Source organism: Acanthopagrus latus, chromosome 22, assembly GCF_904848185.1.
Source record: "Acanthopagrus latus isolate v.2019 chromosome 22, fAcaLat1.1, whole genome shotgun sequence".
NCBI lineage: Eukaryota > Metazoa > Chordata > Actinopteri > Spariformes > Sparidae > Acanthopagrus > Acanthopagrus latus.
Genome location: NC_051060.1, coordinates 17,457,140 through 17,676,651, shown reverse-complemented (window position 1 = coordinate 17,676,651; position 219,512 = coordinate 17,457,140). Strand labels below are relative to the sequence as shown.

At 42.3% G+C, this 219,512-nt stretch overlaps 9 protein-coding genes and 3 long non-coding RNA genes across 38 annotated transcripts; 6 read left to right on the top strand and 6 right to left on the bottom strand.

Annotated features, from left to right (window-relative positions):
• Positions 1 to 11,566: 11,566 nt before the first annotated feature.
• LOC119013025 (serine-rich adhesin for platelets-like) lies at positions 11,567 to 13,860 on the bottom strand. The gene is made up of 2 exons (XM_037087330.1): positions 12,720 to 13,860; positions 11,567 to 12,614 (listed from the first exon to the last, which is right to left on the bottom strand). Exons 1-2 carry the CDS (start codon positions 13,721 to 13,723, stop codon positions 11,711 to 11,713), a joined length of 1,908 nt encoding a protein of 635 aa, XP_036943225.1. The 5' UTR covers positions 13,724 to 13,860; the 3' UTR covers positions 11,567 to 11,710.
• A 7,782-nt stretch (positions 13,861 to 21,642) lies between these two features.
• On the top strand, positions 21,643 to 31,741 carry blk (BLK proto-oncogene, Src family tyrosine kinase). The gene is made up of 14 exons (XM_037087331.1): positions 21,643 to 21,757; positions 23,305 to 23,394; positions 23,585 to 23,675; positions 23,785 to 23,815; positions 24,190 to 24,283; positions 24,395 to 24,493; positions 24,611 to 24,714; positions 25,574 to 25,723; positions 26,181 to 26,333; positions 26,430 to 26,609; positions 28,237 to 28,313; positions 29,087 to 29,237; positions 30,656 to 30,787; positions 30,929 to 31,741. The coding sequence occupies exons 3-14, from the start codon at positions 23,586 to 23,588 to the stop codon at positions 31,129 to 31,131; spliced, it is 1,464 nt and encodes a 487-aa protein (XP_036943226.1). The 5' UTR covers positions 21,643 to 21,757; positions 23,305 to 23,394; position 23,585; the 3' UTR covers positions 31,132 to 31,741.
• An 84-nt stretch (positions 31,742 to 31,825) lies between these two features.
• si:dkey-71h2.2 (low density lipoprotein receptor adapter protein 1) lies at positions 31,826 to 125,881 on the bottom strand. Of its 17 annotated transcripts, none has more exons than XM_037087337.1 (10): positions 124,989 to 125,881; positions 101,064 to 101,206; positions 97,927 to 98,039; positions 89,817 to 89,931; positions 88,447 to 88,519; positions 88,040 to 88,129; positions 85,456 to 85,583; positions 84,342 to 84,379; positions 79,770 to 79,798; positions 74,294 to 78,525 (listed from the first exon to the last, which is right to left on the bottom strand). In XM_037087337.1, the coding sequence occupies exons 1-10, from the start codon at positions 125,392 to 125,394 to the stop codon at positions 78,479 to 78,481; spliced, it is 1,182 nt and encodes a 393-aa protein (XP_036943232.1). In that variant the 5' UTR covers positions 125,395 to 125,881; the 3' UTR covers positions 74,294 to 78,478. The 17 variants fall into 17 exon arrangements, with proteins under 17 accessions (XP_036943238.1, XP_036943234.1, XP_036943235.1 ...); XM_037087338.1 differs by having other exon boundaries at positions 84,342 to 84,376; XM_037087339.1 differs by lacking the exons at positions 74,294 to 78,525; positions 79,770 to 79,798 and adding an exon at positions 31,830 to 32,528.
• On the top strand, positions 42,621 to 69,562 carry fndc4a (fibronectin type III domain containing 4a). Of its 2 annotated transcripts, none has more exons than XM_037087349.1 (6): positions 42,621 to 43,328; positions 54,403 to 54,518; positions 55,977 to 56,181; positions 63,930 to 64,019; positions 66,672 to 66,805; positions 68,518 to 69,562. In XM_037087349.1, exons 1-6 carry the CDS (start codon positions 43,253 to 43,255, stop codon positions 68,557 to 68,559), a joined length of 663 nt encoding a protein of 220 aa, XP_036943244.1. In that variant the 5' UTR covers positions 42,621 to 43,252; the 3' UTR covers positions 68,560 to 69,562. The 2 variants fall into 2 exon arrangements, with proteins under 2 accessions (XP_036943244.1, XP_036943245.1); XM_037087350.1 differs by lacking the exon at positions 42,621 to 43,328 and adding an exon at positions 52,765 to 52,951.
• Positions 125,882 to 127,440: 1,559 nt separating the features above from the next.
• Positions 127,441 to 154,267, bottom strand: si:ch211-278j3.3 (E3 ubiquitin-protein ligase RNF19B). 5 transcript variants are annotated; one of them, XM_037086727.1, is made up of 10 exons: positions 154,187 to 154,267; positions 144,224 to 144,845; positions 142,952 to 143,436; positions 138,340 to 138,545; positions 138,042 to 138,189; positions 134,445 to 134,607; positions 134,020 to 134,134; positions 130,813 to 130,944; positions 130,216 to 130,486; positions 127,441 to 129,242 (listed from the first exon to the last, which is right to left on the bottom strand). In XM_037086727.1, the coding sequence occupies exons 2-10, from the start codon at positions 144,374 to 144,376 to the stop codon at positions 128,954 to 128,956; spliced, it is 1,962 nt and encodes a 653-aa protein (XP_036942622.1). In that variant the 5' UTR covers positions 144,377 to 144,845; positions 154,187 to 154,267; the 3' UTR covers positions 127,441 to 128,953. The 5 variants fall into 5 exon arrangements, with proteins under 5 accessions (XP_036942622.1, XP_036942627.1, XP_036942626.1 ...); XM_037086732.1 differs by having other exon boundaries at positions 130,216 to 130,465; XM_037086731.1 differs by having other exon boundaries at positions 138,042 to 138,183.
• Positions 129,198 to 134,179, top strand: LOC119012694. Of its 3 annotated transcripts, none has more exons than XR_005072570.1 (3): positions 129,198 to 129,334; positions 130,852 to 130,962; positions 134,026 to 134,179. It is a non-coding gene; the product is annotated as an uncharacterized LOC119012694 (long non-coding RNA). The 3 variants fall into 3 exon arrangements; XR_005072569.1 differs by lacking the exon at positions 134,026 to 134,179 and adding an exon at positions 132,042 to 133,372; XR_005072568.1 differs by lacking the exon at positions 134,026 to 134,179 and adding an exon at positions 131,396 to 133,372.
• Positions 154,268 to 157,135: 2,868 nt separating the features above from the next.
• znf513a (zinc finger protein 513a) lies at positions 157,136 to 168,761 on the top strand. 3 transcript variants are annotated; one of them, XR_005072364.1, is made up of 6 exons: positions 157,136 to 157,362; positions 158,279 to 158,415; positions 160,349 to 160,483; positions 164,018 to 164,812; positions 165,331 to 167,270; positions 167,322 to 168,761. XR_005072364.1 is itself a non-coding variant. In XM_037085565.1 (5 exons), the coding sequence occupies exons 2-5, from the start codon at positions 158,376 to 158,378 to the stop codon at positions 166,287 to 166,289; spliced, it is 1,929 nt and encodes a 642-aa protein (XP_036941460.1). In that variant the 5' UTR covers positions 157,136 to 157,362; positions 158,279 to 158,375; the 3' UTR covers positions 166,290 to 168,761. The 3 variants fall into 3 exon arrangements, 2 of the variants coding, with proteins under 2 accessions (XP_036941460.1, XP_036941461.1); XM_037085565.1 differs by having other exon boundaries at positions 165,331 to 168,761; XM_037085566.1 differs by lacking the exon at positions 157,136 to 157,362 and adding an exon at positions 157,467 to 157,703 and having other exon boundaries at positions 165,331 to 168,761.
• A 258-nt stretch (positions 168,762 to 169,019) lies between these two features.
• On the bottom strand, positions 169,020 to 198,080 carry snx17 (sorting nexin 17). Its single transcript, XM_037085567.1, has 15 exons — positions 197,953 to 198,080; positions 192,207 to 192,281; positions 190,321 to 190,438; positions 188,605 to 188,669; positions 186,515 to 186,625; positions 184,417 to 184,507; positions 181,085 to 181,172; positions 177,214 to 177,283; positions 176,492 to 176,584; positions 176,035 to 176,238; positions 172,321 to 172,449; positions 172,076 to 172,153; positions 171,710 to 171,784; positions 171,585 to 171,626; positions 169,020 to 171,187 (listed from the first exon to the last, which is right to left on the bottom strand). The coding sequence occupies exons 1-15, from the start codon at positions 198,010 to 198,012 to the stop codon at positions 171,068 to 171,070; spliced, it is 1,419 nt and encodes a 472-aa protein (XP_036941462.1). The 5' UTR covers positions 198,013 to 198,080; the 3' UTR covers positions 169,020 to 171,067.
• Positions 197,973 to 202,587, top strand: atraid (all-trans retinoic acid-induced differentiation factor). 2 transcript variants are annotated; one of them, XM_037085568.1, is made up of 7 exons: positions 197,973 to 198,192; positions 199,823 to 199,956; positions 200,658 to 200,726; positions 201,181 to 201,252; positions 201,358 to 201,479; positions 201,584 to 201,684; positions 201,805 to 202,587. In XM_037085568.1, exons 1-7 carry the CDS (start codon positions 198,007 to 198,009, stop codon positions 201,907 to 201,909), a joined length of 789 nt encoding a protein of 262 aa, XP_036941463.1. In that variant the 5' UTR covers positions 197,973 to 198,006; the 3' UTR covers positions 201,910 to 202,587. The 2 variants fall into 2 exon arrangements, with proteins under 2 accessions (XP_036941463.1, XP_036941464.1); XM_037085569.1 differs by lacking the exon at positions 197,973 to 198,192 and adding an exon at positions 199,446 to 199,618.
• Positions 202,588 to 203,271: 684 nt separating this feature from the next.
• On the bottom strand, positions 203,272 to 208,292 carry eif2b4 (eukaryotic translation initiation factor 2B, subunit 4 delta). Its single transcript, XM_037087426.1, has 13 exons — positions 208,187 to 208,292; positions 207,609 to 207,646; positions 207,330 to 207,510; positions 206,997 to 207,203; positions 206,824 to 206,906; positions 205,760 to 205,851; positions 205,546 to 205,660; positions 204,924 to 205,000; positions 204,647 to 204,749; positions 204,422 to 204,549; positions 204,002 to 204,179; positions 203,722 to 203,902; positions 203,272 to 203,616 (listed from the first exon to the last, which is right to left on the bottom strand). The coding sequence occupies exons 1-13, from the start codon at positions 208,206 to 208,208 to the stop codon at positions 203,417 to 203,419; spliced, it is 1,605 nt and encodes a 534-aa protein (XP_036943321.1). The 5' UTR covers positions 208,209 to 208,292; the 3' UTR covers positions 203,272 to 203,416.
• On the top strand, positions 208,234 to 211,423 carry LOC119013075. The gene is made up of 2 exons (XR_005072683.1): positions 208,234 to 208,539; positions 210,769 to 211,423. It is a non-coding gene; the product is annotated as an uncharacterized LOC119013075 (long non-coding RNA).
• Positions 209,735 to 212,181, bottom strand: LOC119013074. Its single transcript, XR_005072682.1, has 3 exons — positions 211,458 to 212,181; positions 211,171 to 211,354; positions 209,735 to 210,164 (listed from the first exon to the last, which is right to left on the bottom strand). It is a non-coding gene; the product is annotated as an uncharacterized LOC119013074 (long non-coding RNA).
• Between the last annotated feature and the right edge of the window lie 7,331 nt (positions 212,182 to 219,512).

The following is a 219,512-nucleotide window of genomic DNA, read 5'->3' as shown; positions in this document are numbered from 1 at the left end:
TGTGTGCCGTCAAAACTGCTCAAACACCAGAAGCAGAAGAGCCAACAGGATCTGATGCTGGTGCTTCCTCTGTGGTATTAACAGACCACGATGAGGGGGCTGATGTCCCACCGAGAGCTGCAAGTGCAGTGTCAGATACCGCATCACCTGTGCAAAACTTATCCCTGAGCCCTACAGATGGAGCGTCCAATGCTTCAGGGAGCTCAAGCAGGTCAAGAAAATCAAAAAAATCCTACACTTGTAATTGTGGTGTGTCTAATGATCCTGAGGATGATACAAAAGGACAACTCAAGGCCCAAGCTGAAAAAGAAGGTGATATACAAAGAGATCAATCAAGTGCCATGTCTGTAAAATCAAATGCCTCTGGCAGATCAAATAAGTCCGAAGGTGTAAAGGAGAAAAGATCCCGAAGTGCCATGTCAGTTCATTCAATTGACTCAACAAAATTGAAATCTGATGTTGCATATGTTACAGCAAAAGAAATACAAACACAGGATGACAACAAACCACAAGAAAGACCCTTAAGTGGAATCTCTGTGAAATCCTCTAAGTCTGAAAAATCAGTGAAGTCAGAAATGGCAGCTGAACAACAAAAATCAGAGGAAGATGTTGAAGATGATGAACAAGAGCGAGCATTAAGTTCCATGTCATCAAAATCCAAAGCCTCTATTAAATCAAAGGGATCAAGAGTCTCTGTTCCCGTAGATAAAGAAGAAGCTGAGCAAGAAACTGAACAAAGGACACCAAGGGCCATGTCAGCTTTGTCAAATGCCTCGGCAGAATCTAAACCAGGAGCATCTGAAGCACATGAATCAGAGAGTATTCAAATCCCAGCTGAAGAAAATGTGGATGAAACTGGACAGAGAGCCCAAAGTGCAATGTCAGTCAAGTCAAATGTTTCTGCAAAATCTAGAAAGTCAAGAAGTTCTGAAGCTCCACCCAAAGAAAATTCAGAGGACAAATCTGAGGAAGCTGAAGAAGCAGGAGAGGATCAAGAGAGAGTACCAAGTGTCATGTCATCCAAATCACATGCCTCTGCAGTATCTGCAAATTCAAAAGCATCTCAACTTCATGATGAAAATGCTGTGGAAGATACTCAGGAGAGAGCATCAAGCACCATATCAACAAGATCAGCAAAGTCTAAAACCTCTAATGTTGACGTTCAACAAACTTCTGAGGAAGTGCAGGAAACAGATAAAGCTGACAGTGAGGAGGAAGTGGAAACTGGGATGAGAGCTCCAAGTATCATGTCAGTAAAATCAACAAAGTCAAATACATCTGCAAGGTCCAGAAAATCTGAGCAATTAAACTCTGAAAGTAAAGAAAGTGAAAGAGCATCTAGTGTACTGTCAGCTAGGTCTATCAAGTCAGATGTTTCTGCAACATCTGCAAAATCTAGAAAATCTAAATCATCTGAGGTTGCAAAGAAAGAAAGTGAAGAGAATCATGAGGATGTTAATGACGGAGAGCAAAGTGAAGACAGAGCACCAAGCTGCAGTGATGAGGCTGAGGAAACATTAAGCTCCTCCTGTGTTTCAGCTGAGGAACATTCAGTCACACATGATGAAGCTGGAGTTAGAGCATCTAGTGCCATGTCGGTAACATCAGTCAAGTCGAAATCATCTGCAATATCAAGGAAGTCAAATGCCTCCAACAATGCTGAAGGGGAGATTGCAGAAAGAGCACTAAGTGCAATGTCAGCAAAGTCTGCAAAGTCAAATGCTTCTGGATTGTCTACAAAATCATCTCAAGTTCTTCTCAAACATGATGATGGTATTTGTGATGAAGAAGATGCTGAACAGGAGACTAGTGAGAGACCCCTCAGCTGCATGTCAGATAAATCCTGCAGGTCAGCAAGCTCAAGCAGGTCCAAATGCTGCGATGGTTCAGACGGAGAAAGTATTACTGAACACGATGCAGAGAGGGGACCCAGTGCACTGTCAGTGAAATCAGCACATTCAAACCTGTCAGCGAAATCAGTCAAATCAACACACTCAAATATTTCTGTCAAATCTCATATGTCAAAGCACAGTAATGTTGATGCTGAAGAAAATACTGCAGCTCATACGGATGATAGAGAAAGAGCTCCTAGTAATATGTCAACTACGTCTGTTAAATCTGCTAAGTCAAATGCCTCAGCAATATCTAAGAAATCCAGGGGTTCTGCAGTTCCTTCTGAAAACCGTGGTGATGGTCCTGAAGACATTGGTATTGAAGGGGAGACTGAAGGCAGATCAGTGAGCTCTATGTCAGTTGAGTCAAAGAAGTCCAAATGTTCTGCTCATGTTCCAGCTGAAGAAAGTTTTGAGAGCCCTGATGAAGAAAATGAAGAACAAACTGAAGAAAGAGCACCAAGCTGCATGTCAGCCAAATCAGTCGAGTCACATGTTTCTGAAATATCTATTAAGTCTGGAGAGAGAGCACCAAGTGCTTTGTCAGTTAAGTCAACAAAATCCCATGTTTCTACAAAATCTGTCAAATCAAATGCTTCTGACAGAAAAACTGCTGGAACTCTTGTTGAAAATGATGGTGATAAAACCCAGGAGAGAGCACAGAGTGCCATGTCAGCCAAAACAGCAAAGTCGTCTGTTTCTGCCAAATCTACGAAGTCAAAGGAACTCAATGATCCAACTGAAGAAAATATATCTGATCATGAGGAACATGTAGAGAGAGCTCCAAGCAATTTGTCTGTCAGATCAGGAAAATCAGCAAAGTCAGATGTTTCTAGAATATCACAAAGATCAAAAGTTTCTGAAGTTCCCTTGGAGAATACTATTGACAATCCTGAGGAAAGAATTGTTGAAGGAGAGAGTGAAGGTAGAGCAGTGAGCTCAATGTCATCCCAGTCGGATGAGTCAAATATGTCTACAAGATCAAATAAGTCCAAATGTTCTGCTCATGTTCCAGCTGAAGAAAGCTTTGAGAGCCCTGATGAAGAAAATGGTGAAGAACAAACTGAAGAAAGAGCACCAAGCTGCATGTCAGCCAAATCAGTCGAGTCACATGTTTCTGAAATATCTATTAAGTCTGCAGAGAGAGCACCAAGTGCTTTGTCAGCTAAATCAGCAAAATCCAATGTTTCTGCAAAATCTATTAAATCAAATGTGTCTGAGGCTTGTTCTGGGAAAGTTGATGGCGTTCCTGATGAAGATGAATCTCAAGATAGAACACCGAGTGCCATGTCAGCTAAAACTGCAAAGTCAACTATTTCTGCCAAATCTACAAAGTCAAAAGGACTTGATGGCCCAGCTGAAGAAAATGTATCTGATCCTGAGGAACATGTAGACAGAGCTCCAAGCAATTTGTCAGTCAAATCGGGAAAATCAACAAAGTCAAACATTTCTAAAACATCGAGAGCACCAAAAATTTCTGAGGCTCCCTTGGACGATGCTGTTGACAAACCTGAGGAAAGAATTGTTGAAGGGGAGAGTGAAGGAAGAGCGTTAAGCTCAATGTCAGCAAAGTCAGACAAGTCAAAGGTTTCTACAAGATCAGATAAGTCCAAATGTTCTGCTCATGTTCCAGCTGAAGAAAGCTTTGAGAGCCCTGATGAAGAAAATGAAGAACAAACTGAAGAAAGAGCACCAAGCTGCATGTCAGCCAGATCAGTCGAGTCACATGTTTCTGAAATATCTACTAAGTCTGCAGAGAGAGCACCGAGTGCCATGTCAGCTAAATCAACAAAGTCTCATGTTTCTTCAAAATCTATTAAATCAAATGCTTCTGAGGCTTGTTCTGGGAAAAGTAATGGCGCTCCTGATGAAGGAGATGGTGAAGATGAATCTCAAGATAGAGCACAGAGTGCCATGTCAGCTAAAACTGCAAAGTCGACTATTTCAGTCAAATCTACAAAGTCAAAAGGACTTGATGGCCCAGCTGAAGAAAATGTATCTGATCATGAGGAACATGTAGACAGAGCTTCAAGCAATTTGTCTGTCAGATCGGGAAAATCAGCAAAGTCAAACGTTTCTAAAACATCAAGAGCATCAAAAATTTCTGAGGCTCCCTTGGACGATGCTGTTGACAAACCTGAGGAAAGAATTCTTGAAGGGGAGAGTGAAGGAAGAGTATTAAGCTCAATGTCAGCAAAGTCAGACAAGTCAAAGGTTTCTACAAGATCAGATAAGTCCAAATGTTCTGCTTATGTTCCAGCTGAAGAAAGCTTTGAGAGCCCTGATGAAGAAAATGGTGAAGAACAAACTGAAGAAAGAGCACCAAGCTGCATGTCAGCCAAATCAGTCCAGTCACATGTTTCTGAAATATCTACTAAGTCTGCAGAGAGAGCACCGAGTGCTTTGTCAGCTAAATCAACAAAGTCTCATGTTTCTTCAAAATCTATTAAATCAAATGCTTCTGAGGCTTGTTCTGGGAAAAGTAATGGCGCTCCTGATGAAGGAGATGGTGAAGATGAATCTCAAGATAGAGCACAGAGTGCCATGTCAGCTAAAACTGCAAAGTCGACTATTTCAGTCAAATCTACAAAGTCAAAAGGACTTGATGGCCCAGCTGAAGAAAATGTATCTGATCATGAGGAACATGTAGACAGAGCTTCAAGCAATTTGTCTGTCAGATCAGGAAAATCAGCAAAGTCAAACGTTTCTAAAACATCAAGAGCATCAAAAATTTCTGAGGCTCCCTTGGACGATGCTGTTGACAAACCTGAGGAAAGAATTCTTGAAGGGGAGAGTGAAGGAAGAGCATTAAGCTCAATGTCAGCAAAGTCAGACAAGTCAAAGGTTTCTACAAGATCAGATAAGTCCAAATGTTCTGCTCATGTTCCAGCTGAAGAAAGCTTTGAGAGCCCTGATGAAGAAAATGGTGAAGAACAAACTGAAGAAAGAGCACCAAGCTGCATGTCATCCAAATCAGTCCAGTCACATGTTTCTGAAATATCTATTAAGTCTGCAGAGAGAGCACCGAGTGCTTTGTCAGCTAAATCAGCAAAGTCCAACATTTCTAAAAAATCTATTAAATCAAATGCTTCTGAGGCTTGTTCTGGGAAAAGTAATGGCGCTCCTGATGAAGGAGATGGTGAAGATGAATCTCAAGATAGAACACCGAGTGCCATGTCAGCTAAAACTGCAAAGTCGACTATTTCTGCCAAATCTACAAAGTCAAAAGGACTTGATGGCCCAGCTGAAGAAAATGTATCTGATCCTGAGGAACATGTAGACAGAGCTTCAAGCAATTTGTCCATCAGATCGGGAAAATCAGCAAAGTCAAATGTTTCTAAAACATCGAGAGCATCAAAAATTTCTGAGGCTCCCTTGGAAGATGCTGTTGACAGTCTTGAGGAAAGAATTGTTGAAGGGGAGAGTGAAGGAAGAGCATTAAGCTCAATGTCAGCAAAGTCAGACAAGTCAAAGGTTTCTACAAGATCAGATAAGTCCAAATGTTCTGCTCATGTTCCAGCTGAAGAAAGCTTTGAGAGCCCTGATGAAGAAAATGAAGAACAAACTGAAGAAAGAGCACCAAGCTGCATGTCAGCCAGATCAGTCGAGTCACATGTTTCTGAAATATCTATTAAGTCCGCAGAGAGAGCACCGAGTGCTTTGTCAGCTAAATCAGCAAAGTCCCACGTTTCTACAAAATCTGTCAAATCGAATGCGTCTGAGGTTCATTCACGCAAAACTACTGGCAATCCTGATAAAGGGGATGGTGAAGATGAATCTGAAGCTAGAGCACAGAGTGCCATGTCAGCTAAAACGGCAAAGTCGACTATTTCAGTCAAATCTACAAAGTCAAAAGGACTTGATGGCCCAGCTGTAGAAAATATATCTGATCATGAGGAACATGTAGACAGAGCTCCAAGCAATGTGTCAGTCAGATCATCAAAATCAGCAAGGTCAAATGTTTCAGCAGTATCTAAGAAATCAAAGGCTCCTGACATTCCTACTGATCACATTGCTGACTATCCTGAAGAGGCAAATGAAGAGGAGCCCAATGAATGTAGGTCAGTAAGTTCAATGTCAGTCCATTCAGTAAAGTCAAATGTTTCTGCGAGATCGAGTAGGTCAAAATGTTCAGCTGATGTTCCAGTCGAGGAAAGCAGGGCCAGTCCAAAGTCACATGCCTCTGCAGTATCTATGAAATCAAATGTTTCTAATATTCATCCTGATACTGATGCTGAAGACAGAGCAGATAGTGCAGTGTCTGAAAAGTCATCAGCAAAATCAAATAAATCAGAAGTCTCGGCTGCACCAGGGGAAGAAAATGCTGATCATGTGGAAAGAGCATCAAGCAACATGTCAGTCAAATCAGCAAAGTCAAATATTTCTCAAAGATCTGTTAAATCAAAAGCTTCTGCCAGCCCCTCTGAACACAATACTGAAACTGCTGAGGCAGAGAATGAAGGGAGGGTGAGCTCAATGTCAGCTCATTCAGTCAAGTCAAATACTTCTGCTCGATCAAAAAGGTCAAAATGTTCTGATGTTCCAGCTGAAGAGGGTTTTGAGAGCCCCAGTCAAGAAAAAGGCAGCGATCAAACTGAAGAACGAGCCGCAAGCTGCATATCAGTCAAATCTGCTCAGTCTCATGTTTCTGAACAATCTCGTAAGTCAAAAGCCTCTGGTGTTACCACTGATGATGTGGCTGAACATGAAAAAACAGGAAGAGCACCAAGCGTCTTTTCAACTAAATCAGCAAAGTCACATGCTTCAGCAAAGTCTACAAAATCAGACACATTTGAAGTTTGTCAGGGTGAAACTACTGCCATTTGTGAGGATGGGAAAGATGTAGAAGAATCTCAAGAGAGAGCACAGAGTGCAATGTCAGCCAAATCCACACATTCGGCCATGTCTGTGAAATCAAGCAAGTCAAACATCTCAGCTGCTCCAGCAGAGGAATGTAATACAGAACATGACAAAAGTGAAGAGAGAGCACCAAGTACCATGTCCACTAAATCAGCTAGATCTACTAAATCTGGTGGCAATGATGGTGAGGAGAATGCAGACGCAGATGCTGAAGAGAGATCACCAAGCACCCTGTCAGCTAAATCAGCCATAACTGACAAATCAACACAGTCAAAAATTTCAGCTAAGTCAAGAGCCTCTAATGCTCCAGGGGAAGAAAATCATGAGGAGACTCCAGAGCGAGCACCAAGCAGTACCTCCATCAAATCAACAAAGTCAAGAAAGTCACATGTTTCAGCAGTATCAAAGAAATCAAAAGCCTCTGAGTTTCCTGCTGAAGAAGACATTACTGACAAAAACACTGAAGACGACACTGAGAAGAGAGCAATGAGCTCCATGTCTGCTAAATCAGTAAGGTCAAATGTAACATCAGTTTCTACAAAATCAAAGGCTTCTCGTGGTCCTCAAAATGAAGAAGCTGCTGAAGAAGATGTGATTGATGGTGACGAAACTGAAGAGAGACCACAAAGTACCATGTCAATTAAATCATTAAAGTCAGATAAGTCTCTGAGGTCAAGGAAATCAAAAGTCTGCGATCAAGCAGCTGAAACTGAAGAGGTAGATCAAACAGAGAGGACTCCAAGTGTTTTGTCTTTGAAATCAAATGTTTCCTCGAGAACCATGAAGTCCAACATATCTGGAATTGCTCCAAGTGAAAGGACTGAGCGTAATGAAGAAAATGTTGAGGAAAAATCTGAGAGAGCCCTGAGTGCCATGTCAGCCAAGTCAAAAATGTCAGTGAGCTCAAAGAAATCAAAAATATCGGGTGTTCCTGCTGATGAAAATACTCACGAAGAGGGGGAGAGAACACTTAGCCCCGTGTCAGCAAAATCCAGACGATCCGAAATATCAGGCAGGTCAGAAGTCCCTGCAGTGACAGTTGAGGAAAGTGAAGACAGAGCACCTACCAACATGTCATCGAAGAGTAAAGTTTCAGCACGTTCAAAGAAGTCAACAACATCTGAGGGTAAAGAAAAGAAAAGCGAAACACGACCACAAAGTTCTTTGTCTGTCAAGTCAAATCTGTCTGTGAAATCTCGGAAAGCCAAAGCACTTGATATTTTAACAGATGTAGAAAATAAAGAGTTGTCCGCAACCCTTGATGTTCCTACCAAGGAGAAAGCCAGTAACTCTCCAAATAATGCAGAGAAAGTTGTGAATCTTGAAGACAGGAGTAATCCCACATCCAGCTTACAAGAGGAAGAGAAACCAGAAGATACAGTTGATAAGAGGAGTTTTCACTCCAAGACAACCAAGTCAAGCAGGCCAAGCACAAAAAATGCAAATTCTAAAGTTATTCCCAAACCAAGGTCTGTTGCCAATTCTACTGTGTCAGAATCCTGTCAGAATGCACAACAGCTAAAAGAAAATAAACATAGAGGGATTTGTCACACAGAGTCCACCGAGAGTGATATGTCACAAACTCTGTCCAGTTCAGATTTTGTTAAAGAGCCGTGTGAGACTCCAGCCGACGGAGAATCAAAATCCATCGGGTCTAAGAGGAGAACAAATGGTACACTGGAAGTGACAGACAATCGTAGGAGCGTCACTGATAACAACAGTGACAAAAGCAGCAAACGCAGCCAGAAGAACACAAGTGCTGATGATTTTGAGTTGGTCCCATCCAGCTTACCAAATGCGTCCCCTACTGAGGTTGTGAATGAATGGCTAAAAACGATTCAAGCAGACGGTGATGCGTGTGACATGGAGGAGTTTGATGAAAATTGTGGACAAAAAAATGGACAAAAAACAGAAGAAGTTAATATAATGGAGGTTAATGAAAACGAAGATGAGAATACCAAAAACCAGAATGAAGGAGTTGCAATGAACAGTAACAATGACTGCCAAACAAGCACAGAGGCACCAAATGAAAATAATACTGATAGACATGATTCCTCAAAAATATTTGACTCGTCCATACAGGTGATGAAGGTACTTTTAAATCCTAAGCTTGACAGATGTAACAGTCTGCCAGAAATTTCTCCAGTATATGGACGTAAACTGAGCACTTCAGCCAGAGGCCTTCTGGATTGCCTCGTGAAGTTGCAATTAATCGACAATAATCCTAAAAATGCAAATGAAAAGGATGAAAGATACAAAGAGCTAATGAATATACTGCAGTCTCTTTGGCTTTCTGTTCCTACGGAAAAAGAACATGCATGCAAGAACGATGTGGATGATGAATTCAATCGTACGTCATCCTCTGGTGTGGATGTCAACAGTGGCTCCACAGGCTCTGGGAAGAGCAGCGATGGTGTGAATGGTGATGCATCTCAACCACATACCGGAGCAGATACATTAATGAAAGTACAAGAAGTCTGTGAAGATGAAGCAGAAGCTGATGCTCAGTGGACATGTGAAAAGGTAGAAGGAGTGAATGCAGAAAAAGAAGATGGTCCAGCAACAGATGAGACAATAAGAAGCAATGATAGTCCAAGAGAGCTACCTGAAACCCCACCCTCCTCACAAAAGAGCTCAGAAAATGACAGCAATGGGCAAAAACTTCCAGAGGAAGTTGAAACAGAATGTCAAGAAACCTCCAGTTCTGAGAGTCCCCCCTACGTTCAGGGATCTCAGTTAGTCAAAAGGATTTCTCAAGATCCTGACCCGGTTTGGGTCTTAACCTTATTAACCAAAATAGAAAAGCAATTCATGACGCATTATATCAATGCAATGAATGAGTTCAAAGTCCGATGGAACTTAGATGATAATGAGCAGCTTGACATGATGATAAATGAACTTAAAAGTGAGGTCCACCAAAGAATCCAAAAAAGTATAGACAGAGAACGAAGGAAAATTCAAAGTCGAGCAGGCCTACCTAGACCCCCCAAAGAGGCCATGTCTCGTACTTCAACAACACAAACGGAAGAGAGAAGAAGGAGGCTGAAGATTATGCTTAAGCAATCAGTTGAGCCCCAGGCAGACAAAAGTGATGATTCAGCCACAGGCACATCCTACAGTGACCAGCGCAGTGAAAATGATGATGAATACTGTCCATGTGAAACATGTGCTAAGAAAAGATTGACATCTAGGCCGCCACTTCATGCAGAAGTTAGGAATACTGCACCTGTTGTCATGCACTTTGACCTAAAGAGGATTCTAGAGATGAAGAACGCTGATGCTGGCAAAATACAGGCATCTCACTCTGAAAATGATACTGAAACAAATGCAGCAGAAACACTTGTTGAAAATGTCCTTGTCAATGCTTTAAGAGAAGTGAAATGTGATGCAGTACACTGTGAGTCTGAAAATGACCTGACTGCAGCGGCAGCAGATGAAGAGGAAGCAAATTATGTGTGTCTGGAGGACGTGTCTGAAGACAATAAAGCCAAAGACAAGGACACAACTATGTGTCTTCATGATACAGAGGAAATAACTAAAACAGAGGATGAAAAGGTAGACATAGGTGGAGTTGAAGAGGAAGAGACAGAAGCAGACATAACTGGAGATATATTAGAGGAGGAGGGTGCTGAATCCACCAGAGATGAGGAGGACAATGCAGCAGAAGAGACTGCTTTGGTTGAATCAACAGATGACCAGCCCGAGGAAGAGGAGGCTGTGGAAGTGGCAACAGCAGAAGAGAAAGCAACAGATGAGGAATTGTCAGAGGAACCAGCAGAAGAAGCAGAAACTGATGATGAGATTGTCGCAGAAAGAGAGATTTCTGTCACAAGTGAGGATGAGTTAAAGGAAGACACTGCTGAAGCCACCATAGCGGAAGATAACAATGCAGATGAAGAGCGTGATGTGGCAGCTACAAATGATGATGAAGCTGACCAAGATGAGTCTGTGGAAGCAGAAAATGAAGAGGAGATTCCTGCCACCGAGGCAGATGACTCTATAGATGAGGATGGCACAGCCACACTTGATGAATCGAAGGAACCAACTGAGTTTGCAACAACTGAAGATGAACTTGAAGCTTCTAAAGCCACCACAGCCGAAGATGAAAACGCAGCAGAAGAGACAACTATGGCAGCTACAAGTGAACATGAATCTGACAAAGTAGAAGCTGTGGAAGCAGAGACAGTTGATGAAGAAGACGAGATTGCTGCTACCAGTGAAGATGAGCTGAAGGAAGAGGCTGCCGAGGTCATGACAGCCGAAGATGAAAACGCAGCAGAAGAGACAACTATGGCAGCTACAAGTGAACATGAATCTGACAAAGAAGAGGCTGTGGAAGAAGGAACAATTGATGATGAGGACATTGCCGCAACTAGTGCATATGAGTCTGCAGATGAGAGCGATGATATAATAACAGCTGATGAATCATCAAAAGAACCAGACGATGAGATGGCTGTAGAAGATGAATCAAATGATGAGACTGCTGAAGATGAAATTGCAGCAGAAGAGACATCTGTTGCAGACTTAACTGAGCATGAATTAGGCAAGGAAGATGCTGTGGAAGCAGAGACATTTGATGATGAAGAGATTGATGCTACCAGTGAAGATGAAATGACGGAAGAGGCTTCTGAAGCCAACCCGGCTGAAGATGAAAATGCAACAGTAGAGACCACTATGGCAGCCAAAAGTGAATGTGAATCTGACAAAGAAGAGGCTGTGGAAGAAGGGGCGGTCAATGATGATGAGGAGATTGCTGCCACCAGTGCAGATGAGAGCGATGGCACAATCACAGCTGATGAATCATCTAAGGAACCAGCTGAGGAAACAGCACCTGAAGATGAGATGACGTTAGAAAATGAGATTGCTGTCACAAGTGAAGATGAAGGAAAGGAAGAGACTGCTGTGGCAGACACAACTGAAAATGAATCTGAGAATGAGGAAGCTGTGGAAGAAGAGATTCAGGCCACCACTGCAGATGAGTCTGCAGATGACAATGAAGGCACAACCACAGTTGATGAATCGTCAAAAGAAACAGCTGGAAAGGCAGAAACTGAAGATGAGATTGATGGCGAAGAAGAGAGTGCTGTCACAGGTGAAGATGAATTGAAAGAAGAAGCTGCTGAAGCCACACCAGCTGAAGATGAAAACACATCAGAAAATGTGGCAGACATGACTGAACATGAATCTGAACAGGATGAGGAAGAGGAGGTTGTGGTAGAAGGGGCAGCTGAAGATATGGAAGAGACTGCTGCCACCAGTGGTGATGATTCTGCAGATAGCTTAAATGCCACCCAAGATGAAGAAGACAGTGCAGGAGAAAATGATGCTACTGGCAATGAACTGTCAAAGGAACCAGCTGAAGACGCAACAACTGAAGATGAGCTTGTCGTAGAAAATGAGATCGCTGCTACAAGTGAGGATGAACTTAAGGAAGAGACTGCTGAGGATGAAGATGCAGAAGAGACCACTATGGCAGCCACAAGTGAACATGAATCTGATGAGGCTGTGGAAGAAGGGACAAGCAACGATGAAGAAAAGCTTGAGTCTGCAGATGACAACAACGCAGCTGATGAATCATCAAAAGATCCGGCTGAAAAAGCAGAAACTGAAGATGAGATGGCTGCAGAGAAAGAGAGCAATAGTGAAGATGAACCAAAGGAGGAGGCTGCTGAAGATGAAACTGCAGATGAAGAGACTGCTGAGGCAGCCACAGCTGAAAATGAATCTGACAAAGAAGAAGCTGTGGAAGCAGCAATGGCTGACAATGAAGAAGAGACTGCTGCAACTAGTGATGAAGATTCAGCAGAAGATGCCACCACCAATGATGAGACTGCAGAGGAGAATAATGCCACTGGTGATGAACTGTCAAATGAGCCAGCTGAAGCACCAACAACGGAAGATGAGACTGCTGCAGAAAAAGAGACAGATGCTGTAAGTGAGGATGAATCAAACGAAGAGGCTGCAGAAGCCACCAGAGTTGAGGATGAAAATACTGCAGAAGAGTCTGATGTGCCAGCCATGACTGAAGATGAATCAGAGAAGGATGAGGCTGTTGAAGCAGGGATGGTTGAAGATGGAGAGCAGACCGTTGCAACAGATGATGAAGATGACACTGCAGATATGATAAATGATAAAGCAATGACAGCTGAAGATGAAAGTGATGTGGGAAAAACTGAAGATGAATCTGACAAAGATGCAGCTGTGGAAGCAACCGGTGCAGATGAGTCTGAATCAGATGAAAAGGGCACAACTGAAGATGAGATCATTGAAGAAAAGGAAATTGCTGGCACAAGTGAAGATGAAATGAAGGAAAAAGCAGCTGAAGCCACAGCGGCTGAAGAAGAAGATGTGTCAGAAGATGTGGCGGACACCACTGAACATGAATCTGACAAAGAGGAGGCTGTGGATGCAAGTGAAGATGTGGAGGACACGGCAGCTAGCAGTGAAGATGATTCTGCAGAAGGCATGGATACCACCACAAATGACGATGAAACCACAGAGGACAATGATAACACAGCCAAAGCTGACAAACTGTCAAAAGAGCCATCCGAAGAGGCTGTTCCCACGGATGATGATGTCACCAAGGAAGATACTGTTGAGGTAGCCTCCGCCACAGAAAAAGAAAATTCATGTGAAGAGGAAACCACTGAAGCTGGTAATGAATCAAACGAAGAGGAGATGGAAGAAACTACAGATGGAGAAGTACTCGAGCTACTTGAATCTACAAGAGAAGAAAGCTCCAAAGCTGTGACTGAAAATGAATCAAACGAAGAGAGTGATGAATCAGCCACTGGTGAAAATGAATCAGCAAATAATGCAACAACAGATGTAAATGAGAGTGCAGAAGAAGAGGATTCATCTAAGGTTACAAATGATGATGAATCTGGAGAAGAGCTTTCAGAAACAAAGCCTGAGAAAGAGACTGTCGATGAAAGTGCAGCAGAAGATGAAAATGCAGAAGAGGGAAACATGGCTACTGATGAAAAGGAGACTGAACATGATGACGTGGCATCAGAGACAGAATCACCTGAAAGAGCTGAAGAAAGCAGTGCTGCTGAGGATTTTGTCAAAGAAGATGCACAAGGTGAAGATGAGGATCATAATCAAGAATCAGAGGCTGAAAATGATGGGGAGGAATCTGCTGAAAATGAAAGTGCAAGTGCAACAGGTGAAGACTGCACAGGAGATGAGATTGAAGAAACAGCAGAAGGAGAATCTGAAGAGCCTGAAGTGACAGGAAATGAGATCACTGAAAGGGAAGAATCTGATGAAAATTCAGAAGATGATTCTGCAGAAGAAAACATACAGCAACTTGCCGAAGGAGCAGGCGAAGAGGTTGTCTGTGAATCTAATCCTGACAAAGACAGAGAAACGTGCAAAGAAAGTGACGCTGAAGATAATGAGGAAGATGTTTTAACTGCGAGGCACAATGAAACAGAAGGGCCTGATGATGTGGTGGTGCTGAAGCCAGACAACGATGAGGATGAAGAAGAGGAAGAAAAAGAACCAGTGGACTGTGAAGATAATAATGAACAGACTGTAACAAAAAGCAAATGCATTAGCATCCCAAATGGAAGCCATGATAATGATGAAGACAATGTCGAAGTGTCCAATAAGGAGGAGGAAGAAACTGAGACAGGCAATGAAGACTGCAGTGGAAACCAGGGAGAATCAGCTGATGGTGAAGACGAGGCAGAGGAAGATTCAGATGAACCAGAGGATGAAACTGACAAAGATTTTGTTCCAAGCAAGACGGATAAACAAGAGGCAGCTAGAGGAGCACCTCCGGAGAAGACATTAATCCCAATAGATACTTTGATCAAAATGAGTGCAGAATCTGAGGAAGGTGCTTATGCTGATGTTGAAGATTCTGAGCCTGAAACAAACAGCCAAGAAGTTACAAGGCCTTAGTCAAATACTTTGAAAAAGATTTCATCACAAGTTGACTATGTGACTTTTGAAAGGCTCAGGGGAACCGCAGGTAGATGAGGAGCTGAAGATAAGAAGAAGACAGCTAATGATATTGTTAAGTGGTTAAAGTCAGGTCTGCCGCAGGAGACCTAACTAGAACTTGAAGAAAAGAATTGATCTGGATTGTTCTCATTTCTAACACGCACAAAAGAAATGCAAGCACCTTTTTCAGAATAAACAAATGCACAACTGCTGATCATACAGTTCTATGATAAGGGAATCTTGAAAACTTGAATGTATATACTGTTAGTAGGTGGTTTGCAAACTTTGTACGCAAATCTAACAGATACTTATTTCCTTGCACTATAAGTATTGAGAGTATAACATTCTACTTACTGCAACCCTGAGCCTCAGTCAGAACATGACACTAATTATAGACTATGTTTTATGGTATATTAATAGATATGACTGTTACATTAATTGAAAATGTCACATATGCTATTACATTTTTTGCAGGATTAAGTAAGACTGAATGTATTTTATCTAATCAGGTATTCTTTTGAGAGTCTTGGTTTCAAAGTAAAAGACTAAAATACTACAATATATATTTTTCTAGTTATTGTATTTTTCTGGAGAGCCAGAAAATGCAGATAATATTAATTTTTAATGTTTAACTTAATATTGTGCAGATACAGTCCTGTTCATGGCAGTACTGAATAAACAGGGTGGTGGTTAACATCAGTGTGAGCATCTGTGCAATTCCATTAGATAAACTGAATTAATGCTTTAACTGATTCCTAAAAACAGGTGAACTTTGGAAAGTAGAACAAGTAATGTCAAGGTTTTATGCATCATGACAGACTCTCCTATTCCTCTGTGTTTTAGACGATTCAACAGTGTTTATCAGTAAGAAATTACATCCCTCTCTGTGTTACAGAGCTACCTTTGCTGAATGTACTGTACTTATTATCTCTGAAATTAAATGATTTAAAGTCATTATTTGTGTTATTTGTTTGTAAGACATAATGTTGAAATTCAAAACAAAAATCAAATGGATGATTGATAGATATATAAGTCACTTTCCTTTTAAGGATCTTGGCTAGTTGTGCATTAAAACACTGCTAAGTAGCATGTAGGTGTGTTTTTTTTGTAAATGTATGCAATATCGGATCAGTGCATAGACTTATGTACTTAAGGATTTTTGGCAGTATTGATTCTGGTATAAACCTTTAAAAAGATCTTTTAAAATGCAAATTATCAGCCTGCTACAGAGATGACACACTACTGATGCAGATTCACAGCATCACCCGGAGAGACTTTGTCCAGCCAACAGTAATGAAAATCAAACTGAAGTGTGTGTTTTGATGGGTTATTTTTCGGCAGGGCTGTAATAACATTTCATGCAAATCCATCAGTGCAAAAGCGACTACAAGTAGTCTGAACAATTTACTTAGTTGTCCAAGACTACTGAAAACACATGTAATAGATATCCCATAAATGTAATCAACTTTTTAAGGGGAGATATGGTGAACAAGTGCGTGAGATTGTCTATTGAGACTTCATTCATTCCCCTTCTTCTGTGAGCCCCATTAGACAAAGCTGATGGATGTGCCGCTCTCAGAGTTTTCCATTTGCAGTCTCTTGTGGTCATGTGACATACATAATTGGTGTCACTCTGATTGACTGCATAACACCACAGTGAGGGCCAGGGGCCACTCTCCTCCAGCTTTCTTATGAGACGAGAACATGGCGCGCTGCCTCTGAAGTCCTTTTTGCTCGCATGTGCTTCCTGCATGCAACAGCTATGGAGAACTCTGGGAGGTATACTTGCTGTCACACCGACATTTTAGAGTGGGGAAAAAATCAATAAGATAGACTGACTATTGGACTTACATTCATCCTCTTCCAGAAGCTCCAGTGGGATGTTGCTCCATAGCTGCTGGTTGTATCTGTATGCTAACGTGCTAGCTTGACAGCCTGAACCAGCTAGTAACTTGTATGGGCTTTTTCTTCAGCTTCTCAGGGTTTCTACTGCTCCACTGTGCCAAGAGAGGAATACACCTTGAAGAATCTTCTTTTTTTTTTTTTTTTTTTTTTTTCCAGTTGTGTACTGTTCGCCTGGTGCTATACCTTCTGAGAGATTCAGAGGATTCAGAGAGTGAGGATGTCAATGGACAAAACAAAAAAATAATGAACTTTAAATCCTTGCTCATGGCATTTCTTCCTGAGCCGGCTAGATAGATTTTTCATTGGCAATGGAGGCTGTTTAACAATGAAGACGACTCCCATGATCCCATATTACTTGTGTCTTTTGATCGAGAGACCCCTAGTGGCATAAGATACATACTGACTAGTGTGTTTTTTAAGGTTGGCACACCTGCTCAGGTGTTTTCAATTAACAACTCTGGCTAATTAGAACTCAAGGTGGTTCAAGGTTCAAGGTGAGTGGAGCCATTTTCAGAATCAACCATTTTTAAAGCGATGTCAGTGATATTTTTTGTTAAATCAAGCATCAGAACCTTAATTACATTATTTTTTAAAGTTTTTTTTTCTTTTGATATTTGGGGTGATCTCACTTTTTCTATACTTATATATGCTAAATTATTATTTTCAAATATACTGGCTGACCACAGTCATGGGATCTGCTTTTAGTCTAACGTGGCATTGCTCCTCAAGGGGCAATTGTTAAAATTGTACTTAATAAGACACACAAACCTGTTTTGAAGTATACGATGATAAACACTTTAGTTTCTAATTGAAATACAATGATACTATCCCTCTACCTGATATTAAGCATTCCTTATTCCATTTTATTGCTGCGCTTTTGTTTGATCGAGATGAATTCAGTCCTCAAATCTTCTGGAAAAGCGACGAGTTTCTGAGGAAGCACCTGCTCGCGGGCACAGAGCTATTTCCACGGTAAACACTGGAAGAGTGAGGAACGTCATCCGGAGCACAATAATAAGGGGCTTTCCCGCAGCCATGTTTACCTCAGAGCTACTTGCCTCTGGAACAGCTGCACTGACCTGCTCCCACCTACATTCCTGCAGTCTTTTAAACAAAGAGTCTGACAGGACAGGTGCCCTTTAACTGCAAACAAAATACAGGTTTTTTTATACTTAAGTTACACTTTCTTTAAACAATGATGGATATAAAAAGCTGAACATTAAGCCAATTAAGAGTATAAAGGCTAGCATCTTACTATACATGCACTAAAATGCATTTAAATATGCAGAAAATGCTACCGTTACAGTTAACCCCAAAAAGAAAACTACAATACAGTTTCACTCGTGGACTTCGCGTCTGCTGTCAAGCGGAGGGAAAGTGAAGCTCTCCTGAAACTCATGCACATCCCGGTATTCCGGAGGTAAAGCAGGAGTGCCTGTTGAATGCACGAGAGAGTTCAATTGTTCCTTGTTTATTGACAATCACTTTGTCTTTCAAAAGGCGAATGCAGGAGCGAGACCTTCTCTCACTCCATGTGTGACAGAGGATAGAAAAGAGTTCCCACACAGACAGGAAGTCTAAGAGGGGCCTCTTGTGATGTGGAGGGGGATCAAAATTGAGGAAAGCGTGTGCCTGTGTGTTGATACATGCGTTTTGTCTGAATAAAACAAAGCTTTGGAACAATGCTGAATGAGCACTTACAGTTCCATCTCTAATATATGTTTTTGTGTAATGAATGTCCTGTTTGGCTACACACACTCACACACAAAAATCCAGAGCATGCTCTTCAGCCCATGTGCAGAGGCTTTTTTTTTTTTTTTTTTTTTTTTTTTTGCCACATGCAGTGCACACTCACATTGATAAAGGGAATTGAAAGCGCTCATTGGCAGCATGTGCGCTTTTGGCGCAGAGGTGGCCAGGAGCGCATTAGCAAAGGGGACCCACGCTCCCGGCCTTTCCCACCGTTGTTCAGGTTATCCTGTGGGGCCACTTATGACCCTTCTGCAGGCAGGATGCAATGTCTGGGGACCCCAACAGAGCTGTACACAAGCATCCGCCAAGGCCCTGGGAAGAAAACAAGGGCTGATGGAAAACCAGAAGAAGGGGAGTATAAAGAGAAACAGCAGTTAGTAACCAGGACGCACTCAATAACACTCACTGTGCACCTGCAGCCTCTATATATGTGTGTGTGTGTGTGTGTGTGTGTGTGTGTGTGTGTACAGTGGAGAGAGGTTGTTCCTTCAGAGAACTACAGCACAGCACAGTCCCCACACACAGCACAGGTGGTCCAAACAAAAACCTGTGAAGTGTTGCCCAGAGAGTAATATCCCCGCGTTGCGTGTTGTATAAAACCCCCCCATAGGAAACAAACACTTCCGGTGCCGTAAGATTTATTGTTCCCCCGCACTTACAGGTTACAACATTCTCTGAATGATATCTTCCTCACATTGGTTCTTTGATTCCTAATAATAATAATCCTAATCTTGCAGTGACTTAGCACTGCAAACCAGAAACAAAAGGGTCATAATTGCTGCTAGATAACTCAAGGACACATTGTTTTGTGTTTATTGTTCCCATCGCTGAAGAAGAGGGGTGAATTCCCTCTCCAGCGCATTGTGTGGTGAGAATAGGAAAGACCTGGTTAACTCTGCCGCATGGTGTGAAAAACCAATGCATTGTTATACTTTGATAGATTGACCGCACATCAGCCTCACAACATCATCATCATCCCCCCCAGCCTAATGTGACAGACTTTGCATCTGCATTCACATCCGCACGCCGTCCTCCTGCACTAGCAATATAGATATGCAAGTATTACGCAAGAGAAATCCCCAAAGTTTAACCCTTTCATCACTTCTATACAGCAGGTCAATGTAAGGGTTGGGTATTAATAGAAATGGCATGTGTTTAGGAAAAAGCTTGGTATTAAATGGACAAACTGTAGGAGAGTCACAGTTTAAAACATGACTTTCTACGCCCTCTAGTGTCAAAACAGGGGGGACGCCAACAAGCAGACAATCTGCAAGTAACAGGAAACAATTTGCACATGGACTGTGACTACATTTCCAATCAGCAGTGTATCAAAAATATCAAAATAATTGTGTAATAAACTTTATAAGAGCCATCATGCCTAAACCATATAATCTGTCTCACTTTATGAACAGTTTGTACTTTCTTACGCTTCCGACATCTCAAACTGACCCCAGCAATTTGAACCTACGGAAAAAAGAGAAGCCACCCACAGAAAATGGAAACTCCAGAAAACGTACAGGACCCACAGAATCCACGTTATCACTGACTTGTTAAATGTGCATAAAAGACACAGATCCTGGATTTTCCCTTTACATGTCTACTTTAAATATTAGGAACACATTTGTCAAGGAACAAAAAAAAAAAAAAAAAAAAGTTAAATAAACACATTTCAAAAATCCCTTTCCCCTCAAAATATGATGAACAAAATAAGCAAGGCCATGTCTTCACTACACTGCACTGTTTGCACTGAACCCTGATGGCTTCAGGCGCCCTTTGCAACCCAACCATCTGCATGTAGCAAGAAACAGGTCCAGAAAGATGTGAATAAGCCTTAGGAACAATAATTTGGTGCTCAAAAAAAATGTACACCTTCACCAAATAATGTCTCTATATGATAGTACACCAGCTTTTCTTAAAGACATATGTAACATTTCTGCATTAGAATGTCTAGAAATGACTTGTGTACTTTATATTTACGTCATCCTCAATGTTCCCAACAGTGTCAAACTTAGAGGAACCCTTATTCTAATTTAAGGTAATGGCGCGTTTCATTAGGAGGCCAGTCACCATAACTTCCAGGAAAGAGACAGAGAACGAGGAAGTTTGTCAGAGACTAAGCGAGACTGTAATGCATTAGCTCATTGGTCAACATTTCTGCCTGAGTCATGCCACATAGATTTTCATCAGCAGTGGTGGTTGTTTTAACCATGAAGATGACAAATCCCATGATGCCACGCTACGCACATCTTTGTTTTTGATTAAGAGCAGTAGGCCATCCATGTCAATTTTGGCGACTCCCGTTGCTGTATTACTTGGTATAGGATCAAAACAGAATGCGTGACATACAGTCCTATTTATACTGTTATCCTGTTTCCGGTCATCAGGAAATGAAGGACTGTTGCGGGCAGAGAAGGATACAGAAGTAAAGGCAGCATCCTTTTGCAAAAAAATGCACTGTAAATATATTTTACGGAGAACAAGAAGGATTTCGTAGACATTAAAGGTACATGAAACAGTTTACTATTTGAAGATTTTCTTAAGATTCAATCTGACCTTTGACTTTGCACAGGCGTATGAGAGACATGCTCCAGCTCTCGAGCCATGTGTGCAAATGGTTCAACAGCGTTTTCTCAATCAGAGGATTTTCACCGGTCTATCTGGTAGCAGCAATCTGTAGTGTTTATTCTAAACATGTACCAGGGTTTGCCGAGCTGCGCAGATAAACTGTTGACGCGACTGAGAGGGGCTTAAACCGCCAGAGGAACTGAGAAATATGTCATGGAAACCACACTCTCTCTTGTGCAAGTGAGCACCCAGCACTCCACCACACCTATACTAAACATTTATCACACATACTGCACAGTACTGCTGCTTTTCCACTGCAGATGCCATCTGATAGGCGAAGACATTTGCAATTTAAAGAGTAATTTACCGTTAAATATTAACACACATGATGGACTGTCCTTCCACACATGCTGAAGTACAGCCGTCCGTAAAAGAAAACGCTGTTTGGCTGATCAAGCTGACCTCGGTTGTGATTAAAGACTGACACATTTAATTCAACTGAACTAAAGTTTAGCCAGCAGGTGAGGTGGTCTTGGTGTGGTTTTGCAAGACACAGAAGCAACAGAGAGATTCACCAGAAAAAAAATAAATAGAGAAACTGTTATCTATTTACAGTAAACTCAATGTGGTTCCCCCCAGGGGAGGCACTGGTCTTCTCTGTGAGAGAGAGAGACCAGAGAGAGAGAGAGAGAGAGAGAGAGAGAGAGACCAGTGAGAAAATGAGCGAGTGACAGTGACACACTGACGCACAGTTGGCTTTCAATAAGGAAACTGAAGACATTTTGCTTCTAGAGGACCTTTGAGGGCACAAGCTGGGGGACAAGAGCAAGGTATTTATCTGCTGTATGTTTGTCTCACACCACAGACTGCTAACAGAGGTGTTGTTATTATGATGGTAAATCATATTGAAATGTTTTAAAAGCAGTAAGCCGAGCGAGGTAACAGTTTGTTGACATGCCGTAAAGGCCCATAGTTTATGATGATCGTAACAGAATATTTACAGCAATTATTCGGTGACCAAAACATCCATTTACATAAAGTAAGACACAGATCCGGTAACATGACATCACACATGAAAATACATTCAATCATTTAAAATTTCCTTAAGCGATACATAATGAGTTCTGTATGATACTGATGTAATACTGAAAAGGTGAGGTTACAAAAAGTCAGTGAATAAAAAGCCAATTTTGCTTTAAATAATCATTTTCTCTGCATTAAAACAGATACGGGATGTACAACTGAGCTTATGAAGCTGCATTTGAATACAAATTATGATTAAAGAAAGTTTGACTGTGCTGTGCTGTATGACACCCACCAAAAATGTTACCGCCACAGTTGCAGTGAAACATATCTAAATACACTTACATCAGTTGCTGTCAGACAGGCTGAAAGTGAGTTTGAAATAACTTAAAATACGTACATATATATATTTTTTGCAATATTTTTGTTGCAAAACACGTTACAAATAATGTGTGACAGATAGTGTTGTAAAAAGTACCAAAAAAAGCATTTGATTTAAAAAAAAAAAGATGTGTTAAAATATGTTACTTTTGTAAAAGCTAAAGTCACCCTTACGAAGAGTACTAGTGTGAAAGTCTTTACATATATCAACCTGAATGTATTTATTCAGCATTTTTCAGAATCTGTGTTTTTTATCTGATGGCCAATAAAATCAGCTGATTGAAAAACACACTACTGTGGCTCTGATGCATCACGAAACCTGCAAACTAGTAACTACAGTTATCAAAAAAGTAGAGTGATTAAAAATTACAACATTTGCCAACAAAACGTATTGGAAGGGAAGAATAAAGTAGCCGAAAATGGAAATACTAAATAAACTAAATTGTTCTCAAGTACAGTTCATGGGTAAATGTAATCAGTTAATTCCACCACTGAGTCCATGCCTCATACACCCTGAGGTTTGGGTTGTGTAGGACATTGTGACTGTGTTGACATTATGATTTGCATTTACACCCATGAACTTCAACTTCCGCGATAAACATTAATCCGTTCAGCTGTGAGAGTTACAATTATTCTTAAGTTACACCCTAAACTGTCTCTTCAAACAGATTCAGATTCAGTATTCATGAGGGCGTCATAACTGAAGAGCGCTGACACTGACACAAGTGTGCACTGCGAATTTCTGCTTCTTTTTAGCTATTTTCAGCACTTCATTTTTTACCAGATTTTTAACTCAATATAGCTGCGTCTTAAATAGTAAATGCAAATGACGCCATATAAAGATGAGAGCACATTTTCCACTTCCTCTTTATCAGAAGCAGTGCATTGTTTGTTTGCTTGCTCGTAACCAAAAAAAGGGACTCCACTGATGATTGAGCAAAGCTTTTTAGCAAGTTTAATTCATTTTTCTCAGCACCGGGCATGAACTCACAGACTGGCGGGCCCTGCAGTGGGAGGAGTGGAGACTAACACACACTTCAGTGAAGCTCATCTGCTTTATCAGGTAAGAGCGCAGAAAATAAACTTGCTGTAACTATCTGAGGCTCTGAGCAGGAACTAAGCACGGGTGGTCGGATTTGATAATGTAAAATTAACTGCGCGGCGTACTGCAGTGTGTCCTGAGCCATTTCCACTGTTAAAATCGTGTTAGTAGGATGCAGTGTTACTCAAGAGGATTTCCATTTTCCATGCAGGATGGGCTGCAGTTGCAGTGGTCAGAAAGAAGTAAAAGATGACACACGCCACAAAGGAAAGAACAACTCTCATCTCTCGTCAAACCACATAGTGAGTAGACTAAAGATCTAACTAAATGCAAAATTAATCTATACTAACTTAAAAAAAAAAAAGTGTGTTGTTGCACATTTTATAATAATAAATGTCTCTGTTTCCTCAGGCACGAAGTGGAAACACCTATACAGATAACGGTAATCACTGACCACAGCACATGTAGCAAGATTTCTCCTAAAAATAACAGGCCTGTGTCTATGCAGGCAACTTCTGCTGAGTGAAAATACATTAGTGACAGAAGGCCACATTTAGTGATTGAAATCTCAGTTGGATTTCCTCTGTTCTCTTCTGGGGACAAGATGAGATCATTAACTAAAGACAGTGACGGACAGTATGAAAACGACAGAAATCCCCCTTCCTTTGAGGAGAGCGGCTTTCGTAATGCCGTTCTTGAAAAACTGTATGATTCCTACACTATATTAGCTTTAACGTTCAGCGTAGCGGGAAAAAAAACTATTTAACTCTGTTTGTATTTGCTTTTAAAATAACTCTTTGCTCTACTTGTTCCTAGACGACATCCTGTTTGTGGCACTTCATGACTTTAAAGCTACCAACGACAATGATCTGCCTTTCAAAAAGGGGGACAGGCTCAAGGTCTTACAGGAGTAAGTAGCCCCCCTAGTCTCCAGATGATCTATTCAGCTGAAGCGCAATAACAAGACTATACTTCTCACTTGAAGGAATATAAATGGTGCGCCGTGCTTGTCTGTTTGCAGAAATGGGGAGTGGTGGGTAGCTAAATCGCTGCTGACTGGACAGGAGGGCTTCATACCGTGTAATTATGTAGCCAGGGCAGATACCCTGGAGGTGGAAAAGTAAGATACTATTTTATGCATATTATCAAACAACGCAACCGACACAATTCAGCAATCTTTTTTTTTTTTTTTTTAAAAGATTGCATGAATTATATCTCGTGGGTTTCTCCTCTGCAGGTGGTTTTACAAGGACTTGAGTAGGAGAGAGACTGAACGACTGCTTTTAGCTCCTGGAAATAAACCGGGTGCCTTTCTGGTCCGAGAGAGCGAGACCTCACCAGGTGACCATCAGTCTCTTTTTTTTGTGACTTTTGCATAGTGCCATTACATCTAAGGGGAGCCCATTCCTACCCGACCCCCTGAATAAATGTTGGCAATGTCTTTTGCACACCATGGACATGTTGAAACTGTGTTTATGCGGCAACTTTATGCTTCTTTATGCTCAATTGTCAGTTCTTAAGTTGTGACAGCACTGCACCTTTACTCTATTTACCTGGTTATGGTTGGGGTTTAGACACGGCTGCGAATTCCCCTTGTGAGATACATATTGGGTTTCATGGCCGCTAACACAGATCTGAAAATGCACTGATGTCGTATTAAAAATATCCAACGTTCTTGCGCTTTCAAACGTATGAAAGTCTGTCTCAAGCGTTTGTCTCGGGGCGCCCTAGTAGCTCAGTTGGTAAAGCGTGTGTGCCTCATGCACAAACGCTGGGTCCTCACCGAAGCTGCCCGGGTTCAAAATCTGACTTGTAGCCACCGTGCTGCATGTCAGCTCACTCTCTCATCGAGTTTCCTGCCTCGCTACAGCTACACTATCAAATGACGGTATTTCAAAAAAAAAAAAAAAAAAAAAGGAACATTAGTCTCTTGCTCGGCAGCCATCTCACGTTGCTATCACGCCGACATCCCCTCTGCCTCCTGACATGAAAGTCACCTCATACCCATTTAATCTGAATGTGTTTTGATGTGAATCGAGCAATTATTGTCCAGATACGTACAAATTTAAACACATCCGTGGTTTGCGGAAATCAAAACTGACAACAATTTATTGTAGAGTTGGGGCTCCACCCTCAATAGAAATGCAAAGAAGTCCACTTTTTACATGCAACTTTGTCATCTATATCTTCTCCCGCTCAGGTTCCTACTCACTGTCCGTCAGAGATCATGTCCCGGAACAAGGAGATGTGGTAAAACACTACAAGATCCGTTGTCTGGACAAAGGTGGCTTCTACATCTCCCCCTCCAACACATTCGCAACTCTACAGGAGCTGGTTAAATACTACAGTCGTAAGTAATAAACACAACACGTTTGAAAGATCTTCAAAGTCGTATTTGAGAGCTTCATCATTTAACAGGGTCTGTATTTAGGTCTTGAAATGTTTCCTAACCAAAAATAAACCACGAGTTGATTTGGATTCAGATTGGGTTCACTGCTGTGAGTTTAACGCCGCCTGCTCTGACTTTGAATTGAAGGGGGAAGTTAGACCCTTGTGAAGCGTTTTGTACTTCCTGTTTGAGAGGAGTGATAGTCTTTCCACTCCTGTGACTAAACCACAAGATAACAAGGCCAAATCGCTAGAATGGCTGCCAACGCACAGCACACAGAGGAGCGTCTTGAGAATTATTGAAGGAAACAAGAGTTCATCAGACCTGTGCCGTTTCGGCAACTAAATTTAGCACGACAGAAAATAAAGTAGGAAAAAATGATTGTTGATTGCCATGATAACCCTAACCCTAACCCCAGGTACGTCAGACGGTTTGTGTCAGCGTCTGTATGCCCCCTGTAAGCCAAAGGCACCCCAGCAGCCTTGGGCCCAGGATGAATGGGAGATTCCCAGAGAGACCCTGAAGATGGTGAAGAAACTGGGGGCCGGCCAGTTTGGAGAAGTGTGGATGGGTGAGAGAAGCAATTCAACCCCGTCAGTGGCACGTTCAACAACTCAGCACGGGAGATAACAATGAATTAAGCACCTTGTTTTAATTCCTGCTGCAGGTTTCTACAAGAACACCCAGAAGGTCGCCATCAAGACCTTGAAGGAGGGAACGATGGAGCCCGAGGCGTTTCTCGCGGAGGCCAACCTGATGAAGCAGCTGCAGCACGAGCGATTGGTGCGCCTCCACGCTGTGGTCACCAAGGAGCCCATTCTCATTGTCACTGAGTTCATGGTCAATGGTAAGACAGAGAGGAAGACTTTTGATGGCTGGTCTCGTCATTGAGGGATGATAATTTGTGCTACAAACAGAGCTGCAACTAATTAATGTTTTCATGACCGATACAGAAAAGTGATTATATTGTGTTGTGTTTATATTGAACCAGCAGTTCAATATAAATGATAATTGAATTTACAGTGATATGAAAAAGAGAAAAATGTCCTCAAATTTGAGAGGCTACAAACCAACAATCTTTGGCGTCTTTGCTTGGAAAATGACTATCAAATTATCTAACGATTATCAAAACGGTTACATTAATTTTCCATCGGATTTATTCATTGATTCCAAAGCAATTCAAAAATGTGGGCAAACAAACTATTTCCTGTTTATTAACTTTTCCATTTTCTGCTACTTAACACTTCCACTTGACTACATTCTGGAGGCAGGTGATCTACTTTTTACTTCACCACATTTATTCAGTAACACAAGTTATGAGTTACTCTGCAGACTGCACGGCACAAAATTATCTATTTTATGTGCAAGAAACCCCCAACAGACTGATTTGATCTATAGAAAAAAAGCTCAACTCTGATCCCATGATCACCCGGGCTGATAATACTGTAGGTCTACTCACAAGTATATATGCAGTTGCGGCCAAACATTTACATACACTTGTAAAGCAAATGTACGCCATGGCAGTCTTGAGTTCCAATGATTACTACAGCTCTCATTTTTTCTGTGTTGCATGGCCTCTTAACTTCCTCTGAGTATTAATGATTCCCATTGGGAAAGTCTAAAGAGCTCAGCATTGATCTGAAAGGTCACATTATTGATTTGAACATATCCGGAAAGTCACTTGGAGCCATTTCAAAGCAGTTAGAGGCCCCAAGAGTCACTGTGCAAACAAGTTTTTGTACATATACAGTACATGGGACAGTCACTGCCATGATCAGGAAGGAAACGCAAACTCTCCTGCTGCTGAGAGAATATTGGTCAGGACAGGTGACAGTGTCCACAGTCACGTGTGGTTTGCATCAGCGTGAGCCCTCGCTCCAGACGCGGCACCTTAAAGTTCAACTGAAGGTTGCTGCTCATCATGTGGACAAAAAGCCTTTTGGAGGAAAACTCACACTATAGGGCTGGTGTGCTGCCAGTGGATCTGCTGCTCTAAAGAAAGTAAATGGAATAATGACAAAGGAAAAACTTATCTCATCAGGAAAACCTGGTCTTGGGTGCAGTTGGGTGATCCAATAGAACAATATTCTCAAAACACACATCAAAGGTGGTAAAGGAGAGGCTTTATCAGGCTAGAATTGAGATTTTGGAATGGCCTTCCTTCACTGATGCTGTCAAGACAAGTGGTTAAAAAATGTTATGCCAGCAGCCCTTCAGAAAGCTTGTAGACGGCTATCAAAAGCACCTAACTGAGGTGTATATTGATATTAAATGAGCAGGAGATTTGGTCATATTTGCAATATGGTGTTTAAATGCCAGAGCCTTAAAAGCAATGAGTGTACTCAGCAAAAGAATGCTTCGTACGTCTTTCTGCGTAACAAGTTGTAGGAAGTTTCCACGAAACAACAATACGCCTGTTAAAATGTTATCCGTCACTACTCATGGTGATAGAGTTCTCCTGTTCTCGTTCGCAGGGTGTCTTCTGGACTTTCTGAAAACAGACGAAGGAAAGAAGCTGAAGCTGAATAAGCTGATAGACATGTCAGCACAGGTTGGAAACTTTGAATCCTTATCGCAGTGTTTTCAACAACATGATCTCTGTGAAGGTTCATGACTTATGCGTGACATTTTCATCTTCAACACCTCAGTAAAATAATGAAAGCTTTATCTCTGAATATCAATCAAATACAGATGACTGTGTTTGTCACTTCCGTAATGCTTGTTACTTTGAACGTTCGTTCTAATATGACGTTGACATTTAATCCAATGAATTGTGCATCCCTTTGACAAAAATGAAAACAAGCTTTCTCCCTGACCTCAAAGTCTATTTATACACACAAACTGCTTTACAGTGAGGCTCTGAGCGTCTGTTGTAGTATGTGCTTTGACACCAGCCATGATGTGAGTACACATGGAAACTGTCAGCAGTAGCTGTGTGGTTTCTGTGGTGGGGCTTTTGCTCGTCTGGCTTGAAAGCCTCGCCCTACGTCAATTATTAACATCCGGACAGGAAGTCATGCTATTTTCCATCCGCAGTGAGCTCCCCCAGAACTCTTTTGCCCCTCCAAAAAAAGCATTTTTACTGCCTGAGAGTTGGCACACACACACACATAAACTGGAGTATACACACATACTGCACAATTGCATATGCAAAACGGAGGCTGCCGTAAACATTGACCAGAGCAAACAGACACACACCACACACAGTTTTTACTCTTTGGATTCATTGTTCCGTCAGCGGGCTGTCTGACCTCTTTGGATAAATTATTGAATTAACAGCGACGTTTGATCTGATAACTCCCTTGTTTCGTTCCCATGTGGCAGGTAGCTGAAGGCATGGCGTACATCGAGAGGAAGAACTACATCCACCGAGACGTGCGTGCAGCCAACATTTTGGTCAGTGACACCCTGCACTGCAAGATAGCAGACTTTGGCCTGGCAAGGATCATCGAGTCAGAGTACACGGCTCAAGAAGGTGCAGTATGTGCAATGTTTCCCCACACTGAATGATAAATGACAGGGCTTTAGAAATACTCTTGCGCTCAAGTGCCCCGATGGACTTTCCACCCATCTACATTTTGAACAGACAACATGAGTGTCCAAATGACACTGCGTCCATTTGGCAGAAGGTTTTATCAAAACTGACTTATAATAAGTCAGTTCAAATGGAGTCACCTGTATGTTCCCAGGTCCTGTGTTCCCCAGCTCAAAGGTTAAGGTTATTTGATCCCAAAACAATTGGAATGTCTGTTAATGTCTGTTTCTAAACTGGGGGAAATTTGATCCTTGAAACATAGGGTTGTAGGAATATAAGGCCCTGGGAAATTGAAGTACATGCCCTCGGAATGTGTACGACCCTCGGATTTTTGGACGCTTGGAGATTATAACTATAGGAACATAGAACCCTGGGAACATACTTACGTTGCTCATTCAAACTAAAAAGGAGAAATGGATATTTATCAGCAGTGCAGCCCCCCAAATATAAACTTAAAAGCATGTTAGTTTCGTTGTCAGTGCTGACAAAGTGAAAGAGATAGAATGGGGCGTGGAGGTGAAATACTTTTATGCTGTTTCAGACACTTCTCTAGCCTTCCTGGAATAATAGTCTAAAAACACTGCAATCAGCCTACAAACCATCCACCATGTGTTGTTTTTGACGTTATCATATAAACTCTCACCAGGTTGCTAAAACCCCGAATTACCAGAAACAACACTGATAACATGAACTCACTGGTGGCATTGAATGCATCATTCCAATCCTCACAGTTAGATGCACTTTGTCCCAACCAGTGTTGGCAACATGCTGCGCTTTGCATGCAAAGAACTTCTCATCCATATTCTTGTTATTGTTTTTAAAAAAATACCTATTTCCCCTAAGTTCATATTGGCCCTCTCTTAATTTCAAACATATCATTATTTTGTGCTTTGTATATTGTCTGTGCAGCTTTAAGATCAGCTAAATCACAAAATGTAACTGTGTAATAGGCACTGAGATCAGTGCTGCCTCTGTGTGTGTTTCCACATACCTCCACACAGGTCACACATCATACTGTGATATACTTATCTTCAGAGCAAGTCAGTTGAGAAACCATTTTGTATATACAGTGACGATGGATGGATGAATGTCTGTTTCCCGCTAATCCGGTGAATTTAATATCCTACAAATAAATCACATTGGTGCAAAATTCCAGTAAAAAAAAGAAAAAAAAAGAAAGAAAAGCACAAGTATAAATGGCATGATAAAATCGCTATCATCTCCACTTAAGAATAGACACACACACACACACACACACACACACACACACACACACACACTGACACGCCCAGATGTTCACACACAGCCAGATGAACTTCATTTCCTGTGGCTTTTCTCACCATCTTTCTGATAATTAGGTGCCAAATTTCCCATCAAATGGACGGCTCCAGAGGCCATCAATTTTGGCACATTCAGCATCAAATCGGATGTATGGTCGTTTGGGATCCTCCTCACGGAGATAGTCACCTATGGAAGGATACCCTACCCAGGTATGAGAGAAACATGTACTTAAATGACATTTTATGATATAAGCAAATGCTGTACTGTCACTTTGCAGCAAAAACAATGATTGAAAAAAAATAGATAAATCATTATACTCACAGTGGCTGTATTTTCTTCTGCATAATCAGGGATGACCAACCCAGAAGTGATCAGGTGCCTGGACAGGTCGTACAGGATGCCATGTCCGGACGGCTGCCCTGTGGAACTCTATGACATCATGATGATGTGCTGGAGGCAGAGGCCTGATGACCGGCCAACGTTTGAATTTCTGCAAAACACTCTTAACGACTTCTTTATCGCCACGGAGGGACAATATGAGATGCAGCCGTGATTGCAGAAAAAAAGGGAACTGTTTTTCAACCTAGAGACGACAAAATGTCTGCCGGAGAGATGCAAGACTTGAATGGATCGAGGACCAACTGAACATTTTCCCTTTGAACTTTTTTTTCAAATGGACACATTTGTTTTACACCTACATTATACTGAGTGAATGTAAAAGCTATTTATGGCTTGTTCTCTCTCCAGCAGCTAAGAGACGCCCGAAAAAGATGTTAACGTGATGTTCAGAACTTTTTATCAGTTTTATAAGTTTTATCATACTGACCGTACAGCCACGGAGTACGAGGACACACAATCAAGACTGATCTATGACGGTTGAAAGGACTATGGAAAAACCAATACAATACATGCATGATGTAAAAAGGGCTCTGGACCAGTGAGAGTCGGCACAGGTAAAAATGACAGATTGAACATTTGCATGGTACAGAAACAAGCAGCCTGAGATTACAATGCACAATACTTTGCACTTTTAAAAAAATAATAATTCCTTCAGTCATTCAGTGGACTCATAAAAAACGCAAAGGGCTTTTTTTTTTTTAGAAAAAAAAAGAGAATCTATACTTGCATACATATTGCTTTTCTAAATAAAAATATTTGCATTATTTATAAGTTTGGTTTGCTCTTATATTTAATTCCAACTGGTTTCTTTACACACATTCTGAATCAAGATTGTCGTTTATATGTTGCTGTTGTAATAATGATTGGAGTATTTGTTGTTAAACGTAAATCAATTCAATGAGAAGCTGAACTACTTAATGTGCTTCACATAAAACTTTACAAGGAGAGGGATTTTATTAGCACTTGACATTAAACAGACATCGGCACTCTGAATGAAGCGAGAATAAGGTGGGACACGAAGGCCCATACAAACATGATAATCACAAAGTCACCTTTAAACGCCAAATAAAAGTCTGAGATTTTAAGTGTTATTTGTTTTTAATTATGGGTGAAAAATAAAAACAGTACTGAGTTTACAGATGATCGTAACGGAGATGAAAATACATGGGGACAGACAATGAAAGAAACAAACACGGCGATATAAAGAACTTGATGTGGTACATTCATAAACAAGGGTAAAATACTACTAATAATTGTAATAATAAAGCATGCAGCTACACAATTCAAATGTAATTTCAGTTAGTAGTAAGTAGAGGAAAATGTGAGAGCGTTGAGTGCTGACGACAAAAAGATAAAGTACTATCTTTACAAAATAAAAGTTACACAACAGCAACCTACAGGAAGCCCTCAAACGCCACCGACCTCTACTAAATTACACTGTTTTTGATCGTTTAACTATAACCATCCCAGGGGGTCCCGGAGAGTAATCTTCAACCTCGAGATAAGAAAGTGGAACGGCCGCGGCAGCCAGGGGTTAAACCCTGCTGCTTCCTGAATGGACAGGAAACAGGAAGTGTGAGTCAGCATTCCTCAAATGCCACACAGCTCGATCGCCCCCACACACGCCAAGACAGGTTGAGGACTTCACATTTTTTGAAAAAAAAAAAATATATATATATCGTTTTGGTGTTTGGTGGTTGAGAGACATTCTGAGGGACGTGTGTTTCTCTGCGATGGTCAATAGAGCGCCGCTGAATTCAAACTGTGAGAGACGCTTTGACTTTCATAAAACACAAGAATGTGAAAAAGATAACAGAAACAAACTAAAACTGCATTAACATTTAGAATTTAGAATATTTCTATGATAATATCATTCATCAATCATCACACCCATGCACATGTCGAGTAGCAAACTTTGAGTGTAATAAGTGACTTCATGTTTATGTGCCACTGGCCATTTTTCCTGTTGTATCATCAAAACAGCCTGCAGTAGTGATTGAAGAGGTTTAATTATGAATGAGCTCAGGGCTTTTTTTTTTTTTTTTTATAAAGAGATATATGTAGATTTTGGAGACTTTCCATCTCACAACAATAGCAGAGACTTTCATCAACAGCATCATCAGCATTAACTAAATTTAATTTATCCCAGCATCAGGTGCCATGTTGGCAATCTGTGTAACGGCAATATTTCTTATGATGCAAGCAAAGACAGTTTAATGGCATTTTAGACTCTTTTTACTGCCTGTGGTGTCTAAGATGTTTACACCCAGCAATTATGGAAATGAACGATTTTCCAAAAGTCATGGGGCTCTGTTTCCTTACCTAACAATACGAATCACAAAACATATATGTTCACATGCCCGTGAAGAAAAGTTTGACATTTCAAATGCAGAAAACTGAAAGAGGAAAAAGTGCAACAATCAGTGCTATACTCTTGTCCTCCTGCAGAGGTCAATGTCACACAGTTTTACAATGTTACTCTGCTGATAACTGGAATGATACATACAAGTATGTCATGCAAAACAATCCATAAAAGATACTTAAAATTATATAATACCGCAGGGGCAATATTGTCTTTTATTCTATTTATTTTTTCTAACCTATTTTTTGGGGCATTTTGTGCCGTTTAATGGCAGGAAACGAAGATAGAGTTGGTGAATGACAATTTATTGTGATTTTATCACAGCTAGCATCACAACCCAACTGTGTGCAACCACACATATCCTTTCCTGCATGGTGGTCTGAGTCATTACAGCCGTGGCCGCCAACTACTAGACCTAGTCACGCACTGATGTTATCATGGTTATTTGTATTCATCTGGGCTTTATCTGTCTAAATGTCTGCCTTACTTTGCATTCACAAGCATCTGAAAGTGATTTGTGTGTGTGTGTGTGTGTGTGTGTGTGTGGTGTCTGTCTGTCTGTCTATCACAATTTTATTAATGTATGTATTTTCTTTTGCCAATCCTGCTGTTTGCCCCTGGCATTGATGTGGTAGGTGCAAAAAGCATAGTTAACTAGTATCGAGTAAATAATAAAGCATCTATTACCCTAACCATGCATTGTTCTTGGTTTAGATCCAGTATCTTCAAAAAACATAACTGTTAATAATTGTGTCCTTAACTGCTCATAAATGCATAATAACGTATGAATTCATCTTAATGAAGTAAGTAATAAAGGTTACTAAAGGTTTAATGATGATATAGGTTCACTTAGTTCATTTCTATTTCTTTTTCTTAGTCTATAAACTATTTATTAGTCACTTAAAATGGTCTATAATGAAACAACCTAAAGTGTCATGATGCTATTATTAACACTCATGTCTCTTATTAACAGATAATGATGTTAAGATTCATCTTCAATGAAATTATAAAGGCCTAACCACCTATTAATTAATACTTATTACAAGGACCAATTAAAGTGTTAATAACTCGTATATATTTATCCAGTGAAAGATCCCTTTGATGTTACACGATGCAGCTAATGTGTGCTCACAGTTTTCAGTAGCTCTCCCCACAGGCTCAGATCATAACAGCATCAGTCTGTCAGCTGATAAATGGAGACAACTACCATTAAGTCTCGCGCTGCAGCGTGATTGATAAGCAGCCTCACCTTCAAAAAAGAGCCGTGATGTTAACACGAGATGACAAGACATGTGGGGTAAAGGTTGAGAGGCCTAATCGCCCTCTCCCCTCCTTCTGTTCATCACTGCCGCCTTCCAGGAATAATGACGGGAAACGGCGGCTCGCACACAGATTGATGACTGATCCCCGCAGAAGGCAACACATCATTAGCATCTTGTGAGGATAACCCTGCGCTGTCCTCTGGGATGACAAAATAAATAAATAAATAAATAAAAAGAGGAGATCACCCCAGATGAAAAGAGCTGTCCTTTCATCTTCCAATAATGTTGCTGTTTTACAGCGGCGGTCAATCGAGATTATGCTGCTCATAAACATGTTTTCTCGCCTGGGCTTTGATGTCATTAAATTAATGGAGTCCATCAATCAAGAGTGTTTGTTCCAGTAGATGTGAGGGCTCTTGAAAAAGAAAATGACAGAAAAAAAGTCTACAAGGCATTTTGCAAAAACGAGCAATTGCACCATAGATACGCCGAGAGCAGAGATTGCAGAGTTTGGAGAGGGAAGCTGACTGGCTTGGTAAAACTAAGTTTCACATGATTCATAGATTTAGATGCTCAATTAAACAGTCAATTCATGAATCTGTTTTCTGTGTTTGAGGGGAAAAAAGGGCAAAACAAATAACTGTTGTCACCCACTCTGTAAAAAATATGTTATTTCATGGGCTTCTGTATAATAAAGCTTTATTTTTTTTTATATAAAATCAATAAACAGTCAAAAGCATCTGCTCAGATCCGATCTCTGGAGGAGAGAGTCAGGTGCAGCGCCAATTTGTATGGAGGAGTAAACACCCAAAGTCAGCACTGGGTTTTGCTCTGATCTGAAGGACGAGAGCCTAGAAATCACATTTTATATAGGATTTGCCATTACTCCTGTTTATCAACCTGACTGCAGCGGGGAGCTGCACATTGTAGAGCGTTTATGTTCAACTGGACTTGAACTGGAACCGGAGCTTCACTTCATAAATGCAACATTACACAGTAGGAGTTTACTGTGAGGCTCAGCTAGATTCAAACAGGCAGGCAACCACACCCTCAGTGCATGCTTTTGCATGCTAGCTACCGACCAACATACAGCAAAGTAATCTAGCACTGCAAATAAACTCTGAATTTACTACCGTGATCAAAACAATTTCATATATTGAAGTACGTTCATCAGTATTTTCAGGCGCAAAAGCTTTTTCTGCTAAAGGCTCTGATCAAGGCAGAGTGTGCAGACTATCCAACTCCAAATACCTGACGGGCAAAGTTAGCGGGTAAAGTGAGAAAACCCTGTAGCAAGTCGAGAAACATGTCTTTCCTGGTAAGGAGTTGGTGGAGACCAAAGAAAGCGCTTAAAAGAAAGTGCATTGGACTTTTGGTGTATTTATCATTTAAATGGAAAGATGACTACCGAAAAGGAAAGATGGAAAGATGACTACCAAAAGTAGCTAACGTAGCTAACGTAGCTCTGTGTCTGCTGGATGTGTAAATAGGTAACTGTTCGCTAACACAATTTGCAAGTTTGCGAAACTTTTTGTACAATACACATTTGCCAAATCATTGTTATAACTACTGTCCACCCCCAACAGTTTCATGTGCATGTTAATACATCCTCATTACCAGGAGCAGAAATCTCTCTCTCTCTCTCTCTCTCTCTCTCTCTCTCTCTCTCTCTCTCTCTCTGGTCAGTCTTGGGCACTTAAGGGCTGAACATAAAACAAAAGAACAATGAAGACAAAACAGAAGAAGAGCGAAATGTTTATGGCTTGTGTTGTATTGATCTATACAGGAAGCTGATTATATTCTCCTTTTTTCTGACCAATATTAAGTCTCATGCGGAGGCCATTCTTGCTAATGGAATTTTCTTAGATGAAGCCAATACAAAAGCAATCTGCACACGGGAGCACAATTTACAGAGGGCCTGTTTCCTTTCCTCAAGCTGATTGGGAAGGGTTTAGGGAACCATCTGCTAGATTGATATTTTCTGTTGATATATGAGTCCCTGTCAGTTCATTTACTGGAGGAAACCTTACAGCCGTGAGGTAGGAAGAACCCCACCAACCCCCACAAACATATCTAGTGATTGACCACCGTGGTTGAGGCTCAATGATGAGTCAAGGGCACCGGTAACTACAGGGAAATTTAATTATATGTGCACTGGTGCAGTAAAAAGTACTGAAGGATACTGCTGGCCTACGCAATGTGAACTGAAATGTGACCATTAATTGTTCTCGTAGACCTTCTGTCGCCGCCGTGAAGAGTTAAAGGACGAAATGATCGGATTAGTTTTAAGAAAATGGCCACTAATGAAGAATCAGACGAGTTAATGAATTTTGGCTTCTCTCAGCTAAATTAACTCAATACAATCACATAAAACATTTCACTGGACACTAAGGTTCATTACACTTACATCTCACGGACTTATGCCACACATGACATCTTGTGTCAGGGACATTTGAGCCTTTTGTTAGCTCACCAATGAGACAGCTCATCATCCCTGATCAGTATGCAGCGCTGCGCTCCTGCCTCACTTTAAGATCCCTGCTGTCACCATCTCTTTCCTCCCGGTGGTCTGTGCAACAAACGTCAACGTAATTATTCATATATGTGACTTTGACCTTGGACGGCTGTCTCTTCCACCATTCTTTCAAGGAAAAAAAATGTATACGTTCACCACAAAAGGATGAAAAATAATGTACGAGTAGAGGCTTTTTGTCATTTGCATTAACATTTTTCTTTAATGTGAGATATTTGTAGTACATCATCAGTTGTTTACATGCTGCTTTTATCCCATCTTGCTATATTATGTAATGTTGACTGACCAACTGCTTTATCCCAAGCCGCAAAACTCTTAAGACTTGGAAACTGTCATCCAGTTTCTAAACTTAGACTTTAAGTACCTGAGAGTCATCAGGAGGATGGACAAAATGAACTATAAACAGTCTCTGTCTGCAGTCACTTATTAAATCCCTGCCATCTTACCGCCTTTTCATTACTTATAAAGTTCTTTTACTGGGCGCTGAACACCAAGCAATTAACATTTTGAGTCTTTCCTCCTGTCAGGTGAAGTTATTTTTGGTGTTTTTAACTCCGTCCCTGCGAGATCTTATTCAGAACTTTTCAAATTAGACAATGACTGAGTGCAGAGAAGGGGTGAATGGGGTTCAGAACCCGGAAGAGGTATGAAGGTGACCTTTTGTCATTTAAAAAGGTCCTCAGCACTTTTACCTGCTTAATTTATTCATTAAAAACAAGCTCTTTAAGACGCCACCTGCATTATATTATTTCTGTGTTAAAAAGTTTGAGCATAATCGCAACAGTCCAGCGAGGTGAAGGTGACACATTCCCTAATGTAAAGCGGAAAAAGGACCGTGCCCAAACATGTTTCCACACAGATGGTGTCCATGAAGGGGCACCTGAGTTCATCTGATAAAGCTGAGGGGACGTGTCAGACAAAAGAGGTGGGGAACCACTCCCATAGAGGAAATAAAAGCTAAACATTTGAGGATCTAATTAAATACCCTCTCAGTCATACAGCACAATAACTGGCTTTGGATCATGATAGAAAAAAAACGAGTAACCCAATCACCAGATTAAATGTTAGCAAAGTACGTCCCTGCAAACCTAACATTTCTTTAGGTTCAATTTCCAGTAGTATGTTAATAACATGGATGTGTTTATGATTTGGTGAGGTTAAGGCACAAATACCACTCGGTTAAAGGTTAGGGAAAGATCATCTCCTGTCTTACCTAGTTCAATCACCACAAACACAGAGAGAAATTGCGCACAACAAAGGTCTCTTGTGTGGCAGCCATCTTCCACCGCTGTCTGCCTCCCCACACAAAAGTTAGATCATGCACAGGTAGCAAGACCAACACATCCTCATACCTAAACGACAAGGTTGATTGCCAGTGAGCCAAAAAATTGCATGACTGTTGGGTCCTTCGTCGTATGCTCCCAGTTTCGTTAAATGAGCTAATCTACTTGGTTAGGATTTAGGAAAACTTTGTGATAACTAAAGTTACAAATACCTAGTGCATATGCATGTATGTTATGTGCATAATTATGTCCTTGAATCTTTCTTCATACTACTTCACCTGACTTCCTCCTTTGCAGACGTAATAGTTACTATGGCCACAAGAGGTCGCCACCTAACATTAAATATAACATTACGTATGGGTTGTAGTAAGCTGCTTTCACAGAAGACCTTTATGGTTGTTATTTCTGGTGAGGATGTGATATAAGACATGTTCTAGATATATTAAATGATACATATGACACATACAAATTTGATCGCATCCGTGGTTTGCAGAGAAGTAGGTAAGTAAAATGGTCATTTGAATTTATAATAGCTACTGGACTGCAAACAAGATATATGTTGACACTTCATGCACAACACAACATTTTCTGAGAAGACAGGAAGTTGGCATCTGACTGCGTTTTCTATTCTGAGTCAGCAAAACCTTTGGTGCAAATTTTGTCAGCGCTACAGCCAGTCCAGCCCTGAATGTCTTGATTTTAAATCATATATAACCACACTCTGTCACTGCCAGTCGCTTAGAAAGAAATCATCTGTTTCAATAATCCAGAACCTGCGGGAGCGTACGTGTTTCCTCACACAGTATCACACAGGTCATCAGTCATAAATGGTGCTCCCCACACCGAGGGTGAACGTCCATCCATTATGGTAAACTGTGCACAGAGCTTGAATTCATTTCGCTGGACTCAGTGTTTCACCCAGGCTACACACAAAATAAAAGACCGCTCTCTGTCATGCAGCTGGGCAACAGAGGCCACCAGTGCAGTCAAGCAATTATGTTGAAAACAAACAACTCAGTCCAAAATTAGAACGAAGCAGAAGTGACACATGTTGAGTGCTCCTATGCAAAATTAAAAAGCCATAAGCTTGAGTGCAGCTTGTATAGATAGTTTCAGTTCCGTTTTAAGCTGTTCATTTTGTTCCTTATCGCACACTTTCTAGTGTGACTGAAACTTTTGTTCCTGCCCAACGTGCTCTTTAACGCTGCAATAACATCCCCATTGTATTTTCCTTTTTTGTTTGTATTTTCCTCTCTTAGTTACTTTCAAAGGATTTTCTGAAAACTTGGAATAATATTGAGCCCTCAAATTCGCTCTTACTTCTGTTGACCATAGCAGCTATGATGACAACATTTGACTGTTGCCTTCACTGACTGCATTTTATCCAAAGTGGACTCTGGTGTAACTGCAGAGAAAGTCATCTCATGGCAGAAAAATATGTACACAAAGATGTTCTTTCCTCCTTGCTCCTGATTTTCTGTGCTTGTTGATTCATATGGAATTATCTAAAATTAAGAGTCTGTTGCCTCAATTCACAGAAGCAGATGCTCTGTGCTGACTTTGCTGTTTTTTTCTTTGAGCCCGAGAGGATTGATACCAACTTATCTAATACATTTTAAACCATGTTGTATTCCAGAAAGTCAGAAACTTGCTGTTGCGACAGATTCATGCCCTTTAATACTTACTACTTCACACATGAACCAATGAAAGAAAGGGGAAGCCAGTAATGCTGCCAAGACTTTCCCATAATTCTGGCTCGTGTTACTGCTAAAGTCTGCAGGGCTAGCACTACATCATTCTGAGGTATTTTCTCTTTAATGTGGGATCCAAGAATGCCTAACATCTTACTGCACTTGAAAGGGACTGCAAGAGGATTTTTTTTTTTTTTGGTAGGGGCAAAGAATATAAATCCCCTGCATAGTAGAGCCTGGGGAATAGTGCTGTGTGTTGAGCCAACAACTCTCTCTGTCCTCTTGAAGTCATAATTTACTGGAAAGAGTGTAGTTAGAATTAAGCTCCTCGTTCACAAATCACACATGACTGCAAAATCATTTCATCCTGATACTAAGTATCACACTCGGGATTAAAACCGCCAATTATTTTGCAGTAAGTTACTGTGTAACTGACTGAAAGCACTGAAACCGGAAGAGGAAAATCCGATTTGATTTTTGCACAGATGAGCTCAATACATAGCTGGAGGGAAATAAAGTTTGATACACAAGTTGAAAATAAAATAGTTCAGCAGAATCTCAATTTCACAACTGAGCCTCTGTTATATACTGACTTTGCGTCTCGGTGGAAAAAAACACAGTCAGTGCAGTTAGCGCTCACCACAACAAACCCACGTTTCACTGCCTCTGTTGTGTAAGAATGAAAGCTTCTTATTGAGCTAAATGCCACAGAAATGTCAGCTACAAACAGTCAGCTGTCATGGAAACTCCAAAATCTAATACCTAACTTAAAGAGGTCATATTATGCTTTGAGTTTTTGCCTTTCCTATGCTGTGCTATGTTGCATTGTTGTGCATGTAAAAGGTCTGCAAGGTGAAAAAAACAATGGCAGAGTCACTCTCTCCCACAGAAAACACTGTGGCTGAAGCGCCTGGTTTTGATTTGAGCCTTTACTTCCGTAACTTATGCGTGTCACTATGTAACAGGCATTATATAAATATGTGTTTTCAGAAATGTATGATAAAATATATACACTCCAGTCAGTCAGCAGACATACTGCTGTACCAGCGTTATTTTGGATCACACTACCTTGCTCGCCATGATCTGTCATACTCTGCCTCTGATTGGCTACATCCTGCCCGTTAAGTAATGCAGATGTGCAACTCTCACCAGAGACTGAACAGAGGAAAGATGTCTCACTCTGTAGCTATATTTATTCATTATTATTAGTCTACTAGGACTCCTAAATAAAAGTATAAACCTGAAAATGTGCACAATATAACCTCATTAAAGGTGCAATATGTAAAAATTGTCCACTTGTCCTTCACATTAAAAACAAATAGGGGGCAGCATATCATCAAATGAACCCCTAACGGCTACTAACAGTAGCTGCTGTTAGCTTATAAGCTCAGTTGACCGTGCAGCTAGCAGTCATATTAGCTGACTCTGCCCGGACTGGGAGCTCGGAGCACCGGGGGCTGTTGCTGTAGTTTACAATCAGACTATCACCCCTTGAAGCACAAAGTGAAGTGGGGCTAGCTGGTTAGCATGCCAACTTCAGCGGATATCTTTGCAATACGTGACACAGATGTCACTGACATTAGGTCAAAACTGTGATTTCTTCACACTCGTTAATTTTTGAATGTTTTAACTTAAAATTCTTACATGTTGCACCCTTTACTGTGTCTACATCATGTCCGCCCTGGCTCATAAAAGACTGATGAGCACACAGAAACCATGGCAACACCTTAGAAGTGTGTGTGTGTGTGTGTGAGGGGGACAATCTTTACTCGACCACAAAATGCTTTGAGCGGTTCATTGAACAGAAAAGGAAGGAAAGTTTTGGGAGGGGGAGGTGGGCAAACAGGAGTTATTTTTGCTCTTTTGCTGTGGATATAAACTCATATTTCGACATGCACTCATCCTCTGATTCATAACTAGAAGCCTATTCGATAATTAGTCTCCCACATATCTGATGCCTCCCTCGCAAACTGCAGTGTGTGCGGGCAGATCCCCTGCGTAAGACAAGCGATCTGCCATGGAAAGCTTGTCCCATGAGGCAATGCACTCAGCTTATCAACGTGATGCATCTCCCCTGATAAGACGTGGGGAAGGGGCCGAGGGGCCGCGCGGTGTATGACGGGTGAGAGGTGGCGTCGATCTGCTGCTGCTGTGTGGAGCAGACAGAGGGCAAGAGTTAAATACAGCACACCTTTCAGTGCTAGTTTGGGGAGCAAAGTAGAGCGGCGTCATTGAACGCAACACTGACATCAGACAGTTCCAACTCACCTTAAATGTGACACATGTGAGCTGCTGAAATATTAAAGCAGGTGGAGGAGGAGGAGGTGCAGCGTGAGTGGTGGCTGTGGCTCCATCTCATGGCATGTGGGAAGATTAATGATGCTACACTAAAAAAAAAAAAAGCTAAGTGCTGCACAGGGTCCTTATAGGCTACTTCAGGGGCGTGCTGCCGGAAAAGGACTGCAGGATGACCAATCCCCCCCCTCCATGTTTGAATAAACACCAGTCGGCTCTGAGCCGGTGAGCAGTGAGCTCCAGTGTGAGAACTTCAAAAAAAAGAGAGAGAGAGAGAGAGAGAGAGAGAGAGAGAGAGAGAGAGAGAAAAGGCGCTGCCCATGGTGCTGAAACGCCCCACGGTGTCCCCTCAGTCTGTGAGGGGACGGACACCGACGAGCCTGTGAGCAAGCGTCGCCTTCTTTCTTTCCTCATGTGAGCCCAGCAGGCGCGATGGGAAGTCACCAGTTCCAGCCGCCAGACGCGTGAGAAGAAGAAGAAGAAGAAAAAAACAAAAAAACAAAAACACAAAACCATACGGGACATGGAAGGACTTGTGGATTTAAAACCCCCTAAATGACCGTCTGGACATCGACAGAAAAAGAAGGAAAAAAAATGTTTCCCGTCGTTTTTGCCGCGTACTTTACCTGCTCGTCTCTCAATTGACCGGCTCGAGTCAGCGATTCGTTCAGTTCATTTCGTTCATTCATGAAAAAGGATCCCCCCCCCCGCCCCCCAACTCAATACGTTCAAAGATGAACTGCTGTGATTTAGTTGCCCTTCAAGCGTAGGACGTCTGCGTGTTTTGTTTGTGTTTGTTTTTTTGTTTTTTTTTTTAACCCGAAGAAGAGCAGCCACAGACAGACAGACATGGCTCGCCTGCTTGTTTTGGTCAACTCCGTGGTCCTGTTGCTTTTTGGCAGCGACGTGTTCCTGGTGGGAGCGAGTAAGTACGAGTCGAAATCAATCAGTCAATCTACTGTGCGCTTTTGCAGCCCCGTTAAAAAACGCTTCTGTGCACCCTGGCGATGCGTTTATGGTCACCCCTTTGTGCACTCACTCACGGTCTTATGGATCACATTATTAGCATGTGCCAACGTGATTAGAGGACTGATCGATTATTCGGTAGAAAGGAAATAGTCCCCCAAATGTTTTGATGATGCTTTCATTGTTTCGGTCGTATTTCAGCTTCTCAAGTTAAACATTTGCTGGTTTTCTTTCTAAATTCTAATTCTAATCATGTATTTTAATTCTAAAGGTGTCACTTCAGGCTCTTGCAAACTGTGATGAGCATTTTTGTTCATGATCTTCTGACATTTTATACACTTAAAGGATGAATCAGTAATGAAACTGAATGTTGCTGCAGCCCTTGTGTATGTACAAAATAGGTTGTCATAGCTGTCTTTACAATCTTCTATAAGAGCAAGACAGTGTCTATTTAAAACATCTTTCGTCTTAAAGATTTAAATTCATATTTATATAATAGCCTTAACAATAACCTTGACAGGTTTCCCCTAGTTGTGCATTTGATTTAGCAAATTCTACAGCATCAATTTAAAGAGCTGCCCTACAGCCACATCCTGAGCCTTTTCCCCCCTGTTTGTCATCTCTCTTGGAAGGCACTTCTTTTGCAATCATGGCACTGTGTGACTTATCTTAATAAAAACAACTCTCACTGGATGCCAAAATACACATTCTGCCGCTCGCTCGTCTAAATTAATGTGCCACACGAGCCCCAGCTGCAGAGCCAACTGCTGCCTTCAGTCAGATTAGATGTGAGTGAAATCACCTGTGGTTGTAAGGTCTCGTTTGAATGATCATTTTTACACTCTTTCCACTGCAACTTTAAGACTTCAATTTATGAATCTTAACAGTTTCTCTAATAGATATCTCCTCCATCTCCCCCCCACCTGCGTGCATCTTAAAATATCTCTGCCTCTTTATCTACCTTTCTACGTCTATCACTTCCTCCCCTCGCTCGCCTCTCCCGGGAACCGAGTCCTACATGCGATAGAGCCTCGAGAAGAATCAGATTGGCACTCCACCGTCTCCATGGGGGTGTGTGTGTGTGTGTGTGTGTGTGTGTGTGTGTGTGCTTGCGTGCCTGATACAGATATTCAGAGCTTTTTGTCATGCTCTCGCGCTGACATGTGAAACGCAAGAGCGGCTCTGATCTCGGCGGAGTTGTGAACTGTCAGCGGCGGTGGTGGTTGGGGGGGAGGGAGGAGGAGAAGCTACTGTTGGAATAATGAACATGGCACTCATAAATATAAATTTGGCTGTTGCAATGAGCTTCAAAGTAAATGAAAATAAATGTTGGGTTCATTACCACCAGCAACCTATGCACGCCATGGGACTGACTGTGGGATACGCTTTGACTCGTCATCCGGAGGAAAGGTCTGATCGGATTAAGTCTCATTTGGTTCGTGTTGAGGTTGTCCATGAAAATTTCAACGACCCAACAAAAGAATGGGCTGTTCAGCCAACAGTCTCTCAAAGGTAATAGAATTAATGGCATTGCCTTAGACTAAAGACAGCGAGGGCGGATGGGGAATGCTAGCACGTAACGCAGCACGTGTTTCTTTCATCTCACACGCTGAAATCAGCTCTCGAAGCTTTTCACTCGTCCATTGAGCGAGCTTCTCATCGTGAGTCATGACTACACAATAGAGCTGCACAATATGGTAAGAAAAAACCCAGCAGACATGATTCACAATTAATGAGAATAGGCATAATTGCATTTCCTCCACTGAAAGAACTACTACTATTTGTGATTGTGTGACATTTGTAGGAGTCTGTACCAAACAAACAAACATCATTGTCTCCTCACATCTGGAGAACAAGATCTGTAGGCCAGGGCACATCTGCAGCACTACATTATGATGCCGTTTTGGCACATATTTCAACTTTTACCACAATATTGCAGTTTCTGTGATTCGGAAGCTGTCCATGTTGTGATTTTGATAATATTTTGATTAATTGTGCAGCCCAATTACACAATGATCAACACAGTGCCCCCTCAGTGCAGTGGTATGAGGAGCAACAGAAGTCAGTGGGTATACGTGACAAACAAGTTTTATTTTGAAGGTCTAACAGGTCGCTGCATATTTCAGATTACTGCTGACGTGACCACAGAGTCCTCACTAGAGTGGTCACCATTTGAAGCTTAAGGCCGCTGACCAATCCGCCATGTGTGGCGAGTTGGGAGTGAGAACATGCTGAACTGGCACAGGACTTAAAGCTGGGTTTTGTGAGGTTGTAGAAAGAAGTAAAAAGCAGAGATGACATTTTGAACCAGATTAAGTCAAATCAGCACTGGGGTTTCAATATCAAATTGTCATTGAGACAAAAAAAAAAAAAAATCCAGTATTGAGCAGCCTTTCCAAGTCAAACAGAACATGTTTTTCTTCGGTCCAAACAGACAGGCAGCACTCAGATGTGCGGCCATATTTACATTCAGACGGTCTGAAAACAAACGTGCTAGAAAAACTAATCCTGCATTAGGCCTCGCCATCTCTTCAGGCAAGTAAGCAGACGTGTAATTCATTGGATTGATTTGGATGGCCAGGCTCATATCATTCTTCAAATTGGCAATCTGCTGTTCGTAAACCTGGTGACACATTCTTGACAAATAACCGTTATGTATTAGAGCTGAATCCATCAGGCTGAGGAGCCAGTGTTTGCTCGTGGCGTCATAATTTAATCGGCTGTCGCATGGCAGACAGTTTGCAGATACACAGGTGGGGAAGCGGGAAGAACTTTTACATCAGGGTTTCGGGGTATCGTACAGCAGCTCACACTTGTTGGTGTCTTGTTGAGACGTCTGTAGAAGCCAGTCAACACCCAGTGGAGCCAATGAGATTAATGCAACAACCTGCTCATAAATCTGCTCCTACGCGTCAGCGCATGCCAGCCTTCACAGATCTGGGATGATGAAGTCATGTTAGCTGGTGGCTGAAAAGCTTCGGGGTTTGGCCGGTGATTACATTAACCTTAGCCTTGCACCCGGTCCCATCTGGTCCCACTGCTGTATCGCAGCCTCTCAGTCTGTGAGAGAGAAGACAGAGTGTACCGACAGGAAGAGACAGTAAGTGCTCCCACTGTAGGGAGGCTTTAAAATGTATAGGAAAGAGCCGAGGATTTAGCCACACGTGGCTGGACAAGTCCTTCCATCTGTGTCCAGATGCACTGCTCTTGCTGCACTGCATATACACGGGTGGCAAAGATAAGATAAGATGAAATCACTTCTCCTGTGTAGCATCAAACGTGAAAGACAGGCCGGATCTCAGTTCCATGATGAAACAAGAAAACAGTCTTCAAAAGGTAATATGGGGGCAGTGAGCGAGTGCTGCGACTGAGTTAAACCAGCATGACATTGCTTAAGAGCTCCACTACCAGGCAATTTGCAACACGGAGGCCGGCGAGCAGCTGTGTGACAACCTCCTGCTGGGCACAGGAGAACATTTAGACTTCCCACGACTGGGTTTGAAACACATCCAGACCCAAACCGTTTGAACATTGCCTGGGCGACATGTCGAAATTCGAGCCGCCAGTTATGAGTTACTGCCTTTATGTAAAAGACGTCGGTGAATGCATTATCTGTATCACAGGGGACTGAGGCATTATTAGCATTAGGGAGGGATTACACTACAAGCAGCCCTTCAAACTGTCACGAGCTTCAAGGTAATTGGGAGTGAAGTATGATCGATAGCGCGGGAGCACGGAGCCTCAGTGCACCACGGCGTTCTGCCTCTTAAATGTTTGATGCAATTTGGATTATGCACCTTCGGGAGTGTTATTGTGTTGTTGGTGAACTGATCAATCATTCGCAATATTTTACAACTGAACAATGAGCACGGCACTCATTTATGCCAACACACAAATTGCTTGTACGGCCAAGAAGCAGCAGCTGTCTGTCCCTGTCAGACATTTACTGAGTCATAGAGCACTGAGTCATAGAGATGTGTCACTTTGTCGCACCGTTAACTGCATAGAAGTGCACAGGGTTTCAAACTGATACCATTTTGTGAAATGATTAAAAAGAAAAGAGACAGGCAAAAAAGTGTTTAAATAAGTTACAAGGAGACGTTAATCTGCAGAGGATTTCTGATTCTAACACGAGCCTGTTAGAATAGTTCTGACAGAATTACATTGTCTCCTTGGCCTCTGGATACAGTATCTTTCCCTTCTGTCAAAAATGTGTTTCTTATCTTGTTCTTACAGCTGGATGCTTCACTGCGTAGAACGATGTATGATGAGTTTGACACAGATTCTTCAGAGACAGGCCTGTCCGAGCGTGATTTGTGACGTCACAAATAGTTTGAGAAGCCAATCCTGGTCCAGACATCAGCCAGACACAGGTGTGATGTGGAAACTTGAGACCCTCCCGTGTACGTACACTGACAATGGAATTCATAGTGAACAAGCAGACATCTTCAGACCAGCAGGAAAACTTGTGAAAGAAAAAATATTTGCATGCTCATATATTCCAGATTTTTAATGAGAAGGAATAGGAGGCAATTTAGGGATTATTACCTCCAAAGAACAGGTTATGTTTTCACCTGTGGTCATTTGTCCTGTTGTTGGCTTTTGCGTTATAACAGACAATGCACATTAATACATATGGGCACTAGAGTCTATCAGACAAATGTGCCAGGTTTAGCCATACCGGCTAATTTTCAGCTGCAGTCCCTGGCAGGTTGAGGGCATTAAGAAAACATATAAAAGCACAAACATGTAGAATTACACAGCCACCACTCCGGACCACGACAGCTGTCCCTGGCAGGTTGATGGCACAGGAACACACAACACATACGGCAGCGCGTAAGCATATTAAAACACATACGCATTTGAATACAGACAAAAGCGTCAAGCACATAAGCACAGACAAAACAGCACATGTGCAGACAATAGCACTTGGATACAGGACATTAGTAAGACAAAGACATAATCACATTATCCCAGGTTGGATATTCCTCAGTTCTGTGGGTGTGGTGTTCCAGGTATGTGCTGCTCAGTGAGAAAAGTCTGACTCTTGTAGCTGCTCTGGAAAATTAATTTAGATTTTTGCTTAATGAATTAATTGAGCTGAGGGGGCGGCCACAGTGTGAAAGTTGGTTGGTTTGTCAGCAGAATTGCACAAAAACTACTTAAAGGATTTGCATAAAACTTGGATGGATGACGGGTCTCAGCCCAGAATAGACTTTTGGTGTGGATCCGGATAAAGGGACATATCCAGGAGTTTTTTAATCAATGTCTTAAACATTGCAAGGGTGTATTTTTGACGTATTTATTAATTACCCAGGGAATAATGCATGGATCAGTTATATTTAGATGGCTGGTATTTAAGAGTGAGTACGATTTAATCGGATTTAGTAGTTACGGGGGCTCTGAAATTTTGAGCGATGCAGGTCTATTGAGTTTGATATTGGATTAGACTTGATTGAATTAAATGGGGGCTTAACGGAAGTATGCGCTCGACTGAGTTACATTCTGGTTCATGTGGCAAAAATCATGCCAGGCGCCTGAGTAAGGTGCCATCTTTTGTATATGCGTGGAGGGGATCCTTAGGGGCCTTTAAACTGTAACTTACATTGGAGCTCCTGGGTGCAGAGATGACATTTACTTGAGCGTGCAGTCGTTAAATAACCCACATCAGGTGCAGCCAAGAAACACAAAAAAAGGCAGCTTTGTTGCATTTTTACATTGGCTACGCATTTCAATCTCTCAATCGCATTTCTTCATGCAGCATCAAACTAAACACCGAAAAGGAAATGGTAAAAATGGACATGACATGTCATCTGTCATACTGAGGTTGTAAATCTGACAGCTGATGTGATGATTTTCCACTCCAGCTCAAATTTCTTTTTCCCGTTTAATCAGTGTGTCACGGTTATCCAAGGTTGCACGGGCTATTTTATCGTGATAAATAAAATCTTGATGTTGGACCATAAAACACATCTCCGGTGAATCTCCTCTCTTATGCTACAAATATACAGCAACCATTAAACAAACTGTACATAAATCAGGACACATTGCAAAATTGTGCCACGCAAGCAAATATGGAGGACAAAATATATGATGCCACGGACGCACCTCGCTCAGACAAATTCAAACTGGGCTCCTTTCCACGTGGCTCACCTTCCATTCAGACATCCACCTGCACTTTCACTATCTCTCCGTGCACTTCGGTTAGATACGGAGTAGCTAATGTGCAGGGCTTTGGCTGCATTCGCTATGATTCATCCTGGCAGTGCGCCCACATCCCAAGAGGGTCTTACCATTTGTTTGCACTGACACACGCCTCGGGCCGCTTTGACCTATTGCTGTTTGATTTCAGATCTTATGTAACCCATTCTGCAGAGTGGGGCTTACACAGGACACGTGGCCGGCAACAAATATTGAAGTATTCACAATGACACCTACTACTGCAGAGGGGAACATCATACAAGCTGGAAGGGAACACCGGGAAGAGGATTGGACTATTGGACTCCATATCAATGCAAATATTTTGCATTGGAAAATCACCTCATCTGTTGACTAGCCAACATGTCTGAGACAAGAGTCATTTTATATACATTTATCATGACCTTTTTATATTAAATGACGGAATACAGTAATGTTAGTAGTTTCCATTCCTGTTCTGCAGTCCAGAAAGGCACCTTACTCAGAAGCCTCAAGTAGAAAACATACTTGTCCTGCTCAACCGTGTGCAATAAAAACATCACATAGGAAGAGGGCACTTATACATTAGTGATGATTCATGGCCCGCTTCTACTGAACCGTCACTCGCTCCATCACCAGTAAATGACCCGCGGAAAGTGCATCGCGGTTGCTGGCTGCTTTTTGAAGCCCACGTGTGGCTGTCTGTAACCCCCATTACCTAAAGGACAACGAGCTCCAAGAGAAATGAACGTGTCACGTCGCGGATAAACGTTGCAGAGTCTGAAGAGTGTACAGCGCAGTACGGCACGCGCTGATGGCAATTTAGGCTTGATAGTGTTAGTGCCATCATCACGAAAACAAATGAAGATCCCTGTTGTTGTTTTGGCACAGTGTGCGGGAGCAATAATGGAAGCTTCGATGTGGATTGTGAAATGTGAGCTGCTCATTGTGAGAGCTTCAGAATGAGATATAAAGGGAAGAAATTAAACTGTGGTATTTCAAGGCCAAATGCAACATCTGAAGAGGGATTTCAGCTAGTTAAGCAGAGTTTCCACTGCAGGAACCTTCCCTAGGTACTTGGAACCTTTGGGGGATCTCGACGTGTTTCCACTGCAGGGACACGGGTCTAAATTAAGTTTTAGGGACATTACTTGACCCCCTAAAAAGTCCCTGCCCAGAGGTAGTGCCAAAGTCCTTTTAGCCATGTCGTGGTACTTGGCAGCCTACTTTGCGACACCCCCAGGCAGTTGCTTCGGGCTAACAAGACCAGGCCTCCATTTAAATGCATGGGAGCCAGAACTTATCTTTCAGTGGTCACGTGGACATTAATCACCATTACATTGGTGACTTTGCGCCCTATCTCACAACACCAACTTCTTTCATGGATCAGTCCTGAATGCCTAGACGTCATCAGCCTATCCCAACAGGGCACTTAAATAAATGTGAGTTTAATGTCTTATTTTTGAATAACCTCATCGTTCTTAGTTATCCCGTGCATTAACACCATCCTTGTTGGGAAGTCCATCTGCACCATTGCCTTTAAACTACCATGAATCTCAACTGTGCACTCACATCAGTAGAACATGATTGGCTAATGCTGATGAAGGTTCTCAGTCGTCCGGGTGATGGTAGTTCTAAGTGCTGTATCGTAGGCAACCGGACGTGTTTCAGTTTCTTGAAGACGCTTCACCTCTCATCCACAAAGCTCCTTGACTTCTAACTAACTGGAAGGGAGCAGATTTTTTAAATGGTGTGTGGGAGTGTCCTTACAGAGGCAGTAAGAGCTCGCGAGTGTCCTTAAGGACTCTGTAAGGACACTCCCACACACCATTTAAAATACCTGCATCTCTCCTCCAGTTAGTTAGAACTGAAGGAGCTTCTTGGATGAGATGATTGGCTAATATGAATTTAATCAGGCGCTAACAGACCTGTAACAACAGCCATCGCTCGGCATTCGAAGATGGATTCATTTGCCTAATATTCACAGCTCTTGTGTGACTCATTCCCCATCCAATCAAGATCAAGGACAGTGTATACTTTATGTGACTTGCCCTCCCTTTTAACCTATTGTACCTCTACCTTAACACATTGCAGCACCTGCTTCCATATATAAGCTCCTCATTAAGTGGATAGAATGAGACAGCCGTAACCTCCTGACCTCTTGATACCAGTGATACCAACGACCAAGCCTACTCTCTTCCACGCTCTCTCTACGCAATTGGAACCTTAATTTCCTCTCTATCACAGGCTAAGCATTTGTCTGGCCTCTTGTTCATCTTGTATGCTGCCCCCCGCAAAACCAATCTCAGAGCGTGTCATGAGCCCGGGGAACCGAGCGCCGTGCCTGCATTCGACCTTGACCCTCCCGCCTCCCCCCCTGTGGTTCATAATGCCGCGAGAGGGAGACTGATAGCCTCCCCTGACCCGAGGGTCTTGAGATCTGCCTCAATGTCACCCTTTGCACCGAACACAGAGGCCATCAGTGATCGTCTCCGCGATAAAACAAGCAGAAGTGCAAGAAGCGAACGCGACAGCAAGAGAGGGAGAGATAAAAGGGCAGACGCGGGGAGATAAGAGCAGAGAGATGTGAGGGACCGATATAGAAAGGGGCAAATCATTTGAAATAGCTCCCAATTTCATCATTTTGTCTTTCATCTTTCTCTCTCAAGTGCACTTTTTGGATGAATTATTGTCCTTGTAGAGCACAGCGGGCTGTCATTTCATGACAACTGTGTTATGGGTTATTATGACTGTGCCCCATGAGTTAATAACAGCTTTTGAAATACAAATTGACTGTGCAACCACCAATTAATACTCACTTTGCAGTGGACTGCTACAGAAAGAATTCTTAATACTGATACTTAAAGAGCAGCTGTGATACTGTAGATACAACTCATATTAGACAACATATGTTATTCACTCATCTCATATACAGTATATCTATTATCTTCTCTTCACCCATTATTTCTCACATATCTGACAGCCCAAGATATTTCCACTCACTTGTGCCTTTCAACATTGCACCGGTTACTTTCCGTGACAACACACAAAGTCCATCAGACCCCATGGTAACCACAAAAGCCCTGAGGGTTGGCCTCCAGGTCCGCATCTGCTCGACCAATCCCATCTATCCGTCTGACCTAAGCGATCGGTTCGGAGACTGTGAAGCCGTACGGCGCCCTCTATTAGATCTGTCACCCTCCGCTTCTCCTGGCTTTTTGCTTTCCCAGGCTTTTGTCCCACTTCGCAATCAATGTGTCCACCAGCAACCAAATCATGATAGATGGCTGCAGTGTGACTGGGTGAAGAAAGGTTACCGTGTCTGAGGGAGGTGGACATGAAGCGGCCACCGTGGTTACTCTAAAAAGCCCAGTCTGTCAGGGTGATGGACAAGGCTGCATAAAAGTAAGGAGAAAATATGTGACAGTTTAAACATATGGGATTTTTAGTAATTCTGCACGTTTATTAATAAACTGCAAAAATGTGGTTTATTAAAAACAGCTGGTTGACGAGTTAATGGAGGGATAACAAGAACAGAATGCAGTCATTTGCAAATTGCGATTACTGACAACGGTCTAACATAGTGTTCCTGAGTCCATGTAGTAAAATGTGTTTGTACTGTTTTCAGTTGAGTTTATGTGTCACAAAGGACCAGCAAATGATCATGTTATGTTTTATTTATGTTTGAAACAGAGCCCCAGCTCTTGGCACAGGGTTCCACTTTGAAATCTATGTGGGCCTCGATTTAAAAATAGACATTACAAATGTTGAACTAACGCCAGAAAGTTTTAATAACCTAATTTTCACTGCTGCAGCTGTAGTCTTGACAGTATGTCCTGTATGTATTCTATTTGCCCGGGGACACCAAACAAACGTCCCAGTTTTGACAGAAGAGTTTGCCTAAATGTGATGAAGAAATAGGACGCTGCGAGAATGAGTCCCAAAACTGTTTAGCATTTTTGCTCTTCCGACTCCTCGGCGAGATGCCTGAAATAAGGTCCGTGGTTAACACAGGCTCAGTACGGTACAACAGACAGAAGTATTACTTGTTGTGGAAGAGGGGGTTGCTAACAAGTGGCTAAAAGAGACTGCAGAGGTTGTCTGGGACATAAAATGTCGCTGAGACAAAAACTCAACTCACGTACTCATCAATCTGTCTTTACAGGTAGACTTTGGTTGCAAACACACTCTTAAATGTGTAGTCAAGTGTAGCAGGACACTTAGTGTTGGTATAATGTAGGTAATTTGACTGTTCATCGCCTCATATTTGCCTTTTTACTTCTGGAGATTGAATTTATGTTTTACATAAGTGGTATTCACTTGTGAAGATTATCTTGCTGAACAAAATGAGTGAGTATTGCAAACTTGTCTTTGCCTCATAGCATTTTCTGCAATAATCCAAAATCCAATTGAAAAATCCCACAGCAACACTGCTGCAGTTGTGTGACACAGCAGCTGAGACTGCAGCCTGGTGGTTTATTGGTCTGAGCGGCTCAGAAAAAAAGCAAACGGGAATGTACCAGTGAAACTAAACTCCAAATCAATCCAAAATCCACATAAGGCAGGTGTTCCAAAACTACAGAAAGGTGAACACAGAAAAAAAGGCACTTTCAGTTCATTCCACTGCTTGTCCACATGAGACTAAACCGGTTAATGTACCATGATGATGATGGTGCTGCTGAATTTTGAGTGTACAACTCAGTTATTCACTTTTAATTAAAAAAAACAAACACCTGCTGTGTGTTCTGAGTGCTGACTTACCAGATGAGGTGTGAACACAGATGGCATGAATAATATAATATGTGAAGAAGTGGGTGGATTAACAGGCCCCTCTGTTCCTGTTTCATTTCCTCCAGACCGGCCACCAGCTCCCGTCAACGTGTCCGTCATGCACCTGCGGGCCGACTCTGCAACTGTATCCTGGGAGGTTCCAGAAGGAGACATAATAATCGGCTTCTCCATCTCGCAACAGGTAAGTCCATAACTCGTAATGTAAATCAGGGAGGACGTGGACGGGTTAGCAGATTGGCCACAAAAGGATAAAAACTGCCTTGCTTTTATTCATGGCCGGGGCCATTTGTGGTTTGGCATTGAGCCTTCAATTTTGTTGGCACACTGGCAAACCGGTAGGCACAATGAATGAATCCATTTTCATCCATGTTGCATTTCTTGACAGCCCGTGGAACATATTGAGCTATAATGGCTACTGGTGACAGCAGAAATATGTTACAGACAAATAAATTATAAAATGTTTAATGACCGAAGTCCACGGAGGAGCTTTTGTGGGCAAACACCCTCACTACGTTTCTTGAGTGGGTCCAGCATACTGAGTAAGAGTCCCGGTAGAATAAAGATGTGTTTACGTCTGGATGCATATGCCGAGGAACGCCTCAAAGTTCGCTTAGCATGCAGGGAGGCTGACTAAACCTTGCCTTCAAGCCTCGAGTTAAGAGTAAAACTTGGCATGGTCGATTTGTCAAGAGAAAATAAGGGGATGCAGCGGGAATGCACAAGAGTATGTGGAGCTGCCAAACTGCATTTTTTTTAGGATGAAAAGATCTGTTAGGGGCTTAAAATAGGAGAGCCGATGAATGCAAACACTGGGTGACTGAATGCCATATGCTGCTGTAATCACATATATCGAAACATTATGCAGCCGTGTGAGTTTTTGCGCTTCGCTCACACAACCGATGGGCTGCATACAACAGCCGAACGTCTCTGCTTAGGACTCTTCATCATGTTATGCGGCTGATTTTGAACACGTTCGGTTATTGCCTTGAGTGTATACGGCGGTTTAATCATGGCATTATTCACTGTTTATGGAGAGTAACAGGCTTTTTTGTAGTCAGATCTTTCAGTCAAGAAGGACCGTAAAAACACATAAAAAGAAGACATCTGGCCCGAAGCCACTTGAAGTGCAGATGGGCTAGAGAGCACACGAAGTAGGGAGCCCTGCCCGGGAGCAATTCTCACAGCTTCAGGACTCGAAAAACACTCTGAAAGGTCAAAGACAAAGACTTTGAGAGCTTGTGAGTGAGGGAAACTAAGCAGTCTAAGTTAATCAGAACATCCACAGCTTTTTAAATTTCAAGTCAGGACTCCATATGGTGAAAATGAAGCGCCAACTGTTAACATAATAAAAGGACTCAGCATGTCGTTATCCCGCACCTTGAAATTTTTTCTGGTTGGCCACCTCCGTTTCACATTGTTGTCGCACACATAGAGCTTCATGATTGTTTTTGTCACGCTGGAAGGGGAAGACTTTATTAAGGCAAAAATTGTCCTCTCTCTCACGGAAGAGAGCGTCTTCCTAAGGGACATATTTACAGGACAGGTGTTTTCTGTGTCACCACCTTAATCAACTCGTCGCCCACCGTAGTGATTATTGTATCGACTCACTGGATCAATCTTTCACTCTTTCCATTCTTAGAGGCAGGAGGGACACATGCAGAGATTCATTCGTGAGGTCAACACCACCAGCCGGTCGTGTGTTCTCTGGGACCTGGAGGAGGAGACGGACTACATAATCCAGGTCCAGTCGATCGGCCTGTACGGGGAAAGCCAAGCCAGCAAGAAGGTCCATTTTCGCACCCTCAAGAAGACAGACCGCTTCCCCTCCAATAGCTCGAATCAAGGTAAGAAGCTCTGAGATATAGGTACTGATAAACACTATCAAACTGTTGAAAAATCCTTTAAAATTACAGATATGATTGTCATTATGCCTATTGTTATTGTCATCGTTAAATCATTTAATCACAATCCACAATCTAAATTTGGAAATGCTCTGTAGACTGTAGCCAGACTTGAATTGGCCCATGACTTCTCCACTTGCACCATTCAAAACACAATATCACATTAATGACATTTACTTTTTGGCAGGAGCTCCTCATCTGCCATGCCAATGCTATAACTCACACTGCATTGTTTTGAATACCTCACTTAAGGAGGAGCCAAGTCGTCCAATCAGCATAACCATCTGGTCAGCTACAGCACTCTATTGGTTTTGTTCACATTGTGTAAAATCTGCAAGTCAGTAGTGTTATATGAAGTTAACAGAGTTAACGGGACACTGTGATCTCTATGATTCACCTGAAAAGTAGAAAAGATCAAACATGATTTTAAATTGTCAGATTACCCAGCCACGTGTTAGCATGCCAACACCACTAAACCTCAAGTAAAGCTGAGGCTGACGGGAATTTCATTAGTTTTGAGGGTATTCGGTAACTACCTAAGTATTAGGGCTATAAAAACTTTGACTCACTGTGGTCATTCTGTTTCATCCTCTGGGGACCATGAATGCTGCATCAGTTTCATGGTAATCCAACCAATAGTTGTTGAGATAATTCAGTCTAGACCAAAATGTTAAACCCATTGACAGACAGACAAACATAACCAACCTTAGATCTGCAGTGGGTGACACATTCCTTCATTAGCTGGACATGATCAGTGAAGAAACACAAGCAAATAGAGTCAACAAGGAACAAATGGATTATTCACTACCCACTGAAGCGATGCGGCTCTGTTGTGTGGTTTTACAGGGGCTGTATAAGTTATAAGAGGTGTTGGATACGCAGGCTGTTTGTTCTTGTGTCCTCATTTTGTTAATATAACATGATTAGTAATTTAATCGCCAGGAATTCAGTGAGCTCAGAATCTCTTTTCAAGTTAACAGACTGTTAGAAAGTTTGTCAAAATCCAGTTTAATTGACGAGGTCACAACAGTTCTCTGCAGCACTTTCTCTCGCTGTGTTTAATCTCCGCCTGTTATGCAACATAATGCTTTGCTTTTAATTCTACGGTACACAGTACAGCCAAAGGCCTCTTTCCCCGAGGCACAGTGAGGAGCAACCCATTATGGGTGCTTTCCCTGCCGTTGCGCTAAAGCCTCTCTTGGCTGTTGTTGAATGCTTTTAAGCACCCCGACATTGAAAATGAGGCACAGTAAAGGCTAGTGCTGGTGTAAGTGCAGGTAACCTGAATCCTCCTCTCATGGCGTCCCTCTGAGGGGGGCTCTATGTGCTCTCTCTGCAGGTTTATTTTCTCCGAGACACCAATTCATTATTGACAGACTCCTCAAGCGTGGCTTCAGGCGAGCTCTTCTGAATTTATGCAACTCTATATCACTCCGGGGCGCCTAATCAGGATTCTGACACACACTCTAAAACACTTTCGGATTCAGCGTCTGGCCTCAGCGTATGGGCTGTGGGAAATATGAAGACCGTGACCAATAGAGAATATGTTCAGTGACTCTCAATTTCTTACAGCACAGATGAGGAAAGAGGGAGAAAAAATAAAATGGCCCTTCTATTATAGGAGTTTTGGGTAGAGTCTCCATTTCAGAGGAAAGTCCTTCGCTAATCTGCATTAGTTCAGCCACGATTATGGGATGAGCCAAACACATTTGACATTGGTCTAAACCCCAGGCCCGACACTTCAAACCTTTTTTTTCCCTATCATCCTATGGCCTGGTTGAGGTTGCAAATACAGGAAGTGCTGATGCAAGTGGCTCATAAATGCTGCTCTTTAGCTGACTCAGGTTTGGTACCATTAGTTAAGCTGGCAAGATCGGGGGGGAAAGAGGAGGAAACAAATTCAGGCTCAAGTTCAACACAGGCGCTCTCCATTAAGTTAATTCAGGAACTGGCATTACACCGCTTCCTTGCTGCTTGACATCAAACACTCAGGAAATGATTTTCTGCACTTATTTTTCTAAGTTAAAAGCAATGGATTTTAGAATGCTAACAATATCTGAACAAAGTGCTGATCATAAAAAAAGACTTAGGGCTGGTGCCGCACCACTTTTTGAAGAAAAAGTCCACTTGCACCATTAATCAGGATTTGTAGCCTCCCCATGAGTCATCCAAGTGGGTCAGAAAAACAGCCCATTCAGTGGATGAGCTTCATTTGTGGGAGTTTGTTTTTGTAAGTGTAGAAGCAATCAGTGTCAGCTTTCCATAAATCCAATGCCCGCACTGCTGACTCTTAGTGCCCCAGATTCAAAGTCCAATCTCTTCAAATGTATTTCATGTAACTCTTGTCAAGTATATTGCTCAGCTTCTCTTTTCATGTCTGGCTGTATATTGTGTATCTTTTTGCCTTTTGACTCTGGTATTGTTGGCAGATTTATTGTAGACGTGGTGCACGGATCACCTGGGACAAATCCACGCACAGCAGCTATGACTAATGCTCCTTTAATAGACAGCCTATTAATATTGTAATAATTTTATCCCAGTTTCAGACAAAGACCCCGGCTGAATGATTACAGAGACAAACAGAGCAACCCAATTAAATCCTCTAGTGTGATGGAATATTACACCACTGATGTGATCAGTACAACAACATAAAACAGGGTGTAAATTTTACAGAAACTAATAAAACACCACAAAGATAAGGTACATAAGCTCCTTTCCAAATTGAACACTTCTTTGCATAAGCCAGCTAATGTGGCTAACCTGCCTAACTAGAATGGCACTCAGTTGCTTTTTGTAACTCGTTCATAGATACGGATACATAGTCAGATTTTTTTTTCCCCCTCAAGCATGCAATATTTCCTGAGAATTTAATGACCTAGTTGAAAATGTCCTGACTCATAATGTTAAAGAAAGCAAAAAAAAAAAATCCTGCATCCCTCCTTTTATCCAGATCCACACCAGGAGTTGATAGGGTCTAAAGATTTGTGGAAATATTTTCTATAGTTTTTGTGTAATCATTCTGACAAACCAACCAACAAACAAGTGAAAACATAACCTTTTTGGCGGCACTAAGAATGTTTTTTTTTTTGTCTAATTCAGTATTGGAAATCAAGGCCATTGGTGGTCGGCAACACAGGGAACTAGACTTTTCTACTGCTTTGAAGCATCAATATTGATTCCTACCAGCACTGAAGATGAATTACCTTCATTTTCCCTTAACAAGCTTTTACCTGCTCTGAAGGGATGTTTACAATGTTTTTCCTCCTACAAAAACAACACATGTATTCCCCATAAACCTTACTGCATCTTAATTTTAATATGACATTTTCTTTGTTCAGGATCGTGCCGCTGACCATTGTTCCCTTAAAAGCCTTTTTAATCTAGCCGGCTACGGCATCACTGGGCCATTTCAGAGATCCTTTGTCACAGCCAAGTGCCCTCCTATCGAAAACTAAATTGATTTGCAGTACGTCCCAGGCATTCTGGAGAGCTAGAGGGATGACGCTCATGAATCAATAATGCTTTTATTTTTCTGCTCAGCGCAATTCTCTTTAATAATGTGATTACACATTAGTGCGTACGCTGCTGAATCTATACCTGGCCAGATTCAGAATCCATCTATTTCATATAAAAGCCTTTCCTGGCAAGATACAACCACCATGTGTTGCTGGAGAGTTTGAATTTAAACAGGCTAGCGTGGTTATTTTCTTTCCCCTCAGGATCAATATGTCAATTCCAATTCCATTAGTTTCATGGAAAGCTTTGAATCAGAGTATATATTTCTGTGTTCTGCCTGCCCTTCAACAGCACATGTTGTCCTGTGGTTGGAGGAGCAGGGTTCTGGCGCTGAGACTGTATTATTGATCTATAATTACAGCAACATTTGAGTACGTGTATTTGCAAAATAAACATGTTTCTGAAGAAGTGAAACTGAATTAATTTCACAGGGGTATCATCCCAGAATGAAGAAGGGAGCTTTCTAAATATAAGAATACAATACTTTTTTGATATTTGCGATAAAAGTGGGACAATTATGATGTTTTTTAATATATATATTTATTTATTTATTTATGTTACCATGGATCGTGATGTCGATACGAAAACATTATATAAATCGCTCGTGAAACTGCTTAAAATGTCACCCAGCTGCCACCGAGCTGTCAAGCTGCTTCACACGGGAGAGCAGAAAGAGAATATTTTTCAAAGGATGAATGCCTTGAGCAGTCAGAGCTAACCAGGTAGGAGGTCCCCTTAGACACAATTACTGTGTGATACTTCAAAGAGATGCCAAACTGTCTGTGCTGAGTCAGAAGCTACACCGAGGCTCCCCATTAACACACGAGACAAAAGGCATCCCACACGCCGTTTGCTCTCCGCAAAATATTACTTTTGACTTCAATTCCACAACTTCCCATAATGATGTTAGAAGTGAAAACAACTTATTTCAGATCTGTCTAGCATTCACCACATTAAAATGTATAAAAACGACTCAGCCTTTGCTATATATTTTGTTGATTTGTGGTCTTGAATTATCCCAGACTTTTCCAGCAAACGTTCAAATAAAGAAATCCGTGCTTTTGTTCACTTAAAAGGAGGCTGTAGATTCTTATATGACTTTTGGGGAAACATCAGATGATAAGTCAGACAGTGAGGAAGGAACTGAGCAAATGTGAAATAAACATTTTTCAACATCATTTTTGATAGACTGATGGACCCCACGCTACTTCAGGATGTCATCAAACCACATCTTTTGTTTTTATTGTGTTGATTGAGAGACGCCTTACGGCAGGAATGTTATGAGCATTTAATTTATCGGTAGATAACAATAAAACAATCTACAACTTTTTTGACAGTTGATGCATCCCTTAAATTGTAACATAGTACCTAAGTAACTCTCTTTAGCTGTGATGATTTACTGCTTTGTGTTGAAGGTTAGTATTCAGTCTCTGTCTCCGGTATACTTACAGAAAAATTTGATTTTTTTCAAGGAGATTTCTTGTGTAATTTCTGTGATCAAAGTGAAGACCTGCCTCTTCAAACTGAGAAAACTAATTTGGGGTCCTTGTCAGTGTGACTGAACACTTGTTGACTCAACTTGATAACTCAAATTTGCTCTCATTTATTCTGATCCTCACTAATTTGCTCAAGTTCAGTGGTAGGTCATCTGGTCATCCAATGAACACTGTGTTTCTGAACGAAATTACATTTTGTGTTACTTATAAATGTCTAGTCATTGCTGTATTATTTTATCGTTGCTGTGGTAAAAGAGGTGTAGGAAAAGACTGAGGACAGCAATGTTTAAAGTGTTTTCACCTGCTCTACTTGTATTGTCTCGGTCAGACATGCACATTTCAACTGAGCTTCGCCACAGGAGTTAATAATCATATCTAATGAATCAAAGTTTCTTCGTTTCACATGTATTTATATAGAAAAATTACAATCACTCCGATAGAAAGCAAGCTCACGCTGGCTGAATTCACCGTACATCATAAAACAGAAAATCAGAGGAATAGGCCGCGTTTGTTTGCCATGTTCTGAATCTGCAGACGTCCACAGTTTTGCGCTATTTAATTTGAAAAAGTAAGAACATACATCCAATTGCTGTCAGAAGAAGTTGGATAGCTGAAAATGCTCCCAGCACTGGTATTAACCCACCTAAAAAAAACTCAATTGCTCAACCTCATGCTCACATAATACAAGAATAAATCACATGGCGCGTCACTGTGACAGCGGCGCAGCACCCCTGGCGCGTTGTTACACCGTTTCCCCGACACAGTTCGCAGCCACAAACAACGTCCGGCGGGATTCGGAGTGAGCGGAAGGGAGGTTGAATAATTATCTCAGCACAGTCTCTTTGGTGTGCAACCAGAGGCACCGCAATCTCCACCAGCAGAGCATCACACGGCATATTGTGTGAAATATGTATGACATGTTATTCAGGCCATCTGGAAACTCTCCTCACTCTCTCCGCGGTATGAAACATCAAATATGAGCACATACATGATGTATCAGTGTGCCGCGTGTACCGAAGCACTTTTGAAGTGAACATCGGGTTGTTAAATCCACAACTACAAACGATGTAAACAGGAACAAGAGGTTCAGCAGGAAAGGCTTGCAGGTTACGAAAGCCTCATTACTGAAAAGCTTCTGATGTACCGTCATACATTCCACGAGCAACTCGACACAACATGCAGAAGAGCTTTATGACTGGGATTGGTTTCGGACAGATAGAGGACATGCAGCTTTAATAAACCGAAGAACTTGATGATGCACTGATCCGAGTCCTGATGTGGCATTTAAGTGTAATATGAAGGCTGGATATGAACTCTGGAGCTCTCTGTGCAGTGGGAACGTACAGAAGCCGGAAAAACCTCCATGCTTGAAATTACTTATTTTCAATCCTGTGAGATCGTGTGTTAAATACGTGAGGAATGTGTGCATTTCATGCCGCACTCTCATGAATCTTATGAAGTTGTGTTGCTTGTGATATCTCGAGAAGTCGGCCTTTTGTTTTCTATCAAGATGATTAAAAACCAGCTTTGTTTACTTGAGAAAACGTAAAAATGAACTTTTGATCTCGGGGAGCACGAACCTGCTATGCTTCCGTAAAATTTTGCAACTAGTTTTTTTTGTTTTTAATAAATATGGAAACAGAACCTAAAACCTCAGTTTTTACTCTTAATTGTATCAGGGATTTACAAACTATGATGATTAGAAAAAAAAACATGGCTTCTATTTTCTTTCATGCTCTGACAAAGGCCAAGCAGGTGGAGATGGCCGGGGTAGATAAGTGAAATTTTGATTCGTCAACTCTGTCCTGAAGATTTGAAGATCAGCTGGAACATATGACTTTGATTTAGCCGCACAAAATGACACACTGGGAAGGTGAATCCTCTGAAAGATGAACTTGTTTTGCTGGAGTCTGTGCTTCTTTAATCGTCACAACATAGAAAATAAGAAAACTACTGTGTGGTGAATATAGTTCCTTTCACTCGTTGAGTTTATGCTTTGCCCCAGTTTGGCAGGTTTAATTACATATTGATACATCAGCGTCAAACACTCCTCCTGTGATTTGTGGTCATTTATAATTGCTGCTGTGACGTCCCCCCCCCTCCCCCGCCGCTCCTCTCACATGCCCAGACTACCAGCTTGAAAGCGTGGCGGTGTGGTTGACCCCGCTCCCCGAATAGCTATCATGTGAAGAGCTGGCGGCCCGGCATCCGGGGGCCAGTTTCTTGACAACTTGATTCACTAAAAAGAGGCAATTGGGAAGAGTGGCGCTCTGGAAGAGTTCCATCCATGCGGGTAAAGAGATAGTTTGGGGGGGGTGGGTGGAAATAGGCTCATAGTCAATCCACTTAAAGGAGGATTAATGCTTCAGGAATGACATGTGCTAATGCCCGCCACATTTTCTGACTACTACAGTTTTTCGTTAAACGGTAATAACAGTCATGAGGGATAAACAGTCCCCGTTCTCGCCCGTCATCTTACGTGTCTCATCTCTGCACGCTACACTGCCTACAATATGTTAAGGTTGATGGTTCAGGTTCAGCTCTCACTGAGACACACTGGTGCTTCAGTTCTCATATTTTGTCCCACTTCATGCAAGGACAACTTATTCAGCAAAAACTTGTATTCAGTATACTGCGTTCAGTAGTCTGTATTTACTGTCTGTCCTCTTCTCCTCCTAGATGACCCCACTGTGCAGGGCCTGGACAAGTCCCGGCATCTACAAACGGGAGAGATGATCATAATCGTGGTGGTGTTGGTCATGTGGGCAGGTGAGAGTGAAGTGTGTGTGTGTGTGTGTGTGTGTGTGTGTGTGTGTGTGTGTGTGTGTGTGTGTGTGTGTGTATGTATGGTTGGTATCCAAGTCAGAAAAGAAAAAAACTGATTGCACTCCTGAGGGTACGGAAGGCTACAATACAGTGAGTTTTAATGACGATGTAATGACATTTAAGTCACAGTTACCAGGTTGCTTGTGTTGCCAGGCCAACAACTGTCTTATCTGACCTTACTGGACCAGTTAAAACCAATTACTCTAGTTTCTGTGTGTAAAAATCTGAATAATTAATAACTCAGGATATTATTTTCTCAAGACTCCACATTTGAAAAACCAAGCCTTCAGGCACTTTTACTACCACAAATAACAACAGATGTACAGAATTCTGACTTAATATCAGGATCAGTACTGCAGCTGATCAATGTTTGATCTGTATCGAGTTTTTTAGGGCGATACAGTCACACATGAGTCTTACTCTTTGACCTTTTGAAGGTTATTAATCGGACGATTTTAAATCCAATAAGATGTAATATCTATAAATCCAGTGCCAAGCATCAGAGGTTATTGATCGGTTTTTACCAATAGTGAAATTACATTAAAATCACGCTTAATAAGCTAAAAGTTAATTGGACTTCTCTGCAAATTGTCAACATTTGTCAGCTTCAGTGATGGAGACTAATGACGCACATCAGAGACAGGTTTCCCACTGTAGATCAGCTCGTAGCCACATCAATACGTTCACACACCGATCAATAAACAAATAACCAGACAAGTCATTAAAACAGGACCTATAGGATCCCTTACAAGTGGAAGTTAGAGTCCAAAAAAGTAAAGCACCACGCACTGAGGAGCAAATGTAGCTGCTCTGAACATCCCGTCTCTTTAAGGCTTTTTTCCCGTCAGCGATGTCAAAAAACACATCACGCTCTCCTGAGCATCCTCTGCATCCGAGCTCTCTCCGTCCCAGTCAGGCTTTCTCCTCCTTTGAGGAAATGTGTGCTGATTAATGAAGTGTTGAGGCACAATGAGAAGTGGCATATCTGACAGGCTGCCAGGAGCAGGGTTTCCCGCCCCCGAGCACCAGAGTGAGATGTTAAATAATACTAATGAGAGAAACCACAGTAACACTGTGGAGGCTGTGGAGAGTGGGAGTGAAAGAACAAAAACACCTCGTGTGGTGGCGTATTCATAATGGACTGCTCATTTGCAGCCAGGACAGTTTGAAGTCAGATCTACCTTGTCCCCTCACAATCTTCTGATGCATCAAACAGCAAATTCATCATCGGCATAACATAGTTTGTTTATTTACGTGGTTATTTGTTCTTTTCTGTTGTTTTTCTCCATCGTTATCTTTTATCTTTCTCATCTCTGGTACCTCCCGCTGCTCGGTCTAGCTCTGGGGAAAAAAAAGAGAGAATGTAATTATAAGCTACTCAGGTAACTGCTTTGATTCGATGCAATCTCATCTGCTGCATAGTAATATGTTCCTATGTAGTAAGCGGTAGCTGCTTAATGCTTAAAATGATTCAACTTTGCAATGTTTGTTTTTTTTTCTTTTTACTTGGTGTTCAGGTTAGTTTCTGATTGAGCTTTAAATTATATGTAATGCAACATGTCAATTTTGGCCACATGTTGAATGTATTCTCCAATCACACAGGTTGCAGCATGTCAACAGTGTCACCACCAACTCCTACGAACTGTAGCTGCCGTTAGCTAATTAGCTTAGTTAGCGGTGCAGCTAGCAGTCTGGACCGGGAGAGCTTGTTGCTTGCACAGCAGCTTTGGACCACAATATTTTGCACCTTTATATATCAATATTTTACCTAACAGAATAATTATGTTTAATCATTTCCAATTTTCAACTAAAATCACCAAGAGAATGTGTAATTGGATAAGTTTGAAATAAATGTTGAGTGGCCACTAATGGTACACAAACTTGCAACTTACAGTCAAAAGAAAAAGTGCACCTGATCTTCCTCCTCTTCTTTACAAAATCTACATAACGTTCAGTGTGATTGTTCAGTGTTAAACAGGTTGTTTATAGTTGCAGTGATTTTGTAAAATACCATCATAAAGGCAGACATATGACTCAACCAACTACACAAACGCAGCTGCAGTTTAACCGTGAAACAAACCAAAGTAAATGACTTGACGCTTACCGTGAATGTATGAGATGAATAATCATTTCGTAATTAAATTAATTATGCTATGCTACTCACAGTTTTCATTACCAGAACTGTATATCAGTATCTGAATATTTAATGGACCTTCAGCCGAGCAACGAAGTTAATCGCCCCTCGGATATAAATACATTTTTCTTAATTTTTTTTTATTGAATTAAATTGATGAATTGTGGCCATGCGGTGCTCATCCAAAACTGGAGGCAGAACTGCATCTGGCAGACTGCAGAATGTGAGAAAAACAAAAAAAACCTACTGAGAATTACTGTCTTCCAAGCTCTCAGATAAAGACGCGGACATCGCCTCGTCCCTCGGGAGCAGAATTCCATTATCCGCATGGCCTTTCAACGTGCTCCGCTAGAGGAAGTGGTGACATGTCTGTGAGTGACAGTTGCCGCCTCATGACTGAATTCCTTTCCTCTTTCCTCCTCTGTGTGTGTGTGTGTGCTTGTGTGTGCTTGTGTGTGCAGCTGTTATTGCCCTCTTCTGCCGGCAGTATGACATCATCAAGGACAACGACTCCAGCAACAATAAGGAGAAGGCCAAGCCGTCGTCCGAGAGGAGCACGCCGGAGCACCACAGCGGAGGGCTGCTGAGGAGCAAGGTGAGCACGACTCCTCTGAATGAATGCAGATCGGTTATCACAGTCACAATCATTGAATTTCCTGCACACTAAAAAACCTGCACACCCATCCCTCTTCACAGCAGGCACTTGTGCTTTATCCTACTGGAACATACCAAAATGTGTTTTTCTGCTGATGATGTGCACATGCAATGTTTTTGTTTTCGTGTCGCACCATGCTGCAGAAGCACTTCCCCCCCCCGGTGAATAATAAAATGAACGTAATCTAATCTGCGAGCTCAGCCAACTGCCATCAAGTGCCCCAGCACCTCTTTTGGCACTTCACAGCGGCAAACTTGTTTACGCCGGATATTAACGTGATTACTGTAGGTTTGTAGAATACAGGAGCATCTGGCTCTCCTGCACAAGGCTGGGAAACAAAAACAAAAAAAAAAGCTCCAATATGACATGATTAGGGACGGATTCACTGTGAGATGATGCTGGGCGAATGACATCAGTGAAAACATGTTCCGGTAAAGGTTTATCTCGCTCCTGAGAGGTGTGAGCTATGAAGCAAACACGAGTGGGTGAGCGAGGTGTGTTGAGCCTAAAGCCACTGTCATAACAACCAGAGTTTAGGCTTGAAATTGGCTGAAAAGCGGCTTTCTTATCAACTGCTTTGGAAATGGCATCATGCTATAATAAAGTCACGAGCCATACACGAGAGCGTGTTACATAATGCAAACTTGTTGAGCCATACTGTTACATTAACGCGACCAAATGGATCACTGTAATCACAGTTGCACGTATGGCGTTGCAGGTTGTTTTCCAATGGAGAAAATCTGTGCAAAAATATGCTTTTTATTCTATGTGCAAAGGTGTTTTTCCTCTCACTGACGACTGAGTGCCTTTGCTGTGCTCCCTGGTAGAAGGAGTCTGTAAACAAGTTGATAACCTCCGTCCTGACACTCATCATCTCTGGCTGAAGTTTTAGGTTTCTGTCGAGCCTGCTCACCCAAAGAAAGCTTGGCTATGTCAAACTTGCTCTCGCAGTAAAGGGCCCTGGGCGCTTCTCCTCTGCACATTCTAATGTCAATCGCTGGCAATGTGTTGTCTCATCTCTCCGTCCAGTCCTCATTAGGTGGTGTTGATCTGATGCTCCTGTCAGAAAGGTTCTGATCAAGACTTCAGTGAGTCTCTCTGGTGTCAGTTAAGAGTGCAGTTGGTTCAGTTTCATGAAAGCAAAAGTCCTTCAGGGAACTAACACACACTCGCCAATGGCTGATGCAAGAGAGAGGAAGCATGGAGGCAGAGCAGGGCCAAAACTTTGTCAACTAAAACTATGTGTTGATTAAGAAAAAAAAAAACCTATACATTAATAGTGTATTGATCTTTAACACTTTAATACAAAATATATAGGTCTTTATTTTTAACATTCCTCAATTCTTACGGAACCAATTTATTTAATTTTTAACTAACTGAGAAAATAATTTGCCACTTGACATTTATTGCTACAGCTTGCCAGCATTAGCTTGCAGCGCACAAATGAAAAATGGTGTGAGATGCGACAATTACTTACTTTTTACAGCAGTGGCATGCAGATTATTAATAACTTCCAGCATTAGAATAATACGACCTGGGTTCTTAGATCCGGTTTCTTCATCCATAGAGTATTAGATCATTATTTGTCTCTCCGTGATCAAAGTCTTTGAAGAGACATTAATCGTGATTCTTATCTCGCCTGTCTGTTGCAGTTTCATCCTTCTGTGCCGTCCATCAACATCATCGAAGTCTGAGAAGAAGGAACCCTCGACCCGTTAGAATCCTCTCTCTCTTCCACCATCGATGCATTCCCGACCTTTCTCACTGATGAGGGGAAAAAGCTGACAGAAATGTTTCTGTGGGTCATCATCAGTGAATAAAGGTTGGCCAAGGCTGTCTTGCAAAAGACGCACATGCATGCACAGAGTATTTGTTGGGAAACGATAACCTACAGACACACACACACACACACACACACACACACACCCCATCTACCACCGTACAGTACGTTAGCTAACAGAAACCTCCTCCTGCAGGTTTGATAGAACTTAAAGTAATGTTAACCGACGGTGCAGTTAACACTGATGTCTTTGCCAGGTGCTTGGTATGTTATTGCAATACAAAACACACAATATGACGTATCATCTCTGGGAGGCCTGTCTTCGTGACTTTAAACACGCAGTGTATTTTTGATATCGGCATGTGCGATTAGACCCCGCGTCCATCCGCTACGGGCAACTCAGCTTTAAATAAACCAACATTCCCCATCACATGCAGAGTGAATATATCGTCCGATCACATGTGTATATTATCCGGGTAGATTGTGAATATGGAGAGAGCGCGAATATATCCGAGATCCATTTGTAAGAGCCACCACAACAACATGTAATATTTTCTAATTATTGAGATGAAAACTTACCATTTCCTGGTTGGCATTGTATTTTTTCATATTTCATGCATAACAAACATGATGTCTGTGCATATCTCATTCATTTACTAAAAATGAAGTTGCATGCAGGTCAATTCGCCTGTAGAATAGCGTTTCGATGTGCATTCTGAGTTAGGTGCCATAAACGGAGAAATAAAACACGACTGCAGTTCTGTGACGCTGTTGATGTTTCCTTCTATTTCACCTGCTTTTAGGAACAGGACGCCATCTTTTATCATCCAGTAAATCTTGTACATTTTTCCTGACAATTGTATTTCCTGAAGTGTAAAATAAACCTTTTGAATGTCCCATTACTACGTTGCAGCTAATGTAATGGAGTCTGTCTCACTGAAATGCATAAATCACTTCCACTGTGCGCAGACTGCTCATCAGCTGTTTAAATGTGCATTAACTGCTGGCCGAGGCTTACGGTTCATTAGAAAAACGGCACTGTGCACAAAATGTGTGCCAAGTCGCTTCTCAAGACGTGTTTTGACGCGGGCAATAATTTCAAAGCGCATCAAATTAATGATACAGTTAAAAATTATTGTAAACTACTGAACACATATAGTCTATTAAAAGTGATGCAATAAATCGTGATGTGTACAGTATTTTGTGCACACCGCTAGCATTTTCTCGCTGCGGCTGTATTTTTTTTTTTTTGGGGGGGGGGGGGGAGGGGGGATAGGACACCAGGTGCATGGCATCTTAGACAGCACTTTTAAATTGGTTGTAATAATTTTCAATTTGTGTTCCCCTTAAAGTACTTTAACAGAACACAGTTAATCTGTCATGTTTAGCCTTATGGTGCAAAAATACCTAGACGGTAGACAAAACGATAAAACGATAAAACCACAGCCCAGGCCGGCAGTAGCTAACTCATGATTGGGTGGAAATCCGCCAGCCTGCCGCCGATGTTTTACTAAACTCTAGGCAAGTAAATGAGACTTTTTTTGGATACACTGATCGCCACTTTTTAGTGAATAAAGTGACGTCCGTGTATCAGTGCAGTGGGAGTAACACCGTGAGTGTCACAGTGACGGGCTTGTGAATTTGAGATTTACGTAGCAGCAGTTGAGATTTACAGGGAGATTGAAGTTTATACCAGACGTACTAAACTGGTGGCTTGGAGACCAAATGTGGCCCTTTAACGGCCTCATTCTGGCCCTTTGACTATATTGTTCACTTACTGGACCGTTCATGAGTTTTGTCTGTTGTATAAGTATAAAAATTCAAAACATTTTAACCCGGGCTGTCTGAGCAGAGGGAATTCACAAGAATCGAAATGAAAACCTATTTCTAAGATTTAAAAGGTGCATTGTTTTTTTCCTGTGCTTTAATAGATATGTTGTTTCTTTCTCAGTAATGAAAACTAATAAACAAAGCAGAGAAAAAGGAAGTGAATTGTTTGGGGCATATTTACAGGTCAGACATGGAATGGCCCTTTGGTGGTTGACGCTACCGTATCCATCTGATCTCTTCACTCCATTGTAAGAACTGCACTTACCTCACCAACATATGCCACAATTATCCACAATCAACCAGAAGTTCTACGACAGGTCGGTCTGCTGCAGTACTTAACAGCATTCAATAAGCCATTTCACCTGGCCTTTAAACCAGAATGCTCCTAATCACAAAAGTAATTACACAGAAGTATCTGAGGATACAGCTCGGCTTAAAAATAGAAAGTGATTACAGCGTCCCAGGGATTAATAACTAATATTCTCCGCCCTCCATCTTTTCTCCCTCTCTCTCTCTCTCTCTCTCTCTCTCTTTTCACATAACTCTCTCTCTCAGCGCTGCAGGCTTCTTCCTTCCATTACTTGTTTGGGTGATTTATGGGCCGTCGTTATGGCCCGAGATAAGCTTTTGGCGAGATTTTTCGATGTGAGTCACAGATCCCGATGTATGCCGTGTCTATAAATAAATAGATGTGTTTCAATGCAGGGATTGCATAGGAGTCTGCTTTTCATTATTGCAGCCCACCCTCGGTTCCCATGTGCGGCAATATTAGCAACCTCCTCCTCCCAGCTCTCCGTCTTTGCTTCCATGTATTTCTGCCTGGGTAACAGAGCAGAAAATAGACGGACGAGAGGGATGGAAGTGAGGATGTACGTCTTTTGAAACTTAAAAACCCCACAGGTACAACTGGTCATGTTTAATGAGGCTTCCTCGGTATGCTGTCAGTAAGTTTTTAATATATTTTTCTATAAATCCGGCAATTCATCCCCTTCCTGTTGCACACGAAGAACGTTTCATAGCACTTCGTCTCTGCAAATGCATCAATACAAATAACACAAACTGGACATCAGATGGCTCACGGCGGTGATCTGCACAGTCATACCTCCGACTGCAAAGGGAAATATTCGCAGCAGTTACTGCCCTCCGGACGCCCCTTTTTTCTCTGTTGCAGCAGTTAAATAAAACATTAGCATATCTGACCTTCACCAGCCGATCTCAGTGGATTCTCAATATCAAACGGTCCGGCCATTACCAACACAACATAAAGCCATTAGCACAGCGTGGAAGCGCCTTATCAGTGGCTAATTAGCCGTTTCAAAATTGCGTTAAATGGCCAATTAGCAATTAATTACACAGTCATGAGTGCTAAAGGAGTTGCTCGCCGGCAGATCCCAGGACACGAATCAGACCTGTCGGTTAATGAACACATCGCCCCCAAAAGTTAAACAAGAATTTCTGAATTAAAAGCTAGTCAGTTGCAATCCTTGGAAATGGTATTGTGTTTTGTGATAGTTTGTAACAGATCTTATTTTTGTTTCCTTCGACTCATTCAATAGAAATGTAAAGCTAAATGCAAAAATGCTGTTCTGACAGAGGAAATGTATAGCCAGCCAATCCATTATTCTCTTTACGTCACCATGACACCACCTAAACATAAAAATATTGTCTAAATCAGCCAGATCAGACCCGCCAGAGATTCACAGCACAGCAGAGCAGAAAGCAGACGGGCTCCCTGTCACTGACTCAGCGCCCTCGGTCAGTTGCATGCACAACTGATCAAAATAAAGCCATTATCATTTTAAAAGCAAACTGCTGAGAGCTTTTGTCACCATTTCCCACAGACAGACGCAGTGTGCAAGCAGCTGCGGTTTGTTGATCGCACAGAATAACACAGAGTAACCCGCTCAGTGTCCGGTGGGATCTCTGAGAAATATCAAAGTGCAGTTTTTGATCTCCTTTTCCGAAGACAGGTATGTAACTACGGAGAGTCCTTCAGAGGCTCCAACTCACCACCTTCCTCCATGCAGGCAGACCAGAGTGGACAGGCTGATGAAAGTGAAATAAAAGGATGTATTCGTATGTCTTTTTTTTATCTGTCTGACCGAGGGATGCGTCGAACGTTCTGAAGCCTCGTTCTTAACAATACGACAAATCAGTGCAAATCAGTCTGGGAAAAGAAAAAAAGATGTCCTTGCTCTGAAAGTTCACAACAAGTTTTCATTTATCAAAATATTCTGCTTCATTCCATACTTGTTGCCGTCGAGCCTTTTCAAAAGCAACTGTTGTTCACTGTCATAAAAAAAACCTTCAATGTGTGTTTTTTCTTAAACACACATTGAAGGTCGACAAAGCAACAAAACCAACAAAGTCTTGGTTTTACTTTCATCTTTGGTTTTGTCGCAATAAATACTCAATTCACAGAGTAAGATGTGAAAATATTCCAGCTCTACATGCTACTTGTTTTAGCCCGCTGCTGATGCCCGACTTCCTGCCGCCCTTTCAGTCCCCGCCTGCGATGTCCACTCGTCCTGCGGCCAAATGAGCCGTGAGATAATTAGCTAGCTACAGCAAGCGATCAAATAACTGCAGTTGTCGGTCACCCTGCCCTCATATTTTAGAGCTAGCTTTTAGTTCGGATTATATTTGACTAATTACACGTTTATCCAGGCGGTCGACCACCATAAATTACATTAATATAACCATAAAAAGCAAAAATTGTCAATAACACATCAGTTCGAGTCCTGAGTGCTGTATCATAGGCAGCTCGACTTGTTTCAGTTTCTTAAAGACGTTTCACCTCACGTCCAACAGTCTTCTTCAGTTCTAACCATCTGGAGGGGGGTTGCAGGCTTTTAAACCCTGCGTGGGTTTTAGTCAGAACTGAAGAAGTCTTTAATGTAAAAAAAATAATAAAAATGGTGAGCGAAACCTTGAGTGATCTCCAAGAATCCCTCTGTCGGCCCTGCACAGTGTGGTGATGGGACCGGAGGCACCACGTCTCCAGTAATTAAAAAGATTTGCATACTTCTGTAAGCAGTCATCAGACTGAACAAACACTCAGGTGGCGCTGTCATCTCACGGAAACACACACACCTCAGAACAGGCCGACAGTTTTATACCAGCAGAGCACGGAGGGAAAACAGCTCTCATCTGAACTTCAGACACCTTCTCTTTCCATCGTGCTTACTGAATTCTTCACCTTGCAGTGTGAGAAGTCATGACATATAAATTGTACCTGGAATTGAATTTTCTTGGTTATAGAATGTATTCCTAACCACAAGCTGCCGGTTTGATTCACTTAATCATACGGTGCACAAATATGTAAACTCCCATCAAAGCTCATATTGACATTTCTGCCTGCACCTGGTGTTCATCCTTTCAGGTGTTGCTGAGCGAACAGGGGCGTCGATGTGATTGCGTCAATCAGACGAGCAGACAAGAGAATCGTCCTTGGTTCGGATCGACCGAAGTCGGCTCGAGAATGTTGTGAGAGAGAGAAAGAGACAGAGAGAGAGACATAATTAATTCAATTTCATGTTTAAACTGGAGAGCTCTGTGAGGACCGCTGTGAATCAAAACCTCACACTCGCAGATGTTTGAGTTTTGCAGACCGAGCTTGTGGTTATTTAACGTGCCGAAGCTCGTTATTGATCGAGTCGGAGAGACATTCCTGGAAAATCAAATTGATTTGCTAGGGAAAAAAAAAAAACACACACACATTGTAGTCGTACTGTCTAGTGCAAGTGAAGGCCGAACTGCATCTTTGAGAGACAGAGGAAGCGAGCGGCCTCGAGTGAAAGAATTGCCCCTGAGTGCAGTGACAGTTTTGTACAAAGTCTTTTATTAAGCATAAATATGTAACAAACCATAACAGTTTCCAAATTCTGTACATGTTTTTACACAGCTCAGGACGACTGCTCGCGGTGTTCACACAAATTCCTATTATCATAATATCACAACACAGCTGGAAACCCACTAATTGCATAGATAGAAAATAAGCACCTTCTTTGAAAGAGTAAACCGATACTGTAAACGTCAGTGGTTAATTTGGGTAGTAAATAGCTTATCAGACGATTCTCCTCTTTCCCCATTTTTTGTTTTTTTTTACAAGCCTCAAATGATTCCTGGCCTCGAACCGCCACAGGCTGATTTGTATTCAGTTCACTCCAGACTCAAAAATTGGCTGGTTACACCTCCGAGTGCCCCCTCCTGCATGGGAAACAAAAAGTCTCGCCCGCGCCAAAAGATTTGCGAGATTTTGCTGGGAATCTGGCCACATCAGCGCGCTGTACAACATCATCCTGGCTACGGCGGAACAAAACTCTTGGGTGCCTGTACAGTGCAGCAGATCAATTCCATCCCCATAACATAACTCATACAAGGGATCCATCAGTTCTAAATAAGGACGAGGGATTGCTTGAAAATCGATCAGGGAAGGGCAACACTAGGCGATCCAAGTGTGATATATCGACCGGCGCTGCCTCGTGGTGAAACCGTGCAGAAACAGACAGAAACAATCACAACCGGCTTCTGGTTTGCTGTTATTGAAAACCGATTCAGGGTCTGAGAGCTCCTGGACCCATCTCCAGATATCACTCCATAGCACTGAATCAGCGGATATACTGAAGCATGAATCAATCAGTTCGGTCAATGACGGAGCAGATAAAGGTTGGAAAACGCGGCAAAAATCGCTTCTGCTTGTGAGAAAGAAGGTGAGGCAAAATGACGCCGCCGCATTCTGACCTTCAACTTCACAGTCGATGCTGAGGTGCGAACACAGACGTGCTGGAGGGCTATTTTTGATATCCTCTCCCTTCCCTTTTATTTTTTTTCGAATATGCAGTGTCGGCCGCCGTTTCTGCCAGTCAGGAACGAAACAATGCAATTAAGCTTCGTGGCGTAACCCGATAAGCCATCCAATTATTCGGCAGCGGGTGTCATGACAACACCACCGAGTCCCCCGCCACCCTCCCACCTCCCCCCCCCCCCCGTGCCGTCACAATGATTCTCAGCCCCGATGCCATGAATACAGAGAGAAAAGACCACTTCAGCCAGACTGAGGCGCAATATAATATCCTCTTGACAGCGAACATCTTCCGAGCGGGCGGATAAAAATAATTTGCGGAGGGCGAAGGGGACGGAGGGCGTGTTGTGTGGCACAGAGTGGGAAATGTGTGAAAAAAAGGCGATTAGCGACTTGAGAACAGGATAATTCATGTGTTGTATACGGCACGTGGGTTGCTAATGGATATTTCGAAGCAAAAAAAAAAAAGATAAAGCGAATCCCTGTTGAATCAAAAATCACATTATATTTGTACAAATCATCTAACCTAATGCGAAACACACAGGCATCTACACACTCACATCTCAACAAGAGCAATAATCATTTGAAAAAGAAAAAAAAAAAAAAAACCCTGATTCTATTCGTCCTATGTCGTTTACAGTGATACAGTGCGCGTACATAAATGACACAGCTCTGACGTTGAAAAAATACAGCGTACGGAAATATGTTTCTTTACTCTAATAAGTTTGGCCTCGCCATACAGTTGACCTCTCGACCTTAACACCATCACTATTCTGCGACATTGACGTAATCCTTATGTACAGCCGGCTGAGCGGAAACTGGTCTTGACATTTTGGTTACGTGTTGAAGTGAGACGGCGCTGGACTCGACTGTCACAGGGGCGTCAGTCCGCCTCTGCAAGAGACATGTTTGCGGTTGTGTTTTCGCAAAAATTGACTCTCTATTGACATTGTTTACATGAGGCAAGGGTGAACAATGGATGAGTGGTGTTGACTGCTGAATCAACAACAGTGAGGCTCGTCTTGTTTGTTTTTTGAATGGATCTTTAAAACCTGGTTAAGGTTTGTTTACCTTTTCCTTTTTCTTCTCTCGTTCTACTGATTAAGGAGGCTGGCCCAGACTAGGGACTGCAGGTGAGGATATCTTGGCCTCTGTTGCTTCAAATTCTTCCTTACATAATCGGTCTCTTTTGAGTCCCTCAACTGAATGAATTTGCGGCGCTAAACCACTGGAGTACCCCTTTAAACGTGAAGAGCATCGCTGATGGTCCCTAAACTCTCGTTTACTGCGCTGCCGCTCCAATAATCGGACAGACTGAACAGAGTAGCTGTAAATGTCTTACACCACGGAATAACCACAGAGAGCTTCAAGGTCCAAAGCATCTCAAGGCCTACCTCAGCAGGAAATGTTGCTCAGTTGCCATGGTGATGGTTTGGTTTGTTATCACATGTCCAGAATGAGACTAAACTAAATTCTGCCTCGACGTGATTAATTAATATTGATGAGTTTCGATCATCTTTATGACCTGATGCCACTTCACCACCTGCTATACCGCCCAGTCGCCAGGAGAAAACGACGGCAGTTTACAGTTCTGCAAACCACACGTTTGTACACGTCACAGGCATGTTGACATTTTTCCGCAAAATGTATGATATCAAGTTCACATTGCGTGTTAATGACCTGACTTTCATATCCGGAGGTGGAGGGAATGGTAGCAGACTGCCAGTTTGAGACCGTGTTTCAACATTTCAAAGTGTGAAATGGTACATTTGGGGCTCAGTATCTTGCTCAAGGACACTTCGACATGTGGCTAGGGGGAGCCAGGATTCGAACCATTGACCTTCAGATTACTAGACGACCCGCTCGTGAGCAACGGCCGCCCCAAGGACAACATGGAACAATTTCCAGCTGTGTTTTTGGCGACCAAAACAGGTACTCTGAGCCAAAACATGATCTTTTCCTAAACCTAACCAAGTGGTTTTAGTGCCTAAACCCTAGGCAGACCATGAGCACAGCCTTGTCAGTGATATAAGACTAAAACAGTTGCCAACAGTTGCAACTTAAACAAATGTATCAACATATCCTTGGTTTGCAGAGATATACACCGCCAACACTGACTCCAGTGATTGGGTTGCAGTCTAACACCCTTCACCTGCATGAAAACTGAATAAATCTGTCGGCTGAGGAAGGCCATGAGATGAGGTTTTAAAAAAGCAAGCATTCCTTGGGTTTTGTTTCGTTTTTTAACGGCTGAAAAATAAAAATAAAACAACTGAGCTTATGTTTGATTTGACACTGTGCGACTCTTTCAGCCACATTTCCTCATTTGCCAACGCTGATTCTGTCCTTTCGTGACAACAACAATTATTTTGCAATCGACAAAAAGATGACCCACGAGTACAGTGTGTCTGTATGCTTATAACACGGTTGAATCACAGCAAACTAAATGGTGAACGTCTAAATCATCCGACATCACAGCTGAAGATTTGCACCGTGTTTTGCTGAAGTCGTCTAACGCTGGACTTCTTCCAGTGGCTGCTGAGACCGACGGCTGCTATTCTATCAATCAAAACGCCAAGATCAGAGAGGAGGCGACAGCCTTATATACACACACATTTCTGGACTTTTTGACGCAGAGGAAATCTTCAAATGAATTTACAAGCGGAATGCCACATGTGAAAGTACTTTTTCTTTTTTAGATTAAAAAGGAGACAGCGTTCATCCCACGATCTTCTGCAAGAACTTCCTTGGAGTGGAGATGTGTCGTCCTCGCTCGCCTCGCAGTGTTGTGTGCTCCGTCTTTCATCTGGCAGTTTGTTAGAATTTGAATATGTCTGGAGATGGCCGTTTACACTGAGGGGAGTGCGTGTGTGTTGACTGGCAGGCATTCACAGAAATAGCAGTTTATGATATCAGGGTTTTCATTCTGGCCTCTCTGCAGCAGCCGCCAGATATCAAACAGAGCCTCTTTGATTCAGGTTGTGCACCGGGGAAGCGTGACGTGTTTTTTTTCTCTGTTTGTCCAAGTGATGAATGCTGTTTTGCGTCGTTTGTTGGTCTCCTTGTTGGGGCCCGTGGTTCTGATTTCTGCCTAATTTTCTGTGGTGCTGCGAGTTTGGCAGCTCCGGACCGTGCGCGTGTTATTCAAACCCGTTGTTGCGGATAGAAAACAGATTCTCCTCGGAGACTTCCTGCCGACTCAGAGCTGCATCGTCAGTGACGGGTTTGGAGCGGGACTCGGCCAGTCTGACAGAGACAGAGAGGAGGAGAGAAGAGTGATACTGCTAAATATTTACTAGTCGGAAAGGGTTTACAGGAGATGCAGGCTGACAAAAGAATCAAATGTATGCAGGACATGAAGAGGACGTTGGAACGACGGTGAATGAAGTGTACAGTGTATTATGAACACATATAATTGTTTGTATTAATTTCTGTGGTAATTACCAAGAAACATATATTTACATTTTCTTGTATTTACCCACAAATATCCACAATAGCCTCAAAATGTATTGAGCATTACACCAAAATGGTTTTATAACAATACTCTAGGAAATTTTCCGACTAGTCTCTAGTAACCAGTAACATCCTCTCAGCTGGCCACTAAATTAAAGTGAGTTGTGACTTGATTTTCAAGTTACCGCACTCAGTGTCCTGTAAGAGATAGATCCGACTGGATTTTCCCTGGAGGGGAATGAAGTCACTCTTGCGTCTGATGATGCCATCGGTAGCGAGTGACTCATGCATTTTAGGGACAGAGCAGCATATTCTTAATGGCCACAAGGTGGTGCTGTTGGTACCATGCTCAAATGCTCATGAAGAAATTTTGCACCATCTTCTTTAAGGCAACAGAATTTCAGAAATGTCATGTTATGTTGTTACTGCAGCGCCCCCTGGGGTTGGAACCTTACAAAATTTTACACATTTGTGCATTGATGATCCAGTTCTGGACTGGACTTTGCATTAAAGCGTGACAGGCTATGACAAAGTTTGACAACCAATTCCAAACCAACGTTAAGTAACATCAAAAAACAAACACATACGTTTAATTCAGGGTCATTTAAACATGATACGTACGAAATTTGGTGAAGATAGGATAAACAAAATGTGTCACACAGCTGGTTTCTCCTAGACGTACATTTTTTTAAACATCGATACTCTCAGAAATTTAACAATCACCAATCAGACTTTCCGTCTGTACTTTCCACAACTACAGAATCAGGCCATTATTGTTTATATCCCAGATGTATTCAATGGGCTAAATTACTTGAATATGTCTTTGTGTGTGCTCCCTTCTCATACAGATGTGTTCACAAATGTGCAGATGGTTGATGGTTTCCCTCGTGGAACGGATCCTTGAGGCGTGTCGGCTCATTAAAAGAGAACGACGACTGATGACAGATGATTTGTACGGACAATGCAAACAATGAAACGGTGGCATTTAGAATGTAAGGCCTCGTGAAGCATGCGTAACCAAGCGTGCGGATACGTACCGGTGTCCATCTCCTCTACTTCCATGTTGCTGCGTGTCAGGCGGGAGACAGAGAAAAGTCGTGACAATGTGACTCGACAGGAGATGATTAATATGTTTCAAACACAGAAAAGAACACGACCGCTCTGACAGGTGTACAACAGCTCGCCCCTGCTTCACCACGTACGATATAGAGAAACACTCAAAGAGGCTTAAAGTGAAAAATAAAGAAATATCTCATCACATTAAGACAAGGTTAAATTATTCAAGCACTTCAGCAGTTGCATAATATTCATCTCAACCCCAAGGTCAACATTCATTTCAGAAAAATCTCGAGTCAAACCATTAAATCAAACCCGTCTGAACTGAAGCTGATATTAATAGTTGTCAGTGCCAATTGCCCCGAGCCTCCACTTGAATAACTATGTACGATTCCAACAATTAGATCCTTTACGGAGGCCTGAACCCTGACCTGTGCAGTTAATTAAAAAGGATTTGACTGAAGCGGGCTTGGCCGCCTCAGTCACAGCTAAAATTACGAGACCGCGGAGCGTTGCTGTCGACCCCGAGAGGCTGATCTGCTGCTCACGCTTGAAATGAGGTGATTTAAAGTGAGCCACCAACATACACATGCAAAAGAAAACTGACCCCAAAATGTCATCCTTATATTCACACATTCTCTAAAAAGGAAAACGAGGTCAAGAGGCCTCTGGATAGCAGAGACAGCCTCGAGGAGGATAAGAACAATGCCTCTTCAATTATTTTGAGCAACCAATTCCTGATCAGACATATACATTTTACAGGCTGCGACAAACTGAGATAAACAAGTTCCCATGATGCCCTCAGAGTCTGCAAGTCCGTAAAACACTGATATACTGTCGGAGCAGTGGCGGTTAGAGAAGCGAGCTTGTGACCGGAGGGTTCAAATCCCTGGACCGGCAAGATGAATCTGGTCGGGGGGGCTGCGCTTGCTTCACCCTCATTATCACCACAGGGGTGCCCTTGAGCAAGGCCCTCAAGACCAGGTGAAAATTAATGCTTCACCACCACATGAAGTCGAGGTTACCACATTTTTTTTCCCCCCGTCAGTGCCCCTGCTTCACAACCAAATACAGGACAGTGCAAGTCGCAGTACCGGAACTCAAACGTTTATTCTCACCTGGCAGTGTTTCATTCTAAATTTTCTGCATGTGTTGTTTTGATGATTTCAGGTTTATCAGCAATGATTGTTAATTGCAGCCTTTTCTCGGGAACTGCAGTCAAGCGTACGATCCCTGAACATTCAGGCAAAACAGAGGCCGAGACTCTCCTCCGCCGATCTCTCTCAAACTCGCGCATAACACTGAGGCGGCTCGACAGCCATGACGGCTCACGGTGATCTTCCGTGTTTCAGGGCAGATCTTATCCACCGTTCATGCAACCCGCCACAGAGGAGCTCGACATGCTCGCTGACCTCTGCGGAGGAAGTCTGCTCTAACACTCTGAATTCCTTTAGCGTTCCCCCCTCCAGGATGTCAGATTTAGAGGCTTCTCTTAGGCGTTCTGCCTCCTCCGCTTGACAACTCGAGGTCAGAATATCCTATCGAAGCCTGCTGAGAGCGGCCTGCGCGATGACCCGCCTGCCTCCTTCGCCCGGCCGGCGTTCACACAAACATTCCAGTGCAGAATCTCGGCCTCGTGTTTACTCGTTCGCTTTGACCCACGTTTTTTTTTTTCTTTTTCTCCACGCTCAGACACAACAAGCGGATCCATTAGCCGCAGGCAACAGCACTTAATGAGCTGCTCTTCTCTCTTCATGGAGGGATAACACAGCTCTGCAGGACGCGCGCGCACACACACACACACACACAAGATGAAAAGCCATTCATTGTGCTCAGACACTCGCTGGACTGTTTGGCCTACATTTACTTAACAGTTTCTTGGGCATTATCAAGAAAAAAAAAGTTTGGGTTCGGAGTTTTGGGAAGTAGGCTACAACACAAAAGTTAAACTAGCCACAAACTCTATACGTATAAAGTGACGGTGCAGAATTAGGGTTACATGTGAGTGAGCGCGTCCGTGTCCGCTTTACTTCTGCAGGCATCTCACGGCTACAAAATGACTATTTCACACGCTGTCACACTTTCAAGGAAAACAGAAAACAAAGCGCTGCACTGTAGTCCAGGATCAGAGATAAAGCGCTGAAAAACTACAGAGTGCACTTGCGGCGTCAGTCGCCGTGCTCCTGACAGCTCTGTGATCATGTCGGCAGTAACAGGAAGTCATTTTTATGGCCTGGAAATCATTCAAGCGTGGCAATAGACTGCTCACTAGATGCACATGATTCATATAGTCAAGTCAGCGTAGTGCCTGAGACACCCAAACAGATCAAAAACCTAAACTGATGTCCTGCTGGAGGTACAGAGCTCACAGTCTGGAGGTACACAAGAATATGACACCAGCTGATACAAATATTCGGGTGTGTATTCACCTAAAAAGACCAGCAAGCTTATCCAATATTTACAGCAGTTCCTAGGGAAGATCAGAACTTTTACGTTGGTGATTTTTTTCCTTAATCTGATTCACAAAAGGTTAAATATGTTGGAGAGGAACAGTTTGATTTCTACACATTTCCCCAAATGCAGAAACATTTCATTACAATCCCCGGCGCGATTCCTTTGAGAGGACGGTGTCATTTAAAATACTCGTATCTGCCTCTAACTCGCGAATAATAACGCTAGAATTACATCCAGTATCACTGCTAGTTTTTTTAAAACAGATTATCAGAGCGGGCGCTTTATATTAAAAGGAGAAATAGGACGAGGGCGACAGAGTTGTCCCTGTGCAGGAGTCTGCGAGCGGAATGGAGAGAGCTCTGTTTTCATTACTTCTCTGCAGGAGCGACGTTGAGAAGGACGCAGTCTGGTCTCGCCCTCACAGGAGGATCACACAGCGGACTTTAGGAGAAGTATTTAGAACTTCACTCCCTTTTTTTTTTTTTTTTTTTTAGAGTGGACGACCTGTACCTGTTTAAAACCTCGCAGGTGATCAAGTCTGAATATTGCGGCCAGAAGTTGTAAATGATGTAAACTTGAGGCTCTCTGATCGAAGACTACATAAAGAGAGCTCATTAAATGTATAATGAAGGCGCTGATATTCTCCCTCTGAGTACGCCAACATAAATATTTCATATCTATAAATATCTGGTTAAATCGGACGGAGATTATCAAACCCTGGAGACTAGACTTCAGATGCAACGTATGTATGTGAGCATTCCTCTCTGTTGCTCGTACATGGTTGTGTTTGGCGGATGATTAAGATTACGGCCAACTGCTAATGAACTAGATTCTCTTTCTTGTTGACTGATGATTGACTTTTTTTTTTGTTGTTGTTGTTGTTTGTCTGCAAATATGGATTCACAATTGAAAGTTAAGTCAACAATGTTTCATTTTTGTATCATCTTTATTATTAACATCGGTTTTGTTTCCTCTGTATGTTTGTGATCAAAGTGGTTTCTAAAAGGTTGCTCCAGTCCTATTAAGAGGAAAATATAAAACACTCTATGTATTGACGATGGAATGAATTGAAAACTGTGAGTTTGTCTCTTTTTTTTCTTTGCTCGTTTCCCTTTTTCCACGCATTGAATTTGGTTAAAAACACAATTGTCCTAACAAGCCATGAAATGACTCGAGGATTTCTTAAGCTCTTCCTGTAAATCCAATGGCTGGCGGTTAAAAACACTCGCTGTCTCACTGTTAAATACAGACTAATTAGACGTTCAGCCAAAAGCGAAATACCCGTTCACAATATAATCGCTTTTACGTCTGAGAGGACCCGAGGCTCAAAAACCACAAAAACTACTTTGACGTAACACAACTGGCTGTGTACAAGGTAGCAGGATCGAGATCACAGCCAACCACTTGATCTTGGCTGCTGCTTTTGCTTTAGTTAGAGCCCAACAGCTGCTCGGCTCTGAAACTCATCGCTCTCGTTTTATTCAGCTCTTGTTTACTATGAGATCTGAGATTCACAGCAGCTGCATTAACTACAGTCAGTGTGGGCTCTGAGAGAAAAAACCCTCTGTGTTTATAATATCTTCTTCATCCTCTAAAAGCCGTGGTTACCTTTACGAACTCACCAACACTCAATAAAGTTACCAAACAACCAACATGACTTGAATCTGTAACCTTGAGACACCTTGAGACGTCATCGCTTTGCATGGAGTTACCTGGAAAAAAAAGGGGGGGGGGGAAGCCTATTGCATCTCCCCGCCTGGGTCTGTCCCGTGTGTGTGAATTTCAATAAAAATCTGTGTCAGTCAAAGTGTCACATGAAGGTTTTCTTATCTAAAAAAACGTCTGAAAGGTGACTGACAGCCGACTGTCACCCTCAGTGCAACTGTCATCCTCGAGAAAATTGCTTGACAGTACTCAAACGGTGATCCGTCTCCGTTTGGAGCCGACGTCGACATTAAACTAAACTAAATGTGTTGGGTTTTTTTTTTTTTCCCCCCCCGGAGACGACATTTCAGAACAATCCCACCTCCCCTCGTAAATGAAAGCAGATACATCCCCGTGTTCAGCAGCGGACTTGGTAAGTCGCATGTAAAGGTTACCTTGAGAATGCATCTTCGAGTCCGTCGTCCACGTCCTGCTGGGACACAAACAACACGGATCAATACGCACAGAAGTGACTGCAGCTTACAGCCATGCTGCTCAGTCAGCGCTCTGTCGTGACTTGTTTCATCCGAAGGACACGCAATTTCATTAATGAGCCAAAGAATCAAACACAGCAACAATGCATATTTTTGTTCCAGTCACTGTGAATGTATAAAAATAAAGACGCTAATTCACGTGGCTTTATTGCATGAAGTCTGGAAACTATTGCAGGAAAAGGGAGAGCAGAAATCTCAGTCCTTCGTCCATATGTTTTCATACAAGTCAGTGACCCCGTCAATTTAAATCACCAGACATTGTTCTGATTCATGACCTGCTAATAAATATAAAAACAAATTCTGTCCATTTTATACTAGAATCCGTATAACCCGATAAAAAGCGAGCATGAAAGGGCTGTAAAGTACGAATAAGTAAGGAGAGGAGAGCATTAAAGATGATGAAACTCTGCTTCCATTAAAACATCACTTCTCCCAGCAGAGAGATGATTCATATCGGAGAGAATACGCAACAGTGAACTCAGGGGGATCTGAGATCAGTCTGCTGCGGAGATATTCTAATGAGTATGGTGTCACCTAGTGTTAAGAATCTGCAAGTGAATGCAATAATCACACAGTTCAGTGCTGAATCTAAAGTCGTGTAATAAGAACTTATTTCATCATGTTCTCAATTTTGTTTCTCTTTACTTCCCAGCATTTGACCAAAAGATAGATTCTAAAATGAAGAAAAACTGTGTAAAATGGCAACATCAGCGTGGCCATAATTACACAAAACTGACTCCCAGAAGCTTCATTAATCTGTGGAATTCAAATTATGAGCATTATATTACATTTCTGCCCCCTTAAATCCCTTGAAATCCTACGCACTGGTCCTTTAGGAAGCTGGAACAAGCAGATGTTTGACATTTTTGCTTGAAAATGAACTTAAAAACAGTTCCAGACTACTAATTTTCTTTCAGTGGACTGATCAATTGATAACTGCAGCTCTAACTGATGCATCCATTTAAAAAAAAAAAACAAAAAACAACACGATTTGGGCCCAGACGGTGCGACATACCCAGGAGTCGTGTTTGATCGGTCGTCTCCGGGTGGGGTTACTCCGAGGTGAGGGCGAGCTGAGCGACGCGGCGAAGATGGGCCTCCGGAGCTTCTCCTCCATCCCGGCGGGCTTGTGTGCCTCTGGATCTGAGGGAAGATGGTGAGGTGTGGGCGATACATCGACGGAGGGGGTGGAATGAAAGGAGGGGTAGGAGGGATGTAAACATGGAGGAGACAGCAGGTGAGGGGGTGGAGAATCAAGTCTGCTTTTTTATTTTGTCCCTTGAACGCTGCAGCACATCGGCTCCAGCCTGTGGCGCTCGCAGCTCTTCCTCTGCAACAGGCAGAATTTAAATCATCTCTTTCGAACTTTCATACGTGCCCGAGTTGCTCCTGAGGTCACGGAGGCTTTCACATCCATTTTTTTTTTTTTGCCTCTGTCCTCAGGCCGCCGTCGCTGCAAGCAGAGCCAATTTTAATTGAAAGAAGCTGGAAACGCCGGCTCTTAACTAACTACAAACCGAATGGCTGATTAAGTCTCACTCTGCGGCCCCTCCGACCCCCCGAGGTGGGGAAAACATTTTGACCTATAAATGTCACGGCCATTGGAAAGCACTTAAATCCACTGCTCCCCCGAATGACTAATGAGGAGCGTTTAATTAGGTGATTTGCCGAATCTGAATATGAGAGCCGTGACTGACGCCGGTTGAATGTGTTTGTGAGAGGTGGGCGGCGGCGTCTGACTATGAAACTACAAGTGCCATTGTTAGAAGGTCATATTAAAGTCATTATGTGACCGACCACAACAGCATTTACCTAATCATGTCCACTGGAAACTGCCGGGTTTGTGGAGGATCATGATCAGGTCTGGAAGAATTTGGTGCCACGAGGACGTAAGTGTTCCTCTAAATGTGCATCTAACTGCCGTCTCATTTCAGTGACTACAGCCGTCATTGTTCAAGTACTAATCAGACCGCTGTAATCTTGTGAGAGACAGAGAATCTCTTTCTCTCCAGATTTATAGAGTGCGAGGAGTTTATATCATCTTTATCCTCATCCTCCAAGAATTACAGCACAGGACATTTTCCCAGCACGGCATAAAAAAAAAAAAAACCTGCCTATGAATATTCAAGCCTCAGAGGAACAACTAAGTGAGCGTTAATAAAAGATCAGGTACGTTAAAAAAAACCATCCTTGATTGTTGACGGGTTTCTGAGCAACGCAGGTCTGAGAATAAACGCAGACCTGATTTTTTCGACAGCTGAGGAGGAGATCAACACCTGGAGCTAATTTTGTGCCTTAAAACAAAAATAAATGGTGGGAAATGTCCATTATCACGAGAAGCACACCTCCCGCTGAGCTCAGTGTGGATAATCAGCCGTCGGCTCTAATGACACGGTCAGTGCCACGGATTTTATACGCTGTAACAAAAAAAAAAAAAAACTTCAGGAAGGTGGTGGATAGTTTTCCACAGAACCTGACGAGGAAGAAACACCTCGCTTCAAGGTCGGACAGCTCACACTATCTCGCACTTGGTGGCTGCAGAATGGATTGTGTGAACATTTTTGTCGGGCTCTGTTACACCGCGACGCTTTGATGATCGGGGTCGAGGCGCATTTAGAGTCTCAGCGAGCGACTCAAAGCGAAGGATCGGAAATGCATCCGGTCGTGAAGCTGACTGAACTAAAACTACGGTCACTGCATCATGGGTCTGTGCCAGTCAAGGTGCAGCTCATATCTAAGTCAGCCCAGATTCACGGATGGAGACTTTAAAAGGATTTCATAAAAGCTAATAAGAGTATTATACATCACACCTTAGTGACTTCTGAAGCGAATAACTTCCAGAGAGAAACACGCTGTCTTCTTGTTAGAGACTATTTTTTTTACAGAGGTGTACGAGGACTGAGCTAGCAAATTCATTCCTGGGTTATGGCCAAAAACCTGCTTTGTGAGGGTCACAGTGACCTTTGAGTGAACTTTGACTACCAAAATATCATCAGCTCATTTTGAAGTCCAGCTGGATGTTTGTGCCACATGTGGAATAATTCCCCCTCGGATGTTTTTTTTTGTTGAAATGGGAAACCCATTTCTGAATTAAGAGTGTGAAGGAGTAGCCTGTTTGATTGCTGAAAGTCACTGCACTAATGTCTGAAAAAATGAAATACAGACTGTAGTGTAGAGACAACACTGTGGGTTTTTACGGCTTATGTGCCTGAATACTCTCGGCCAGTCATTGTAAACTCCTGGCATGTAAAACCTGGCACACGTTGTTTTCTGTATGGATCAAATTAACCAGACATAACATAATTATGGAGCTCTACAGCTGCTGGTAGATGGATCTTTTTTTAAACCTCAGATGACAGTCAGGCGAGCTGTTTCTCCACATCTAATCTTTGTGTAAAGTAAGATAATCCTATCCTGGCTTCATAATTCAGAGTGGCTTCAGTCTTCTCATATAAAGCCCTGCAAGATAACAAACAGGCTTGTGGTTGAACTGAGCAGCCTTTTTAGTTATAAGATCACCTCTCTTGTCATTGCAGTTGAACTCGATTTGATGAGCAGAGACACCTTTGCGGACGAGGACAAAAATCAGATGAACTCACCCGCGGGGACACACGGAGCGCCGTTCGTCGTCTCCGTCTGGCCGTTGCTCGCCGCACAAGAGCAGCAGGTCCTCGCCTTCTTGCTTTTCCCTGCAGACAGGAAGATAAAAAACAAAAAAACTAAACCTGAAGAAAATGATGACGTCCATTTGAGCCTTTGGTTGTCAGTAACTCGAGTTTAGTAGCAGTTTTAAATGCAGAGAGCACAGGGGATCTCTTCCTTTTGGTTATTAAACATATTCATTAACTCTCCTCCCGACCAGATGAGTTTCCCGTCACGTTAGTCACAGATCTAATGGATTGAAGCCTTTCCTTACTTCCCTCCTTTTTGTTTCTAAACAGTTCAAGGTGAGAACCTTTCACTGAACTGTCACGGCGACGCCTTCCCTTTTGTTCGGTTGACTCACCTTCCTGAGCAATCTCCCAAAGATCGAGGGCCACTTTGAAGGCCTGGGCTACCGTTAGTGTCACCGCCTGAGCCTGGAGAGACGAGAAGAACGGAGGAATAACACATGAATGGAAAGTGAACAATGATAAGGCTCCGTGACAGAGAGATGGTACAAGGCTGAACCACCAACACACGATGAATGGCTCTGAAATCGTGGCTGAATGATACAATATGGAACAGTTAGCTCGCAGAATAAGAGCTTAAGAGGAACAAATGTACAGAGATGTGCACGTAATGTTTAAATGTCAACGGCAAGATAAAAGAATGAACCAGTGAGTGTGTCTCATTGGTAATGTGGACATGAGACAATCCAGACTCAACATGTGTGTTTTTTTTCTTTTCCTTTTGTGTGTATCCACTTTCCCGGGAATGGAAAATCGATGAAAATAAAATATTTATGAAATCATGAGTGAGCGTAATGGACACAGGAGACTTGGTGATGTTTTCCCCATCTTTAGTCTTTGATTTAACCATCCATTGCAATTATCAGCTTCACATTATGAATGTCGGAATCTATTCTATAAACTAAAGACTATTACTGTTCCCACGCTGGTGCAGTCACTCTCAGAGACCGGGTCTCTCTACAGTTTGGGTTGCCAAACAGGGAGAAAGAAATTGAGGATTTGTATCTGCAGGACACCTTTGAAGAACATCAGGGAGTACCTATCTACTACACTTCAAGGTTTCTGCCACAGAAATGGACAGCAGCACCCTCACTGCAGTGTGGTTCTCGAAACGACTGCCTGGCAAGTAAAAAAGGAAAAGGCCCAGCTAAAGACCAGACTACAGATGATGTTATCCAAACAACGGCTCAGAGTTCATTTCACTGAATCGTAGCAAAAAAAGCTAGAGCCTGTTTACTCTTCTTAAATACACATAATCTGCCTCGTTATTAATAAAGGTATTTAAAATGTGTATAATTTCAGGAGTAGCAACACAGACAATGAGTCGACTAACTAGTACATTAAACAAAGATGTCATTTATCAAATTATCTTTGATATTGCTTGTTTACCCCTTTAAGATCATAGAAAGAAAACACGAAAAAAGTCTGTAATAATTGTCACAATCTTGAGGCCTGTTGTGAGGTTGGTCGTGATTGTTAGTCATTTAAAAAAACGTTGGGAAATGCTGCACTAATGAGCCGTCGGGTGAACTGCCACAAGATGGAGCCACACACCACCTACATTCAGGCTACACGCTGCCTCAAGTTCAGTTCATCACACTCAGCCGCCCCCGAAAGAATCTGACCTCGAGTCCAACAGCATATATTCCATACATTTAGATAAATACACATGCACACAATAAAATTACAAGTGGTGCATGCTTACAATCTTCTTCTTTTGGCAGAGGAACGCGTGGCACTCCAAGGTCTCGTTGAACTGACTCTGGGAGACGTACGCGAAGACCTTATCCTGAGTTTTATCCGCTGTGCAGTACGAGATTCTGGGAGAGAAGAGGAAGAAAAAAAATCAAATCAAATCAACAAACATCATACTAATTTCCCAGCACTATCAATCAACCTGATATAAGTGCACTTAAGATGATAAATGAGCAAATTGCAGCAGACAGGAACCACGGGAAGACAGCCTTTGTAATCACAGGACACACATGCTGAACAAAAGGGATGCCGCACTGACGAAAAAACACATACATCAAAGTGTGATTCACTGCGTACATGTCAATATAGGCCACACGTTAGCTTCAGCGCTCAACCTTTTTGCATATGCATAAGCAGTCCAATCATAGCGGGATGAGAGCGATGGTTTATGAATATTATGCTGATTTTAGGCCCCACAGCTGGGAAGAGTGGAGCAGGAGACAGATGAGAGATGATGGTGACATCCACGAGTGATGCTTGAAGCTGTGACTGGGCTCTTCAGTGCTTCATATTTCACAATACAGGTATGAATTTAATGCAAAAAAATCAACTCAAATGCTGATAGTATTTTGGATTTAAGGTTTTCCACATTGAATTAGTTGAGTATTGTGTTCATGAAGTCACGGGGACGACCTTTACTCCAACACACCAGTGCACATTTCATGCTGAATTCAGTGTGTTCAGGTAAGAGTTTTGCCTTCGTTATCTCCAGAGGACATGAATGAATACAGAAAGGCATGTGAGGCTGAAGGAAACGAGATATAAAAACTGCATTTTCTCAGGTAACCCTCCCTGACAGTTACATAACACAAGCGCGACTTGTGCTGAAATACCTGAATTTCCACTGTCAGTTGGAAAGCGGAAAGCCTCAGATTACGAAATTTATCTCGGCTGTGGCTACATTGCACTCGAGACCTCGTGCCCGACAGTCACGCCCAATCTCTCCTGGATCTAATAAATGTTCCAGAAAGCCCAATGTCTGCAAACCCACCGGCAGCCGCGGCCCGTGATTTTTCAGTGGTTATCTTAAACCAATCTAGACGAGGTCCACCGAGCCATTTTGCTCCCCCCTCGCATGGGCTCACTGAAGCGACGCACGCGGACCTGATGGCTTCGGTTTGCTGGACTTTATGCAGGCTATTAGAGGCCGTATTGATCCGGAGTCACCCTGTGTGTTACCTGGTCCAGCAGCAGTGCGTCCTCTTTGTTGCTTTAAATAGATGTGTAAATGAGACATGGTGAGTGATGCACCAGACCTTTGTCGCTATAATTAAAGAGGCAACCTTTAATATGAGCGGAACAAGGACAAGATTGGGGGCTTTTATCCTCATCGCCCCAGGTACACATCTCAAGAGAAGTTGTTGTTTTTCTCCGACTAGAAGACATCAAATGGTTGCATCTCAACTCGACTACTCGGGGTCTCTGCGTGCATGTCGTCAACATGAGAAAAGGCACCGCAGGGCTGCAGTCGGTGGCGCGCCGAGCTGTGCAGAAACCTGCCGTCACTACACTAACTTCTACACAAAAGAGGGATCTGCAGCTGGCGGCCACTCATCTGCACTTCAACAGGGGCACTAAAAAAAAAAATGATGTAATTTACCCGATCAAACAACAGGCAGGAAAATCACCAGCCATCACGCCTCCCTCGCTCTCTCAGATTGTTTGCTGCCTTGCACCGCTGATGCGTGACCCACATTGCAATGCCCAGGACACCCGGGCTCTGTATATCCCCCCCCACCACCCCGTGCTCCAACTTATATTTGGACCCTAATTGCGGAAATATGAGCGGAGAGAAAGTTGAAAGAGCTGACCTATTTAAGTTCAGAAAACAAGCCTGATGTAACCAAAGTAGTCTAACTGCTCAATATACATTTAATCATCATCTTATTCACTCATTATCTACTTTTTCTCAGCTCCAACATTTCTCAAACTCTACTTTTTTCCAATTTGAATTTTTTTTCAATTTGTTTTCCTATAATATGAATAACTATGCAAATCGATGATTAAAAAGTAATATTATACACCATATAATGAGTCAGACGAGGGCTAAACAATATTAATTGTATTATTCATTTGCAATGGGAATGGTAATTTTTGCATTTTGGTGTTGTGACACGATTTATCTTCGTCGAATGAAAGACACATTTGTTTTGTTTTTTGGTTTTTTTTAGACTGGCACCTACTTTACCCACAATTCAACTAGATACCAACATTGCAATTTATCCAATCACACGCAGCCTCCTCTGGAGCCATGACAGATTTATACCACTTTTTCTTTCTCCACATGTACAGTAGACCTGTAAACACACTTTAATGTCAAAAAAATTGGTGGAGTCACCCTTTAAGTAACCAACGCTTCAGAGTAATAAAAGACAGTAAAACTAAAAAAAAAGTCAAGTCCCACTCTGAGAACCACAAAGTTGTAAAGTTGTAACAACGGTTCTAAGTCACCATCGACAGATGAAGACTGCGGCACGAAGATTAAAGTCTGCAAACACATCCAGTCTGTGGAGAATCGGCTCTAACTCTTCTCTTCTTATCGCACATTGCAGTAAAGAGATAACCAGGAATTCTTAGACAAGAGAGCTTTACAAATGAATTCTAGCGAGAAGTGCTGTTCGTCGTCCGCAACATGTTGTTTGATTTCTCAGAACATTCGGCTGTGAGTATAAGCAAAATGAGCGCAGCAGGTGCAGCTGAACTCGCCTATATCTCCTGATAAGTACCAGCAGGAATCTATAAGAGTGTGATCTCAACACTGAACTGTGTACAAAACCAAATGACAAGGGTGGATTATGACACTCGCATCCCCTTTAGTCAACAGCGGCAGTGTCACAAACAAGAACGCACTATACAATACGTGCAACACAGACGACTGTTCGTTATAAAAAGGCATCCGTGTGACAATAATGTGAATCTCTACACAAAAGGCGTCTCACTGGAGTGAGTACACATTTACGATTCCATCTATTTGGCCAACGCACTTCTTTTCTTTCGCTTTACACATGGACTGTGATGAGTGTGTGCATCTGCAAAGGTCTGTTAAGGTTCCCCTGCATGCAGATTTCACTCATCACACACACAAAAAAGATGATTTCATTACTGCCACCTACGTGCCGCAGAACGGATCAAATTCAGAAAAATTAAGCCTTCAGCCTGAAACAACAACGGAAGACAAATGAATAAATAACTGACGGTGTGGCAGAGTTCTCTCTAAGCTCGAACAACAGAAGCGGAGCTGTCAGTCTGCATCATATCTCTGAAGGGGCTCCGCGGACCGCAAGCCTTTGATCTCCTCGCCGTGCAGAGCACCGGTGTTTGTGCGGCAGAGAGGGAATATCAATGGAAATATTTAAATATTTACAGAACAAAGCCCCGGATAGAAAACTTCACACTTCAAAGCCTCAGAATTCCCCGCATGCGCTCAACGAAGCAGGTAGGCTCTTTAACCGCAACAGTGAACTACTTTCGCTCAACTTTTTACCCGACAGTAATGTGCAGTAATGGAAAAAACAGCACTTTTTTTTTGCCACAGGGAAGCAGGCATCAAAACAAACAAGCCGCCACCGTTCCTGTTCGTCCCGGCCGCTCAGGAATCACGCAGACATGTCTCACAAATCTATTAGTATGTCAGAGCAAATGCATCATTACCAGGCGGAGTGTCAGTCATGGTTGCAGCTCTCCTTGTTTTGTTTTTTTTTTCTCTCCCTGACCTGCATGTTTTTGGCTGATTGATAGGCCGGTCGGCGTCTCAGAGCTTCTGTCAGAATATGAATCAGCGACACCAGTCCAGATGGAGGCTGGGACACCAACCCAACGAGCCGCTCGCATGGGAGCTGCGAGCATCACCGTCTGTGTTTTTAGAGATTCAGTTGGAGGTTTTTTTCAGATCCATGAACTGCGGAGCTAGTGCCAGGAGACGGTCAACTTAGCTTAGCATAAATAATGAAAGCAGGAGGTGAACAGATTTGTAAAATGTTAGTTGTTCAATTTCTAAAAAAAAAAAAAGGAAGTGTCTTGTTTTTGGGTTCATGCAAATTGTTGGTTTTAAACTTTGGACAGATCCTGACTGGCTGTTTCTCACCCTGCTTCATGCTTCATGCTCTGGTGCTGAACTTTTCCATTCCAAAGAGATTAGATATCACGTGGAGCCCAAATGTCTGGTTCCTTCAAGGTTCAAAGTTAATTTGTCACTCTGCGTTGGAGTCCCTTTATGGGAGCCGTTGCCGTCGGTTCCGATGCCCCGTTATTCCAAAACCCCAGTCACCCGAAGAATACCCAACTGGACCGGCCCATCGTCCCCAAAATAAGCAAACATCCAGTGCTCCGAAGACCCACTGTTCTGAAAATACACACTTTCCACACCAAATGACATACCCTTACCCTGACTAGACAACATAATAATAAGGGATAGAAACTCAAGGGCGGGTGTGTAATTTTGTAAAAAGAAAACAGTTTTGGAGCAGTGGGCTTTTGTTTTTATGGAACTTGTGCTGTTTCGGAATAATGGGCCTGTCGAAACAATGTGTGGTTTTCATTTTCTGGTTACCCTCACAACCCGAGGAAAGAAGCTGCTCAGTAGTCGGATGGCAGCAGGGTGGGCATCGTCTCTTCACATCCTTTGACTCTGCGCAGACACCTCGCCCTCCCCTCGCCAGTATCACTGATGCCAATGATGCACCGGGCAGCTTTTTTTTCCCCAACCTCCTCCAGAACTTTCCTGTCCTTCAATTTTAAATTGAGTTTTCCTGGCTCACAGTCAAATGGCAGCTCTTGGCAAATGCATTTTGGATCATCATATCAACATATACACATCTAAGGTCCAATACCCATGTTTTTCTCTGTCTAAAATACTGCCTTATTTTATATTTTGTATAAGACAACTCTGGAATTCATTACAAGACCAGAACTGCAGCGGTATCTACCGTGTTGAATAATTCAACTCAAAAAAAGGTTGAACCACTGTTGCAGAATACAATCTAACCTCCTGTGTGGGTAAGTCCTTGGCCTGATCCCCACAGTGCCAGCAGCTGGACCTACAGCAGCACTACAAGGCAGACCTGGTTTTTTGAAGTTCAAGCCTGTGATAATAAAACCCGAGTGTCTGTCTGATGCTGCAAATCAGACGCTCTGTGAAGTGCGCCGTCAAGGCAGCTGAATCCAATATCAGGATGATACTGCGTTGCTTTTGTGTGGATGGATGGGTGGGTGGGTGGATGTGGGTATGTGTGTGGGTAGAGGGGGTGGGAGGGTCATGTCTGTGAGGATCCTATTTCCAATGCCATGCACAAAGTCTTCCTGTCTGTTTTTTTTTTTTTTTTTTCCATCCCCCACTAAGCTTCCCCCTCGAGGGAAACAGCCCCACTCAAATTAAGCGCGGATACACACAATTATCTCTAAACACACAAACATGTACATACACACTCACTGTGTGAGGTCCGCACTCACAGTAAGTGCCCATCCATGTGTGGGCACATACACCTTGTGCATCTAACTCTTTTCTTCCTCATTTGTGATGCACAATAAACAGTGTGATTTGATCCATTCTCTCATCCTCCAGTTTCCCTTTTCACCCTTCGCTTCCTTTCCCGGCCAGTAAAGGGATTATGTGCAACTAAAATAAGACACAAGAAAAAGGAGGGGCAAGAGGGGGAAAGGGGGCTGTAGGGAGGTGGCGGTGGGGGGTGGGGGTCTCATAAAGGGGATAAATCAATCCTCAGTCAATCCAAGCTCCGCATGTGGCCCCTCAAATCCCTCCTGTGTCATTACTCGGGGAGCGTTGGCCGAGAGCGGCGGCGCGAGTTTCAAAGTGGGCAATTAGTCGTGGGTACGCCTGCGTTCAGAGCCCTGTTTATGTTAATACGAGCAGAAAAAGAGAAATTCCTATCTAGACAGCAGAAAGGAGAGTGGGAAGGAGGAGAGGAGGGCGAGATAAGGAGGGAAGAGAAGGAGATGAAAGACGAGGCTGATTCCCCTGGCCTGTGGTCTGCTACCGCTGATAAGGTGGATCAGAATGGGACGCAAACCTGTGTGTGTGTGTGTGTGTGTGTGTGTGTGTGTGAGTGTGCGCGCGCACACACACACACACACACACACACACACACGAATAGACACCGACAACACACACACACACACACACACACACACACACACACACAGTGTTTATCACAGCCTGCTCTGTAATCATAGTCCAACTATATGATGTTTACACTGTAATCCTCAATGTAACAAGGCCCGGTCCACTACAGGAAGCTATCCAGAGAGAGGAAGTCAGCCAAACATATCACAACCACACACACTAGCGCATACACACACACACACACACACACACACACACACACACACACACACACACACACACACACACACACACACACACACACACACACACACACACACACACACACTTTTCAATGATTCAGGATACAATGAAACCAAGCATGGTGCTGAGAAAGGTTAGCTTTCATTGACACAGAGGCACAGTAACAGACATCCCCCCCCCAGCGACACCCCTCCCGCCCTCCCATTATTGGTCTCCGAGCGAATTGATCAAACATGAAACACACAACAGCTCTGAGCCGAGAACTGCTCTGTTCCATCCGGCAGGAGAAGCCTTGGCAATGGACAGGGGGGAAAGTGACCTACATAGAGGATATCAGTGTCTTCCTGTATCAGATGAGGCCTCTTCTTTGTTTTTCGGCCTCAACTTGAAGGATTACCATCATCGTTAGGCACAGGTGATTACCGATTAATGAGCGGGAATAAATGGATTAGTGATGTTTGAGTTCATCCATTCAATAAACCCGCTTTAAGTGATTTTTTTATGTGATATCGCGCAACCATCCTCTTACAGTCATCCATTTACTCCTTGAGTTAACCATGCGAACATTTAAAGAAACATTCCTTAATGCTTTGCACCATGTGTTCAATCACTCGCACAAAGCCAATAGTCCTTAATGAGGTAACTGCCTCTCGTAACATTTAACAGTAAAAAGCTCCACACTGACTGTACTGGGTGGGAATCTAAATTAAACCTTGAAGTGTACATGTGCTCTCTGCTGGAGTGTTTGTCTGACTTAGCCCCGCCACTCTGCAGGTTTCTCTCTATAGTTTGATAGTAATTTGTTGTCTGTTCAACCAAAATCTAAAGCCATGCTGTTACCTGTGTGAGGTAGTACTTAGGTACGGCAATGCTTTGAAATAAATGCTCATGGTGGAACGCTCACAATGCAAACTGATGTTTACTAATTGAATATATATTAGCGTTTGAGGATAAGTTCACCCGCAAAACATTTCTGGACACAGCAAAACAGCGTCGGAGCATTCTCCTAAACAACTGAAGAAAATGGGGACCCCAGATACCACACTGATGCTATTAACACCCAGGTTTCCAGGTTGTTTTTTTACGCTAAAAGTGTTGGCGCACATGCCGTCTGAGGTGGGTGCACAAGCTCGACCGCACATCGAGGGTGTAAACCAGGTGTTCTGACATCTGTGTGGGATCTCGGGACTTCCAGGGACTTGGATTGGACACCCAAAGAACTGTACGGAGCCATTTATTTCACACTTTAAAACAAGTCGCCACCTTCTTCAGTTGTTTAGGAGAACGCTGCTGCGGCATTTTCCCGTGAATCTCCCAAAATGTTTTGTGGACTGCAATTCCTCCTACCTGTGTAAGCCTACCTTGAAGTGTTGGGTGAACTTATCCTCTAAACTTAGGCACTGGGTAGTACTAATCATGACGAAAAAAACACCAAATTGATTTCTACTCATCCGGAGAGTAGAAAAGAGAAAACAGAGAGTAGAGTAGAAGTCAGGGGATCCATCAGACAGTAGCTGAGTCTTGAGCTAATGGGTTGCAATGGGACCGGCTGATGCACGGACAGACAGATGAACAGATGAACAGTCTGACATCCAAGGAGCCATGCAGCTAGCACGGCTGAAAAAGCCTACAGTGAGCGAGGGGAACTCTGCTGGAGTTCTCGCTTCAGTCAGACCAACCACTGCGCATTTGCCTCTTAAAAAAAAAAAACTATTTGAATCCTCTCCTTTTTCTTTACCTGTATATGGAGACATTTTCTATGAGGTCTGTAGTCTCTGTGTCTGTGATGATGATGCCTTTGGGCGAGACCGTCAGCGTTACCTTCCGAAACTTCTTAGCGCTGGCTCTGGCCTGTGGATATGAGATAGAAAAACACACGTGCACATAAAAAAAATAAAATCAGACTGGGGATCTTGCAGTCGGTATAATATGCAGCGCAGGGTGATCGCACTTCTGATTAAAACGCAGAGAGCCCTCAAACGCGACAGTAGCTGCCGAGCAGAATTAAGCACCCTGCATGAGTTGTCCCAGAAATGTGGGGAATTTATAAAAGGCGACAGAACGGAGGGGGGGGGGAGAGCTGCAATGTGGAGCCCGGAGTGAGTACTCGAGGTCGGGCCGGCAGCCAGCGACTCACCCTGCCGCTCCGCTCCATCTGGAGTTTCAGAAAAATGCGGCCAAAGTGCTGAGCTTGCGGTCTGCGCGAGTGCCTGTTGACAATGACGATGACCTCCTTTACCGTGCAATTAGCTGGCAAACGAGAGCAGGTTTTCGCTTCACGCCCAAATGATATCAGGTTAAGAATCGGTGACATGAAGGAGTACAGAGGGGAAGAAGAGTTTCATCATTTAACGGCACATCTCTACATTCGCCCAGCATTAGAGATTCTTTCATTTCAACAGCCGGTACGATGAAATCCAACAGGGAGAGGCGCTGAGGATGATAAGAAAGAGGGGCTTTTGCTATTTAAACAAAAAACAAGGTCTTCTGAAGGACAACAGGAACGGTGCCGTGGCGTGCTCTAGGAGCCTAAACGCCCTGGAGACGGTGAGCGGCTCCTTCTCCTTAAACCCGCAGCACTTACAGTGTTGGAAACCGGCATTATAATAGGGAGGGAAACGTGTGCCGTGGCTGACTGTGGCAGCTCATTCATATAAGGAAGTGCTAACAGCCACATTTTCTTCTGTCATGTAACTCGTGTCCTGCCACAAGGCAAAAAAAACCAATCTGTCAGCGTGAGATACGCCAAGTTCAGCCCTCTTCTCTATACGTTCGGTCCCTCGGTCTCGTCTTATCACGCCTGACTGACGCATGTGGCGAATGGAAAATGTCACAAATGTATTCAGTAATCCCATTCAGGTTGATTGGTTTCCAAGGGAACAGACAGAGACAACTGAGTTTCAGCTTTTTCTGTCCCGGTGTAAATCAATTGAATCATAATCCTGCCATTAGGCTCGGTTCAGTCTCTAATTGAGAAGTGGAAGGTTTATGATTAGGCTGCCTGTGTCAGGCTTTTCTTTCTGCAGAGAAAAGCCCCCTCCGACAGATTAGGCTATGTTATTGTTGGTGAAAAGGTGTGCATGTGAGTGAGCGTGAAATGGAAATGTATACGTTTGTGTGCATAAAAAAAACAACCAGCTGACAGGGTTTTGTAAAAACTGCCTGGTTTAAAGGCAATAGTCTATTTCAAGATGGTCTTGTGAGACCTGACAGGATTCTGAGCTGATGTAGAAAACCGTGCTCAGAAATCCCCTGTATGGCTCAGTGTTGTTAGGTAAACATCATATCAATGAGTCGACTGCTGCACATGTGCAAGCCGTGATAATCCGGGATTAGCAGCGGTGTTTCCATGCAGGGACCTTGATATAAACATGGCCCAGCTACGACGACATGCCAGGAGAAATGCACAAAGTTTGGAGGTGAAGAAAAGATAACTCAGTTTACAAGGAGCTGAATATTTCACAGAGTATTTAAATCTGAACTTCTTTACCCAGAATGGACTGTTTGTCCTGCATGCTAACTTTAAAGAAGCCATATTGTGCTCATTTTCAGGTCCATCGTCTTATGTTGGGTAACTTTAGTGCAAAAAAAAAAACCTGCCTGAAACGCAGTTGTGCTAATTCAATTCTTGCATGCCAAACTACCTGCTAGGCATATATTATGCAAATATGTCACTTGGTGACATAATGTGATATCACAAAGTCACGAAATATAAGGCGAGATTACCGATGAGGCGTTTCAGGAGCAGTGCTTCCTGTGGGAGAGAGGAGCTTCTGTCGGTGCAGACTTTGACCTTTTTAACTTTTAAGGGAAAAAAAGCATAAAAGGTCTCCTTTATATGACATTTCAACAGTATTTCAGCAGCAAACAACTGTTTGCTATAGAAAAGATATAGTGGAGTTATGGCCAGACCAGGCCCTGACCAGAGACAGACTGTGTGTGTATTATAAGAAGACCTTCTCTGTTCTGTGTTGAGGTAGCCTAGTTGCATGCATGCAACCTCCCCACATCCATTGTGAACATAGTGGCCTGGTTACAAACTTTCTCAGTTTATAGCTGGAGGTGAGAAATACACCATGCAGCAACAGAGCCTTGATTCATATTTGATCAGCACTGCCTCATTTTACAGTTTAATCTGAACTTCTCGAGCAGATTGCTCTCCTCTGTAACGCTGGAACTCTAATGCGATAACTAGTGGCAGTGAAGGTCACAATCTGTATTTCACATTCGAAAGTAAATAAAAGTGCAGATGCATTTTTCAAATGGAACAATTTAATTTGAACTTTTTTTCTTGAATGGACCATTTGTCCTGCTCACTAATCTGAAAGTTCACCCATGAATAATGAAGTGGTTCAAAGAGTCCACAGAAGTTTAGGCCATGAGAGTACATTTGCTGAGCTGTTGCAGCCTGAATCAAACAAAAAAAGGACAGTTTATCTTCAAATTCTGTTGCCATTTTGTCGGCTGTAGTGGTACCCAAAGTTTTAGGATTATACTGTAGATATGGTGCAGCAATTTGAATGCCAAAATATTGTCGTGGGTCATCAGAATAACGAATGACGGATAAAAAACTAAATTCCCCCTTAAAGTTCACACATTGACAATTTGCACTGCAGTTTGAGGCTGTAATTTCACAAATCCTCGGGAGAATTTCTATAAAAAGCATCGCTGTAAATTGAAATCTTCACAATGTCACTCTTGAAATGTCATGCTGCCGCTGAAGACGCTGACCTCACTGATAGAATTTTGGGTAACATTGTTTGCAGATGTCAGAAATCCAGGTGCAGTGGGCAGGACGAGAACAGGCAGTGATCACAAAATGTCAGAGTCAATTTAAATTCTATCACATGAGTCAGAACGGGACCGGTGACTCACCATGGCGACGATTCTGCGAATGGCAGCCGAGGCCATGTCCTCTCCCTTGGGCTGGCCCACCAGAGTCATTCCCAGGTACTTCACGTTGAACACCATCCCCTCCAGCAGAGTCTCCTTGGTGTCCGTCCAATTCTCCGGCAGCTCTGGTTGGACAGAAAAGACAGGACAGAGGAAATCACAAAAATGCTCTGATGCGACCAGACAAGGGAACAGAATTAGATGGAAAAAAAACAACTAAAAACTGTAACCCAGAAAAAACGTTCTGTACAACTATTCTGTCCTAAAAAAGGCAGAGGGGAGTAATTCCTGAAAAGCTTCAGTAGAGAGAAAAAAAGGGTTTAATGTTTTATTAAGCTGACTGTGTAAACTAGAACAGATGGTTAGGATTTGCTCCTTTTATTCTGTGCACTTTTGGGGGCTTATTATTTTACGACAATAAAATTCCTGATGTAAGCATTTGGGAAAACTTCAGTCAATATCATCAAGGGAAAAACACAGTTTCAACAATTTGTTCTTCCAGCTTCAGCCTGTCCTAAAAAAACCCCAAACATATGGATTGAAAGCAGCTCACTGTGACCTATATTTAGGATTCTTGTTAGGTGGCGACCTCTACTGACCGTAGCAATTATAACAGCAGCAAAGGAGGAGGTCAGGCACCGGTCGGGTGCAGGACTTTCACCCAGGAGATGGTTGCTCATGTCCAGTGTGAAAGTCGACCGTTGATTTTTCTCAATAGTACACTGAAATACACGTTAACACAGTTGGCCACCTGACACATGTCAGTTCATTGGGTAAAGGGTCAGCGATGCACAATCCATTTTTCCAGTCTCATTTCAGGAACATGCCCTGAGCAGCTGCAACCAGATCAAGTCAGTCTACGGTGGAGGTTCTGCCTGTAACCATTTTCCTGTTACAGCTTTTCTTTCTGGCAGTTAATAATATCTTTGGTGGGCATTTATCTTGCGCTTCTAAATGAGCTGCAACGTTTTGCCCAAATAAATGTTTGTGTAGCCTCCTCCTGCCAATTTTACTGAACGGCTGTGCGGCCCCAAAACACTTGGAAATGATCTGCCAGCCGTTTACCACATATCCCTCCAACACAAACCTCTTCCCATCACACCTGCCGGTACACGAAGATCGGATCAAACTCCACTTAACAGAACTCTCACCGAAGACCTGAACTCGCAGAAGATTGCACAGACGCACGTTCAGCCGATCCTCCTCTGAAACGACAAGTCAGGATTCCATTTTTTTTGCCTTACCTTGTTTGTTGAATGTTTCTCAGCAGATGTAATACTTCAACAGAGCAACGCAGCTAAGTTACGTCACATACACTACGTAACTCAAGTAAATACGCAATGTAGGTGCAGCGTATGTTGCAGCGATCATGTTTTGAGAGTCACTGGCTTACTACATTTAAATTACTTATTCAAAAAATTAGCTTGACAATACTTGACTTTGACATAAAGTCAAGTAACTCTGACATAACTCATAACTGTCATAACTGATCTGGTTGTTTCTGCTACTCTGCTAAAATAACATTAGACAGTTTAACTTTTAGCAGGACTAATTTAACTGTTTTTATTCCCCATGACTGACTTAAGTTGCTGTATTATGTGGGATAATAAACTACTCTACAAATGTCTGTCCAACTTTTTCATTTAATACGCTTCTTACTTTGGATTTATACATTCGTCATCCATAAAAATATTGTTAGACAGGATAAATAAATGCCAACAAGTCTGATTTTGGTTGCAGCCACATTTGTAATAAAGATGCAGTTATCATAGTTTGGTTTTGTGGGGAAGAAACATTTTTTTTCTTGCAGATGGACGCTCGCAAATGTCAGATAAATGTCACGTAATCCACTTAAACAGTCATAACACTCCACGGATGAGATCAAATTAGAAGCTGTTTTCAAGGATGGGATTCAGGTTTCGGGATAGATCACCTTGACAGAAATGTGTCACTACCCTTAAAATATTCATTTATAAAAGCCTCTGAGAGTCTGTCTGTCTTTTTGGATCTCCTTCCTCCAGTTTGTTGAGCAGACTGTTTGCAACGCTGAGACAGACAGCAAGAGAACTGGCAGAGAAAACGCCGCAGCTGAGCAGACATTGCCAAGGATATACAGTCAGACTTTGCACAGATTATGTGTGATATAAAGATCACACAGAGCTTTTCAGATGACTGTATTTTTATTTATTCTTTTTTTTTTTTTGTCGGCAATATGCTTGTGTGATAAGAAAAGTTGAAAATCGCATGTGCATCGGAAGATAACGCCAAGATAAAAAGCGCCAAACTCTACAGACAGAGCAAACACGTGGTCCTAAACATTCACCGCTACTTGTATTCTGATCTGTCACGATCTCTCACGGGATAGGAGGGTTCCTATAGGCGGAAACAGTGCGGATCGCTGAAAAACAACTCCACAAAGCCAGTATCAGCTGGATTCTGATCAACCGCACAGGACGGCTGAGGCGTCCTGCTGTTGCTGTGATTTCCAACAGGTAGCACCAAGCTGTCCTCTAGCCGGCCACTGTGTGTGTGTGTGTGGGGGGGGGGACTGCAACCATGCAGAGAACTTTAAATATCTCTCGACAACACCTGGACACCCTGCAGTGGAGCCATCAGGAGAGGAATGACTTACTAAACTGTGCGACGGACCACATTCTGCGTTGAACGTAACAGGCCAATGAACCTGAAACGCGATCCGTTACATCCGCGGCCTTTTCTAAGCATTCTTCGAAACGTTGCCGTGATAAAGAAAAAAAAAACGTGTGGCAGATGAATAGATGCAGAACCAAAAGATAAAAAAAATCCTTTTGTCTCATTTTCAGTATGTATCATACGCAGGAAAAACAATGAGACGGTAAAAAAAAAAAAAAAGAGTATGAACACAAAGAGCACATAGAGGAGAGAAATAAAGAGAAAAAGAGACACACACGCTATTCCCTCTGCTGGGATATACTGGCACCAGATCCTCCACATGGGCTGAGCCATCTGTCACTGGCAGGCCCCATGCAGCTGTGAAGGCGAGCAGCAGAAGAACACCATCCCCGTACAACGCTTCCAACGACTCTGAATTATTAACTAATCGTCTATCGCGCCGTGGGAGCCGCTTCAAATCCGGAGAGCTCGGTTGACGTTATTGAATGTGACCGCTTAGGGTGCATGGCGGACAGCGGACACGGTTCGTCGCTCTTGACCGTTCTGGACGAGAAGCGTGCGGGGGATTAAGAGTCTCGTATTTTTGTTTTGTGCCTTTAAACAACACCGAGCAATTCAAAATGTCAGACGTGTCCTGTGTTTAGCCAGCAGGGTACACCGGGCACGCGAGAGTCTTTAATGCTCTATTGATCCATGAGGGAAGAAATTCATCCTCTCTCTCTCAGCGTGAGGTCAGAGGTCAGGGTCAGCTGGAAAACAGCACCAAGGCTTTCAGTCTTTTCAGTCTGACAGCATAAAGGAATTACAAAACATCACTTCTGAAAAGGCATTTTACAAAAAAAGCATTATATAATGATTTAAGCAACATAATTCCATTCACTTCCATTGTGTTGAATTGGCAGCAGTCAAAATTTTGTCAAAATAACATCCTTGTCTGATAGCTGATAAAAAACAGATTACCAGCAAGGGTTTTCCACCACATGTAGTATTTGAGTGTACTTATCCTTGAAAAAACTTTTTTTTAAAAAAAAGGCATTTAAACCAGCGTCATGCCTGTAAAAGTACTGAAATTGGGCTTTTTTGTGTGATCAATCTAACGCAATCATACCACCAACACTTATCATTGGAAACCCCATATGCAGCACACAATAATGGAAAAGCTTGACAGGTGTAACAACAGCAGGTATTCAGTTCAAATGGACCAAACCTCGATCAACTCCAAAATCAATCGCGCGGCAGCTCCTCAAAAGATTCGTTGTGCGGTCGCGTTCTTTTCCAAATGTCACGGCGCCACAAAGCTGAAGTGCTACAGTCCATGTTGTGTCTTCGCCAGGCTACACACATGAATTATTAAACAGCTCTGTGTTGATGCTGCAGGGTTTCCAATATATTATCCCCACTAAAAGAGGAGCGCTTAAATTTTTAATAAATCCTGTGTGAGTCTACAGAGGGACCGGGACAGATAAGAGTGACAGGAACAAGCGCGGGGAGGGCTAATTGGATTTTAACGCGCGCAAGAAAATAGGGTGAAAGATTAGAATTTGAACTTTTTTTTTTATAGGCACTGTACATTTGCCATCTGTGGTTGTGTATGTGTGTGTGAGAGAGAACGAGAGAGAGAGAGAGTGTGTGGGTGTCAAGGTAATCTAATTCAAAAAGAGCACCAAACAAGATTAGGGAGGACGAGGAGGTGGTGGCGCCCCGGTGACGTGTGAATCTTTATCAAAACTGATGCCTGGCAACATTTTCAAACCTTGATTCCTTTGTGCTCGCACAAAAGCCTCGCTGCTGGGACGCATGGTGAAAAAATAAATAAAATCAGTGCATTACAACAGAGTCGCAGAGCAATTTGATGACACTCTGCTGCACTGGGCCTGGAGTTAGAAGTTATAATACCACTGCCCCGAGATAGTAAAATATTCAACACTGTTGAACGAACGACTGACAAGTGTAGCATTTCACAGTTAGCTGATCCGACTGTTGTAGTATAATGGGCGCCATGTGCTCAGCACGCCCTCAGCTACTCGCGGCGTTCACCAGCTGTCTCTGTGAGCTCCGCGCTCAGTAATTTAATTTGCACTAAGAAGTCAAAAACGTACCCGGGTGGATTCCCTGGCTGAACACCTCCACTGACGGTTAATTAATAAAGCAAACAGGCGCGCACAGATGTGCGCACAGCCACAGTATTGGACGAAAAGGGCGAATGCAAAAAGCAGGCGGAGGGGGGGAGGGCGGCGTGTGAATTCCCCGAGACACCATCACCCAAGTTAATTGCTAAAAGCCGTTTGAATAAGCGCGCGCTCCGGGGTCACAGTAACGAAACCATTCCATATCTTCAATTCCCCTGCAGGTCAGAAAGTAGGCCATTTTTTTTTCAAACACCACCTTGATTCTAATCCAATGAAATCAGTACAACATCAATACACGAGTAAAGGAAACATCCAGCTGCTTTTTTTTTTGATCCAGCTGACACCCCCATCCTCCACATCCTTCTTGATACTGTTTTACTCATCCGATGGAACTTTGAATCTAGGACACCACCTTGACAGGGAAAATAGGCCGCACATTCAGGGAAGATGGTGGGCTGGGATGTGTGCGCGTGTGTGTGTGTGTGTGTGTGTGTGGGTGGGGGGGGGGTTGTAACTGGTTTTCCTGATTCTGCCTTGCGGGGGAACCAAGTAAAGCTCAGTCCTTCCTTTCAAGCTCAAGCTCTTCTGACTGTCTTCACTTAATTCTATCCCTGCACTCACCTCGCTCACCTACTGTACCCGTCGCTCCCTCTGGCTGCGATCGAACCCAGAAATTAAAATAAATCCCTCCCCTCCTCACGTATGTATCAAACGTGCCGGCTTATCAGAGGGGCTCGGGGATATTAGGAGGCTGTCGATCGGACCTACAGCGCCGGCTCCTGCTTGACAACATCAACAAACGCGGAGGCATGTGATCAAAACAGCCGATGTTGCTAAGCGACCGCAGACTCACCATCGGCGGCAACAAGGAGGTGGTACCTGCAAATTACATGACTGAACACCTTGGCCAGGCATCAAAGAAGTGTGCAAACCACATAAAGTGCTCAGTGGAATTAACCTCCACTCTGCTGTAAGCACTACATAAAACTCCCACCTCCACAACTGATCGTTACACATCCACCGGGCTCAAATACAGAACCACTTGACTCAAGACTGCTGATAACTCAGCCTTGACTTCCTTCATTTGATTGTTCTCACGCTAAAGGCGGACAACTGAAACAATATTTTAGGGTAGTTTTGGAACGATATTCTTGATATTATGAGACCATGTAGAAAAAAAATGTTTGGTTTGTGACTCACAATTAAGATTTTTAGCTTGACTCGTAACTAAACTATTTAGGTTTGTTGTAATATACTCATGTGTCTGGGGTTTTTGCACTTCCTGTCTTTGTCTGTTTTCCTGCCGTCTTTCTGCGTACATGTGTTAGATTTGTTTCATTTGTTCACTAGCCCTACTTTAGATATTTAAGTCCAGTCTTCATGCCTTCTCTTTGTTATCCGTGGCTTCTGGTTTGTCTAGAAGCCACGGAGAATATGACATGACCATCATGACCATCCACCATCAGAATATGACATGACACACGCCTACCTTACACTGATGCTACCATAACATAACACAGTGATGTTACAAAGCACCATCAACCTTAACGTCGTGCTGTAGATTAAAGACCAAGTTTTATGTCTGGGAAAGAAAATGTAAGTGAGATAAAATATGAAATAGTGAGAAATCTTCATCACAATTTCCTGAATCCAAAAGTGACATCTTCACACTGCTTGTTTTGTCTGAGTAACAACCCAGATTATTCCGATTTTTAATTTAACATCATCAAAAGCAGCAAATCTTCACAAACGACAAGCTTGGAGCTGAGGGAGGTTTGCTCGAGAATCAAAAATAACTCGTCAAAATAGCTGGCAGTTATTTTTTTTCCCGTTGATCAACTTATTTCCGCTTCTTCTCGTTCTCGGCAGTGAACACGCATCTTAACGAAGGCCCGATGCCAAAAAACACGGTGGTTAAATGAACACAAACACCTCCGACTAGCCAGTGTTGCCGAGTTGTTTTTCCAGCAATAAATAGATGGAAGAAGAGCGCATTTTTAGAAACTGGATTTACTCCTTGGTGTAAACTTTTTTTTTAACATCGCTGGTGTAAAATTGATGGTAATCATAACAATATGGTTTTTAGAACGATAGACAGCAAAAATCCTCTTAAAATATGATGTCTCCATTCTTTTATTATCATCACTATCTCCAGTGCAGCCACCTTTTTATTTGCCACGACATCACCGTTTAATTACAACATTATTTTTTGCCCTGAAAAGCCTCGTTTTAATGGAGATTTCATTGAAGTCTCATTTCAAAGTGATGGGTTAGAGTTTCTTTTACTGCTGACAAAAGCTGTCAGAGAACGAGAGAAATAAGACAAACCAGTCGAATGGATGATTGAAATCTTTGAAGACTACACCAAGATTTAATTTGGTCTGAGTCTACTTAGAAAACCATTTTCCTTTGAGCTTTTTTTTTTTTTTTTTTTTTTTTTCAGTTTCGCTGACAGGTGAAATATATCTGGAGTGAAATTATTCAGGGTCGTGAATCAACTATTTGCCCCGGAGGTCCTTGAATGAATCAGTGCTCGTGTGGATCTTTCAACATAATATACTCTTTTCACCAGAACCCGCTCATTAATTGCTTTCACTTCAAAACACCATATCTACTCTTAATCATAATGATGATGTGAGTTATCAAGCGCATGCATGGCTGAGCAAATAGAGCCACGGCAAAGTGGGAGCCGCTAAGGACAGCCTGGGAATACAAAAGGAAGAAATTTGCAAGTGACTGACATCATGTAGCGTCGTAATTTCACCAGGGGTGGGAATCTGTAGGCACACCATGACTCACTTTAATGTGATTCAGAGAGCTACGATGCAATTTCACAACATTATCAATGCGTCAAACTGTTTGAGTTCTATGGGCTCTCATTTGTCTTTTTTGTGTTTCCTCTCGCCGCTGTCCTCAAGCCTGTGACTAGGAAATCGATCGGAGAGGGCCGCCTTGAAGGATATCTCGAAGGAGAGGGAGGACGCACAGGTGTTTCCTTTGCGGCAGTTTATTCAGCACCCGTTACCTTACTTACAGCGTTACACACACACACCTGGAATACACAAACCCTGTTGGGTGCAGGGCTTGCTTCATCAAACTTAATGTCTTTCACCGTCTATGTGGCACCTGTTTCACCTCAATTTTACTTATGTCGCATTTTGCCACGTTGAGATTTCAACCACAAGTACATATTTAAGTTGTCATGTTACGCTATGAAATCGTAAAAATACAGCAGTAGGCTACAATAAAACAATGAACTGATGATGCAGCTGTGGAACACGACATAGCTTAAAATGGAGTCTCTGACGCAGGGAGGTCTTAAGGATGGCAAGGAAAATAATTTAGGATGTTTTCTTTGAAAACCTAGCATATTTATAACGATCAATGATTAAAACAGACGGATGAATTTACTTCCTTTATCTTTGCTCATATTCAGCCATCCTCACCAGAACTGGGAAGGGGTGGGCAAGATGGCGTCTGTGTAACATGTCTGGGCGTCTCCAAGAAATTAAGCTCCAAACTCTGGATCAAATGTTTCTACAATGTTGAAGTACATTTTTATGTTAGTGTTGTAAACCTGTGTATATGCTTACCAGGCTACACATCTCAATTGGATTTAATTTTCATTTAAAAGCCCGACACCAGGCTAACAAAAATAGCCTCGCTTAGAGATATTAAATATGACCTAGCATAAATACCTGTAGCAGTATAACCAAATCATAAGGCCATATAAACATATAAACACTCAATATAATTAATTTAAAAAATACTTTAAAAGATATTGATAGGCGTTCATTTTTTAACAGATATAGATTCTGAGAAATACATTTTATGTTTTCTAGCCAAGAGCTAATATGTAGCTGCCAGCTGAGGTTAGCTTATCTTATCTTGGCACAAAGACTGGAAAATAGGCAAACAACGTAAAAACAATGTAAAAACAACTCAGTTAAGTAGCTAGCTGTGTCTAAGTTTCCAGTTTTTCTTAGTCTAAGTTAACCAGCAGCTAGCTGTAGCTTAAAATTTAGCACACAGACACGTGAGAGATAATAATTTGGGCCTCAGCATAAATTGTGCAGCATTTCCAAAAAATGACAAGCTACTGTAACATGAAAGGTTAAATGTATGGAGGACTTTATTGTACTCGAGATAAAAACTGAGCTGTCCTTTTTCCATTACAAAACATCAACATTCATAACTGTCTTAAGTGTGCCTCGAAGCATGAAAGATACATTAGGGGTGATAAGCAAGTTATTAAAAAACGATAACCGAAAAACGATCGTAACCCGATGAAAGTCTTCCCTATAATCTCCTGAATGCTAATTACCTTTGACTGCAGTTATTATGCAAAACATAGGCGTTGACCCCCCCGTCAGCGTCCCTCCTCCAAAGGCTGTGTGAATCGTTAATTCGGAAAGGATGAAACCATCGTTCTCACACACAGCAGTCAAACAGTCTTATCTTCTCCACTCTAAGAAGCATGTTTTTGTCCTCAGAAGTGTCCAGGGACTGAAATGGGATTAACACCAGGGTGATTTTGCGGGCATCCATTATTACATGCTTCAAATTAAAAGTCAACACAGACATTTGGGTATTGCTCCTGAATGACTTCCTGTTCTCTATTTATAGCTGGCATCCCGCAGTGCTAATATTTGCTCTGCAGACAGTGACAGTTGGCTGGCATGATGCTCGGCAGGACTGAGCCAGATAAGCAAACAATGACTTTTTTTTTTTTCTATAAAGCGACATTTCCAGGAGGCAGAATTCATCTTGTACAGTGGCGCCACAATACATGAAAATAACAATCACTCTTAAACCACGAACAGCATTTTTTTCCCCCCAGAGGACCGAGGAAAGATCACGCTGGGCTGTGTATCTGGTTAAAGTCAAATAAATGATATTCGAAGTAGAGTCGGATGTCACTGCAGCAGCACTTTTCCATTAAAGTGGTGGTGGAAAACAAGGTTTTAAACCCCATGTATCTTTCTGCCTGGGAAGGATGTTATTTACAAAGTAAGAGCGGGTGGAAATGCCAGAATTAATTCAGAGTACTCTTATGTAATCCATATTAAACAACCTTTTTTTATGTTTTTTTTACAGGGCTGGAAAAACTTTATCCAACAGCAACATAAGTCATGTTTTCAATGCTCTACATTTTCTTCCTCTGACGGATGGATTGATCAAATGGCTATGTGTCTATGAAACAGTCACTTGTAGCCAACCAAGAATTATCATCAGACCCAGCTCCCCTCAGCTTTACTGAGAACTTCACTTTCAGCTTTCAGCTTTTAGCTTTCAGCTTTTAGATTTCCAGGTCAGCTGGCAAATCCAAGTCCAATGAAGCTGCAGGCAGGGTTGCCACAGGGACAAAATTTCTTCCACCAACTCGAAAAAAAGCACTGAGTTAATGAACTGCTAATGTAAAATTAACATTTCCTACAGCTGCACCTTCCCATTAAAATCACCGGTGAAACTATTTTGAAGTTAGCTAGTCAGAGGAAATGCAACATGTGTAGTGAGTTCAACACTGCTATCATTAATCAAAAATTAATCTACCGAGCAAAACATAGTTCATTTTTGGTATTTGTAAAGGAGCAGTCAGTCAGCGATGTAACAAGACGGAGCTGTTAGATGAAGAGCTACAGGCGGCAGGCTGCACACCTCCAACAGGGAGGTAACCAACTCATTTTACCTTTAACATTATCAGGTTCCCTTTTCACTTTGGGTTTAAATCCAAAATATTGCCAGATCACCAAGAAATTACCACCGAGCGGCCTATTAATGTGAAAATAATGACTTATTTACTGGAAAGTGACTGGGCATACACAGTGTCTGACTTGGAAAACAGCTGATCACAAATTTGAGCCTGTGTCTGCACACTCAACATTGGCATTTTAGTTAGTTTTTGTTTTTGAACCATCGCCATTTTCAAACAGAAAAGTAATTCAAGTTGCTTAAACAAGTGTTTTTCAACCCTGTTCCTGTCCCTCTCCTGCATATTTTAGACGCTTTCCTGCTCCAACACGCCTAATTCAAAATGATCAGCTCGTCAGCCTGATGAAGCCGCCTGATAACAACCAATTAAAATCAGGGGGGTGTTGGAGCAGGGCGACATTTAACGCTGCAGGACTGAAAAACACTGTGCTTAAATCAGAGGTGGAAGATTGAAAAACAACTCTTATGAATCACTCGTTGAGCAGTTATATACCCACGATCAATTTAGCTGTTTAGGTGCAAGCACTTGTTGGCATCCGTTATTTAGACGTTCTCGTGTAAAGCCATTTAACTGTTTGTTTATCGTCCTCACTGTGCGCTAATTAATCAAAACATGACAGCGCAAGGGAGGACGGACAGATTGTTCGTTACACAGGCTGTTTACGATCTGACAGTTGTAGCTTATCATTGACCAAAGGGCGTCAAATACGGAGGTGAGTTCGACGGTAAGCGTCCGCCGAAAGTGCCTTGTGTCATTTTTATTGAGCGACTCAGCAGACGCCGTCTGTCAGTGTCAGACATCAACGCTGCCGTCTCTTAAATGAATGCTTCTGAGATTTCCATGCACGTCTGCAGCACCAACATCAGTTTTTCTGCCCATTGATCTGTAAGCACATTAAATCTTGAAGTTATCGCTTGAACATTTCCAGAGCAGTTCAAGAACGAGGACTCCGTCAACACCCTTTATTACGAGGTGTCTTAAAGTTCGGATAGAGAAAGAGTAAGAATAGCATTAACCACATGAACTACGCAGACACTCACACACTGAAGGAAATCTTTCCTTGCGGCTATTTATTCATAAAGCATAATCGCTCAGCACCGTGGCAGGATTGCTTTCATTAGCAATTCAAACAGGGCATGATTTTCTCTGTGCCGATACAGATCTTTTTTTTTTCCCCCTGGAGTTACCGGCTCCTATTTTGAATGTCTTCTTCAACCATAAATAGCTCCTTCAACACAAACCCATTCATGAAATAACAGCATTATATTTAGTATTTTAGTGTTTTGTATTCAAGGGTAAAGCTGTGACTCGTTTAAAAAAAAACAAAAAAAAAACGGAATCTGCGTGTTTTCAGATGCCCCGTCTCGAGCTGAGCGCGAGGAAGACAACACTTTGCTCGGGCAATCATTATTTTTCCCATCCATTATCTCGCCGAGGCCAAACAAGTCACCTTCGAGAGCCGCCGATCTCATTTGAGACAGTGCTTCTTCTGAGCCCCTTTTAATAGATGAGGGCTTCCCACAGGAATCCCCCTCTAATGCGGTAGAACACTTAGACCCTTCCAGCTGACTGATGGGCACCATAGTCTGACACAGCCGGATACCTCGGCTTCTCACGTCTCACGACTTTGGAGTAGCAGGGGGCGCTGACGGGGTAATCGATGGGAGTGCTTGAGCTCAGTTCACAATGACTCATTCAAACTAAATTAGACACTCTTCTTCTTGATATATTTTTGTTTTTACTAAATATGAATGTGTAAGAAAAAGATCCCGGGCTGGATTTGGCTGCAGAAGGTCAATGGCGCTGTACATTAAAAGGGCATACAGTGGGTTTGTTTAGTGGTGAGATGGGCACAATTTAATTCTAGCAAATGATACACAACACAATTGGTTATTGTGCCAAACAAACATAAACAATATTACAGCCGAACTACCAGATTTGCGAGGCTGTAATAGGCAGCAGTGCCTTTAAGCTAAACGCTACAAACATGTTAGCATGCTCACACGGACAGTGACAACATGCTGAAGAAATACATATAATAGGGGTGAACTGATCACAGGCCTGGCTGAGTATCTGGGCCAATATTCAGCATTTTTCTGATTATCCTTCTGTGATTTTTCATCTGAATGCAGATAAAATAAACTTCACAATTAATGCCCTATAACCAATTCAACAAAATGCATCTGCAAAAAAAAAATAGGAACTAAATATATCCAAGAAATGCTGTAAAGAGGTAGCAGCTAAAGGAAATACTCAAGTAAAGTACCTCAAAATGTTTCTTCAGTACACTGCTTGATCAAAATGTACTTTGGTTTATTCCATCACTGGTTTTTCTCAAAGTTGAAACTAAGATCTGCATTTTTTTCCAGCAAATTATTAGCAGCTCCAAATATCAGTTATCTGTCTCTTTGATTTCTAATAACCTGTACCTGAAAAAGCCATGTCGGATCACCCCAAACATATGACGTAGGGCTGGGTGAAAACAATGTAGTTGTTCTTTATTTGGCTGATTTAATGAACCTAACTCGAAAGTACAATGTTCGTGAGTCAGTTCACTAGTAGCAGGTGAACGAGACGGAAATTAAAACAGTCCATTTCTCAACACTAGTAAGGGGAGTGTGATGTCTCCTGCTCCCCGCATGTGCTGTATATGTACGACTGAAAGATTTTAACATATCAGCCAACCTTGATATGTTCACAGCTGTGACTACGGGGATGCACCATGTTTTGCAGGAATTTGCTGACACTGACAGACTGACATTGCCATCCATAGAATCATGACACTAGCATGGCTAAAAATGAAAAATGCTACGTACGTTTCTTCGACAGAAACTTTACGACAACGTTACATTTTTCCATCTTCTTTAGCGCACTGAGCTATTTGCAGCATCATTTCAGAGTATAAAACACAACCTGAAAAGCATACACAGGAGGCAGAAGTGCTTTCTTCATCTTTACAGCCTGTCAAGAGTTTGCCTGACAGGTGATACCCAGGGCAAAAAAAAAAAAAAAAAACCCAGCAGATCACTTGCTGCTGCTGTTGTTGATGCTCACTGCTGTGATCACAGTTCTAACCGAAGGCAACTCAAATGTACCCATCAACATCTTTATCACCTCGGAGCCTTTCTCTCATCTAAATTTAAGCAGCCGAACAGAGAGAAGACTCAAACAGAACAATGAGACAAAAATAGGATTTTGAAAGGAGCGAGTAAACACATCCTCCGCGATCCCAGCGGAAATTAAGCCCTTATATTCATGCCGTGACCTTTATCCAACTCTGCCAAGGGCACCTAAAAATAACTTTATGTAAAACAGATGTGAATAATTAAAGATGAAACAAAAAGAAAATGAAATTGTATCGAGGCGACTGAAGAGCTGCAGCAATATTCTCACATTTCGCTGCAGCTTTTTTAAGTCAATCATCATCGCCGTCATCTGGCTTCAGAGTTAAATGTCACGTCTGTCGGAGGAAAACAGTGGGAAGCTGACTCGGTAATCTCAGTCGGATTCGAACCATCAACAGCTCATCTCAATCCAACCGACAACTGCAACATCGAGATAACCGGTCTTGTGAGAGGAACTTCTTCATGCTTTGTCTTGAGCCGTAATGGCACACACGCCGTCTTCTCTACAGGAGTTTTCCATTTTCACTTTGAAGGTACAGGGTTATTTTTAGGCGCGGGTTCCTCGGGATTGGCGCCGAGCTCGGATGGGGAGGTGGGCATGATGTGTCAGAAATGGCGAGGCGTGTTTGAATTTTTCAGAGGAACAGAACATGGAGATGGGAGATGGGATTTGGATCTCCGGTGGAGGAGCAGGTTCAGCTGATGATACGCACACACACACACACACATTGAGGATACACAGGCATCTGCAGTACTTACTCTCTCTCTTCCATACACACACACGGATTTCATAATTGACAACATGCTCAAAAAGACTCCCAACACTGGACTGACAGCATTTCCCATTTCACAGACAGCTGTCACACACACACATCACACACAAAGAGGTCTCGGATGTTCGGGCCTCGCTGTAACACACTGAGCAGGAAGCGGGGATGGTGCCGGTGTGTCTATGTGTGCGTTGTCATTGCAGCAGGCATCTTTTCCCAAGACGGGGTGTCTCAGTTTCCTCTCGTTGCATAATTCACTTTACTGCAGGCCGGGGGAACCTTGTTGGCGCTAAAAACACTCCAGAGAGACGGCATGGAGCTGCATAATAATGAGCTGTAGATAAGACCCAAAGCTGTGGTCTGATTACATGTGTTAGTGCTTAGAGAGGCGAAAACCCTCATGGCTGTTAAAACCGGCTAACACAGTGATCAGATTTAAGCTTAGATAACCTGGAAGGCTTTAAAAAGACTCATATGAGTTACCAAATGTGTCCCCTTACAACTGGTACTTATATTATATATTATATATATATATATATATATATTATAATATAATATAATATTATAATATTATAATATATTATATTATATTATAATATAATATATTATAATATATTATATTATATTATATTATATTATATTATATTATATTTATATATATATATATATATATATATATATATATATATATATATATATATATATATATATATATATATATATATATATATATATATATATATATATATATATATATATATATATATATATATATATATAGATATAGATATAGATATAGATATAGTACCAGTTGTAAGGGGACACATATACACACTGCGGGCCGCCTTATATACTTGCCATAACAAGTCCCAAAGGCATCACAAAGAAAATCGATACAGAATATCATGTGGAGCAGTTTTTAATAACATGAGGCCGAGGCTTTTAGAAATCAATATGTGTTGAGTGCAACAGTGAGGAAAATAAACTGCAGCTGGGGTAAGACGGGGTGGGGTGGGACGGAAAAAAAAAAATCACAGTCACGACAATAAAGTCAATACAGAAGTCAACAGTTGATGGAAATTTTACGTAACATTCGCAGTAACCTTCTCAACAAAACTAAACCCCCCCAGTACACACTGTAAGTAAAGTGACAGCAGCACAAACACACGTCTTGTTAGATCCCTCACGCAAACGCCTTTGTTGCGACTACAAAGCAAGCCAAGATCCCCACTGGATCTCCCGCTAAATTGCGATAAAGTTGTCTTCACGCGAAAAAGGAAGAATTGAGATGAATCTGCCTGGCACGCTGAGGATTTCCAGGCATTAATGCAGATATGGTAGTTGAGGAATAAAAGGACAGAAGGGGCTCCCGATAAGCTCCAACTAAACCCAGACCTATGACGGGAGAAGAATGGGGCGTTATTAAATTTCAAAATACCCACGGCAAACCCGCAGGATTAAAACACAAGGAGACGAGCGCGACAAGAGGAGCATTTAGCCGAGTGAAGCACCTGTCATACCCAGCGTGAGGCTGAATAGCCTTGTCCTCACCTGCCCGCCCAAACAAACCCAGGAAAAAAAAAATAGCTCCAGAGGTGCATTTAACCTGCCAAGAGCATGTCGAGTGTGACAATATCCTAAATCCATTAAATGCCTCCTCTTGACGGACGGAAGTACGGCCAAAAACGGCACCTTTGCAACCTGAAGTGGATTCACAAGAGGGCGACTGAACCAAAACAAGATAACAGAACCACACAGACAGACTGGTACTCATTATTTCCAACACAAAATACCCTATTTTGTTGGAGTCGTGGCTTTTTCGGGGCCGTGTTTTCAGCAGCGCAGATGCTACTGAATGATCATGGATCATATTGTATCCGTGATCCCCACTCTGCCGTGACTAAAATAACGATACTATTAACTCTAAAGAAGTTATCGGCCACAAGATAGTACAGAATTTAGTTTTTATAGCATATAGTTAAGAGAATATTGTAGACACAAGATGAAGCAGGACTAAGAGAACACTTCACAAGCCTGTCTGATACTTCAGTGCCTCAAACAGTGCTGTGGATTTATCAATACACGGCACAGTTAAGCGAGTGATACTTCAGAGCCGTGTCAAGGCTGTGGACTCTACCTTATCAATCTGTTTTACAAAGACATCATGCGGGTGTTCAGCAGGTATGATGTTCACCATCTTAGTTGAGTGTGTCAGCGAGCGAGAGAGTGAAAGTATCAGCCAACGTCGATACAATCCATCTTGAGAGGGACATGGATCTCTGTGCCGAATTTAATGGCAGTCATTCCAACATTAAGGTATTTAAGATATTTTACAAGAAAAACGTCATTGCAGCCTCACTGCGGCACTCCTGAAAAAGTTAGAGGATCATCAGTGTTATGAGGATACACCATCAGGAAACAAGGACTGTCTCCAAAAGTTCATCTAAATCCATGTAACAGCTGTTCAGATATTTCAGTCTGGACCGACCGATCACACGCTGCCATCCAGTAGAGCCTGATACGATATTCAATCTCATGTCAGAGACACGAGACAGAGACAGAAAAGGAAATAAACAGTTTCCCCCCGGGGATTAACAAAGTCTTCTGATTCTGAAATAAAGTCAAAAAAAAGTCTGTCACAAGAGTCACGTAGGGAGCAGATAACCAAAAAGTGTGCAGAGAGAGCTGTCACTGAGGTTTTGACAGTAATCCAACTAATCACACTGATGGGGGGGTTTAGCTCTTAAAGTTCTCCTCTGGGAAAAGAAGAAAGAGTCAAAAGGTCGCGCACTCACTCGAAATCCTCTATTCGGCGATTATTATTCATACAACTGAATGCAACTGCGTCTGAGCCTCAGCCTCACTGAGTCATTGCCTAACAGAGCTATGTGGTACTTCTGGATGGGAAAAACACAGCGTTGTTGAGTCTATTTAAGGCACATCCCCAGTACGCCATCATGTTAGAGCCTCTCTGTCCTACAGAAGACAAGAGAGGGCCTGATTATTTCATAATAATCGAGTTTTCTGAGCCATGAATTAAAAGCATCCACGGGCAGACGCTGTAGATTTAAATGACTTAAAATCACTGATGTGATGCCAGCAGCCCCCCCGGTAACTTTGGCAAACGGCTGAACTTTGAAATAAGAAATCCATTAGACAGGTTTGCTTTCCTAAAAGCACGTTCTGTGAAAAACTCATTAGCAACACTATCGTCTAATCTGCGGACCGGTGAGACTGATGAGCGTGCGAGCATGAATTATGCAGAGTATCGGTGGCAAATCTGTTCAGTTAAACCGTCGTCTGATATGCTGAAGCTCAGCTAAGAGCACATATTGGCTCAACCGGGCCTTTTAAATAACTGCACGCATTTTATATACTAGATCCTGGATTCTGCAAAGTCACTTCAATACTGACAAATGTGCACACTCCAACTTGAGCGCTGCTCGTTTCTTATCTCCCCTGTCCGTTCATGGAGTGTGTGTGTTTGCGTGTGCACTGTAAACAGGGTGTATTGCAGTGAAAGGTCACGTACTGGATGCAAATTCAACCTTTCCTGGCTACATCCCGCTAGAACAAATCCAGGGTCTACCAGCGGAACGCCTCGGTGAAAAAACCCAACCATATGCTTGGCTTCTAGTCTCTCGAGGTGGCGATAGAATATAGCCTCTCTTTAGATGAGCTCGATACTCCAAATCGGCACTTGAATCCTGCATCATGACACAATTTTCAAAATGCTCCATCGGTCTACAGTTATCAGCTCCTCGTCTTTTTTTGTCACACTGAAAGCAGAGGAATCCCTGCTAATCCCAGCCTTTACCCTCCTCATTACCAACATATCGCTGTCATTCATTATCCGGGATATTCCCCATCATGCCCACCACCACCAATCCCCCCCCCCGCTGCTTCTGCTCTTCCTCCTCCCCGCTGGTACGTCCCTGACTCATGGCTTCCAGAGTCTTAACGAGCCATTGAGAGATAATTGCTCCACGAGGGTCAGCGCTAACTGACACCACCGCCGCCGCCGCCGCCGCCACCCGCGCGCCATTCCATCAAGCCTCTGTCAGGGTTTAATAGAACCGCAGGCTGCGTTCACTGCCAGGCTCTCCGAACCGGTCGAAACTCTAACGACTGCCGAGTCCGCTAATTTCAGATCAGGCTCGTGTCTGGGCTGCTGAGCACAGCGATGCCAACTGCAAAATTCTGACGTGCGCCTCGAAGCAAAGAGCGCTTGAGAAATCAAACGCAGGCGCGCTTGAGATGTTTGTTCAAGAAGTAAGTTGAGTTTCCTTTCTGCCTCCTCTTTAATGCCGATCACACGGCTGTGCAGCAGAAAGCGGCTCAGATGTTTACACCCCTAAAACCGACACAAAAAGACAATCCTAAAACCCAAGGACGAACCCTCACGGGATTCAACTGAGTCTGTCCCGAAGCCACCAACACTTTAAATCGATGCAGACTGTACAGCACGGACGTCCTTGCCGCCAAGGGCAAGCGTGTTTGACTTCCGAGACGCGGAGCGGCCCGCACTGTTCCTGTGTGATGTGATCCGAGGGGAAGGCTTGCACTCCGGGCACATGCTGCGTCCTCTTCCGTCCTGCCAGTGGCTTTGACCTCGACAGATGACAACGGACGGCCACGAGGGGCGATGGGGAAGTGCTGTACATGTCAGCTCGCTGCTGGCACAAAGAGCTGAGGACCGGCTTTCAAACATGTCCACGAATAGAGCTTTTTATTTCAGTCAGGCGGAGTGAGCATGAAATGATAGCGCCTGGTCTTTACTGGGGACTCTTTGTAAGGTATTTCGCTCATTTATCATGCCGACTGCGTGTCTCATCCCGAGGAAGAGATCTGGTTGTTATAAATAGTGACGAAACAGGCACTAAGGGATCAGTCGGAATTGCAGAATACAGTTTTCACAAAGGCACATTATTAACATCACAGGTGTGGAGACAGTAAGGTATTTCAGAACCTAACAGGACATTTCAATTTTGTCTTAATTCATCCGAATCATCTTTCGGGGATCAGGAACGCCTTGTTATAAAAAGGAGGTTATCATCCACGGTGAATTTCATGAGAATACACGATTAACTTTTCAGCCCTTTTCATACATAAAACAATGTTTCTTTGCTGGATCTGTTAAAGTGACAGTGTTTGGTCTTTTAGAAAAATAGGTGGCAAGCACTTAAACATTCATCGTAGCAAAAAAAAAAAAAAGAGCCACAGCGCCAGTGTGATATATCGAGTATTGACACTGCAGTAAAATAATGTTTTCCGTGTACTCGCAGGCATTCAAAGCTGTGGATAACAGAGAGCCTCTCGTCTGTCAGCGAACACATTTTCTCATCAGCTCCATCAGTTATTAGAGGGCACAGTCTGTTGTCCGTATCATAATGTCAGAGCGCAGAATTCATTTCAGTGTATGAGCGTAATAATGTGCGTTTAATATGTATGGAAAGCGTTTCGCTGGATGTTCATCATTTCATCATGTTCATTTACTACATGCTGCTAACAGAATGTAGTAAAGGAGGGCTGGTTTGATGGCCACTGCGGCTGAAGCGTCTTTTGTTCTACGAGGGAAAATAGCATCTTTTCTTTTCGGCTTTTGACCCTAACATCTTAAAAAAAAAAGTCTAAATACCAAGGGAATGCAGGAAGCTTGCACTTAACTATTCATTTAGAGCCTTTACAGCATCCAATTCAGACGTGTGATGTGTTGGACGTGTTGATGAAAGGTCACTTGGTCCGACCCGGTAAGATTGCTGTTATGACTTTTGAAAATAAGCGACTCGGGCACGCAGGCTGACATGAAAAACTGTTGTTAACCTAATGATGTAGGTGCCTGAAAGGGGCTCAGCAGACGCGTCGACCCAAGTGTTGGTCAAGGGGAGGGTTTGGCCTTCACAGTGATGTTAGCAGAGAGGTCGGGTGCTCGGCTAATTGATCACGTCCGTAACCCCACCTCAGGGTGGCCCCTAACCATCCAATCAGACGCACTCGTCTCACTTTAAGTCTCATCAGGAACAAAGCACCGACGCGCCATCCTTTCAGCAGACACTCGTATTGATTTCCCATTATATGACTGAGCCTTTACATAATGGTCCTGCATAATCTCACTATTAAACAACTTGGCACAGTCAATGCAGAAAAGCCGCACCACAAATTAACAGTACGCAGTCATCACCTCTCGCTGTTACTTCACCTTGAGGCAGCAGAAACGAATGATCCATCGCTCTCAGGTGTCTAGTTTTTTTTCTTTTTTTAACTTTTACTCACACCTAATTCGTGCCAATTTGCCAAGCAGCTGCGACGTCGCCTTATTTGCATTCCGACGGCCAGTTTTTGATGCATTGCCACATGCTGGCATCCAGACCGCCATCGTCCTCTCTCCTGCTAAGTGGCTTCTGGACATCAGGTGTCACCCTGTCCCTCCATCCGTCTGTCTGTCTGTACAGCGTGTGGCTGCTTGTGTTCACATCTTTCTTTCTTTTTCTTTTTTTCTTTCTCACAGCCTCACTGACTCCCCTGATGGGGGGGTTCAACCGGACAGCAAACTGCCTCTGTCACCAGGCGCTCGCCGTCCAGCTGGATTCTCCCCTGACAAAAATCACTCTGCCTTTTATTTTTTCTCTTTTCTTCCCATCTCTATCCGGCGCCAACAACGAGCAAGAGAAGGAAGAAGAAAAAAAAAGCACAATGCGGTGGCCCCCGCTGACAATGTGACACAGACGATTTTGTTCTCAATAACATGTTTGTTTGTCAGCTTTTGTCGTGATAAAGTCGCCATGGTGATGATGGAGCGGGTCTTAATGTTGGAGCTGTTGAGTGAGAATAATAACGACTCCCGTCCATCAGTGTTTGCGCAGGAGCCGAAGATTTGAAGTTTTTCGTCCGGCAAGCCATCGGCAGCCTGAACCAGCTAAGACAACCTGTCACCTAACGCTGACATCGTGGGACGTGACGCGTGCAGAAGCCATCGGGGGGAGAATCGTTAAAGCCCTAATCCAGTGAGGAAACTTTTGAAATCCCACTGACTCAATATTCAATATTCAATAATGGATGTAGAACATTTCCTAGAGAGGCTGAGGAGAAACCAAGCGCATCTTCCCGCCTGTGAAATTAATCAGCCATGTTTAATGGAAGCTGGCACGAGCGGCTGATTATTCCCAAAGCAGGGAATCCAGGATGAGGGAGGGGGGTAAGGAAAAAAAAACAGCGCGCTAGCATTTACAGCAGGGAGAAGCTTGCAGGCGACTGTAGCTGCAGGGGGAGGGAGCGTTCAAGACAACACTTCACACATCGGTGAGACAGCAGGGCTGCAGGCAGCCGAGCAGCCCCTCACTCCTCGCCGCCTGTCACTGACGGTGCGACGAGGTTTTGTTGTTATGACCTCTTCCCTCAGCGCTCCGCACTTCACACTGTAGTAACCCCGAGGAGCAGCCGTGCACATTTTGAAAGATCACCCCTCTGAATAATTCCTTAAGCTGACGGTAATATATTCAAGTACTTACTGATGTTGAGTTGTGGTCTATCAATCCATCTATAGCCATTCTTAACTGACCGCTACTGTTAACATCGACCTTTAAAAGTATAAACTTGACCTAAATAACTGAAGAAAAAGACTTTTAGGTGCAGGATGAACGACCTCATGATTTTACCTCAGGGAGACAGAACAATGAAAATTATGGTCTTCAGTATTGGGCCTAAAATAAAGATCATCCCACTTCTGTATATTCATTAGGATTTGGCTGTGCACGTTGGTGGATTTTATAGTATTCTGAAGTTACACAGTGATTTCATTAATAACTCTGTCAATCATTTGCTCAGGCTGGGTAAATCGATTGTTTGGTTTTGAAAAAACATGAACTTCAAATGTCTTGTTTTGTCCACGAACCACAGATATTCAGTTTACTTTCGCAGATTTTTCTCAAAAGTGTGCTCAAAATGAGTTTGTGATTAAGAAAACATTTAGCCAGTACTTTAATAGTCAGCGACTAATCAATGAACTGATGCAGGTCTAGTGTTTATTCTATGAAAACTAAAGCCTGATTGATTCATCAGTTGAAATCAGCATATAGTACTGGCCAATCACAGATATCAGTAGCCTCTTGTATGTTGCCCCAACATTTATTTTTTAGAGATACAAAGCCTGAAGAAAAGATGTTTGGGTACTTTGTAATTATTAAATTCACAGTGAAGTTTCCCGTTTCATCGCACTGATGTCATTTTAGACAACAACGTTGACTGTTCATCTGTAAAGACCCTGTCTCAATCTTTGTCACAAGTATTGATAGCCACATTTGAGTGATCGCTGCAAAAAAAGTGCGTGTAACGGCCAATATGCCGACATCAGCATCAGCCCCAAGGAACAAGTATCTGTCGGGGTTTAGTGAAAGGTCGAAAAAAGACAAAAAAATGCCCATCACAGTCGCATCTAAGAGCCGAGGTGATGCTTTTAAATGTGACGTTTTGTCCGATCAAGGGTGCAAAACAAGGCACGCACAATGTTTTTAAGCCATTAACGATAGCCGATAGTTACCTGCTTCTCATGTCCAATACCGATATGACAACTAATACTTTCACTTTTGAAGTGTAATTTCGCCCTAAGCTTATCAGCTCTATTCAATTTCCTTACTGGGCAATAACCATTCTCCCGTTATCTGAAACTGCTTATCCTTGTCAGGGTCATGGTGGGGGGGGGGGGAGTTGGAGCCGATCCCAGATGACATTGGCCAACTGTGAGGTTCATCCTGGATAAAGCTCAAGCTCATCACAGGGTCGACAAATAAGAACAAACAACCACTGGCGCTCACGTTCACATGGATGGACGATTTAGAGTAACCGATTTATCTTACTTAATTTCTTACATGTCTTGCATGCAAACTCTGTCCCGAAAGGTCCAGCCCAAGCCGGGTCTCGAACCCAAGTCCTTCTGGCTGTGGTGCAACAGCAATAACCACTGTGATGCCATACTGATATGTTCTAATATTGGCTGATGATTATTATTATTGGCCCAATATATGTCATGTATCCCCATCTAAAACTCAAAGATGTTCGATTCACAATTATCTAACCCTTTTTTTTTTGCTTGATTAAACAATATGACTGATTAATCGACTCTTACCAGCTAATTGTTTTGTGGATCAACTCCTCCATTGTTCAACCAATTTTCGGCATCAGTTCTAATAAGCTGGTTTTTAATCTAAGTGGCAGTTTTGGGAGGTTTTTTTGGGGGGGGGTTGGTCACTCAGGAGGGAAGTTAAGAAGTATAGAAAGCATTTCCACCTGAGACTGGACTCTGTCAGAAGCTACAGCATCATCGGGCACCAACACAAACAACAGTCCGTCAGCTCGGTGCGCACAGCCGGAGGCACACACTGTCCTGACCCCCCCCTCAAGGTGCGACTAACAGCACCGTGCCACGATCCGAACACCTCCAACACACACACACACACACACACACACACACACACACACACACACACACACACACACACACACACACACGTCGCTTCACTCACTTTCGTGCTTTGAAGTTCCCCATGTGTGCCTCGGAACTCCCGGGCTCTTGATGATCGCTCTGCCGGCGGATTTGAGGGCGTCCATTCCCGAGGTGTGTCCGCTCCGCTCTCCGGCAGGCAGGTGGATTCCCCCCCTCCGGTCTGCGGGACCACAGGGAGCTGAAGGCGGGCAGGCTGGGCTCGACGGCGGTGGTGGCGGCGGGCGGTGGATGCGCAAAAGAAGAGGAGGAGGACGAGGAGGAGGAGGAGGAGGAAGGGGAGAAATAATACAAGTTCCCACCCCTGAATGCGTGTCGCTGCCTCTCTCTCTCTCTCTCTCTCTCTCTCTCTCTCTCTCTCTCCACACACACACACACACACACACACACACACACACGAGGCGGATCACCGGCTGAGGAAGCAGCATGTGCACCTACTGCACCCGCTCCAGAAGTTAAGGGCGTGTCCTCCGACCTTGATGAGCTCACAGCTTCCTCCTGCACACAGATCCGGACCGAGGAGAGGAGGGGGAACCAGCGCTGCTGTGGAGAGGACCCGCACTCACTAATGACTTTATAGATAATGAGCTTTCTCTCTCGGAGGAGTTTCTGTGGTTTATTGACTTGTGGTGGGATGCATTATGGGAAAACTACTGTTGTCCCTGCAAAATTCATGCCTCTCATCATTGTGTTTGTTCCAAACTGAATCATAGATATCTGCATCTTTCTATCTGATATCTTATATGTCGTTTCCATCACATTCCGGGGTTGGATATTGAATTTTTACTTTACTACTTTCCTCTAATAACTCCAGTTATTAGAAACTTAAAGGGTAAATCCACCAATTTCACACACTGATTTTGTTGTACGTGCCTTAACAAAATGCCTCTCTGTTTTCATGACTGGATAAACTGAATAAACTAACTCACCATTAAGGACAACATAATTTCACGCTGTTATACTTTGTTTATATGTGGCGGACCCTGCCACCTTTCTACGCTCAAAGAGTGTTCTGGGGCCATAGTTTCCTCTGAGAACAGTTTTGATGTTCAGCTATGGAAACAAAAAAACATTTCTGAGTTTGTATTATTAACCCATTAATACTGTAAATGTTTGAATTTCTTCTCCAAAACTACATATTGCCCCTTTAAAGTGTGTTTCCAGGTCCTGGGGAGGACAACTTCATATGTGGAACAAGTGGTATAAGGCAATTTGCTTAAAAATGAAGCTGCATGTCACCTGAAAAATTGCCTCTGGTGATGTTGAGCAGTGGCTAAGTTGCATTGTGGGTAATGTAGGCATTTGCTTATTTTAAAAGCAATCTTCTGAGTGTTATGTGTTAATGTCCTCCCTGATTCCTGACATTAAGGACCATGTTTGAAACAAGCATTCACATTTTCATTCAGGGGATTCATTTGCCTCTTAATACATAAATAACATCAATCAATATATTAAAGGTTTTAAAAGGCAGTCCACTGGTCAATCATTTCACTTTATAACGCTCATTGTGGACAGTTTCATTGGAGGCACAAAAGTCTTTGTACTGCATTTTCTAATATAAAGTAGAACTCCCAAAATCTTGTAAACTCACTATAAATGTGTTAAATTGGTGGCGCTACCCTTTAATAGATTCCAATTTATATTAGAAACTATGGTCATTATTGTATCATTACTGGTTAAGATAAGTTAATCAAAGCTACCAAGCAGTATAAAATAACCACCACCACAACATTGAAGTATCTAATAATTATAATCCAACAGAGATTATTCCAAAGTGGGGCATTCTACATGAGGACTAGCACAGAGTGTTTCAACATGCTGCTTTTACTTACTTTACTCTACAGCACTAGCCGTAAATGATCAATTTACAACCGCAAATGCTTCAAGTATTCTTCTTCTGTGTGTTGGCGCCCTCTATTGATCCAAACTGTTATTACAGACTTGTTGTCGCCCACATTCACTCACCACACACACAATGGATAAGCAGGGTGATATTTTGGAATATCAGTTGTACTACTATTAGATTTTTTTTGTGCTCATTTACAAAATAATCTACTGAATTGGTTACTTTTAAATCTCCAATTGGAGATCTTGTGGTCTACAGCAGTGGATCTGGAGAGCAACACGGGGCTGTGAGATGTAGCTGAGGGTTCACAAGATGACTAACAGTAGAGCAAAGTGAAGAAAAAAATGTGGATCAGCGAAATAAATGCATGTTTTTTTTTTTCTTTTCAGGCTTCTTACTACTCTGCTGCCTTTTTTCAGGATCAATTTGTCAAGTCAAATCCCAAAAAGTGTTATGAGAAGATATTTAAAGGTCTGTTTCCTGTCTTTACTTATCCTGCAAAGCTAAACAATACGGCAAAATACTCCCCCAAAAATGTTTTGCGTATGTGTGTCATACTAGGTTTCAACAGGTTTCCTCTTTAACTCCCACTGAGGATAAAAACAGTTTGCGACAGATACAACACATGCATTGTGTCCTTCATGGTGAAATCTTTATTCCATTTCCACGCCACACAATCCGGCACAGGTTATCACGTCAGGCCCGACGTTCACCTCTCACAAGTATTTCACACTCAGGAACATAAGCAGAGCACGTATAGTCATGTATTTCTCATAAGTCATCTAGAAAGGGGTTATTAGATTTCCAGCCTGAGGTGGCATGCTGCTGTTGTCATTTTTGGTGCTCTGTGATCATTTGAGAGGGTCTTGAGTTTATATTGAATGCTCTCAGCAGCACACACTACTGCGACTACACTTCACTGCGGGTTTTGCGTGTGGCGTGGGCATATGTGTGTGTTTGTATGTGTGTGTGTGAAACTGCTTGTGTGTGTTCATGTGTTATCCTGCGTACACAGCAAGTAGTAGTAGAATCATGCAGCTACTTTTTGAATTTAAGAACTCTTCAGAAAAAAGAGTAGCTGCATTAGCGTGAGCAATTATTCACTTTTTTTTTTTTTTTACAAACTAAAGCAGTTTCTTTAAGCCTCTTAAAAGGCCGTAATCTGCACTAAAACAATGCAAAAGTGACACTGCCCCCTTTGCCGCTTCCATGGAAGACTGTGGATTTGAGAATAATATAATTAAATGGTATTTATAAGCCCTCCGGTCAGTTTTTTTTTCGAAAACACCGCCACAATGTCACAGAGCACTCGTTACTCCAACAGAGAACAACGGTTACAGGCTTCACCAGTTTTTTTTTTGTTTGGTTTTTTTTTCCCCGGGTGTCATTTGCAACTGGACTTTTTGCACAAAAACGTAATTGAACAGTGAAGCATGCATCGTCTGTTTTGAGGTTTGCCAAATTCAGGTGTGACCATCTTAAGTTACTGGAGATATTCTTCAAAGCAAGAAAAAAATTCCCCACCTTGCCTGTCTTGCATTTGATAATTACTTTAACCCTTCCTGAAACAAATCATGCTCGTGTGGGGGAGGGGGTCTGTTTATTTGTAAAGGATGTGGAAGGAGGGGAGGTGAGGTCACTAAAAGAAGTATAAGAGTACAGCCGGACAAAGATAGAGGGCTTTGTTGAATAGATTTATCATGGGGGGGGGGTCAGGTAGTGTTTTTCAGAAAGGACAACATAGAAGAAGAACAGACTGAACTAGTCAGCAAACATGCTCTCAGTCACTTCTGTTTTCACTGATGGACGCTATCCTGTCTGCCTTTCCATATGTCACCCCCCTCCGATGTTTAAATGCAATAGTCTCATGCTATTTGTCTCACACACACGCTGTCACACACTCTCACGTTTATCGTTTTTGCTCTGTCTAAAACCCGCGTCTTTCCTTAGAGGCTGGAGCTAGAAGGCAACTGGTGGGAGGGCCCCGTCTTTTTTTTTTTTTTTTTTTTTTTTTTTTTTTTTTTTTTAAAGCAGGAGGTGGCCTTGGACAAAATGATTTTCAGGGTCAATCCGGCGACGCGTCGGCTCGTAAAAAACCCGACTAGTCTTCAACCAAGTACAAAGCCTGCACCGAAGGGACCTCATACATCGTCTATTTCAAAGACCGGGTAAACTGTCTCTTCATGTCCTCCGGCGTCCCCTCCTGGTTTCTCTCTTCCCTCCTGCTCCTCTCCGTCTTCTCCTCCTTCTCCGCCCTCTCGTCGCTCCTCCCGTTCTGAGGCACACAGGTAGTCTTGGGGCGTGGACTGCGAGTGTCCCAGGGACTCCACTGACAGGCTTCGGCTAGACAGGATGCTACTTAGGCTGGACTGGCGGGCGCCTCTGGGATGGGTCTCAATTTCCACACGGACCTCGATATTGGTTCCTTCCCTGTGAGGACAGTCGGAACACGAGGAGATCAATACAAAGCTGCCAGGCAATCGAAAGTCTCTCTGACTTCAGGATTGTATGCTTAAACAAAGGTATCACACTGCATAAAAGTTTCCAATAACTAATTAAAGAACTAGACAAAGAGTCTACAGCCTTGCTAGCAGCTCTATAAGGCTGTACTTATATTGTTGCTTTGAGCTAATTGCTAGCATGCTGAAGCTCGGCTGGTCTTCCGCTAACCACATTTACCATCTCATGCCTCGTTTCCACATAGCTCTGTGTACCTTCCTCTTTATTTTTGCTTCGGTTCAGAATACCTCTTGAGTACGTTAAAAAGTTTTAGAATCTTGCATTGGATTTTAAACAAACTAGACAGAGGAAGTTAGCATGAAAACCAACCGGCTAATTGCTTGATGAATGTAACACAGTGCGATTCATGCGTGATGCTTCATGATGCGTCTTTTAACTAAATATTTTCCAAAAACTGGCCTTGTTTATTTGTCGGTGTGCATTTTTGGTTCTGTTTTTGTCTCATTAATGCACCCTACACATATAAATACAGAAAAAAATGAGGTTATCTTCTTATCTTTCCCATGTGAGGTGGTGTTTCTATCCACCCTTGCAGAAATGCATTTGCTTGCGTTGAACACAGGGGGGCACATGTTGGCACTTACACAAATCAAAACTGTTTGGAAAAGAGGCATCAGTTTAGGGCAAGAGCTTGATGGGACTATTATTAGTTTTGTTAATGTGTCCAGATTTAATTTTAGAAGCTCGTGGATCAACAACGTTATTAAAAAAAACAAGGGCATCTGTCCAAATTCTCATGCCAATCCATCCAATAGCAGTCGAGAAATCTCAGCCTGGACCAACAGACAGACTAACTTTACATCCCAAGAGCCAGAGAATCCACCTGGCTAAAAAAATCCTGCCTAAAACATAAAAAAGAGGGGTAGAAACAGGCAACATTTACCTCAAAGAAAGCGCCTGTGTGTCATCGAGATTGCTGTCAGGCACAATAACCACCTCGCAGTCTGATTGGCTGTCCTGCTTGGTGTATCCGTGGTGTTTAGTGGCTTCATCCAACTCCTCATAGCTATCTAGCTCCGGGGGCGTGGTGCTCGTGCTCGGGAGGACGCCCACTTCCTGTACACTGACTCTGACTTCCTGGACGCTGGTGTCACTGAGCGTCTGGTTGTTCTGACCCGTCCAGTGGTCACTGACTACATGAGAAAATAGAAGATCTATAAGAGAAGTTGAAACTTCATCAGATCAGGCCACGGAGCAAAAAAATCACATTGCACTTAGTACTTATGTCAAGAGTTGTTAACTACATAGTTACTGAAAGAATAGCTCAATAATTTGGGATATACACTTATTTCCTTTTGTTATTTTACTGGTTTTGCTGGATTTTTTTTTTAGCCGTGGACACAGCAGCTGTGTGGTCCCCTCTGCCTCCAGTCTTTATGCTAAGCGAAGCTAATTTTTTCCCCATCTGACACTTGGCAAGAAAGCAAACAAGCATAATTTCCCAAAATGTTAAATTATTCCTTATAAATTCTGTACTCACAGCTGGCTAAATCCTCCAGTTGTATTTTGTGTGTTTCAGGGGGCTCGCTCTGCGGTCGACACCAGCCGTTCCTACAGAGCGACATGGGGACGACCCCGTAGACGTACGTCAGCATTAGTGGCACACCCACACCTGCAGGGAAACAGAGAAGTACGAATAAAGCAATTCAGATATATTTCATAATTATCATATCCATGATATCAAAAATAATTATAATAATATATAATATTGATACTGTCTTAATAATACACGTATGATGATATTGTCTGAAGAGTACAACAGCGAGGATGTTCTGCCTCCTGAAGTCTTTTCTTTTTACGACTTTATCTGGTTGTCGTTTTCACCAGTAACTGTACCTTTTGTCTCTCTCCACCTCCCTATACTTTTATTTTGACACTCATATATGTAAAAACAAAACAAGAGACAAAACAGTCAGTAAACATGGTTAAAGACTGATTTGATTGGCAAAAGATATCTTCCAAAAATACCATGTGTTCAAGTCCCTGGTTAGCGTCCAAAGACAGTGGAACAAAAGGCATATCAAATAAATGCTTTACCATATTATTACTACAATACTCAACAGAAACACAAGAGGGAGCCCCCCCATGCATCACTGTGGACCTCACGCAGAATACAGTTGCTGATACACACTGATCCATAATGCTATTCTTGGCATATTTATGCTTTTTGTGGGAACCACCGTTTATGCTCCTCTTTCGGGGAACCTATTTCCTTTGCGAGCTTTAAAATCTATTCTCTCTCTTAATTGGAGGCAATCTAGCTTTATTAATCAATTTGATGTTTTATCTGTTTCTCTGTTGCTTGTTTTGGTATATTCATGGCTGTTACCTATGATCCTAATGTTTTATAAATCCTGATCGATATCATAGCATTCTCAGATTAAATCTGTGATCCACTGAATGTTTTCTAACCTCTATGTTTTACTGTATATTCTGTATACTGTATATTTAATGATGTTATGTTAACCAGGACGTTAACATATATAAGTATATTGATGTTTTTAATGCATTTGCAATAATCATAACAAGAGGTGGAAAGACATCCCTGCAGTGGACACCTAAAACATGAGAGACCGAGGCAAAACAGTGACCTGTTTGGCTGTTTTATGCCAAAAAAAGAACAGAGCAGAGGTCACTACTGTAGCAAAGCCAATTTTATTTCAGAAGTTCGATTTCTCCCCACTCTCTCTCCATAACCTTCACATAAAGTACCGTCAACAAGCACCCGAACCCGACGTGAGGCCGCCTCCCTGTGCTGTGTGATTACGCAACCTGCGATTGAAATAGGAATTTGGGAAAACAAAGCAGAGTGCCGACCAAACAAAGGGACATCATTAACACAGCGGGAACACTGGGACTCTATTGACTCAGCAGCAGGGTGAAACCAGGGCAAGAGGATGAGCCTGCCAGCCAAACAGTCGACAGAGAGACGAGTGAACCCCGGGAGGCTGTTTGAGTCACAGAGAGAGAGAGACGACAAGACACATCAAGATGGGGGAGCTGTGAGTGAAATATGAGAAACAAAATGACAATTGTGGTGCGATGAGAGCACAAAACATATGGCGGAGAGAGGCTGAAGTGAAAAGAGAGTGGAACATGGAGACAGGGATATGCAGGGACAGGAGGTCAGGGTGAAGAGTGCACTGCGGCTAAATGTGTGTGTGTGTGTGTGTGTGTGCATGTGTGCGAGCGTGTAAAGGGAGGGCCCATCAGTGTGCAGTACAGCGGCGGTTGCTACACTGCAGAGGGAAGCCACAGGGCTGCTAAAGCCTTAAGGATTTCTGTAACGAATTAAGCCAATGTTACCTCCAGCAGGAAGCGGCATGAGTCATCAAAATGCTACTTAGCAGTGCATGTGTGTGTGTGTGTGTGTGTGTGTGTGTGTGTTAATGTCCTCAAGTGGAATGTTTGCATACATTGCATGATCATGATTTTCATTAAAGGAATCCACCTAATCTCTTTCTAACCAAGAAGATCATCACCACTTTGATGTCTGTACGGTAAATAAAACCTTTGAAAGTAGCTTAGCTTAGCCTAGGAGCAAATCCAACAACTAGAGCCATTAAAGCTCACTGATAAGCATTTTTTTTTTTTTTAACTTGCTGTCAAGTGTAAAAGTTCTCCATTGGCATGTTTTTACACTTCAGTTTTTGTACGGATTAAACAAACGTGATATAAAGTGAGAATCTGTTAGCTTTAGAGGTTCTTCTTTATGCTAGCCTGTCACTACCCAATCTTAGCAGATGCCTGATTTGAGTGTCTCCAGCCTTGGATAGCTAGGTACGGCAACACCACTTGGACAAATCACACACAGACCTACAGTAAAACGAGACATCTGTTAAGTCGGTTTATGAGTCTGATTACATTTGCAGGTAAATACTCGAAGCCGCTGTGCATTGTTGCCTGTCTAAGCATAGCAAAGGTTTACTGTTCATATTGCTGTCATTGTGCTCCATCCAAATATCTGACCAAATTATACTTTTATGCTTTGGCAATATTGTTCTTACAATTTCCATACCAATAAAGCTCCTTGAATTAAACTGAATTGAATGGAAATTTAATTATCTAAAAAACGCTATGCTAGAACAGGCAACCACACATCACCATTCATGATAAAACATTAGCAAACGCGATCGTAATCATAAACTAACGTCTGTTCAAGATGGCAGACACACTCTTTTGCTCTGTTTGTGCTCGCTGTTGGCGGTAGCATCACATGGAAGTGGAATCTATGATCCCATCTAACTCTCTGCAAGAATGTAAATGTGTATATTTCAAAAAATGTCAAGTTGTTTTCTTATTTTAGATCTTAAATTAGATGTGTAGTGTGTGAAAAGATGTGGGGTTTTTCTCTCTTGTTGATCTTCGAGTCCTAACTCATTATTACGGAGGGGATTATTTGGGACTCCGCTGCAAGCAGCCAGGGTACTGTTCAAACCCATGTGGATTATCTTTATTTTTAATGACTTTCTGATCGACGTAAATACTGCATTTCAGATAAAACATTAAAAAATACATTTGAATTTCATATCCAACACAACCTGCTGTGTTTCAGGATATTATGGCGAATTTATCTACCAAGTTCTTCTTAAAACATATATACCTAATTCACAGCATTTCACACTTTAGTTACCCTCCTCAGTGGACAGAAGAAAAGAAGGTGACCATGCCATTGTTTGCTCCTTACCCACAGTGACAGCTGCTATGACCGGCGACACAAACACGGACATCATCACCCCACTTGCCACAGTCAAGTAGTGCTTACTTCCTGAGATATTGTTTTTCTTACAGCGACCATGGACCTGGAAGGTAATAAATAAAACATCAATCAGATAATGGGAATTCAATTTCTTCCTTGTTGGTCTCATTCTCTGCAACCACTTACACCTGCCACTTATTCATGTCAGCTAATACATGAATCCCAGCAGGCACGAGGGGAAAAAAAAAATAGCCTGTGGGACCTGGTTTCCAAATAGCCTGACCTGCATGATTCCCTTGATGACATGTTTAAAAGCTGATTTTGCATGTGTTGATGACAGGATAGATTAGATACCTATTAGATTGTCTATCAATTCACACAAGTTACTTGAAGTGACACAGGATCCACTGTACCTTTCGGCCCATGTAGATGGGTATGCCCACAATAATGACTGGGATGGCGATGCCCGCTATAAGGGAGATGACCACTGGCGCTCCGAGCAACATGCCCACCTGCCACAGAACCTTACGGGTTTGAGACCATGGCTTCTTCCCCCAGAATGTACATCCTGAGGGACTGAGACACACAGGAGACACAACAGGGGAGGTCAGACAAAAAGGTTCATATCAAAACGTGTAGCATTTTTAGCCATGCAAAGTCATAGCTCTATGTGTGGGTATGTCCTCGAGTCAGTCTGGGCGGATTAACATGAAGTTTTCCAGAGATATCAACAAGCCCATGAGGATGAATCTTACTGACTATGTTGAACTTCTTTGCAGCTACTGGGTCAGCCATGACTTTATTTCATGACTAGGCATAAACCTACTGAATACCCATTGGTTCGTAAATTACCATTTTGGAACAAGAGGGCAGATGCGGGGAGGAAATTATGACTGGATCTGACTGAGAACCCGAAGACACGCCACCGTAGCAAATCTGTCATATCACAAGGTAGCCATTTATTTTATGTTTAGCTTTATTGTCTATTTTATTCTAAATGACAACATTATTTATGAAATTAGCATCATGTTGTATTTAAGAAGATCTGAATCTAGCACTCAAGACTATAAACACATTAAGAAAATGTTTACTGAGGTAATAAATCAAGTGAGAAGTACAGTCATAATTTCATAAGCTTACATACAACCGGACTTCTTTTTGAAACCAGTGGAATGGCCCACTGCTGGAATGTTGACAGCACTTCTTCATTTGCATGATACATTTTGCAGTTGCCTCAATTGTAGCATAATTTTAGTGCTAATTAAGTTAGCTAGTTAAATGTTAGCCTCCAGCAGGCTAAACTAAGATGGTGGTGATTATCCTGCTAAAAGGGGCACTCTGTAGATGTGGAGAAGAAATTCAAACTCTGAATTTTGATATTTTCAAACATTGACAAGGTAATAATACACACGATTAAAATTGCTCTCCCAAAACTGCAAAGTGCTCCTTTAACGTTAGCATGACTGTGGGCTTTTTATGACCTCAGTAGTTTTTCAGGTTTTCTCCAGACTTCAGTCCTAATATGTACACAAACAGTAGTACAGTACAGTTTACGCTCATGTAGGATCACACACGCGTCTTCATCGCACTCGAACAGAAACATAAAACAATTTGAGTGACTATTTTTCGGGCTGCGAGCGACATCAGTGAGCACTGAAGTGAGAAGATGACAACATTAACAGTCTGTCTCATTGCTGCCGTGACATCATCACTCAAACTGAACGACCTCATCTGCATTTGTCGTGTTAACTGTGCCCTCGATTGCAGTCAATTGCAGCAACCGTTCGCACACTCGTGTGTCTCGCTGCTGTGAGATGAATGGAAAAGTCGGGTAATTTTAAGTCTGTTTGCGAGGACTCAATTCTCCTTCCCTCGATATGACATTAGGTGAAACAAGCGCTGCCTTAAATTGCCTCTTTAATCCAGCGCGAGTCTTCGGTGTTGTGGTGTAATTCTAACTGCCAGGGAGAGCGGCACAACACTGACTAATGCTGTTTGCTCATAATGAAGCGGCAATTAAACTTGTAGGCGCATCGGCGACAACGTAAGCATTACAAATAGCACCTCGGGGGGGCGACGCCGTTTCTCGATGTGTGCGTTTTGTACCGCGGTGGCAAATGTCACTTGGAGGTCCTAGAAGCCTGAGTTGGGGGGGGGGGGGGGGGGGGGGGGGGCATCATGGTGAGATAACACAACTGTGCTCTGAATGGGCAGATTTGCAGCGGGGTGCTAAAAGCGTTGCCCTTCTGCAGGATGCTCGCTGTACTACAAGGTGTGACAGACAGACAGACAGATGGGGGGACGATGGGGGGGGGAGTGTGAAAAAGACAATGCGGCACATGCAGATAGACGGAAACCCTCTTTCGCAGGCAACAGAGCAGAAGACGCGAAAACAATTACTGCATGAAAAATTCATGCATGTACACCTTTAACGCTGTAGTTAGAAACAGCCATTGGTAAAAAAATAAAATAAAACTGTCACTCCAGATCCAGCTAGTCCCGTGGCTTGAGTTACATATTCTGCTGCATGGAAATATGGAGGCAGATAGATCTGATTAATTGATGACAAGTCAGCAGTGACTCTCTTCCAGGACTGGAAAAATCAATGGAAGCCCAGGCGAACGGTTTAAAAGCGGCGCAGCCTCCCGACAATGGCATGCCGCCCGTGTCTTGCTGACTGGCTCGTTTTTTTTGTTGTTGTTATTTTTTTTTCATCTCCAGCTGGGTGTTCCTTTAAAACATACCGATGGGATAGAGGTGTGAAGCCAGGTATACTCATTGCAGTGAAGGCAGTTATCACATCCTTTCCCTTTGGGAGAAACTGAAACTGTTCAGTATCTTTCATTTGGGGAGTTGGACCTGTGCCAGCGAGCATTTTTCGCACCTCACGCTGCTGTGAGACTGGGATCAAATTCTGCTGCTCCGTCTCTTATGTGTTTTTGCGCCGCACTTTTACTGGATATCTCCCAAACACAGAGATTGTTCACTGTAGGATTATTTTGATTATCATTTTTTCTGTTGATTATTTTGAAACTGCTGTAAGCATTATTGTCTACTAAAATAGGTGTTAAATGGCTCTGTGTTCCACTGTTGGAGAGTGTTGGGTCAGTAACCCGTATCTCTTTCCTCCTGCTCATGTAGTGAAAGAGAAAAAACTATCCCTGCCCAATTTTATTCAATCAAGACAGACACCTCAATAAAGAGGCGATTCTGTCTGCACATATATTCTTGTTCTGGTACCTACCTACACTGGTGATGGCGGAATAGGGGAAAGCTACCAGTCCAGCACTCGTGCTGCCAAACAGGCCAAGCAATGAACAACGTTTGATGAAAAGAAAGAAGCAAAGGGAGCAGCCTCGAAAAAAAGAGAGGAGTCGTGCAAGTGTGGCGATGTGGAGAGGAGGGGGGGGGATTGCTAACTGCATTACAGGAAGGACAGGAAGTGAGCTACAGCGACGACAACGCTTTCTCAGCAGCTCTAACGACTTTAGTTCGATCTGGAAAATGTTGCAAATGGTAAAGAAATGTCATCACACAGCCTTAAGTGACGTCTTCAAACGTCGTGTTTTGACCCAGCAGCAGCCCAACACCTTACAAGTGACTTACAATCAACTTACATTAACAGCAACATCCTCACATTAAAGTATTTTTTGCTACGTAAATGACCTGAAAGCCGTCTGAATCTGATTTACACTGCGAAACAAAACAATGAAGACAAAAGCCGTACTTTGATGACGTAGCTAGGGATCATGGGAGATGTTGTCTTCACTGTTAAACAGCCGCCACCGCCAATGAAAATCTATCTGATGTAACGAGGCAACTCAACAGTTCTTTAACAGAAATCTAGTCATTTTGAGACATTTAATGCAGAAATGTTACATATTGTATCTTTAAATGATTTGCACATGATTACACTTGTTGATTTAATCGTTTCATGGCCTGCTATCCAGGGAAATGGAACGTGTGCTGCTGTTTAGTGAGATTTGGTGGATTTATGTGCTCATGAATACCTGAGGTAGTGCACGTCGGTGATCTCCTGCATACACAGCCAGCAGAACTGACAGGCACACACAGTGCAGTTCATGCGGTTACAGCTGCCGTCGTTGGTCTTCATGATGTAGGCACCGCAGCGAGGGCACGCTTTGATCTCCTCTGCATCTTCAGCAACAGAGTCAATGTGTTAGGGGTGACCACACCTTCTGCAATATTTGTTCAGCACAGAGGAGTAAAATAACCTGAGAAATTAAAAAAAAAAAAAAAAAAAAAGGGAATTCCGGCGCAGAGAAACAAGACAAAAGAAGGTGTCACCTCCTCCGGGTTCTTCATTGAAGACGTACAGCGTGGAGGCATCGGTGCCGCCTGACGTGTGGCGGGCTCGCTGCCGCCGGGCCTGGTCACACGTCTGGTTGGGGTGCCACAGCTGCCGACAGTGGTAGCAGAACTCCGTGTCACATCCCTCCCGGCCGCAGCTCAGCTTGGGACACTCCGCACAGCCGTAAGCTATCACCGCGTAGCTGAGGAGAGATAAGAAACGACAGGATGGATCAGGGATGCTGCACGTTGAATGATCCCTGGAGAGGATCGTTGTTAAGACACCTTTCTACTTCAGAGTTCACCCTAAAATATTCAGCCGAGAGTCACAATTTCATTCAGCGTCTATGAAAAGTCTCTCATCAGTTGCTTGTTTTTGTCATTCATTGTTGTCTACGCTCACAAACGGCGCATCTGTAGACCGAGCGCCTCAGTGAATCACTATTCAAAGAGAGACGCAACTATCTGTGGGACTAGTTTCCAGAGTTCGACACCTGAACCAGAAATAACTCACACCTTCAGATCCGGAGCAGTCATTATGACGATTACAAGGAGCCTGACGCCTGTGGACCTAATCTCGCTCCTCAGAGGGGCGCATTAACATACATTTTAATATTCAAAAGATCACGTGATTAAGGATCAAACATGAAAGTAACCGCAAGTGGTTCGCAGAGGCCTTCAGGATCCAGGCGGTGATGCTCTGCTGTGAAGTATTTGAAAAGCTCCTTCAATCCTTTTTTTTCCCCTTTCGGTACCTCCTTACGTGGCTTTCAGCTTTGCACACACACACACACACACACACACACACACACACAAGAGGATAATTAGACTGCTGCCTGGGTTTGGTGTCAGACCAGAGTTCTGACGTCAAACGCTTTCGGCTCGTGGACAGAAACATTCACAGGTATCAGTGTCTGTCTTTATGAGAGAAACCAGCCCTAGCTTGATTATTTAGATCTTACACGTCCTCCTCCGTCACGCAAAAGATGTTTAAAGAGGATCTGACGGGACATGAAGCGAAGGCAGCGACGCCATAGGCTGCTGATATCACTCAAATCAGCTGAATTTGACTCGACAGGCGGCGCCGCACTTTTATTTCTCGCCCCCTGTAACAGAATCATAGATGCTGTGGATCAAAGTTGCAGTGAAAACACATCCTTTAATCATTCTCAACGATCCCTCCCAGATGTGCTTCTAAAACATCTAAAAATCCTCTGGTTTGAATAGCATTTTAAATGTGATAGGGTTTTCCCACAAAAAAAAGATCAATAAGCAATAATCTACTTATTCTCCCTCATTGAAAAAAAACATAATTCAAAAGACTCATTCAGAAGTTGCCCAGTAAGATCACTTTCAGTGTGTCTGCACAGGAGGTTTCAAGTTTTCACATCACATTTGTGTACAATGTGTTAAGTTATACACCGGATCGTGACCTTACAGGCTGGTTCTGACGTCAGAATCCTGCTCGTACGTACACATCTTAAACTCTGATTAAAAGCGAGCACAGAGACACGTTCCCCCTTCAGCAGATGGATGTGGAAACAGTCTACTAATGTTGAACTCTGCATATAGATCAGTGAAGCGCAAACATCCAGATGAAGTATTGTAAGCAAAACACACTTCTGTCTTAGTGGAGCTTTGGAGGAACGTTATGCCGGGCGGGTTTCTTTTCTATTTGTGTGTTTTGGAAGGCACACTAATTGCATAATAAAGAATTCAATAACCTTAGTAAGACAGTGTTCTTGCTTTAGATCTGGTAGCCACAAAAACAGAGTGAACTGTTATTAAGTGCATAGTTAAGTGCTGACAAATGCATTGAAAGTCTTATAAGATGCATTTAATCTGATAAATTGCCTCCAGTTTTGTCATTCAGTGGCTTAGTTGCGTTGTGGGTAATGTAGCCGGCAGGTTTTGAAAAAGAAGATGAACGTGTGGAATAAAGACGGTGATATCTCTGGTTCTGATGTGTATCTTACCAATTATTTGTACACTGTCTATAATGAGTCCAACAGTGCAAACAGAGTGGAATTACAGACCAGTGGACACCAGCTACGGTGAATCAGCTGAAGTTAAATTATCTACACATTTATCATTTGTTAATGATGCTTATTTCAAAGTGTTACAAGGCTTATAATGACATAAAAAGGGAGGTCAGGTAAACTCAACAGAAGTGCTTTTAATGCTATTATAAGCAATTATAAGAAACTCATAATGCTTTTTATTGAGGTCCTGTGTTAAGTGTCTAAAAACTCTCAACAAGCACTTAGAAATTTTAAGTTCATGGCGCTATTATATCACTTATATCGTCTTATTAACACATAATAATGGTAGTAACCATCTTTTAGGGACTAATAAGTTCCCTATTACCTATTAGTTAATGCTTATTACAAGGATTTTAATATAAAGCATTACTAAAACAACCTATAGTCAAACTATATTTGCAGCTAAACCTGACTGACTGTGCACATACATAGATACATGAGTGTGGACAGAGCACACCGTCTCATAGCCAACTTAATCTCCGGCTAAGCTTCAGCCACTAAGACCTCTAAGAATGTGTGTATGTTGGGAACATGAGAATATACAAACCATAACTGTGAGTGACCGCTTTACATAACAGGTCAATGCTTCAAAGGCTCTCTCATGAGGAAGCTGTCAGTCATTTAAAACTTACTACACCACTGACCTCCACTCATAAACTTTAAGATGTGAAATTCTGCAGATGCTGCAGATGAAGTCGGTCTCTCGTTTCACTGCGTTATATTTAATCCGCCACAGCATCGGCCCGATTGGCAGAATTGATTTTTTTGCTCCGCTCGTTCATCACGAGCAGACCGTGAGAACCGACAGTCGGGGAGACAGATGGTCTACCACCGACTCCTGAACCCTGGATCATACGTGCTTCTGACCACAAATATTCGCCCAACAGCCGCGCACACACACACATTATGATTTCCCGTCATCAGCGCGATCCTGTTTCACCATCCACGAACGTGGAGCCGATCCAGCAACGGATCGGTGTCTGCACACGTTGTGGAGAAAAAGATGAGGGTTCGCTCAGAACACGTCTTGTGGTTGCGTTGCATTGTGGGGTCCATAAATAAAATAAAAAACACATCTCCAACTCTTCAACTGTGGAGTTCTTCCTGTATGATTCATGATTATGTCTCACATCAATTATAAATTGATGTTCCGTGATGGCATGAAGTCCCCAGGAAGAAATGAAAATGTGTAGAATTGTCCCAGGAATAAAAACCAGGCACATCCCCGGTAACTTTCTGAATTATTCCTTTAACTCCCAAAACAACAAGTATTTGGTTTTGGGTTGGATTCTCGATGAGCTGCGGTTATCGGAGCACAGAGGCTCGCTTCATCACTCACACACAGTCTGTTCTGTTTCAGGATCTGCACAATATTTTGGTTGCATCAAAATTTGAACAGCCTCGGGACGCATGAAATGCTCAAACTGACTCTTTCACATGCTGTCAGCTCATCTTTTCAGTGCCCAGTCAATCATTCTGACACTGGAAACACTCCTCCAGTCTTGTGTCTTACAACACGAAGATAGTGGTGGGATGACAGGGAGTTTGACAGGAGATGCCATTTTGAAATGTTGAATTAGGGCCCTTGTGTGTTTCTTAAGGTAATTGCAGTGCGTTTGCCACTGGAGGACTCAAGATGACAGTAAGGAAGGACATTTTTCTTAAAGTGTATGCAATTTAGAAGGCCTTTATTTTCATTACGTGCGCCTCTTCCTCTCCCTTGTTCAATAATCTTCTCTCAGTGTTAACCACAGAGGTAGAATGAGTACTCAGATCTTTTACTAAAGCAGAAGCAGCAATACAAAGAATTACCAGTGTTAATTTAAAAAGGAACAATAGATTAAAAAAAAGAACTGAAATTATCTGTTTTGATCTTTTATTTTCTTTCTTTCCAGATGTTTATTACTGGAAACTTACCTTTTTTTGTTGATCTTTATTTGAAGTTAATACTAATACAATTAAAAGTACAATATGCAATACATTTGGGGCTGGAATGTAACACTTTACTCAAGTACTGTAAGTAAAATGCTGAGGTACTTGAGTATTTCCATTTTCTTACTGTGTGCTTCCACTTCAAGGTATTTTAAAGGCAAATATTGTACCTTTACTCCACTACAGTTATCTGAACTTTAGTTAGTAGTTACTTTTCAGTACTTTTCGAACTTTATATACATATACATATATACATATATGTGTGTGTGTGTGTGTGTGTGTGTGTACTTGCACTTTTGATACTTTCGTACACTTAATATCAGGTACTTTAAATGCTGTTTATATGGGTGCCTTTCCCTTTGCCAAAGTAATTTATGGAACATGGCTTTACTTTTACTCGACTATGACTATTTTTCTACATAAACTGAATACATTTGCCCCAATATCAAATGGAGTAGAAGTACACAGAAGCAATGTACTTTTCCATTCCTTTTCTACATTTCCACCACTGTTTAACCATCATTATACCAAATAAAGGAAGAAAAAACATTTATTTGCCTACTCATGATTTCTAAACAAACATTTTCGGGTGTAAATATACATAAAAAAAACATTTGTGTTGGTCTGATTCTCACCTGCAGTCAGGCGCAGGGCACCAGCGTGTATCTGGATCAGCAGCCAGGAAACGTCTCAGCTGGTACTCCTCGAACCTCTCCAGCAGCGCCCGGTCATCCAGGATGGCACGGACGTCGAGCGGCGCCAGCGTCTCGGGGCACTGCGGGCACGCGATGCACACCCGGCTCTCCGATATCTCAATGCGCAGGTACTGGCGGAGGCAGTCGGAACACGTCCGGTGGGAACAGGAGGTGAGTCGTGGGAAGTGGCAGCGGGGCTGACTGAGCAGGCACAGTGGGCACTCCTCCAGGTGCTCGTCCAATAGCTGCTCCTGGCTGGAGGAGGAGAGGGACAGGACGCCGGTGGAGCCGCTGCTGGCCGCGCCCGCGCACTCGGCTGTGGCGGCGCCTTCCTCACCTGCCTCAGCCGCGGCCGGAGGGCCTCCTCCTTCTCCTCTTTCTCCTCCAGAAACTCTTGATTCTCCAGCCTCTTCTGCTGTGAGGTCCTGTGACCAATTACAGAGCTGCTGATCCACCACATCACATATAATCAAAATGGTCTCATAAACAGAGTGAAAAAGAGAGACTGGTGAGGAGTTTTCTTTGATTCTGAGAAGTAAATGAAAGCAAATGGAACATCTTTTACTATTCCAGTGAACATCAGAGTAGACGGGTGTGCATGCAGGTGGAGTTCCTTTGTATTTGGTGTACTCGGTTTCTTGGCAACATCATTTCTTGAAATCGGCAATTAATTAAATAAACACTCTAATGGATTCGGGGCTATAACAGAATGGGGGAGAGGGAGGAAGCAAGCAGAAGCTAATACATCCAAAGTTAATGATCTACAGCCTCTGTTCAGCTTCTCTCTTACACAACACTTTGTGAGATGTGTTAATTTTGGCAACAAAACAAGATGTACTAAATGTTTCAATCTTACTTCCAAAAAATGTTATATAAGCACAGAAATATTTTCTGATTTCACCTTCTGACTTTATACATGGAAGGATAATCTGACTCCCATTAAATAGGAGGAGTAGTTTTTACTTTAAAAGCTCTTGAAATCATTTGTATACTACCATCTGAATTGTGTTTTAACAAAATTGACGACGTCAAAACAGGTTTCGGGTTTCAAGCAGCATTTCCTTTGTGAAAACCATAAATAAACAGACACATCAGTACATTTTCAATCTGAAACTGGAAAGTATTTTTTACAAAAAGTACTTACATTCTTCCTCCTGAAGCCAAAACAAAACTTGCAAAGATCACCAACAGCACTCCACGCCTCATTCTCACCTGCTCTGGATGCTCGCTCGGGGTCAGAGTGATGGCCACCTCCTCCTTGGGCCAGGCTTCCACGGGCCTCTCGGGTCTCGGCTCCGATTTGGGCTTCCTGCTGAAGAAGTTGAGGAAGCTGAGCGGCCCCGTCTGCTGCTTGGGCCTCTTCATGGTTAGTGACTAGAGCGGGAGCAGCAGCTGAGGAGGGCAGGCCAACGACCATGAGCAGGATGCAATGCGTGTGTGCTTGCGTTTGCAAATGTGAGAGTGTGTGTGCGTGTGTGTGTGTGAGAGAGAGAGTTCGCGTATGTGTGTGTGGGTGGGTGAGCACAGCGAGCTCTCACGGCTTGGAGTCTTGGAACTGGGCGGCTGCTCTGCTGACTGTGGGAGGAAGAGCTGGAGAGATGGAGAGGTAGACGGCGGGGAGGAGGTAATCCCTGCCCGAGGGGAGCATCACTAATTTGGAGCCTTTCCGAGGACTGGTCATGTGATTCGCTTTGTCTCTCCTCTGTCTTCGTTCTCTCCTCCTCTTCCTCCTCCACCTCCACTGCAGTTCCCTCAGTCTGAGCTAGTCCTGCACCGGCTGACCGTCCTTCATCGTTTTTTTAGACCTCCTCTTCACCGCTAGCAGCCTGTTAGCCTGGAAACAAACATCGCAATCATGACTAAATGACAGTGAATCAGACATGATGGCATGCGCACGCTGCCACTTTTGTCAGAAAATGATGCAAAAAGAAGTCCTGACATGAAAAATGGAGCCGCTCAACGCATCAGAGGGCGACAATTCAGTGCAACTATTCATCAGCTTTCAGTGGGATGACATCATCATGATTTGATTACAATGAAAAATGTGAAAGTGGAATATAAAAAGCAAAAATATAAATATCAAAAGTTTGTTTAATGTACTAAAATGGACTGATTTCAGGAAATATTACATATTGATCTAAACCAGTGGTGAACAATCAGGAGATCAAGACACCGGAGAGGTTACATCACCGTCTGAGAGCTGCAGGTCTGTGTGTCTGTTTGACTGAGGGCAGAGTGAGCAACACACACACAGAGCAGAGAGGCTTTATTCTCACAAAATCTGTGAGAAAAAAGAGGGCTCTGGCCGACAGCAACCAAGCAATCCCACAAATGACACCTCTGATGGGTCAAAAAAAATGGGTAGGGGACTGATGACGATAACCTCATTTCATAAAATATTTAAAGTGACCGGTCTGTAGCATGTAGGCTAATCAGCAACAGCTTGCGTCACTTCATAACTCGCAGTCTTGTTGCCTTTTGAACTTTCATTCTCTTTTGAACATAATTGATGTAGAGCAAACCTCTCCATGAACCCAGTGGACATGAATATAAATGCTGTCCATGAACTTTTCCCCTCTGGTTGCTAGTCCTATGACGGAGCAACAACAGCAACAAGAACATTTACACAAAGAATCAGATGGTTCAGTCTGTGTTGTGACTAATGAGGTTTCATTTATTGTATCTTCATCATCAATAGCAGCTGTTCAATACCTAATTAATGCTAAACTACTAGTGTGTGAGGAGGCCATCTACTACACATAACAGCAAGCTGTATTGTGTTTGCCTAGTCTCACATATTAAGTCGAAACCTGAGCAGATACAATATGAGGAGCTCATTTAAAATCTGACCTTTCAATAATGTCACAAAAATAGCTATTTAAAAGCAAGCTGTGCCATTTTACTCCCAAATATCTGCTAAAAATCCTCACCGAGAGTTATTTTATGTTATAAAATTGAACTGGAAACACACCGAGGGGTTTGGAATCTCCGTGACCCGTCCTGCCCGTCACACAGCCTCCGACATGAACAATAAGGTCACAGGCATGAGACACAAAGAGCAGATGGATGAGGGAGTTGTGACTGGTATGACGGAGAGGACCGGGGGAGAATGGAGGGTGAGGCGGAGGAGATGCGGTGATAGACAGCGCAGACAACTCATTCTGTCTCCATTAGGCAGCAGAGGGCTTTCATAATCAGGCCCAGAGACCAAAGAGAGCAAGAGGTGATTCATGCAACCCCAGACCAATTAAAAGATGTCGCCATACTGGCACGATGTCAAATCAGACCATAGAAATATGATACAATTATAGATTATCATCTATTTAAAGAACCGTTTCATGATCTGGAGGACGAAGAAAGATAAATATATGATCTTCACTTTTATATCAAGCCGACCGTGATGGCCAACAGCAAAGTTCAGGCTACAGGAGCTATATGCTTCATCATTCTTTTAACAGGGATGCACAAAAGAGTCTGGATTTATGTAACACTGCAGTGCCAGGACCGCCTCCCTGTATACAGAGAGTTAGAGTTGTATTTATATTCTATTCTTGCGGATATGTTCAAATCGTCATGAATAGCAGGCTCGTCTTGCAGCAGCACATCATTATATATGATAATTTTAGAGTAAAGAAAATACATTCTTGCCCTTTGGCACCATAAACTGACGATTAGTGTTGATATTTTAGATGCAATGCATTTTCCTTTTCAACTGGAGCTCTGCTGAGGCGCTGCATCTCTGTGTTTAGCTGCGATACATTTTGGCCGAAGCATCATAACGCAACAAAATCACAGAAACGCAGGGCACACGGCAAACAGCTGTTTCTGTGTATTTCATGCTGGAATTACCTGTTAAAACAGCCTTTTGTGCAAGCTTAGAAAGACTTAAAGATCCTCTTGGAAGGCATCTGCTGGCAAATCTCTTTAGAAATGTAAGAAACAAATATTTAATAAGTTACCGGGGAAAAACAGCTCAATAATAAACAAGGCGAGGGAGCAGAATCAATGAGTCGTTGCCACGGAAAAGCATGTCAGGAAGACCAAGGAGTCTTAAAGGGCAAGATAAAATATCAACATCTATGGAAGCGAAACAAAGATTCCAACATGTAAGGGAGGCCTGTTGCCATGATAACTACTTTTGTAAAAAAAAAATTAAAAATTAATGACACTATTGTGTTGCTAGACATCGGAATTGTAGCATGAAACAACATAAAAATAGAGACAAATCTAGCGATAGGATCTGACCGGCGCTGACCTCGGTCAACATGTGGACATTCTGACCCATGTCTACCTCTTATTACATCAGCACTCAGTACTCAAGGGTCAAACATCAGGGTCGTCATTTTGAGCTCAACTACACACCTGTAAAGTTTCCTGACTGCACCAAACAAATGCTGCCCAGGGGCGTAAAGTGTGAGGGGGCAATCTGTCTAATGGTCAGACCACACCTGTCAAGTTTCAAGACCGTATCTTGCATGGTTGTGATGTTATTACACTGACAAAGAACCGCCGAAGGACTCATAAAAACCTGGCAAGGTACTCCAAACTGCTTCTGTGGTAGCTCCTGCTGCAAAAGGTGTTTTCAGGGCCACATTTTTGCCCTGATGACACAGACTCACATGGTGAAAACGTTATCAGCCGAGCAACCAAGATAACACAGAGGCAGCACAGAGGACGTGATGACTGAGTCACAGGTACAGTATCCATACAGCTCTTACATACTGTTCCCTGCCATGAGAAATTCTCCTCAGTGATGGTGGAAGTGGCAGCAGCAGCAAATCGTTATTCGACAGTCTTTCCCTTCATTCCTCTATAACATGACCATCAAAAACCTAGCACACCGGTAACTCTTTACTTTTCCCAGCTTTCAGTGAATGAAAACTGTCTCCAGTAGTTACTTAATTTCAAGCTCGAATCTCTCAAGGAAACTTTTGTTTGCAGACTTAGAATATAAAGAAACAACGCAGCGCCGGGCTTCTGTGTCGAGTAAAGTCTCACAGGCGAGGAACTTTCCCAGCACCAATTTGCAAAGGGCTCAGTCCTCCCTCTGCATGGTTTTTTTTTGTTTAATATTCCAACAAACACAGCTCTCTCTGGACACAGATCGCCTTGAATTTCCTTCCTCTCCATATTCCACCGGCCGACTCTCTCAACCAAAGCGCCGAACCTCTGCGATGAACACACACACACATGCTGCTCTGCTGTTTATATATAGGACTAATTCCCACATATGAACACATCAAACGAACACACATAACACCTTCAGGAGAGCTCGCGGCGAACATACCGCCTTTACACAGTCACATGTACACACGCTCAAGCACACACAGGCACGCCGATTCGTGTACGATTGTGTTGCTCAGTCTGGATTTATCGCTCAACGCTGACAAAGACGAGCGGCAGAGTAATTAAACAACACAATTAGCTGCCTAACAACTTAGATGTGTTGTAACGGCGAGGGGATGCTTTCCATCGGCATGTTCAGAACCGTGCACAGGCTGTTCATTTGAAATCACATTCTATAAAAGATCGTATCAACAGGAAGCGATACATGCAAACAAAATGGAATCTATACGCACACAAACATAAACGATGGAGGACTTTGAGAAGTTTCAGGGTTTTTTTTTTCCGAGAACCACAATTCATTTTCAGTGGAGCCAATTTTAAACATACGTGCAATTAATCTGCTTTAAGACTAGACCGATTTTTACATGACATTATACAAACAGTGTTTTATCTGCTGAGCATTTCCTGTGTTTTTGGCACCAAAGGACCAAATGTGAGCTAGTTCCGGGCCATACATGGTTGCCAGATTTGACTAAGATTTAGAGGATCAGACTTGGGTCGGTTTGGGCCCAAATAGAAATACCACTCAGACTAGTTTTGGACCGGTTACGTTTCTCATCGGCCCAAATATTCTGGCGAGACAACCCGAGATTACTTTTGAGATAAGCTCGCCCAAGTAAAGCCAACGCTGGGCCGAGCACTTTTATTCTCTTTCTTTTTCTCTTCAGCATCTGACTTATCACAGATAATGTTCTCTCACTCCAGTCACCCCGCTCACAATCTGTGCAGAGCATCCGTGCATTGTTACAGATCCTCATCATCATCATCCTGAATCAGATCGCCTATCCATCAGAAAGCTGCAGAAACGAGGACCACTGACATTTGAATTAGGTTGAATTATGTGGATGCAGAGATGGAAATGGCAGGCGAAGGTTCCTGACAATGAGACGCTGTTTGTCTTCTGCTGTGATACAGACGCGATAAACTGTTCCTGTTTAGGCTGACTCAAGGTCAGCGTTAGCTACTGAAACAAAGTCATGAGCAAAACTTGTAACAACAAAACTTGTGGGACATTTCAGCCTCACTGACCTGCAGAGAAGGGCAGTCATCACAAAGATGTTTATGGACAAAGAGCTTCCTGTTTACTCTATCATTGTGGCTCCCACACATTGGGAACATGTGAAGTAATACTCAGCAGGAGATTAGTTATACAGGTCTTGCCTTGATTTAAACACACATAGTGTAATTTCTGCCTCTAGAGGTCTCTCAATCAAAACAGTGAACAAAGAAGGGGAGTTTGATGATGTTGTGAAGAAGCGTGGGATCATGAGAGTTGTTTCCTTCCATCTTAAACAGCCACCATCGCTGATTAAAACTGTATTTTCATCTTTAGTCACATCAACCAGCTTCATCTACCTGGAAGTTGTAGCAACAGGTAGCCAAATAAAACATGCTACCTTGAAATAAATGACAGATTTCTCAGGGTTTATTGTTGTAAAACATATGGGATAATATAAGTATACAACTTAGCAAAATACAGATCAGTGGAGTAATAGATTTTAGACATTCTCATGCCGAAATGTTCCATATTATAATTGTACATGAAAACCTGAGTTAAAGCAGCACAATGTAACTTTTAAGGGTGTAATATGTAAGTAAATATTATATTCACTCTTCTCAAAACAGATAGGTGAAAGGATATCACCAAAGTAACTGCTAACGGCTGCTAACTTAAGCTCTCGCTAACTAGTTAGCTCAGTTAGCTGTGCAGCTAGCGGTCTGGACTGGGAGTTTCTGGAACCGGGGCAGCGTTGGTGTTTACATTTCTAGTGCAGGAGCTCCAGTAGATATTTCTGAACATCAAAAACTGTTATTTCTTCACAGTTTGTAGATCATTTTTTAATTTTCCCCATAGAAAATTTTACATATTCTACCTTTCAAGCATTTGTGGAGAAAGACAAGAAAAAAACGTTCAGATGCTGAACAAATGTCTACTTTGAAATGTTCACAAAAGTTTAATAGTGTGAGTCCATCTGTGGTTTCTGAATTCAAACTCAAAACTGTCTTCAATGCCACTGCCATATGAATATGCACGACAAACACATCTCAAAAGACTGCTGAAATGTAACAAACGAGAAAAATCGTTTTATCTAAATGCACCAAGCACTATTACCCAGCATGCAAATGTTTGAGCCTCAGCTAACCCAAGAACTAATTGGTATCAATCTGAAGACAAGAGCAAACGCAGGCACTTAGATTTTTGTTTGTTTATCACAAGTTTTATCGTCGCTGCGATACCGGACGATGTTATCACACACTGCAGGATTTCCTGTTATTTCTCTGGAAGCATTATGTTAAACAAACTTTACGACCTCTCTTTAAATACATGTAATGACGAGACCGTCTGTCCTGCTTTCTTTAATGTTCTCCCTCAGAAGGCTCGAGGGAGAACACAGTTGACAACATGGACACAGATGCTACTCAGAGAGAGAGAGAGAGAGAGAGAGAGAGACAGAGACAGCGTACATGTTCAGTTTGCAGCTTCGTGGTTTTCTTCCCTCGTGAATGAGCGTGTGTGTGTGTGTGTGTGTGTGTGTGTGTGTGTGTGTGTGTGTGTCTAGAGTATACACTGTAAAATGCTCCTGAGGCCAAAGACACACTTAAAGATATGACCTCCCCTCTTTACTCTATAGGCTGCCGGCGCTCCTTTGATGGTTTTCCCTCACACAGCAGAGAACTGCCGGCCTCAGAGAGCGAACAATCCGGCGACACAGACTGCACAAGATTTCAAATTCTTAAGGCGTCTCAGGGGGATTACAGAGAGAATTAAAGGACAAACACAAAATCTGCCCTGGAAGTTTATTTTTCTGTGCCAAAGCACAAAGGGCTTAATCGCTAATTCTAACTAATTCACTTTTCTTTTTTTTCTTTTTTTTTTAAATAACCATGATAAAACTATAAGCTCTCATCAACTGATGCTTCATACCAAAATCATAACCTGCTGCTGCTGCTGCATGGTGGCACGTTTAAAAAGTTAAAAAGCCACACTTCTGACAGAAACCCTCCCTGTGTCTGCAGTCAGGGGGGTATCATGATCACTGCGTATGTCTCGGCAGCCTGATGGCGGTGAAGAAAAGTGTTAACCGTCTCGCTCAAGAGGACTCCAGCAAGATGGCTGATTGACCTTGTGACCCGCTCGAGCGTCTCCGGACAGAATGACACCTCGTTCGTGTAGCTACACCGGCACGCACACGGAAAAGAGAGGAGCTTTGAGCACACGTCTCAGGCTTAATTCACAGCAGCGAACCCCTCATTTTTAATTCATTTCCAACAGGCGAAAGTAAACCGATCCCTTGGCAAACGACAACGCCGGACACCATTACATAATGTACAAAGGTTTTGGCTGCAGCCTTGTTTTCTTACCTACTGACATGATTCAGCAGGACTGACTCACACCAAGGTCCATCTGACAACAGAAACAGCACGCAATTCCGTTTCTACAGAGCATAGACACGTTTTGAGTCTGCACAAAAGGGGCATCCCCCTGATTTTACATATAAATAAAAGCTTAACTCTAATGATGTCGCCATTTTTCATTTTTCAAGGGACGTGACACACCAAACCGTGATCGGCAACGAAGGCAAGCTGTCGTGTTGCCTCCCGTCACGCCCTGTCTTGGCCAAAAAGCTGGACTTGAAAACAATGCAAAGACTACAGCCGTCAGCCATCTGTGTGAGGGGGAATACCACTCCATGCTGACAGGTGGCAGTAGTCTGAATTTGTCATCCAAAAAGGGAAAACAGACAACTCAGTACAGCGGATATACAAACTGTTGTTGGGAGAAAACAGTGTTTGGTTATCATTTTCGCACCACTCCCGCTGATATAACAACCTGTGATCTGATACAAAAGTTGCTAATGGCAATGTCGGACCTCGGAGCCCTGGATAGGCTCAAGCCACCTTCCCTTTCTTTTTCTGTTTGTCTTCTCATTTACTAAATTATGTATTTAGCTTAACAGCAACTCGGTAATCTCACAGTCATGGGCCATCGGGTGCAAAAAGTGAGGAGCACACCTTTAAAACTAAAGTCCCGGCGGCTCAATGACAGCTCAGACACTGGCCGGCAGCTTTTGTCAGAAAGTGTCCAAGTGGTTAGATCAGTCTCGATGTGTGGTACAAAGTACAGAGGCATGGAGTTCCAGAGACCGAGCAGGAAAGGTCAAATGAAACTACTGCAGCTGAAACAAATTTAGAATATCTTGTCCTCTGTTGCTCCCATGCCTTTTTTTAGATAATCTGTCTCTTCTCAGTCCCAAAAACGTACGGAAGTCCAACACTAAATGACTTACTAACTGGTTCATAGTGAAGCAGCTTGTACTGATTGTATCATTAATTTATCTAAAGGTGACTTAAGTGAGATGAATGCGAAAAAACACTGCAGTAAACTGCAGTAAAACACTTTAAAGGGGTGATGATCTATAACGTTCTGAGTTAACCTGAATAGATGGTGACTTGTATGTCAAGGAGATATCATATTAAATCATAACTATAGCCTATTGTGCTTTGAAACAAATGGGAGCTCGTGACTTAAATGTCCTCTAAACAAGTGTTTACTGCATTCCTCCAATCTGGACAAAATGTACGACAGGGAATCCGACACCTGAGCAAGTCCTTATTAATTTCGCAAAAAGAAATACCTAGAGGTTCGTGCCCATATAGTGAGGCGTTCTGCCTGTTGATGACAGCTAAAAAAATGACAATGACAGATGGGATTATTACACAACCGGCATCTGCCCTGAGGCATTCCCATCTCCTTTGAAATGCCAAACAGGGAAGAAACGGGACACCTAGTTTGTTTGTTTTCTTTTCTCTTTTTTTTTTTTCTCCTTCTGGATGTTGTCCTCTGAATGAACCGTGTTACCACAACCCTATGATCTCCTCAGCTTTTGCGGCGTTTACCGTGGACACTTGTTAACAAGCTGTTGCTCTGCAATCGCTGAACGGAGGTCAGTTTTCCAGTTCCGATCGTGGAGCCCTGCCTTTTGCAGAGGAGGGGGGGAAAACCTGATGATACACCCTATTAAATATCTCTTCACTGGACATGAGCCCACATCGGCAATGCGGGTTTCAGAGGCATGAGAGTGACCTCAGCCTGCCCACACACACACACACACACACACACAAACACACACAAACACACACACACACACACACACACTGGAGCCAACTCCAAGGCATCCCTGACCAGAATCCTCTGTTTCTGCACCATGTGGTGCTCAACACTGAGTCTAAGTGACCTCTGGCAGCCTGTAGCTTGCTTTATAACACTGTATAACCACGATACAGCCTAGAGGATCTGCTTTTACGTGATATTATATGATAGTTGCCTGTGTTAGTGTGGAATGTCATAACAGTGCTGCACCTCCTCCTGGTGTGTTTCAACTCTCTGCAGATCAGGATGAATAAAACAAGTGCTGTCGAACAAATTATCCAAATGAAGCTTAAAAGCAGGCATATGTCCTAAAAAAAACAAAACAAAACAAAAAACTGGGATGCACTTGTATATTAAAGGTGTTATAAAAGCGCATTAATCTAAGCAGCCGTGCGTAATCTCTATATGCATTTAACATGAAATAAAAAAAAAAATCATACTTCCATGTTAATCACTCAGCAGAGGTCTGCTCAGGGCATCAGTGTGCTCTTGCAGGGAGTGGCATGTTTAACGGAGCTACGTGTTCGCGTTCACCTCCACCTCCGCGGACCCTTCGGCGGACACCAGGCGGGGTGATGGCGACGGCAGCGCCGCGTGATGAGACGAGACGCGCGTTCGCAAAAGTCCGCAGATAAAACACACCACAATAATATTCCATTACGTAAACGGCCTCTTACCTCTCCGCACGGCGCCTTCTCCTTTGCAGCGTAGGATCAACAACTGGCTCCTCCCCTCGAGGACCAAACAGTAGCACAGAGATCACCCCAACCCGCCCCCCCTCCCTCCCTCCCCTCCACCCCTCCCACCTCGACCAACACCACCACCAGCAGCAGCAGCAGCACCAACCACCACCTCCGTCCCCCAGTCTCCTCCTCCTCTTCCTCACTGCCGCACAGACAGCATGTCCGACCGTCGAAGCGCGCAGACAAGGGCGGGTTGGTGATGGCCGGCGCAGAAGAGGAGAGGAGAATCCGCGGTGAGGTGAGGAGGAGAGATGTCTTCCCCCGGTGGTGCAGCAGCAGAAGCAGCAGGACTGATGATGGCTGTGCTCCGCTGTGCTGTGCTGTGCTGTGCGGCGGCCTGAGGGGAGGCACACTGCAGTGACATGAACCAATGGGATGATGACGCACAGTCCCAGGATCTCCTATTCATAAATGCCCATAAAAAAAAGAAAGAAAAAAATCAGAGGGGTCTCACATGTTTTCAGTGCCAAGTGTACACACACACACACACACACACACACACACACACACCATATGCTTTCAGGTTATCACCAAGGCAACCAAAGGTGGCATGATGTTTTGGCTGATCGTTTGAAATTAAAGGTGCAATATTCATAATATATTATTAGCATATAAAGTGCTGTAGATGAAAACATTTAAAGGTGCTGTTTGTAAGAAAAGCTGATTTTTGCGTCTCATTCCCAACTCGTCCAATACTGACGTACTGGGATTGTAGGTCTCTATATCCCAATGCGTCAGTATTTGAGGAGTTGAGTTACAAAATTAACTTAAAATTATCAGCATGATGTGGGAAGAAATATAGCAGTTTCGACGCCGTCACTGTAGTTAGCATGCTGACCATCGAGGCCCCAAAGTTCCTGTGCTAGCTGTGTAAACCAGTGCAGGCTGCTAGATGCACAGCTAACTGAGCTAACAGCAGTTTACTGTTACCCTGATGACGTGCTGTCCCCTTAATTTGTTTCAAACATGAGTAGGACAGCTGATTAACTGTTGCATAGTTTGCCTTTAAAAGATGCATCTGACAGGTGAATGCCAGCAAGAATGAAAGATGAGAGAAAGGTCAAACACACACACACAAACACACATTGCCTCCATTGATGTCAAACTAAATAGCATTGTGGGTAATTTGGGGAGAAAGAAGAATGAGGGTAAACATCTAAACATCTCCATTTCTGCTGTATTGATTTTGATAACTCTTTACTGTGTTACAGTAGTGCAATGCAAGACCAGTGGACTGCTTTTCAAAACCACAGCCTACATTGCCCACAATGCAACTTATTTACTGAGTCCACACTGGAGGCACTTTATCTATATTTACATGCAGCTTCCTCTGGAGCCACAGAAGGCTTTATACTACTGTATTACTTTATTCCACATATGCAGCAGTACTTCCCCAGACCTGTAAACACACTTTAATGTGTAAATTGATGGTGTAACGCTTTAACTTAAGCCTGTTGATGCAGCCTCCTGGAGTGGGACTTTGTTGCTGACCCAGTAAGATTAAAGGAAGCACAATGCTTTCTGTTGTCTGCAAGTCTGCAAGTCTCAAGGAGCTTTTTTCACATAATAAATATAAGTATGTAATTATTAGTTACAAGCAAAATATTGTTATTTTGTGGGTCTGCAATATGCCGTGGATTTAAAAGCTTCACAATTTAGAAAATACAATTTATTTTGAACAATGTTAGGATGGATTATAGTCTATTTGTATATCTAATGACCTAAAACATCAATAGACAAAGGTAAAATGATATAAAATTCCAGTATTTTTAATGTAGATTGATAATTTTACCCACATTTGAGACATCTGTGCACTTCCTACAATGTTAATTGCTTTACATCTTCAGATTTGATTCTCTACATGAGCTGATAATTTAAGGTTTGAATGACATTTGAGGAAGATAATCTTTATTTTTTGCTCACCGTAGTCAATCTCCCGTCCATTAGATGGATATGGTGGATATGGACAAACTTATTGAGTTATTTCAGCTGCAACATTCATAAGAACTACAACTACAATGATTCAGTGAGGCACACAAACCGGAAATTATTTTCGGAAACGGAAACACCTCACTAACCGGAAGCATGATGTATACAATAGAATCAAGATGTATCCCGCCAGCAAGAATAGCACATCCGGTATGCGCCACAAGCCTTCAGAATAAAAGTCAAGAATTGTAATTAACGTTAGGATGCCCTTGAAATACTGTAATCTGTAGTATATATATATATATATATATATATATATATATATATATATATATATATATATATATATATATATATATATATAATTTATTTATTTATTTATTTTTTAAAAAAGCTCAGGTTATAAAAAATGTCAAATTTTACAAATAAAGGGTTTTTTTTGTTGTTTTTTTAACCTAAGAAATATTCTTAGAACTATAATACAAGAATATTTTGAATATAAATAATCTTGTTTCTTGTTTACGAAAATGTATATTCACAAAAAGCACAAGGTGGCATTAAAGTGAGCCCAACTAAAGAGCAGAAAATGCAGCAACTACTAAACTTTGCAGCTGTTTTGCTACCATACCTTGCAAATATGTATAGTCAATTATGCACATGAACATTATACTATACATATAATTCTTTTAAGCATTTGAAACACGAAATAATCAATACTGGCAATCCAAGACCTAAAATTATGCAAGCAGAGTTCCAGTAGTTTGTCGATATGCTAAAATTAGGAAAAATCATTTCATGAATTTGAATGTTTTTTTCTTACACATATACAAGTGAAACACTGCTTTAAGATTAAAGTGAAGCCCAGTTAGTATTTTTTGTATAATGTACGCAGTTTGCGCTATATTAAAGTTTTGGGTTACCGTCACTGGAGTTGTCGCTTTTATTGTGAATGACTCTCACCGGAAGTCGTATTGTTGTTGCTGCCGCGGGATCACAGGCGAATCAGAAAATCAATTAAGTTATGAAAAATACCATTAATTGCCTTTCTTTGTCACCGCAGCTCATGAAGAAATGGCGGATCTCCAGACGTCTTACATCTGAGGAAGAGCACTTGACGTCTAATGGGGTGTATACCGACGATAAATCCCACCTCAATCGACAGGAGTATTTACGTTTTCTAGGTATGTTAGCTTGTTAGCTACTCAGCTAATTTAGCTGTAGGTTAACATGTTTAGCCGCGGCTAATGAAGATGTCACTTGTCAATCAGTACTACGTGCTGATGTAGACGCATTTTGTTTAGCCCCTCGGTTTTCTCCGTACCGTCGGTTTTCCAAAATACTGCTGACATTTCCTCTTGTAACGTTACACTGGCAACAACATTTGCTAGCTGTGTGCTATTGGAGGGCATGTTTTAGTTTAAGCTGCTAGCTGACTCGCTTGACTGCTTTCTGTCGGCTGGCAGTTACAGAGCTAATGTGTTAGCCATTTCGCTAAAGTAGCTTATAGGCTAGCTAGTTAATGGTGGGTACTGCGTCTGTTTACAGCGTAAAAAAACGTCAGTTCACGTTCAGATGAATCACATCCATGTATTCCTGTTGTATGTGTTAACGTTACGTTAAGACAGAAAGACAGTAAGGACTAATTAACTGCTAGTTTATTCACAACTTTGTGTAAAATCTTCCACCTGCCTCTATAGGACACAGTAGATATGCTAAATGATTAGTTGTGCTGACTACAATCTTGTCTTTCTCTTCAATCATAAGAAAGCTATTGTTAATGGTAACTGAAATATGTTATATCACATTTGTAGGTAGCTTTTGGAAGCCTAGTTGATCAATAAACAAGTAATGTTTCTTATAAGCAATCCATCATGCAAGTCTTTTTTTTTAAGCATGCCTCAATTTCATAGGCAAAGCCTCCCAAAATCTAAAGATCTTATCGTTCTCTTACAATTCTATGATAACAAAGCGTTTCTGTCTGCCTGCATGTTGGTAAGACATATGACACCTTTTGAAGTCACAACTTTGGGTTTTAAGAAATCGATACCTTGCACAAATATAATTGTATGCTAATGGGTTTTGCTTTTGCATCTGTAGGAATACAGAAGAATATTTTCCAAACGGACGAGAATGAGCTGATGGTTGTGGAAGTCTGCGAGAAGACGCTGCACATCAGAGAGAGGCTGACTGGAAGATGCCAAGAAAAAAACAGCAGAATCCACAGCCAGTCAAGTGTAGGTATTCTGAGATATTTTTAATGTTCAAAATTTGCTACACAAATGAGCAACATGCCTCAAGTTATCTACCATGTCTCTAATGTACAATAACTGTGGATTGACAGTGGGGGTTAACATGAAATCCCTGTGAGTCTGTGGGCTCACATCTGGACAGCAGGCGCTGCTGTTTGAGTGCCTGAAATGTTTCATCATCAATCATACTAGCCCACAGTACTGTAATTAGCATGCAGTTAAATCTAATATAACACTCTACAATCATTTGAATTAATTTGTAATGCACTAGCAAATCCTACTTTTTTTTCAAAGTCTTGTCTTCTCTGTAGTGCCTGATTAAGAATGAGTTGACTGATATCATGTCAGTAATTAGCTCCCACACACAGAGATTAAGTTTTTACATGCACAGTGCTTGTTCTTCTGATACCACCCATGCTAACAAAATGTAGCCTTGACTAATTTCCCCCATCATGCACCTCTCAGAATGGTTGGATGCCATCTGTTAGCGATAGAAAAGGAGTGGAATTTGTGATTTTGTAGTGCGATTTACTCAAAGTATTTCAGTGATGGCCAATAGGACAAATCAACACTGAAAACCCACAACCTGAAACCGCTCAGTTAGTTACTCGGTTACTTAATCAGGACACCAAATTATGTTGTGGTCATGCAGTAATAATGCATCCAATAGTCTACCTCACAGTTCTTTTAGCACAGCATTATTCTTGTCACTTGAGCAGCATGCCACAGTGAGATAGTGTTTGCACTATTTAATAACCATCTATAAATCTGATTTGAGATGGGGCTCTGTGGAAAAGAGGATTTCTTTGTCAAACCCTAAAACAGCCAGTAGATGGTAGCATGATGCCGTTTCTGAGGGGTTTGCCAGAAAGAGCTGCTGAGTACGTTGCCCTTGAAGTGGCCTGGAAGTTGTTTACTGAATAGTGACAGCTGTGTGATAGTTGTTTGGACGCCATTAAGCTTGAGAGACCAAGTTAGAATTTCAGGCATCATTAGCTGTAACTGCAGTGAAAGAGCTCCATCTGTCAACTGTTAGCTCTTAATTTTTTGTTCATAAAATGCTCTTTGTCTGCTGTAGGCAAGTAAATTAAATTGTCTCTTTTTTTCTAGATTATGTCCAGCTTTTTACTTTCATAGCCACAGTTAAACAAATGGTATTGTAGTGGAATCAAAAGGATTTTTGCCAGCAGAGAAACTGTCCAATGACTGATGATCTGGCTAATTGCATATTTGAATGCCCGAGTAACCTAAATTAATTCCTGTATAATTCTGCCCAGTTATTCATTAGTGAATCGGACCAAACAATTTTCACACAATATAAGATATGGCTTGACAAAGGATGCCTTAAGCAACTTTGTTGCTGATAGCATTTTGTCTTTGACATATCTGGAAAATTATGATGTGATTTTGTTTTTCTTTTGTGCATAATTTATAATTACATTCTTAAATCCTCAAAACCTCAAAACCAACATGTACAGTGAAAAAGTAATATTCAGTTGAATGTGAGTGTAAGGTAGTATTTGCAATACAGTCGGCCTTGTCCAGCCAAGCTTAATGTTCTTCATTTGTAATTCTGATTTTAAACTAAGACATCAAGATTTTATTTCTAAGTAGAACATTAAAATGATGGCATATCAACAGAAGTTTGCTGCTGACTTGACCATTGTTAATAGTCAATAAAACAGTTATGTGCAGACATGATTTCTCAGTCACGCTGCTGCTGATTCGAGTTGATGCTGTAAAACTTGAGCGGCTTCAGGAGTTTCTCTTAAATCTTACTTTCTGCTTTATCTGCAGCTGCTTTGGGCATTTGCAGTTAAACAATTAAACATCCATGTAAATCGATTCAAATTAAACCCTTCAGCGAAATGATATTAGTCATCCAATGTGGTTGATTTTCTCCTTTCTGTGACCGCAGTGGATTCTGAAGATGGTGTAGCCATTGAAGCTCCTGGAAACCTCACCTTAGACACAGACTTCTTTCTAGGACAAGACCTCGAGTTTGGTGATGCTGATCATGACGGCAAGATTCTAGGTCTGGAAAAGTTCTCAGGTTTGTAACTAAATTTTTTTTATGTTTTTTGTAATATATTTTGGATTCAAATTTAAAATTAGTCTGATGGTGTCTGTAGATGGTACTTCTGAATTCTTTCACACGATTTAAGAACAAATGTAAATTTCACATTTCATTTTAACCAAAGAAATAGATACAAAATGATGACATTTTTGCTGTGTGTGTTGTCTGGTTGTAGCAGTAAACCAATTTTAATTTATACCTTGGTACAAAAACAGATGGCTGTTATTCCATCTACATTTGCATATCCAAGGTATTGTATTATACTGTATTAGTATATTAGCAATCTATAGTTCAAGTTTATATCAAGTTTTCCGTCTGTTACAAAAAATTATAATAAAGGGTTCGTTCAACCAAAAAGTTGTTTTTTTGTATAGAATAAAATCCTCTCGAAATAATATTTGTTTAACAATGCATACCATGACACCATTAAATGTAACTGTAAATTGCAGCACCTGTGTTTTGGATATTCCACTTAGTGATTAATTTAAATGCAAAATGGTGAAGCGCTAGTAGTTACCTAATGAATATAGAGAGATAATAACACCTTTTAGATTTATTGAATGAATATTGCAGAAGGATGCTGATCATAAATGATATCAAAAATGTGAATTAAACTAAAATCTGAAGGACTCTAGTTTTAAGGGTGGCATGTGTTGTTGATGTCTGCCTGTCATTTTCTCTGTCTGTCTGTACGCTGCATCTTTCCATTCTCTTATAGTGGGAAGTCTGTCTTATCAACCAAGAGTGTCTTCTCTTGCCTTACTGTTTTTTTTTTTTTAAATGTTGCAGGTTCGCTTTTCTGCATGTGTTTGTTCTTTGTTAGTAAATCTCACAGACAGCTTATGTGGCAAATGTTTCTATTGATTATACAATAAAGGGAATAACTGGTCATTTCAATGACAGTTTGAACTACATTTGTTTGATGAAAGTGCGCTGGTATCATAACGTTTTGTACAAGCGCTCATTTTCACTTCCTGTCATTTCCGTGAAAGCATAGAATGAATCGGAGATGTAAATGATTTTAATGGTTTTACCGCTAAAGGAAATGTAGCTGCAGCTGCACTACGAAGGGGACTCGTTGCTTCTTACAGTTTGTCTTTTGAGCGATGAAATGTTGCCCCTCTGTGCGACAGTGAGAGAAATGGAAGTACCAGCTCGTATTTCCCAGCATGGCTCTTTGTCAGAGGGAGTGATCTGAAAAATGGAAAAGTAGAGAAAGGAGCTGAGACACACCATTATTATATAATGGTCATAAAAATAGGACCATTACCATCAAGGACACCATTATAAGAGGGCATTTATTCATCATCATCATCATCATCATCATCATCATCATCATCAGCCCCTGCTCCCACTACCCTGCTACCATTATCGTTTCCCCCACATCATCATCATCATCATCATCATCATCATCGTGTACCCTCATCATCATCATCATCATCTACCCTCATCATCATTATCATCAGCAGCAGCAGCTTCACCATTATAGTCATCATCATTATCATTAGGCTCGGTAATCATCCACGAGGGGGTTCCATGGGGCAGGATAAAAGGGCAGTCTCCACTCTCGCCCTCCTCACATCCTGCCTCGACATCTGTGGAGGAAGGTGGTTTTTCTTCTGGCTCTCGGCACACACTGAAGTAGAGGAGTGCTTCGAAGTCTTGAGGCTTTTCTTCCTACCTCCTGGGAAACATGTCTGTCTTTTCTTTTTTGTCTTTTCGTTGTCTTTAAACCTCCGATGGCATAACAACAGCTTAAAAAACACAGTTGACCTGGGTGGTAGCGCTGTGAGTATTAAAGGTTTCTCTGAAATCCTCACTTTTTTCTACTAAGAGAGATTCTCTGTGTACTGAAGTTATCCTGCTCAGTGTGATGGGAAGAAATGGAGGGACACTGTGTAACCTGTCTGAATCGCTGCTTGCTCTCTTTATGAGTCAGACAGTTCAGTGAGATCACTTTAAACCATGTGTCATCATAACACAGTTAGCAGTTGGGTTATTAGTAATTATTTCTGAGGATAAGCAAGGTGTGTCACAGTGGAGTTATTATAGCTTTTATTTCACCTTCATTGTCACCTCAAGACGTCCTTTCTGTAACCTTTGTTTATAAGAAATTGTGGCATGTTGTCACCAGTCACTGCCCTGACACATGTCTCTAGTGGGTTTAGTATTGAATTATTTCACATAGAGCTGGGCAATATGTCTGATGTATTGTCTTTTTTTAAAGGCTGAGTTAAAGTAAATTGATGCAGTTTTTTTAACTTAACATACTAATACCTTTTCTAATACTTGACACTCAGTCATCACGTCCATGTTACTTTAAAATCTCGCTGTTTTGAGAAAGTACCAGCAGTCACTCTTATGATATTTATATTGAAGTCGAGCCTATTTGGTCAGAAATATTGTTATCTTCATGACGAGGAGATTTCAAAATATTGAGATATATATTGTGTATCGTGATGTGGCCTAAAAATGTTGTGATATTATTTTAAGGTCATATCACCCAGCCCTAATTTAGCCGTAATTTCACACATCGGTTCAGTTGTATACCTAACTATTTTTAGGATTATTTTCAAAATGTCTGATTCATTTATTCAGATTGGACATTTTGGATCTCCATATGTGTGTTCAACATCTGTAATATTGTGGTTCTTATTCTGATTGATTTGACTGAATAATACAAATAATAATATGGTTCAATGTTAATATACTTTTTTCACTTGCCCTGTCCAGCAAGTGGGGCAGAAATGTACTTGCCCCAAGTCAATTTTTATTTGGCTGTGTACATATAGTTTAATTTACAAGCAGTTATCAAATAACAACAAATACTTCTGTTAATTGTTGTGTCTAATCTTTATTTAATTAGCTAAATCAATCACAGTGACACTGTGAGTCCTCGAGGCAAAGCAACAGATGTTGTTGCATGTTGAAAACAAACATTTCAGTTATCCTTTTTCCAGGATAAATTAAATGTTTACTGTCACTTGGGCTCATAAACATCCAAACTAGATGCTATTTTCTCTTCTGCGCGTGTGCAGCTCTGAACAGAAATTAGGATGAAGCGAGATGGTTCACTCCTCCAACACATTTTAATCACTTGCCCGGTCAAGCAAGCTAGTAAACTTGTCCGTGTCAATAGCTGAGCCATGAGAAATACAATATGTCAGTGAGGATAACCGTGATTATCTCTGATGCTATTCGTGGTTGTGATTTTGTGTGACTGGCCATGTTTGTTGTCTTCTGCTCTGCTAGGGTTTGTCCCGCAAAATAAATCTGGATTTCAGCATCAGCCACTGAAATAAAGAATCTATAATGTGGTTCACAGAATTAACCACTCCAGACAGGGAGGGGATGGTTCCAAATCTTGGATGTGAAATGTAGTTGGTTTGATAAAAAGCAGCGCAGAAATGGGCTCTGACTGTAATGACATTTAGAGTAGATGATATGTGATGAAAAAAGTGTAGTATATAAACATTTTTCTTTTTTGTCTCGTTTGTCTTCCCTGTGTAGAAGTAGCTGCTGAGATCGGTTTCTCTGTGTATCCTCTGGGTGATGAGGAGAGCCCTGCCTACAGCCAGCTCAGCATGGAAAGTGAAACAGAAAACTCACGCGGCACAGCTGACAACGGTAGGGAAGACGAGGGCAGAGCAGCCCAGTCCGAGGCCAGTTTCCCTCCCTACCTGTCCTGCAGGGGCTGCGGACAGCTCCGTGATGAACCTCTGGGACCTGGCATCGACCTAATTGGCCCATACTGCCTTAGGTGCTGCAAAGCTTCCAGGGAAGCCAAAAGCACGGACTTCTGTTCATCTTTTGGAAGCATCAGTGGGATTCGCTCTGGCTCCCATATGCAGCTTGACGGTGAAGGGGTGGGAAACAGGATGGGTGACAAAGCACTGACAGCTGAGGACAAACTGCCCAAACTGCACTCGTGCCACCTCTGCGGCTTCTCCTCGCGTTACGCCAACCACGTGAAGCGCCACATGAAGACACACAACGGGGAGAAGCCCTATAACTGCCCCCTGTGCACTTACGCCTCCGCACAGCTGGTGAACCTGCAGAGACACCTGCGCATTCACACTGGGGAAAAACCCTACAAATGTGAGAGCTGCTCTTTTGCCTGCAGTTCTCTTGGCAACCTTAAGAGGCACCAGCGCATGCATGTGCCCTCTGCAGGGGCGGGGCCTGGGGGCGGGGCCGGGTCGGGACCGGATATACCGCCGCGACCTGCCACTGGCCAAAACAGCCTGAAGAGGTGTGTGACCGGGCAAAGAGCCAGTGAGGAAGTGTCTGGTGCTTCAGCCAAGGGTATGTATCATTTTCCTTATTAATTATCACATTATCTGCATAAAGGTCACTTTATTTCAAGGACCCGTCTTTTTTCATTATTAGTCATGTCGAGGTGTCATTAATAGTTTGAATGTATCATGATGCTTCATAGACAAAAAATTCCATAAACTGCCTTTAAACAAGACGTCAGGACTTCCATAAGCAGTCATCGCCATACTGAGAAAAACACAGACAGAGCTGATGTGGAAACATGGTGGACGATGCCTACTCAGGCCTGTGAGAGTCGACCAATTAGAGCAGACTCTGCAGATAGGGGGCATTAAAGAGACGGGTGCAAAACAGCTTCAGAAAGTGGGTAAATAGAGGTGCTGCAGCAGTGGTCAGAATGAGAAAAATAATGTCTTTTGAGCATTAAAGCATGTAAACATTCTCTAGTAGACACTCAGAATGAAAGAATGGGACCTTAAATATAGTGACTCATGGCACACATTACAGGTTTTCTTAGTAGTGACTCACTCTCTCATCTTTTTGCATAGTTTCAGAAGTTGCACGGCCGACTTCAAACCTGAGTTTGGGGGCCCAGAACAGTGACTACCTATCAGCCTTCGATGGCTTAAAGGGGGCGTCACCACCACCCATTCCAGCCTCTAACCCAGCTCCTGGCCACCAGCCTCCACCCCTGCTGGAGACCACATGCGGCGGTGGCAGCAGGGTGAGCAGAGGGGGCGTATCCGACGGCCCTGCCCTCCCCCCGTCACTTTTCCCTTTCACTTGCCGGTTGTGTGGCATCGTCCTGGAGGATGAGGACGGCTCCTCGGCCCAGATTTGTGCCAAGTGTACCCTGGAGATGCTGACTAAAGACTCCTCATCATCTCCCAACAGCCCTGGCGAGCGCAGTGACAAGGTGTACACCTGCGCCGCCTGCCCTTTCCTCACACACTACCCAAACCACTTGGCACGCCACATGAAAACTCACAGTGGCGAGAAACCGTACAAGTGCCCTCAGTGCGACTACGCCTCAGCACACTTCGACAACCTCAAGCGCCACCATAGAGTGCACACAGGTGAGAAACCCTACAAGTGCCATTTGTGCGATTACGCCTGCGGGAACCTGGCCAACCTGAAGCGCCACCAGCGGGTGCACTCGGGCGCCAAGCCCTTCCAGTGCGCCGTATGCAGTTACAGCTGCAACCAGAGCATGAACCTGAAGCGGCACATGCTCCGGCACACAGGAGAGAAGCCGTACAAATGTCAGGAGTGCGGCTACACCACCGGCCACTGGGACAATTACAAGAGACATCAGAAGAAACACGGCCTGGCCACGGACGGCTGGGTCAAAGTTCCGATGACTGGAAATGATGCCGAGGAGGAAGTGAGAAAAGGGATTGGAGTCGGCGGTCAGACCCAGAGAAAAGAAACAGGGGTCGATATGCAGTATATGTCCAGGGAGGGAGGTCAGACAATACACCCATGCTACAAACTTGAGATTGTATAAAATATAACTCAGCAAAACTAAGCTACCAGCAGATTTTTTGTTTTTGTTTTCACAGAGCCTTTATATTGTTTTAGCGTGTACTTGTCTTTTAGTGTTTTGTCAGATGTCTTCAGAGGCTGCTAATTGTTTCTTTGTAGAATCTCGCACAATTATGAAAAAGCTGTTGTTTCAAATGTGTTTGATCCCTTTTTTGGATTAAGTCAAGTGGATGAGTCTGTTCAGTTTGTCTTCTACTCTGTGTTTGTGTCACGACGTTGGACTTTGTCCTTTGACTGTCTCATTCTGTATGTTAAACCACGCTAGGCTAATCCTAACATTTCCCTCCCTCATGTATAACTACACATATCTAGTTCTTCATTGTAGGTCAGAGAACACTACCAAATATTCCTCAACTGGGGTGTCACCATTCAACTCGACTTTTGATTTTGAGGTCACCATTTTGTCAAATTTTCTTCATTTTTCTTTTAGCACTGACAGCCATGCTATTGTTTGACATACAAGTCTTGATTTGTAAAGATCAAGAGCTACATGGTATTAAGTATGATGCCTGTAACTGCCTTCTTTTTGTAAAGCAATATGATGGAAATTTAAAGAACTGATTTAAAATCGAACTAGAATGGAACTCAGTTGAGCACATACCTCCTCCACCAAGGCCCAGCAGTCACCTTTAATCCAATACTTCGTCACCTAAATTTTAATTTTCTAAATTAAAGATGTGTCTTTTTTTTTCTTTTTTTTTTTAAATGCCCTTGTACAAAGGTAAGAAAAAATTCCTGAATCTGTCCTTTTATCCAGATCCAGTTCTGGGCCAAGACCCATCCTCCATCCAAGTTTCATGGAGATCTGTTCTTTAGTTTTTATTTTAGTCAAACCAACAAGCGGACACGGGCGAAAACACAAGTTCCTTGGTGGAGAGAGTTGCATAATTTCCGGTTTGAATTGGGAACAAAGTGCCAAACGCTCAGACAGAAAGTAGGGTCAGTAGACGCCATTTACAGCAACAGCTTGAATTTTGTCACCTGCAAACACAAGCAGGCGAGGATGGAGAGAAGATAAACCACAGAGAATCGCCTATCCTGCTTTTGACCTGGAGAATTAAGATCAAATGTTCATTGCAAACACTTGATTTGGAATTGAAATGTGACACCCCTTGACCTCAATATATAGAACTCATGCACATTTTTGCCTGAACTGTTGGGCTGCACTGTGTAGTCGCCTTTAACTAAGATGAGGGATATTTGCTGTATTTATGAAAGTTGTCATGTTTAAGTCAAACCTTTACTTTTGTACCAAAAGTCTTATGACATTATTTGAATGTTACTTATTTTTTTCCTACTCTCCCTTCACATGACATTTACCTGACTCCGCCTTCATGAGGTTATTTTAACTTTGAGTTTATGCTCTGACTACACAGTGCAGCTTTGAGTAACTACAGGTCCTTTTAAGGGCCAACATTGTGCTTCGTTTGCATTTGGGTGCAAGCTCCAATAACGGCATGCCTTCAAATTCATTTACTAATGTATGTACTACTAGCAAAGTGCTGTTTAATAGTACTGGAATTGTTTTACTCTCGATAGACCGATTGACTAGGTTGTGTTAAACCTAACTGAAATAGTCTCCAGTGTCTTCAACTGTGTTGTCATTTTTGCCAAACCCCTCAGGATTATAAACATGTTATTTGGGAGACCTAAATGTTGGCAACAGTTTTAGTTTTCTGGTTCTTTTGCATGCACAAGCTTTTTGAAAAGGCCCTCCGTGGCCTTGACCTAGTCTTATTGTTGAAGAAAAAAAAAGCACAATTCTACACACAGTTGCATTCGGAAGCTGGACGGGGGAGAAGAAAAAAACGTTGGCTGACATCTCTTATTTGTGATTCAGGAGTAACAGAAATCGTAAACAAGCACGTTCAAACGATTTTTCTCCGCAAACTTTTACACACTACATATCATTAAAGTTCTAGAACTTAAATTTTCTCATTTTTTAAAAAAGGGACTGTTTGATCACCTTCCTTTCGATTACTGTTTACTATTGACTGTGAAAATAGCCCATACTCGTGTTTTGTTTTTTTTTTACTTGGGAAAAAAAAAAGAGACTATTAGAAAAAGCATGTGTGTAATAGTTGTTTTATTTTTCTAATGTGGCTGTAACACACTGCTAGAAGTGCATACTTTAATATATAGAATTGTTTTCATCATCTTATTCTGAATGTGTGACGTGTTATTTAGTTACCACGGGAAGACTAATAGGGACTGTGATTTAAGTTTACTCTCTTTTTGAATTACTATTATATGCAAGTGAGATATTTTTCAGGTTGCCAACTTGCCATGACACAATGGAGCATTGAACCCATTGATTAGTACCAATATCCCCCCAAGTGTCCATTTTTGTCTTTATGCAGTGTCTCATAAATGCCTTAAAGTGAGGATTTTGAAATAAACACATGGAATTCATTTCATTGAATGTCAGACAACAGACGGGGTCTCTTCATTTTTCCTCGCATAGATTACAAGGACAGTACTCTGAGCTCAGTTCCTAACCTTCACAAGGTGAGAGTTCTCTTCTTCTACAGAAACTTAAAATCGCATTGATGTACTGAATCATATCACTTAGTTCCTCTACACCGAGTAGCACTTTTGTCATACTGTCAAGTTGCTTCTGATGAGGAGAGCAGAGTAACGATAAAAACACAACTAAAGCTGAGCCATCAACAGACAACAGAGGACCAAAAGATCACCTAATTTCAGAGTTTATTGTAGCATCATGACAGTTGTCTCCGACCTTACGACTGAAATAAAAAGTAGTGGAATGAATCCAGTCAAAACAATCTTCATTAAATCTTGACATTTTTCTGGAAATGTGATGCTGATGATAAATGCACTTGAAAGTGTAATTTTGGCACCTACAGATTACTAACGTCCAGGACCTTTGCAGCTTCCATGTAATATGGTATCTACAGGGATCGAGAAAATAGAAAATCCCAACTGTGAATGCAACTGGAGACGGAAAAGAAGCTAAAGCAGTGACAGAACGAGACATTTTATACTGAGAACGTTTCATTTACAGTTCTGGCTACCTGTGAGAGTAAAGCTGTTGATAGGTTGGCACTGATTTACATGTAGAGGCTTCGAAAAGACGCCGATAAAAGTGGAATGAAATGTCTTGTTAAACAGCGAGATGTGTTCTTTTTTGTTCACTCCAGAAATTGTGATCACATTAGCCACTTCACCGAAAGCACCTTTTCAACTAAATCCTCTGAGATGATTGGCACAATGTACATACAAATTACAATGAACTGAAGCCCCAAAGAATGCTCGCCACAACACCCTCACTCGCAAAAAAAAAAAAAGACAGAAAATCAGATTTAAAATTTGTAAACACTTTCCATTTTAACTAATAAACACCGCTAAACATTATGTAAACAATGATAAATGTTAGTCCATTTAAAATTTTTGTTCTATACAGCTTAGATTACATTTGATCTATTTGATTACAATAAGCTATTGATGATAAAGGTATTAGTAAATGTTCAGAATACTTAATTGCATGTACATAATATAAAAAGTGACATTGTCATAATTTTTTATGTTTGTTTTGTGCAAAATGCTTTAGTAAACTATAATTTGGCATTTATGAGAAACCTTTAAAAAATCGGTTTAAAAAATAAAATCATAGATGGATTTACAGAGCCCCTTGGAAGGAAAACAAAATAATAAAATCTCCTCACAATGTTAAAAAGTCATGCTTCCACTCAAAACATTCATCTCCACCTGTTAATACTGTGCAAAATGATGGGTTCAGCAAGTGCAAGCAGCTCGGCCAAATCAACCATCTATCAAGCTCTGCAAGATTCTAGGAAACAGCGGCTGGCGCTGGCGGTTAAGTTCCAACCAATGTCCGGTTAAATGACAGCCTGCGAGGCTGGGAAAGGAAAAGTTAAGGCATCAGACTATTTCTGAAGGCAGTATGAGTGACTGTGCCTCAAACAGAAGCTGGAAAAAAAAAACAAACACCGCTGGCATCTTTGCTAAGACTTAGCACACGAGTAGCGCGACACACAGAGGACCACTGACGGTATAAAAACATGACGTTTTGGTATATAGCCAAGCCAAATCTTCCATGTGAGTAAGCTCTACAGTTGTGAGATCGATTTTCAACACATTCACTGGACTCATTTTCGAGAACTATCCATATCCAGTTCTGCTGTATTATCACTAGTGCCAGGTCTAACTAAACATTTGGCTCTCAATAGGAACATGCAGCCACCAAAGGGAAGAATCCAGGATCTAGCAGGATTTCTTCATGTACTTTACAATATATTAATCTACTTTGTACCTCCAGGATTTAACTGCATTAAAGAACTTCACATATACTGTGCATGAAACAGTAATCCATGTGAATGAAGCTAAGTAGAAAAATCAAACGGTAACATACAGAAAGCCTCCCTATTCGAGTACCTGTAGCTTCACATGCTATGGACTGTATGTTGCCACAAGTTTAAAAACACGACGGACAAACTTCTCAACTGAATACGATGATTGTAACTAAAATACAAATCAAGATGAGCTGTAAGAGTCTAAACGAAAGGACATTGTCAAAGATTAAACGAGAGCTTAAGGCAGCGATTTTTTTTCTCCAGGGAAGAAGCTACAATCTTGCAGAATCGTGTGCCGTGTTTGGTCCGCTCGGCTCTGCTCGGCTCAGCTCAGCTCGTAATCTTCATCGTCCCAGTCGTTGACAGTGGAATGAAGAGGAAAGGGGGGGAGGGGGCGGGTCGGCGGTTACAGGTCGTCGTCCCCGATTCCCTCGAAAGCGTAGTTGCCGTGGAAATCATTGCCGCTGATGTCGTTCGCCGAGTTGGAGGCGCTGATCCCTCGGAGGGACACGGAGCTCAGCTTGGTCTGGAAGAAATAATCACGATATAATCACAATGTATCGACGCTGATTTATGAGAACATGTTGATCCCATCATTTAGCACCATATGTTGCATTGCTACTTTACACCTCATATCAGAATCAGGATATCTGCAGGCATCACACACTTATATGTAATGCTTTCTAATGTCCTACGTGGTAATATGGTAGGTTAGGTAAATCTACATTTTGATAACAAATATAAGGTATAAAGACAGTGTTATGTTTAAAGATTTGCAACATGTGAAATGTGTCAATGATCAATTAAAGTGCCTTAAAGACAATATAATTACTTTAAAGGCCTAATGTTTATGAACTTAATAATAAAGACTTTAAGCTGCTGCAGACACACGGAGACCTTTAAAAAGTCAAAAACATACTCACCGAGAGTTTGACGATTTGTTCACGGTTCGGGTCGGGGGAGTCCTGCAGCCACAAACAACGAGAATGGTCAAAATTACTCCTGAGATCTAAAGAAAAAAACCCAAGTCAAGACTACTGTTTCTCACCAGTAGAGGGGGAGATTTCACAGCTTGCTGACTGTCTGACCGGTGGATGGAGCCGTTGTGTCGTTTCCTCAGCATCTAGAAGGAGACAGAAGACACCAGAACAAATGAGGAATTTGAGAAATATTACTATGGAGGAACCCTGTGAATTATGGGGGAGGCTCTCCATTTACATGTGCTGTCCAATAACCTTTTGTGTCCACAATCACCAAAATAACTAGATAAGACCTTTTAATGCTCACAAAGATGTTGATGAACATTTTTAATGCGGGAAAGCTGAGATAACATTCTGTGTTAAATTTAAAAACACAGCAAAAGGACTTAATGATGAATACACTGAAGAAGCTTTTTACTTCTCCTGACACAAACCTTTTTTATGCTGCCGCCAGACTTCTTCACCATTAGTTCATCCACCATAGACTGAAGGCAGATACTCATCATGATAGCCTGAAATCACAGACTGACCGTCAGCAAATCAAATCTGGAAAACTGATCATCTCTCTCAGATGACATGTTAACATAAAACCACAGACTTTCAGAAGACTTGTTCCCACAGTAATATTGACAGTGATGTATTCGACTTCATCGCCCTCACACTGAGCCTTTCTTCTTACCTGTTGACTGGTGATTGTGACCCACTGGAGGCGGTCCTTGCTCATCAGGTACTCAAAGGCCAGCTCCAGTTTGACCTCGCACTTGGACGAGCTGCAGGGATTGGTGGTGCCGTTGGCTATCGGGACTTGCTGCAGAGTCGGACAGAAAGGTGGAGGGTTGTGATTTGGACAGTCAGATTGTGATTTAAGCTGATTTATTGTGGACTTTTTTTTTCTCATTCAGCATTCAAGTTTGATTACTCTTCTGGTCTTCACAGAGCACAGAAAAGAAACCGATTTTCGTATTTCCTAACCGACATCTGACTCGTCTCTTAAGTCGAGGATAAGCCTGCAATTCTACTTCGTGACTGGAGGGTCGTGTAAGCAGCTAAATCGCATTTCCTATTCCTTCTTGAGCTGCTGCATCACCGATGACAGGCAGCCGGATCTGAAGAAGACGACATTTGCTAAAAGATTAACACGGGTGCAAAGAAAGGGAGAAATATGTACAGAGAGAGAAATTTCAAATGCCTTCCAGAATCCATGAAGCTCAGAGACAGCTCCCTGGAGACGAGCCCTCATTCCTCTTTAATGCAGCCTGTGCTCATCACTGATACTATTTCCTCTGGGCCAGAAACTGTCTATCTGCACTTCCCATGCTATCAACACACACACACACGCACGCACGCACGCACACACACACACACACACACAAAGATAACATAACGACAAAACACAGACAAAAACTCTGACACATTCCCATATGCATGCCGACTGTTTATACGCCGTCTTCCGGACGCAATTTGAGATTCGACTACGAGGGGGACTGCAGCGCTGCACCAAAATGAGATGTTTTGAATAGTTTGCTGGAAAGGAAAGGGCTCATTAAAACCACTTTGTCCTCTGAGAATTAAGCACGCTGCTGGACATCGTGGGGGCTCGCTCTGTAATCAGACAAGCCAACATACAATTTTAATTTCAGATGTGTTGCAGTGTGTACACATCTCCGTGCAAATTAACTTCAGGGAGCATCATAAAAGCTTCTGGGACACACATAATGACTGTGCTGCTCCAACACTAATGCAGTGCAAGAGTGAACTGCTCCCCCCTTCTCCATTTAAATGAGCTCCTGCGTCTGTAAATGTTCATCTTTCAAAGTCTAGCTGAAAAGAAATATGTGGGTAGAGCTGCATGTTGTGCTTTTCTCAGCTATTCACAGCAGTGAAAATAGATTGTTCAGCTGCCTCTTTTCAAGGCGACTGATTGGGTAGAAGCTGAAGAAAATGCTAATTCAAGGCGAATCGACTGTGTGGTGCATGATGGTTTGAATTAGTGCTGATTTTAGGTGACAATCATGGAGATTTTATTATTCTTTACAAAAGGACTTGGTTCTAGAGTTCCTGACAGCCACAGCTGCAAATGAACAAAAACTACTAAATTAAGTCTGTCAGCTTTAAAAGCGGGTACTCCAGTGATTAGGTGTTATAACTACTCAATCTTGGAGGGCTTATTAGAGCCATCAAGGAAAACTGTCAAAATCTGTAGAGCAAGAGCTAAAAAAAATCCTGACTTTTAGTCTTTAGCATGAGCACTACAATTCAACTTATATTACTGCAACTTAATCTGGACAAACTCGCCAGCTAAATGCTCCCACTTTCATGAGGTTGTAAAGCCAGCTTTCTGTCAACTGTTTTAAAAAATGAAGAAGAAGAAGAAAATGCAAGCCCAAGCTGAGATAACCCCAATGACATCATCAGGGTTATTCTGTCAAACTTTAGAGAAAGCTCCAGAACCGCAGAGGACATTATGAGCCCATACATATCTGGTATTATAATAGGATCTGTATCCAGACACGTTATCTAGATAAGGAAAAACACATGTTGATGAAAGGCGTCAACGCTTCATGACTGGAATGTGATCAGGTCTGTCGGACCACCTGTGGAGCCGGTGTAGCTCATATTGTGTTGGGATCTTAGATAGGTGCTGACGTCTGTACACAACATAACTTTGTTTTCAGCAAACATGCAGGCAGTTGTTTAAGTTTAGAGAGAAAAATTAAGGGTTACACCTGCAATTACTGATTCTACATTTACTCTGTGCCATGAAAACATGTTATTCAACAGAACTGCGTGAAAATGAGACCAATACAAGAGGGAGAAATAACTGCTCTGAACTCAATAACTACAAAACTATAAACAAACAAAAAAAAGAACTATGTTACCAACGGGTGTGTTTGCTCTTCCTGAGCTGTGTCTCTTAAGTATTTTAAACAAGCTCTTTTTGGATTTTCTCCATTTTTTAATTCCTGCAATTTATAATGGTGAGCTATCTTGGCCTGGTCTCACTTGGAAAAAAAAAAAAGATTTTAATCTCAAGGGAAGTCCTGGGTAAATAAAGTTAAATTAATAAAACAGATAAATAAATAATTCTGTGCAACTGATATGCTGTTAACAGAAGACAGACTTTTTCACTGTCATCGAGTAGCCCACCCACTGCTACTGCAACAAACTGAAACAAAGAAGAAATAGCTTGATGTATGACATTTGCTGAATTTAAAAGAGGAGAAAAAAAACATTAAGAATTTCTTGTAGAGGGGCGGGGATCTAACCTCACTGATGATAACGACAATGCATTTCAAAAAACACGTGTCAACTAAAAGGCAACATCTGATCAGTTATTGTCTGGACAGCGTATCCTGATACAGGTCTCATACTGATACCAGGTATAATGGATAATTGAAGCAAGTTTAAGGCTGAGAAGTACAGCACCATTGGTGGAATGGCCCCTTTAATGTCTTTTATTACATGTTGTTGTTATTCCACAGTCCATTGTTTTTTCCATTCATTTTTCCATGTCATCAGTTTGGCAGTAGCACTGTTTTTACCCTCCTGGGTGTTTTTTTTTTTTTTTTAAACAAAAGATCCAGTTGACTGTGACTGATTAGGTCTCATTGCCTCCAACATTTCCTGGAAAATAACAAACAAATATACTTTCTGTTCTCGTTTCCCCAGGTGACAGTGCAACGCAGCGCATTGATTAATCGGTGTGAATCGAGCCTTACCTTGGCCTGATCAATCAATCACTGCCGTCTGCTGAGCTGAGTCTGACAGTTCCTGACAGCATCTCATGTTTACTGATCAATTTGGTTACTAGGCGACCGTCTGGACGGGAGCCTCATGCGTTAAACATATGGTCTGTGTGAGCACATTTTTCTCACTCTTCTTTCCCTCAAAGTCTCAGAGGGGTTTTATTTCTTTAAAGTCAATCAATTTCCAATGATATCCCTGGAACTGTTAGCTCTGTGTGATTGCTGGTGCTTCCTCGTACTGCGTGCCATCAGATACTCTCTAAAAGACAATTATCAGTTCAGAGACAGAGTGCTGCTCTATGTGTGAGGCTGCTGGATCAATACAGCCTCATCCTTGTGTGGGCTGTGTGTTTGGGTAATTGGACTTATGAAGACGGATGGTGTGGAGGTCAGCACATTTAGTGAGCAGGAAGAGTAAAAACTAATGCCTGGCAGCACTGAGGACATTCGTTAGCGGCGCAGTGGTGAGAGGACGATTGTAAACAGGCGACTATTTTGGAAGCACAGGAAGCTTCTCTGCATCTCTAACTCTGCCAACTCGACCTCCTCATAATACGCAGCCATTTCAATGTGATTATTTTAGGGTTTCAGAGATACCTCATGGTGAATTCACTCATCCTCACTCTCGCACACTCCACTCCACTTACAGAAGACGTGACTCGCCAACACCTCATGCGTGTGACCTTGAAGCTCCCCTCCTTCATCTGCTCGTTGGGCAGCTTGACATGGAAGTTGAGCTCGTTGTTGCCGGCGCTGACGATGACTTGGCAGCCCTTCTCGGGGAAGTCGGTGATGCAAGGGTCAAACTTGATATAGCCGTAATATTTGAGAGTCTGACCTAGATGGATGAACTGGGGGGGACAAAGCATTTTTTTTTCTTTAGAAGACTTACTTTGTCTCCCTAGAGAGAAAATGTTTGAATTCTCTGCTGGATTAGTGTGATTAAAAATTCCTATCATGGGAAAAACTAGGCTAATTGCAACACAGACTACACCAGAGGCCGTATTCTCTATGGTCTACAGATTTATCTTTGGACGCAGACATTTTGGAGTCCAGCTGGATTCATATGATACAGAAAAATCAAAGAGAGATGCCCTTGCTTACTTCTTTCTTGGAGCCTTTCTCCTGCAGTGATTTGAGCTGCCTGTGCTGGTCTTTGTTGACGAGTATCCAGCTTCGCTCGATGTCAGACACTGTCTGGTGAAGCAAAAACAAGAAGTGAAGTTCACTTGTCTGCACACAAACACAAAGCAGGTTTTCCTTTTGGTACATGTGGGAGAAATTGCTCCCTGAGCTTTTTTTATGTAAACAGTGTGGTCAGCGTTTAATTACACAGAAATATGCACAAATGCACATGCGTGCAAACACTGTTTATTTGTCTTTGATTTTGCTCTTCTCTGTAGAGCAACCCTCAGCAGTTCCAGGTTTTAATCAAACTCGCAGCTCCAAAAATGCTTCATACAACAGATCACAGTTGTCGCCGCAAAGGGAATCCGCTACTAATAGGATCACAGAGGAACAAAGAGGTACAGGAGTCAAGGTGTTGCAAAGTCAGAACAAGCTGACACTGCTTTCAGATAATGGAGGGGCCCAGGGGACGGACAAAAAAAAAAAAGCATGAATGCCAAAAGATGACGCAGTGCCCGATTTAGCTTTCTTGATGTGATGCAAGCAGCGGGCGAGCTCAAAAGAACACAACAGATGTAAAATGTAAACAAACAAGACCTTGCACAAGTTGGATTTTCAGCTTGGTTCCACGTCTCGAGAGGAATTTAGCTGAAAATAAACAACAGTGTTTGGTTTACCCGTGTAGTGAAAGCTCTTACCTGGGCGTATAGCAAATTCAGGCCAACTCTGTTGTCCATGACATCACCATCATACGCCATGTCCCAGTAACTGCAGGAAGAAAAAGAACCATCTGTTTTAACAAGTCTATATCTGGACGAAAATCAGAAATAAAGTGACACCATTTTGCAGTTTACAATTTATTGGAGTGACTCCATCAAAAAATAATCCTAACTGGCCATTTGCCACTGAATATATCATCTCCTCTGACTCTGTCTGCATACCAAGCAACACTACATCACTCTCCTGAGACAACAAGGGATATCAGAAAGCATCAACTGTGACAAGCAAGTTTGAGAAGTATTAAAACTGCCTGACGTAAAAAAAAAAAATTAAAAAAAACTGTCAATCCCACAGTTTGTGTAAAAATCTAAACCACCACATTAAGACATAACATGGTTTTCATCAGACAGTATAGGATCCTTCCTCAACTCAATGTTGATGAGATAGCAGGTATAAGTATTCATCTACTTCCCGCAGAGGCTGAAGGATGGCTGTGTAAGACAGTAAGACAGTTTGTTTCTCAGGCAGCACTGAAGTTGTATTAGAGGATGTTGCTGGGACGTGTTTGTGCCGGAGGAAAGCATGAGTAGTGGAGCGTGATGTTTACAAAATTGCAGTTCCCAGTGAGGGATCAGATTTTAATTTCAGATGAAAATCTGATTACAGGGAAAAAAAAAAAGGTAAGATCACGATTAGAAAGCTGAACACTCTGACTTAAGAAAATAATTACGTGTGCCATATTTTTCACTCAATGTGTGATTCACAATACTTCAGTTCCAAGTTTTTTTCATATCTTAGCCCCTGGATTTGAAACGTCTTTATTTAACTGAGACTAGTTTCATATTTCAGTTCAGGATTGTATTCACTGTCGGAGTTTAAAAAAAAAACAACAACCACTGAATTCTTTATCCAACTTTGGTCATTGGCTAGAATCTCATTCGTGTCTTGCAACACCTAACTTCAGGCATGAAATGTCTCATGTTGTAATTGCATGACAATAAGGGTATTAGAGAATGGAGAGCCTTTGTTTAAGCAGCCACATCAGCAATTCAAAGCAACAAGACAGACGTAGATTAATGGGTGGTGGAAGGAAGAGGGAAGAAGTGGGGATGAGAGAAAAGGAGAAGTGGAATGATCATGATGTGTTGTAAGATGGCTGCTTTTATTGTGCTGCTTCAGTTTAAACTAAGCGTGTACTTGAAAGCCCCTGCTGAGACATTTGTTTTTTGTTTTGAATCGTCTTGATGCGAATACATATTGCAAATGGCAACATTATGTGCCCTCGATGTTTTCGCTGGACAGAGACTGAATTCTTTCCATTTTCAGCATGAACTTTTGGCGAGAAAGAGCTTTTCAATTCATTTTGACCTGATCCTTCCCCTGGATCTCATACACAGGGGGTCTGTTTTTCCTCCACTTGTTAGTTCTACATTCAATCTTCTTCCCTCGCTGCTCCACACTCCACAGAGAAACTAGGTCAGGAGGACTAAGACTTTCCTTGAGGCAAGAAGAAAGTAAACATCCTGTGTACCTCAGTCAGCGGGAGGCAGGGTGACGAAAGAACAGGCACACGAGGAAGTAGAAAAATGTTATGTTGAAGAGAGGAGCAGTCACTAATTTCAGGTTTGATGGGGAAGTAAACATTAGCATAGAATCTGTTTGGGTGGCCCACCCACAAAGATTGTTTTCATACTTTTTGTGACATGCAGACATGCATACTTTCAGTGACCCTGCTTCTTCTCATTACAGATAAAGCTACAGTTGAGATTTTTAAAGTAATTTCAAACTTCTTTCCAAAGAGATAAATTAACCAGATCTCGAGAATTTTCCAGGTGAATATTGCTTAAATGCACCACGGGAGCTCCAGCTGATGTTGGCTGGGCAGTGAGATTAAGGGATATGCTACAGGTCACTTTTGTACAGAGTTTCAATCAAACATTTTTATCTCGTTTAGTAGCTGAGGGCGGCCTTCCTGTGTGGCAGCAAAGGTATGAACAGCACTAGAATTAAACAACAAAAAGAAGGCCACTGAAAGATTTTCTTGAGGGACAATATGTTTTCACACCTCTCTCATCTGGTTTGAAAAAGAGTTTGACCAGTAAGCACTCTTCAATCGAATGACTCGTTGAACTCAGTAGCCTGATATAAAGATAGACTCACAGAGACAGCTCGGCCAATCACATGCCAAATATTTTTTTGTGACTCTGTCCTAAACAGTTTCTAGCAGCGCCTTTCCAGATGGTTCTATGTAACGTACAAACTGGCACGTCAGTTTGGTTGTGTGGAATCCCGAGAACTACGAACTACCCACCAACTATGAAGGAACAGCGCAGCTACTCGTGGACAAAAGGCTCATTTCCATGACTGTGTGGAATGTAAACATTAATGGTGTCCAGCCGAGCTGTAATGCTAGCTGTTCGTTGAGTAGATGCATGCTCCTTCTGCTGGTTGATACAGTTTGTCAGGTGTAGTACAGATATATGGTTAGAAGAGTAACTGTGTCTCTGCGCTGTTAGCTCATAGGTTTCTTTAATTTCTGGTTGTTAAATGTGTCTTTAACTGTTATAGGCAGTGATTCAATGTTGCAACATTGTTTCCACTGAGCGGTCCTGTTTAGTTCAGTTCATTCTGTCAGACATTCCGACAGTTATTTTTGCATTTCCATTGTCAAAAGTGGTAGAGAGTGGCAAAAAAACTGTTCAGTGCCATCCTATTTCTCACCACCCTTCTGTCGACGGTACCTTGCACACTGAACCGATACTAAAAGGTGGAGGTGGTTAAAACACTGCAAACCACTGATTGGTTAATTGGAACAAACACAGTCATCTCACCCTCTGTGCTCTCACTTCCTTTTATTTCTGTAGACGTCTGTCTCGCTGCCTGTAGCCATTTCTCATGTTAAACTAGTTTCGTACATACACGTGTATGCTGTGTGTAGAGATTGTGTGGTTGGGCAAAACAGAGAGAATGGCAGCGTGTAGCAGGGCAAAGGAATAACAGGTTCTCAGTTTGAGATGGTAACTGTACACTACTGCCTGACTGACAACATATGAGGGTGTTACTTGATAAACGCAGCAGCTTTTTAAGAGTTAAGATCAGTCTCTCTTGGTGTTTTTCAACTGCTCGAAAAGTGAAAGTGTTTTTCCCTGAAGCCAGCCAGTTTCAACCCCACCTACATTTAAGAGTACTGTCACAGTGGAAACACACAGCAGATCTGGCGTTTAGGTTCAGTTACCCGGGGTTATGTAGGGTTTAAAGGGTTCTGTACTGAAAGTACTTCAGCGGAAAGGCAGCTTAAGTGGTTTCGGGTTGCAAGGAGATTAATTATGCCATTTGATCATTTTTGTTTATTCTTAGGCAGTTTGCTGCACAACTATCATGTTCTTGTCCGTATCTAATCCCTGACTTTTCTGCCATGACATTTAAACACACCATCTGTCTGGTTGGGACTAGAACTATTGGTCTTGGCCAAATCATTGTAAAACAAATGACTCAGGTTAGGTTTCCAAATGAAATGCCAGTTTGTGGAAGATGGTGAAGTCAGATAAGCAGCCTGTGGTTAGGCTAACCGCTGCTCTGAAACATTAAGAGCAAGTGCCTCTGTTGATAAGGAATAAAATGAACAACACCCAGAAAGAAGAAAAAATAATACAGAAAGCACTACAACAGAAGGAGTTTATGTACTGCTAACCAAAAACACAAATATCTGACCTGCTTCTTTACAGGATTAGATAAATAACACACGAGCACGGTGGCCAATGAATCACAGCTATAATTACATGCGGAGGAGAGCACTTTGGGAAGGAAAGGATGAAATTTAAAGTCATGATGTGAGCAGGTGGTGGGTACCTTTTCCGTAGGAGTATATGAAATTCAGAGCTCCGCAAGCTGGTAATGGATACATACGGCAGCTCAAACTCCTGCAGCTTCCGCACAACTGAGAGAGAGAGAGAGAGAGAGAGAGAGAGAGAGAGAGAGAGAGAGAGAGAGAGAGAGAGAGAGAGAGAGAGAGAGAGAGAGAGAGAGAGAGAGAGAGAGAGAGAGAGAGAAACAAGCACAACTCCAGTTAACTCCCAAGGACATTTGGATAATGATGGTAACACCAAACAACGAGGGATGGGAGAACTCCATCTGGACAAGTCCCAGCAGGGCACAAACTTTGTGTGTGTAGAGGGGCATTCAAATGTGAAAAAGATAATAGGCTCCACGTGTGTGTGGGTGCGTGTGGGTGCGTGTGGGTGCGTGTGTGTGCGTGTGTGTGCGTGTGTGTGCGTGCGTGTGTCTAATCTGCAGATGCTACACTGCGGCCCATTCCCTGAGGAGAGTGACTGAGATCTCAGGTGCTGGCAGCTGCTGCTGCTGCTGAGTTTCCAGGCATCAATAAACGTGCACAACACCACTCAACAGCATATTAACTTGCCATTAGGTTTGTTAAAGTGCGTTTACTCCTTAACAGGTAGAGACGCTGTGTGTACTGCAAAAAGTTCTGTGGAAAAATTTACTGGTTAAAAAGAAACAACGAAAAAAGGTGTTCGAATAAAACCATAAACATTCTCAACAAGTGTGACACTTTCTACTTAAATTACTAAATTCATTTTTTTTTCTTGTTCCTTGGCCTACATTTTTTCAGAATGCTCAAATTAAGAATGCAAACATTTTTAATTATTAGCTAATAACCTTTGGATTTCGCTACCTTTCTACTTCTTTCAACACTTTTTTGAACATACTTAGTTCAAGACTGTATCGACATATTTCAAGATTTCTTGTCAAGTAAAATCATGAAGTCATTTTCCCCTCAAGATAATCGTTAATGTCTTATTTCTTAGCTTTCCTTTTGAGATGTGGGGAGCAGAAGAACATGCTGGTGTCTTTGATGTTGGAAATCTCTGCACTCTGCAGGAATAAAATTTAATGGATCCAAAGTGAATGCCTAAAATGTTTGGGAACATTCTTGGGCAAACTAAGTCATCGGTGGGAAAGAGCAGAAAAATAAAAAATTGAAGAACATAAAATGCGGATAAGAAGATGACCAGCGCTGCTATTTCAAACCACATTCTGGTTATTCTTGATACTTCCTCACATATTTTGCAGCTCGTATTGATTTACACGCAGACTTCTTGGAAACTTAATGCCCGTCAGGGAGCAACTGAATTCTTCTAGCTATCCTGTTATGTCAATACGCCCACCAGTTGTGTTTGATCCGAGGCCTGCTGCGCCAGATTTATTCTAGTAGTCGAGCCCGATTTAACACACAGGACCCTTCTCTTCCACACCGGTCTGATTTTTCAGATCTCAACGGTGCCAAGAATATACAGCATGCCGGCAATATTTACTGATTCCTCAGAGTTCGCCTGGCACCATTTCCGGCCTGGACTGGATTTGGCGTGAGGAGCGGAGGAGCGTTTGGCAGGTGGAAGACAAGAGAAAAGAACCTTTGGGACTGAGGGGGGGATTTGACCTGACGGGGCTGTGATGAATTGGGGGGGGGGGGGGTTGGGAAAACTGAAACATCTTGATGTGGAAAGCTTTATCCCTGTGCCACTGTGGTAAGTCTTGAGACAACACATGGAGATGCAATACTCCTCTTTGATTTGCATTTATGACGTTACTCACAACTACAAACACGTGTCTTGAGTCTTGACTGCTGGTGTGCTCCTGCCGCTGCCACACTATCAAGAATGTGCTCTCAAAGTAATATGAAACAATTAACCAGGCTTGAAAGATGGCAAAATCAACTGCTACTTAAAATGCTGAGGCTCTAGTGTAAGCACTACTGAGAAGTCTTGGGTCTGGACGTGAACATGTTGACAGGCATCGCGCTGGGTGGTGTTTTATCCCCTTCGGTGTCACTTTGTTTTGTCTTTTGTGATTCTCATGTGTGATTTTGTTGCTATGGCACTGCTATATCCTGCATGGATCATTAAAGGAACTATCAGTCCATCTATTGATGAATTTCATGTTGTGTTTGTTGACTTTTGAAACACAATGCTGGAAATAAAAGCATTAACAAAAAGAATTAACAAATACCGAGTGTGGACAATTAAAAGGAAAAACCAATAGAAACCTCCTCCCATTCTCCAGCAGGTAATTTGTCACCCATCTGACCCATCAGCAGAATTATAAAATACATTTGGTAGCTCAAACAAATTGCCTTAGCCCAAAACTACTAATTTTTGTAAACATTCCATTTGCATGTTGAAATTTCAAAATGATTTGTATGCTGCTTACAGTCTTTTGTGGGAAATGACTTCACTAATCAGAGGTTGGCCTGTGAATACAATTTGTCAGCAGCCATAACAGTCAGAGATTTTAAAAGCCACAACAATTACTCTCTCAACCTGGAAACACTGCACATAGCCTGGTGTGTGAGCTCAGGCCACGCTGAACAGTGCACACCTGCAGGAACCAGCCAACAAAACGCACAGAGCCCCGACTTTCACTGAGCTTCTGAGCACCTGATAAATTAATTATGCATTCCAGCCAGAGATACAGCAGGAAGTCAGATAGAAGATACAACTCTCATGGGACGATGCAGCTCTTCTTTTTTAATTAAACGAAAGTACATCTCCAAACAAGGAGACGGATTAACTGAGCGGCTGAGCTGCTGCCACAGCCGACCTCTGTGCACTTCATAGTGAGGCGTAAAAAGAAAACTAATATCTAAATCATGACACGACAGTATGTAATTCCCTTTACTCAGAAAGTTTTCCCCCAGTGCAAGATAACAAACATTTAAGTTTTTTTTTAATTCCAACTCCATTTTTTATTTGTTTATCAGTTATTTGTCCTCTTAGTTCTGTGTATCTTCTGAGAAAAGCCTTTGGATGACCTGATAAAGCAGCTTACATTGACATTATTTTATCAGAGCACTAAGTGTGCTGCACATTTAGTTTGCCTCAATAAACAAGAATGTTATCTGACGGTCTCCAGCTGCAGTGGTTAAAAAAAGCAGAAGCCTTTAAAGATGTAGAAATTTCTGAAACAACTTTGCAGGGTGACACTAAATATTCTTCAGTGATGCATTATGGATTTCTTTCCCTCTCCCATTTTTTTCAATCGACAATTAATCATACAAATGGGACATTACACTGAATACTTTCCAATCGTAATGACAGGGAAATATGAGATGTTTTAATTCCCTGTATTGCTCTCACTCTTAGGAAACTGGTGTTTAGACTTACATGTTAAACCTCCATCGACACCCTCCCGGACGAGAAACAGGCTGAAGTATCCAACAAGGTCGTCTGGAAGGTCGAGCTTTGTTGCGACAGCCTGTTTAAAGATGAGAAAGAGATGTGTTCTCCGTCAGATTTTAATTAACTGGTCCCTTCATCTGATATTTTTCAGTAAATTAAGAGGGATGGAGATAAAACTGTTTGAAGATACAATCACCCAGTGGATCACAAAACTGGAAATGAGCCACAATCATACTATCGCCATCATAGAATTAACTCCGCAGGGACAGAATAATGTGATGTAGTCTCATGTTGAATCAATGTTGACTCCATTAGGTTTAAGAAGATGAATGTGCTCCATTGTGATTCCATTTATCAAGAGTTTTTGGTCTGACACAAATAACAAACTACAACATTTTGAAATAATGCAACATAAAACTGATCGACTTTGTTTATGAGTTTGAACTTTTATTCAAGAAAAGATTTATTCAGCTACATTGCCAAGATAAATTTGGATGTGGGAAAAAATAAATATGTCTCACCACACAGAAAGTTGACTTTCTCTGTGATAAAAATCAATGTTTGTGTGTTCAGCACTGACATTTCTTATTTGACATACTTTCAACGTCTTTAATTAAACTGCAAACACAACTGCTACAACTGCGAGTTCAACTGTTGTCAAGCAACCAATCACAGTGACAGAGATTAAACAGAGGTTACTTGGTTAAACCTTCAGTAAAGCAAACTGTTAGAGCACTCCAACAAGCCTGATTTACAGCCAAGAGTGACAAAGGACATGATGAAACACCGATGTTTACTGGGATGAGCTGTTTTAGAGTGTTGTGTTTGTGGTTATGCTCAATTGAGAGCAGAGGTGAAGCAGATGTACTGAAAGGATTGCTCACCACTGTGCATAAAAAAAAAGAAAAAAAGAAAGAAATACAAAAATAAAAACATTCAAACTGGTGTTTTCCTTCCTTTTGATAAGTTAGATCGGAGTAACCCTGACTCATAACATACTTTGATCTTTGCTTTGGCTAAGAGAACATATATAAATGAAAATGACTTGAAGCAACATAATGTAACTGTTGCACCTAAAACAACAGATTCAAATTCATTCTGATGGTACAATGACTTGTAAAATGCGAGAACAGTGCCTCTGTCATTCCCACTTTGCGCCTGGACTTTTGTTGTCACAACTTGGGTTGAGCGAGTACAGTCTCCCATGAGAAGTGCTTTATGTTTTATGACACAATCTCACATTATTCTGCTGAGACTGGATCATATTTTATAAAGAAAATGTTTTCTGGTTTTCTCTGTCATATCCTCTGGCTGCTCTGCCTCAACTCTGTAAGTTACTGAGTTTCCTGATAGACAGATTAGTTGCTGTTACGTTAGCCTCTAACTGCTGCAAACTGTAGATGCCATGAGCTATTAGCCAAGAAGAAGACGTTTCCAGGCACAGAATCAGGAAGCTGGGCAATGGAACCAGGCTCAGCAGCCTCTACGGACATAATGACATGATGCCAAAGACGGAGCAAGCCAAGCTGATTATGGGTAATGTGATCAAAAAATATGCACCTGTACAGCTGTGTATAATTGAATTGTAATCTGAAATTGTAAGGGCTCCAATCTAAGAAAGTGTATGTAGTGTCTATAAAACATTAGAGCTTACAGAAGAGTCAACATCAATACAGCTTGTTGTTCATACCGTGTTACCACTTTGTTTTTTTCTTCAGCCAGAGATCAAGTGCTTCTAGTTAAACATTCACAAACATTGTGAAGGTTGATAAAGAACCATAATCGACGTCTTGTCATATCAGCACTTCTGGCCACTTCCAGAAGTTACTGGCTGTAAATCACACAATCTACTGCTATAAACCCAATTATAATACCTTTATGTACAAATGAGGTTTACTTATTACTGAGCTGACAGATTCAGGCGTGCAGCTCTATTGGTCAACTGTGTCTGAACACTTTTGTCCTTACAAATGTTTAATTCGTAAAACCTATTACTATCAAATTGATTTACACATTTTTAAAAGTTGTATACTGCGTGGAGTGCTGGCTAATAAACATGCTGTTTGTGCAATCCGACACTTACATCAAGGACATCCTCCGTCTGATCCGAGGTCAGAATGTTGACTGTGACTTTCTGACCGTTGGAGAGGCAGATGTCTAGAGCGACTTCTTCTGTGGGAATCTGCTGCGTCTCCTGTGGGAGGGACAAAAAAACAACAGGCTTTTCTTCAGCTTCATGGGTAATCTATGTGTTCTCACTCTTGTCGGTCCACAACAAAAACACACTGAGTCACTTGGGCAGGAAAAAAAAACATGGGCCGGTGAGAGAAGAGATAAAACCAAAACATGCAAGCTGAAGCTTCCCCTTCCAAACTTGCCCTGTTCATGAAGCTCTTAATAATTTCATCATCCAATGAGTCTGATTAACGTCCGAGACTGGGAAAGATGTTATGGGTGCAGTTAAGGTTGAGATTTTATTCATGCACCGGGTGTAAAGTGAGAAATGTGGCCTGGAAAGGTCAGCAACACAATAAAAGTCTGTTTAAATTCGAGTCAGGGAGAAACCAAAAACAAATAGGCCACTTGATGAGGATTATTTCTTTCTGCCACAAACAAAATGAAGTCTGACTGTTTAAAGGCACATAAGGATTAGGCACACATTGAGGATTTATTAAGAATGTGTAGTCTGAAAACTCATTATATGAAATGTAAATTAACTACAAATTCCTCAATAAAAGCAGCAGCCATATTCATTTTTAGCCATCTGAAAACCCAAAGATACCATTTATAATCACAGAAAAAGATGAAATGAGCAAATATTCCCATCTAAGAATCTGGGAATGGACAAAGGTTGTTTTTAAAAAAAATTAGTCAAAACATCAATTATCAAAATGATTATGTTGAAAATCTCTTCATTTTATGTCAATCGGCTGATTCAATAATTGACCAATTGTTTCAGTTGTAGTAGTCCAATCCATTCATTTCCCTCCTCTCAGCTCACACAGACATGAAGGAAACAAAAGCATTCATTAGCAGTGCTGTGTTTGTGCTCCTCTTCAATCCTTAACTGAACGTGGCAGGCGATGGAACGAAAGCCCACAAAATCAATGAATAGCAAGTAAGGGAAATAAAGTGAACTGCTAAAACCTATGAATATTTCAAGAGTCTACATAATAGCTCCTCAGCTGATATTAATAAGTATGAAATCTTAAAAAACTGGATAACCGCAGCTTCTTCAGTCCCCGGGCAGTCTCCACTCCACAATATCATCTCTCATCTTCCCTGTTCACTCTGCAGGGGGCTTCCGAGCACATCCCCACCACTAAAGGTGCAGATGAAATGACAATGCAGGGTGGGAGCTCATCTCCTATTCTGCTCCTGCTGCTGTCCTCACAGTACATGAAGGAAGTGGGAGGAGGGGGGGTGACATGAACACAGAGTCTAATGAGAGAGGAAGACCGAGGAGGAGAAGCAGAATGGGTGTGACGTGGCTGCAGATGGATTAATCTGTCCATGAAGGTTATTGGATTTACAGCCCTCCTGGCGGCGCAGGTCACAGCTTGAATGATGACGAATCAAACCTCGCTACCTGGTTTGAATAAGTCATCGACATGCCATTCGTTTGAAATAGCCTTTTACTGTCAGGCAGCAGCACGCCATGAGTTTGTGGTAACAGCATCATCCACTTCAGCTCAGATTTTGTTTGGCTTTTTAGTCCTGTAGAAAGAGCTTTTTGGCAAATCTGGTGGTATGAATCACTCTGCTCATTTTTTTTTTTTTTTTTTAAATATAATAGTTCAGAAGGATCCAGCTCCCACACACAACGCAGCTATGCTGTTGTTCAGTTTCATGTCTGACGTAATCACTTCACACATTTCTGTGAGCGAGCCAAACCTACTCTGAACAACTACTTCTACAAGTAAGATGACACAACCCACGACAGGCGCACACACACTGCCACAAACTGCGACAAACCAGAAGAATAAAGCTACATCATGGACCACACTGCCAAAGGTAATTACTAGCTGCGAAATTACTGCATCAGCCTTTTGGTTCGAGGAGAGCACGCCCTTCCTCCTCGCAAGCCTGTTGACCACGTTGATGCAACAGAAAGCAGCTTAATGTACCTGCAATGATTAAAAAAACACACAAAAAAAACACCACACTACCAACCTGCTGTGCTTTTCTTAAGAAACTGTTGAACATCTCACTGGCTCCAAGCAAAGGATCCTGGCGCACTGTCAAAAAAACAAAGGAAAATAGGAGAGGACTCAGAAAACACAAGCACAAAATGAGTCATTAGCCACTGTTGAATGACATGAAAGGAGCAGCGGAAGTCAAGAAGAGATATGTAGGGGGTTACATTGATAACTCAGCAGTCAGTTAAGGGTCTTTCACTGGATATTATGTAAACACAAAGCTCCTCAGGCACAGCCATTTCCCTATTTTTCAGAATTCTCCTCTTATCATACAGTTTCATTTTGTTCCTGTGAAATGGGTTTGACCTTTTAAGACATCTTTCAAAGCAATTTCGCTTGATGTTTAAAGAGAACTGCATTTTATGAAGTGAAAGAAAGAAATGTTATCTGGTGCAAGTTCAGATAACTGTCAGTTGTTACAAACCAGTTTCATCATGTTGTAGTCCCCCAATTTGGTAAAAAAAAAAAAAGAAAGAGAAAGACTTTCGCTTTGGCTCATGTCTTTGTTTTCTTCTCTGTGGCAGTTTACGGTTGCAGAGCCTTGCAATTAATTATCTGTGTATGACTACAATATGACAACGTTCGTGTGTGTCAGCCTGTGTGCTATTGTCCTTTTGCAAATTAGACTAACCCTTTGACAAAATGTCGAAGTTCTTACCCATCTGCGTCAGAACAGATTGTGTTTGTGGCGGCTCATTTTCCATAACTATGTAAAAAGCCATGATGTAACCGAGGGAATCTGTAGCCAAGAACACCCTGTGTGCGTATGCTCCCAGACTATGAGCAAATACACACTTGAACAACGCTTCCTTGTTCTGCTGTAACTGCCAGTGCTTGAGAGGATTAAAACAAACCCTCGGCAATACTGCCAGCTCTACTTTGTGTGTGTGTGTGTGTGTGTGTGTGTGTGTGTGTGTGTGTGTGTGTGTGTGTGTGTGTGTGTGTGTGTGTGTGTGCAGAAAATTCACCCTGAACCTGTTTACAAAATTTGGGCAATATGCTGAAAACCTCTCAGATTGGGACATGAAATTCCAAGATGGGATCCTTAACATGATTTAGGACTCACAAAGGAAAGCTTTCAAAACTCTCTTCTGGGGTAAACACCAGAAAAATATGAATTATTCCCAATGGAATTCAGTTTTTGATTAAAAAAAAAAAGCTAAGTGTGTATTCCAAGACACGATAAATCATCGTTAGAGGATCGAGACGCATAAAATTCTAGAACAAACAAACAAACAAAAAACAAAATTCTGACTAACAGTTTACTTTTCCATCAGGTGTGTCAGCACAACTCTTTGGCTTGCTGTCCCTGCTCACCCCGCATTCAGATCATCAGTTTAGTGAAACATATTTATGCTTTTATGTGGCATGAACAGACCAGTGTATGACTAGACTTCCCACAGACACCAAGTCAGACTCATTCTTGTGATTGTTGTGGAGAAGCAAACATTTCAAGGATATCTGGGCAAAATCTGCTCTTTCCCAACATAAAAACAACCCCCATCCTTATTTAAAAAGAGGAAAATAAACATTCAGGGTTATGTGTATTGAAATTCAGAGAAGAACTGTATCCAATTCACAACCTGACAAACATACCCACATGGTAGCTGGAGTTTAAAATTCAGGCAGAAATGAGGTGAAATGCAACACAAGCCATCTGCACAAAGTCCATTCAGCATGAATAACTTACCAGCCTGCATGTATTTCTCCAGCTGTTCCCTTCTCTGTTCGACCTCAGCAGGAGTCAGTGTGAAGATCTTCTTTGGAGGAAAGGCAGGCACCACATTGCTGCCATACTCTTTTTTTATCTGTTGGTAAGACACAAAAGATTTGAAGATGAGGCAGCAGGGCAGCCAGCTATACAGACCGTATTCCACTTCTTTTAAAAAGAGTATCTGAGAAAAGTCAGATGGCTATATCACTATTTATTCACACTTAGAACATCAGAGAAATCTGATAGATTACTTCTTATGACTACACCAATTACCCTCAGCACAGAAATGCAGTCTTTCGAATTAGAGAGTTCATTTTTCTAAGAGGTAGATTCATGCTGTTTCAGATGAATCACAGGTTTATTTTAAGCCCTGCTTCAACGGCCAGCTAGTGGAGTTTCCGTGCAAAACACACACATGCAGACACACAGGCACACACAGAGACACATCTGGAACCCTGAATGTCTAGTCATTCCAAGTTTACTTTGTCTTCCAGCCTCTTACTCATTTCTTCCCATTTTCTATCATCTGAAGGCAGCTAGCTTTGAACCGTGGAAGTCTTAAACTAAGCCCTCACAGATCTACCATCAAATTTGATTTAATTTTACCCTGCGTGTTGCTGCAGGCAAAAGCTGGACGTCACACTCATGATTAGGAATTCACCGACACATTTTTTTACTCATAAAAAACAGGTCCTGCACATATGGCACGATGAAGGTTGGCCCCAGTGGGTACAAGAGGGAGAAGAGAGGTGATTTTCACCTCAACACACTGTCCTTTGCTATTTTCAGTACACCACTGGTAACAAAAACAAATCAGCTCTTGTAGCCCCACACACTAAGCACAGGTTACAGATGCATCAGAGTGCATCTGAGCTCATGCGCCTTCTTTTCTAGCAAAACTCTGTTTTCACTGTTTGCTTTTAAACGAGCTCTGGACTGAGCACAAGTGTGACCTTGTCACAAGAGAAACAATTAACACTCAAATGTTCTCGGCAGTAACTGGGTGGAATGTGTGTGCCCCTGCAATCACCGGAGTGTTTTGGGGTCATGCGTACGCCACAGGAAGCCCTGTGGGGCTGGTTCTTAAAGACTGGAGTGTGTGTCTACCTCACACCCTGTTGCCAAGCAACCGCAACTGTCAGGCTAGATAACACAGACTCAAGGATGGAGATAGCAAAGTTTGGCCCTTGCTTGCTTATTTATTAATGTGTGAAAACAGGAGACTGGGCACTTCTGGAAGGCTGAGTTATATACAGTTGCATACTTATTATAGCACAAAGAGCCCTCAGGTCTCATCTTTAAGATACAACGCATCCACCCCTGTAACTATATAATGTATGTTTGTTAGGTACTTTCACGTGTACTTTCATTTTCAAACACCAGCTCTACAGAAAAACAAGTAGGTGCTAAGTACACTAATTGCCTAATAACAGCTTTCACAAATAACTGTGGCTCTGTGGAAAGCTTCAGAGACCTAAAAATGTCTTAAGACCATGCAACTCAACCCTTTCCAACAACATTTCTCTTTCAGATTAAGTTCCTTTTCCCAGCAGGTGAAGTGAAAGAAAGGCCAAGAACATTCCTTCCATGTCGCGCACCCCCTCCAACCTCCTCCACAACACTGCCTATTGACATGCAACAGTTTGAACTCTGAGAGAAATAACAGCGCAAGACCTCAAGCCTGAGTCAAAGTGATGGGAGGCGGGCGTATCGACCGTACGACACAACGATGAGCAAAAGGTCATACTGGGTGGATATGGTGGCATTTCAACAGCTTTCAGTGCGCCACACATACAGACCACTCTCTTCTGGTTCGAAGCACAGTGACAGCAGTGGCTATATAGTGATGACTAAAGACTTACCTGTTCGTGGAGGCCGAGAAGTTGACTGTAGCGTACTCGACAGTGCAGCACGCCATTGACATGGATGTTGTAGGCCTGTGGGAAAGAGTAGGGACTAATTAGAGAAAGACTGTGTAATTGTTTGACACCGTGCAGTAGCTTGTATTGATCTGTCTGACATGCTTGTAGATGGATTTTTTTATATCTATATCTATATATCTATCTATATATCTATCTATCTATCTATCTATCTATCTATCTATCTATCTATCTATCTATCTAGATAGATAGATAGATAGATAGATAGATAGATAGATAGATAGATAGATAGATAGATATAGATATATATAACTTTGACACATAAGTTTAAATAAATTGAGCACTTCTCAATGCCTCAGTCCAAAGTAGTTGCTGGGTTTTAAAGGAGACATTGCTCATGACACATCACATCACACTTTGTCATCAAGTCACACATTTGCATCACAATGCATAGCGGCTAGTTTGCCATGTAAGAGTTAATTTGTACAGTCGCTCTGTTGTTGTTAGTAGTTCATGTTCTGATTTTCCACAGGACAATCTAAAAGCTGAGAGCTGTATTGCTTTATCGATTCGTTGTCAACTGTTATATTACCCAGCAACTAAATTCATAATCAATAAATCTGTCCTAGTAAAACAAAAACAAAAAAATCTCTAATTACAATATAATAAATCTGAACATTTTCTCGTTTCTTTATTCTTCTATGACAGTAAACACTTTTGGGTTGTGGACAAAACAAGACATTCCAGGATGTTATCTAGCTTTGGGAAACACATTCCCCCAACCAAAGACATTCTCAGTGGCAAACAACTAATCGCTTAAAAGAAAAACAATTGTTAGTTGCAGTCTCACTTGGATCTGCATTCATCTCATCTAATGTCATCGCTGGGCATTTCATCGCTCGTTGTTTTGATTAGGAGGACCAAACAAATGAAGTAGATTCAATCAAACCCCACTGACAAAAAGGGAAACGGAACCTGATGCACATTTTTCAATCGAACTAGCTTCTCCTTGCATGATGCATAAAATACCAAATACAGAGGGCAAGGATCACATGTGGCATCTTTCATTACTTTTCTGAGACAAGTATTTTTTGTTTTGACAGATAGAAAAGGAGACATCACTGCTCCGCAACAAAAAAAGAAAAAAAAAAAAAAAACACCATTCGGAATGAGCAAACCATTCAAGATATGCTTGAAGTAAAGTTTAGACATCTCAGTGAGAAAATCTAATTTTCATGTCAGATGTATCATTATATGTTAGGAGTGATACAAAACCACAAGAATAACAATACCAGCAAGAAAAAAAGGTGTTAAGTTTGCCAAAACACTGGCTCACTTACAGAGCAGCAACCTTGAACTGTTGAAAGAATTTTGTGTTTTTACCACAAATCCATCAGACCACCAGTCAACCCGACCAACTAGTACTAAAACTGTCTTCTTTGGAGAAGAAAATGGCTCAAAAACATGACAAAAAAGTGTTTCCACCACAGGCTCTTTTCACAATAATTCATGATCAAAACAACTGCTGAAGGTTTAGCGAATTCTGGGAGTAAAAACAATGGCAGAGACTGTTGTCGCTTGCTTTAATTTGTTGAGAAATATAAGCTTCCACCAGCTCTGGCTGTGGATGATTAAGTCTGTCCTGTGTGCCTGTCGAACAGAGTGCCACATTGGGTGTCAAAGCACAAACTGTATTTGCTGCTTTAATCTGCCTCCCCTTCCTTCTCACTGAATATTTATAGTTAACAGGGTGGGTCATCTGTCAACATGACGAAACAAAAGTTTTGAGAACTCTTGACCACACTGTCGCATGTCACAAACCATGGATGACCTGTGCTACTAACTGACTAAATAACTAAACAAAGTTCAGTACAAACCAAACCAAGAGGAAACCAAGAGGAAGACTAAAGAATTTGGGGGATGGCTAACAAATGAACTGAAAAATGTGTATGCAGGCAGAAACCAGGCAGGAAATGACTATGCAGAATGTCTTGGCTCTGTTTGATAACACACAAAAATGACCCTCAATTTTTTGTGAATTGCAGGCAGTTCAACCGAGGGACACTTCGACAGGCCCAAATCCCTTCAAAGTAACCACTATGATCTACTGCTCTTGTCAACACCCTAGCTCCAAACCAAAAATATATTATTACCATACAATTTGATTCAGGTCGGATCTTAGTGAGTTCAAAAACATTTTGACTCGACGAAGACCTGACCAAGATACAAAGAGGAATTACACATCTTTAATCTAAATATGTACTGTATGTAGTTTGGAGTCAGTGTGCAGGCATTACTCATCTCTTTATTGCTGAATTTCCATCACCCCTGAACCTACATGTGTTGTGGGTATTCAACAATTCAGTAGGAAGTGCACTGATTACACATATGTGTATGCACCAATCTGTGTAAGTGTAACATCACCAACAGGCCCAAAAGGACTTCACCCCATAGGCTTACATTTTGAAAGGTGGCTGTAAACTGTGATAATTTGATTATCTTAATTTCTCTGAGCATCATAAACCCTGCAAAATCTCCAATTTCTATATCAGAATTAGATCAAATCAAACTTGAACACTATGAAAGTCTAAAAAGAGCCACATGATTAAATGATTTAATCCCACATTAAGTTAGCAGCTGGCTAATCTGGGAGTTTGCAGCTCGGCCAACGGACACTATTTGAAATTCCAGTTAATTTCATACCCAAGAAATCATAGGCATGAACATTAAGTCTATAAAAGTCAAAAGAAATTAGAAAAAAAAATGCTCATCACAGTTTCCCAGAGCCTAAAGGCATGTCTTTAAATAGCTTATTTTGTCCAACAAGCAGTCCAAAATCCAATTTATAAAAATGAATGACAAAGAAAAGCAGAAAATACTTCTATTGAAGAAGCTAGAAACAGCAAATGTACTGACATTGTTGCATGAAAAAATTATAAATTCATTAATCAGAAAAGTTACTCATAAATTATCTTTTGACCCACTAATCATTGCAGCTCTACCTCTGACACTGTATCCAGGTTTCTCCTTAACACAAGCTCCTTCCTTTCACATAATATGAAATCTGTATCAGATTAAATCAGCTTCAGTCTGACAAATTCTAAGATAGTTGTTTATCCGAGGACCTTTTAAGAAACAACCCTGCTGTTTATTCGTATTACTTGCTTTTGGATTCAGACCGATAAAGGTATGCTGTTGAGTGTGACTTCAGTGGTTTGCAGAACCATAAACCAAAACAGATGAGCTTGCTGATATCTAAGTCCTAACCTGTTCCTCATCTAAGGTCAATGAGTCACCAACACTTAGAGCAGCACCAACATCTATCTCTACTTTACACACCCAAAAACACACTATAATATATTATTTGAATCAGATTGACCAATACAAATGTATTTAACTTCCTCAACAAGAGGAAGTTGGAGCTCTAAAAAGAAAATTGTTTGTCTGTGCTAGCATAGGAACTGTACCACATGTAAAACAAAAGAAAACTGCAGCCGTTGTTATTCTAAAAAGCCCTGTGCAAACTCTGCAGTTTTCTGTAGCGAACTGGTTCCAAGGTACACAGCCCATCTCTCAGTATTACAATCAAGCAAAGTCCCTTCCTGTAGGCTGGTAACAGGAAGGTCACAGTGACAGTCACAGGACTGCCAGCTGAGAGGTGAAAAACTGACGCTTTAAAGTTGCCACTGCAGTACAGGCTGAAAATGTGCTCAGCCAGGTGGAAAGAAGCCAGAGATGGCACCTGAAATGCTCAATTTAGAAATGTATTGACTTTCAGAGAGAGAGAGAAATATAGAGAGAGTAGGGGAAGGGAAATAAAGTATATTATATCGAAATCCCTGCACATATAATACTGTTTGTTACTGACTACGTTTAGATCCAAAGCAAAATTCTTGAGGCAGCTGTGACACTGAACACAATGACATGTTCAAATGTTAATGAGCTTATTCCAATATTTTCTTTCCATCTTTGGAGCACATGGAGTCAAGATGGAGAATTTGCAGGTGTGTGACATTGAGACACAGCCAGTGTGATGTCACATGGAAATCTGATGTTGCAGATGTTATTTAAAAGTGTCTGGTGAACATTAAAGCGATTGCTTCGCCCTCCTATAAAACATACTCAATCCTATTTCAAATAAAAACTATATATTCTCAAAGGCGATGATGTTGTGTTTGTTCATATCATATCCATAACTAAACTGACAGGAAATAGGTTGGACCCAAGCTGTTCCCTAGCAACATAATGACTTGTGTGCATGAATAGGTCTGGTTTACAGGCCTGTTAATAAATACACATTCACACCGATGCCGTTTACTTAATGATCAAGCAACACAAGAAAAGGAGAAAAAAACACGAGCCGTCAGAAAATATTTCAAACAACCAATTCCAGCATTTAAGGCAGTATTGGAGTACAACATATACTGGTTTTGGAACAATGCTTTTTAGACTATATGTAACTGTTAGCTGTTGAACTTGACAGTGTAGTTACATGTGTAAAATGGAATAATTTTTGGTGACCTGTGAAATTCATTCTCGAAACAAAAAGGGAATAACATGTCACCAAAGTAGATGCTCACTGCTGCAAACTACAGCTAGTTAGCTCAGTTAGCCGTGCAGCTAGCGGTTCGGACTGGGTGCACTGGAGCTTTGGACTAGGACAAGCTGGTTAGCATGCCGACTTCAGCAGATGCTTTTGCAACAGAATACATTCCAGACAGCAAAATTGTTGCAGGCCTGATCTGGCCCACACCAGGTCCATCTGGTCCATATACTGCCAAGGAATGATGTTAAGTGCGCGGTCCGCTCCTGTCAGCGAGAAGCAAACCGAATAAACCAAAACTGGCCCAAATCTGCGCCATCATTCCACGCAGTATGTGGGAGGGATGAGGGAGTCTGGGAAATGTCAAAAATGCCATTACTTCAAATTCTGTTGATTATCTTAATAAACTTTTTAATGCTTTCCAACTCGGGGTCTTACAAATAATCCCCCATTAAAGTGATGTTGGGCTGTTTTTGTCTTTAAATAAAAGGGAGCGTTTTGATATCACGGTGGCAAATCTCAGGAGGAATTTAAGCGCCGAGTCAAGCCTCTGAAACAAAGAGGGACTCTGTTGTGCCTGAAGTGATGAATCAGGCCACCTCAGGCGGCTTTGACTGTAAATGACAACTAATGCCAACTTCTCACACACCATGACCGTGCAACATTTTGCAGCCACATAACATCATCTACTAAAAATAAAATCCAATGAGAGAAGACCAGAGGCTTCATCCCTGCTTATTCAGGCAGGAAGTACTGTTAAGTCAACAACAACAACTACAACAAAACACTTCTGCTCAACTTCCTCACGTTTCAGTTCTCTGAATCAGTCTTTGTAACTGATTTAGCCTGCACCCAAATGAAACACAGACATTACATGAGAGACACAAATTAGCATTTTGAGGTATAACTGAGGCCAGTGCTGATGTTCATTATTGCAGCAGGCAGCTTTTTTTTTTTTTTTTTTTCCTGTGACACATCTCTGCTCGGGCCATCGGATCATGTCTTACACAGTAAACACAGGAACTCGTGCTGCATTGACATTAACCCGACCTGTGGGGCAAAAGCTGCGTTAAAAAACCCCAGACTGTGCAAGCGGGTTAAAACAAAACAAAACACACACACACACACACACACACACACACACACACACACACACACACACACATTTATGTATATCATGCTCACCACATAGGTCGATCCATTCTCTCCCGAACGAATCTCCGTCTCGGGTATGGAGAAATGCATTTTTTGCTGGAATCACCGCCCGACGACAAGTCCTCAAACGCCACCACCTCCACCACCACCACTACAGCCTTGCGATGGAGAAGAAGACACCACAGTTTGCTCACCAAGTCCACTGCAGTGACTGTCGGCGGTGACTACAGAGGAGGAGGGGGCTCTAGCACTGTTCATCCACTGGTTTCTGTAAGTCCGGGTAGAGCAGAGCCAGGCTGGAGGGGAGGACTACTACCGACGGCTTTAATATCGGGCCAGCAACTCACGTACCAACTGGCATCCGCATAAAACTTCTCCCACGTCAGTGTCAAACTTTTCTCGCTGCCGTTCCCGCAGCAGCCATGTTGCAAGTGTTAAGTAATTACACCTCCACTATTGGCGTTAAAATAACCCCCTTTCAGACACTTTTAAGCAATTTGCGGTAACTTAAGAAAAACACCTACTGTGAGACCATGGGCTTCGGCGTACACAGGTAACTCTACTCATTAGCGGTAGCCAGATGAAGTTCCCGGATAAAAGGTTGCAGTTGGTCCCTGCAAACAAACACAGCGTCGCGCAGCCGTTGGCAAAACGTTTCGAAATAAGAGGGGGAGACAGTTGCACTTGTTGGAGTTTAGCTTGTTTTTTTTCCGTCTCCTGCGTTGGCCGAAGAGAAATCTATGCGGCGACGGAGGAAACTCATAGATAAAATGTGATTGAAACGGCAGAGAAAGCAGATGTACCAGGGCCCGTCAAGCCATTCTGTGCTCAGTGTATCTACTGGCCCATCAAGAGGCATTGCAACAATCATTCTGGGCCAAACCATCTTGTTTTCAACCGGGGGGGGTGCGGGTCCGCTCATTTTATGATAAGCTAAGAAAACACGCCCATAATATCCGTCATATATTTAACAACTAAATACAGAATGCTGAACTATAATTTGATAAATATGCTGCAAACATTTTTTCATCTTTATTTTGAATCTCGTACAACTGTCTAACTTGAAGACCCCACTTCATTTGGCGCAACCCAAAGTGACAGTGAAAGCGCAGTCAGAATTCATTAAAGTCGGAGGGGAAAAAATGCGTCTAAAGCTTGTCAACAGTTTCAGAAATGTTATTAAATTGGACATGTGATGTTATAATTTGCCTTGACTGTTTTTTTGTGTGCCACATGAAATATATTTTTAGAAAAAAATATATAAATGCTCGGATGCTTATTTTATTTTATCCCTTGCATTTAAACGTGGAATTAAAAGAAGGCTTAGTTGCTAAATGTATTATTTGAACATATTCAGATTTTTTTTTTTTAATTGCACAAATAAAAAAGTTTGTGCTTACTCGATGTTTTTGAATACAGTTGTACCCTGTTCACTAGGCTACATAAGCAAATAACGCTAGGCTTCAATAAAAGATCCAAATCGAGCCTATGCGTAAATGCAGCGCAGAATGAGGCGCTGCTATGTGAAAGTGTTGTCAAGTGTTGGACCTGCTTCCTGTCACATGTCCGCTACAGTAGGATCATATGACTTCAGTCGATGAAAATGAAAGCTGGGTGCAGCCAGCTGAAACCTGCCGTGCTTATTTTGATCTTGAATTCATGTTTTTACGCAAGTTACCAACTGACCGAGCTGCAGGTAAGACTTGAATTTGGCGATATAACAGCAGGGGTCTTTACCACAGTTCGTGAATGCCGCATCGTATCCACATTATCTTTCAGGAGACGCTTGTTTTGGTGGATGTACAGTAGCTGTAGGTGCCAGCGAGGATGAGTGGGAGTGTTTTTGTATATAACCCTCATTTTAACTTCAATATGTGACAGTACCGACTTGTTGTCGCAGGTATGTGAGCTCTGCAGCGGCACAGTCTTGAACGGCACCGAGGTGGGTCAGCTTTGCTCCTCGTCCGCCGGTCGGATAGACGGGCGCTGCTGCTTGAAAAATGAAAACACAAGCGACCCTGAACGCATCATCGGGTAGGAAATTAATGCTGCCTTCAGTGTCTACCGGACATATGGTTATGACGTTTTATTTTGTTGTATTTTACAAGTTGTACTGTGTAAGGCCCTGGATAATAAGATGTGGTAAAAGTAAACAAACAGTGTACAAATAAATACATATGGAATAAACAAATGAAAAGGTTTAGGGGCAAAAAGTGCAAAAACAAACACACAAATTAGTTTAGACAAAAAGTTTTTTATTTATGAATAAGAATTCTATCTTTATAGATCCCTTGTACTTGGTTATATTTGTTGTCAATATGATAATTAGGAGACATAGCTTCCTTTTTTTTTTTGGAAAGGTAATAATCAACACAAAAATATAACCTTCTTTGGCAGCCAAAGGTCACTAGAACTGTGTCACTATTCTTAATTTGTGCTACTGTGTTGCTGTTCCCACACCCTCCGTTTAGCAGATCATATTATTTACAACCTTTTCACAAGAGCTTAGGAGGAGCCATGGAAGGCCTGCATATTTGTTGGTTGAACAACCAGTCTGTCTGCTTTGTTATCAGTCGGAGTTTCTTACCATGTATCCTGGGATGCCAGTGCTGGCACCGTCCCTGTTTAGTATGAACAGTGTTTATACTTCTGCATAATGTTAAGGGGTTTTTATTCTGTTAATGTTTCAACATGTTTTGTTGTTGTTGTTGTTGTTGTTGTTTTGTTTGTGTCAGGTTGGATCTGTCCAATTGTTCATTAACTCACGTCGGGGATCTTCAGGGAGCATCAACAGCTTTAATGGTGTATGTACAGTAAAATACAGGTCTGCATCCCACACTATAGTGTACAGACAGAAAAAAAGCAGACGTCTCTGTGAAGTTCTTTTTCAGGAAAGCAAAAGACCTGTGCTCATCACTGCTGTGCGTTCTGATTCTGCATGATTTTATGGGCCCTTTTCTTGATACCTTGTAGATTTCTGCACTGCTGAAACAAGCATTTCCCAGAGTGATCTGACTGTGATTAAGTCAACACTGACATTCTTAGGCAGCAGGAGTTTAGGAAAGTTTCTATTCCCAGCAGCAAAAAAGAAAAAAAACTTTAATCTCTCCTGCTGGCAAGGACCAAAACCAAAATAGTTGAAGTAAAAAAAACATTCCAGTATCAGGACAGACTAGACATATCTTATTTGTTTATTAATAATTATATGGAGTTTTGCCCTTTCATGAGTGTTTTACTTTACAAATGTTTGCTTTGCAGAGACCTCTCACTCAATCCCATTGTCAACGTCAGTGACACAGCATTTCAAGGATTTATCGAGTTGAATCACTTGTAAGTACATCATTCCCAAACCTGCACCGAAGCTACGACAGCTGCTCATGAATATGAAGTTTAGTTTCACGTCTTTGTAACTCTATTTTTGTGTCTCTGTAATAGGATTTTGCCGCAGGACATAGTGTGTCCGGGAGGCAACACCTCCTGGGGAAAGGTGGAGGTCAGACAGGGAAAACGTCTCTGTGAGGGCCAGAAAAGTATGTGCAACCAGACTGGACAGCTGTGTGAGTTCCCATCTGTTAATCTTCCATTGTGACGCATAAAATCTTAAACTGCCTTCTGGTTGAACGTGACATCTGTTCATCTCACAATTATCAACAATCCTCAGCCATTAGCTGCCCGGAGAACTCCCTCTGTGCTCCCGACGGGCCCGGCTTCTTCGAGTGCAGCTGTGCTGGCAACCATCATGGATACAAGTGTCTGCGGGAGGTCAGTTCTGCACGGAGCTTCATTTGAGTCATTTATTTATGTGCTTCATTACGACATTGATTATCAGTGCACTTGAATCTTCTTATTATCTGAAGAGTGCTTTATTTTTATTGTCAACAGGGGGAGTTTCCAGCCCTCCAGGTGTTCGGGCCTCTTGGGGCGTCCACGGTTGTCATCTCCATCCTGCTGTGGGTCACACAGAGACGCAAGGCCAAGTCGCTCTGACGCCGAACTGCCGCCGCTTGATTTACTGACTGTTCTGAAAGGGAAAATGCTGACACAATGTCTGAGGCGACCCCAGGCTGGTTTTAGACATTATGTTTTATTCTGTTTTACACCCTTGTGGGGCAGCTACATTTTAACGGGGAACTGACTTTTTTCAGTGCAATTCTAGAGAGAAAATTAGAACATGTGTTGCTCCAAGTTTTACATTTCTGATGGTACCACAGTTAACACTTAAATTATCATTTGAAATGTAGTCAACTGACACGAGAAATCAATGAAGAGGGTGTTTTTAAGAATATTTTGAAGGTTGTCTTGCTGTTGACTGTGCCAAACATGCACTGAATATGTGTCTGCATGCGTTGAAGTGTATTTCAGAAAATGTTGTAGTTTTTTTGGAGGGCATTTTGCTTTAATGCATGTTTAACATGTGCTTTTCTCGGAGTAAACCAAGTCAAGCTCACTTTATGAATCATGACGTGGATGATACAAATTCTAAGTTAAACTGAGCTTTCTTTTTCCTCCATCAAAAGTTTATATTGAATGCTACAATGTGTCATTCAGGTGTCAACTGCTGTTACATCTTGCATGTTTTGATTTTTAGAAATGTCTCGATGTTGATGTTTTGATGTCATCACGATGAGATTCAGGGTTCTAATAAAGAAATTAAAAAACATGGTACTTTGCTTGAGTTACTGCGACATTGTGAGAGTGTTCATTTGATCGTCTTTCGAATCTGTAAGCGTCGCCCAACTGGCAAAGACATTCAGCGTCATAAGCAGTTTTAATATGTTACACATTAAATCAGCTATTAGATTTGCTAAAAAACTATTTAGAGGAAAAAGAGAGTGCATCTGTGGATAAAATGTTGCTTCTTCCAAGTTATTGCTTTCCCCTTGGTGTTAAAAACTACAATTTCTGCCAATATCAAACACATGTCAGTGTGCGTGACTTTGTGGATATAACAATAAATAATCGAAGTACCTTTGCCAAAACAGGTTTTACTACCTTAATGTCTTACTCTTCTTTATCCTGTTAAATTGATCAGGTTATTAAAAACTAGTCTGAAGAATTGATGCGAGCCATAAAACTTCTCTTGACATATTGCAGCTCTTACTGTAATTAGGGAACCAATTCTGCACAATTTGCATGCTGTGGCTGAGTGTGTTGCGAACCACAGTGGAATTGTTCTGCTCTAAATGCTGGCAATTAGATGTTGTGCTGTTAAGAAACAGATCCTAACATGGATTTATTCAAACATGTTGGCATTACCGGATAATAAAAAACAACAGAACCACCATCCTCAAATCTCTGTAATTATCCAGCCCTAACATAAAAACACACATGGACTCAGTTTAAAAAGCGTATGCCATTTCAGATATATATTTATTGCATGCTAAAAGCACGATATTTTGTGTGTTGTGTGCATGCATTCGTGCACACAAACTTCCCCCATCCTGACACAGAGAAACCGCCTCCCGAGCTCAGGCTGATGTGAGCGTGAGGTCGTTCACTGGTCCACGTTTTTCACTCGCAGCACCACAGGGACCGACGTGCATGGGATCATTCCCAGATCTGTGATGACTAGGTCCACGAAGTCAGGCGGTGTCACGTCGTACACCAGGTTAAGCAGGCCAAGTGAGGGCACTTCCTGCCAGTGCTCTAGCTGGGTCGTCCCTGCACGGGTCACAATGAGGTCATCGGGATCATCTGGAAAGGACAGAGGAAGAAGAATGTCATTAAATTAAAGCAGAAGTAGGACAGAACAAACGCAGCATTTGTTGTTAAAGAATGAATGAGCTATTTTTTTCATACCTAGTTCATTGGACACGAAGGAATCCGTCTGCACCCTCTCGCAAAACTTGTAGGTCTCACAACACACCAGTACAGGCACGTTAAAGGCTTTGGCCACCAGAGCGATCTGGGACGTTCCCACGCGAGACATGACGTACCCGTTGGCCAGCAGAGCGTGAGCACCAAGGAACACCTTCGATACCTACGAGGTCCAGGTTCAAGGCATTATATGACATATCCACACAAAAAAAGGTAAAGATGTACTAATGACGCTTCAATGTGTCAATAATGTTGTTGTTACTTCTGGAAGGATGTAGGACACAGCTGAGATAAGGACGTAGGTGCAGCTGATGCCCCTCTGAACCAGGCGCCTCAGGGCTTCCCGGCCCTCCAGTCGAGGCCTGCTGTCCACCACGATCACACGGAACTTCCTGTTTTTCTCGAAGGCCTCGCACAGGATGTGGTTGACCAGAGACGAGCTGGAAATTAAAGATAGTGTGGTAGAGGAGAATGTGGAAGGAAGGTGGGAGTTTAAGGGGCGAGACAAGAAAAAGGGAAGAGAAAGTGTTGAGTGGTTTGAAAATAAGATTTAAGGCAGGACACTGTAAGGGTCGCATTTTCAGCAATAACATTAAGCAATGTTTTTTTTTTCCTAGGGAACTGCTTATGCAACAGCTGACTCATTTTTTTTCCCCCTGCATGTCAGCTGTAAGTGGCTCACCATCCGTAAACTAGGATGACATCTCCATCGCTGATCTTTTCTATTGAGTACTTGGCAATAGCTTTAGCAGCAAGGACGATCTTCTCGTTAATGTAGCACTCGATGCAGTTGAGCAGTTTGCGCTTTGCCTAAACAGAGAGAGCGAGAGACAGTGAATGTCTGTAGGATATGTTGATCTTATATGACCTCTGATTCATTTATGAGACAAACAAGTGTGACAATAACCTCTTCTTCTTTGCATTGACTGGGGATATTGGAGATCTCCTTCTTGATGTATTTGATGGCATTTCCCATGCTGGCTGACAGAGGGCGACATTGATTCAAAAAACTGCAAGAAGAATCAGACAAAAGGAATAACTTTGTGAGTTCAACTGTAACATTAAGCAGCTAATTTATCAAATATGTAGCATGGCAAATAAGGACAACAGTCCCTCTAAATTCTAGCACTCATTAAAGATAAACCAATAACGATACATGACTAAAACTGGTACATTTTTTGTACCTGATATAAGGTTTCAGCTTGTTAACCAAGTCTCGAGAAAGCTCCTCATTTGGAGGTGTAGTATAGTCCCTTATTACCTGAGGAGAGAAAATATAGTTCTTTAAGTCTGTCAAAATATTATATAATATTTTATAATATAAAAATGCAAAAACCTATTACAGAACTGAGTGCTGGTTGCAGAAAATGTGATGCAAAACTGCATTACTCAATCGACAGCCAGGAGCTCAAAAAAGCTGAAAGCTGGACTGTGTGGCTGGGAGATGCACTGAAAGGCTTAACTTAACATGGAGAAGCAACTTAAGTAATATGAAAAGCTGGAATATAATAAGGATAGGATAAAGGAGGCAAAATATACTGTAAAGAATGAACAGCTGAAATTAGGATTATAGTGTTGGGTCTTAATTGAGTTTAGGTGTACAGAGTACACAAAACTCAAAAGCCAACACATTTCTTTTTTTATAGAAACAGCAACATAACAACCACATTTAAAGCGTTGTGTGTGTGAACAATATATTTCAACATCTTGCACTTTAAATGTGCAAACAGAAACAAAACAAACCTTTCTTTCTTGTTTGTTTGTTAGTGTAAAGCACATGGACTACATAGAGTCTGAGCGCTGTACCTGTTTGAAGGCATGCAGCAGGGCGACAGAGCGGGCGTTGGATCCTGCTACAATACCCTGTGAATACTGGAGACCCAGTCGAACAATAGCGGGATGAATCACCGTGGAGGGAATGCTGCAACAGACAAAAACAGTCCGTAACAATCAGCGAGCTTTAAGGTAATTTACATGAATCAAACTCTTGTCAGACAAATATGTTATACTGTCAGTTTACCCGAGTTGCTGCGTTAGAGGGGCTTTGCGACTGTACTGGTGGAGATGAGAAAACAGGCTGACTTTGTAGCCGTAGTCTGATCGCAGTGGGATCTGAAATAAAGCAGATTAGAATCCAATGCCATCAGTCACCAGTAATTCAAAAGGTTACTAATTGAGATGATGAGGTTAACAGTCACAGCACAGCGTAATTCAATATACAGCTACGTTTGTAAGTAAAATTAAATCAAACACAAGGAAAAATACAAATCACCACAGAGCCAAAGTCCTATACTACTCACGTATAGCTGCTCTCATATAAAATTTACAACAAATCTAACTCTGACTGTGTACAATTTTGTTGTAAATACTCTCCAAACACAACCACAGCAGTTTGGAGTGCAACCGTACAAACAGAAACAAACCAAACAGCTCAGTGTTGTAGGTAAACATAAACAACAACAAGAAACAATAAACAAGTTACCAACTTCTCAAACCAACACATCCCACCTCCATCTCAATAAACCAGACGGGCTGCGCCCTTAACTTTTCATTTTAATGAATGACGTTGGAGTACAGTAACAATGAAGGTTAGCAAACAGAACAAAATTGGACAAATGTCAATGGCACACGGTTAAGAAAGTCAGACCTTGACCTTTGTAGCAGCATTGTATTCTGGTGTCTGAAAGAAACATTAGGTTCAATCACATGCAGCTGAGGTCAGTGACAGAACATGATTAACATACTACTGTACTCTAATATTATTTTGAGATCTGTACTTGTTATACATAGCCAAACACTTAGTAGGGAAAAAGTATAAACTACTGTATTAAAATAGATTTTAACATATTTGTAACATGTGTCTGAATAAAACAACCATGATTCAGGCAATTTCTCATACATTTTAGATTGTTTTATGGCTTGATAAGAATGCAATGAATCCATGGTTACTGTGCACACGATTTACCCCGAAATCCTGACACATGGCATGCTCACAACATTTCCCTGGCAGCTCATTATGTCAAGGCAAGCCGTCCTAAATCAGACAAAGCGTGCTATCATCAAGATACTGAGAAGTAGCTTTACCTGTTGTCTTTCTAGTTTCTTTGCCAGCTTCTTTAAAACTTCCGGGTTGTCCACCTGGACGTGTTCTGGGAGCCTCTTCACAACTGAAAATGCATCAGTGAAAAGTGTGACTTTCTCCACGTTATCAAATGTATAATTTCAGACTGTCATGAGGGTCCAGGGTGTTACAGTACCTGGCTGGAGCTCACTAGGTGGTACTTTAGGTTTGCCCGGAGCAGCTTGAGGCCCCACATCCCCCTTCTTGCCTTTGGAGGCCCTCTCAGCCTCTTGCCGAGCTCTCCTCTCGGCTTTCAGCTCTGCTTTGCTCTTAGCTGGCTTGTCCGCCGTGGAAGGAGCCTCTGAGGCAGGCACAGTAACGGGGGCAGGTGCTGCTGAAGGAGCTGAGGGAGACACGACAGACTTCAATAATTACAGCGGTGGATTGTGATCGGACAGAACTTTTCTGTCAGCCTCCAGCTATTGGTCAAGCGAGAAATAAATATCTGTAGAATCTATATAACATGCACCTTTCTGCGCTGGAGGTTGTGTTGGGGGCTGGGGAGCTGGAGAAGCTGCACTGACGGACTTCTTTTCCTTCTCGCTGTCCCGTGAAGCCTTGTCATCTTTTTTCTCTTTGCTCTTCTTCTGCTGTTTCTTCTCTTTTCTCAGCCTCTGCTTCTCCTCTTTGGTCAGCTCTTTGCCTTCTTGCTGTTGAGTGCACACGTCAAGAACTGGGGTCAGTGAGAACACCACCATACCAAGCCCAACTTGAATGAGACTGCGACGAAATTCACCAACACACATACCTTGGCTTTAATAATGTCATCTTTCCTTCCAGGTCCTTCTGTAAAATAACCAACAGATGATTGTACGATTACATCAGTTCATCTCATACTTCTGTTTTTTTCTATCTAAATATATTTATAATGGGCGGTAATGACAGTACCAGCCACTATTCAACAATCGGTCCTTCAGTTTTGGTGATGTTGTTAGCTGTCAGTACAGTGTGTCACTGAACTTGATGGGTTTGCATCATGCTAACGACACCGGTCGGCTACCATCCCCTGCACGGCACAGACACTTTAAATCAGGCACAGCACGTCGTTTTTGCTTCATAAAAGACCACCTGAAAAGCTGATGCAATAACATCGCGATGCCTCCCGTTTAACTACTCTCTGTCTAGCTCAGCGGTGCCGTTGACTCGTCTCAAATGCTAACGTTAGCGGCTAGCATCGGGTTATTAACTCCTCTACGAGCCGAGCACAACGACAACAAAAACGGGAATTATAAGCGGAATGTATTTCGTAGCCAAACACAGGTGGGAAGTGATGAAAATACCGGGAGGCAGAAGTAAAGTCCAGCTGTTACACACTCCCGAGCTCACCTGTCTCTCCGGCGTCGGCCATGTTTACGCTGCAGCTCCACTTCCTCTGCTGCTGCTCGCACAAACTACCGTCCCGGGAAACGCACGTCGCCCCCTGGTGGTGGAGGAGGAGGAGCGCGGCGCTGCTCCCGCCTCCGGCTCAGGCAGGTTGATTTAGGGAGAGGGGAGTGAGCCGGCCGTGGCCGAGCTCCAGCCCGCTGTCGACAACAACCATACCTCTTAATTAATTAGCCTTCAATATGTTTCTGAAGTGAATTATTATTGTTGCCGTCATTACTTTTGAGGCTTATGTTGAATATATTACACCTCGACACCATGTGACGCACCTTCAGAACATCTGCCTGCACACCGAGGTCAGTTTTATTTGTGTATATTTGATATTTACGACTTTTATCCACATCTGTAGAGGATTTCTGCTTATTTTACTTCATTACACCCATTTGTGGAGAACTTTCTGCACAGTTTTGATTAAATTGATCATGACATTATTCGTAGAAGTTACTTTTATTAACCTAGATAATCTACAGTCGGCCTATCATGATAATTATAGATCATTTTAATTCACCTGATTCCCTCCATAGCCCTAAACTGGTCAGTTTTTTTCTAACTAAGGGTCAATATTAAATAGTCAGCCATAACTTCACTGTTTTTAGGACCATCTTGAGCTTAGCTTACCACATATTACTGTTTGATTATTGTTTTTATTTTTATTTTGGGCATTTGCAGACATCTTTTTAGCAAATCACCACATAATGAGTGAATGAATGTGACAGATGATAGAGATGGATGTGGAATTTGGGCTTCAGTAGTAACAGGACAGGCTTTTCTTTACAGGAAAACCCCCTGGCTGTCTTGTTTAGGTGGCACATTATGATAAAAAAAAATACAAAACATCGCTTAATATAGTCGTCATCATTGTAGGAAATATCATGGATTTGATCCCTGGCTCTGACTCCTCCTGACCTAGATTCAGGGTACACTGTCAGATTCTGGATGGATACAGTATGTGCAGTCATTTGACTTGGGATGGGCCAAGAGATCTTGTTACTCTTGTTACTTTCAAGAAACAAACAAACACACAGGCCGATGATGAATCGTCTGTCAGGAGACTCCAGATTTTTTGTGTCACCTATGCACGTGTGTTGATATTGATAGCCATAAGTCATGAACTTTTCTTTGTTTTTAATATTTCCATCACATTCATGAGGAACAGCATACATCTGAAAAAGGCTTCACGTACTGCTATAAATGGCTAACCTCTCTGCATTAGTCAGACCTAACCCTTATAACTACATAAAGTTCATTTAAATCTATTTAAGAATCTATTTTAAAAAATAAGCACATTTTCTGCTGCCTTTTTAAATACACTGGCTAAAACTGAACTGCATTTGTTTAAGGGTGGACAAAAGTCATAGCGATGACATCCATTGATACCACTTGTTATACAGTTATTATGGTAATAGATGGATGCACGTTAAAAAATAATAGGAAATGTAACTGTGAATTTGTCGCATTGGAAGAAATTTCAATTCACCACCGCACGTTGTCATCAGTCTTTTATTAACATCCATCGCCATACAGGAAAAACAACCAACAGCGAGACACTCAAAGCATAGAAACGATCTATCATTCGAAACAGACTACCGCCTCTTAAAAGTACGCTGTGCCTTTGATTTCCACGCCGGTGTCTGCTGGCTGACTGAATTCACGACGCAGTAGCTGGTTGAAGGGGACCAAACCTCACAGAAACACCTGACTTGGTTCCGTTTGACCAGCCACAGCAAGGCGTGTTGCTTCAGCTGCAAGAGCCAGAGCGAGAGAGAGGTGGGGGGGTGGAGGAGGACGAGGTGGAGGAGGTGGAGGAGGGGGGGAGAAGGGAGCGAAGGTTACAGGGTACAGAGGACATGAGAAAAGTAGGAAATGAGAGAGGATATAGAAGTTGGACTTCTTTGGGCCATGGTGTCCTCTTCGGTCTTACCTGATGGAGCAGAGAGAGAGAGAGAGAGAGAGAGAGAGAGAGAGAAAGAGATCATCACTGACCGACACGTCATGCATAGTTACAACATGTTACTGAGCAGATCATTCCTATTTTGGGTTTTGGGTTTGGGAGCCCTGACAGCCGGTGACATCGCCCTATTTCCTTCCAAATCCGGCCCCGCGGGAGCGAACCTTCACCCCTCGGTGACAGCTCCGCATCCACCCCGCCTCCCCCCTCTTCCCTTTTTGAGAGTCCTGCCGTTGCTATAATGGGTGACAGCTGTGGTCCGTCAATCCTCCTTGACTGTCAGCCGTTGGGGCAGGGCAGGAATTTTTCAAGAAGTTCCCTGAGACCCGATCAGCAGATCCCTGGGAGCAATGCTAACTGCACACGTGCCTGAGCTGAAGGAGAGGGAACGGGCCCTTCACCTGTTGTCCTGCCACACACACACACACACACACACACACAAATACACACATGCTCATGAACCCTGACACCCCCCCCCCCCTTCCTCCTCCTATCTCATAAAACAAAGACACTCAGACAATTGTTCAGTTGAATGGACAGTGAAATCAGTAATGTTTTTTTTTTTCTGTTCCCCCAGTGTGGTCGCTGCTCGAGTCCCCTTGAAACCACACACTTCCTTACATTCCATAAGTGGTGTATTAATATGGGGATATAAGGAAGCATGTCCTCACAAGGGGCAACAACTGGATTCAACGCTCCTCTGGCACAAAGCACCCTTTCATAGGCAGAGGAGAGCAGGAACAACCCGGCTTAACAATGGTTAACTGTGACAGAGCGGGATGACGGGAGGACACGTGATGGCGGCCTGGATCATCTGCGCCACAGAAATGTAACTTTTTTGGGGGGGCTGACAGAGAAGGAAAACTCTAATTTTCTGCCACTTGTAAGGCAAGTTGTCTTACTCTTGTCCTCCAACACAAGCAGGAAATATGACTTTTCTGCGCTGAAAAGAAAATGCGCACTCTCCTCTCAAAGTTACCAGAAAACAGACGATCAAGGCTGTGTAATAGCCCGCCCCGTGCAGCTCTTTGATGGGTCGTGCCAATGTGGTGATGCTGAACTCAAATAACTGCGGAGGGCGAGGCGAATTCTGACTTCCAGCGCACAAAGGTCACAATCTGTGCTCTTTCCTAAGCCATGCCAAGTCATTTTAACCCAAGCAGCTGTGTAAAAAAAAAAAAAAATCTCTCAAAAGATCAGAAAATGAGCATTAAATAAGAACAAAAAATGTATCTCGAGTGCATTTTCAGATTGTATTTTACTCACCTTGAACGAATCCCCGCTGCGCCACCTCTGCAGTTTTCTCTTGTGGCGAGCAGCTGGAGTCGAGCTTCAGGCCACGCTCGGGCTCAGCCGGCGTCTCCTACACTGTCTACTGGTGACCTCCTTGACAGATCTACACACTCCCTGCGCCTTCTAGCTCCGAAACCAAATGGCCACGAGAAATGCCTCGTGGGGGAGAATTTCCCGGTTGCTTTCCTGTGTCGCACCTCGGCCTCCCACCCTCACCTGACGGAGGTGTCGGGGCTCTGTGTCTATCGTAAAAAAAAACTTAACAGAAGATATTTAACGGCTGGGCTGACGCCTGATCTCGCTCACATGGTGCTGCAGCATCTGAATCTGGAAGATCTTTGCCTCGACAGAAGAAGCTTGTCGCCCTAAAGGCTAAATATTAACCCTTCTTATGTAAACCTAACAAAAAAAGAAAACCTTGTAGAAATGACAAAACAGCCTTCACACTGGCCTTACTCCTCGTCCCTGAAGCTGCCCCCACTTCCCCACCCATTAAAAGCCCAAACTCATCTCAAAACTCCCCCTCAGCTCCCTGAGAACTTCATCCTCCCTTTCGCCTCAGCTATCCTGCGGTCGACCATCCTCCTCCGTATGTGGCCCGGTGGATTGTGCCCACAACAGGCCTTGCAGATCGGCCTTTTCTATCCCGCCAGGAGCGCCCCCCTCCAAAGCGGCCTCCCACCTGTTGGTGTCCTTTAGAAGCCCGGGCCTCTCCTGCGCCTCCTGTCCGGCCCAATCAGGGCCCTGACAGGGGGGAGCCAGCCTGTGAAATCACACCTCTCAGCTGTTCACACTGGGCTCGAGACACCCTACACCCCTGCCGTTCCTCTGTTCAGACCCCCCCCCACGCCCCCCCACACCCCACCCTGCCTCTATTTTACACCGAATGTCAATGGCTCCTTTTTGGAGGAAAAAAAAAAAAAAACAGGAGAAAGAGAGGGATACAGAGGAACAAGGAAGCAACTGCACGATGGGCGTGTTTTATTGGGTTTGGGGGTACAGTCAGAACAGCAGTTCCAGCAGGAGTCACAGCTGAAGCCAAGGTTGAGTTTCATCCTGAGCTTCACTTTAGTTTCATTGTATCGTTTACAGGCCCAGGAAAAAGTGACGCTCGCGTTTGTCAAAGCGCTCGGCGGCCCCCCTCCGACAAAAGCCATTTTTACGTGATGACATGATGAATTGTGACGGTCGGCCTTTTGTGAGGAGGAAACACGGCCGACCAAATGTGGCGAATCCTTTGATAAACCGTGATGTAACTCTTCTGTTGGTGACGCGCGGTCAATGATATGTGAGGAGTGTGAATAAGTTATATGGGCTCTTCTTCTTCTTCTTCTTCTTCTTCTTCTTCTTCTTCTTCTTCTTCTTCTTCTCTTCTCATCGTGGCACCGTAAAAACTCAGCAATAAATTCTCCAGTGGCCACAAGGTGACCGTCCTGACACGGAAAACGACACTGAATGTAACACAAGATAGAAGGGTGTGAAGGGACGAATCGAGAGAGGTTGTTCACAGTAACATCAGCTGATAATGCCCTGCGAAAAAGGTTGTTCGCTCGCCAAGATTTAAAGCCTTACATTTGGTTACAGTTATCTTGTTTTAAAACAAAATTTAAAATTTCAAGGTTTAAGCTGATTTATTTGTCAGTATACAACATAATGAAATAAGAGTCTGTGCGTCCGGAATGCTTCACATACATACAACAGCGCCGCAGTTATTTAGGCTGCGGACATAAATACGCATACACACCCAGGAAATAATTCTCTGGTGCATTTTTGAAGTTATGCGTCAGGGTGAATGTAAACAGTTTCTATCTGTAGCTTTTAATTCACGGTATATTCTAAAATTGCTCGTGAAAATGTTGAAATTAGCCAGGAAATCTTAAAACTGGGCAATTTACCATCTCTTTCATGAAAAGAACAGAACATGTGTCCAAAAAACAGCATTTTGACCTCATGTTAAACCTTCGTACACTCAGGAGAGCCTGTGTGTCTCCAGACTGAGCCGGCTTATTACCGATATCTCTTGTCAAGTTAGATCATCTCAATAATTTCAAGTGTAGGGACTGGGGATACGCTGGAAAAATGCCACTTCAATAAATAAAAGCAAAAAAAAGCAATGTGTTTTTCGCTTGTTACAAGTTTTAAAAAATTGCCAATGGAACAAATGAAAAGAGTTGATAGTAAAACATCCCACTGATCTCACTGAAACACTACTTTCAAGGCGATTGAGTCAAGTATACTAGTAAATATCTTTACTATACCTAAACATATGTAATGTTTTTAGTTTTTGCATCAAAAGATTTCTTATCAGCCGTTACCAGCCGACCATCAGTGTGATCATATAGGACCTGCAGACCCTTATATGACAGTTTTCAAGCATCTGTGTGGCCACAGAGCGACCAATACTGTAGAAGCTCGAGCTCGGGGGTTCATTTTCCTCTGCTGCAAGCACAAGCCGCTCCACTAAGGTCAACACCTGTGTTCTAAAATCAGCAGCGGGGTTGGGTGTGATAGGAACCCGGGCCTCATTCACAGAAAGCTCGAGCTCAGAGAGGAGGGCTTATATTGAAACCCAATAGTCTCGCTATTTTCGAGGCACTCGCCGTCCACAAATAGCCACCCCACCGCATCTTTGTAGCTCCCGTTTTTGCCTCCGCCACAGGATGTTGTCTAAATTGGACAGTTGTTCGATATTTCCCATGGCCCCGAGCCAGGGTGTACCACAAATGCAACATTTCCACTAATGTCAGCTATGCGCCGAGGCCTTGGCGGATATATCTGGCCGCTCGGAAGGTCGGATGACTTTTGTTGTTTGAGTGGATTCTTGGCCCCTCGCACCGGACACAATGGTTAAGACACAAATCATAATCCCGGTGTTCCTCTTAGCGGGGAGGACAGCTGACCGCTGCCGCATAGTACCGGCTCAACCAACTCAGCGAATCACCAGCTTCTCTTTCATCGAGTGTCATGAATCACGCAAAAGGGCTCATCTTACTCTGTGATTTGCTTTTCATCTGTCAACCCCTCTTAGGTTTTATTTATTTCCTTTTCCGATCGTCAGTCCGGTGATCGTTTACAGCTCCGACGAAAAAACCCACAAAAGAGGACAGATTTCCCTCCTGTGCGAGTTTGTCGAGTCGCGCTTTGAAAAGAACAATTAAGCTGAAGAAAGACGACGGCGCGGGGGCTCAGCAGTTGTGTTGCGTGTTATCTACAAATTGGGTCAGCGGGGTTATTTTTAACCCGTGTTCACATACCGGGGCCCCCGTTTGCTAATCACTTTGTTCCCCTCTGTCATACCCATCCAGCCCCGTTGCCAGCGTCCCACCGCTTCTGGGGAGGTCACAGCCGATCTTCTTGGCGAGGGGGAAATAATTTCCCTCGGGACAGCAGGTAGGAGTTAGGGAGACTAACCTCAGAGCAGTTTCTTCTCCGGTGGACAGCATGGATTTCTATTGGTATAAATAAACTGGCAGCTGACACCAGACCAGGTCCCTGCACATGCACAGGATGGGACAACCTCACAGATTAACCCCCCGGGTTTTTGGAGGAAACCCTCCGCAGGAGGCGGCGAGTTACATTACATATCAGCTGACTTTTTTTAATGAAACACCTCCTGTCTGATCTGATGTGTTTTGTTGATTAATCTGTTTTATCGATGTATTTTGAGATGCTACGGGGAGGGGTCATGTTCACAAATATGGTCCGAAAAGCTGTTAGACAAGGAATAAAAATGAAAACGCGTGAGAGAGATACTGTGGATGTGAAGCAAAGAGCAAAACTGAGCAGCATGTAAGGCAAAGAAAAGAAAGGATGAGGGACCAACATGTCGAAGTGAACTCCTCGATCCGGCGCCATGTTGCTGACTCATGACGCGGTCTGACATTAATGCCACTCGAACGCTGTCCTTCCCTGGACGCGCCAGTTGCCGGGCCTGAGGTTGACACAGCTGCTAGGGCAGCCCGGTCCCGTGTGTCGGAGGCAATGGAGCAGAAAGGTCGAAGGTCAGTGGCATTTAGGCTAAAAGAGGGAACAGGTGATGGAGAGGTGAAGGCGATTCACAGAGGGGTCAGGAGGGGTTTTTTTTTTTTTTTTTTTTTGACGGATGCTTCGAGGTCAATAGGTCCGAGAAAGGGGAGCGCTGGAAAAACTACTTACTGTAATGATACAGCGCAGGTCTCATGATGACGAAGCTACAACACAATGTTTCACCTCGAAACAATGGAAAAACTTCTCAAACAAAAAAAAAAAGTGCTTAAGATAAAGTTGAATAAACTTATTTTGACCACTGGTTGGAAGCCATAAGATTTCTTGCAACGTGTCACCCTGATGAGGCTCTGGTCTGCTACTAAAGCCCCAGGAGGTGTCACGAGAGGAAACACATCTCTGACTTTTCTCACCAATCGAACAATTAGGACATAAAAGGAGTCTAGGTGTTGGAACGGTCCTGTTGTAACGGTCAGCCGGCCCCTGGGTGACCTGGTGACAGGTGAGCTGCAGTGCGCGCCGGAGCACACAGGTCAAACCAGAGCGTGTCGTTTTCTCACAAATCGGGGACAGAGCTGTTTAAAATGTGAGTTGTGGTTGTTAGAAGTGTCCCATTGTGACTCAAGTGTCATACGAATCCAGTTTATCTGCAAGGCCCTGATACTACTCAGAGAAGTTTCATTTGATGACTATGGTATTAACATGATACACATTTTTTTCAGTGATGCTTTTAGCAATTAATTGGAATGAATGAATTGGAAGAGTGTCCACTGAAATCTAATTTCCCCTCTCCCCAATCAAATCACACTTTCAGAGACCCTCGCAAAGAAAAATGTAAATTGTACCCAGTCTCACAGAAGGCTATATAAGTCTCTTATAGCATCACTCTCTTCTCTTACATAAATCAAGGTCTCCTTTTAAACACTATCAACACATCTTTCTGTTACAGGTTCATTTCATACTAATCCAACCTTTCTCCCAGCCTCAAAAGTTTTGTGTAACATCATGAAACTGTTCTCCCCGCTGCTATATGGAACACATTTTCACCTCTCACTGTGGCTCCTGGTGTATGTATGAATGTGGACACCCAAAGTGCCTGTGGGGGTCGTCGCTCAGCTGCCCGACTCGCCACCAAAAGGCAAACGACAACTGCAGCAGCAGCAGCAGCAGCAGCAGCAGTGACGCCGAGATGAAACAGAGTTGGGGTTTATGGCGGGCAGAGAGCTGGGGGGAAGGGATGGGAGGGGGGATCAGCTGAATCAGCCGTCCAGCTGAGGATGTTTAAAGCGGGAGTCAGCGGTGATCAACGCCGACCTCTGTTCCGCCCGTCGTCCGTCCTGAAAACCTGTTGGGCCTGTTAAAACAACACGTCATCCACAGTCATTCTGAGCTCCAAAATACACTGAAAATAAATGATAGTGAATTTTGAGCTCTTAACTATAAAAAAGTTAAATCCCTGTCAGCTCCTCAGGGATGAAGGGGGTAAAGATAGTTTCGAGGTCCAAAATCTCAAAATCTTTGTCTCAGATGAATCTGATGTTATCCTGGTGCATTATTAAATATTAGGAATTTTGTTATCTGGGTTGCTGCCTTCACACATAATGGCTATATAGAGTATTATTGTGGCTCTGGGGTCCTTTGTCAGGGCTTTGTTAATATTCTGGGAACATTTAAAGGATTTCCCACTTAAGCCATTATTGACTGAAGATCACGATTACAGTGTATGGAGGACAAATAATGTCAAAACAATGTCAGAAGTGCCACAGAAATGATTTGAACTGAAGTGAAACAGCCAAGAAAACACCTAATGTGCATGTAACTTGACAGCAGCACACCCACGGACTTCATTATGGGCCGTTCTCTTTAGTACTGTCTGAATAATGTCAAACAACCAGAGTCAAAGCATTCAGCAACACAAACACAACCCCTTTTCACCTAAGGTGTTATACGGTGCTCCACGTTTTAAGGCTTCAGTAACAGCGGCGTTCTCTTTTTCTCTCTCTTTCCTTTTCGTCCTCTCTCTTTACTTTGTACAGACGCATCTGTTGGTTGTTTGCTGAGGCCCAGAAGAAATAAAAAAAACATGCCTAAAACTACACAAACAGTAACAGGTTGTTACTTGTTTCTGTTTTGCTCTGAGGTCAGAATCTTTTCTACGCTGACACGCGACGACACGATATAATCTGGGCTCGCTTCATATCTTGTGATTAAATATTCTTGTTGTTATCTCCATCCCGCATGTTGTAGCTCAACTCAAGCATCTACAAGTTTTACTCATGATTATCTCATTCTACAGAACTTTAGTAACGATCCTTTTTTTTTTTTTTTAGGAGTTTTCGACTTTATGCCACATCACGATTCAACTCCACGGCAATATGGAGAAGTGTTGTGCTTTTTACTCCGCTACATTTATCTGAGAGCAGCAGTTACTCGTTACCTCTCAGATTCGAATGAATATCTGAGATGAAAATAAGAAGCTTATAGTATAAAACTGACTGTCGATAAAACCGTTACATACAACAGTGTCTAGTTGGAGCTCATTGACATTTTTCACATGTATGAGTTGAGACATTTACCCTCTGAATTAAAAAAAATAGAAAACAGATGTGTTAATGATCTCATGGCTCCTCAGATTTATTTTTGTATAACACTACAGTTAAAACAAATGATGCTAAAAAGCTAAATACACATTGATGCATCAGTATTAATATGTACTATAAGTCTCAAGGGTATATTTTGCACAAGACTTCTAATACTTTATGTACATTTAGCTGTTTATACTGTGTTTTTACTCGATTCTGACTGCAGGACTGTCACCTGTAATAGAGTATTTTCACACTGTGGTAAGTAAATCTGAGTACTTCCACCACTGATAACAATTGTATGATAGATAATACAAGGTTTGTGTATACTGTAGGTACTTTTATGCTATGTCCTCATAAAGTTGCTCCATCCAACACCTCACCCACCCAACACCTCCCCTCGTCCCCTCCATCCCCCCTCATGGGTGGTAACAGCTGTGGTGTCACCCCAAGTCACATGACATGGGCAGGTGGGAGAAACCTATGTGGGACATCCATCCCCCCTTTCTTCCCTCCTATTCTCTCTCTCTCTCTCGCTCTCTCTCTCTCTCTGTGAATGTCAAACCTCACACACACACACACACACACACACACACACACACACACACACACACACACACACACACACACAACCTCCTCTTTTTCAAGGGTGTGGCCATTTTGCATGGCTGGAATCTGCTCAGTGTTTGTAACTCATACTGTACGTCTGATCTCCTACATTGATGAGATTCCACAGACAAAAAAAAAAAAAATCTTGTCCCTGCCTGTAGCTGTCGGGTCAGCTACCGGAGAGCATCTATCCAATAAGGAATCGATGTCATGTAAACCTTTACCGCTCTGTGTTTCAAAGATGTGACGCCCTCTTCGTTTCATACGGTTGCAGCTCTGAAGCTCTGAGGAATTGAATTTTAGAACCCCAACTGTGACAATCGTATTTGATATTAACAGAGGATGTAAGAAAAGAACAATTCAGTTAGCCTTGTTGAGATTCATAGTTTAGGAGCTGAGACACATATGAGGGTTATTTCAACAGTTGAGAAAGTTTTATAGGGTGAAATATCTTATTTTCTACTTTAAACCCACACTGTGTTTACTCTGTTTAAGACTAGCTAAGGGATGAATAGATATTTATTTGATGTATATCAGTGAGAACAACAAACACAAGTTTTTTTTGTTGTTGTGATGACGGCATGGTAATAGATGTATGTTTATTTAACATGGACAATAAATATAAAGAACAATTCTCTTCAGCCTTTTAAAAGATAATGAAGACTTCTTTCTCATTTGAGTTTCTTTAATGTGAACTGTGGGTTGACAAAGATGGGCAGCAGGTCAGTGCAGTGACTGACACTGTTATTTAACTTGAGGGTTGAAATTCAAGCGCTCATATAAAAAGAATCTTCTTTGCTGTAGTGCCATTGTGCAAGGCACTGAATCTAATTTGATACTGTAAGTGCTATTT

Coding starts and splice junctions, on each gene's coding strand:
- LOC119013025 (XM_037087330.1), bottom strand. CDS start 13,723: ATGTTTCCCTCTTCTGCATTTTCATCTTCTGCTGCACTTTCATCGACA. Junction 12,615..12,719: donor TCATCCTCAACTCTGGTGGC/TTCTGCAGCCTC, acceptor CTCATTTGACAG/TTCATCACCAGTGGCATTAT.
- blk (XM_037087331.1), top strand. CDS start 23,586: ATGGGCTGCAGTTGCAGTGGTCAGAAAGAAGTAAAAGATGACACACGC. Junction 23,676..23,784: donor ATCTCTCGTCAAACCACATA/GTGAGTAGACTA, acceptor CTGTTTCCTCAG/GCACGAAGTGGAAACACCTA. Junction 26,334..26,429: donor GTTTGGAGAAGTGTGGATGG/GTGAGAGAAGCA, acceptor TTCCTGCTGCAG/GTTTCTACAAGAACACCCAG.
- fndc4a (XM_037087349.1), top strand. CDS start 43,253: ATGGCTCGCCTGCTTGTTTTGGTCAACTCCGTGGTCCTGTTGCTTTTT. Junction 43,329..54,402: donor CGTGTTCCTGGTGGGAGCGA/GTAAGTACGAGT, acceptor CATTTCCTCCAG/ACCGGCCACCAGCTCCCGTC. Junction 64,020..66,671: donor GGTGTTGGTCATGTGGGCAG/GTGAGAGTGAAG, acceptor TTGTGTGTGCAG/CTGTTATTGCCCTCTTCTGC.
- si:dkey-71h2.2 (XM_037087332.1), bottom strand. CDS start 125,394: ATGCTGCTTCCTCAGCCGGTGATCCGCCTCGTGTGTGTGTGTGTGTGT. Junction 101,207..124,988: donor GGGAACTTCAAAGCACGAAA/GTGAGTGAAGCG, acceptor CTGTCCAACCAG/AGCTGCCGGAGAATTGGACG. Junction 68,647..84,341: donor CTCGAAGATGCATTCTCAAG/GTAACCTTTACA, acceptor CATTTCTGTCAG/CTTTTTCCCCTCATCAGTGA.
- si:ch211-278j3.3 (XM_037086727.1), bottom strand. CDS start 144,376: ATGAAGAGGCCCAAGCAGCAGACGGGGCCGCTCAGCTTCCTCAACTTC. Junction 130,945..134,019: donor CATAGCAGCTGTCACTGTGG/GTAAGGAGCAAA, acceptor GTTTCCCTGCAG/GTGTGGGTGTGCCACTAATG. Junction 130,487..130,812: donor ACTGGAGGATTTAGCCAGCT/GTGAGTACAGAA, acceptor CTTCTCTTATAG/ATCTTCTATTTTCTCATGTA.
- znf513a (XM_037085565.1), top strand. CDS start 158,376: ATGCCAAGAAAAAAACAGCAGAATCCACAGCCAGTCAAGT. Junction 158,416..160,348: donor GAATCCACAGCCAGTCAAGT/GTAGGTATTCTG, acceptor CTGTGACCGCAG/TGGATTCTGAAGATGGTGTA. Junction 164,813..165,330: donor GTCTGGTGCTTCAGCCAAGG/GTATGTATCATT, acceptor CTTTTTGCATAG/TTTCAGAAGTTGCACGGCCG.
- atraid (XM_037085568.1), top strand. CDS start 198,007: ATGCATTTTTTGCTGGAATCACCGCCCGACGACAAGTCCTCAAACGCC. Junction 198,193..199,822: donor CTGTTCATCCACTGGTTTCT/GTAAGTCCGGGT, acceptor TTGTTGTCGCAG/GTATGTGAGCTCTGCAGCGG. Junction 200,727..201,180: donor GCATCAACAGCTTTAATGGT/GTATGTACAGTA, acceptor TTTGCTTTGCAG/AGACCTCTCACTCAATCCCA.
- snx17 (XM_037085567.1), bottom strand. CDS start 198,012: ATGCATTTCTCCATACCCGAGACGGAGATTCGTTCGGGAGAGAATGGA. Junction 181,173..184,416: donor TGTCGATGGAGGTTTAACAT/GTAAGTCTAAAC, acceptor TCTCTCTCTCAG/TTGTGCGGAAGCTGCAGGAG. Junction 177,284..181,084: donor CATATACTCCTACGGAAAAG/GTACCCACCACC, acceptor TTCTTCCTGCAG/TTACTGGGACATGGCGTATG.
- eif2b4 (XM_037087426.1), bottom strand. CDS start 208,208: ATGGCCGACGCCGGAGAGACAG. Junction 207,511..207,608: donor ATGACATTATTAAAGCCAAG/GTATGTGTGTTG, acceptor TGCACTCAACAG/CAAGAAGGCAAAGAGCTGAC. Junction 207,204..207,329: donor ACAACCTCCAGCGCAGAAAG/GTGCATGTTATA, acceptor TGTCTCCCTCAG/CTCCTTCAGCAGCACCTGCC.